General features: G+C 40.7%; 6 protein-coding genes across 9 annotated transcripts; 4 read left to right on the forward strand and 2 right to left on the reverse strand.

Annotated features, from left to right (window-relative positions):
* Positions 1-49,434: 49,434 nt before the first annotated feature.
* On the forward strand, positions 49,435-55,023 carry lamtor3 (late endosomal/lysosomal adaptor, MAPK and MTOR activator 3). Its single transcript, XM_053845941.1, has 7 exons — positions 49,435-49,530; positions 49,729-49,757; positions 50,682-50,716; positions 50,789-50,847; positions 51,101-51,234; positions 51,351-51,414; positions 52,542-55,023. Exons 2-7 carry the CDS (start codon positions 49,749-49,751, stop codon positions 52,613-52,615), a joined length of 375 nt encoding a protein of 124 aa, XP_053701916.1. The 5' UTR covers positions 49,435-49,530; positions 49,729-49,748; the 3' UTR covers positions 52,616-55,023.
* On the reverse strand, positions 52,364-58,223 carry dapp1 (dual adaptor of phosphotyrosine and 3-phosphoinositides). Its single transcript, XM_053845940.1, has 9 exons — positions 58,100-58,223; positions 57,541-57,663; positions 56,927-57,060; positions 56,702-56,832; positions 56,580-56,627; positions 56,443-56,505; positions 56,277-56,362; positions 54,923-55,010; positions 52,364-53,180 (listed from the first exon to the last, which is right to left on the reverse strand). Exons 1-9 carry the CDS (start codon positions 58,156-58,158, stop codon positions 53,157-53,159), a joined length of 756 nt encoding a protein of 251 aa, XP_053701915.1. The 5' UTR covers positions 58,159-58,223; the 3' UTR covers positions 52,364-53,156.
* A 450-nt stretch (positions 58,224-58,673) lies between these two features.
* Positions 58,674-61,693, forward strand: commd8 (COMM domain containing 8). Its single transcript, XM_053845580.1, has 5 exons — positions 58,674-58,760; positions 59,593-59,748; positions 60,029-60,181; positions 60,994-61,149; positions 61,546-61,693. The coding sequence occupies exons 1-5, from the start codon at positions 58,716-58,718 to the stop codon at positions 61,564-61,566; spliced, it is 531 nt and encodes a 176-aa protein (XP_053701555.1). The 5' UTR covers positions 58,674-58,715; the 3' UTR covers positions 61,567-61,693.
* A 1,445-nt stretch (positions 61,694-63,138) lies between these two features.
* adck1 (aarF domain containing kinase 1) lies at positions 63,139-100,333 on the forward strand. Of its 4 annotated transcripts, XM_053845388.1 has the most exons (12): positions 63,139-63,214; positions 64,064-64,242; positions 64,685-64,768; positions 76,425-76,628; positions 83,844-84,002; positions 84,280-84,438; positions 86,083-86,199; positions 90,044-90,066; positions 90,136-90,193; positions 92,181-92,378; positions 98,146-98,339; positions 99,550-100,333. In XM_053845388.1, exons 2-12 carry the CDS (start codon positions 64,111-64,113, stop codon positions 99,716-99,718), a joined length of 1,497 nt encoding a protein of 498 aa, XP_053701363.1. In that variant the 5' UTR covers positions 63,139-63,214; positions 64,064-64,110; the 3' UTR covers positions 99,719-100,333. The 4 variants fall into 4 exon arrangements, with proteins under 4 accessions (XP_053701363.1, XP_053701362.1, XP_053701364.1 ...); XM_053845387.1 differs by having other exon boundaries at positions 90,044-90,193; XM_053845389.1 differs by lacking the exons at positions 90,044-90,066; positions 90,136-90,193.
* Positions 100,334-121,524: 21,191 nt separating this feature from the next.
* On the forward strand, positions 121,525-223,357 carry nrxn3a (neurexin 3a). The gene is given in 31 exon segments (XM_053845832.1): positions 121,525-121,804; positions 126,491-126,588; positions 127,164-127,214; positions 130,624-131,661; positions 138,518-138,538; positions 139,026-139,052; positions 140,478-140,489; positions 165,047-165,348; positions 165,612-165,635; positions 166,876-167,037; positions 175,427-175,720; positions 175,810-175,957; positions 176,398-176,781; positions 181,588-181,791; positions 183,222-183,248; positions 184,485-184,604; positions 184,821-184,941; positions 186,718-186,978; positions 187,801-187,991; positions 188,226-188,399; positions 192,459-192,578; positions 204,703-204,884; positions 206,498-206,669; positions 207,174-207,263; positions 207,783-208,090; positions 208,730-208,811; positions 220,509-220,565; positions 220,568-220,755; positions 220,758-220,842; positions 220,845-221,005; positions 221,007-223,357. Coding segments are annotated over 28 exon segments (5,019 nt in total). The 5' UTR covers positions 121,525-121,804; positions 126,491-126,588; positions 127,164-127,214; positions 130,624-130,976; the 3' UTR covers positions 221,424-223,357.
* Positions 223,358-229,590: 6,233 nt separating this feature from the next.
* dio2 (iodothyronine deiodinase 2) lies at positions 229,591-237,233 on the reverse strand. Its single transcript, XM_053845787.1, has 2 exons — positions 236,889-237,233; positions 229,591-233,304 (listed from the first exon to the last, which is right to left on the reverse strand). The coding sequence occupies exons 1-2, from the start codon at positions 237,111-237,113 to the stop codon at positions 232,714-232,716; spliced, it is 816 nt and encodes a 271-aa protein (XP_053701762.1). The 5' UTR covers positions 237,114-237,233; the 3' UTR covers positions 229,591-232,713.
* Between the last annotated feature and the right edge of the window lie 21,997 nt (positions 237,234-259,230).

Raw genomic sequence — 259,230 nt, forward strand, 5'->3', positions numbered from 1 at the left:
CCTCGATTCATGTTAGGGTTTCAAAACATCCAGAATTTGCCTCAAAAAGAACAAGAAAACCAGCGTTTTTCATCTCAAAGGTTCAGGCCAGCGGCGAATACTCACTGTGAGTACTGACAATGCCACAGATATCTGCCTACCCTGTGAGTTGGATGAATCACACCTGTATTCCTGTTTTCCATTGTGTCAGGGTTGAACAGTTTTTTGCAATGATTATACAGTACACGCAACTTCAGAACGCCATGTCAATTATTCATCATCAAATCGAAACACTGAGGGTGGAAGTGCTCATGGTTTTTATTTATTTTATTTTATTACTCATATAAGGATATTCAAAATCTCACACATTTTATTTTTAACTGTCGGAGACCCCACACATAAATAAAAAAGTCATGCCATTGACCGTTTAAGTGTGTGCTGGTAGTTCTACTCACCACCAGTCGAGAATCATGTTCTCTTTTTAATGAAGGGAACACGTTTGCTCCTTGCCGAACTAAAATGTGGCGCCCGGACGTATTGAGGAACAGACCTGGTGAAGACGGCTGCACATTCCACGGCTGCACATTCCTAGTTGGTGGGATCCCCAATGTGTTTTAGAATAACTTGCTGACAAAAAAAAATAAAACAGTCTGACGGCCGAGGTGAAGAAGCTGTTCCTGAGATAGAGGGAAGAGGAACAAACAGTCCATGACCAGGGTGAGAAGGGTCGGTTCTGAACCGACCTGCACGTCTTTGGGTCCTGGAGACATACAGGTCATGAAGGGGTGGCAGGCTGCAACCAATCACCTTCTCAGCAGAACGTACGATGCGCTGCAGTCTGCTCTTGTCCCTGGAGGTGGCGCTCTTGTACCAGACGGTGATAGAGGAGGTGAGGATGGACTGGCTGTGTAGAACTCCACCAGCAACTTTGTCTGCAGTCGTAGTTTTCGTAGCTGCCTCAAGAAGAACATTCTCTGCTGGGCCTTCCTGATGAATAAATCTTCCTTTCACGTCCTCCTTCATTCCCTTGTTTCTCTGTCAGATGCAATATGTTAGCTGGAGGCAGTTGTAGACAGCATCTGCGGATCGCCAATCCAACCAATAAAAGTATTTACAGGCGTGACATCACATCCAGGCACATGGTTGAAAAACGGGGCCAGCAAGTTAGTTAGCAGGCATTGCACACCTGAACTAGCATGTTTCCTCCAAAAATATATGTCTGTAACTGCAGTGCAGCATAAACAAGAATGAACGGCAGAAAAAATGACTTACCTGAGGTTTTGAAGTGGAATTCAACATCTTCGACGTGGGCGCATGAGCTTCACTGAACACTGTTGAATACGTTACACCAGTATGCAAATGACATTCAGATCCAGCACATCCCCTCTGTACCCTGCACGCTAAAACAGTGGCACCTTCAAGAGAATTCAAAAGATGAACATTATATATAATGTTAAAATATAAACACACACACTGATGCACAAGAAACAAAATCTCTGAACAAAAGCAAAAAAAAAAAAGCATCTGTTTGCTTTTGTTCAGGGATGTTTTTCACGACACAATGGTCAGGGTTTCCACTACTCTGAATGTATTCAAAATTCTTATAAAATTAAAATTCTTATACAAATATTTTCAAGACATTAAAAGAGCTTTAGTTTAAATAAGGTGACATAAAAACTAAAAAAAACCTGATGCAAAATAAACAATATTTTGTTGTTTAAATGTATGTATGGGTCCATCATTTGATTCAGTAATATACCAAATTCATTCAAATTGAAAAATGTGGCTTCTTGTGGCTAATATTCTTATACGATTAAACTGCGATTAATTGAGATTAATTAATCACAAATTCTCTAATTAATTAGATATGTTTTAATGGAATCCCCCTGATATATATATATATATATATATATATATATATATATATATATATATATATATATATATATATATATATATATATATATATATATATATATATATATATATAAACAAAAACAAAAACAAAAAACTATATATATATATATATATATATATATATATATATATATATATATATATATACCACAAACGTTACAGCGCAGTCAGTCTCATTCTCACACCCCTCTTCAGACAGCCACAATTTAACCTCCAAATAATCAGACGGAACACAGTCTGTGACACAAACACACGGTTCACTCCACCCCTGTACAAATGGAAGCAAAGGGGACTGTGGTGACCCCGGTCATCACTCTCAGACACACGTGCTGCCATTTGTCAATGTCACAATGGATTTGTGGTGATGTACAAAGTAATCTTCGCCGGAGGTTTTCAATAAAATGCTTATTGCTTGGAAATTTCTTTTGAACAAATTTTCTTTTTCATTTCCTGTCTCAGATCTACTGTTCACCTCAACTATAATTTTGCACTTTTTTCTGAAGCGCTTTCACTGATTCTTTTCTGATGTTAAGTTTTGGGGGACAGAAAGCTGAATGTATTGTTCATATAATTATAAATATTAATATATTATTTTTTTTTATTCTATTTTATAAATGTGTTCCTTTATGATGGTTTAAATCAGTGTTTTTCAACTATTTTAAGCCACGACACACTTGAAAAAATCCTGTGGCTCACCATTAAAGGTACCTTGGCCAAAGCACGTACACGTTTAATTAAAAGAATTGTAGCAACTGACAGCCGGTTATTTTGGCATGTTATTTGCAGAAACAAACTGCAGAAAATATATTACTTTAAAAATGTCTCCAAATTATTATTATTATTATTATTATTATTATTATGTAATGTTGTTATTTTTTTAAATAACTGCTTAAATTTCATCACAATCGCATGAGTTTTTCTTTTGCCTCACCTTCATAACAATGATTCTTAACCTCTTCACATTTTTCAAGCACAATTATTTGGTTCTGGATTTGGTCTTCAGTCAACTTTTAAAGCGCAAAGCAAACTCTGATGGTCTACGAGTGTCAATAAAGTTTTGAAGTGAGACATCACTGAGTGTGTGGGAAGAGGAGCACCATGTGCCGCAAGCCGCAACAGATTCACGAATAAATGCATCAGCCTAGATCTATAGTGTATGCAGAAAACGTGACTGAATTCATGTAATTGCCTCACGTTGGTGTGTGTTTGTGTTTAAAAAACACTGGTTTAAGTGGCTGTGTGAGCCCAAATGCTGGCTGCAATCTTTTTAAATAAATATTCTGGTTGAACTAGTGGGGATAAATAATAGACCTTTCCTAACTATTACTTGTAGTGTTTTAGTTCTTTTGAGATTAATGGACAGAGTCAATATTTTCAGCTTCAGCTTCAGCTTCTCAACTTAGTGTACAAGTATCCTGTTTGGTGTTCACCTCATACTGAAGTGTTTCAGAGAAAAAGATTTCCAATTTTACTTTGCTTTAAAAGACAATGCGCTACTCTCTTGCTCCTGTTTTAAAAGTATAATGCTCAGGTAACAAACCGTTTGTATCTTTTACGTACGGATTGAAACAATTTCTCAAAAAAAAAAAAAAGTTAAATCAAGAGGATGGGTCCTCTTAAATGAGAGCCTCCCAGAAATGTCTCTTCCTCCTCTTGCTTATTCTTTGGCAACACTTTAGGATTAACCTACTAAGTTAGCAACAGAATGCAAGCTGAATTTCGATTAAACACAGCATGTAAGAAATAACACTGTGCTCTTACCCTCTGAGAAGGAAGCTAGCAGAAACAATGGACAACACCTGACTAATGTTCAGGGTCCTTAATTGCTCCTATTTGTGGACAGAGTAGTTGCCAAACGTTCCAGATGTCTACCATCATTGCACAGATTTATAGCAAGTGTGGAGCGCATGTGTGAAGCATGCTGACAGCCCGGGGGCGCTATGCCTCACTCCCACAGTGCAACACTTCTACACGAGACAGCTTCTGCACAGCTGATGACTGTGGTTGTCTGACACTTTTCCAGTCATACAAGACCACTGTAGGACGAGACGTTTTATTACGTTACTATTACATTGTTGTAGTAGGATTCTAATAGCCTAGAATCATGTGGCTTTCATGCATCCTGATCGGGAGGGAACCATTATGTATGTCAAATGAATGTGTCACTAAAGACATTGAGACATTGACTCGATCAGGTTTGCCAGCTCATAAAAGACTCCCTCTGACATGCGGTACGAAAGAACATCAAACATAAAATATTTTACAAGCGGATTATGTATTATTATTTGTATAACCGACACTGAAGAATGTAAACCATAACTTCAAACACTTCAGTTGAAGCACTGCCAGAGGTGTGACAGGCAGAAATGCTCCATAAAAACTACCTTTCTTAAAACCTAACCTGCATCTGGAAGAGAGTTGGTTTCACCAAAGAAAGTTAGTACACACACAGCCTTGTCTACTGGTTAAAAAACACGGTGAAGGCTGGTGGGATGAGCTCTTTCCCAGCACAGCCAGAAAGAAAAAGACCATCCCCCAGGAACCAAGCGTTCAACATCCTACCGGACGAAGAAGCATCCCCAGTAAGGACATTATGAGAGACCGAAGAGTCCACCATGTCCTTCATGTGGGCACGAGTTAAGGTCGACAAGGATGTCCTCCATGGAAGCACTGCCGAAAAGAGCGGCAGATGAAGAAATTGCCCTTGTAGAATGCGCTCTGAGGCCCTCCACCTGAGCAGGTGAACAATCTGTCCGTCAGTCTGAGACCTCCTGTTCTGTTGACATGACATGACAACACTCTAACGGGACACAACCAGTGCATTCTTACCTCTTGCTCATTCTTGTTTTTGTTTTATATTTTTTATTGAGGATTTCATATAACATGGTGCGATATGCGATCATAAAATATAAAACCATCCCTGAAACTTCTTGCTCATTCTGATGAGGAAGAGGAGGACATCAAGATGGCCGCCTGTGACAGGTACGCCGACGTGATCAGGTCGGCATGAAAGCAGGGTTGGGGTGAAGGATCCTAGAGTGCTGTTCACCCCCAAATGACATACACCTGGAATTGACTGAAAAGCTGTCAAGGCCAGAAGTAATACCTTCTTAAGAGTCAGATCTTCCAATGAAGATCACCTGAAAGCACCAAAGATCACCAAAGGTTCAAACTGGGAATCACAGTAGAGGAAGACAAAGGGGTTATAGGTAGTGGGCGGTGCCTACCTGGTTGGTGAGCCTATCAATCAAATTCTCAGGACAAGGCCAGTGCCTCAATGTGGATTAACCAATGGTGAACGCTGATAGACGGTGAAGTACATATGACGTAGAACATTTTATGAAAGCCTATGCAGCAACCTGAAATGCGGAGGGCTGACTTCTATGTCAATATCGGAAGCAAAAGTCCACTTGGCAAGCATCATCATATGTTGCATTTGAAGTGACAATGTATTGGTCAGAGAGGTGGACAAAGAAGTACGACCAAAAGGGACTGATGGTGGAGACTGTCAGGAAAGCTGGACTGATCTTGGTGAGACAGAAATTGGACAGAGGCAACTAGAGTAATGTGCAATATCATCTGGACGACAGAATTAACAGAACCAATGAGGAGCCTTGTATGAGGATACGCTATTGATCTCTTTGACAACAAAGACATGGTTTTGTTATAGCAACCTGCTAAGCCAACACTGATTGTTACGATTCTGTGAAACAGTGTACAAAAAAGACATGGTCAGCACATCCTCATTCCCATGGTGTTGTATTGTGACCTCGGGAAAGTGGACTTTTGAGTCCTGTACAGCGTAGCATGCATTTTCATAGGCGTTTCAGTGGACTAAAAGAATGAGTGGTGTGGGTCGTGTGTTGCACGGGGCCGCATGTAGCATGCAGGGGTGCGGGAATGCGCAAGGCGGGGGCTCGCGAGGAGCATCGTGGGGAGACGTGCTGGAGCTCTCTTGACACTGGATGTCAGTTGCTATAACACTTTACGTGGCTATCCATGACTAAAATGGCTTACCTTAACCCCAACCTCTGTCTTTTTTTGTGCTGCCAACATGCAACACTGAAGGATCAGTAAAGGACGCAAAAGGCAACTTTCCCAATGTCACCTCAATTCGAGACTTTAAAACCATGCCACAGAAGTCATTAACAATGTCTATATGTGAAAACCTATTAATCCACTTTCACATCCACCAAGTTGGGATTTTCATCAGTGTCTGGACTTCTTTTTCTATTTGAAACATGGATTTAATTACTAAATGTCATGTGGTCTGCGGGCCCAACAATTGTCATCACAACATCGTAAACACAACAACGTGGTTTTATTTTCTCAGAATCCTGTTCACAAAACACCTGTTTTTCCTAATGAGATCATTAAATAAACTAAATTTAAATTCCTGAAAGATTTAAGCCTCTTTACCATTTTGCCGGCGTCAGTGTTGGCACCCTACTACATAGTTGTTGTGGTTCTACCACTCCACACACATGCAACTTGTCAGTAGTGTGTGTGTGTGTGTGTGTCTGCGGATGTGTGTGTGCATGAATCTGTTCAATGAAACTTTACGCGTGTTCCCAATGAATTTTGTTGTCACAGGTGGTCTGTGAAAGGCAACTCACATAACAGACAAACAGTTGGTAAACATTTATTGACTCAGATGCAGCTGGTAAACAGCGGGAGAAAAAAGGCAACAGACCAGCAGCAGAACTCAACAGGACCTGGCACACAAAACTTTGGCGGAAGAGCCAAACATAAAAAGTTGAGAATAGTTACCCAAAATACACTTAGATTTACTCAAATCATAGCTAGAAGAATTGTGCCTGAACAAATTTCAAAACCACCTGGTTTGATATTGTATGTGATGAATGAAGAATGTGACTCATATCTGACTGAGACTCACTGCCAACAGACCTTCAGATGGTGGTGCATGGGAGGAACCACTGAAAGCAAACTAAAATGGACGAAAGGTTCAAGGTACTGAAGTTCTGTGATAGATACACAGAATGTCTGACTATGAAATGAAAGCCATAACATGTTTTATATGTCCTACAGTAGCAGCTGGAGATCAGTCTACAAACCTGAACTCCAGCCTCCCCGACCCTTGCTTTTTGGACATAAACCCCACTCACGTATGTGCGACTGAAGGAGTTTATTTAGTCATGAAGAGAGTGTGAGCAAGCTAAGAGATTTTTTTTTTTAACTGGGAGAGCTTAGAGTTAGTGTTAAATGCGCTTAAATGCTCCCTGCTGTGGGACTGTATGCAGAAACCAAATATGTTCACACGCTCAGCGCTGGTTTCTTTGGAGTGGTTAAACATTAAGACAAGCAGATCCTTCAGAACTGCTAGCTGGAGTATTCCCAACGCACCTGTGATTTCATTGTGCTTACATTCTCTCCCCCGGGGCCTGTGAGATCATTACTGCAGACAAGGCTGCATCATAAATTACACACATACTTCATTAATTGAACAGACTGGAGTTTAGTAGCTGGACCTCCTGTACAGGAACACGTGTCCTGAAAGAATGCAAGATTACTTGTCCAGAGCACCACAATAACACAGCCTTAAAATAAGCACAGCGCCGATTAAGCAGGCGTAGCATCAGAATCAATCAGAATCAGAAAACTTTATTAAACCCGAGGGAAATTGTGTTCGCAACATGCTCTGTACACAACATATAACAATGAAAAGAAAAAAAAAAAAACATATATGAATATACATATTGTGTGTGTGTATATATATATATATATATATATATATATATATATGCGCTCTATATATAGTGCAAAAAGCTATAAAGCTATAAAGAAGATCATATAAACAATGTGCAAGAAAATGCAGATTCAAGAACAGAACAGAATGAACATAATATTGTGCCAAAGACAGGACCTCCTGTGGTGCTCAGTCTTTGAGATGGGTAGTCTCAACCTGTTGGTCCGTGTGCTTCTGTATTGGACCAGGTGCTGATGGAGGTGGTGGCTGATGTTGTCCAGGATGCTCCTTAGTTTCAGCATGTGCTTCAGAATGTGATTGGAATATGCATGTACCGTAAATAAAATATGGAACCCACTTTCATTCATAGGAGATTTCGGGATTTTACGAAAGAGTTTTAGGGGACTAGCTGCTCTGTCGAGGTCTTTAGTCCCGTTGTATAGCCGTTGAGAATACAAGAGATGCAAGCAGAACATAGATCAAATAAAGGCGACATAGTTATCTCATGTCCACAGAAACGTGACAGAAACAAGTGAGGAGACTGAGTGACAATGAAAGCAGTATGTGGGATAATATCAGAAAAAAAATGAGTTGGTGAAAGACAGGCAGGCGATATATGACCACAAGTGAGGGACGCCTTAACAAGTGTGATACGTACAACTATCTAGAATGCAAATCCAAAAGGAAAAAAGTGGTGGACTTTCTCTTCAATCAGGTTGACAGACAATGAGTACCACCACCCCAACATAAAATGACACAAGACAAATGAATGAGCTAAAATATCCTAATACATCACCTTTGACCCTTCAGTTAGTGGGGTGGATCATCTCGAGTTTTTAGTTGACCATCTTTAGTGTTTTTTTTTTTTTTTTTTTGCTATTTTAACATCATTACATATTTCTGTGCTAATGTGTTTTCACTGTTTCTCAATGTAGGTTGCTGAAATCACACAACTGAGTTTTACTCTGGTTGTTAACGGATGTTAGACATGTTCACAGCCAGAGAGAAAATTGTTTGATGTCATGTCAGGTGAGGGAGAGCACCATGATGATCTTCGTGTTGTGGATGTGAAGCGAATTGAATCAACATCGTGTGTGCTGGAACATTCTCTGCACTAGGGAGCCCCCTAGTGGTCTTATCCGTCCCAACAAATAAATAGTACATGCTGTAATGAAAAGTGGTGGCACCTGGATTAAGGCCTTTGGTTCAAGCAAGAGTCTGTTTCTTTTGATTATTAGCTAATGTTTCATCAAATTTATGCCACCTCACTCATTGTTAGTGCATCATGTAGCAAAAGAGTGGTAACCTGCGATGGTGCCATTCTTCCATTAAAACACTCAAAACACCAGTGGGAGTGTCCCACACACATTGAGAGTAATTTATAATGGTTTGACATCAAAAAGCAAAGTGTTTGCTCAACGTGAAACAGGTTCATTGAGTATGTACTCAAGATAAACAGAAATAAGTCCTTCTTCTCTGTGAGGAAATTTCCACTGTTCCAGTGACAGAAGCGAAGTTGCTTACACATATGTGACGCTTTATTCTTTGAATGGACCAGTATGTTTTATTGTTGTTACTTTTATCAGGCTCTAAACATTGTTTAACAGAGGGCACTGATATGACACAGATCATTATGTCAAACTATAAGTTATGCTAAAGTGTGGAGTCAGTTATTAAAGTAGTATTAAGCCTGAATGGATATTCAAAATGTTATTTATTTATGCGGAGAAATGGTATAATTATAATGTCTTTGACATGTTCTTTAACATTGTAATCTTCCTCTAGTGTCCTTCCATATTCCCTGCCCTTATAGAACACTACATGGAGAAAAAAAAGTGTACTTTAACTCATGGAATACCCAAATTCAACAAGTATTTCGAGCATCTCAAATCTCAATATATTATTAAGAGACTTGTTGTTATTCAGGGACTATGACCTGGATCTCGGAGAACCAGCTGTTGAGACGTGGAGCAGTGGATGCGCTCTGAGCAAGCCAAAGAAAAACATTTCTTCATCTCTGCCTGGACTGTATCTCTATTTCTCTCTGGATTGGAGGCAGGAATGGAATGTGTGTGCTGCCATCAACATCTTATGTGCGGCCTACAGCCTCTTCTGTCTCAGGCGCGAGTAGCAAGACCTCCTGAAGTGGAGCCCAGAGGTCTAGTTTCTTGATGTTTTGATGTTTGATGACAGCTATACATATTGCAGCCCAGGTGTTTGTGTCCTACCTGGGCTGCACTGGGAATGCACTGAAATCCTCTTCTCAGTACCAAGTCACCTCAAGAGAGTGGAAAAAGTGTCCTGGTCTTTTTCAAGCTGATGATGGCGTCGGCCGCTTCATGGCCACACACAAAAAGGCTATGTTGTTGGTGATGGCCATTACCTGAATGGAGCCCAAGTCACCACTGACTCCCATACGATCATCCTTGGCCTTCCAGCAAGGCAAAAAGAGTGCCTGAGTGCTAGATACACCTCCCAGATGCTGGAGCCACCCGGCTTGCAGAACAATTGTCTCGTGGATCATCTGGACCCAGGAAGCTGAAGCAACAAGTGTAGTCATGTGACGTTCCACAGTCACAGCAGGAACAAGGCAGGCTCAAAGTCATCTTGCTTTTGGAACTCTGCAGCTGTTGGCTCAGCTGTTTCTCCGCTGAGGCAATGGAGTTTGAAGCATGGGTGCAAACTGATCAACAAAAGGGCTGCAGCAGGTACAGGTTTTTGACCCAACCAAGCCAGCAGCACTTGGCTGACAATGAACTGGTTACAATTTTAAAGGCGCGTGTCAGGTGAAAATGTGTCCACTTGACTGGTTGGAACAAAACTGCCACCAGCTGGTTGGCAAATACAGTGTTTCACTGCTGGGACATGGACCCACAGAATATAGCAATGAGCAAAGCCACTCATCGAGAAGAAAGAAACAGATACAGGAACCTTGGCTTCATGTTGCGACAGTCGTTGTGCATATACAATGTGTACAGTATTAATATTCATTTCATCCTCAGGTTAAGCACTTGAGGAGTACCAACAATTTAATTTGCAATGATAAAACTTTGAGGAAGAATGTTGATGGAGAATTTAAATTTCTACTTTCTACCAGGAGAAGCAGCCACTTCCCTTCAACTCCTTAAGCTCCCTTCTCTGTCGTCTCCGGTGAGAGTAGGAACAAAAGGTCACTGGAAAGAGTTTTCAGGGTTCGGTGTCCTCCAGTATAACGGTGAAAACCCTGCGTTTAACTTATCAAAAATAAAAATTAGATTATATGTGGCAACAAGTTACTGCTGCTACTTCCCATCATCAGTTATGATACTTTAGCATGTACTCCTTCACTGCTGTTGTAGCATCACGGTTTGCTTTCACGGGAGGGACTGTGAAAACAACATGTTTCCCAACATTTACACATCAGCGGTTTCTTGTTTTCATTCTGTATTGATCCATCAGCATCAACAAGGGAGTTGCTCAAGCTCCATTTGTACATGTGTTCAGGAGAAATTTAAATCAAATCTGAATTTCTGGAAGGGCCGTCCGGGGCCGTCCTAGTCATAGTTTGTGTGGTGAATGGCACATGTTTATTTATTCATATTCACTCTGTTGTGTGCAAATGACAGGTCTACTGAATATTAATTTGATGATGTGATGGTTTATTTCTTTTTTATTCAGTTTTGCAAACATTCTGTCTCTTTTTTTATTTGTTATTGATACAGACAATATTGAGAAATGCCATTTTAAAACTGTTGAGAATTTAGTTTGTTAGTTTTTAAATAAACCAAAGGGGGAAAAAAAACTATCTCTTGAATTTTTTGTTTGTTTGTTGTTGTTTGTTTGTCTGTATAATGCGCATTTTGAAATTGTTTGATATTTACCACCAGTGTATAAAAAATGATGAAGCTCAGTACATGTTTCATCTTATTATAAACATGACATTTGTCAGATGTTTTGTCTTAGTCAATCGGGGGGGGGGACAAGGGGACAATTGACATTTTTTTTTTTCCCAACCACTTACCTGCAGCGACACCAGAAACCAAAGTCTTCCATGTCAAAACAAACCCATCTGTTTTTCAACAGTGCAGATATAAACTTAAATAAACCTGAGACACATCAGCATCAGACTAAACTTTACAGTCAAATCCTTTCTGATAAATGTTTGAACGCTCACATGATTCATGGACATCCGATAAGTATTAACCAACTGTGAGCAAAAATTAAAAAGCCATTTAGTTTAGGGGTCAAGTGTTTTGTTTAGCTATCACGATTGCATCATTCCACCCAGCAGTCGTAAGTACCTCACTCCGTTTATTTACACAGCGGATGTGTGTCAGAGGTCTGGAAGATGGATCATCCACCTCCTCCAAACACCATTGCCCAACTGGCAATGGAGACTTGTAGAGATTTACTTAATAGTCTTACATTGACACATATCCATCCTGGTCACCATTTGTAATATTTGTAACACATCATGGTACCAAACAGGATCTTCAACACAACTTATATTGTATGATCATACAGCATTCTCAGGCAATAATGAACAGTAATAATTTGTCTTGACAAAAGAGATGCAATTGTGAGAACACATTCACTTGCACGCTACAGGAATCATGCTACATAAATGCAGTCAGCCGTTCATATTATTAGAACATAAGTTTTAATGAGCGACATTAATGTTCTCCTATGTGGTCTCATAAAAATGCATAACACTGTCGCTACTCATATCTGCATGACACTTTTCTCTCCCTTCTTGAGTCACAAGGATTCAGCAAGATATCTGTGACTCAGTTCTATTTCGTATATGCTACGGCCTCAAACAGACATTGCCGTTGGTTTACTCCTTATAAGATCTGTTCTATACACTCCCCCGAACTGCACCGAACTAGCCCTCTATATAAGCTCTCCACTACTGTGAATTGGTGTCAGGTGCCTAAAATTGATCTTACCCTCTCACCATCTGGTGTCACTGTGGAGTCTGAAGAACTGGGGCCCTGCATTTCATGTGCGTGTCACCTGGCCCACGATGATCTCCATACTTCCTGTTATTTTTGTGTGGGTCAAGAACATGTGAAGGTAGTTGATGCCAGTAGGAGCCTTGTCAGCACGGCATCTAGTTCTTCCCTTGTGCCTCTAGTTCACTGATATAAACCAATAAAAAACAATAATTTCCACATCAACAAGTTGAGTCATTTAGCCTGATGCCATTCACAAAATGGCTTGCAACAGATGCGATTGTTGTGTTACGCGGGTTCCTGCTCTAATTCTGGCTGCGTTGGCCAGTATCTCAGGACTTGTCCACCCTTGCTGCATGAGGGTGCGATTCCGTCATTCCTTTATGCCAACTGCTGTAAGTTTGCATAGTGGTGGACTCTGACTTGACTCATCCTTCATTGTTTGTTGTTGTTTATGTATATTATTTTTAAAATGTAGCTTTTTTTCATATGATAAGTGAGAACATATGGTCAACAAATTCTAACCAAGATTGGCTATAAAGTACAATAACTTCAACTTCAAGTTTATGGTTGTCAAAACAAGTTAACTAGTTGCATTGCTGAATCTCACAGTCAGGAATGAGTCACATAGATCCTGCTTGTTCCAGCACTGACGAGATCACCGCAGACAGTCAGTTGACTGAAAGACTCAAAGCCTGTGCCGTGGGACTCTGAAGGAAGAAGGATAAATGTGGGAATTTACTCTGAAGATTCCACTTTTAATTCTGCTGCAGTAAGTGAAGGCCAAGAAATGTGAACCATTGCAAAAAAGTCACATTCCAGAGCTGGACCTTGGCAGAAACCATCAAAAATGGGGAAAGTGCTCTGCCAAAGCATTACACAGTTGGGTTTGCACTTGCCAAACAACTGTTTTCGCAAGAACCCCCCCCCCCGACTCTTATGTTCTGCAGCACCTTCAACACACTCCCTGAAAACTTACATGATTTCAGATGGAGATGGAGTAGCGCCACAAGCAGTACCTCACTTTGCTATAAATGGATGAGCGAGTGAAAGAATGCTATTTTTCTCAAGCTTAAGACTCACTGTTGATCATGTTTTTGCTCTGCAGTCCAGAATTTTGTACGGAAATTAAAAGCCCAACACGTTCAGATAATCATTATTAACTTTGTAACAGTCTTTCCTCCTTATGAAGAGTGTTGCGTATCTGCAAGAGCTCTGACATTAACAACCCAACTTTTTTTTTTTGATGAAAACATTTCTGCCCACCAATTGAATCGAATCAAGGATAAAAAACACACGAATAACCAAGCAACAGCACCTGAATGCAGAAACTAGAAAGTTCCTGAATTTAACTTCAGTTCTATGAATACGGGTAAAACCATGTACTATAAATTACTATACTACTACTTCTACTACTATAAATGCATTCGAGACCGAGACCAGACCTAGATCGACCTAGTCGTGAGACCGGTCTCAAGACCAACACACGAGTATTGGCCTTCACCAAGCAGAGCTAAGCAGGTGGGCAGCGTGTGGAAATACTGAGGGGGATTTCTGAGGATTTCTAACCAAGTACTAAAAAGCATTACAGCGACAACACATAAGTTCGACCCCACATTCATGATGTTCATTGTTTTGTACGAGCCACTTCTGTTGCCCTGTTCAGAAACTTGGACTTAAGGATGGATTGCATTGACGCAGCAGCAAAGCAGGAAACTACAATGAGAGTTAGTTCAAATAAAACTTCAAGTATAAAACACATTCTCATGAACCGTTGTAACCAGTGAAGTCACAATATAAGCAATGGCCTCCATTTCCACATAACAATGGCTTTGACGGAAAAGCTGTTTTCTTTGCAGACCAAAACTTCAAATTCATTATACCAAGCAAGACAAATGTTGCCGTACAGACTTCAATGTCTCCAATGCCATCCTCACCATGTGACTGTGGTTACACATCACAAGACAAACTTCATGATCGTCATGTCAGAGTAAGCTTGCAAAGGAATTTTAGTGAAATTAAAACCATGACAGGCGCATGAAACTGTCAACAGAAATTCAGAAATCAGAAATGGAAGCTTATGCTTTCTACTTTTATAGATATTTGAACTGCAGACAAAAACAAAGTGAGCCGTTGAGTTTCCAGCCTCTCGTTTGGCAAGGAGCAGAACCAAACCTAAGTATTTGCACAACAAAAAAAAACCTCCAAATTGTGTACATCAGTCAAAGTGTCATGTACCCCACTCACGCAGGCTAATGACGGGAGCAGCGTACAACAAAAAGAAGCCTTGGCTTCTCACAAGGCTAATAGGCAATGGCATTAAGTAATAGCAGGTTTGGTAAAGAGGGTCCAACTCCACTGTTTTCACAGAAAAAAAGATGCCAACAATTAGGGCAGTTGATTGCAGTCGCAGAGTTTGCCAAGAAGCAATTTCCATTGTTAATAACTTAAAGAAAACATTTATGTCCGATGCACAGCACTGTTATACTTTTTGAGGCCGGGCACTCAGCCATCTTTGACATTTTATAAAAGTCGGCGGCAAAAACAGCTGCGGTGGCGTTTCTGATCATATTCATTAAACTTTTGCAAAAACAAATCATTGTTGTATCAGTGTTTAATTCTATCTTGAAGAATGTCTCTCCTAGCCAAAATATTTATGTGACCATTTAAATCTCATTTTAGTATTTGTAGCCCAAATTGTGTGTTTGAGTATCATGTTTAAGGATTACGATTCCTTTTCTTTTCCCACTGGAAAGGTGTATTGACAAAAAAAAAAACCAGACAAGCATTGTCAAATCCCTTTTTGTTGAGGAAACTCCCATGAACCTCAGGGTTCAGCCACTTAGAACCTATTACACAGAATGTGCTATTTGACTACCTCAACGTGGGGAAGAGCAGATGTCATTGACTTCATCAACTTTGAATACCACAGTCTACAAAGGGCAAGTCAATAATTCCTTCCTTCCTGGTCTTATTGTATGCTCTTTTGGCAAAGTGGACTTTTGTGTCACTGAAGTCAGCTTCCCATGTTGCATGTTGATGCATTAAGGTTTCAATTGGGACACATGTTCCGCCTTCCACGGCATGTTCTGACACTGTGGGTAGCGCATTGCGTATATGAAAGACAGCAGTTAGCTCTATACTACTATGTTAGATTAGATCATATGTCCATTATTTGCTCCTCCTTGGGGAAATTCTATGTCCCACAAAAAATAAAAATTGCATTGTGTCACTTGTAATAGTGGTCAATCTTGAATGGAAATCTGACAATACTTCTCTCAGCTAGCAAGCTGTATGTACCTCCACACACGTCTGCTGACAACTGCTAGTATAACTCCAGTAAGTCTGTTTGTTTTTGGACACAAACAAACAAAGGACATAATCTTAGATAAATGGTCTGCCACCACTCACCATCAGTCCCTCCTGCTTAACCACCCTCACCTGACCTGTTGACACTGTAAATAACAAAGCCACTCAGACAATGTAAACAAGTGAGTTTTTCTTAGTGCTTCAGCAAGAAAAAGACAAGAATCACAGCCATATCTTTCAATTTAATTTAATTTAATTTTTAATTTTTAATTTTATTGACATAAATTGCCAAATGCATCATTACTCATGATACATCAAAATGATTCCACAGCACTGACTAGTCTGCTTAAAGTATGTAATATATGATGTTTTTCTTTCCCTCATAGCACATTATATTGGTTCATTTTTAATGGTATATTATAATGGGTTATTGATTGCTCATGATCCTTTTCAGAATTTTCCAGTACTTGTTCATGTGTGAGATTAGGTAATTCTATCACGTTGACTAATGGCCAAACCTTGGAATATATAAGCCAAAAACGCACCACTCAAGTCAGGCCATTTTTTTCACAAGAATCTTGGCACAACGTAGACAGCAAGCAATATTCATCCCTTCATGTAGAATCATGCCGTGTATAAGAAGTGCAGGGGAAACGCAGTGAATACAGATGACTGAAACACCTAAAACATGGCACTAAACCTTTATTTGCAGATGGAATGTTAAACCAAAAAATTGTGGTTAACCACAGTTTCTATTTAAATCGTTTTTGGACCACTATTGACACGTAATCCTAATGTGTGGGATACCACACTGTTAAACACCGCTGGTTTCCAACTTTGTGTCTGCCGAATTAACTCATGCCCCTATGGCCTGTCGTTTAGCGCAGGCTCCCTCCCATTATGATACAATCTTCAGCTCTGCTCACCACTGAAACAAGCAGTGATGTAGTGGGTGAGGGAATCAGTGTTTGCAGCCCAGTGCTGTGGAGCGTTTCATCAATTGTAAGCAGCTGCCTGGAGAGCAGCTTTATCTCCAGTGGAATCAGCTCCATGTTAATTTGTATGAAATCATTCCAACAGAATAGCTTTTAAAATATGCTGCTTCACATTTGCTGCACTGCTGACACACGCTCACAATTCATGATAGGATGGTCTGCCCCCTTTGGTACAGCAGTTTCTTTTCATGTGCATATGAATATTCTTTCGTGAAATATATTTCAAGAGTGATGCTGGGGTAAATACTTAATGCATATGCAGAGTCCTGGTTGAATGTTTTGAAAGTTTTGACTGTCACTGTCTTACATATTTTGAGCTACTTTCGCTTGGACCTGACCTCAAGGGGTCAAGTGTCAGTTAGCCACTCCCAGAGTGAGCAAGAGTCACCAGTAGTGATTCAGTAAAACAACAGCTTTTTCACCCAGCAAAGGTGGAATGTCAGATGGTTCTTTTGCTTCTCACAAAACACAGCACAATTTTGTGCGGTGGATTGAGCCATTTCGCTCCTGACCCATTTGTTTCAACTGCCACAGGCTCTTCTATTGAGGAGCGTGTTTATAATAAGTCAGACAAGAAGTTGGCGTGAACTTATCTGCTCAGTCAACAGTGACAAAAGGTTACCAAAACAAATCAGGCGAAAAAGATGTACATCACACAAAACCTCAATCACTTGTTTCACAATAATAACCGCACACTTGACGAAACCACGATGTGAGGTCACATTCCACAGCACAATAAAGTAGAGCTGTGTGTGATATATCGTACTTTTGTCTCAGCAGCTGAGATTAATAGCCCCGACGAATCAAGCCATCAACGGTTCGCTGCATGTGTGATGTTGCAGTGATGGCTTGTTCAATCTTTCAAGAGCTGATAAGGATGCTGGCATCCCATAGTCCACACAGTTCCAGAGACTTTCAATTAAATCATTTTGTTTCACGCGAAGGAAGAGGGTGTTCCAAAGAGTTTCACAGAAGTTTGTGAGGCTCAGAACGGCCGGCTCCGATTGGTGATTCGTGTGTGCTACGTACGACTCGTGTACAACAGGACGATTCGTATACTTTGAAAATGGGAGTATTCATCTCCATCCCTTACTGGGTTTCATCAGTGGCCAAGACACACATCTGCAATAGATTTTGGAGCTCAGATTGGACGCAAAGTAGAGTGTAGAGGCGTGATTGCATACCAAGTGATTACAAATTTGCAAAGAACTAAAGCTTTTAAAGCCGTGCACAGCAGTGCGCATATTACATTGATTTATCATAATTTCCTTGAGGTTTGACCTAAACCATGACCTCTCTTCTGAAATATTTTAAGATAAGTCTGCTCACTTTGAAACCAAAATTCTTCTTGTATGTTGTAAGTGGAAGGAAGTTAACATTCTCAGTAGCAGAACTTCTCCACATTGGTCAACAATGCACTTGCAAAAATGAATATATATATTCATTTTTGTTTTCATTCTGACACTGGCGGTAGAGAGAAAAAGAAGCTTCACTGGACAGTAGTGAGACCCGCCATCATGAGTGGGTTAGAAACAGTTGGTCTGACATAGAGACAGGAGTTTGGGAAGTCAGAGGTCATGATGCTCAGGTTTTCTTTGGACGTGACTGAAAAGGATAAAGATAGAAATGAGTCAATTAGAGGGGAAGCTTGTTTCAAAATCTTTGCAGACAAAGTTGGGGAGGTTACACTCTGATGAAAAACTGTCGTACAAACAGAGGTGAAATAAATAAAACTAGACAGCGAACTATTGTTGTTCGTGGATGTCATGAAGGAGGACATGAAGAGGAAAGGTGTGACTGAAGAGGAAGGACAAGCGAGGTGAAGGTGAAGGAGAAGATCAGATCATGAGGTCACCTGACCTCCTACAGTAACTAGAGATGACGTTCCACTGATGTAATACATTACATAAAAGGAAATATATCAATAATGGTTCATTTCATTTTTAATCTCCTTCTTTCTCACATTCTGCTGAAGACCCCTCAGGCTGCTCTAGGCACCATTCTTATGTGCCATATATCCATACACCAATCCCCAACACCAATGCATCTGACAGAGTTCTGTCCAAACGTCCCAGAAATTTCAAGACAACCAAGACAGAGGGAGTGTATATAAACAGCCTCTTCTGTTTCATTTCCTGACCTGTGGATCAGTCCTGATGAACTTCACAAGTGCTTAACAGAAAATACTTCTAACATTGTTTGCTTAAATCTTGTGTACGTAACCAAGCGTAGGTTGAACAGTAGGTTTTATGCAATCGGGTTAATGATATACACGTCTAAGACACGACAGTAACATTTCAAGCATTTTCAAAGTTAAAGGTCAGAGTTAATTGGTAGTGGGACACTTACTCTTTATCAAGTCTTCAATTAAGATCACTTTTGGTATAGCACAGGAATATTCATGAGTCAGATACGTTTTGTACTATACAGTACACTGAGATTCTGTTTCTCTAAAGACCAAAAACATTGGAGACCAATTTTTTTCTTTTTTTTTTTTTTTTTTTTTTTTTACTTCAGAGTTCCATGTGGGATCAGTGAGGTGAGCACTTGGTGTAGATTTTCCTCTCATTTGTCACCTGTCTCTGTGTTTAGGTTAGCAGAAGGGTCCCTGGTCCTGATGTCTCATTTCGCTCCCGATTGTTTAATATTCAGTTTCACAATCTTTTTCTATGTCAAATTATATGTTCCTGCGAATTCGACTGACACAGCACAGATGTGTTTGACAGAATGTTCCGTCATATTTTACATTTGTTTTGAAATGCATTGTCAGATAGACAAGTCTGAATGATCTGTAAACTTCAGAGGACGGCAAAAGTAGATGGGTCAGACCAATAGTGGAGTGAAGGTTAGAAAATTATTTCAATTTCTCTCAATTGATATAATTTATGCTCTGCTTCTTTCTTCCATCTTGTCTTGATGTTTTGAATGAAAATTAAAGAAGATTATGCAAAGAAGTGAAACTCCCAAGTTTTTAAAAATTGTTTCATTACCTTTATTTTAACGTGTCTTCTACTATATCCATTTCCAGTTTCAAACGTGTCAGTTTGGTGAACTTTTTGAATTAAACCAGTGCTACTATAATGAACCCACAGAAAATAAATAAATAAGCTACTTAATTAAGCTACTTTCAAGAATGTTTGAAACCATTCACAGTTACTGGCTCGATGTAAATACATAAAATTCAGTGCAAACACAATTATCTGCCTCACAATACACTGGCACTGTCAGAACTAAATTAATGACTGTACATACTGTACATCTGTCCAGATGAGTTTTTGGTTGTATCTCGGATCAGTATCTAAGAATTCTCCCTTTGGTGTTACTTTGATGGTTTGGTACAGAATATTTTCTCCAAAATGATTTGACGATTTCAATGGAACAGCACTGACAGAAGCGGAGGAAGAGGTATGAAGTGATGCCGCTGGACAAATCTCCCATGGAAGCATCCAAAAATGTTGTTGGTCTCCGATGAGTATCAGCACATCTTCATGAGTTGCTGAGTCAGAATGCTTTTCAACAGCGTTGAAAGTGCATCCTTCAGTGTCCGCTGCTCTTTGTTGTCCTGATAGAATAAAGTTGTTGTTTTTTGTTTTTTTTTAAATACATTTTCTTAGCATAAATAATACTGTTACAAACTCCTCCAGCATAAATAATAAATAAAATATGAATCAACACATACATAAAAGATTGATTGGGGTCTGATATTTTACATAGCAATTCAACCTCCTGAAAGCTCTTGAAGTAGAGGGGTGTGTGTGTGTGTGTTGTGAGTGTATGTGTGTGTGTGCCCACAGGAACAAACACAGCTGTGGACAGCCATTCCTCTCAAGACCCAGATCTCTACTGTGGGGGCCGCAGCATCTGTACACCAGAGGGGTGCAAATCCCACACTGCATCCCCACTTCACGCTGTTAACTTTATTGACCTTCTGGTCACATGCACTCCGTTTGGCTGATCTTGCTCTGGCAGAAGCAGCTAGCTTCACGGTGCCCTCTGCTCCAGAGCGGCAGATGATGTGTAGGTTTATTTGTGTTCAGAGATTGTTCGTTGTCAGGAATATCAGTGAGCTGCTCGGTGCTCAACTGGGTCATGGGCCTTTGTTTCAAGTATATTTCTATGCCACTTCAAACAAACTGTCTTGTCATGATCTGAAGGATCACAAAGGAAAAGGTCTTTTTACATGCAAATTATGATCTTGAGGTGTTCCCTAGTGAAGTACATTGTGAATTTCAGATTCATTTAAAACTAAGTGCAGTTTTTAAGATGTAGTCAGAGTGAACGGTTGGTCACTCGAAGAATATGACTGTCCCATTATGTTTGTTTGTGGACACAGTTCCCCATTTCATCCTCGGTTTTGACATTTTCCTCCCTTTGTTTTTTCTCTGGCTCATTCAGCACAACATTTCTTATTGTTGACATAGAGCTTGACTTGACAGTTTTCTCTATTTTCTTTGCATTTCTTCCTTCATTTCCTTTCTTCTTCTGGAATTCTGGAATCAAGGGGATTTCTACAAGCCTTCTGTTCATAGCATGATGAACTTTATTATCCCAGACTCCACTGCGTAACGCTAAATGGTTTCCTCCACTCGACTTACTTCCAGGTCTGTGTCCAACCACACAATTACAATGAATTAGGATTCTCTGAGTAGATGTTGCAGTTTATCATCTTGGCAATCCTTCAGATGTCTCTATGGAAGACCACTCCGATTCCAGACCGGACACTGAATAATCAACAGATAAAGAGGACAGACATCTGAAGAACAATCTCTTTTATTTATTCAATGTTCATTGTGGGAATGGTTCTTTTGATGACTAAACTGGCTTGGTTTCCTCTTGGAATGCTCGCACCAGCTAACCTTCTTCTGGCTGGGGATAATCACTTTCAATGTAATTTTTCACAAGCTCATAAAACCCGTTTGGTCCCGGAACAGCACTGGATCTCATAGCCTTTCTTGAAAGCATGGTTCAAAACGAGGCTTGTCCACAGGGCTGGTTTCGACTGCATTTTGGGGAAGGAATTGCTCCTGTGATGCTTGCCTGTTAAGAAAAAAGGGTCAGCAGTTGAGCAATTCCAGGCACTGGATGAAGATTAAATTCTTTCAAAAAGTTCAATGAAATATTTGCCAGCATAAGATTGTTCTCAATACTGTATACAAACAGCATTTTTAAAGAAATAGTCCACATTGATGTGACTATTTCAAAATGCGGCAACATGAAAATGGTTAGAGATAAAGGAAACTTTTCTGTATGACCCAGAATTTGGGAGAGGAGTATAATCTCTCATCTAATTTGTAAATTATGATGTCACCAAACGGTGGCCATAGTGAGTAAGATTACTTTACAGATGTTTTCTTCCCCGTCCTCATCTTTTCATCCTCATCGTCCTCAAAGGGTCACGTCTCTGACTTGAATGATTCTGAATCCAATTACAAATATACAGAACTAAAAAACAGAACTCACTTGTGCAGTGTATCGTCACCTAAACACCATATAGGGTCGATGTAAACACGTGAGATCCATCTTTCTGGATGCTATTTCTGACACCTGACATTCTGACTTAAGTCAGTGTTTTTATGAGCCACTGAGCAACTCCAGTCTCACAAAAATATTTCCCCCCCTTACCTCTCAGACTCCACCCATCCAAACATCTGTCAGTCTCCGCCCTTGCAAGGAGCACTGTAACAGTGGTCACTACTTGCTGCCAGCCCACTACCCACTGAACATCATAATAAAAAAGATGTATTTATTTTAGCATCATTTTTGTTGTGTGTGTCTGTGTCTTGTGTGTACTTCACATACAGCATATAGACAGTATACAGTATATTTCCAATCTATAGGCCCAGCCTTCTTGGATAATTTTTGAAGATACTCACATACTGATACATGGTCCACCTGTATGTCTGTCCTGCATCTCATACTGTACCCTGAGACTCCAGTAGCCCACCCGACCATCGGCTAAAGATACTTCAACTTCAACTTTACCTTTGCTCCCCATTGAGTTTTGCACATTTCTAGATGCTTTCTATGTGTTTACAGTAAGAGCCTTTGAAGAAAGTTTTTTCCTGGGATTAAAAATGAAGGCCATGTATTATTGCTTTTCAGGCAGACAAGCATTTGATATCTAACTTCTTAAAAGGGAGTTTAAATGTTCAAAAACAACTTTATAAATGATGTGTATTTGCTTAGAGACAGGACACAAACCGATTCTAGGGTTGCAAAGACATCACTTCGAAGTCTGAACTTAGCTCCGAGAAAATTGATTAAATCTTGGACCACTTTGACCCTTTACCCAAAAAGGTTGAGGTGGTCCCAAAGGGGAACAGTTGAGAAGAGCTGAGGCTTCGAGGAACCAGAGGCAAGGCTGGGCCGTAGAATTGAAGGAACTTTGCCAAGGTCCAAGAATACAGCTGGTATGCACATGGCCTATATAGAACAGTTATCAGTATCCTTCCAAGCAGAGATTCCAGAGTATCTCTTTGAGCGCAATACGAATCACAAAGTAAATCTCAAAAGTAAAGTAAATGAGCAAAAATGCTGGCAATAACTGAAGCTTACTTGATCCACTAAAATGACGATAGAATCTTCCGTCTCTGTGAGTCTTGTCTTTCTACTCAGGAGTTCTGCTTTTTATACTGCAGTGCTGGAACAAGCAAGGAGCTGTATGTCCTTTCTTCCATTTATGTTTCACTGCAGTGAGTGACCCATGCCACCGGTCTTGACAGGAACCAGATGTTCTCCCGTAACTTAAACAGACACGTCGGGACATGGTTCTGATTGATGAGCAACTGCAGATGTAAAACATACTGAAAGTTTTGTCCATCGCCCTATTTCTGACCCCTGGAATTCACTGAAGGCGTACAGCGAAACTGAAGCGCTGCGGTCTAGCAGAGATTTCTGCCATCTTCCACCTAAAGCCAAGCAGTAATTGTTGCCTGGTAACCAGTTCCGGCTGATGCCACAATGGCTGTGCAGGGGCGCACCAAGAGTTGCAGGGCTTTTATTTTCATCTTCTGGAAGTGATCATCCTCTGGATGCGTTGTGTTTTGGGCATGTGTGAGGAACAAAAGGGCACTACACTCCACTATCAGCAGTGTCTCTGCCTCTCAATGACTGCGGTGACATGACGACTCAGAAAGTTCAGACTTTTAAAATGCACGTAAACAACGTATTTGGCTACTGGAGAGAAATTTGAATTTTTGTTAGTCGGACTACACGACCTGGATAATGTAGTTAATAGCTGGACTAAGCTAGCACGCAGCTGAGTTGCTTGACTATGACCCAGACTGACGCTACGCAGCTGAAGCAAACAAACACCTAGATAAATCTAATGATATTTAATAACCTTCTATACAATCGAGAAGTCACACGTGTAACCTGATGCAGCATATATATTCCTCAGTCTTAGCCAATGTGATGACATGTGGTGAAGACATAAACCTGATAGCAGCTGTCTTTTCTAACGTTTTGGGACAACAATGATTATGTCACCTGACAACACAGTTTATATCGTTGGACCAATTCTGATATTTGTTGCAAAACTGTCTATTCAGTTGTGGCCATAATGTCCATGGGGTTATATTTGTTCTCACCCAGCTGAGCACTAGATGTATCCCTAACCTGTTTCTCTTCCCTCTGCCAGATGGGGAGCAAACATTTTTAACAATCCTTTCTCTGAATATCTAATAACATGAACTCATGTACCTGAGTTCAAATCACTGTAACATAGCTGTTTTCCAGTTTTGCACGCCCAAGATCCAAAATAAAACTCAGCAGCATTCTTCTTCAAGCAGATTCTTGGACAGTGCCGCTGCAATGTTGTAAGAGACACTCTGGAGATCAGACTTTCAGTGATGGTGATGATGTCATGTTTTATCACATCCTCCCAGCTCCAAGCAGACTGCCAATTTAGGATGCTCTTGCTGCATGGGAACAGACTCACCCATGTGAACTCACTTCCATGGTATTACACCAATTGTGAAGCAAGATTGATTGTCATTGGACAGCATGCATATGCAATTAGCTGCAGCATTTGGTCTTCAATATGAAACAAATTTGGTTACAATTGTGATGTCCCTCATCTCAGATGGAGATGAGTCGGCTTACAGGAGGGAGGTGGAGCGGCTGGTGTCCTGGTGCAGCCACAACAACATGGAGCTCAACGCTCAGAAGACAGTGGAGATGGTCATAGACTTCAGGAGAGTAACAGCTCCTCTGTCCCCTCTCATGTTGGCTGGTTCACCTATTCCTATTGTAGACTCCTTCTGCTTCCTGGGAACCACCATCACTGAGGACCACAAATGGGAGCCAACCATCAGGTCCCTCATCAGGAAGGCCCAGCAGAGAATGTTCTTCCTGAGGCAGCTATGAAAACTACGACTGCTGACGATGTTGCTGGTGGAGTTCTACACGGCCATCATCCAGTCCATCCTCACCTCCTCTATCACCGTCTGGTACAACAGCGCCACCTCCAGGGACAAGAGCAGACTGCAGCGCATCGTACGTTCTGCTGAGAAGGTGATTGGTTGCAGCCTGCCACCTCTTCAGGACCTGTATGCCTCTAGGACCCAGAGACGTGCAGGTCGGATCAGAGCCGACCCTTCTCACCCTGGACATAGACTGTTTGTTCCTCTTCCCTCTGGCAGGAGGCTACGGTCCATCCAGACCAGAACCTCCCGTCACAGGGACAGCTTCTTTCCCTCGGCCGTCAGACTGTTAAATTCGTGAACAGCCTTGTTGTTATGTTATTCTATTTATTTTATTTTATTTGTTTTTTGTTGCACTTTATTCCAAGGCACTTTCCTAGTCAGTGGGCTCCCCACTGACCATGGCAATAAATTTGATTCTGATTCTGATTCTGATACTGATTCTGATTCTGACCTCCAAGTTTTAACCTGGGCGAACCACACAGTAGTTGACTGTGTAGGCGGTCAGGTAAACCCGCGCTTAAACCAAAGGAATTGCAGAAGCGATTGCTAAAATACGTCTCCTAAACACACCCGAGCATATATTTTCGACTTTTCCTGGCAAGTCTAATGTGGCTAGACTTACAGCTATGGGGACATTAGTGCCATGCTAATGTTAGCTGTCCTGAACGCAACCCCATTATCAGCCAAATAAAGCTCAAATCATCTGAAGCCTTCAACTTCAACTTGAAATTTGAAACATGAATGATAGAGCACCTTGGGCACAAACAGGTAAAATCAGAATGGAAAAAATTACCGTCTGGTGTTCACTGGCCCATTTGAAATTTGTCGCATGCATGTCAACGGATGCACAATCCCTGGGCTGATGTAGGGAAATACTTACCCTGTTTGTAGATTCCCATAATCTCAGATGCGTTTAAATCATGCGCTTTGTGACACTGTTAGATGAAATCAGTGCTTTTAAATTATGTTTTGAAAAGGATCGGAAATCAGTCAAATATTTTGGGATGATTCCAAAATCATTTAAATGCTTTTCGTTATTAAAATTACATTTATATTTAAATTTTACAACCGATTAATCAAAATAACAATACTAATATACCAAACAAACCATTTTTGCAGAGTTTATTGCAGCAAAGCTTTGTTAATCGTTCACAGTCTACAGCTCATAGTCCATAAAATTACAACATGATATGTGTGTTTTTAACTGGAGTGTAACATTTGAGATCTGTCTCTGTCTTGTCTCAACATTTCTTTCTGCCTTATCTCAGTCTTGTAGGTCCAAGACCAGGAGAGAACACTGACGTAATTGGTAAAAGAAAGATTCTGATTTCTTCAGTTTTGTTTTCAATTTTTATTTTTCTTTGATATTTATCTTACCCTCACACTTATCCATAAAAGAACCACAGTGAACACTACATTGTAAAAAAATTTTAAAAAACTGTCAAATTTACAGTACAATACGGGCAGCTGTGGTTGCCAGGAATGTACAGTTAAAAAATAGGGAAATGGTAGAGCACAAAATGGTATGCTGGGTTGGTAGCCCTAAATTTTGCAGTAAAGTACTTTTTACCCCTGAAAATAACTATAGAGAAAGACTGAATGTTGCAATTCATTGTAGTGTAATTTATTGTATAAAACACAATTACTGTAAAGAAGTACTGTTATTATATTGTTATATTAACTGTAATTACACTGTTATAATAACAAATCAAAACAAAATAAAACAAAACAAAACAGTAGAAGCAGAAATGATATGAACAGTTACGTACATATTTTTTTTCAGAATATAATGGTACAAATGAAACTCACAAATCGACAAATAACAAAATTGTATCTATAAGCCAACTGTATTTCATAGTTAATTCTGGTATCACTGTTACAAATATACAATATATGAGTATTCTGCATTAGCAACTGCTCAATCTCGAAAACTTAAAAGATGTCCATATTCAAAAGCAGTATTGATGAGAACGGTTGACGTACCATTTGTGAAACAGACTGAACATAGAATAGTACAGCTGTGCAGATCATGAAAATACAGCATACTCATGGCCATGTATGTGGCAGGTATGGATAAATGTGAGACAAACATGATGAATGAGGAAAATGAAAGAAAACACAGAGGGGGGGATCAGTTTTTGAGGTCTAATAAATGCCTTACTTAAAAAATTGCAAAATACACAAGTACCAAAGACGGGGGGAGCAAGCCGGTTTCTTCTTACGCTGGTCCCAAGCCCGGATAAATGCTGAGGGTTGTGTCAGGAAGGGCATCCGACGTAAAAACTTGCCAAACTAAAAGATGCAGATCAGACATCGACCGCCATCAGTGCTGGTAACCAGCAGGGTGCTGATGGAAAATGCACTACTATAGGTCGAAGTCAGGGAAGGCGAGGGGGGAGGCGTGCCAATAGACAGAGGGAGAAGAGGAAAGACAAGAGAATAGAATTGAGAGTAGGGACTCTGAATGTGGGAACTATGACAGGGAAAGCTAGTGAGTTGGTTGACATGATGCAGAGGAGGAAGGTGGATATTCTGTGTGTTCAGGAGGCCAAGTGGAAAGGTAGCAAGGCAAGAAGCTTAGAAGCAGGGTTTAAACTGTTTTGTCATGGTGTAGATGGAAAGAGGAATGAAGTGGGAGTCATCTTGAAGGAGGAGTTTGTCAGGAGTGGTCATTGAGGCAGACTTCAATGGGCATGAAGGTGCAGGAAACAGAGGTCATGAGGAAGTGATGGGAAAGTTTGGTATCCCGGATAGGAACACCAAAGGTGAGATGGTTGTAGACTTTGCAAAAGGGATGGAAGTGGCTGTGGTCAATAGTGTCTCCCAGAAGAGAGAGGAGCATAGGGTGATTTACAGAAGTGGAGGTAGGAGCACACATGTGGATTACATCTTGTGTAGACAATGTCACTTGAAGGAGATTAGTGATTGTGAAGTAGTAGTGGGTGAGAGTGTGGCCAGACAACATAGGATGGTGGTGTGCAGGATGAACCTGGTGGTGAGGAAGATGAAGAGGACAAAGCCAGAGAAGAAGACGAAGTGGTGGACGCTGAAAGAGGAAGGGTCTTGTGTTGTCTTCAAGGAGGGATTGAAGCAGGCTTTGGGTGGCCAAGAACGACTTCCAGATGACTGGGCAGCTACGGCTGAGATGATCAGAGAGACAGGTAGACAAGTTCTTGGTGTGTATGAGGAAGTCTGGAGTGGCAGAGAAGTATGTTGGAGTGGTGCAGGACATGTATATCAGGTGTAAGACAGTAGTGAGGTGTGCTGCAGGTGTCACAGAGGAGTTCAAGGTGGAGGTGGGACTGCACCAAGGCTCAGCTCTGAGCGCCTTCTTGTTGTATGGTTTGGAGACAGTGGCACTGAGGAAAAGACAGGAGGCAGAGCTAGAGGTAGCAGAGATGAAGATGCAGAGGTTCTCGCTGGGAGTGAGCAGGATGGATAGGATCAGGAAGCAGTATATCAGAGGGACAGCACATGTCAGGTGTTTAGGGGACAAAGTCAGAGAGGCTAGAGTGAAATGGTTTGGACATGTACAGAGGAGAAATAGCGAGTACATTGGTAGGAAGATGGTGAGGTTGGAAGTGTCAGGCACAAGGTGGAGAGGAAGGACAAAGAGGAGGTTGTTGGAGGTGATGAAGGAAGACATGAAGTTTGTAGGTTTGAGAGAAGAGGAAGCAGAGGACAGGGTGAGATGGAGGAAGGTGATCCGTTGTGGCGACCCCTGAAGGGAGAAGCCGAAAGAAAAATAACATTATTTTTAAAAAAAAAGTTAAATCTGTTTGCTTTTAAACAACTTGAAACCTCACAATGGAGAGTCACATGGCCTTTGAATAGTTTTCTTTAGGCTGCATTTCAAATTCAGTGCCCCAAAAGGGCAAGAGGAAAATACATTTCTCTTTAAATTAAAAGCAGAATATGTTTTGGAAGCTAAGTTGACAAATATGTAATATTGGTGATGTGTGTGTGTTTACTTTACTAACCATGAAGGAGATTCAGAGATTTCACCAATCTCAAACCTGATACTATACACCACTAAACTACAGAAAGAAATACAAAAATGTCCTGCACAGATAGTTTTTATCATCTTTACACTTTTTGATCAGCACTCTAGATTGCCCGTTAACTATAAATAAATGAACAAAACTCTTATTTTTTATTATACTTTTATCAACTTTTTGCCTTGTTTATGAAATGTTTATTTTTAATTGTTTTTTCTAATATATTTTATATATGATATTTTCATTACTATACTCACTGATATTTAAACTATATATATATATAAATATATATATAATTTATGCCCAAATAATACTGTAAACTTAATGGCTTTTGGAAATGTTTGATTCTGCATCCTTTTAAAAATATATGCATATTTTTTGGTTTCCACTGCAAATGTTGATCATTTTCACATTTTCTCTTAATTAACCGTTATTGCATGTATCTAATACAGTGTAATACAATTTTATGGTGTTGCTTTTTGACAGCCTTTTGCCATATTTTTACTGACTTTTATACAGTGTACAACACTTTAAATGCAATCAAAATTACTTCTCAAATTAATATATTATTAATATATTCTTCCTGTAGACAATAAGGTATGACTTTGCAGAACAAACAGTTTTATGCTGTTAATTCAGACATACACAGCAGCAAAATCTTAAAATAAGACATAATAATACTGCTCATTTTAGGGTGATTACTATTTTATTATTTTACCTCTGCCTATATTTTCACTGCAAAAAACAATATCTTCATTCCCTGCTACATTCATTTGAGAATGAGTAAGATCTGCACATCTATTCCTACATTTATTTATTCATTTCATTATTTGTTGATGAAATTGCAAAACAGATTCAAAGACACATTCATTTAAACTCTCTTCTTTTTCTAATCCTTATTATTATTGATTCCTCTTGTGCAGTGTCACAAGGCATTTTTCTTAAAGATGTTTTGTTAAATTTAATCCATTAGAATATTGATCCTTGTACTGTTGCCGCTATTGTTTTTACCCCTCCTGTTAGAGGCCTAGCTGGGTGCCATGATATAATTCACTTGCTACTCGTGCTTTTTAAAGAAACACTCTGTGAGGTTTTTATTGGCCTGCAGCGGTGTAGGAAGCCATATTTCTGGAGCAGCTGATGGGGCTGTTCAGCAATGGCAATGACTCACTGATATCTTGGCTGGATCCTATAACTTCCCCCTCACTAGGATTTCAAAACACACTAACTTCCCATGACCCTGCAGCATTTACATCTGTGCACTGTGGAGGACAGAGGATTTTTTTCCAGTGCTGGTGGAATAAGTTGCATCACATGTCATTTAGAGGGTTTCACTCAAAAAGACAACTGCACTGAAGAGTAGTTGTCCTCAGGTGTGTGATGAGAGGCTCATTCCAGTGTTTGGTGAAAAAGATGTACACTGGCCCAATGCGGCTTATTCATTATTTGCCTAGCAGGCAGGTACCAGAATGCCGAAATGGTTCTGGGCTGATTGAAGGATTCACAATGAGTATTTGGGCGCGTGGAATCTGGAAAGCAATATTTTAAAACAAATAGTTAGTCACCAACAAGCCTGTGGAACTGTGCAGAAATATGCAGAATGAATGAATAAATGTTTATTTCAATCCCACATCAAACATACATACAACTACAATTCTTGCATCTTCAACTGTGTCTGAGGGATTGAAAAGGAGCACAGACCGGTTTGTGTGTGTGTGTCTGGCCAGCTAGAGACCCTTTCATCACTTCCTGTTGTAATTTCCCAAGAATGGGGCGTGGTCTGGCACCCACGACAGGGCAAACGGCCAATTCTCTGAGCAGAGTTGATCCTCTTTGTATCCCACATTGTTCTTGATGAGGTCCTCTGTGCTGAGCCTGAGGTCATCCGCTTCCATGTCTTCTGGACTGAGTATATCATCATGTTCTTGGCTCTTACATTGACTTCCAAGTGAGCAATTCTCCCCTCATAACCGGCCGTTGAGATCTTTGTAGCTGTGTTTTTAATCATCAAGATCACTCAATACTGTGTTCTCCCTCTTTAGATCTTCTGTTTCATTTTTGAGTTCTGCTTTTACTTTACTAACAATTTCCTCCATCCTTCTGTCATGTTATATTCTCAATTTGTTTTCATATTACTTCCTTCATTTCCAAATTATTCTGCTCAATTGTGGTTGAAGCGATTTGCAGCTTTGCGAATATCGCAGGTTTATCCGCTAAAGCACGCAATGGTTTCTCCTGTGGGGCTCATCTTGTCTGTGGCAGCTGTGAGTGTGGGTCTGTCTATTCTTTTCCAAAACACACTTCATAATGGAAGTCAAGCATTTAGTTGACGCGTCTTCCGATGCAAGAAAAGTGTCCACAGCTGTTCCTTTTTGATGGGATTTATTGAGATCCTTCTTCGTGGCAACAAAATAACTGCAGTATTCCAAACAAAAACAGCAATAGCACGGTCAAAAACCAGTATGCTTCTCTGGCTTCCATAACACTAACGTCAACACTCACAAGTCACATACACCTTCTTGAGGTGAGCAGTCACACCAACCAATATGCACACCTGTAAAACGAACTTAAGATTACACATAATTCCAACAACTCTTCTTTGATCTGCAGTTACCTTTCCTCAGAGTTTCCAACCAGCTCCCCCACCACTGTTCTTGAAAATGGATGTGTTGCACCTTTGTCCATCATGAAGTAATTTATGGTGGTATAAAACCAAAATTGTATTTAAATATTTTGTCATGAGAAAATGAAAGCAGTTATTTCTCCTTTTTAATTTTGTCTTGGTTTGACTAACTGTGGGTGACTCTTAAGAAGAACAGAAAGTGATTGACCAATGGCACCTTTTTATTTTTTCCTATTGGCCAAGTTTCCCCTTACATAAACAGACTCAATCTCCTTTATGGAACAAGACCCTGGTGTTGGGTTTTTTTGCGCTTGTTGAACTCATTTCCTCAAACAGGCCACTGATCTAAGCCAAACTAGAGTGAAATTTGCTTCCTGACAGACTGACCTGGACTCACGCTGACTTCCTTTAAGGACTCCAAAAGTGCACACACTCCAAATGACACTGATCAATTGGCAGGACGAGACTTAAAAGTTGTTGTAATCATATTGCTTACGCAGAGAGGTGACGCACACAAGATTACATTCAAGGCAGTCCAATGGAATTTAAGAAATACTCCAACTAAAAGCTGTACAGCTCTTGATCGCAGCCTTTTGACTGCCTCTATTGAGGAGGAAAATAAGCCAATAAATCCTGCCCAAGGAGAAGAGAAATGCAGAAAACACGCATCGCACAAGATACATCAACACTGCCAAAACAACCTCTACATGTGGGGATGTAAACAGCCAAATGTTCAAGAGTGCTCACTGTGTTCAGGGACACCAGCCAGAGATATCTTTGGGCTCTGTCCCGATAGCTTGGATCAAACTGAAATCAAGTGACTCTGCACATCCTCATGATGTAAAAGATAATTTACACTCCCACACCCTGAAACCTCTTCTCCAGTCTGTCATCTAGCGATGAACATCTGAAACAACAGGGAGCATGGGGTCAGTGTATTAATGTGGAAAATCCGTACCATACTTTCTCTTTGGGTCCTCGTGTTGAGCTAAACATGGGGCGTAACAGGCATGGCTGACAGAGTCCATGGAGACTAAGAAGGGGGACCAAGGCCTCTGCGCATTCCTTGAAAGTCAGTCAAGCATAATCAGTCACCCTGTGAAACATAGGAACATGCCTGCTGTTAAGTTGTTTACATATCCCCAAAATGACTCTGGAGTAGGTAATAAGTGCAAATCAATGAGTTGAGAGGGAGCAATTCGGGTGAAAGCTGCGACCTCTGATGTAGCCCAGGCTGACATAACATACCCCAATGATGGATGAGTGAAGCTGGCAAATTACAGTGCTGTAATTTCAATTTACAATTTTAGTCGTCAATCTCGGCTAGATGTAAGCTGGATATTGAGGAGCGGAGGAGATCGGATCTCATGTACAAACTAAGACGAGAGAGACATTTGAAGAATTATCTGCATTATCAATATTGGAAATTACGCAAAATCATGGGTGCCCAAAAAGTCTGCATAAAAATTAGCTTAATATTGTTTGTCTCATTTGTTCATCTGTAATAACTTATCCTGTTATTGATTTTATAAATTAAATAGAATGCATGCTAAGACAGTCTGAATGTACTGTATGAGAGTATGTTTTTTGTTTCTTGGTAGGTTTTCAGCATCTCTGTCTGTCCTCTTCCTACTTGGTAGTAATCATGGACAAGGCCTCTTAAGGTCAGACCTGTCAATGTCGCTCCCTGGAGAAGCTTCCAGTGCCAAAATTCCCAACTATTTTTGACTTAACTAGAGGACTGAGAGCAATTTGAGAGTGACTGTAGAACAGGAAACTAATCAGCTAATGGCATGGGACTGAAGTTTCTACTGCACAATGTTAAAGGTCTATCTTAGAACTGCTAGTCATTCACCACAACACTGGACCGATGATACACATTTATTGTCACAATGTTATTCCTAATCCACTTAGCTACCAGACAACAATTGTTTCAGACTTGAACTTAGATCTCTGTAACTCTTGACAACAGGATAGTGAGTTCTCAGTCGTAAACTATCGGCAATCTGAAATATTTGGGGATCTTTGTTTAAATATTTAGGCTAAAGTAATTAAACTAATAAACTAAAATAAATTAATTTGTTCATGGTCTAACAGTATAATAGCTGTATAATAACCGTACTTATTAGTGTCTTGTTAAGCCGGACTACATTTTACCCAGGAAACCAAAAGCCCATTCTAAACAGCATCATAATTATTGATTATTGACTGTAAATAAGCAAGTTATTAGTTTTTTAACTGTTCATGTTGTTCCCCAATCTTAAGTGTTACCGATTTTTTTTCTTAGTTGGACTACACTACCTGGATAATGCGGTTAGTAGTGCGACTAGCCCCAGGTTTAGACTGAAAGCAGAAGTGCCACGCTGAGCCTCGATAGCTGAAAAGTTTCAATTGCGGTCAATGAGTCGGTCTCCACCGGGAAAGCTGCACTGGAGTGTTCTAGAAGCACCATTGGGCTTAATTTACACAACAGTTCTATGTTTGTCGCTGACTGTCCTTTTCATTTCAGAGTACAGTGGACCGCAGCAATGGGGATCTGAAGAGAACCGATTGGAACAGGAAATATCAACATTATGCCATGTCCAGCATCACGTCTGTTGCTACCTAACAACATGGACGAGGAGACATTTGTCTTGGAGGTGGAAAGTCGCAACCTACTGTATGATGCATGTCACTTGCCTATTTCCCAAGAAATGAGGCAAAGTGACAAACAATGCACCCAAGCCAAAGACGTTGATCTATCAAGTTATTTTCCATACACCTGCGTTCAGAGAGGGAAAATAAATACTGCCATCTAAGATGTTGAGTACCAGGTTCCTTTTGGAAAGTTGTAAGCCTCCTTAGCCTTTGAAGTGAGAAACTCAGATCAGATCAGAAGACTACTATTCGTTATAGCTGAGGGTGCAGATCAATAAAGGACACACACACACAGGAGGTTGTTGAATGCCTTTTTTCTTTTAGTAGCTGGAAATAAAAAAAATCACAGGGCTCCTCTGAAAAAAATCCTAAAGCGCTCCTGTGAACAGTGCACAGAAAATATTCAAATTCATAAAAAACATAGAAACTTATCAAAACAAAAAGGCACAAAAAAACTATCTGGCGCAAAAAAAACTGTACTTTTTTACATTGTGCCCATTTGTGCACAACAGTGCAGTTTATCTCACTGCTTGAAAGTAGAACATTGAAGCAAATACAATCGTCTATTCTGGCTCGCCAACCAGTGACACTGGGATACAACGGTTCCCGGAGAAGACTGTGGGAGGTTCACCCAATCCGCGATGGAACCTCTGAATTCCAATTCCTCAATCGATGTTTCGGAGGAAAATAAAACTGACCTACCGCAGGCTAGAAAATTCAGTCCACAAACTCTTATATCAATTCAAATCCCTCAATTACACTTCCAACACTGCCAGGACATCCAAATCTCAAATAAGTTTGTTGTACAACTATTTCAACACACAGTAGTTATAGTCCATAAACATTCAGCTCTTGTCAAAGTGACTGGTTTTGCCAATCATAAACATTCATTAAACAACACAATCATGCAATAGAGAATGATTTACATTCCTCTCACCACTCCGGAACACAGAGGGATACTAATATCCGTCTCTACTCATATTTTAATTCTCTTTAAACATGCTCGTTCTCATTTAAACACTTTCTATTCAACATAATTGTCAAGGCTTGTCAAGGAGCTCGAACCCAGTCGAATTGGTGCAGGTTTACAAATGACTTGGGAGTGCGAGGGTAGTTTATTTTTATAGTTTATTACAATAAATAATATAAACACAAAAGACGAACAGGAACGATGAACCAAGGGGGTCAATACCAAAACGCAGAGTGAGGAACACGAGCAGGGGCAGGGAAAAACCTGAAACAGAAAACAGGCGAATAAGATTAAGACTGACTAAGGGGGACAACGGAAAATGCACTCGTATGTTGCTCACAAGGCCCAACTAACAAAATACGCTCGGTGGTGGATATACTCACACACACACACACACACAAGGAATAACTATAACGCACAGAAACAGAAAAGGTGAGATTAAACAAAAACACACTCACGCGAACTAGCAGCAGGAAGTGATAAACCGAAAACGGAGGAACGAGAGTAACTAAGGAGGCGGCTGAGAAAAACGAATCTCGAATCTAGATAATCAACAGCACGAGAGAAACAAGAGTCGAAGGACTTTACCATGAGGACGCCAAGCAACCATCTGGTGACGTGAGCTGGCACCAAGGTGTTGAAATCCATGAGAGCTTGATTAGCAAATGAATGCCAGCTGTGTCTCTCGGAAAGCTGGAGAAAAACAAGGAAACAGAAACACACGGAACAGAACAATAATAACCCTGTTACACATAGAATTAACTGACTGAACTATTAATTTCAACTGTGAAACGCTCACTCTCTGAAAGCACTAATATTCACCTTATCGAAGTTAGAGTCGGTGATATTAGCATTAGCGAATAGCATCATTCTATCTCCAAAACCAACACTAATATCAGCAGCCTAACAGTCAGCACACTTACTCACTGCCAAGATGTGAACTGCTAGATCCCTCATTTGTTAAGCTTGTGAGTCTGCGTTCCTGGACACAACCGACAGCAGGTGTTCAGCCCATACCCAGCGAACACAATTGGATTGGGTGTGTACGCCGACTCCATCTGTGATTGGTATCATCCACACCTCCCAATATAAACAATTTAATTCCTAAAAATGGGTTTGATACTCAGACATTTTATCCAGTTGAACTAGTCCATTAAAATGCAGCCATTGTCACAGGAATAGGGTCAATGGGACCCATGTGCAGAAGGCAGGTAAAAAGACATCATCTGCATTTGAAGACAAGAGTCCAATTCTGTTCATTGTGTGGGTCTCTAGACTTGTTGTCGTCACAGTTCAAAATTGCAGTACTGGTCATGAGCAGGTAGATCCGTTTCTTCACAGAAATGTCCTTGAGATCTTAAGTCCAGAGTATTCTTCTTCATTTAATATCTCACTATCGCTCCCTCTCACTTTGTTTCATTCTTGGCATTTTAGTGAAAGATTTTGTTTTAAATTAGGCACCAAAATACTTATAATTCTAAAAAATTTTTGAGAAATGAGAAATAGGTTTGGATCTTTTGCATGTTTTCAAAAGAAAAATATTATATGTATTACAAGCCTAATGTAGACAAAAGGTAAGTGATAAAGTGGTAAGTGGGCGTGCATCTGACAGATGCTCTCCAGGGTGATTTAAGCGGTAGGAGGTCAGCAAGTGAGTGCTGGGAGAGCAAGCCCTCGGGGTATTTTCATTTCTGCCACTGCCTTCCTGCAGACTCTGTTGTTGCTCTGCCTGCACTATTTCCCACAATCTTGATGGTGAGGAGAGCTGCTGTACCCGTGTGGAACAGTTCTTGTTTAAGACATTGTTGATCATGGCAGAGAATCAGCAGAGGGAATTGTAATCGTGTTCAAATCTTAAAATGTGTGCGAGAAAAATGAAATTAATCCATAAAGTTTTGACAGTGACAGTTACTATTTGCTATTTGTGTAGTGCAGAACATCCTTACTGTTTAGCGAAATCCAGAAATCCGGATATCATATACAATGATGAGAAAAAAAGTTTTATTATTATTTGAATGTCACAGAAATGACACCGCCATGACTGAGCCTTGAACTCTGGTCTGTGAATATACAAATGGAAGAAGGCAATGCAGCTGCACAAGTTGACTGAGTTACAAAAGCAGAGCAGAGAATGTGCAATATTTTTTCGCACCACAATATTTATAGCCTCCAATCAATCTTTGGGTAAATGGAAAGTAACTGGATGTGAGAGTCTTTGTCTGGTTTACGTTATAGCTGCCAAAACATAAAAGAGACTGGCGCACAGCTGGGGTCAGGTAAGAGAGCAGATCTACCTGCAGACCATCAAAACTGATTGGGTCTGCTTCGTCACAGTCCCAGACTTGAGAGGTCATTGTGGTTGGCAAAGATGCCAGACAAGCAGTAGGACTTGGTGAAGGACAGGGGCCAGACCAAAGAACATACTGCCAATGTTGTGAACAGCACATGACTTGACGCTTGCAGTGCTCTTGTTGACAGAGCTCAGAGGGAGGCACTCCTCTCTACGGGAAGACAAGTGATGTCTCGATGCAGCTAGCCTTAGTCAAAGTGTCGAGGACATCGAAGACTGTCCCACTTCTCAAGCCCTGGCTCAAAAGCCATCTGCAATAAGGAAGAGATGGCGGCTCTCCTTCCATTGTAGGCTCAGCAACACAATCAGCTTAGAGTGCATTTATCTCATGAGCCATCCCTTGGTGTAATGAAGCCCTGTTACTGGGCAGCACACGCATGAAGTAGCGGAAGTAAATATGGAAAATCCAGGTCTAACTGCGCTTCCCAAATGGTATGCTTTCAATGATTCACTTAGAAAGGCCACACTACTCGTGGGGGAAACCATGGCTATCTGTGGCCTTAGGTTTACCATGAGTTCTGAGGGAAACTAGACATCTAGGACTGTATATTCCACTCCAGATTTTAACCCTTATCATTAGAGAGATCTAATTTGATACATATTATTAGAGTCACTCAATTTTCTTAGAAGGACTAAAATCTGTTTGAAAATCTGAATTTTGGAATTGTACTATTCATAGGAAAATCTGTAACTGCCAACAGCTTTGTCATCACAGTGCTGCTGGGTCAGATCACCGTTGTTTACAGTGGGATGATCTGTGTGATGAAGACAAATCACAGTTTAATGATAGGAATGCACGCACACACTCACTGCTGCAGCTGTAGATAGATATATGAGGGTGGAGGTGAATGAAGTCTCAGTTGGAGAATCACAGCAACAGCTGAGATTTACGTCAGTCACCTGAAACTCTACACCACTGAGGCGGGGGTGAGGACAGACCTGCAGGTCAGTGTTCAGCTTCATAGTCGACATACACCTTCCTGCGTTTCCACACCTCTGCTCACAACTCTGGTCTCCATCTGTCAAGTGTCACACTCAGGGACTGTGCTTGTCATCTAGGCCGTATATTTTCTAAATTAGTTCAACTATATTTATTTAATTGTTTTTTTTTTTCCTTTCTCATGTGCAAAAACACAGGCTGGAGCGTGGGAATGGATGGATGGCGGTGTGATGTTTGAATGGGAACATGGCTAGACCTTCTGCGTGTGACCAGAGCCTTCTAATGTGGTGAAATGCAAAAGGATGGATGGACACTGAAGTGAGGCCAATTTCCGCGAAATGTTCAAGTTGTGACGCCTGATGATGAACATTAGAATTTATGATCGGAAACACTGTTATTGGAAAGGCGTACGTTAAGTAAACATGAAGACCCTAGCACATGGTGGTGAAGGTGAACTGCAACAATAAACCAGCTATGGATGCACTGGTATTGTGCTTGATGTAAAACAGTATTTCTTGTTTAGCCACACTGAAATGTTTGTACATTATCACATTAAGGCTAATAAGGTCTGTGGTGAATATTCTTGCATTCATTTTATTGATCCAAGTAGATATTTTTTAGTATATGAAACATCGCTGACAGACAAATTCTAATCCGTCCATCCACTTGAAAAACAAAAGAACCAGGTTAAGAAGATCTGGATAATCTGAGAATGCGAGTCTTCAATGAATTTCAAAGTTCTCTGCCCATTGTGCTTGTGTGAAACCAATCTTTCTACCTAGCAAATTCATTCATCTGAAGACCTAGCACAGTGCCACATTAACATCAAGCAACTTAGCAAAATGAGGTCAGAGAAAAATAAAATAAAATGAAACGGGCAACACAACAGTCAACTGATTACATTTTATTTTTTGTCCATTTTTTTAAGCTCAAACTTGTACATTAATACTATGTGACACACAATATTTGCAGTCTGTTGTATTGTGGTTAAACCCCTAAAAGATACATCCGCTGACAAAGACATATAAAAAAGCCCTTCAAGGGTAGACAGTGCTTCAAAGTTTACAATTTTCTTTACTTTGAAAATTCAGTGAATGTACTTTATTATCTCATTTACCCGATGAACAATCCTTATGTCTACAACTTGACTACCGCCACACCACTTCGCTGCACTAAATAGACCTCCATCCTATTTTTGCGGTGCGGTACCGTAGCGTGGATCCAGGGATCATACTGGAAACTGGGTTAGGGGTTAGTGTCACGTCATTTTTTAAAATCAAACACCACATTAAGACAAGACAAGACAACACAAGACAAGACTGTTTTGTTGTTTTGTTTTTCTGCCATAAAACACAAACTCACGTGTCAATGCAGGTAATGGCATTTTCATTGCATTGAAGTGCTAAATGGAGCACACAATCTATTAATCTGAAAGGTGAGAAACATTGGTGTCTTGTTTACTAGTATGCTTTGTTTTGTTTTGTTTGTGGGGTGAATAAACAGGTGCATGTGTTTCAGAAAGCAAAAAGTAATTGCTAAAAAAAATGCCTTGGAATGAGCACCTTCACCGGGAGAAATATTCTCCAACTCTGTATGTTTGATCCAGCAGCTTGTATCGCTCCTATTTGGTTGGGAAGGTGCATGGAATAAATTGGACTGGGCCTTATTTGTCAGTAACAAGTTGAACACCAATGTTTTCCAGATGTTACATACGGGAGAGGAAGCAATGAACCATCTGTACCAGGATCAGTGGTGGAACTGGGAGAGTTTGACTCAGACTTGTTTCTTTTGGCTTCAGGCCACTGAGGACTCATGTGGTTAACATGTCTAACTCAGGATGTATGAGATGGTAGCAAAGAGATGAAGACTAACGGTAGCATTTAGTGCTTAGCGAGAACAGTAACAGTAAACATTTTGTTCAAATACACAGCTGTGATGTACCTTGTCCTCACAATTTCACTTTGTAAAGCTGAGATTTACTTAGTGTGTGTACTTGAAACATCAGTTCAGAAATGTGCATGTCTCATCTGAACCCAGGTTTGGCGGGTTCACAGACATCTTTTAAATTATTTCCAGGTTGGAAATGCAAACAGAAATTAATTGCATGACTTCATTCATCATTGTCTGTATGATAGATTCATGCACCATTTCAATATTTGTCACTAGAACTATCAAGTTTAGTAGAATCTAAATCTGAGTGAAGTCTTAGCTGCATATAAGGTGCGTTCCATGAAATGTTTTTTTGAACTTGTATGATCGGTCCATCAGCACAGTCTCATTTTAACTCTATCCTTTGTTATAGTGGTTATGACATCATATTGTATAACATGGTGCGTGTTTGACTTGAAAAACATCTGGTACAGCGATGCAACTTGTTGGTGACTGAATTTCATACTCACCTCAGTCCAACAGTCACTCTTAATGTTGTTTCCATGGCAGCTCTGCCCATTTGCTTGTTAAGACACAGAGCAGGATGTACTTCCTGAGGAGACTTCTACATCTGCAGTAAACTGCTGCAGATGTTTTACCAGTCTGTGGTTGCCAGTGTCCTTTTCTACACCATGGTGTGCTGAGGGGGCAGCGTATCCAAGAAGGACACTTCCAGACTGGACAAACTGATCAGGCGGGCTGGCTCTGTGGTGGGCATGAAGCTGGACTCTCTGGTGACCGTGGCAGAGTTGAGGACTCTGGACAAACTGCTGGATATTATGGACAACGCCAGCCACCCTCTCACACCGTCATCAGCAACCAGAGGAGCTTGTTCAGTGAAAGGCTGCGGCTCCCCAAGTGTTGGACCAACAGACTCAAGAACTCTTTTGTACACCATGCCATCGTACTCTACAACTCCTCACTTGGGGGGAGGAAGTAGCAGGGTACGCTACACTACATAGTAATGGACACTTGTTCAATGTACAATACCCGTCTCTCTGGTGCAATAACCTATTTTAATCTAGTTTAATTTATTTTTTAATTTAATTTTTATTTTTATGTTATTAGTATTATATATATATATATATATATATATTCTCTGTGTGATGCTCTTCCTGACTGCATGCCCTTTCTTGCCCCTATTGCTGCTGGAAATTTCCTGGAGGGAGTCATCCCAAAGGGATCAATAAAGTCTAGTCTAAGTCTAGTCTAAGTCTAAGTCACTCATTTAGTAATACTTGACTGACGGTCGTGAGTGCATGGACTCACTGTGCAGGTGCCTTTTCCTACAACTACTCTCATGCAGTCTTTCCTATAGATGCAATAAAGCTGTTCTCCTATTTCTTTTTTATAAACATTGATAAAAACTAAATAAAAACTGTAAAAGCCATTGAAAAGTTTCTCATTTACTCAATATTTTGCATACCGACGATAGCATCTACCGTCTTTAAACTGCTGCTTAGGTATAGATGCAGAGATTCTGTGCGGACCTCGCCATTTCTACCAATATGCACTTATAGGTCAGAAATATGAATATGCCCTTACAGACTCTTCATGAAACTAAGATTGAATAATAGTAGTTTTTCATTCTAGAACCCACAAAGTCGTTCTATTTCCGCTTCATTAGCTCTCACTTGTAGGTCTACAATCATCCATCAGATGTTTGTAATGGAATAATACCCAGTGTCTTGGTTCATTAGTAGTCTGCCTCATTAGCCCACAGGCTCCATAGAAGGGTGCAGAATCAGAGAACACACTTCCTCTACATGGTTTACTTGCAGCAGGCTTGTCTCTCAGAGAGTAGTTGTTGCCTGGAATGTTTGCACTGCAGGTCGCCCATAGATAAAGCGTACCCAGCTATTTCAAGTGTCAGTAGGAACAGTGGATAAATAATGACTTTCCCACCTGTAGTCCTCATCAGCACATTTTCTGGATCATTTATCCAGAGTCAAAGAGTCAGCGCCAGACACTTTATCTGACACTGAAAGCTCCCGGGGCAAGTCACTGGCAGCTGCATTTTATTTGTTTTAAAGAATATCTTCTATTACTTGCAATTAGCGACGTTAATGTTCTTAATCCATCCATCTATCCATCGTCGTCCGCTTATCCGTTGCCGGGTCGCAGGGGCAGCAGCTTCAGGAGGTCACACCAAACGCCCTTCTCCCAGGCAACATCCACCAGCTCCGACTGGGGGATCCCGAGACGCTCCCAGGCCAGCGTAGAGATATAATCTCTCCACCTGGTCCTTGGTCGACCCCTCGGTAGGTAAGGTAAGGTAACTTTATTGTCAAATATGCTACAGTACGAGACATATAGCATGGATGAAATATCTGTTCTCACAGACCTGGACACGACATACAATCACAGACAAACATAAAGATCACAGACACAACATAAAGATCACAGACAGCAGGATACATGCAACAAAAATCGTCACATCAGTCCATCAACCACCGGGAGGAGCACCTAGCTCATGGCAGCATGGCAACATCCTCTGCCCCTGTGGATGGAGCCAAAAGTGCCTGGTGCAGACCCGGGGGCAGAGTAGGAAGGGAGTTCAGCATCATGACAGCCTGGTGGATGAAGCTGTCTCTCAGTCTGCTAGTTCGTGCGCGGTGACTCTGGAACCTTCGCCCTGATGGTAGCAGCGTGAAGAGGCGGTGCGACGGGTGGGTGGGGTCTCCTGCGATCCTCAGGGCTCTCCGAGTGAGGCGAGTCTTGTAGATGTCCAGGAGGGATGATAGAGGGACCCCAATGATCTTCTCAGCAGTCTTCACCACGCGCTGCAGGGTCTTGCGGCAGGCGATGGTACAAGAGACGAACCACCCTGTGATGCAGCTGGTCAGAACGCTCTCAATCGTGCCTCTGTAGAAGGTGCACATGATGGGGGACGGAACTCCGGCTCTCTTCAGCTTCCGCAGGAAGTACAGGCGCTGCTGGGCTTTCTTGGCCAGTGCCGTGGTGTTGGTGTTCTAGGTCAGGTCCTGGGAAATGTGAACACCCAGGAACTTGGGGCTGGTGACCTGCTCCACTGCGGCACCAGCGATGAGAAGCGGGGGATGCAGGACAGGTTGTCTCCTGAAGTCCACCACCATCTCCGGTCTCCTCCCAGCTGGACGTGTCTGGAACACCTCCAAAGGGAGGCGTCCAGAGGGCATCCTGATGAGAAGCCTGAACCACCCCAGCTGACTCCTCTCAATGTGGAGAAGCAGCGGCTCTACTCCGAGCCTCTCCCGAGTGACGGAACTTCTCACCCTATCTCTAAGATAGAGACGCCTGCCACCCTTCGGAGAAAACCCATGTTCTTAATCGCACAATGATATTGACAGATGCTGGTGTTTCCATCGGATTGCTTATGGTTCCAGGTCTAAAACATGATGACTCAATTATAGATCCATTACGTCTGTTTCCCTGAGCTTCTGTCAGACAGACCGAGTTCATGTCGAACACATTCATCTTCCAGTTGAATTAATTTATCACATACTTGTCTTGGAGCCAAACACATCCATCTCAGAGAGGCATCAATGTCTCCCAATGAAAGAAGGCGCAGTGTCCCTGAGTCTGGGAGTCATAATCTCTCTCTCGACTGGTTGTGGTTGCTTCTGTTGTTAACAAAGGTACCAACAGTTGAAGAAGGTGTAGCTGCTCGTGGCCGCAGTCACATTACCCACACACACATGCACACTCATTCACACGGACACATTTGTATTTATATTAACCGGTCCTCAAATTGAGGCTTATACTTGTGGTGGAGGTGTGGTCCCCACAAGTATACCCTTACACACACACAATTTAATGTCTTCCATTAGCCAACACATTACTACATGCAGTCCATTGTCATTAATGTATATTGACGCATTGCCATTTTAGCATTTCTGAGAAGAATCTTTATCACATCGAATAGTAATTCAACTATTGCCAGAATGATGGAGATTTAGGCCAAGTAGCATGGAGCAGAACAGGTCAGAGGATTCAGTCTCTCTGCTTGATCTAGTGCCGATTTGTCTTTGTCAATGTGCAAGTAGCAAGTATTTACTCATTTGAACTGGGACTCTATGACTTTCCTGTATGTCGACTTACCCACACTGGAGAAAACTGCTCGGATCCAACATGAAGCTGACCAGGTAACCTGGCATGATCTATGAGGCTTTTGGACATTTGCATGTATATAACAAATACAGTCTCTGATCTTGCTCAGTGTTGCTACTGATTATGCTGGCTCCTAGTTAACATAGAATGTACCCTGGGAAAATGGGGCAGGAATGTGTAGCAGAAGATTGCTGGCTGAATGGATTTAGTTGTTGCAAATAAGACCTAGTTTTGGGATTGAAAAAACATTTAATAATAATGTCAAACAGCTTTGATCTCTGGGTCCGTTGGAAAGCCCATCCGTCTGTCGATAACTTGAGTTCAGGGAGTTGTCACTAAACTAACTGGAAGGTGAACAGAAAGAACATATAGATTCCACGTTGATGATTGTCAATGCCCTGTCATCAGCAATATCAGCGTTATTTAAATTATTTCATTGTACAATGCTTCAGGTTGCCATGTTGCCTGGCTGGTTCAGTACTCTCAATGACAACAAGTGCCATCTATAGTATAATTTTGGGTTGATGATTGCTTTCAGACAGACACAAACACTGAATAGGTAGGTTTGTTATTCATTTGTAGTCTATTTAGTTTGGAGAATTATTGTGCTGTAACGTTGCGTAGCCTTTACAGCGGTAACCAAACCCACCCACAGAGCTTTTCCCTCCCCAGCGACACCAGGCGGTCTTTTAAGCTGATGTTAGACATGATGTTGCTGCAGTCTGCAGAAACACAATTAGAAACGGTGATGAAAATCTTGGACCAATTAAAGATTCAAATATCTCCATGTCATGTAATAGTTCTACGCTAAAACCACAGTGAAACCATGCTAGTGTAAATACAGATAGAAGAGTTCAGCAGCAGTGCTCAAACTAAGAGCGTGTTTTGAGTGGACTGCTTGGAGAAGGCAGCACTGCACTCACACAACTGCAAGTCTTTGATATTTTGATATTCTTATTCTTTCATATATATATATATATATATATATATATATATATAGTGTCCTAATTCCAGAAGCTGCTATATCGCACTGATCTGCAGTGTAGTCATCAGAGCTGCGCAGGAGGCAGAGTCAAGCACGGTGTGACATAATATGACCCTCGTAACACAATAACTTCAAAACAGATCATCATCATGATGAGGGACTTACTGCACCATGGAGTGGAGGACTTCAATATTTGAAACGGAAGCACAAGTCAGGACTGTCGGATCTGCAGGCGAGGCTCTCTTCAAAGAAATAAGGTCTCATACAGAAGCATCAGAGGAGGTGCTCTCTTAAGTCGGTGTTTCTCAATGAAGATCCACTACTTTGGGGGTGATGGTTACGAGGAGCATTTCACTGCAAATTCAATCAACTCTCAATTAATAATTCTAACTCCTGTAAAGTCACTCATCTTCATTTATTATGATAAAATGTAATTATCTGAATAATGAGTTTAATGACAGCTGCTGCTGTGAAGTTGACCTCCAAACAGGGCCAAGTCCAATGTCACACATTCAGTCTGCCTGTCTCTGTGCTCTTCATGAGTTACATTTGCCAGTATGTTTTTCCCTTGTTTCTCAGAGTGTAAAAAGAGCAGAGTGTAAAAATAGGGTGCAAGAATTTAGCAAACCCAGTTTAATGTGGACCCACTTTTGCCCTCAAGCTGTGTTTCTTTAGCTTGCTGATTTAGGTGTTCTTAAGCGGAGGGGAGAAGCAAAACAACATAAAGTACTCTGACATTTTTACTATTTGTTGTTTGTGGAGGATGTCACAATGTGTGTGAGAAACACTTGTGCTCGAAAAAACAATGCTGTAAAAGATGGTGTTAGGAAACCATGTAACTGTGTTTTTATCTTTTTCTACTCCTATTTTTAACATACAAAGTGCCCAACAGCACTTTTGATCCGAAGCATGACAAGCTATTCAGTGCTGGACATGTGTCACTGTGGTAAGTGAAACTTTGGGACTCCCATGCTGCGTCTGAGGGGTTTACGGTAGATTACACTTCTACTGAGGCAAATTATTTTCTCTGCCGAGCACTCCATTTGATGACAGAGCGGAGATGCTGTCAGCCTGTTCTGGTGAAAAGGTGAGAGGGAGTGAGCCTGGGAGAGGAGCAGTCCATAAATCATCTGGAAAAGTTTAGCGTAAAGTAGCAGGAGAGTTGCTTGGAGCCCGGGGAGCACTTGTCTACAGCCTACCACTTGGCCAGAGGGATTTGTTTGCTTGAACCTATCCAAACAGTCAGGAGAAGAAAGGCCCAGGCTGCTCCTCAACAGGACTGTCCTTCCCTTTCCCTCCATTTTCTGTCAAACATACACACATGTTAGTCCGCAGTCATTCCCTCTGAAGGGACTCGCAGATATAAACACACTTTCCTCCTGGTGTTTATACTTGCAGCCCACTGTCTTATGTTTTTACTGTACTAATCGTGGATGTGCATATTTCTGCTGTTACAAGAGTCAGCCAAGCATGAGACCCCAGCCAGAATTAACCAATTTTAGTTGTGTGGCGGTTCAGATTACACTGGGTCAAAGTTGAAGGTTGGGGTTAGGCCCCGCCAATCACAGAAGCTATGAGTTCACACATGTCCTGGAGTTCACTGCAGCTGCAGAAAGTGACCCCACCAGTAACCTGCTGACAAATTACTCGAAAGTAAAGCAACAAATTTGTCATTTCAAAATCTCCTCGAAAGAGATTCACCAGCTCATTCATCAAGTTTATCAGACTTGGAATATCTCTTCAACTGCAGGGGTTTATAAACACATTTGTATGTCAATTAAAAATTACATTTTAAAAATTTCAAAAAGAAGTCAAGTACGAGACAAGTTAAAACGTGTACAGAAAAATATCTAATTGGAAGCTACAATTTACTTGTTATTGTGGGATCTGTATGACAAAAAAGTTCAAGTTCAGAAGGTCACAACCACGATCCAAAACTTGGCACATAGTCAAACAAGAATCATGATATAATTGTGTTTAAGGAGATAATGCAGTGAGAATGGTGGGTAATTCAGCAGCATGAGTGATTACCAGCAGAGTCTGTCACTTTAAATAGTCTGAAATGTCAGCATATCTATATATCACTGTATCCATTTCAACCGCTTCATGTTATAGTTTGTAGGGAAATTACTCCTGGATGAAGAAAGGAAATGTTATTCAAATTTTAGCTTCTTAGACTTCTTGCTTGCTTTCACTTGAGCATAACATTTGTTGTCTCTTTTGACTCTACGGTTTCCTCTTATGTAAATAGTTATCACCGGCTGACTGGCTGCACATCATTTATGTTCGCAGTTTTACTTCAGTCACATTGAATGGTCATAAATGACCTAAAAAGTCATATTGACTGTATTTAATGTGACCATTTAAATTATTTTCCATACAGCATTTTAGACAATGCTCTCCCAGAATGTTGGACCTCCTGATTGAGGCCGCAGCAATTAAAATAAAATAAAAAAGCACTGTAGTGAAACTATTTCATGAAACAAAATTGAAGTTACAGTCACTAATTCATTCAATTAAAATTTCCATGGGTCCGTTTCTCACATTTCTGCATTCTACACCTTTTCATTTCCTGAAATGCCGAAAAATTCTTCGACGACAACAACAACCACTAGTGAAATTTTTCGTGGTCAAGCGCTCACCTGAATGAAAGTGATACGCTCTCGCCATCTAGTGTGGAAAGATCAAATTGCTACTGGCTTTTCATGGAATGCAAACAAAAATTTTGATATCAGTTGAATACATGCCAATAAAAATGAAATGAAAACTTCCAATTAACCGACTAACAGTCAGTGCAGTGGCGAACTTTCAATAAAGTTGATAAAGTCTGCTAAATCTAAATAAAAAAACAATCTAAATAGCTCAAGTTCTTAGAGTGCCCACTTGTTTTTTTACTGAGCGGTCAGTGCATCATTTTTATTTTCTTGTTTCTTTCTTGTTGATTTTACGATTATTACTATTATTTGATCTTACAAAGTATGCAATCATAGTCCAAAAATTCCATTAAACATAATGTGCAAGACAAGAAGAGAAAGATGTGGGTGGGTTCAGGGATGAACACCAGAAAGACGAGGAACAAAACACGATGATTAAAACCTCAGCAAAAAAAAGCACGAAATGAGGAAAGTACAGATCAAAACACTGGTAAAAGGGTAAGAAAAATGTAAGGAAACACAGGATATGTATCAGACTAAGGCCCTATCCACATGCTGAAAGTGAGCAGGTCTTGTTCAATATCTTAGCACTTGGAAGACGCAAACAAAAAAAAGTTTGATCGGCTTGTTTTGAAGCTGACAGTGGCTTGGTTAAATCAAAGAGCTTCAAAATGTCTATTACATTTGCTTCTGCGTCTGCAATATTTGTGGTTGTTGACTATCGTTGTTGCATACTTCTGATATTCAGAGCTATTAAAGCACTGTTAAAATACAGCTTTGGCACTGACTAATACAGTCAGTGTTATAATGTTAGGCTTATCATTAGGTTTTATGACGTGTGTAACACATTGGATAATAATAGATATGAACTTGAGTCAGTTCAGATTATATATTTTTTGATAGACTCATTATTTCATAAGCACATAGCCCCTGCCCATACTCCTCTGCAGCAGGTGGCGGTATAGTTCCTCACTGGATTTCAAACCACGAGAAATAAACCAGGAAAGAAATCGGTCATGTGATCTGTCCTTGTGACTTGCCCGGAATGTTGCTGTGAAATCGTTGAGCTGTGAAAACATCACTGACAGGTCTGTAACAGACTAATTTTACTTCCTTATTTTACGTGAAACTGACTAAATGTAACACAAGACTGCGTCTAGAATCAGGAAATGTAAGCGGAAGTTGCCGAACAGCAAAGTTGATCAAGCTTGTCCGTGGCTTCGTGTTGTTTCAAGAAATGTTTCCTTGACACATTTTGGTAATACAACATTGTTTTGTCTTTTCAGACAGCAAGAAACGGACCGTCATGGCTGACGTAAGCGACTTCTTCGTCTGTTTGTCACTTTGTCTTTACCGTGGTCACACGTACGCGAAAGATGAGTCTTTCGTTTTCAAATGTGTTTTCAGTGCTTGTGTGGCTTGTTTGTCGATAACCGGTTGTGCATGAGTGAATTGAAAGCAGGCTGGGGCCACACAGATGCACACGGAGGGTAATTTAAAATTTAACATCATGTGGAGGTCCTCTGTGAGTGATGTAGGTTGGACGTCCTTTATTTGTCCCACAGTGGATGTGTCCATCAGCCTAATTTTGGAGGCGTTACAAAAATACATATTAAAAGTGACTTATAAATATGTGTGGAAAATGTAACTAATGTAAATTTCAAGAACTAATTGTATGCCTGTACAACCTGATGGATGTTTCCTTTTGAAATACATTTGAAGTCATCAGATTCTATAGCTGTAAGATGATATTGTGTTAGATGTATGATATTCGTGTTTCAATATGTTTTGGAATTGAAGTGCAAAGATATTAAGCAATTTTTACTCAACTTAAATGTTTTTCTTGGGGTTGTTTGACAATTCACCTGTCTGAATAGTTTCCATCCTTGTGACCAAAATACCATTTTCACCACATCCACCTCAAATAATTGTTACTCCATTATGATTCACTTAGGAGTGTGATTTCAAATTGTCACGTTAAGTAGCATCTATATAATCCATAGTTGTTTTATATATATATATATATATATATATATATATATAAGTATAGTTGTCTCTCCTATTAATTGGAATAAGCGGCATTCCATTTTACGAGCAGAAATGTCATTCTATTATTCATAAGTTAAAATTGTTGAGTCTTTCTTGTGTTTTGTTTTTGTTTGCTTATTTATTGTCAATTTAGGTGGATTAGGGATAATCCCGTATGAATGTCTGAAATACATTTCTTTGCTTTTGACAGGATTTGAAGAGGTACCTGTACAAGCAGTTGCAAAGGTTTGTAGTCCACTTTACAATGATGTGATGCTACTTGCTGTCATGGTGGTTAGATTCTGCTCTTTGTTACAGTGTTGAAGGACTTCATGCCATTGTGGTGACGGACCGTGATGGTGTTCCAGTGATCAAAGGTGTGCTCACCGAATTCATATGTTTAATGTAAATGTAAAAGAGAATGGAACAATAATGGATTATTTTGTTGGAGGGACACAGTTAAATACTGTATTATGTATTATGATCCCATTTTGGCACATTGCATTGAAAAGGCATTATTAGTTCATTAATTTGAAATAACTGTTAAAGTCACAGATGGAAAATCATGGAAATCGATTTGTGGAATGGGTTTGCAATTTTTGCATTGTGCTCTTTTCTTGTTGATCCCAGTGGCTAATGACAACGCTCCAGTCCATGCGTTGAGGCCAGGCTTCCTGTCCACCTTTGCCTTGGCCACTGATCAGGGGAGCAAGTTGGGTCTTTCCAAAAACAAGAGTATCATCTGTTACTACAACAGCTACCAGGTCAGACACTCAGTGTCCTCCGTGTACACGGATTATACAGTCTCTGAAGAATGAAATTCTTTATTATTTAAAAAAGAGTATACTATGCATTGACCTGACGTGTCGATGTTGCTCAGATTGTGCAGTTTAACCGGTTACCACTCGTCATCAGCTTCATCGCAGGCAGCAGTGCCAACACAGGTAATTTCATTACGTTGGTAACCCTGGGTCTCTCTCCAAGTGACTGTATGTGTGTTGCTGCTGTTAAAGTATGTATTTATGCCAGGAAGTCATTTCTGAGATTCATTGCTGAGTATGACTATACAGCTCTGGGGTGCTGTGAAAAGCGTCCTGTGAGAATAGCTACACCTAAGATGAAAAATCTCTACCTTGAAGTGTACTTGTCAAAGAACCATGACCATGTTGAGGGAGCTTAGGGTCCAAGCAGTCCAGGACCTGGTGCATTCAAACTGAAGACTTGGATATTAAAATGTATTGAAATTTCTTTAAAAGCCATTCATTAAGTTCATCTGCTGTGACAGCTGAAGAAGATAAATATACTCATCTCCTAAATGATTAAAACAAGAATCAGTGTCATGAGGTCAAGTTAAGTGCCATTGTTGCAAAATTGCGATAGGCAGGGTTAAACAAACCAAGCTGCAAATATGAAGTCCGATGTAGCTACTACTTTAAACAAGCAGATGGCGAACACAACTAACGTCAATCTTAGCAACGTTTGTGGGCATGTTTCTATTAGTTGTGGAGTAAATAGTTTGAAAAACACCACTGGTCAAAGAGAAGAAGAGAGTACAGTAGAGCATAACAGAGACCTGGAGAGTGACATTGACTGAGCTTCTGAAGAGGAATTTTCACACTGATGAAGACAGTACAGTGGGACTGAAAGTGACGTGCAGATGGAGCCGTCCACAACCATTCCATAATGGGAGGCATGTTCGAAACACCGCGACAGAGGTAGACACATGTAAATACTGTAGCAGCAGACAATGGAGAACCCACGGGTGGGAATAGGACAGTAGTGATGCCTAGAGCCATCATCATCATCATCATTGTTGCTTGACAGACGAGGAAGAGTGTTACCAGTGGATTGGATACACGTCTGTAAAACCTGTCCACTTTACATGGCCGGCACTGGGTGAAAGTAAAAATACACACATTGGATCTGTGAATTTGCATCCATCCCCAACTTTCGTCATAATAAAGATTTCTCTCTTTTACAGCATTTTAACCGTTTTTGAGCTACTGACTTATGCAATTTAAAAAGACTATTACACCCAAAAGGTTGTTAAATGTTTCTTTTGTGCCCACAGGTCTGATCATGAGTTTGGAGAAGGAGCTTGCTCCCCTAATAGAAGAGCTGAGACAAGTAGTGGAGATCACATAATGGCGGTCAGCTCAGTCTGGAGCAGCCCATCTGTGTATTGATAATGGTTGGTGTGTTATAAGAAGACTCTCTGTATCTCTTATCCTGTCAATTTGGCGTTTCACCGCTATGTTTGATTCTAAATAAAGTCCGCTTCCTCAATAAATAATCGATCAGTAATGGCTCGTGAACACTGTCTGAACAGTGATTTTAGCACTGGGGCACACTGGGAATATGACTGAAACCAGCATCTCAGATGCTCAGATTTGCTATTCATCTAAAGGTGACCCACGACCTCAGTTGGAGTGTTTTTATTTTTCGCTCTGAACATTTACATTCATGTAAGCGTCACAAGGTCAAATAATCATTATAGATGAGTTCATTTAAAAGATAAAACAAGCAAACACTAAAAAATGTAATAAATTAGCAGCGGTAGGACAGTACCACTGCCCTGTTGCGAGATAGCTATCACATCGATCGATGTGGCTGTCAATGAATCCCTTCTTTATGACGGTAGATGGCTGACGTCCTTGCTTGTAGTCATATCCTTGAATGCAGGTGGTTATCGTCCTTTCTGGATCTGTGACTGGACAAGAGCAGATGTTTAAAATGTCTGAATATCCTAACCTGATTTTGATTGATAGCGGGAGTAAATATTAGAGTCAGACAACTGAACCTCTGCTGATATCTGTGTGACAACTTTGTACTGTGAAGTGACACTAGTCTGAGTGGGACTTTTTGAGAAATATTTTCAGTTGTTCAGTCAAGGTCATAATGAAAAAGCTGAGTTTATCCAGGCCAAAGTGAGCTAGAGAGAGTAAAAGGCACTTGGTTTCTAACTAATTGTTTCTAACTTTTTTTTTTTATGATATATGACAGACTTATATGACAGGCCATTTGATGATGCTGAGTGTGACCAGTGCACGTCAGGGGACAAATGAAAGAAAACAATTTATTGACATCTACATTTGTCATTTCTGATAGACTATTCTTGTTTTCATCTTCATTGTGAGGCATATTGGATTCAGTCTGACGTCATCAATAATAAGAAAAAAATAGTAATAGTAGTAGTGTAGTCAAGTTATTATTACCGGTACATGTTATTACATTACATTATTACAGTGTTATAGACACCTGATGAGGTTCTCAAAAAGAATCCCCTTACCATAGTTACAGAGACATTTATGTTCCTTCCTTGAAACTGTTTGTGTTTTCTAGACCACAAGCAACAAGGAAGTGAGTTTGATGTGCATTATTTCTGCAGCTCTGCTTTGATTCTATCTACAATGCCAGCTGAATTTTGGGGAAACCACGCAGCTACAATCCACATATGAACTTGCACAAAGTGGTATTAAATCTTGCAGGCCCCTTAATTTTTTTCTTAAGCATCCATTTCAGCTTGTTTCATAAACTGACGCCACTTTGCAACACAGCGGAAGATGTTTCAGCAGCAGGCAGTGACTTCTGGTAAGTCTTGGGCCTGACACACCAACAAAAACTGTAATTTCTAACATGATTTTCATGGCTTGAAAATTTGAGCCTACTGTACCCGATCGTCACTGCCACTGAAAACAGAAATGTTCAAATTTTTAGGATGAGAAATTTGTGTCGTAATTGGGCTTATGTGAACAATCTGGATTCCCTCATTTTGATGTGGCCATTTTTAATGTGTGTATTCAGATTAATTGTTGCCTAACAAAATGAGCAAAAAGGATTCACCCCAAAAATTGTTTGTAGCACAAAAACATAGCTTAAATTGAGTCTAAACTAAAATACTCTTAAAGGAATTCTTAGTCATCACAAGCGTTGTGGTGTCAAAACAGTTGGTTCCTCACACAAAAAAAAACAGGTAGTCACTAGTGTAAAGTGAATACCAGACATCAGTCATTGGGCACACACACAGGACTGTTGGGGAACTTGTTGGGTCAATTCGCGAAATTTCATGTAAACGCAAAATGCTATCAAATCCCTGACATAATGAACTTTAGTGTGTGTATTGTGACAAAAATAAATGAAATTACATTTCAACTGTCTGGCTCAAGACTGCCTTTACCTGTCTGGAGCATGAGGAGGAGTGGGAAGGGCTGAGGGAACAATTCCCACAAGAACTTAAATAAATGAAAGAATGAAGGAAACAAATCTCATGAAAAAGGGCTGGTGCACGAGCACCACTTGGGGTCTATCTGTGCATGTCCCTGATTATCATCTTTGTTGGAAGAATAGGAATTGAACTGAGGCCCTCTACAATGGTCTTTCACATGTCCACAGTTCTTGAGAAGAATGTGGCCATGTGAGGCTGATGCATTCCCTGGATCCAAATGTACTTACCAGTTTCCATCTGAGGATCTTGATCCACTCATCTGCTTCCACAGCTGTCTTTGTACACAAGTAGAAGGTCCTCTCAGGAAACACCAGACTGTGGAGACATGAAACACGCAATTTCTTCCATCTGTGTTTGCGCAGCGCCAGTCTCTGTCTCACGAGTCAGCGCAGATGCTTTGGTGACTCTGACATTGGTGAATGGATTTCTTCCTAAATTTAATGACCAATTTGTGTAGTAGCTTTCCATCTATGTCAAATTTCTCTGTGTGACAGATAAAGGTCATCTATCTCTTTATGTCTTATAGCTCAACAGAAATGTGAAAGAAAGTGGGTACTGTATATCTTCAGATATATAAAATATTGGACAGTATATATGGATCTCAGACAGCATAGTCAAAGATACAAGGCTATAGACGACACCAGCCCTCTGTTGTGGTCCAGTACATCACTGATCTGTAGCCATTCTCTGCAGCTCCCTTAAACCTGTTGTGGTCCTGAACCCATTAGTTTAGGGAAGGTGGTGTCCAATCACATTTCAGTTTCAAGTGTAACTATGATATCTTAAAAAGATTCCGCTTGTAATACAGAGACTGTACCCACCAAGTGATTCCTTCAGACCTGATTGTACCACCACACAATTTTAATAGTTTGTTTTTACTCTGGGGCTGGAAAGGACACATTAGTGAGGTGGTTTTCTCGCTATCTTTCAACAGAAGCAGTGCAGTCAGCATGGCTGAAAGCTCTTCCTCTGTACACTACATTCCCTGTGGTATACAGCAAGTTTTTGAGGTCTGATTTCATTTTCTATTCATATATTTCCCGTCAGTCATAGGCAGGAACCTTGGAGTAAATTTTGACTCTTCACTTTCATTCAAACCCCTAAAAATGGCTCAATCCTGCTTCACACAACTTGAAATTATACAAAACAAAAAACTCCTGCTCAGTAAACCTGACCTCACACCCACTCAATTTTTCTGACCTCAAACAATGTACCATAGCATTCCAAAACTCCAACCTCAGACATAACATCACCCCAGTTAGCTCTTCACTGCACTGGCTTCCTGATAACTAATACCTTTTAAATCATGCCTTGGACTAGATCCTGGCTACATCTCAAACACTTTCAGTATGTACTGTACTGTATGTCAACCACCTATGAGTCAGTTCTTAGATCCAACTAGTGGTTCCAAAGTTGAGGAAGAAATCATGCGGACACTAAGCCTTTTCCATCAGAGTCTGCTCAGGGAGATAAGACTGCCAGAGTTCTGTTAAATTATCTTTAAGTGTCACTAAGAAAACAGTTGAAAATACACAAACATCAACTCCTTTGCAAGTGACAGCGTGGTTGAGTGTGATTTACCAGAAGCAGTTGACTCTGTTCTGAGAGTAGTCGAACTGGACCGCAGAACACTCTCTAAGGTCAAGGGTTCGGATAGGTTCAGCAGACTGTTGTAAATCAAACACAGGATGAAATTTCAATATATTATTCTGGAGTGTGGCTTAACAACATCACAGGGCACACCCACCATCTTGTCTTTAAAGTATTTGAGCTCATGTCTGCTGAGTGTGAACCAGCGCTGCTTCCAAGTCTACAAAAAATAAAGGATGGAACAGAACATCATGTCTCGTTTCTTCACCATAAACAGACAAGACTAATACTCACCTTCACTAATAATCCTTGTTTTACAAGGTAGCCTTCTTTGGTTCCCAACTGTAGTTAAACAGAAGATGCAACACTTTTCTTTTTTCCATCAAGCAAGTGAAGCACCTGTTCCTAAGCCATACCGATGGTGCATTGGCCACCAGGTCATTTTCAGTACGCCCAGTCTGAATGGCTGTGTGAACTCTCACAGACTCGTAGATGGATGGTTCCTCCACTCGCCAAGGGTATGGCTGCTTGAGCACCAGAAGAGTTCCTTGAATATATTAAAAAAAAATCATGTTTGTTCTCATGGATCAGTGAAAAGTGCTTCCTTTTGTTTTGTTGTTTTTTATGAAGTGCAAAATCACCTGTGTCACTGCCAACAAGGGGCTGATTTGCAAAATGGCTGATGAAGTCTTGCAGCGTGGAAAACTTGTTGAACCCAAACAGGTAACCATTATCCGTGTGCGTCACATGAAAATGCTTCACAGAGTTGTTGGCTCTGAATCGTCATGGAAATACAAATACAAGTTGAATTGTAGTCGAAAGTTGAGTTTTTGTTTGCTGAAAAGTTTTCCTGCTGCAGTCACTTAATCCACAAACAATTCATTCGTAATTCAAGTCAAGAAATGTAAATTCACTGATCATGCATCACAGATCTTAACTGCCAGGCCACTGGACCATCTAGTCCAGGGGTGTCATAAAAGGGGCTCCAGTGGGTGCGGGTTTCACTGAATTTGAATTATCACCAACAGCTAACGTTGCCAACTAAAAGTCAGCATTTTGCAACCACATTTGTCATCTTGATTTAATATTTGTTCTGAAAATTTAGAAAAAAAAGTCTAGAAAAAATCTAGATTTAACCAGAGATGCCATAACTCATCCATGCCACTCCCTGACCACAGGGCCATTACCTGGACGTTGACCAAGGTTTTGTTCATTCAAGAGCAGAGTACTATCATCCTCATTAACATTGGCTGACCTGACAGACAGAGCGAAGTGTCCTGGTCCACCATTACTGTTCCTCAGCAGGTAACTGCCATCACTTCCATTCGACAAGAGCAGAGCCTCTGCAGTGTGGCGGGACAGGTCGTAATGGTACCATCTGCACAGGAGAAGCTGTATGAATCTGTATATATCCTGACTGCACTGCTGAAATATGATGGAGGTGCATGTTTGGATTGACCAGCACATCCAAAGAAGCACCAACTATAGCACACAAACAGTTCAAACACAGTCCACAGTCTAGAACATAAAAAGTGGGACACTCCTTACCATCTCCTCACGTCACCCTGTGGAGACTGAACAGGAAAGGGTTTACCACTGCTCAAGTTTAACACTGTCTTTGTCTTGACCGTTTAAGGCTTCATCTTTATTCAGTCAGTTTACTGAAAATTCTTTCAAATTATTTTGTCAACCTATTTAGGACAAATCCGTTTTTTTATTCCTCATTTTACCATCGCCACAGATTAGATTATAGAAGTGGTTAAAACAGATTGTATGGTAGTTGTTTCTCTAAAGTGAAAGGCAGTTTGACTTACCCCAAACTTTTGAGATGGTCATCGACGTCGACAGAGGAGTTGTGACTGTAGAAGCTCATGCTTGATTGCTTGAAGATACTTTCACACAGACTAAGCTTAGGAGACGATCGAGCAGAAGTGAAAGCTGAGGTACTGAAGGGGAATTACATATTATTGTGTTATTGTGTCCCTTCACCACAACTTCTGCCACTTTTGCAGAAGTAAGATCTCATTGGGTGGAAACACCACGCTAACGTTGCATTATTCAGGACATTTTGGGACTTTCATCACACCCACTAAAGTTGCTTGTCACAATAATAATAATAATAATAATAATAATAATAATTATTATTATTATTATTATTATTATTATTATTATTATTATTATTATTATTATTATTATTATTCATTAATGTCATTATCTTAAATCCCTGCGCTCCTAAAAACACTAGATCTGTACCAAACTCCAGATTAACGAGTCAAAGAAAAGACCAGCGGGGTAAATCTACTCAATAAACGTGGATTTGCTGCTGGGGGCAGCAATGCATTACTACACGGGGTAAATGCCCTGCACGTCATTGTCACATGACCAAAATCAGCTGACCTGTGTCAGCGGAAAGCGGAAGCAAATGAAAACATGGATGAGACGCTCACTCAGTTGCCCGTGACAGACTTTATCCGAGTAAGTATGAAGTGTCATTTGAAAGATTTAGTTTATCCTTTTAAATGTACGGACGGAAGCTCCCTGGGAGCGACAGTGGGAGCTAAAACACCAGTCCGCATCACGCAAACAGTTACGTTGTTTGGTTATCAGGTGTCAGCTGAAACAGTGATGTGAAGCAGTTAACAACATTATTGTTGCGTTTGTATCACTGTCTGAAGGTTTTGTTGTTGTCTTTTCATTTATTTATTTTTGCTTCATCTGTTAGTTACCTGAGGAAGTGCATGCATATACAGTTCGCCAGCCGAACACTGCCTCAGGAAAACTACTCATTTCCTATATCAACTATCCTTTCTGGATTCTCTGACCTTTGAGCAGGCAGCAGGTTACTGCTATCTTCACACAGTATATACTGAACTTTTTTGTATTTTTTTTAATTATGCCTTCAACTAATAAAGGCCATCTAATCTAATCTATCCAATCTGTCCATCTAATCCTCCAACTACATACAAATGAACATCTCTAAAAATAGAGTAGACATGGACTTTAGGATCTGCAGAAATGAGAAACATTACAATTGTGAGGGTATTGATAACATTGGCCTGACTTACTAAAGCAAAGAAATGACTTGAGAGATTTGTATGAGGAACGCAACAACTTATAGCATATATAAATGTGCAACAAGTCAAATGTAACTGCTTTTATTTAAATGTAGGTAGCAAATGCATATTGCATGTTATTCTATCTGTGCATGAATTATGAATGACAGTCGAAATGAGACTGAAATAAACAGATTGTGAGGTAATCATTTAAATGGATTTTCGTCTCGACATGCTGTGTGTTTTTGTTCCAGCTGTGTCACAGAGGGATTGACAGGTTTTGTAGTCAAAAACTGCCTAGCAGCGAAGACTACAGCTCTACCTGGAGCCTGCAAGAGTGGCTGCAGAAGCTGGATTCTCTTGCGGCCATCTTCCGTCTGGCTGTGGGTAACAACAGTTCTGATGAGGAGGTGAGTAGACGTGTTGTTTTTTCTCTCAAGATGTATTTAATCGAAACACTCAGTGACTAATGCAAGTCATTTAAGCCACATCCTTGGCAATCTGAGTGCATCCAAATAAACTCTTAGGCTTGTAGTCTAGTTAGAAAATAGGAACCTCTGCATTTTTATGTTATACTACACAAATGGTCAATTTGCGACTGACGTGCAAATCGGTTCAACTATGCTGTATGGAATTTAATTATGAGCTAGATCTAAGTAGTTTTGTGGGCTTCTGTTTTTTTATCGGCAGGTGCTCGCTAGCCTGTCTGGTATAGACAACAGTCATGCACAAGCTCTGCTCAGTGTGCTGAGGGCAAGAGAAGAGGAGATCCGACAGGCTCTGATGCACACAACAAACTCCATGTCCAGTACTATTCTCCAAGACTTTGACTGGCAGCTTAAGGTGAGCAAAGATTCAAGCTTCTGTACCTGATGTCAATTTGGCTCATTCACACCATTGCTTTCCTCCTACATTCTGATGTCAGATATCCAGCACATATCCAATTTTGTTATAGTCACTGAAGAAGCATGTTAAAGCCATGCAGTCTCATGAAACAAAGTGTCCTAATTTTCAGAGACCAATAGATGACACTGTCTGGTCGGTAATCTTTGGCTTTGAACTCACGTTTCAAGGAAAGCATAAGCGGGTGGACACTGTTGCACGGGCTGCATATAAATATTTAAGAATTAGATTGCAACTGCCTATCATAACAGGCATTTTCATAGCAACATTCCTTTCATCCCACCTTCTTTTGCAACCAACTCACACAATCTGTGTTTGCATGCATACTGAAGAAATTGCATCAGTTAATCGTGTTTTGTCAGGTCTTGTCAACCCGGTCTTTCATTGGACACTGTTTCAATTGACCAACTTTTGAGTCTTTATTTTTTGTTTTCCTCATACGATTTATTCAACATTATATTTTTTTTTGCCTTGTATGTGCTACTAATTCCTGCATTTGTTGTCTTGGTTTGCTAGCACTATCATGGATTCTATTATTATTATGGATTTATTTTCAATTGGGAAAACTGTATATAAAATAAGAAAATATTTTACCCACACTCTGTAAAACACTTGACTGACACACTGACTGATACCATGCAACTCATGGGGTCAGTCATTTCACTTGCATGTTATTATTTAACTACTGTGAAGTGCGTCCTTTTCTTTTTCGTACTGTCAAGCTAACGCCACTTTTCTACGTGTCCCAACAGTTGGCTCTGTCCAGTGACAAGATTTCGTCTCTCCAGACTCCTCTGGTCAGCCTCTGTCTTGACGTCAGAGAGGATGGAGCTCTGCGTCCTGTCACTCTTGAGATTAGCAAGGAGGAGTTGAACATGCTCATCAGTTCATTGGAATCTGCTAACAAGGTAACAACAGCAACATGTATACACACTTTATAGAAACACACATTTTATATACCTGGTTTTGGATGCCCATTTTCTCCGAAAGCAGCATGTGCCCCAGTAGTTTGTAGTTCCATCTAAAAGTTCGGCTACTATCTTTTTTCTCCTTCTACTGAAAGATCCAAGTTCTACTCATATGCTTCTTTGTCCCTTTTTTTTGGGATTGACAATGTGGCATTTGGAATTTCTAAATATCCGTTTCAAACACAATGATGCATCTCTTCACTGTAACAAACTACATACTGCAAGTCATATTTTTCTCTTCATAATTAAACTGTAAAAATAGATTTTTATTTATTTATTACCTTTGAGCAGATGTGTTATAGAACTGAATTTTATGTATGATTGTGTTTCTTCTAGGTGGTCCTCCAACTGAAATGATGAAATGAACAAAACATCAAATAAACATCGAAGAACATATGAAGATAGAAGACCAGTCATTAATGTCTGAAACAATGTTGATATTTTATAGTCTGTCTTTCTTTTATGATTAAAATCAAATGCCTTTACCTGGAACTCTGATAGTATTGCATTTCTTTTCGTATTTAACATATTTAATATATCCTACAGTTTGTTCCTCCATCAACAAGGAATGGGAAATGGTACAAGAGGCAGTGCAATGTAGCACTTACTGTATATTAATGTTTTCCACATGCTATGTTTGTCTTTCAATACCAAAACAGGCATTTCTGGCTGCCCTCACAAATGGAATGAATGAATGAACGAATGTTTATTACGATCCCCCAACCGACATTCGTAATGTAACGCAACGTTCGTTGTAATAACATAGTAGAGGGTATGAGGGTTCATGAAGGAGCAGAGAGGCGAACACCGTCATAACACTGATGATCATTTTTACATGTGGATTGATCATGAATGATTTTGGCACTGTTAAAACTTTTGACCATTCTTTATGACCTCAGATGGTTTTTGTGCATGCAACTCTCAGTCAGTCGTAGTCTTCGTTGCTTGCTTCCTGTGGTGACGCTGCAGTGGTCATGGGGTTTTGTTGATTACCACATGACCCTCTTTGAACTTAATCCACAGCTTCGCAAGGAAGACGATGCGTGCGACAGTCTTCTGCTCCAGGAACCTCTTTCTCATTGCTTTTTTCAGACGTTATAAACCTTTACATGATTGTTTATGGTGACATTTCTGAGAACAAACCTTTGCTTGATCTCTGGCTTCATATTGCACATGTTGTGTTTGATCCTTTTCCCACCTTGATCTCCATAAAATAGGTAACTGTTTTAAAAGAGCACCACTGTTGGTCGGACCACTGTTGAAGAGAGCTGAGGCGTTTGTCACAACTTACTCATTATTTGCTCGGAATTTTATTTATCTATTTACATCGAGCCAGTTACTGTGAATGGTTTAAAACATTCCTCAAAGTAGCTTAATTCAGTAGCTTATTTAGTTATTTTCTGTGGGTGTAAATTCGCTATAGCGAAAACTGATATGTTTGAAACTGCAAAAGGATATAATAGAATACTCGTAAAATAAAGGTAATGAAACAATTTTCAAAAAATTTCACTTAATTTGTGAAGGCGTGTGAAAAAAAAAGTTATTATTATTATTATTATTATCAAAGCCCCGGGGTCATTTGTTTATAGTTTAATGGGTAAAAAAAAATCTCGCACATACAGGTAAATCCATTATTTCCACCAACGATTTGTTTAAATAAAGTTAAAGAAAAAAAAAAAGTCAGCTGGGCGCTTGTTGTGGATTACGTCACTTTTCATCGACGGTAGTGTAGTTCTTGCTTGTCGTACACCGATAATTTTACGAAACAATGGTTCTCTTTGTTCGACGCATTTTTGTCTTCATGAGTACAAGAGATGTATATGATTTTCCGGTCGAAAATGTATCCCACCGATCGTTCAATGGAATACTTTGTAGTTGTGGGCCGCTACGATTAGACTACATTACCCACAAGACCTTGTGTCAGTGTACAAAACTGGCGAGGTCAGAGCTGCACATAACACCGGTAAGTGAAAGGCACGGAATCGCATCTGGAGACTTTCAGTAGGTAATGATTTCTTTTACATTACTCATAATAGCATCTTCGTTTTCGATTTAATGTGAAGTATGATAGGCATTCGTTTCCTGTTTTTGTTGCGTAGCGAGGCAGGCAATGCCACACACACGTTGGAGTGGCGTTTAAGTAACAGCCGCCCGTAGTCATGAGCAGAAGTGACAAGTTTACTGCAAGAATCAGGACAGTATATCGACACCATACATGAATTCAGATGGAAGAGCAGTGCGCCCCTTTTTTTATCCGAAGATTGTTTTATTTATTACGATATTGGTATAATATGTTGATGAATGCTTAGCATCTTTGATAAAGCATATTTCCTCCCGTCCTGGTTGACTTTATTTTAGATGTGAATTTATATTATTCTATAACCATGTGTTGAAATAAATCACATCTGATTCCCAATTTTAGCTCTTCGAAAAAATAGTTTTAAAGCTGTTTTTTTTTTCCTCTATCATACCCACTTTTACTAGCTGATCTTCAGCATATAGGGCCACACTATCCATAAAGGCTGTGACATTCACTAGTTTTTTTTTTGTTTTTTTTTAATTCGATATAATATGAATAGGAAATAATGTCCAATAATAAGTAAATGAAGTAAGTATGTCCATCTTACCTTTTTGTTTACTTTTAATTAGGTGCATTGCAGTCTTTGGTTATATTTATGAATTATGAGTCTGGGTCGTGATCTGCACTTATTGGAAATTAGAATGCACTTTGAGGATCGAGGAGTCATGGCGGTTAGAGATGCTAGCCTCTGTTTAATGTTGAAGGAAAGAGTCGTCCAATCTCTTGGCAGGAAAAAACAAAGAAGCGTTGTTATTAAAGCACTTTTTATTTCAGGAACCTGTGAGGGCCCCCTGTCTGAGGTGCTGTCACTGTGCCCCCTGATGGCTGTCCGGCTGCTCAAAATCTCCTCCTTGGCCACTGCAGTGTTTGCGTCTTCTGGGGTTTACCTCTACAGCAAGCAGTTTGATATCAATGACTTGAGTTTGATTCGGTTTGGACGGGCTGCTGCAACAGTTGAGTATCTGACCTTGTACCACTGCTTCATTGTGGAGACACAAGCAGAGTGATGAGCACTACTGGGCGTCTTTTCCCAGTTTGCCATGTACATGTATTATCAAAACTGGGACAGTAATGAAGAACTAGTAGTATTCTATCCAGCATTGCTTCAAAATAATAAGATACATTGAGTTTCGACACGTTTTGTAGTCAATATTCCATACCATATATAATCCTTTCTCTATTTCGTATGTAGCCCATTACTTTGACTACACAGTCTATGCAGTGCATCATGTGCCTTGCTGAGACCAAACACTTATGCAGTACACATATATATATATACATATATATATATATATATATATATATATATATATATATATATATGCAGGATATCCATGTTGCTGAATCTTAAGTATTCAACGACCTCCTTACATTGTTGATGTTTCTTGTATGTAGACAGCTGTCATCAGCTACGACTACCTGACGGCTTTCAAAGATGTGGAACACGGAACTGAGGAGTACTTGGCCCTCAAATCTGTGGTATGATTTGATTTTTTTTTTTTCATTCTGTCCTTGTTTGAAAGTGTATCTGTAAGCTTTCCTAACAGTGTAATGTTAAAATGTGAGGTTAGGCCTTTGTTTCAATGTGTGGTGCTGTCTCTGCCTGTCATTCAAAATAGTTATCTGCTCAGCATGAACTTGCATCACTATTATTACTATTATTAATGGTTCACAAACTGTAACTACAACTACCATGCTGCAAGACACTACATGATTCTGTGATGTCTTGACGGAATGTTGTTCACTTATTCGTTACACTTGTATAAGGTACAGTATGCACTCCATTGTCTTCTTGTAACTGCTTCATGTCACTGAGATGGCCTTGATAACAAATGTACAAGTACAAAAATAAAGTGCAAACATTTTAAATGTTGGGAAGAGAACATTTCAACACATGAAGTAAACTTCCATGTAAATCATGAACATGAACTAAACTTCCATGTTGAAATGCAACAACCAACATCTTACCTAGATGGCACGTGAGTCATTTTCTGTTTTGTGTTTTGGTACAAGCCGGTATTCCACACAGGCCTACTATCTATTTTTATTTACAACCCTAATGTAGTCATATTGTATATACCGTATATAGCTGCCATTTAGAATACAAGTTGGAACAATACAAGTTTGCTTTGACAATATTGGACTGAGCTCATCTGGTGATGGTAGAAAGCCACAGCTGAGTAAGGACTGAACTGGAGAGTATTTTTGCTCAAAGGTCAGTGAACACCTGCTTTGACTGAGAGCCCACCAGGGGGCTGTGCTCCAGTGCTGGAGGAGCAGTGATCCTTGAAGAGCATGGATCAGCGTGCCTGCCTTTGTGCATGTGTCAGTTATATACACACACTCAAAATGTAAAGCCATGTGGGCCCTGCGGCCAAACCTGGCTACACACACTGAAAACAATTACTGCATGGTTGTGATTGAGCCTGCTGCAGAGGCCCCAATTATGATGAAGTTGAAGGAGTGAGTCAGGATCTCTCCAAACTTGTTTGTTCTTTTCCATATAGAAATGAGTTTCCATCTACACATTGCTTGTGTCTGAGGTTGTTGACTAACCTGTCTATGTGACTTGGTTGCGTGGCTTGATCAGGGCTTGTTAGCTCAGTAGGTAGCAATGGATTCCAATCTGGATAAAAATGTTAGTGATGGTGTTTATCACGACACCTCCTGGGGCCCTTTGTTACATTGCCTTCCAAAAATCATTACTTCACCATGAAGTGGGGCCCATTCCTGTAGAAAATAATTTTAATGTTATGTGTCTGGCCTCTGCAGCTTGAACAAAAAAATACCAAGACAAAAATGAATACACTCCCCTGTTGTCTTTTTCTGATGCACTCCTTTGGAACCATTTGGCAAGAACCATTCCCCATTGTGCCAAACACTTACAGTGCCATCATCATCTAGACAGCGTAAAAGAAGGAAGATAACTGTCTTCCAATATCCTAAGTGAACTGCAGGGATCAAACAGGTAGTCACACTATGAGCTGGGCTCACTTACAATCACAATGTGAAAAAACTTGCTCGCGACTCCTCTCAACAGTTAGATGCACAGCACTACAAGTAACTGTGTTCACTGTATGTGCTCTCAATGTCAGTGGCATTCATGATTTCAGGGGTAACTCATTTGTTTTTAGTTGCTTCACACTAGCATCAGAACTTTTATGGGAGGAAGAAGATTCTGTATGTCTGGATCTTAGTCACTTCTGCTGTCACTTTTCGCTGTCATTTATCAAATGTTTTTTTTTTTTTTTACTATTTTTTAAATGTTACATAAGTAGTCTAGAACAGTGATTGTTAACCAAAAAATGTATGATGTTTAGATGTGTTTTTATTATATTTATGTTAGCCATTGTTTTGTTACATGTCCAGTTTTTCCTATTTTCCCCAGTTTGCTTCGTGTTTATTTAGTTGTTTTTTTTTTTTAGTAAATATGACTTACCTGGTTTTGCTGAGTTTAAGTGAAAGTAGATTAACACTCTTCGCACAATGCAATTCAGTATGTCTGAAAAGTTCAACACTATGCTTTGCACCGTAGAGTTGCCATGATGACGTTCGGAGCCGGCCGTCCTTTATACTTGACACTAAGGACGGCATAAAACTTATCAAATAAAGAGGAAACGTGATATATTGGTCAGTTAGTTTTTAACTAACTGACCAATATATCACGTTTCCTCTTTAGTCGCTAGCAAGTTGCAAGTTTTCAATTTGTAACTTGTGTTGAACCAGTCAGCACTGAAGTGTGTGGATGGTGTTGCCAGGTTATAACAAAGGTCCCTCAGAGAATGGTGGAGTGGGTTGCCAGCGGTCTTGCATAGCTTGTTTTGCCTCCGCAAAAGTCCTCATTCAGGCTGCTCTGCGTGTTGTTTCACTGAGTGATCGCCTGAAAAGGTGACACTAGACAACCCAAGCCTAATGTTACTTTTTTTTGCACTAACCCCCGCCTCAAGCTCATTCCCCTCCCAACACACAAACTTGCTCTGTAAAAATAGAAGTAAAAATATCTATTTATATATATTTATCTATTATATATATTTATACAAAAATAAGTATTTATAAAAACAAACATCTGAGTCAAAATTTGTACAGGTGGACTCAGTAGCTGTTGCCACAATAGCACTTCCAGTCTCACTTTCTGATGCAGGGGTCTCATGTGCAGTTTCACTTGGTTGACCCTGATTAATTTAAAAACAAAATTCTATCATATTCAGTGGAATAATCGGGCGTAAACACCCTTTCCATAAAGGCCACCATGATGACACTGTCCTGCTGACAAAACAGGGCATCCAATTGTTCATGTTTTGCAGTTCCCACAACGCCCAGATGCCCCTCGAGCTAAAAGCCTGCCACTTATTACCTCTACCTGTACCTGTCGTGCACCTGTAGTGATGCTTACCTAATGCACCTGACTTCCACATTCAGTCCAGGTGAGGTACTCTGCCATAGGCTTCCTCAGTTGCCGCTCCTATTGTCAGTCTCTTGAGTTTCTCTCAACGTCCTCAATGCAGTTGATTGAATTCAATTCAATTGGTGTTTAATCTTCTCATTTCCACACTTCAACTCTTCCCTCCCCACACACTACCAGCCTGTAACTGGTGTGTTCCAGGGTGCTGTAGCCCAATATGACACATTTGCTCAAATTGTGCATCAAAGTTTTCTTACTTCATGGACGTGTACTGTAGATGGCAGTTTTCCATCTACATGACTCCTGTTTCTTTATGATCGAGATGCCCTTGTCCAACAACCAAAAATGTTATTTTCTTTGTCCAAGTTGTATTAAGGTGTTGATATGCATTCTAGAAGGCCAATCTTTTTGGGCTAAGGCCCTTTGACTAGCCCCCAGTGCTAAGGAAAAAAAAAGAAAATTGCAGTTTTAAGTTTCACAGTCAATGCATAATTTGTATTTTTGTTTTTATTGATTATTCTAAACATAAGTTTATACATAAAAAGTAAATCTAGAATATTTGAGTCCTTAAAGGGTCTGTTTCTTCTGACTCATTTGCTTAAAAAATGCTCACTTATTTCAGTATGTATGCGTGAGTACTATTAAATTGTCTTGGAAACCTCTCAGTCCAACGAAATCCTAAACCACCCCAACCCTAATGTTACCCCCGCATGGAGTTTGTGCTCCTCTACTCTTAGTATCATCATTACACAGCAGGCCAATCGACGATGCGAAAATTAAAAGCAACTTACTGAACTTGCCTGAATAATGCATGAGGGCTTCTTTGGAGCCTCGTACAATTGAGTGTTCCAACCATCAGTGACCAGCAGGTAGCCAACAGAAAATATGCTAATGTATGTAATCCATGTCATTCATTGCTTTGGTTTGAGAATTAACAAAAGAAACTGACCAGTTGAGTATTTTATGGACTCTGAACTATATGGTCAGTCATTCGCTCTGTCAGTTTTTGTATGTTTGTCAGTTTATGCCCTCTCTGACTTCCATTCTTTGAGCTGCACTACTACAAACTGGCCATAAAACCAAAATATGTGCACTTCGTCATGGGCAACAAGATCTCCACCTTGGAGAATTTTATACAAGAAATAAGTTTTTGCTTTTGGTTTTGAGTGGTATGAGATTATTGTGGAAACTCAGGAGACTGAACCTGATCCTAGTTATAGTCCTGACAACCATCTGTTTGCACCTAACTGTCTGTCCCAGATCCTACAATGGTGATACTCTTGCTGTTAGGGGTTTACTCTCTCTCTTTTCTACATCAATGCTTCTAGTGGGCCATTGTATCCACAGCCATAATGGAGTATGTTTCTGTCTCCTTCTGGTCATCTTCGACCTTTCTTGGTTGAAGTATTGCTTCGACTTCCCTTATGCTGGCTATTTCTCTCCATTATGGATGAGTTCACTAAGATGACTCACTTTCCGTCCTTACCCAAGTTTGCATCTGCTACTGTATCTATAGCTGTTCTGGTGTCTCATGGGAGAGGATCTGACAGGCGAAGTCACTTTGGAGACTGTCAATATTGTTCATGTTGTAATCAGTCTCTAGGTTCAGCACTTTTGACTCAGTAGTCTCACCCAACCATTGGGCTAACTAATATAAAAATTATTTTGTTTGTTTTGTCTGGGCTGTTGTCAGGGCATATGGAGGTTTTCAGTAAAGGAAAAAGGGAAGAAAACTGACAGTAACACTGGAGGTTGTCCTGCTGTAAAGTGTCGTGATGGTTGTGAAGTTGGTGCTGTGACGCCACTCTCAGAACACGCCTCCAGGCAGCTTGCCCAGAGAAAGCTTAACAGAGAGCTGGAGAGTCTAACTCCAGGATTTTTCACTGTTCTTACTGAAACCTGTCGTCTCAGGAAATATGAAAATAATGCATTTATGTCTAAATGTTACGCATTGTCACTTTAATGACTATACATTATGAATTGCTTTTAATTAATTGTGAAATTTCAACACTGTATTTGAGAAGATACCTTTCATACAATAACACTGACCATGAGTTTTTTTTTTTTTTAATCAACTTTGGTGATAAGATGTGATTAATCATCTTCTAAAAAAAACACTTGATATTTTGAGCCGTAAAGAAGTTGATTGACTACGACTGTGAAGCGTGATGCAAGTGTCTTCCTGAAGAGCTGAGACTCAAGCTTTTCAGCTGTCATGTGCGCTTCTGTGGGAGGCGGAGACAATGAAACGGGTACAGGGAGGATAAATGGAGACTGATGTCAATTGAGCTGCTGGCTCCCTCATCTGCGCGAGGAGGGGGAAGAAGGCTGGAGCATAGTCTGAATTTGGGGGAAGCAGCCATTTTGATAATGGCCTTTCACAAGAGAGATGAAAGGGAGAATTAACTGCTGATTCAACCTTCGCATCTGCATGGTATCATGCTGAATTTCGCATGTGCATTAACAGTTGAGGTGTGTGATGTAGTCGCACTTAATGTGTGAGATTTGGAAGGAGACCTTACACATCCTTTGTCTGTTTGCATTAAAGGCTTTTTATTTGCTCAATGACGCTGAGACCCACAGTTTGCATCTGCCATTCCTATTCATATGGAACAAATTAATGAATGTTTCTGCAGACGGTTCATCCTCAAGGATTGAAAACTGTCTCCCTGTGGTGGGCATTGACTTGAAATTATGTGTGTAGGTCAAAGAGGGTTGAGCGATAATTCAGTAACTGTTTATTTCATTCAGTTATTTAAATTCTAGTACTTTTTTCCTTTTATTGAATTCTAAATACATAAGCAGAGTCCATAAATGAACCATTCCAAACTATGTTACAAAGGCAGTTGGTGTGAGAGATGAAGCAGATTGTCACCATGCTGCACCTCTGCTGTGATGAAGAATGGCAACACACAAAGTCTGAAAATGTTGTTAGAAAACATTTTGCAATTATTACTAATATTTATTTAAAAAATGTGTTGACATATTTTAGATAACATGCACGCAAGCAAGCGCGAAGATACTGTTTATAACGGAGTCATTTCACAGGTCCCAGCATAGCCAGCAGATGTCAGCATTGCCCTTCCTCTCACTGGAAGGGCAGCGGTGAGCCAGGCCCGGCTCTTCAGATGGGCATGCGCTGTCACACTAGAAGCAGCTTATACTGTAAGGACCTGTAGACGTAGAGTCCAGGCGAAGCAGGGATTTTTACTGTTTGCTCCATGGCAACTGCTTGTATCTAGACTGTCATTTGACCAGCCGATCTTCAGGTGAAGTACTCGTTGCACCACAGTGAAGCCTTGTACCTCACCATCAACTTGACTGTGGTGCTTGAGTTCCTTCATGGCCATGTGACTAATGATTTCATTTACAAACATATTTTATTGAAACCAAATTTGGATGTAGTTCAGATTGTTGCCTTTTAGATGCTGGTTTAGCTTCACTTTCCTCTGATAACTTGTACTACACTGGCTGCCACTCCTCCCTTACCACCAGAAATTGCCATGTTCTGACTCTTAACTGTTTGGAAAACACGCCTGCACAAAATGTAGCATGAGCATTTTTGTCACGGGGGTGAGCTCCCATAGGATGCCTGATGCTAAAGTTGACTACATTTATTCAACTGATCTATTGGACTATTTGTTCATGTTTTTGTCGGTTCCTGCGACACAAGCCCACTGTGCAGAGTGGTGATGTTCTTACTTACTATATTTACTTTGTTTGTTTTGATGATGAATAGTGTGGTTTTCTATTTTTATTTATATTTGTTGTTCCGATCCTTATGGATTGTTTCGATAATGTTTTTAAATGTTTGTGTGAGCCTTCTTTTTTAATTCCATCCACTTGGTGGTAAACAATTAACTCTTAAAAAAAATGAATGGGATATTGACCATAAAGCCATTATTTAACTTTGCAGTTCATCTTACAAGCTTGAGCTCAGGTAAAGCGGGTTAGATGCTAGTCCCAGCTTCCTCTTGGGTCAACATCATTCTGCCATATTCTGTGTGTGTTCTTCAGCTGCTCTAATATCTGAGTGAGAGAAGGCAGCAGCAGTGGCTCTATAATACAGCTAAAGCTTACGCGTCTGCTCAGCTTTACCTGATAACAGCCATACTTATGCTTACCTTGTTGTTGCTCGTGGACTGTGTTGAGATAAATGACATAGTGGGAGCAGCCACAGACTACATGACAAATCCACACTGTCTGTATCATCGTAAATGCTGGAGGATTTAGGTCGAATGGCTTTTGTTGTTTCCCACTCTTCCCTGTTTTGATACACGTGGACGAGGCCCTCTGTTATACAGGCTTCCATCTGAACAGACAACGCCGCCCTGCTGGCCTCCTCTTCCTGTGGCAGGCAACCAGATGAGCCTCAGCGTGCTGCGTAACAAGCTAATCATGAGCGTCCAAACAATAAATAGGCGTCGTTCACAGTCCACTAATCCTGATCATTTCGGCCTGGTCTGGCAATGAAAATCAATTACTTAAGCGTTTTGCTGTGTGAGGAGCAGCTGCACACCAGCGTACTCACCTCTGACTGGGGCTTCACAATCAGACTTCATTATTTATCTATTGTTGTGCACTCAGACCACACATTATCCCCATGTCCGCAGACAAACACAAGTATATCTTTTTGTACTGCACTGACAAATTGCTGTTATTGTCTTCATCTCAGCTGATGTTCCACACAGGTCTGTGTGTGTGCAGAGTGTGCTGCGGCAGCATTGTTCAACATAATGGACAGAGTACAAATAGGAGACCATTTGCATTTATTAAAATGGAGCTGTGGGTGTTCTGTGTATTTCATCAAATTATTTTCCTCATCAAAATGAGGATGCATAAAACTGGGGAAATAATTAAAATACAATTTGATTCTTTTCTTTATGTTTTGGGGGAATACTGTTATTGCAAGAAAGAGGATATATATATATATGTGTATATATATCTGCCTCTTTCTTGTATATGTGTCATTTATTATTATTAAAAAAAATGTATATTTCATTTTATTCATTCTCTCCTTTGCTATTATGATCATTGTATTTTTACATGTGACAGAAGGGGTTGAATATTTCACAGTATTGCCATAGTTTTATTCTCATTATTATTCTTATTCTACAACGTAAAGACAGACCTTAATGAAGGACCACTCGCAGTAGTTACAAGCTCTTTCATCTCGGACTGTCATTTGGCCGGCCAAAATATATTGCCATATGTTGGCTTGTTTGAGCTGCTGCTACCAGTGTGTGTGAATTCGGTGCTGGTTCCGTTCATTTTTTTTCTGTTTATGTTGCCCATAATTGGACAAAATGCATGCTGAATGGAGTTCGAGCTTCACAGACAACGTGAGAACATTGCTCTTCAGATTCTCTTAGCTTTATCAGAGGACTCAGTACTTACTTTTAAATCTTCCCTTTCACACTTACTGTTCATCATCCACAAGATGTCTGTGCAAATAATCCAATAATCCACTGCTTTTTGCAATTAGCATGTGAAAATGTGTCCCACATTGACTGATATTAAACATTGTTTAGTAGCATGCTGAGACCAATGCAATGTCTCCTGCAGAATAGACCATCGGCTTCTTTGTTTTCTTCACTTGAATAAAAGTACTTGCTGGCATACAATGGTTCTGGGAAGGAGAGCCCGCATTGTACCTGTAAATAAAATTAAAATGAATTCTTGTCAAAAAATACTGATGAAAAGTGAAACCCTGTCTCACACAAAATTGTGTAGTACCAATGTTCGTCTCATTTCTAATTGCTTTCTACAGGCATTCCTTAGGTCATGTGACCAACGAAAAAACCTATTTTCTCTAATAATGGCATTCATGTCTGCATTTTAAAATAATCGTCAGCTATTGCTATTATTTTAAACAATTTTTATGGACAACTGCACACTTTATATTCATATTATCTGTCCAAGTTATGTATGCAATCTGTAGGGGTTTTTTTCTTTTTCATTTCACCCATTCTTTTGTGGAAATACTGCTTTCGCCGCTGTTGCCATGTTGACAACTACGGTTACAATCGCCAACGGACGGGAAGGAAGTGATGTCATGGACAGAGTGCTTTTTTTATTTATTTAGAATTCCTTTACATTTTAATGTATTTTGCTCATTTTCGACAACTTTTCCTCTGAAAAATTGACTGTATTTTGTTGTTACCCGTTTAGTTTACATTTTTCAGCCGAAACAAAAATGGGCATCCCATTTATCTTCTGTGGAAATATGATATTTTTAGAATGTGTGTGTGTGATGGCCAAACTACAGCTGCAAAAGGGTAGAGAATCTGCAAATTTCTCTCATATTCTGCGAAATTTCCTGGTGGAAACACCCTTTTCATGTAACCCAGTGTGATGACACTACAAGTAGGGCATTATACAGGCACTAATCGGACATTCAGGGCGTCCTGCTTTGAAAAACTGGGCATCCATTTTTTCATGTTTTGCAGTTCAGCATGTCCCCAGGGCGCCCAGGTACCCTCCGAGCTAAAAGCCTGTGTGGTAGGCAAAAGGAAGCCTTACTCAAGTTCAGGGATGAGCTGTAACATTTTACAATGGTTTGGGGTTTACAAAAAAAATAATATTTTGGTGCACTATGATTCCTCAAAAATGTATTTTGACCTCAGCTTAATACTTATGGTAGGTGTATAACTGAGCCCATGTATAGTAATTGCAACAATAACTATATAATTATGGTATGAGTACACCTTTCAGGATAGTAAAACTGTGTCAGGTTTGTTTAAATCTTCTTGTGCTTTCACACACACACTTCTGGTCTTCAAGGCCATTTCTTTCAGCGGATTGAATTGCATGGAAGAGATTGATTAGATCCTGAGTCGTTGGTCATCGACTCACCCAGGTCATCACACATTGCTGTTGTAGTTCTTCTGCAGTAATCAGCCGGCTTTGCCCTGTAGAGGCAAGCTTGCAGCATGACTCTGACATCACCATGGCAATGCTGAGCTCTGTACGATTGGCCAACACTGGCCACCGCCCACCGTCTTCATGCACCTTTGTTGTCCAATCAGAGGTGAAAAAGACACATGTTAATTCATGGTACAACCGAGGGAGAAGAATGTCTCGAGATATCATCTCCACTTATTTTCTTCACACAGTACTGTAGGAGAGGGCCGTAAATGAAAGGCTCGACGGCTACATTTGTAGCTGCACAGGGGAAAAGTGAAGCGTGTTGTGGGTAAGACAGAAAATGGATTTATAGAATAACAGAATGTAGTATAAAAGAATAGCACATGGTAAAAAGGAAGAGTTAGAAAATACGACTTCAGATAGGCTCGTGAGTATAATAATAATAATAATAATAATAATAATAATGGTTTATGTTCACAAATTGTGCAGCAGTGCGTTTAATTTTTTTCCCTTATTGCTCTAATTCGCACTTGCCATTACAACAGGAATAAGATGTAGACCTTATCTTTTTTATTTATTTAATGTTTTTAGTTTATTCTAGCTGCCAGTCTCTCTCTCGCTACTTTCAGGGTAGGCATTGAATGTTATACATTTGAGTAGCTCAGACATTGTCAAATGTCACTTTACAGCCAAAGTGTATTGAGATAGGAAGTTAAAACCATGTCATTTGTTGCTGGTGAAGAAACCTATTTAATATTTATATTTATTCACTTGATTTTTGCCAGTGTTAACTGAAAGAGCCGCTTTCTATGAAAGTACTTGTGACATGTCATGTTTGGCTTGGATTTGACTTTGCACTCACTTTGTGGAAAACATAAGAGTATAGATATTGCATTTAGCCTTTTGGTCCATATTGCCCAAGTCCTGACCAAGTGCCATTCATATACATCCAGTGATTTTAGGGATACATCCTGACTAGATCACGGTGTCTCTTGATGAAGTGGTGCATTGAACCACTCTCGGCCAGGCCCAGCTCCTATGCAGTGAAAACTCATTATGGCTGCTTGCTCCAGTGCAAACAGTATCTTCCCAATGCTTGTCACCATACCACACGATGGTTGTAACATGGAGTGAAATGTAGCTTGTGAGCTTAAGTTAATATTTAAAATGACATAAAAACTGAAAGACGTGTTTTCCCCAACGCTTCTAAATTTTGGGTTTATTAAATTTTGTACATGGCCAATTAAAATGGAAGAGAGGAGTCTGAAGACAGCATGTGATCATAGACCACTAAAAGCTGCGACAATATTTCAGTGCGCAGTGGGGGCTGCAGAGGTTAAGGGGAGCTAATTTCACGCCTTTTTATTTGCCCTGGTCTCCTGAGAGCAGCTTTCCATAAGCATCACTGCAAGCTGTTTCAGATGGGTTCAAGGGGAGTGGTATAGTGATTCAGGCAAGTGGTAAGAAACAAAACACACACACAAAATTATTTGCTTATATATGCTATTTCTAATACTGAATCTTTTATTGGAGAAGAATTTAACATCACTTGACTCGCCCCCAAATAGTATTTTTGCTTTGTTTACTAAATAACCGAGGCTTGTCAGTAAGAGCACCATATTTTGCAGAAAATATGATTAAAATGAAAGAAGAACAATTGAATTGTCACAGCAACTGATATTATTAGGAGTGTACAGGATGTTGTTTGAATGACAGGAGATCACTAGCCTTCTGCACTGTTTTATGAAGAACTGCTTTACATTTGTTGCATTTGTTCATGCATGCCTTTCTTGATGAATCATCTGAAACACATCCCTTTGTACATGTTTCCCTGCTCAACTCTCCTGCCATTTTTTGGACCTACAGGTGCATCGGCGTTCCGCCGAGCGACTCCGAGACTTATGCTGTGCAAACAGAGGAACCTTCATTAAAGTGGGACAGCACATTGGCGCTCTTGACTACTTGCTCCCAGAAGAGTACACGTCCACTCTCAAGGTTCTCCACAGCAAGGCTCCTCAGAGCAGCATGGAGGAGATCCAGCAGGTCATCAGAGAGGACCTGGGCAAAGAGGTGAGACAGCTGTACAAATAGACATATATATCTATATATATATATATATTGGTACACACACCCACACACTTACACCACTATAATTGTGGGGACTTTTCATTGACTTTCATTCTTTCCCTAGCCTCTTACCCTAAACCATGGATGGTTAGGTTGGCTAAACTTAACCAGGACTCTGAACTAAACTTAAACCCAATTAGAATGACCTTGTTATTTTAAAAGAAACCTGTTGGTTATTGTTTAAGTGAAAATGTGACATCATTGTCACATCATTTCTGCACACAAAACAAAACCAGGATACCAGCAGGCCCCTCACTTTGTTTTGTCCACAATAACAATTATATCACGATAGAGTGATTCATTATTGATATAGCGCAAAAAAAATCATCCACGATACATCACAATATTTGTGTCTCATAATAGATTAAACCCAGTTATAATGACCCCATTATTTTGAAAGATTATTTGTTAAAGTGATTTTTTTTTTTTTGCTGAATGCATAGAAAAAAGGTGAGATTTATAGTGTTTAAATGATCTGCAGTGACTTAACATGTCTTATTTCTTGGACATTCATGTTTACAGTTCCAATAAAGAGAGAAGTGTGGTGTTATTCTGTACTTTTTAGTTCCTGTGAGCTGCAGAGAAAGGTCAAACATAACATTTTCTCTTGAGTTCTCTTCAGAACGGAGCTGTCCTCCTAATGCCGCTGTTAATGCTGGTGTTTGTGCAGAGGGTGCAGTTGGCTTTGACTGGTTACTTTGACAAGGCTTTCAGGGGCTCCAAGTGGTAATCGTTTTTCAGTGCACACACCATACACTGGACTGGTCTGTTCAGCCTATGTCATTCTGGCACATGCATGTGAGGTGTAGACGCCAAGTAAACAAGTGAAACATAAGTTATAGTTGATAATATGGTTCTCAAAATGCTGTAAACAATGGTAGCTGGTGAAAGTGTAAAACGTTTTTTTTGCTCTACATTCGCACTGCACACTTTTTTCCCTCCTTTTTTGACAACTCATCACGAAGGTTATTTTCAGTAGCACCTATTTTGGGTATCTGAGTATAAGTTGCTAGAATCACCTCACCTGCAAAAGTGACAAGTTGTTGTACAAGGACAGCATACAGCATTTCCAAATAGGTATATTAAATGATACATTGTCCAGTTTTTCTATAACTATGGATGGGAATTGATAAAATTCTAACTATTCTGATTCCATTTTTAATGATACTGCTGAACAATGCTAGTCTCTATTGATTCTTAAGGAGAAACAGGTCAATTAGTACAATACCTTATTACTAAAACATATTTTGAATTTCTTGAATGGTTTACCATGTTGCACTAATCACAAGGAAACCTGAAAAACTGAGATCAAAATGCTTCAAGTGGATTGAAGTGGAGTGAAGACAGGCATCTGTCATGCAGCGTTCATGTGTGGGCATCAGAAGTCAAACCGTCTGAACTAGAACGTGTATTAACCCTGTCAAAACAAGCTGACAGGGAGCTTCTTTAAAACTGAGCTCTTTATTGATTCTGTTTGAAAACATCAGTGTACATATATATATATATATATATATATATATATATATATATATATATATATATATAACATTTAATTTGTCTGGTCATTATGCTTAAAAAGTCTTATTTAAATAACAATATAGACATGGCATTAAAAATGTGGCTCACTGTGAGCTCCCTTGTTCGGTTCTGGTCATTAAAAAGAGTAGGACACTGTTTCCTGAGGAGAGTGACTAAGGACACTAACTGGTCGTTGTACAACTCTGACGTGTGTGATATTATTGAAGAACAATCAGTGTCCTCTGACAACAGCAAGAGTCAACACCATGTTGACCGACATGCAAGAATGAGGGTGTCCGCTCTTATACCACAACGTCCAAGAGGTTTGGTCGTCACATCATTCTTGCAAACAAAATGCAGACCGTAATACGTGTGGTTTCAAGTGGATGAAAGTGAAATGAACTTCCACTTATTGACAAAGGTTAAAATGTGAGTCATCCTTAATATCTGACTGCACATCATTTCCCTTAAGAGCAGGAAATTGCTGATGAGCTTCATGATTAAAAAAATCATCTGGTGAAATTAGTATAGCGGGATGTTAAAAATCTGAGCATACAAGCATTAAAGATCTGCCATGATTATTGCTGATACAGCAGCTGGAGTTCTTCCTCTTGTTTTACAGGATGCGATTTAGCATGAAAAGAGGGTAATTTCAACTGCAGATGCGACAAAGCATGATGTGAAAGCATCTACTCCGCCTTCCTTTTTGGAGTGTTGGGAGAAGAAGTGAGCCTGATGAGCACGGGCGAAGCTTTAGCTTTGCATCCGTTGATGTTTGTGTAGCATATCTGTCTCCTTGTATATCACATAAAATTACCATTTTCAGTCATTTTGGAACCCGATTGTGTCAGTCTTGTTTAGTAGCTCATTGAAAGACAAGCACCTGCACTGTAATCTGTACTTTCTTCATGTTTTGTCCCTCATTCAGTTGAAATTTGTACATAATCTTGCCATGTCACATCACAGGCCCGGCCCATCCTTAATCTTTAATTTCATTTAATCTATTCACCCATATTTGGTGATATTGTTCTGCGCACCGACAATTGACACACCTGATCAAGTTGCATCCAGAGTATTCTTCGGATGAGCATGTCTGGTTCCATGAATCATTCAGTCTGGAAATTGTTCATGGTGGTGAGTGTGAGTTTCATAAAGCAGCTGTCAATGTTGACTCACTCACTGACAACACCATGGCTGTGGCAGCAGAGGTCCTGCTACGGGTGTGTCTCATCTCCAACAACAACATGATAAATTGGTCAATTCTGGTTTGTTCTTCAATATTGCGCAACCATGATTCTCGAAGACAGATTTGTTTCTTGGCTGCAGAAGTTCACTGAGAAATGAGACACTAGGATAATGGCACAGATAACTCTTGTTCATCATACTTCCTTTTTGCTTCTAACTTCTATTCAGCCTGGCTCTTGGTAGGTGTCTAATGTACTATTTCTCTCTCCTCTTATTAGAACTTTCACTGTTGAATTTTTCACTCATTATTTCATCCAGGAGGATGTTTTTCTTCCACACACTCACAACCACATATACACTGCTCCCTGGACATCCTCTCCGGTCTCCTCTGGCTCTGCAATCATTACTGTGGTTTCCTCCAGCTGGGTCGGTGGCATCCTGCCAGCGGCCTAAGCGACCACATCCCCTCACTGACATAGACGTCGGAGTGTTGCCATCCTACTGCGAGGCCGGAGGCCCCGTTTTATTTGTGCCATAACTCATTTTAAGGGGTGAGGCTGACACTGTTCATCTATCCTCTGGGAGCAGAGCCCACATGCATAAATTAGCATGTTCATTAAGTGCTAAGATTTACATTCAGTGCGAACCACATGGGCCAGATCAGACTTTCTCCCTGAGCAATAGCAGCACAGTACCATGATGCAGCCTCACAACTGGAAGGTCTTGAATTACAATCCAACTCATGGCAACTTGGATTTGGAGCACACTGCTCTTCACTTTTGTGTGGTGATAGAATAATCTCCCTGCTTCTGCCTGGTTTCTTTCAGCACAGCTGTGACTGTGTATGTGCTCTACGGCTCTCTGTATGTTATGTTCCATGCAGTTTAATGGAGACCTTCCAGTGTTCCCTGCTACCGCTTTATGGTGGGATAGGTTCCACCCCCAGTGACTCATAAAGGGAGGAACAAAGGCAAGTCAGTATTTCAATAAGCCATTACTGAGTTTTAAGTATGTCAAGTCCTCATGTTTGGACTCTTGTGGTTGAAGACAATTTAATTCTATTTAGGATATTTGCATAATGAATAGCTGAGCTGAGGCCGCTGATGATCTTTCAGTGCTTAAATAATTCATGATTTGTAGATGGCTACTTTGAAAAGACTCATGTCGGGTCTCTACCAATCTAGGAACCAAAACTACTAGTGAATATGTCATTCATCCTAATGCTCAGGAAATATACAGCAAGACTGTGGACTGTGGAGTACTGTTAGAAGTTTAGTTCCATAGTACAGCTCACAGCTTACTTTCATGCCTTTTGCGTCCCATACCTTAGAAAAAAGGCAGCCTTCTGCAATGGATGTTGACGCATTGGCAGCACGACACGTGAAAAAAAAGACCAGGTTGAGGTTAGAGTAAGCTATGGGATGGCACTGCGTTCATTCTACGTTTAATAGCGTGATAAAGGCCTTCAAATGGTCTTTAAATCACATTGATACCGTACCTTCACTAAGGAGGAGAACCACGTAATAGCAACTGATATCCAATGTATTTCATTGAAGAGAACGTCAGCATTTCTCCCTGCCAACCACCGCCTCACGCATTCCTCAGCGTGATATACACTGTGCCTGTAGCTATATAGACCTAAAACATTTTTTTTCACTCTCTACCCCAGTACATGATGTGCCATGCACCCAGCATGATCCGCACCTCCCCACCTGGAACGATACAGAAAGAAAATGGAACATTCTGTGTTAAAGGCTGCATTTTTCGTCACTATAGGACGCAAAAGTCCACCTTCGCAACATCAATATATAATGCCATGGGATTGAGGATGTGTTGGTTTTGCACCACTTCACATTCTTATATATTTCAATTATTGTGTGAAAGTGGCACGCAAACGCAAAACGTGTTACAGATGTGTGCAAGTAGACCTCATTTTTATTGACTGGGCAGTTCATTTTCTAGAAAAAATACACGTATATACACGGGTGTCCAGGGTCCCTGAACTGCAAAGCAGGACGCCCTAAATGTCAGATTACTAGAGCCTGTATAATGCCTTACTCTAATGTGTTTCCGACCGTTTTGCAGCCATAGCCTGGCCATCACGGGCGCCATATTTGTTTACTGTCATAATCTCGCAGTTATCCACATCCGCATGAATCCGTGCAGTTGTTGATGGAAGGATTTTTTTTTGGCATGAAGCCCGCTCCTCACGCTCCTGCCCCGCTTCCCAGTGCCGTGCAGAAAACTGCTCTGGGGAGCAGTGCAGTGCTCTGCACGACACACAGCACTTATCAATGTAAGCAAAAAAAGCTTAACCATGATCCACCGTGTTTGGAAAACCATACACAGCTGATACAGTTGTATTCTTATATTGCATAACTATATAAAAGAATATGAACTGAACTGTATACACAATAGCTTGTAGTAAGGAAATTAATCATTATAAACTGTTTTTTTTTGTCGTTGAGTTCATTTGTTTATTTGAGTCTGAGGTCTGTTTTGGCCGTTTTTTGTTAACATCCACCAGCTCTGACTGTGGAATCCCAAAACGTTGGTGAGCGCCTTTTGGCATCCTCATCGCATGAGCCCACCACCTGAGAATCATCCCATGAGTCGGGTGCGCTGGTATATGAGTGGCAGTGGAGGGGGAGCACAGAAAGGTATATGAAAATAAAGGGAAGACTCTTTTGCCCCATGTGCTATTTGTGCTTTTTTAACTGTTTCAAACTTTCATATTGACAAAATATTGCCATAAACAAGCCAGACAGTCTTTTTCTGTAAACAGGCTAATATAAATGTGAAAGCAAGGCAGAGCTTCACCCCTGAGCTTGCTGCTACTAATGACTACAGGTCCCTTTGGGATCCTCTCTTTATCCTTTGAACCCACACACTTATTAGCTAGTGTGTGTATCTCTGCCATTGTGGGGATAGAGACAGAAGTTTGAGAGGTGGAGGGTTGCTCGTGTGGTTTTGGCACGGCAGAACAGGCATTGACAGACCTTTTATATTCACAGGCGCACGTGAAGAGAGCAATGCTTCAAAATTACTATTGATCCGGGCCATTTACTGTCTGACTGTATATTGCAGTGACTCAGAATTATCAGATCAGATCATGATGTTAATCTCTGTTTAAAAGAGTTCATTTGAAGCAATGACCACACGGTCACTGCTGGAGATTTAGAAATGTTCATAGCCTCGAGTAAATACTTGCTGCTGCTGTCGGACAGACTGTTGAGTAATACCGGTGCATTCAACGCTGGTACTTGATATACCTTTTTGCTGTCTGTCAGGCAGCTGCAAACATTGCTTTATCCCTTTTGCTGTTAGGCGGCAGCATTTTTTGTTATATACTTCCAACAATTCCAACTGGCTACAGCTGCTTTTGGGCGAGGGCCAGGGGAGACTCCAGCCTGTCCAGGATTCCTGCCTATCACAGGACAACCATTCACACGCACACACACACTCATTCCCATACCTTTAGATTATTGTTTTTCAAACTTTTTTAAGCCATAGCACACATTTTTCATTGAAAAAATCCCAAGGTACACCAGCAAAGGAAAAAGCGCAATTGTGCTTAGTTGAAAGTCCTGTAGAAAATCCTCAACTTTCTTCAGTGCTCAACTCTTTCTAGACAGCATCCTGACAGATTTCTACCACAAAATATTAGATACAACAATATGTTTTTTTTTATGGCTGTACTGTGTTAAGGTTGGCATGCGATTGTTATTGACCTTCTTTTGCATTGTTTCAGTCTACTTAGATGTAGTTCCAGACAATTCTTTAACATTCTCTGCCTCAGCTTGTTTCGTAACTATTTTTTCTCTCTTCGCATTTTGGAGCGCAAAATTTGATAGTCGAAGTGAAACGTCATGTTAGCCGTTACATCTGTTGGCTCTGCAGTGCATACAGTCTTTGGCATCACGGAATCACAGACTAGGAACACTCCATCATTCTGTCCTGATGGTATGTGGTGAAGTTAGAGGCACATCAGGTTTAAAAACAACTCAAAGTTGTGAATTTGACCGGTTTCTTCGCTGTGAGAGTGTGTGGGAAGAGAAGTACCAAGTGCAGCGCAGCTGTGTCTGATGGATGGAGTCTCAACGCATCAGCATAGATCTATAGTGTATCGAAAGAATGTTATAGAATCCATGTAATCTGCTCACGTTGGTAGATCATTCACATGTTCTCATTGTTCAGCGCACCTGACAGTCTATCAGGGCACACTAGTGCGTTGCGGCACACCGGTTGAAAACAATAAATAAATAAAAAATAGAATAAAGGACACACAAATGTGTTTCATGGTTTCCCTGAGCACAGTTTTTCAACCTGTAGGTGGAGATGATCAGGATTGATGAGCTCACTCCCTGCTCCACACCCTTGTTCGCAATTGTCAACACTCGGCTGCCTCTCCACCTCACCCACTCCGCCCTCTCCACCTCTGTCTCTATTTCGCAGCTGTCAGAGTTGTTTGTCTCCTTTGAGAAGGAGCCCCAGGGTGCCGCCTCTTTAGCCCAGGTCCACAGGGCTGTGCTGCGTGATGGGCGGATGGTTGCAGTGAAGGTCCAGCACCCCAAGGTGCAGAAACAAAGCTCCAAAGACATTCTGGTTATGGAGGTGAGTGGCACCCCTTAATGGGAACTAGTTGGTTTTACTAGCTGAGAGAAGAGTTGGATTTAGACTTACTGCAGGGAAAGAAAATTCTACACAAATGTTATTAGTTGCACAATTTCAGATGTATTGAACGAGGAATTGAATCATTTTAAATGGTAGCTATAACACACAATTATCATTTTAAAATGTTCTGCAAAAACATTTTAATTGTTCTGACTAAATGTCTCACCGTAAGAAGGAAGGTGGTCCAAAATTCCCTCTCCAATGTTTGCTGTTTTAGGTTCTGCTGAAGGTGGTCCACCACCTCTTCCCAGACTTTGCCTTTATGTGGCTTGTGGAGGAGGCCAAGAAAAACATGCCATTGGAACTGGACTTCCTCAATGAAGGACGCAACGCAGAGAAAGTGGCTAACATGCTAGCCCACCTCCCCTTCCTGAAGGTAGACATTCATAATATGCATTCAAAAACCTGTGCATGGAACCCGCAAATGTTCTAGGGATTGATGATGGTGCATATATAAACCTCATCCTCTGCGCTAACCGACTTTGCTTTCAACGATTGGTCCTGGATCTGATCTCAGATTCTCTGAATTCTTCTGAAGCTGGTGTCCCTGGACTGTACACAATGATTTGACACAGTTTAGCTTTGTCCTGGTGGGGGGGTTTGTTTGCGTTCCAGATGTTGCGTTGGATGTAGGGCTGGGACGACGCATCGATGTCATCGATGACGTCGACACAAAAACTTCACGTCGATGCGTCGTCACTCAGAATCAAAAAATGGCGGTGGCGGTGGCCGCGGCAGCGCGTCGGGGGAGAAGAAAAGATCTCATAATAAGATGTCAAAAGTATGGGAGTAACGATTAGATGGTCTATGACCTGTGCAAAATAGAGATGACATGCCATAAAATCACTACCGCGCCTACCTACAGCACCTTAAGAGGAGGCACCCGGGAGCTGCTTGAGTGGAGAAGGCACCGTAAGTTTTCAACTTTTTTTTTCTTTCCTTGTTTGCAACGATTAACCCCGTCATTCATCCAAACCGCACCACGTAACTTGTGCTCCATCCTCGCACACAGAGCACGTGACCACTTAAACACACAAACACCTCATTCCTCCTGAATCATTGAATGTGGAAAATAAGTGGACATGAACAGCAGTCCCTCCTCAAAACCAACATGAAATGTTGTCGCTAGCAACCAGCTCCCATTATTAGCTGTCTTTTTTATACAAATCACATCTTTCTGTGAAAGCACGTCTTGTGGGCTGCACCTTCTCAGACAAGGAAGATGAGGAGAAGCTATATGGGGCTGCTGGATGAACACACCACGCTAAAGTTCCTTTTTTTAATTTTTTATTTCTTTGTCTGTCTTTTTTTTAAATACAACATTCATTGTTGTTTTCTAACTTTCAACTTTTAGGTTAAAGTATTATATTGTTATTATCATTATTATTATTATACTTTATTGACATGGGCAGATCATTTAGAAATATATATTTTATTAACCTATGCACTGTGTTTGTGATTTATGTTTTCAGGGACTGGGATAAGCAGAAAGGTTTGGAGGACTACTATCAGACGGAAAGAAAACACACCCCCTGCACCCGCTTGGAGGCTGCTGCACTTACTGAGAGCATCCTTTGGATGATTTCACAGATTTAAATGATTAGGCTAAGTTGCTGCTGTCACGCATTGTGTTGTTTTGTAAATTGCAGCTGTCACTGCTGCTGTTATTTTTTATTTATTTTATGTTGATAAGATTTTGGTTCAGATTTTATTTTTTAATTATAGGATTCCATTGCACTCCAACTGTGTGCACTTTATTGTTGTATTGTTCAATACAATTCATTTTTGAACTTGATAATAAAAATATGTTGGAAAGAAGAAATTTGTGTTTTATTCATGGAGATAAATTAGCATTAATTGCTATATAGGTCAAATTATGGGGAGATAATCGAATCGAAATTGTATTTAAGAATGAATTGTTGCATCGAAAAACTATTTTCTAGATTAAACTATTACAAAAATAATCGTTTAACCCAGCCCTAGTTGGATGATTTATAATTGGCTTTATATCTGCCCTCAGGTTCCAACGATCCACTGGGACTTGTCCACAAAAAGAATCTTGACAATGGACTTTGCAGAAGGCGGCCAGGTCAATGACAGGGAATACATGAAGAAGCATGGCATTCAAGTGAACGAGGTACTTCTACACACTGATGACCATACTGCTGTGATGTCAACGTCCACCTGTATGCAATCAACTGCATGGTTTTTTAGAGGCATTGTGCGAGTACCAAGTCTAGACAGGGTTTTGTCACCAAATGTTGATTTCTGAATCGGCATCCGTAACGTGTTATAGGAAGTATAAGTCAATTGAATATCATTTCATTTTTTCCATTTTCTTATTGCTCTAGTTTCATTTTTTTCTTATCTATCAAATAACATTATTTTTATTATTTTAATCAATGACAACCATTGTTTATTACCTATTAATATTATTTGGGGGTTTTTTTCCCAAAAGCATCTTCATCATTGTTCTTTTCTGCTCAACTGGCTGTAGATGTTGTCTTTGCCAAAACACTAGCAGAATCATTATTAAACGCTGTTATGACAGGCTCACTCTGAGCTTTGACTGTGTAGAATTAAAAGCCTTGGAAAAGAGTGATAATGGAATTCTGCACAGTTTACCGGAAGGGTTGGAATGATTAAGCTGTAGCAGCACAGCGAAGAACTTCTGTCTCTGTGTGTAATCACAAGATGGATGAGTCTGCAAATAGACTTTCCTCTGAATACAGCCATATGACGTGACCAGCATGGACCACTGCCTTCTTTGTGTTTTGATTTTCTCACTTATTGATAAGAGTGAAGTTGTGATCGTTTGCTCTGTATGTCAACCTTGTGAAGTGTCTCATAAAGAATGTGCTAGGGAATGTTGGGCTGCGATCTTATCAGACCGCCAGCAGACTAAGACAACAAAAGAGTAATGAGTAGCTCCTCATACCAGTGTCACCATACGCTTATTGACTGCTGACACCACACAATGTAGCATCAGTGGTAACTGCACCCTGTGGATAAGAATCCAATCGTGGCATGGAGCAGTGCAGAACTGTGATTTGCTGCAGTACCTTGTGCCTTCGAGCTCCATAAAGGGTACAATCTCTTGCTACTGAAGGGTCTCTCTGACGATAAATATCTGTCAATGCATGTGTAAGACACCAAAGTGCAACACAAATGACCAGAATGGACTAATGTTATCCTGGATTATCCTTGGCGACTATTTTTTTCAGGGCTATGCCTTACTGTGCTGGAGAGGAGTTTCCAATGTAGTTCTTCATGATGTTCTCACATAGTTTGTCATATAATGTTGTTGTAATGTTGTCTTATAATGTTTAATTTAAAGAGATTTGCTTGAGAATAATGTAATGTAAGTAGACTAACATGTCGGCAGCTGCAACTGGGAACCTTCTCTCACTACAGTGAGAGCCTGGCCTCCAACTGTTATGATTGATCAGACACGAACTGAGTATCTGACATTGTGCAAACAGGATAACAATAACATATCACATTTAGGAGCAGAAACACTATTTAAACATGCACTTCCTGCTTGTTCTTTCGTCACCTCTTTGGCTACAACTCATTATACTGACCATATCTGCCCTGGATGCGCTGCTTCTGCTATCACTCAAATCGGAGGAATTGATAAGAGATGCTTTAGATTATTGTCGGAAGTGTTGAACATTCCAACAAGAGCAGTTTTAGTGGCATTTCAATCAAAAAAAAAAAAAAAAATATATATATATATATATATATATATATATATATATATATATATATATATATATATATATGTATATATATATATATATATATATATATATATATATATATATATATACATATCTTAGTCATTTAAGAATTTGGTCAAATTATATACATTCGGCAGAAAAAGTATTTATACTGGTATTTCCTGTGTATGTTGTGTCCTTTCGTTGCTTGGCATGAACCCACATATAAGTGGCTAAACTTTACTTCTATTAGTAAATATACGTATATATATATGTCCGGAATTATTCATACCCCAGGCAACATCTCAGAAAACTCTTTTTTTGTTGACCAGTTGTTAAGCACTGATCAAAATACTGTCTTTTCAGAAGAGTATAAAGAGAGGGGACATGTTCTAGTTGTTCTAATTATCTAGGCATGATGGTCCCCTGTGTCAACACATTATTGCGTTAATAGTGCTTCATTACATCATTAGTGATTTTGTTGTTTTTTTTTGACCGCATTAATCCAGTGGGACACAATGCGTTCCCGGGTGCCACGACAGTGGAAATACATTGATAGCCATCCATTTGAAGCGAGCCAAAACGGAGAGAGCGTAACCGTTGTAACCATGGCATTTAAGCAGCCATTTACAGGAGAATCTGATCCAGTTTAAACTCTCACCGAGACAACACAAGGTTTCTCTCACACACTCACTTATTTCAAGTCATTTAATGCATAAATGAACTCTGTGAGGTGGTCAGCAACAGCTCAGTGTTCAATGATTGCTGCAGATCAAATAAAAACTTTCCCGTTACTAGATAGGCACCACTGCAACAAATTGACACCCAGTAATTTTATTAATTTATTTTGACCGATTTGTTGTTGGGATTCTGTGTTGGGGATGCACAGAATTTTATTTTATTTTATTTTATTTTATTTTATTTTATTGCTCTCAAGACAACATGGAACGTTTAAGTGCACAAATTCCTGGTCCACTGATCACACAGATGCACAAGACACAGCTAGGATGATAACAATAACAACATGGAGGAATCCACTGAGAATACATTACTTGGACGTATGGGGGCGGGGGCAAGTTTCATTTTAAGACAAATATTTTCAAGGCATGAAAAGAGCTTTAGTTTAAATAAGGTGATATAAAAACTTGAATGTAGCCACCATTGTGATTTATTGTGCTATTGTCCAGCTGATGCAAAATAAACAATATTTTGTTGTATCTATGGGTCCATCATTTGATTCAGTAATATACCAAATTCATTCAAACTGAAATATGTGGCTTCTTGTGGCCTATATTCTTATACCATTAAACTACAATTAATTGAGATTAATCCATCACAAATTCTCTAATTAATTAGATTGCATTTTTTAATCGAATCCCACCCCTAGTTTTATATCAACAAATCAGTTCTTGCAGTGGAGTAAAAGTGGTGGTTCACAGTGACAATCTGGCTAAGATGCCATGGCTCATTCAGCAAACACTGACTAACCTGATTTTATTGTTAATGTGTTTTCTCAAGCAGAAAGTGCTATTGGATGCAGACAATGCAGCAGCTTCAATTCTGACTTACTTAGTCACTGGCTCACACGAATATACATGCACAGACAGAGACACACAGACTACCATGACCCTGTGTATTTCTTCTTCTCAACAAAGTTGGTAGTCTTAATCAAAAGTCTTATGATGATTTTTGCAATGCGTAACATATTTGTTATGCGTTTATTGTCACAGCAGGCTGTTAGGATATCATGTTTACAGATGTTACAGTAACTTGTGGATGACGCAGTGGCAAGATTACTGTATTTAACATTTAGCGTCCAACTTTGACCTGTTTCATTTGTTAATAGTCACAAATGTTTTGGTTCTGGTGGCTGCATATTTTCTAATTCCATCACACCTGCAGTATGCTAGACCTTTGACAGTGTCAGCAGTTGTGCGTAGTTGAGAACTTTTACATCACTGTCTCCTTCTAGTACCATTTTTTCATCCTGTTTCATGTAGTGATTGAGTCAGATGTTTCGCTTTTTATTTATCTTGCTTGCATTTTTGATACAAATTCTGGTTATACTTGTATCATCAACCTTATCAGCATTATGTGTTGTGAATAAACCTGGAGGATTGATTGATTTGAAGAGAATTGAAGAACACTGCAGGGAATTGTAGTTAAGCGATGTAGTTTAACCGTTCTCCACACTGGTTACATGAAAATTCTACATATGCGAGGAAATGATAATGTTTTCACTCTTCACACTGTCTGCAGATTTCAGAAAACCTGGGTAAAATGTACAGCGAGATGATTTTCATCCATGGTTTCGTCCACTGTGACCCTCACCCTGGCAATGTGCTTGTCAGAAAGTGTCCGCAGAGCAAGATGACTGAGATTGTCCTGCTGGACCATGGACTTTATCAGGTGGGAGATCTCTAGGCTTCCTAGACACAAATAACGGCTTTTCATCAATATTGCACTCCATTTTTCATCCCGCTGCCTTCTGCAAATGTACAGTAAATTGCAGCAATTGCATAGTCAAGGTGCACAAAAAAAAACAATCTCAGTCACACACAGATGTATGCACACACAGGCATCCACGCACACACATACACACACACCACATTTATTGTACCCTTTGCAGACTAAAAGCTTTTTGATAAACTGCTCATTTGGTGTGTTTGTTACAGAGTGCAGTCTGTTGTGCTCGGTCTGGTGTCTTTCAGAACATGTCAGTACTTAACACAAACACACTCATGTTTGTATCTTAGTCCTTGTGGGGACCTCTCATTGCCATAATGCGTTCCCCAGCCTCTCACCCAAAGCAAACTTAAACACAATTATTATGACCTAGTTATTTTGAAGTTTTCATCTCTCTAGTTGAGACTGAACCTTATGGGGACCGCAGAAGCATAATAAGGAGGTGTTTTGTCAAGAATTGGTCCCCCCCCCACACACACACACACACACACACACACACACACACACACTGGCATGTACACACACATTCTTGGAGGTTCCCCACTGACTTTCATGCTTTCCCCAACCCCTCACCCTCAACCTTACCATCCAAAACAAATGGCTAACCTTAACTAGGACTCCTAGCCAAACTTAAACCCAATTATAAAGACATAGTTATTTTGATTTTAGTTATGTTTTAATCCTCAAATTGAGCCTTAACCTTGTGAGGACCGGCAAAACAGTCCGAACTAAACCGTCTTCACAAGGAGTCTTCCCCGAAATAGGTCGTAATAAGTACAGATAAACTAATCCCACATGAACACACACAGACGTCCAGACACACACAACAAAAATGTGTGTATATTGGCATGTACTCAGATACCCAATAGTACAGCATGTGTAGTGTTCATCAGTAGTGCCTAGTTATTAATATGCTACTAACTCACACAAACTCTTGTCAAGCAATGTGGTCACCCTACTTTACATTGTATATTTGTGTATGAAAATGTTTTTATCATCCAGATGTTCATGGTAACACTCAAACTATTGTGGCTGATAGCGATCACATAGGTATAAAGTATTAACACTAAAATTCAGACTACTTCCATGATATTTGTTTTATGACAGATGTGTTATTTTCTTTCAAAACATAATTATCCTGAATTCAGAATAAAAGTGGGTTTTCAAATGTCATAACCTAAGTCAGAACAATTGTCATTTGACATGATATTTCTCAAACTATTTAACATTGATCAAGTTAATGAAATATGGTTTCATCTTGTGGAAAAGCTAATTCATTCATTCACGTAGCGTGAGAATAAATTTTAGGAAAGTGACAGCATGCGTCATAGTTTAAAAAATGGTGCTGGCCTGCACATATATTTTCAGCCATTGGAGTCTACTATGTTGCTACTCTGGTCTGATGATGGTCATGTGAAAAATAAGGGGAAAGAGTCTAGTGGGAATCACTTTTGTTTGGATGTTTACCTTGTTGTATTTGTCTGTTGATTTGTCATACATGTTTATCAATGATATATGACTGATGACAAACACTTTTTTCAATGTTTGATTTAGGCAAAGAAACACAAATAAAAGCCATTAAAGACAACAGAAATGCTGTATCCACGCGAACGCAGTGGGTTCAGTTGCTATAAATTGCACACAGACCTCTCATTTCATTTCAATGTAATGGCTATGTTTTCAGTGTTTTTTATTGGTCTATAAGTGACAAAAGCGATTGGTGTCTTCACTGCAGTCATGAGACACGTATGCTGATTGAACAGACGTGGTGTCTGACTGTAATAGTGATGAATGGAAGAGGTGTCATGAAACGTGTCATCTGCTCTATTATCTTTCATATTTCAATGAAACCACAACATGACAGCAATATTTTGTAATGAAGTAGCTATAATTCTCATGCAACTAATTCCTTTCTACTCTGTCCCATCAGGTACTGCAGCCTGACTTCAGGATGAACTACTGTCGCCTGTGGCAGTCTTTGATTCAAGGCAACATGTCTGGAGTGGAGCGGTATTCTCGCAAACTTGGTGCAGGAGATCTCTACCCTCTGTTTGCCTGCGTACTCACCGCTCGCTCCTGGACCGCTGTCAACGCTGGCATCAGTTCAGTGCCCGTGACACACTCTGAGGTAAGCACACCTGCTGCAGGTGACCTCCAACTGCTGGCTGAGCTGCTGTTGGGTTAACTCACACAGTTTGATGGCATGGTTCTGCTTTCAGGCAGGTTGTACTTGTTTACAGCTGCAATCCAAGAATTTGATAGTGGCCCTTCCCATCCCGAACTGTCACTGTGGGAAGACATTTTGAAATTTGTTGAATTACTTGTACGTTGAAGCTCTGAAAAGTTGCAGGGCTGCGTTGGCTGCCTGGGCTGTGTTGAGCTTTTCCTTTTTAAAATGGCAACTGTAGGGTGTGTTTCAAGTATGAAGGAATCACAACACGCCTCTCCTCTGTTCAAGTTTGAGTACTGTAGAGAAGGTTATGTACAGTACAACAGTGGGACTTTCAAGTGGGTGTGGTCTTGATCCGGGTGGTGAGACAATGGACCTTTGAGTTTGCATGTTCACGTGTTTTGTTGACTTGTAAGATGCATACCACCTTGTTTCTTGTGCTAGCTTGTTTGAGTGGGGACTAAACTACTTGTTCAGCACATACTGTACAGGAAATAAAGGATCCCCCATGAGTTGATTCCAGCTGTTGTCTAGGTAACGCAGAGACCTTAAGTTCTAAATGGAGCCATTTACAGTTAATTGTAAGGCACCCTGTTATGTGAGATGTTTCATAAGTGGAGAAATGATGGAATTTGAGATCAACAAGTATGTGAGTGCAGCATGTTCAGAATCTGGACTGAAAATCAGAGCTTTGGATTTACCAGTCCCTCAGTTTCTGCCTGTAGTCATACACTTTGAGTGGTGACTGACATTTGTGTGTCCACTCGTCGTGTTTCTTTGTAGTCTGACATCTTCTTCCATCTGTTCTTTTGTCTTCTCTCCTCTATTCACTCAGAGCGGTGTGTCCCTCTTCACGTCCTCTTTGTAACCACTAATGATGCATTCCATTAGTGTTAATGCAGTCACATGTGCACCACCGTTGCTGAGTGCTTTTAGAGCGACGGCTTTTCGATGGTGTTTAATGCGTGAATATTTCCCCTTTTTTTAATTAATATTGCTGCTCTTCAAGTTGAAAACAAAGCATTTATTCAAAACCGAACCAAGATGGAGCGACAATTAAAGACGTTTTTCGTAATTTCCTCTCTGCTTTAATTCATTTAGCTTCCTGCTTCCTTCTTTTGTCCGTACATTTTGATCTTTTTTTTTTTTTAATCTATTTTAAATTATCTTTTTATTTCATGTAAAACAGATCACATTGTACTTTAATAACTTGATATTGGATAATTAATTAAATCATAAGAAACTTTATTGGTGTGTTTTTGTTTGTTTGTTGTTTTTTTTATCTCACAGTGACCATTGCGGCTTTTTTCATTCAGACTACAAGGTCTGACAAGTGATGTGTGAAACTTACTTTAAGTCTGAAAAGAATTGTGTTGATTTTTTTATTTAGTGCTGTCAGGTGATTAAACAATTTTTGATCGGACAAATCTCAGGAAATTTGATTAATCACAATTAAATTTCATTTTTTTTAATCTATTTTTTTTAGTTTCTTCTTGTGGACAGACTAAAAACGAAGTGAATATATTTATGCACTTACTTTGTTATTTACTCACGTTTAACAGTTTATGTAAACAAAAAAATGTATTCAAAAAGTTTATCCTTATACATTTTTTAATGTATAGGTCTGCCATCCGTGGTTTCATATTTAATGTATATGCATATATATGTGAAACCATTTCCCCTTCAGTTTCAGTCTCTTTGGCACATTAACTGAACATTCTGCATGGACACACAATGGGATGAATCTACAGATATATCTTAAAAAGCTGTTTTCCTCATCATCACATGTGGGGTGAGGACCTACTGAAACAGTTTCCTGTAGGAAGTCATTGCAGAGATATGACTATATGGTCGATGATGAAATATTCACAAGCTTAGATCACATGACCATGATTTTTTGTAAGTTTTGAGTTGTCTACCCAGGCACCCTGGAGAACTGTTGAGAGAGTAAAGAGTTGGTCTGCAGTTCCATGGCCAGGACAGAACCTGCATTGTTGCTCTTCAATCCAAGGTTCAACAATCGATCAGACCCTCTTCTATTTACCAGGGAGGCTGAGTAGTGTGATTCCTCTATATAGTTGGAACACATCCTCCGTTCCCCATTTTTAATTAGGGGAACCATCACCCCAATCTGCCACTCATCTGGTACTGACCCAGACATCCACGCAATGTTGAAGAGACGTGTCAGCCAAGACAGATCCTCAGTGTGACCTGCCAGTCTGCATGTGTTTTGTGGCCTTGGAGAAGGCGTGTGACTCCTCAGGTAGAGGTTGTGGGAGGTGCTTCGGGAGTATGGGGTGCAAAGCTCTGTATTCCAAGTGCAGGTGTTGTGTCCTTGGGGATTATATCTCTACATTGGCTTGGGAGCATCTCGGGATCTCCCAGTGGGAGCTGGTGGATGTTGCCCAGGAGAAGGGTATTTGGCGCTACCTTTTGAAAGTGTTGCCCCCACGACCTAGCAAACAGATAAGCGGTTGAGGATGGATGGATGGATGGGTTGTCCTCCCTGATGAGCATCTTTTAAGTGATAGTAGTAGGACTACAGTACCACAGTAGTGTTCAATAAACTTTTTAAATAAAGTTTTGTTGAGTCGAACTCCATTGCTTCAGCCTTGATGTAGAATTTGCTCTCAGTACTCTCAAGTCTGTGTGACTTAAACTCTGGCATTCAGTAAGTTGCCTATGATCATCAGGTCTTTGTGGCAAATCGTAAACATCCATTTTAAAATACGAAATGTTATTAGCATCACATGGAAAGCATGGTCATGCATTTCTTTCAGCTTGTAACACAGGGAGTTATGACATTTATAACTTTCAAATGAACATCAGATATACATCCCTTCTGAATGCAGTTGCCTCCTTAAAATGTTTTTTTTTTTTTTTTTTGCATTGCAAATTTCAGTTTCACTTTGTCTCCTTTTTTGGGGGGGGAAGAAATGTAGCTTGTAATACAGTGCATACTAACAGATCTTAAGGATGATTATGACATTACTCCTCCCTGCTTCCTCATCCCTATCACTAGCTAATACAAAAGGAAGAAAAGCAAAACCCCTCGCCTCAGACCCTCCCTGTCCCGTCTGCATTCCTTGTGCCTTTTCCATGGTCTATTATTGCAGCACTTGCTATACAATATGTCCTTAGTGAGGCTTTCACATGCAAATGCTCGCAGCGTCACCTTCTCCGTGTCCTACTGACAGCTGCTCAGCCCGCGAACCTCCTTCTTATAATTGCTAATTGTTATTCGCAGAATCAGAGTCAGCATTGGAGAAGGCCCGTCTTTTGCTGGATTGACTGCAGGAGTTGTTAGTTCATGCTTTAGCTTTTGTATTCAGATGATGAGATTTGTTTTTCTTCTTCTCCTAAATTCAAGTGTGGCAGAGATGTGGTGGTTGAGTTATAAAGAGAATAAAGAAAGGACACAAAGCAGCATTGATGATTTTTTACTGGTCCGTCTCTGTTTATCGTTTCATTTTTTTTTTCTCTAAACTTGTGGTTGTCAACTAATGTGGATTTGGGATGGAGCTGGCCGGCATATCACCATTGAGAGCTTCAGTCAAATGTACTGAGGCAACACTCTTCTCTATCAATACTCTTTTGTTGTTTTTGTTCTATGTTTTAAATGAAGCCGCCTTCCTCCTAATGTTAAAGAATCCTTTAAAAAATCCCTGGATCCAGAAGGTGATCCACATCAACACATCCTCACTTCCATGGTGTAATATACTAACGTTGCCTGAGGTGTAACACTATATACTTTACACTATATTTTTGTTTCTTTAACTTTTTTCCAATATTCACAGTCAAATCACTATTTCTGTGTTGCTTGTCACATCACGTCTTGCAGCAGAGGTACATGAAAAGAGGACAGAGTTGACTGGCTGTCTGCATCTTCATGTGACTGTCAGCTTGTTATCTGGACTGACAGCTCTGACAATGACACATGCTCATGCACACTAAGAAAACACAAAAGTCCACATACGTCCATTTATCCCATTCAGATCCAAGTACGCCCACGTCTTCAATTCGACAGCAGCAAATGTGACATGTCTGTGTCAACTATAAAGCAATGAAGATTTTCAACATTGACACATGCAGTATGTCGCAAAAAAAACACGTCAGGGCAACAGACAGATATGTTTACCATTTGGAGATAGTTGTTCTAACCGTTGTAAACATTATAGTGCAAGCCTTATTCACGAAGCTCCAACTGTTGTTCCTCACTGAGAAATACACATTTCTGTCCAGCTAAATAATAGTTAACTGAAAATATTGAAACAGAATTGGAATCCCTTGAGCACCCTAACCTCTACTCTTCATCCACTACACAGAATAAAATGACGAGTAGACATTGACACGTTTGCTCACATCACAAAGATATATTCCCCATATTTCATGACACACACAGTCTTGCCACGTACCCCAATGACTGTCAAGTCCGGTACAGAAAGCATCTTCTTTGAGCGTCTGAGTCCTTCAGTGGTCTTCACTCTTGTCGGAGTGTGAATGTAACTCCTATGTTCACTGTCAGTCGGGATCCTGTTTTCTGTTCTGCTGTGAATTACTCCGGCGCTGCACACACTCACAGCGAAGAAGTCGGTCAAATGCGCAACTTTCAGCTGTTTTTAAACCTGATGCGCCTCTAATTTGATCACACACCTTCACCACAAAATGGAGGGAGGGATCCTTGTCGGACCCGCAACGCCAAAGACTGTCTGCACCACAGAGCTAACGGCTAACGTGACGTCTCCCTTCAAAACTTTGATACTCATGGACTCTCAAAGTTTGCTTTGTGGTTTAAAAGTTGCCGAAAAAAACTAAACACCAAAATGTAAAGAGAGAAACAATAATTGTCTTTATGAAGCAAGTTTAGGCAAAGAATGCTAAGGATATGTCTGGAAACTCAAAACCACAATAAAATCATGCAAAAGAGAAGTGATAAAACCAAAACAGTTATTTCAAGTAAGTAAATAAATCAATAAATCATGATATATTTTTGCCATACTGCCCACCCCTTTCTGGACACATTTGAAACAAATATATTTTCTGCTATTTGTTTCTGCAAATACCCTGGCAAAATAACAACCTAGGGTCAGTAGCTACAGTTTTTTCACAAATGAATAGGGATTTTCTATCGGACTTAAAGCACTGTTCAATATGAAACATATATATATATATATATATATATATATATATATATATATATATATATATATATATATATGAGAATTATATGTTCATGTCTAAATTCTTCCAAATGCCGCTTTAATAAATACCAATAGGTTCATTGTCTTGTGTGTCAGTTGGAAACCAAAAATGATTTAATGTGTGCTTATTCTTAGCATGATCCCAGACCTCAAAGGAGCTGTATCTATTATTTTGGGGTTGCACTGTCTGGTAGTTCAACGCGCTGTTCTTCTTTAAAATCATATAGCAAAAGAAGGGCCGCTAATAATGCACAACATTAGGGTCCCGTTACTACTGTACCTGGGACAGAAATTTCAGGACTGCTCAGAGGGAACACAGCATAATTGTCACAGATGAACGGATCAAAGCAGCTCTTCCTTTCTGCATCATTCATTGTCCCTTCTCTCCTCCCACTACCGTCACACCCCTGAACAACTGTCTGAACTGTCTTCCTAGTCCACATTTGTACACATTTAAACATTTTTTTTTCAAAAACAATTGTCCTTGTTTTGGTGCATCAGTGACAGTGGATTTCTCTTTGCAGGATGTTGAGATTCGAACCAACGCAGCCCTCTATTTGCCCCAGATCAGCGATCTCTTGAACAGAGTCCCACGACAGATGCTGTTGCTGCTCAAGACCAACGACTTGTTGAGAGGGATCGAGACTACATTAGAGACCCGAGCTTCCTCCTCCTCTTTCATTAATATGTCACGTTGCTGCATACGTGCTCTGGCCAGGTAATACTTAACACTTCCTAACGTCATTTACATAAGCATCTCCATTTGGTTGAAAACACTAATCCAGTACATAGAAGTTGACTGGAATTGACTTGCATTTCTAGTCAAGTTGTCGCAGGAAATTATACTTTTTTTTCACTTCAACTTCAGCCAAAGGATTTGACCTACAGGTCCCCTCTGATCCAGTTTTTCCTCGTCCGTATTCGACTCTCACGCAATAATAGAGTAGCTCCACGTTGAAATACGTTGCGGCATTTTAACACGTAAGTAAGTGTAACAGTGAAACTGCATGGCGTCACTCCCGACTGAGACACGGAGTTGCTGTCAGCTTTTTTTTTTTTTTTGGATGCGACAAAATGAAAATTCTTCAGAGCAGTCGGTCTCTGTGGTTAGTGGCTCAAAGGGGGCAAGAATAGACATAATGGTTGCTATTAAAAGCCACTGTCGTGATGTGACTGTCACGGGAGCTCACCTCCAGAGCCATATGCAGCCAAGACCTGCATTATATAGATGCAGCTTTACGCATGTCACATACCGCTGTTTATCAGTTTTACTCAAAAATACCTTGACAGCGCAGTATCCAGCTGCGATTTTGCTTGCGTCAACACACCACTGAGTCCCGGCCATGTTGTTTTGGTGTTTTTCAGACGAAAACCAAATACACACTTTATGGCCTAGTTTGATGGCTGAATTTTCAGTGCAAAGTTGACAGTTTTATACATTGAAGAGGAATTTCTTGATGTTGTTGTACGTGGCAAAATCGTAGTATTCACTTCACCACTTTCCACTTTGTATGTGGTCCCCTCAGTAAGGAAGCAGTATTTCAATTGGCTTACTTGGGTGCAAAAGTTCTACATCCCTAGGAATTAGACCCATACATAGCACTGTAGGCAAGAACTAGAGATGATACAGTGAGATGACACTTATTTCTGACTTACACTTTTGAATATTTAAAGCCAGCTTCCCTGCCTGCCACGAATTACTTCTATTTTCCCAGGTTTTAAAACCAGCACAAGGTTTAGTTAGATGGTGGGCCGTGTGGCTAGAGTTTTTCATGTTGGTTTAGTGAGTCTTGGATATAATAGAATGTCAGAACTGCTAAACTAGTCAAAGACATTGCATGGTAAGCTGTTGTTGCATTTACGATGAAAACAAAAGCTGGTTTGAGGACATCAGATTTTGTACTGCATTTCTTTCTTGCTCTGAACAGACACAAGAGGAGCAAGACCACCTCAAGGAAAGTTCGTCTCCGTATCTCACTGGCAGAGTCGTTCAACCTGTGGAAGCTCAGCTTGTATGAATTCTTGCTCTGGTTCAAGAGCTCTATGTTGGGACTCGGGCTATCCGCTCTGCTGGGACTCTGCTGGGACTCATCGTAGACTGGCATGAGGACACATCATCTTCTACATCGGGTCCTCTAGTCAACATTGGTACATCTGCACATAGGATGTTTTCTCATGTTTGCTGGAGTCCATGAGAACACACTCCCATCTTGTCTTCAAAGTGATGTCACATGTGCACAAGTAAAATGGTTTGCAAAGTTAATCTTCCCACAGACATTTGTGGAGGTTAAATTGGCTGACATGTGATGGGACTGTTCACTATTAACTGTACTTTGTGAGTACATTCATTTGTACACACACAAACCAACTGACCAATTTGTTCTCAGTCCAGTCACCTTGTAAACATACTCCACTGGACTTCATCTTGTCTACATGTGGAGAATTAAGCTTGCGCTTTATTGATCTAACGTCGATAGCTGTATAGATTTAACTTCATGACTTCTATCTTAGAATAAGTGTTCCCTCTAATGCTGATATCAGACTGAGTAAATTATGAAGACAGCTGGACTGAGAAAGTTGTGAAGACAGCTGCACTGGAATATCATTTACTGTCATGAAATAGACCTCCACGTACTGTACTTAGCCAAGCTTTGTTTCCGATGTTAACAAATACAGCATACATTCATTTGACGTTCAAATGAGTTTACTCAGGTGTGGACATATATATATATATATATATATATATATATATATATATATATATATATATATATATATATATATATATATATATATATATATTTAATTATTTCCATTTCCTTGCCAACACGACTTGTTACCTCAATGATTGAGCCTCTGAATGTCATGTTTGACAGTCAAGTTACGGGAGCACTGAGCTTCATTTTAATGTGGTTGCAGAGAAGTATTGAACTCTAAAGCCTTCAGAGATGACTTTTCCATATGATGATACCTCAGGTGCACTTTGCATCTCATTAATGTTACACAAATGGTGTTTTTATTGTTTCATTGATTTCAAAGTAATAGGTTGTCAAGTTGTCGTTTTAAGTTCATTTTAATCGTCACCATGTTATTTTGCCTCCAGTATCACAGTGATTGTCAATGGTGGTTTCTGATGCAAAGTTTCTGTGTATAAATTGTGTTTTATCTCCTTCACTGTGGTTTCTTCAGTTTTTATTACCATTGCAGCTGTAGCCTCTGAATGTTTTTCAAGTTTGTGCTTATTAACAGGGCTGTCAATAGATCTCCGTTAATCGCACATTTTGCTCTAAATGTAACTAAAAGGAAGATTTTTTTCAACACAAGAGGGGCCTTTAGCTAACAGAGACATGTGGTCGGGGGAGGCAGGTGGTTGAGAGCCCACGTTATCCGCAAAAAAGTCTGATTGCAGCTCAGGAACACCTAAATATGAGAAAGTTGCATGCTGTGCTGCAGAAGCTACCTATACAATTGGTGTGTGTGATACGTCTGGTCCAGCCCAACAGTTTTTGATCACAGGAACCACCTTTTTGGGGCCCATACAAGTAATACCACTGAATTCATTATGTTATTCTTGATTTAATTTGTATTCAATAACCATATTTAATCAACTTAATCTTATATCCCAACCAACTGCAGAACCAGGCAAAATCTTAAGACCAGTTGAAAAATTGCTAGAATTTACCCTTTGCACTTTTGGATCTTAATGAGGTTTTAAGTAGAGCTACAATATGCAAAAGCAAGAAGGGGGAGTGAGACAAAAGCACTTTGAAAAAGTAATTTATTGAAAACAACAAGTAAACTGAATAAACTGATCAAAAGTTTAAGACCTTCACTCGGAAAAATTACAAAAAAAACCTCTCCAAACCAGACCAAAATAAAATTCTCAGTAGGGCTCAGTCATGAGTTCTTGTTAAAAAAATTCAAAAATTTGTTTGGGCATGGTTGATGCGAGTGTTTTCAGGAGGCTATTGGGAACATTGCTCCAAGTGGTGAAGATGGCTTCATGAAAGGCATCAACTGTCTGGAACTGATGGCCATTTTTATAAAGTTCCCTTGCCATCCATCCCCAAATGTTCTCTATAGGATTTAAATCAGTGGAACGTGTGGGATGGTCCAAAAGAGCAATGTTATTCTCCCTGAAGAAGTCCTTGGTCAAGTGAGCGTTGTGAACTGCAGCGTTGTCCTGTTGAAAAAACAGCTGTTACCACACAGACGAGGACCCTCAGTCATGTGGGATGTCCGCTGCAACAGCTGCACAAAACCAGCCACTGTTTGACGCCCCTCCACCGCGTGTAGCTCCAGTGTTCCCCTAGAATATTCAGGTCTTTCTGTGTTAAGCAGAGAATAAAACTTGTTTTCCACCTTTCAATGCCCCGTGTTTTGCTTCCTGGCAAAGACAGGCAGTTTTGTGGCGTTGAGGAAGACGAGGTCTTTGAATTGATTTTTTGTTTTGTTAAACTCTATTTCCTGATGGTTATTGCGCAGCAGTCGGCACCAGTAAGGGCTTTAATTTGGGTCGAGGACTGGTCAACTGGTCTTAAGATTTTGATCAGGTCTGTATTTACTCAAGTCATATTCACTTGAATAAATAAATAAATACAATTGATGCAAACTATGGAGAAAATTGGATAAACTGGACATGTCATAAATAATAGATATTTAATTTAATAACGTGTAAATATCATAAAACAATATAATATAAATATATATTTTTTCCAAAATAAACTGTAAAGATAGAGGGGCATTTCACACTGCAGACTCTGTCTCAAGACAAACAGTCCTGTAGCTCGCTATGTGTGCGAGCGTTTGATAACTCACACGCCCCTTATTTGGCTGATGAACATCTGTTCTACATCAGTGTGCTCCACCCAACATCCACCAGCTCCAACTAGGGGATCCTGAGACGCTCCCAGACCAGTGTAGAGATATTATCCCTCCACCTGGTCCTGGGTCGACCACTAGGTCTCCTCCCAGCTGGCCGTGCTTGAAACACCTTGAAAGGAAGATATCCAGGGGGCTTCCTCATGAGACGCTCCAACCACCTCAACTGACTCCTCTCAACACGGAGAAGCTGTGGCTCTACTCCAAGTCTCTCCTGAGTGACAGAACTTCTCCCCCTATCTGTAAGGGAGATACCTGCCACCCGTCGGAGAAAACAAATTTCAGCCGCTTGTATCCGGGATCTCACTTCATCAGATTCAGGTACAGGACACCCTAGTTGTGAAGCCGTGCGGTCCCAGGCCTTTGCCATTCTTGGAGGTCGGATGTGTAGAGCCTCACAAGTTGGGCACCAGCATCTATGGTTGGTGCTCTCTTCCATGCCGGAAGTGGAGAAGGAATAGGTGCTGGCGATCCCTCTGTTGAAAGAGTGGCTGTTGGACCAGAGCTGGAGGAGGCAGCTGGACGGCAGGAAGCAGCCAAGAAGGCATCTGCAACGCTACAAGAGCATGTACATCCAGACATGTTACTGACATGTTACCAATCAGTACTCCCGACTTTCGTTCGGTCGTTGGACCCCAGAACCTTCACAAAGTGTGTGGAGGCCAGACTCAAGCTGCTAAGGACACGCAAGCTGAGGATTCTGTCGTATTTAGGCGACTGGTTAATCCTCGCCAGGTCACGGAGGAGTCACGTATACACACGCAGTTGGTGTAGGAACACGTGACCCAACTGGGGTTCTTGGTGAATCACCGCATGAGTTCACGGAGTATCTGTCAGTGCACCGTGTATCTGGGAGTGCTACTGGACTTGGTATTGGGGTGTGTGTGCACTTGACAAATGTGCATCCAGCCCATCCGTCAACTGACTTCGCAGGTAAATCAAATGACATCAGCAGGCACCATGACGCCCCACCTGGGATTTATGTCAGCAGCCCACCCAGTAGTTCAGGGTTTGGTTCTGGATTTGCTGCACATAAGAGAACACCTACGATGGTTCGGTCGGCTGAAGCTGCACCCGGTCCGGGACAGTGATCACATGGTGGTAATCCTGGTGTGGGCCATGCGGGACATCAGTTCCTTAAAACTCTTTCGCCCACCTCCGGCGGTCAGTTCCGTCAGGTGTTCACCAACGCATCTCTGACAGGCTGAGGAGGCACCTGCGGTCAGACAAGCGTCAGTGGTGTGTGTCCCGGCACATCAATCTCCTGGCCATCTCAACCCTCCTTTGGGCGGAGATGCACTGGGTCATCCAGTATGGCGGTCCGTCTCCTTTATGCCTTTATGCCCCCTCTACGTCTGCTGCTGCCTCTAATTCGGAGAGAGTGCTAGTGGTCGCTCCAGAAAGCCCAAGCGCGCCATGTACAACTGGCATTGGAGGAGTCATGGGCTCTCCTCCCCCACCCCCTCCCGAGTCCAGATGCACTGTGTCAGACAGGAGGGGCGCTGTCCGCTCCTCCAGTGCTGAAACTTTGAATGCCACCAAAAGTTTGGCTGCTACAGGGCCGGCTTGAAAGAGAACTGGAGCCAAAGATGTTGCACATGCTCATGCCCCGTCTCTGCTGTGCTGGCAGTGTCGACACTGAATGTCTTCCCCCCCGCCACAATAGCACGTCATGGCGGCTACGGACAATGATCTGTCAGGAACCAACCATTGGTATCACGTTTCTTGCAATGTGCTTGCAGACTCAGACTGCAAGACCTTCCTTTTTGAGATACTAGACTGGGTCCCACCAGTCCCGAGTGCATCTTCTTTGGTGTTGAGGAGTCATCCTTGTTGCTATGACCGAACCCCACTTTTTTTCCCAAGGTGTTGCCTCTGACAGAACAAGGGGTTTCACTTTGAAGGCCCTCCCCTGTACTTGCCCCAGAGCCAACTCCATCATTTGTGGCCGATGAGAGCAGGTGCAGGAGTTCAGATGCACGGATATTCTGTTGATCTGGTGGTCGGAAAGGCGAGGCACTGTCCCCACAGTGTCTCTCCTCTTAGTTAAGATCTGCCATTCAGCTGACTTGTGACGCAGCAGGAAGTGAACCTGCAGAAGGCATCAGGGCCTCCACTGTGGCCCTTTTTCACGGTGTATCTGTGAGGGACAATTGTGCCGCTGCGTCAACCATTCTGATGTCTGGCTGCCTTGGAGTTGTTACGATAGAAATGACATCCAGCGGTGTTGCCATGGAACACACAAGGGGGCGTACATGAGCCAACAGATTCTTCGTTGTGCTGCTGGGGAGTAAACAGGCAAATAAACTGGCTTACTGTCGTTATCAGGTCATGTGTCCTCCGTGTTTATATTTCACTCATCGTAGAACTGAAAAATTTTTCAAAACAGAACACCATTTGTGTCATAACACATCAATGCGTTGTACCATATGATCCTCCACTAGTTCCATTGTCTATTTTCAAGAAAAGATGATTCAAACCATGAATCTCCAGGGTTAGATAGGAAGTCAGCATCAGTGAGCAGAAGTATGGTTTCATACCACAGAAACCACGCCACAGATCTGATGTTTTCTCCTGAGAATGTGATACACATGCAATGCTCAGTCTACAGTGCAGGGGAACCGCCTGCACTATAGCGCCTGCACTCATTCACCGGGCAAGTATAAGGTTGGCATGCTACTTCCTGCTGCTGACAACGTTCGGCATAAGGAGGAAGCAGGATGCCTGCAACTGGGTACTGTATGAGGAGGTTTCCACCCTCCATTTCCTCTGAGCAGATAGAGAGCAGCAAGCACAGTCAGGTAAACACTACCCCAGAGATGTTTTTTTTCCCTCTGCCTCGACTCAGTTATTACATGTTCACATCTACACGTACTCTTCTTTCATACCTTCATTTCATACCTTCCACCGGAGCTGAAGCACCTCCTACCTGTTGGGCTGAATGACGCTCCCAATGCCAGCAGGTCAACTGGCCAGAGTTACTAATGGTTTATTACGCTGTGCCCTACCACTAACCCCAACTGTCGCTGTCCAATGTTCTGGTCAGTTCAAACAGTGCCACCACTGCAGTATAGCTATGTTGAGTTGTGTTCTATCTCACTTGTCATGTCATTGGTATCCTGGATAAAGTATTTATCCTTTCTCCCAATTACTGAGTTTGGATTATGGAGTGGATTATATCCTCCAGGCCGTTGATGGATCAGTGCACACTACTTGTGTACTTGAACTACTTGTGCTACTTGCTTGAGCTGATCGAGCTAAAATAAACTGTTTCTTTTACTCAACACTGGTATCCTGTTCTCAGTTTCTTCCCCAGACCAGCACGCTGTGTTCAGTCTCTGCATCTATGGTGCAATGCTCCATCACCCTGGTTTTTCTCTCATGTGCGCGCACAACTGCCGCATGCCTCAGTCAATGCTCCCTCTTACTTTTGCTCAGAGTAGTAGTAAGTACATTTTTACCTGTCACACGTGACTTTATCAGTAAAAAAACATAAAAGGAAAAAGAAAGATACCCATCATTGACTTTGCTGCTGGTTGCTGTTTGTTCCACTGCCATTTGAATTGTCGGAGGATGCATGAGAATATCCCCATCTAGATTTTTACTCTGAAGAGGATGGGTCCAGCAGCCTGGAGATGTCCTATATGTCTAGCTCATACTCCAACAGGCCCAGCCCACTCTGAGATAGTGTTTTTGTGCTGTTGGTGCTAGCGTATGGGAATCTCGTGTTCTCTAGTGAATGATCACCCAGGCCCATACAATGCCTTGCAAACTTAAGGTGTAGGTACATGATGTAGTAGTACACTGGTAGTATTTACTTTTAGGCTCTTAAATAACATTTCAAATAATAATGTTATAAGAATGGGACGACGGATTATCCACATTGGTGTTTGTCAATGCCAGTATTAGTTCTATTGGCAATAGTCAGTATTCACAGTCTGAAAAAAGTGTAAATGTCACAACAGGGAATCAAAGTTAAATCTCAGTTATTTCAACTCTGCTATAGCCCCCTGATCTTCTGTGGTACAAGCAGTTGTGTTAAAGTTGTATCTGCTTGTCTGTGTGATGCAGCTATAAATAAACAAAGAAAGCAAACTTTCTACTTAGTTTTTCCATTATCAGATTTGAAGAAAAACGCTGGAAGTAATTGACGCATGTTGATGTGGCAAACAATAGATGCAAACTTTGAACCGGCTGATTTGATTGATTTTACATTTACATTTTCCAGAATTTTTAATTGATCAGAGGAGCTTTTAGACACAATCGCAGCTCCACCATTCTCCGATGGAAGTGTCTCCTTAGCGGCAGTGTTTTTAATTCAACTTGATGGTCTCATTTCCAGCCTGATGTTATCCCTGCTGCTGCTGCAGACAATCTCTGTGCCACACTCTCTCTGCCTCCTGACGATTCCACCTCTCCGCTCTTCATCCTGCCTGTGTGTAAAGATGTAGAAATACTCGCAGCCACATGACAGACAGCCAAGTATGTTTAATGGAAATTTTAACAGGATGGAGTCTGTGCTGATTTGTAATGCCCCGTCAAGTGAGTTGAAATTAGCCTTGTTGGCACATCATCTACATGCAGCTGCGCTGCCGCACAAGAGACCACCAGTCTTACCACCTGAGGCCAATAGTGTAATTGAAAGTCTCACATCAGACAATTTCATTTGCTTATGTGGAAAGTCCTGTTAAAAAATCGATTTTCGTCACTGGAAAGAGTCATGATACATGAATACAGTTGGTTTTCCTGCTACAAATTTTATTCATGTTTATACCTAGTTGGTGAACAGTGTCATGTCTCCACTGATGGGTTAAGTGAGGGGGTACTCTGTCAGTCATGCAGGGTGCGATGGTGGGACAGGGTTGCTAGACTGACCAGGTGTACACAAATAAAGGGGGAGTGTCTTGTAATGTCAGAACGATCTTGACTCCCACCTTCAGCAGACAACCACCACCGTAGCCTCAATTGTGGGGATTCTAGTTGCATCTGTGAGGAAGTTACTGGAGTGCCTGAAGAAGGAGGTCTTCCATTCCTTCCAGACTGTCATTTGCTGAGACCACAGAAACCCTTTTCCGTGCTTGAATTTTTTTTCAGGCAACACATTTTTTTCTAAAATCCATTTTTATTTGACTAAATAATTTGGCGACCTTAAATGAGGCAGGTGATGCCAGCAGTTCTTTCCAGCTTTTCATTTGTTCTTCCATGACTTTGTGGATGAGACATTTGTGATCTTTTAGTTTTGCCACTCTCTAGTTAACTCTATTTGACCGATCTGGGAGTGATGACTTGGTCTTTCCAGTGGATTGTTTACAGCTTTCAAAAAAATTGCTTATTCAAACCCAGAGCTGGGAAACCCGGTCCTTAAATGGCCAGGGTGGTGTATTTTTTTGGTCCAACTGATCAAGTGCACAGAGACCTCAGCCAAACCAATCAGCACCTGACTGACTGTCAAGTGATTACCGTCTTCAGACACCTGATTGGTGAAACTGTGTCCTCTTGAATGGTCAGAACAAAACCGAGCACTCACCGTTGCCCACCCCTGATTTAACATTTCACTGTTTACTGAGGGGGCTTCATTCTTGACAGGCTGCTGGTCTCCAATGATATTGTGAGTAGCAATTTGCGAGAAACACGGCTGTATTGAGGTGGTGTCAGAACATTCTCTGTCCCTGAATTAGCAAGCCTCCGGCTGTCATGATCCAAAAGGTGTCTGACCCAATTGCAAATCGATACAGAAGACTCAGACAGCGAGAGTAAAGTTTAACACAAATAAAGCACGAACAATAACGATCAAAAGAAGACGTCGACACCAAAAGCGGAATGAGGAGGACACACACGCAGGGAAGGGTGAAAACCTGAAAACAGCAAGAACAGGTGAACAAAGTTAAAACCGGGACAACTGAAACGCACTCGGACATTAAACTCATGAGGCCAAACAACTTAAAGCGCTAGGTAGTGGTTCTACATACAAACACACAAGGAAGACAATAACACTCACACGTTATCAATGGAACTCTAAGAATGAAACGAGAAACAACTAAAAACACCGTAGGTGGGAACAAGAATCAAATTTGGAAATACAAGTGATTGGAGGGTCGAGAGGGGGAGTTGTACTGTCAGACACTAAGTGACCATCTGGCAAAGCAGACTGGAACTCAGGACAAGATATCCATGCCAGAGTAAACAGTGGAATGAGCTCCAGCTGCGCTGCCATTAAGCTAGACAGAGTAGGATGACAAACAGGAAAACAAGGCACGGAACGCAGGAAGTAACAAAATAAAAGCACCTAACAACTGATCGATGACACCGGCGATCTTCTTTAGCGACCATTTGCCACTATGAAATCACTTTTTTCTGTTTCCATAATTGTCAGATTACATATGCAGCACAGTGAGTGACAAATCCTCTGCTTCCTGGCTTCAGATGGTTATCCGCTACCCAAAATAAAATCATCTGTCCCTTGTCTCATTGGTTGACGTTTAAGGAAGATTTAATTGAAATCTATTCATTCCCTTATTGTGCTGACGCTGACAAAAACACTCCACCCTCAGCAGAGGTCATTATATTATTGTTCAGGCTCCAATTCAAGCAGGCACCACTGCTGCAAACCCAAGTTCTATTTAAACCTCAGTATGTTATTGCCTTATTTGTGTCAGCCAGGCCAAACACACAATATGAGCAAATGTAAAAGACATCTACATCTAAATAGTTCAATATTACGCGCCAGACAGGTGCATGCGGGTCATGAATTCCACAAGAGAACTGGTGGAGTTGGCTTCAGTGTGGGTGACTCCAGTGTCACCATGGGTTTGTTCCAGTGCTGGGGGTAATAAATGAGATGTCACAGTCAATTGGCCCACGCCGGTCACAGCAGTGGACAGCCGCGCAGCCTTCTCTGTTCAAGAAAGTCAAGTGTTTCTGTCTCACACTTGTTTGTGTTGCCAGCGACACAAAGCTCCCTCACTTGAGCTGTGGGTATTTATCCCCAGCAGTTATTTCGTCATGGTGTGAATCTGCTGCTGGCATGGTCAGCCCACCACTTGATAGATGTGCCGCAATTAATCGTATTAGTCCTTCATAAAGCTGATGATGAAGGTGACACCGGCAGACGCTGCTCCCTCGTGTCCTCTCCGTGAAAACATGTTAGGTTATGATGCTCATCAGCATTAATCGCATCAACATCATGGTCAGAACTTCCCTGCCTGCACAAACATGTCTCACCGAGTGAAACAGTGTTCAGTGCTGAAGCACTGGCATATGTATCACCAAGTCTGATATCTTGAGTATTATGGCATAACAATTCACCTATGAAATATCAATTGTTCTGTTTTGGGATTCTGATCGTCACACTTTAGAAGGATCACCCCATTGCGCAGCAGTAAATCACCGACACAGCAGAAATTCATCCAATCTGTCATGGCTGTCTGAGGTTGGTCTGTCACATTGGACCCAGGTGCAATGTGTGCTGGACAACAGAAGGCATGGAGACGAGATTAAATTCATGATTTAATGAACAAAGACGAAGTTATACGCAGACGAACAGGAACGAAGGAACGAAAGGCGCCGGAACCAGAACACGGACCGGGAACTATACCTCAGGGCTGGGGGAAACAGAAGAGAGGCGAATTATAATCAACACGCACACACTTGAGGAAATAACTATATCTATGAGAAAACAAAAAGTGATATCGACAAAATACTCACACGCAGAATCTACCAGACAATGAAAGAGAAAGCAGAAATGAAGCGAGAAGAACGAGAACTAAGGAGGTGGCTGACAAGGAAATCAAGTGCGCACAGAGTCTTAGGAGACTTTACCATTGGAACGCGAAGAAACCATCTGGCAACACAAGCTGGCATCGAGGAGTAGATGTCCGGGGAAGTCCGATTATCTAATGCAGGCCAGCTGTGTCGCTCGGAAAGCTGGATAGAGACAAGGAACAGGAAACGAGGGAACAACCGGGAATCACAAAAATAAAAGCATGGAAAATGCAGAAATGACAATAACAATAAATGCGGTCATGACACAATCACTGTTGTGGAATCCATTACTTATGGGGCACAACCATCCTGGGGCCCTGGGACTGTTGGAATATGTTTGCCGTCTTGGCTCGTCGTTGTGAAGTGTGGCCCAGGGCCCCCTTGCAGCCCACTGCCAGTGTTTATCTGGCCCTCATTAGCTCAATGTATGACTGTAACATTATGTGTCTTATTTAATAATAATATTATTTATCTTCTTAAACTACGAACATTCACTGTCGACTTACCTGTATTTACTGAATTTTGTTAAGAATGTGAGCTTACATTCCAGATGTGTGTGTTTTTCGGGAGTTAAATGAATCACAGATTGTCACATTTGGGAGTGTTAGGCGGTGCAAATTGAATTACGCACTAGAGGACAGAGTTACAGATATGCTAGCATATTTGCAACAATAGCCCAATACATGTGTGTGGGGGAGAGAGTTAGTACAACACAATGTAGCCATTTCTGCTAGCTTCAAAGGTTATCGCACAATGACATTGAGTCATCGCCAAGGAAATGGATTTTCTCAGCAGGTCTGGCTGCTACTGGCTGTTACTCTGACTTCCTGTTCTAATTAATAATGGAATCACTGCCTCCTTTGTCACAGTGTCTGTGTGGGAAAGCTTTTAGATTGACACTGTTAGTATTGAATTCACTGTGGTGAATTAAGATTGCTGCATAATCACTCTCCATTATGGAGCTGTTCGATACTTGGACACTGCATGTGGCTCAAAAATGCTACAACACTCCATCTCAACCCCCCCTTTAACAAAAAAATAACAATGTATACCTGTTCAAGTATTAGCTTTTTATTCATAATCTTGTTTCTCTCCACAGAGGATGAACACTGACACTGGTATTGGCGACTCTGAAAGTAAATAAAATACATGAGATATATCTCAAAGCAGACAGAAAGTTCAGGAATTTTATCCTGGTATTTTAGGACTATGATATTTTTCACAATAGTTATTCAAAGTTTTACTATGAGTTAATGAATTCATCAATGTCGAAATTTACAATATATAAAACCTGATTTAATGAATGGCTTATGTTTTAATACGTTATGTTTATTAAGTTGTCAAATTGTCAGTACAATGCATGGATAACTGGCCTCTGCAGCAAATAGAAAATTTGACTGAAAAGCAAATGAATAGTCATCGTATATATCACAGATAACAGATGTACATACAGTACATACATGAATCACTTATAATTGAAGGCAAAATTACAAAGAAGAAACACTATTTTCATTCTGTATGTCTAAAATATTTCAATACAATTTCCTTTTCATTTACCACCCCAAATTCTACCAAGATGTAGATGAGTAAGCTGGTTGGTCACCATACCTGGTTCAAGCACCTTTGCCATCTTGTGACGTAAATGAAGGTCTGGGAACAAGCATGGAAGCAGAGGTAGTCGCAGCAATATCAGTGAAGATATGAGTGATTTGTCACCAGTTTTAGAGGAAGTAGTTCATGTAAACAAAGAACTTATTTTCATTCAAACCACTTCCTTCTGGAAGCGATGACTTGCGCTTGTCAGAGGATGAAGGGCCTGACACTGAGGAGTTAGTGAATCATTCATTTCAAGAAGCAAGTTCACCAAAACCAGTGAGAAAACCAGACATGCTCCTAGTACTAATCTGATCAGTTTTCAGTTTCACAACTGGGGTCAATGGCTAGTTTAATCCACGTAGAGTCAAAATTGATCCACAAACAACTTGTGTTTGAGGTTGTCAAAAGCCCTCATCAATGGAACGCAGATTACAAACCTCATCGTGGCAACGCGTAAAACCAAGAGTTGCTCCTCCCTCTTCTCCTCAGCGGAGATGGAATAATTCATGAGTGTATACACATGGTGAACATCAAAGAATTATGGCTGAGTCAATGTTAATTTCAGGAAAAAAAATGAAATAAATAAGCATTTGATCGCAACCTTAAGACACAAAATGGATCTGTCTGTTACTAAAATGAATGTTTGGTCTGACCTAGCATTCATAGACTGGTATGCAGTTAATCGCTAATGTACACATTTCAGAATCAGAATCAGAATCAGAATAAAATTTATTGCCATGGTCAGTGGGGAGCCCACCAACTAGGGAAGTGTTTTGGAATAAAGTGCTGACAAAAAATAAAATAAAATAAAATAAAATAAAATAAAATAAAATAAAATAAAATAAAATAAAATAAAATAAAACAACAACAAGGCTGTTCACGAATTCAACAGTCTGACAGCCGAGGGGAAGAAGCTGTTCCTGTGACGGGACCGTAGCCTCCTGCCAGAGGGAAGAGGAACAAACAGTCCATGTCCAGGATGAGAATGGTCGGCTCTGATCTGACCTGCACGTCTCTGGGTCCTGGAGACATACAGGTCCTGAAGAGGTGGCAGGCTGCAACAGATCACCTTCTCAGCAGAACGTACGATGCGCTGCAGTCGGCTCTTGTCCCTGGATGTGGCGCTGTTGTACCAGACAGTGATAGAGGAGGTGAGGGTGGACTGGATGATGGCCGTGTAGAACTCCACCAGCAACTTCGTCGGCAGCCGTAGTTTTCGTAGCTGCCTTAGGAAGAACATTCTCTGCTGGGCCTTCCTGATGAGGGACCTGATGGTTGGCTCCCATTTGAGGTCCTCGGTGATGGTGGTTCCGAGGAAGCAGAAGGAGTCTACAATAGGAATAGGTAGACCAGCCAACATGAGAGGGGACAGAGAAACTGTTACTCTCCTGAAGTCTATGACCATCTCCACTGTCTTCTGGGCGTTGAGCTCCAGGTTGTGGTGGCTGCACCAGGACACCAGCCGCTCCACCTCCCTCCTGTAAGCCGACTCATCTCCATCTGAGATGAGCAGCTGTGATGAATGTGACTTGAACAGTATAAATGAGTATGTAGTAGTTGTTTTAGTACAGCTGACCAGCAACGATACTAAAATATTACTGTTTCTATTTAAATCAAGTATTAAGCTGAAATGAAATTCAAACATTCAGGCACGTGTTTAAAGAGAGAAGGCGATCATCCACCTGACAGCTCAGCCATTTCATCTTTTTCCCATTGGTCAGCTCTTCTTCGCCTGCTCCCTCTGCATGGAGATCACAGTATTTAAAACTATGTTTTCTGGAAGTCACAGTTGCACAAACATGTTCCACCAAGTGAATATCCCAGCACTCCCCAACTGCACTGGCATATGTATCGCCAAGTCTGATATCTTGAGTATGTTGAGATGGCATCACAATTCGCCAATGAAATATCAATTGTTTTGGGATTCTGCTCGTCGCACTTTAGAAGTTACCCAGTTTTGACTGACTTCGGGAAACTATCTCAAGCTTTTCACTTAACCACATTTCTGAAACGGACCTGAGGGGTCTCAAACTGATCCACAAAATGGTTCCAATCATGAAGACACCTTCTCACCCATCAGGTGTCTTAAGAGTCTAATAGTAGATTGGTGATGCTTCTTTCAACTGACACCTGACTGGTTAACCAAAAACCTGCATCCACTGTGGTCCTTTGAGGAGCAGTTTGAGACCCCTGATCTACATATTTGGGGGAGGACAGGCTTACATGCACAGTGAACATCCAGGCACCCCCTAACGGTTCACCATCTCTCTCTGATACTAAAGCTGAAGGGCTTGTTCTCCTAATGGATGGGTCTGCAGAAGGTCCCTCTTGTCCCATCATTCTACAACGAAGTGGAATTCAAATTAAAGAGAACCAAATATGGAGAAAATATATGATCATTTCATTCTGCATAAGTTCTTTTTTTACTGAGTTTGAGTTGTTTGTCTGATGAATGTCATAAAAACATAGTTTTTGAAATGTAGTTTACATCAACAGTATAAGTATAGGTGACACCTTTACCATTTGAGTGACCTCTGTTGACTCTGTTGACCTAATGTCACAGAACAAAACCTGAAGCACAGATCTGAATTAACTCATATTTCTTCCATCAAGTTTCAACCTCTTACCCTCATCATTTCTTAGCATTTTACTGCACTTCGTGGTTATGTGGATATTTTTGTAGCTCAGATTTCAGCCGCTGTTTAAAAAAAAAAAAAAAGAAATCACAACAGATATGTTGATAATTCCTTGAAAAATTCAATTTTTAAGATGTCTGAAATGTTCTGGAAATTAGCACAGCTGCAGAACCGGGGAAGACACTGGGCTGTTTAAATACAGAAGTTGACATAAAGCAAGATGGCTTTTATGACTTATTTGTGTGAAAGAGAAGGTAACACACCAAATCAATACACTTTGTGGCAATCGCTCTCTCTAGCTGCAGGATATATGCGCTTCCAAAGCAGTAAAGTCTAAATGGATTCTTGCCCCCTCTCCCTGCTGTATCTTTATCACCATCGCAATCTCTGTGCTCCGCACCTCCCAACTGCGAAATACCTTTTGTTGTCCTCCCAGGCCAATTCTTACCTCCCCGATGAAGCGACTGTTTTTGGGATTTAGTAAAATGAGTGTGGAATTTTATTTTATATTAATTAATACAAGCTAACATCAATGTTTTGACCACAAAACATAGATTATAGATTCAATTATCATAGATTATTTGAAACCTATTTATGCCTAGCACATCTGTTCTACAGAAGACAGAACACTATTTACAATGCCATTTAACAGTAATACGGACATCTTTATTTTCCACAACCTCATCATCATCATAAAACAGTATTATTATGTCGCTCGTTTCAGTGACGTCTGTTGTTTTATTCTTTGTTGAGGGCCGTTAAATACAAGTTGTGCAGGAAGACAAGAAGCAGGAAAGAAATTCAATTATAAAAGTTACAACAGAAAATAATCTGAGGTGAAAATGTCCAAACAATATTAAAAAAAATGGAAAAAGGAAAGATCCTCACAAGTCCAGGCACAGGAATGTAACTAAGAATCTGCACTGGCTGTTCATATCTGTCACAGTCGGCTCATTAAGGACAAAAGTACATATAAAAATTAAGAGAAATGTGAATATACAAAGACAAACAGGAAGACAAAACACAAAAACAACAGTATATTCAGAGTGACCGTACAGTGAGGAGCTTCAGGTTCAGATACCTTAGGGAAGGACTCACCCAAGTGATCTAGGAGATTCGGCTGGGGAGAATAGAGGCTGCTAGAATCCTACGTCAAGCTCTGGAAAGCAGATTAATAATGTGTGTAATAACATGTGCAACAAATTTCATTATCTCCACTGGGTGGCAGGACCTTAGAGACTCAAAGTGGAAGTGCTGGTTCTCCTAATTGAGAATCCAGATGTGGTGGTTTGGGCATAGTCTGGTGAGGTACTTCAGCTGTGCCACCTATTCTAGTCACCGCTCACAACCAGATGACATCATCAAAGACTTCCAATGGCCAGACACAGATATGCTGTATGTGCTAAATACTGTTCTACATACAGTACATAGGTCATTGATTGTGGTGCTTTTCCCTCACTGGGACATTTTAACTGTAATCGTTTCCTTCTCGCCTTTGGGTCCATTAAGATGACATGGTGTCATGACCCCATGTTCACAAACAACCAGTCTATATTTCCTCACTCTTTCTGCACAGCAGGCACATGCACAGACAATTTGGGGGGTTGGTACTCAAGCCAGAAAAGAAGGGTACGCATCGCATATAATATTATTCTTGTTGTTGTTGTTGAGGTGTTTGCTTGGTGTCACTAGCTGAAAACGCTTGAATGAAGAGTCTTCACTCTTCAATTAGATTTCTGGTTGCGTGATCGGAGATTTTCATATAAGTTATTGTGGCTCTTAATATGATGTTTGAGTGCAGATGTTGCACACCGCAAATTTTGCACAGATTGGAATTTGCAATGGGTTGTGTTGCTTAATGTATGTGTTTTCCTGTTCAAACTCACTTCAGGACGTATGAGCTGAAACACGGAAGATGTACAACTCAAAATGACCGTATTAATGACACACGCCGTCAGCAGAAAACTCACAGCATCTCGCTGAGCCGTTTCAGTGTATTCTCTCTCCCACAGTGGGGCGAGATCAAAGAAGGGCCATTGCTGAGTTTTGCTGTTGTGGATTAATCCAAAAAGGCACTCTGAGCAGTATAATTACCTGAAAGACATTTTGTTCATTGTGGGTTTAACAGTGTTATGAATTTGTCTCTAGACAAGTTTCCCCCTGCAAAGATCAAAATGCAGAGAGCAGTGTGATCTGAGAGAATGGCATCCTTTATGCCAGCTTCAACAGGAATATGCTGTCAGTTCATTTTGCATCAAGTTCAGTGAAACACATTGCGCCTGTCGCACAAAGCTGTCCTATACACACACACACACGCACACGTAATGGCAAGTGTTATAATTTACTGCTGTAACTGACAGATGAAGTTAGGTTGCATGTGTGTCCTTTTCCGTGTTTGTGAGAGTCAAATGAGAAGAGCTGGACATGAAGTGAACGATTGGAGCTGGCTGATGTTTAAGAGCTGATTTCTCTTAAAGTTGGCTGTGGTTGATCAAAATACACGTATGCACTGAGTCAATTGGGAAGGAGGGATGATGCATGATGATGCAATTCGAATCAGGAGAGAGAAACAAGATAGTGGTATGTTGCAGTGCAGAGACTACATGCTAGTCATGTGATGAAATTGAGAAAGAAGTAACAGTGTAGTCTGTGAAAGAAACCTATTCCTCATTCAACTTGGCCGAATTATTACTATTATTCAGTTTAACATGTATGTAATAATCTATACATTTCAAAGACTATTGAAAGTCTTTTATTTCTACTTTTTTAATTTTACATTTCACACATTTTCCACTCCTGAATGCGAATTTTGCAAATTGTTCAATTCCCATCACAGTTCTAAACAATGACATATAAACAAGGACAGCAGCCAATCGACAGTGATGTATTACATTATATGACGCTATAATGATGCCAAGGGCAGCCGTCCACGATGCATTTTGACACATAGATGTTTCATCCACCCCACTATCCATCCATCACCTGTCGCAAAGTTGCAGGGGCAGCAGCTTCAAAAGTGCCAACTGTCCCCTATCGGGCATTGGTCGCCAGCAAGGACTCGGAGCTCCCTAGACAACCTCAGTTCCGTGTAGAGCTATAACGCCATCTGTCATACACCTTCTCCAAGTCAACAAAGCACATGTAGACTGGCAGGTCATATATCCAGGCTTCCTCAGGAACTGTTCAGAGAGTAAAGAGTTGGTCCGTAGTTCCACAATAAAGACTGAACCAACATTGTTCCTCAAGAATCCGAGGTACAACAATCGGACCCTCTTCTCCAGCATCTAAGAGTTGACCTCACCAGAGAGGCTGAAGAGTGTGATACCTCTTTAAATGGGAGGACCAATACACTCGTTTGCCACTGGTCCACTACTGACCCAGACACAGAGCCACAGCCAAAGCAGCCCTTCAGTCCACAGCCTTGATAAATGAGGCCCCAGAGCCGGTTTGTGCCATGCCACAATAGGCTACGGGCAGACAAGCAGTGAGTCCCTGCCCAATCTTGCAAGCCCAGACAGAGGGCTAGTCACTGGCCCCCACGGTAAGGTGAAAAGAAATGAAAAATAAAATCTTGAATTGTATCAACCATTTCAATAAAACCTCATCATTTTAGAGCACCACCTGCTGAGCTCTACTAATGACACCGTTTCATGAAGCCTCAGCAGCCTATCACTACTTGAAAGTGAACTTGACATCACCTATTGGACTGTATGTCATCATTTGATGCAATCTACGCTGAATTTTGATTGGGACGAGGGCAGCAGTTGGATCAACTGGCATTATCACCTTTGGCTAACTGTTCTATATATGTGAACAAGGTCACTGAGAAAACTGCATTTCAATTTCTTTCAATGTATTTAAAGAGCAGACTTGGCTACAGATTTAAGACATCTACAGGTGATGCTATCAACACTGTCACATGCAGCACTTCCATAAGGATGTTGCTTGAGGACTTTGTTTCTTTCTAGGGAATTGGTACCTGATGGATTTGGCACCTACATCGGCATTATTTTTTTCCATCTCCAATGTGGGGAAGTCCAAGCATGGAAGCTTTGTTTCACGTGTTGCCATGGTGAATTGTGAATCTGTGTTCCATCGATGAGGGCTTTTTTTTATCCTCCTGGATGACTTTGATAGCTCAGAATTGGTCAACCCACACGTCTCATATTTTCAATAGAGAGAATAATAGTCTTTAAAATAAGTTAGAAAAAAAGAAAACAAATATTTCACCGTTCCACCATTAAGCAATAAAAATCAAGCGTAAAAGCACTGAGACAGTGCATATGTCTGCCAAGAGCATTGTTTCACAGGACTTTATGAAAGCAAAAATGAGTCGGCTTTTCCTTTAATTTTTTTCTAGCACAGCAAAGATCAGAACAAAGAGTAGCAGCAGAGAGAAACCACTCAAGCAAACACATTCCAATCAATGAAATTTTTTTATTTATTTTTTATTTTTTGGCCTGGAATGCCAACGAAATAAAGTGTTCAATAGCCATCAACACAAAGTGTGAGTCTTACAATAGTTTTACTTGTTTAGTCAGTTTCAACAATGAATAAGCACCTGACATTTTACCTGGATGCAACTCACAGTTTTATAAGTACACTGCAGACTTCACTATTGGTTTATCCCTCCTGAGGAAACGCCTCTGGCCTGAAATATCTTTTAGGTACTCTCCGCCATTTTTTAAATGGAGAGAAGGCCCAATTGGCCCCACATTCTGAAGGACGTTTATAACCTATGCCAAGGCCTTAAAGATGAGCTACCTCTTCGTTGGGACACAGACTTTGTCACATGATGAAAACCCATCCCACTTCACCTAACTGTACTGCAGACGAGGTATTGTCATTGACTGTATCTAAAACTGCATGAGACACTAACCTAGTGGTCATGTCATTCAAGTGAAATTGCGCAAACGTAACGTGAACGTCCATGACGGAGCCTGACAGATGTCCTGCACTGACACATCCCTGTACAAAGTGGTGGTGAATGCTATGCCTCTGGTCACCCTCAGCCCTTCAGGTGGAGAGTGACCCAGCGCCTCAAACCATTTGCAAATACCACTGCAGATAAAATGGGCAAAACGCTGGGATGACATCATCTGTCTCACGCCCTTAACAGACAAACAACCTACTGGTCTTCCAAAAAACTGATGCCTGACGTAGCAAGCCAAGGCCCGCATTGGTCAAACCGTATGCCATCTGCTTGACTGGTCTATTACTGCAATGGACACACTGTCTTGCTGATGGTGGGCTCAGCTCTCACAGAGTCCTGTTTGACTCCTGTTGCTCTTCTGGGGAAGACACAAATGAAAGCTCTGTGATGGGAACGGTGTTGAACCTTCACCTTGAAGTGCTGATTCTGGCTCATAAGTTAAAGTTGCAAATCAGTCACAATTACTCTATAGAGAACAATATAACAGTTTGAATCGACTCCTCAGCTTTTTCTGTTTTTCATCTATTGACAACAGAACCAGAAGGTCTGAAGAGCTCACTGCGCCACCCCTCATTATGGAGGTGCATTACTCAGTAATCCGACTTTCTCCCCACTGAATGTAAACCAGGAGAACATGACACAATCTGACTCAGTGGCTTAATGGAGCTGTTGCCTTAGTCGGGCTACTCTCTGCATGTAACCATACTGAGTGTGTCACATATCATGTTTGGGTGAAGGTAAGATAAGAACAGTCTTTTTGTCTTCTCACTATGGGGAAATTTGGCTTGTCACAGCAACAAAGTAAACACTGAAGAAGTAGACTAAACATTAAAGATATACATATTACTCTGCATTTTTGCCTTAAGGTCAACAATTCCATCATAAGCAGCTGCATCCATATTCACAAAAGCTTAAGGTGTCCGCAAGGCATCCTGCACACAAGACGCCTGGACTGGACGTGAAGTTGAGAACACTGGAAGACGATCAAAGAGCCTCCATGTTGCCCTAAAACCCACTTGACCCCACTCATGTTTGAGTTAATTGAAATAACTCCCAAAAGGATTAACTTTCAGAGACTGCAGCAACTTCACAAATGATGGCTCGCACACACAGAGAAAGAAAATCCCTGTCACTGAAAACATTAATTTTACCAAAGGTCATATCTTTTCAAAGAAATATAAAATGGGTAGTGTTAAAACAACATTTTAACACTAATGATATTTAAATCCAATAATATTTAGATAAGACAAGATGTCCATTGGTTGTCACAGCAGCAAAGTAAAAAACAAAAAAAGTGACAAGGGTCAGCTTTTATCAGGTGAGATTTCGCATCACCGTTGTTCCCAGCCTCAAGCTCATGTTGAACACGTGCTGGACAATCGCACTTATCTGGTCCAGACAGGATTTCAGAAGACTGGAACTGATGCTCTCTGGGCTTGTTGCTTTCTTTGGCTTCATCGTCCTCAGCTGGGTCCTCACCTGGTTTGAAAGTCAAGGACACGCTGGTGCAGGAAGGAGGAGTGTTAGTGTTTTTTTGTTTTTTTTCCTGCTTTGTTACAATTTCATCAGACAACCTCCATGGTATGTTTATATCCAAAATGAACTTGTCAAGCGACAAGGTTTATGGGGTTTTAGAACAACAATCGTGTCTGGATGATGATGATGATGATGGTGATGATGTGACCTATCAACTATTGTATGGTACAGAAAGTGACATTAATAAATATCTACCTCACACCATGTTGACTGTGGCTGTTAGTAGCTGTAGCTTTAGTGAATAATATTTAATGAAACGACAAATACTGCAGTATTTATGATACGGTTACGTCTCTGTCGAAAACGTCTTTACTTAGGAGATTTCATTTAACGAACAGAAACAGAAGGAAAACAGAATAAAACGATGAGAGAATTCCAAAGGTTAGATGATGCGTCGTCTCTGGATGTACCAGCTCATCTGGAGTCGGTGTTATGTGATGCGTTAGTGGCGCAAGAGCGAGAAAGCCACATGTGACGATCGCTTTTAGGCCTCATCGTGGCCCGTGCACCTTTAAATGACGCGTGCGGGTTTGAATTGGAGGGAGGGTCCGAGCCACGCACGCGTTCGTACGTACGTCCGTGATCAAGCCCGCGGCATTGTGCGCGTGCGCCTCCACGTCTGCACCCGCTGAGCGCTCCCTAACGCCAGCAGCGGCTTCGTGTGAGGCTGGAGCGCCGTGTTCGACGCACCTGCGCTGGTAGAAAGGAGAGCGAAACCAACGGTGGCCAGTTTTGGGGGACTTAAACCGCTTTGGACCAGTTTGGGATTTAATTCCTCCTCTATTGGGACTTTTATAGTTGGATTTCAATCGACTCCAGCTACTGGAGCTTTGAGCTGAGGTTAGTTGTCATTTTTCACGTTTCCACCTTTCATTTCAATTCCGCACGGAGAGATGTTTTCAATCTGGAATGTGGTGTTGACAATTTTCGAAGACTATTACGCTCGTTGCACTGGTGATTCTTGCGCTCGCCTCGACCAAAAAAGCAGAATATTGCCGATGGTGGCCTCAAAATTGTGTGACAGGCGCCTCGAGCGATGCTAGTGACAATACCAATCAACTGCAACCGCCCTCTATGCGACTATGTATTTGTCACATTATCTCATTCCAATTTTCGTTTATTTAAGGATGAATAATGAATGAGGCGCTCGCGGTGTCCTGTGTCCGCGCATTGTTCTCCGCTGCGGGTTCATGTTAAGATGTCAAACGCTCCCTGCGCGCACATCCAACACGCTCTTTAAAATATAGATGCTCGCGCTTCGATCCGGCGTGGAGCGATGTGACCTTGTGTTTACGCTGCTGGACGCCGTGGACCGGTGGGAGAGGGTGGGGGGCACGGGGCGGGGGCGCATTCCACCATTATACCCGATCTATAATAACCGATGCAGTCCGCTCCTCGAATCTTTATTATGAAACTAGTGGGCACTGACATGGTGATCTGTTTGTAAAGGTCATATTCTTATCACTATTCAAATTCAAACCAGCAAAAAATGCTGAAATTGGTATTTAAACGAATAAGTTGCTTGTCCATGTCGTCGTTTTCTCCGGGTAATTACGAATGTCTGCTGGATCAAATGGCGTCTACAGCAGAACAGAGGATCCTCTGCAGTACTCACTCGTTTATCGCTGAAGGATCCTTGCAAAAAAAAAAAAATCTCTGAATCGATGTGGTTTTTCGTTTGTCTTAAACTCGCCGCATAACTGAGGTTCGTTGTTGCGCGAATTATTGCGTTCATTTACTATTTAAATCCAACCACATATGACTACTTGGGATTGAACTGTAGGCCCTACAAATTGACATCTGATCACCCTTAGGCCTCTCTCTTTTATTTTTCTCTGACAACTTTGTGGAAATTCTAATGAATCTCGACCGTTCCTGACGACTTCATATGATTAGATTTATACACGAGGGGGATTCCTAATCTGCCGTGTATTTTTTTTTTTCGTTCCCACGAACAATCTTGAGGATGGGCGTGACCCAGCAAAGGGAATGCGTCTGTTCGCACTCCGCAAAACGGGCCCAAGTCACCTGTGAATGCTACCAATCACCGAGATGAGGAAAAACAATCCCCCTCTTTTCATTTACTTTCAACATTGCGTCACTTTATCGCACACCTGTGTAGGCCTCGGCGAGTGATCACGACTGCAAAGCAGTCAAGCATGAAACGAGGCAATTTATGTGCAAAACACACGTAAATGATGCGCCAAACCTTTCAGGATCTATTAATCTGTTTCGATCCTTGTATTTCAACGTCGCTTTCTGCTACTATCATAGCTGTCATGATCAATGTCGTTATTATTTGGATGCTTTGGGGAAATCGTCTCAAAAGCCAAGGGCTCTCAAGGTAACTGCTCTCCGTGCGGGGAGGCGCCAAATATTCCGCAGGATTTGGGAGGGAAAAGGACCCACATCGAATTATCTTTACTGGCGAAATTGGAACTCACTCCATTTTCCCCCATATTGAGGTGATAAGCTGCGCACCCCAATAGGTATACATTCGACCGCGTCCCAAATGCGAGGTGATTCGGGTCATCCGTTACATCAGACGAAATTTTCTGGACAAAAATGTGAAATGAAATGATGTGTCTGAGAGAGAGGCGTGTGTTCCACCCGCGGGTGTTCAAACACCCATCGAGCATGAGTGTGTGCGTGCACGCGCGTATGTTTGTGTGCGTGTAGACAGACGTGTGTGCATGCGCCCGTGAGTAGCTATTGAAGTGTGTGTCCGATGGTGGGTCTGGAACCTGTTTAGTTTCTATTTATTTATTTATTTGGTTCAGATCTGGCAAGAAGAAAAAAAGCATTTCATTCTCGATACACGACACCGTCGATGTTGTTCGCCGGACTGATGGAGCAAATATGTCGGCACGTGCAATAGTAGTCCCAGTAAATATGCTAATTGATGTACGACTCACTGTGCGTGTGTATCTGTCGGGATAGTGATGCGACTGGCTGCGCATCAATCATTTCATCGGCATGTGAATAAGTGGATGTTGCTCATTTTCTGATGCGATATTTTCATTTTATGCCACGATAAGGTTCGTTGTTTGCGTGCGTGTGCTCGCGTGTGCGGCATCGGTGGGAAACTGGTTACTCTGTGACTGGGTGATGTAATGCCGTGAAGGGTGCTGCAGCAAAACCACACAGACCGGAGAAGGCGTGTCATGATGCCCACGCCGCACCAGCATCACTCCCCCATAATAATGCACACCCATCTACCAGCAAAACAGGCTCGGAATTAATTCCGTATAGCAATGCATGTGGAATAAAAACATAAAAAGCCAAGTTATAATTCAGCCTCTTCATGTAGTTTGCATCAGTTTCCCCCCCTTTTTTTATTCGTAGAACTGCCGTAACAGTTACTGCACTTCAAAAATGAAGCGTATAAATACGCAGTCATTAAAATTTCTAAATAGATATGGAGTTGCTGCTTATGCATATCAAACCAAGGAAGGCAGTATACTACACCGGGATTTTACCGTTGCTGATCGCTGCTGTACTGGGGTAATCTAATAATCGCTCTCAAGTGAATATATATATATATATATATATATATATATATATATATATATATATATATATATATATATATATAAATTTTCCCATTAATGTTGATTGCTTCCTAACTGCACACTGTTCAAACCGATTTGTAGTATTCACATGCACTCTTCATAGCTTTTCTAAAATTAATAATAATACATGAGGGCGTCATACTGTTATTATTATTATACATCAGTTCACTTGATGTGCTATGTGAATCATATAATGGCAATAAGGAAAAGGAGGAAAAGTGCATGCGTAGAGTGGGTGGGGTCCATTAAAGATGTGCCTTGCCCTCATACATCTGTTCATGTAGAGGCCCATGGTAGTAATGCCCATGGCAATATAATAATGGGACATAAATGAAATGTCATTTTGGGGAAGAAACCACTTCCTGTTTGTCACATTCTTCTCAGGGCTGCCTGTCCGTTGTCTGATAGTTGCTGCATGTCAATGTGCATTGGAGAGCGATGAACACACGCACATGTGCATGGCAATTGTCAAACTGTGCAATAAGTTGCTGCGTCAACATGTTCGCTAAAACTGGGTGCCTGGGCATTTGGTTTTCTTCACCAACCTAGTCCCCAACTACCTATAGTCCCCTTCCATTTCACCTTGCTTAAATCAGATCTACTTATGTGCTTATATACAACGTATTAATCTTAAGTATCATGAATGTATTGCTTTTTTAATGATTTGTATGGTAATTCTGACTTTTTATTATTATTATTTGTCGTAGTAGTAGTGAGTTAGGTCATTTAATGACAAGTTATTTTTTCATTTTCTGAATATTATATATATACTCAAGCTGAGTCAATAAGCTTCGTCTGTGTGAGATCCACCTAAGATGGAGGATAGTTGCTATTCTGTTTACCTCAAAAGAAAAGGTGGCTCTTTAAGGGGGGGCGGAGGGGGGAATGGAAATGGGTCTGGTCCTGCTGGGGCGGTTCATAAGACGCATGAGTGGGAGTGGATGAGGTGGAACAACCCTCCCCTCACTTTCTGTCACTGCATTTCGCTCTCTTCTCACAGCCTTAGGTTGTCACTCCTTCATCCATGCCGTGGTCACGGTTCACTATCTCGACCAAATCTGTTTTGGGGTGTATTATTGAGACAGCCAAATTACCTCGAAATCTGTAATTCTCAGTCATGATTGAAATTGGGTCTGTCCTTTAGAGATTACCATCCAATGAGATGTGGACGACATTTTGTCTCCGCAATACTGCCTGTGTGTGTTTCTGTGCGATAAGTGCGCGATTGAGGCACCTGCTGAAACATTAACTGGCAAGTGGCCTCCATTTAAACACAAGGGCCTACTGCTGCTGCCTTTTATTTACACACGCACACACACGTACGCACGTACACACACAATAATACCATCCGGAGTGCAGCAGCCTTTTGTCAGTGTGTGTGTATCTGGACTCGTCCCTGTGGTGTTCGTGAAAAGGGCCTTTCACAGAGAACAATGATGCATGCCGTTTAGCCTTTTAACCCCCGACGTCCTCTACAGTCCAACAAAAGACAAGTCCACACACACTCGCGCACACACACACCACTGAAAATGATGCTGCATGCATGCGTTTTTCACACACCGAGCGTGTTGCACTGCAAAAACACTCTCAAAGCCCTCTGCGTCTGTGCAGGGATGTGTGTGAAATCTGATAAATGGCCTCAAGCAATGTCACTGGTGAGTCCAACATGATTCTGGCAGTGTTCATGGAGCACCTGGGAGTGTGTGTGTATTTGTCGCACAAGCTCTCGTCTACCTCTCCTTTATCCACCAGGCCCTTTACTTCACTTCAGTTGTTTCAGGTTGCGTACATATCGGATGTCCAACTACTCAGCTAGGCCAATTTGATGCTATGCAGTGATCATATATATATATATGTATATATATATATATATATATATATATATATATATATATATATATATATATATATATATATCTGATAAACACTAATTTTGATTCTTTTTAACCTGCAGGCATCAGATTCGCCTCTGCAGCAGTGTGATAACACTGTCCATTGTTCCAGATGCTGGGATTCTGTTCGACTGAGTAAAGAAATGTGGGTTAAGTGGAGGTAAATCATTGGTTTCCACTCTCAGAGCTACTCTGTAAATATTGCAAATGTGTTTGAAATATGCATGCATAATGATTTTGTTTTTGTATATCTACATGCATTCTCATATTGATGTGTGAAATCTGTGCATTTTGAAACCAAATTCTTGAAATAACTGTTTGTTAAATCAAACCCAGCGAAAATAAATTAAGGCGCAGAGAATGTGCTTCTCAGAATCTATCGGAATATTTTTAAAGAGGTTCTTAATTCAGAAACCATATTTTTTCATGAAACCATGTTGGGTTTTATCAACACAGCTACTAAAGGAGACACGACTTCAGCTCTGTGAATGGTCGTAAACAATTGGAATTTATTTTTTTATCACATACGTTTTACAGAAATATTCAAAACAACATTCTGTAGTGTACGTTTGATGAAATTATTTGAGATGAAACCTTGATTCTAATTCATGAAAAAGAGTTGATTTTAGAGAAACAGCGAATATGATTTTTTTTTCATGGATTCGCAATGTCTTCTTAAAAATGCCATTTATGCAGTTGCTTGAGGCAATATTTTCTCATTCTGTACTGTTGCAGACCAAGTATGTGTCCTGCCTAAGGAGAGGAAATTAACCTTCAAGTGTGCAGGTGAATCACACTGGTGATTTATTGTATACTGTGATTTATTACCCACACATACATATGTATTCATTTATTCAAATAGTATAACTTTGCTTGCTCCTGTTGAGGCACAGCAGGAACTGTAAATATTTTGTCGTCCATTATTTGGTATATTTACAAAGATTCCTGTGAGATATGTGCAAATTAAATAGACATAGTTTACACTGTTGGTGAAACGTGCATTCCATATGATTTATGAATACACAAGGACTGCGGTGCTTGCTTGGTTTCTCAGAGAGAGTTTTCGTCAGAGATAAAAACCTGGTACACATTACTGAAGTGGTGTTGTTTAATGTGCTTGAGACATGACAAAGAAATGACAGAAATTAAGTCTGGAAAAATAAGGTAAATAAGATGAGTTTGAGATATTTTCCAATGTTTTACTTCAGCCCCAGCGTAGTATGAATGTCTATCCTACTATCCCCAGTTTTCCAGAGTGTCTCAGCACATGGACGTCCTACTTGCATGACAACAATGAAACTGACAAGGGCCAAATATTCATCTTCACTATAACATTTGTCACTGAGACAAATCCAGGCAACAGTCCCAATCACACAGCATTAGTACACAGTCCCTCAGCTAATCCTAGCTGAGAATGCAGATTGCAGAAGAATGCAGTACTGTCATTAGTGTAGGGATTGGTGATGGACACTTTTTTGTCGGACAATTAAAAGCTACATTACGAACCTGCTGCCACAGTTACATTTTCTGAGCAAAAGACATACATTTGGCATCGAAATGTGGGAAGACCTTTCAGTCTTGTGAAAGAACGGACATTCAAATCAAATGGGTTTTGAGCTATAAGTGTCTTATTTTTCTCATCTCTACCATAGCAGTTGCTGCCTAGCTACTAATGACCCATTTGTTTTGTTTTAGTAGCAAGCTTTGGTGAGGAAAGTGGCTCACTCAGAATAATATACTGTCATTCTGTTGCATGTGTTTGACCCACTACTTCCTGCCTTCAAAACGCCTTCTGTTTTTAGGCCATACTGTTACTAACATCTTAGCATTGCTGGTATCTGTCTCCAAAATCAACATGACATTTAAATTAATGTCAAAATGGCCAAATCATTGTATTTCCCATATCATATTTCTCATACCACAATATGGTCACCAGATATCGCCATGTTTTGAATCTGAGAACTGAAAAAAAAATGAAACTGTAAACGATGAAACTAAAAGTGTGCCATTTCAAAATAGAGCATGTGTATTCTGTTGACGCAGGAGTATCTGAGAATTGAGCACATTTATTCAACTAATCCCCACCACGGTGAAATGAAAGCCACCATTCCTTCAGAATTATGTTTTTTTTCCTCTAGTGTTTTTAGATGAACTCTCACGTGATCACACATAATAAAAGGCAACAAATCTTGAAGGTGGCCAAGATTCTGGTGGTTTTCGCGGAAAAATCCAGACAGACACATCACAATTACTACTGACTGAAAAACGACTGGGACAAATTTATGGTTTAACCAGAAAGAAGCGACAGACCAGGTGAGGAATTCTGCAGGTTCCAGAGACATTCACTGCTCATGATTAAAACAAGTGCTTTTATTGTCATTGATTCAATAAATGTCAAGATATTCTCACTTAATTCCTTGGTTCACATCATGATTGACTACATTCCATTCCTGTTGGGGGCAGGGAGGAAATCAGTGTGCTCCACCTCTATTTGAGAAATTCCTCACAGAAACCCTTATTAGACCAGTTGTTCAGTAGTTTTGGCTGAGAATTTGCTGAGGACGCCAAGGTGACCTATTGTAGGGGACAGGTAAAAAAAACGAGTAGATGATGTCAGTGGAAGAACACTGGGGTCGTATGAGAAAAAGCATAGGGAGGTTGCTGATAGGACTGCGGTCACATGCAGAGCGTAGCTCGAATAAGGCAGTAGCTCAATTTAGTGGCCGAGTCTGATTGTGTCATGTTCTCTCATGTTTACATGCAGTGCAGTGAAAATCGTGGTAGTTCACCTCCGTGACAAGGGGTGATGCTTGAAGTTCTTCAGTCCTTCCAGTTCCTATGGCCGTAGAGGAAGAGCAATCCAAGTTGGCAGGTGGCAAGAAGCAGTTTCAGACTATAATATTGAACAATTTAGGCAGGGATCGTGCTGACTGAACTAGTTTCACTTCAGTATCGATTGCAATCAATTTTATGGGTTATAAGACATTAGACCATGATGCGTCTATTAGTTTGTTTTCTTCCGCTGTGTAGCTGAAGCTTTCCACAGCCACACATCACTCCACTACATTCCAGCTTGGTCAAGCTATTAACCGCATGCAGGTCGTGTCGTCCGACAAAGAAAAATTCCAATTTCTCCCAAGTAGTCGGACTGTGCTGTTTACATGCATTTTCAATTCCAAATCCAGTTAGGTTTCAGGTGCCATCATGTAACAGCAGCCTATGATGATGTGAAGGTGTGAGCGAACCAAGTGGAACCAACCACTGGAGGTGGCCAGTCAGAGGACCTTGATGGATGTCAATTGATAAAATATATAATGTTTGGATTTTACTAACCTCATCTGATGGGAAGACAGCTACAGAACAATTCCTTATTTCCTCCAGAATAAATGTACTGTCATGTCAAGGCAAGAAAATAATAAATAATAATGATCATAAATGTGGCAAAACTGGCTTTCAAATCCATGTACAGAAAACATATCCTTCAGTCAAAAATTGACAGAACAATAAGAAAAAAAAATAGCATTGCCAGTTTCTCCTAGAGTAACAAGAGGAATGTCATGCTGAATCTTAAAGCACTGTGAAGAAAGCCGTCTGTCCCTCCAGTGCCGTCATCAGATAAAGGGCATTCTGACTGGCCGGCTGATAGTGGAGAATAATGAGACTAATTTACTCAGCTGATGACTGATAACTCCAAACAACCTTTCAGGAGGAGAAGAAAAGCAGTCATATCAAAGGCACATTTTTATTAAAACGAGTGAGTCTTTAATACAGGCTCGCCATCTGCTTAACTAAGATTGAATTTCCTCCATTTTAAGTGATCCTGAACGTGTGCTGTAAAATACTCTGCATGTAATTGGAGGTAATGGCAGCACAGCTACCATGGCTGTTCAGATCCTTTAGGGACACATCTTGGCGACCATGCGGTCTTTTGTACCGTCCTTTTAGACCCCTCAAGCTTTCATGTCAACTAAGTTGTATTGAAAATTGTTTACGCCATGTCAGTATAAAAAAATGTGTTTAGGATCATTATTTGTTGTCCTTAACTTTATTTACGCAGATTAAGAATGGAATAATCCATTGTTTTTTTGGGGGTTTTTTTGTGCCGACATATTGCACTATTGCGCGTTTTCATGGTTGAATACATACTAATGGACCCTCTTTCCCCTCCCCCTCCCAATTTCTCTGTTTCTGACAGTGATGGAACATAGAGAGGCTGGCAGATTGCTTGTCTACCACTGGACAACATGAAGGAGGACATCCCATTTTCCCTGATAGCCAGAGGAGTCGGGTCTGACCTTTCACCATGACTGACATCATCTGTTTTGAAGTTTAAAATCTACCAGTGTACGGAGAAGGAAAACAGACTGCCTCACAGTTAATGGATGATATTCTTGTGATTTGCTCGAAGACTGTTAGCAACCCATGACTGTTCTCCTACGACTCCCCAAGTCACTTTGAAAATCATATTTTTTATAAGAAATATTTATTTAAGTATATCTGACGTGAAAAATATTGGACAACTTCTTGGATTCGTATATTTTTGCCAAAATGGATCTTGTAGGTTTTTCTATCCAACTGCAGATATTCCTCAGCGCATGTATGGGACTGGAGTTTCTTGGCATGCCAGGCCAGTGGGCACGCTACCTCCGCTGGGACGCCAGCATTCGCGGTGATCTCAGTTTCCAGTTTAAGACCGACGTGTCTGAGGCCATGCTGCTGTACTTTGACGACAGCGGCTCTTGCGACTTCCTGCAGCTAGCCGTGGTTGAGGGTCGTTTGCAGCTGCGCTTCAGCATTGACTGTGCTGAGACCACTGTGGTGTCTGACAGGCGGGTGGACGATGGTGGCTGGCACTCTGCTGCTCTGAGCCGGTATAACTTGCACACTGTACTGGCGCTGGATGGCCAAGCCCGAGGGGATCAGGTGAGGCCCCAGCGTCAGTTCATGAAGATTGTCAGCGACCTGTTCGTGGGTGGTGTGCCTCTGGACATTCGCAGCGGAGCGCTCACGCTACCCAATGTGCGGGACCTGCCACCTTTCCGGGGCACAATCACGGACCTCAAGTATGGCTCCAATAAGCCTCAATTCCTGGGAAGCTTCAAAGTGCAGCTGGAGTCTGAGGGCTGGTGTACCGACAACCCATGTGAGAATGGAGGCATGTGCATGGTGGTCGATGGAGAACCTGTCTGTGACTGCTCCAAGACTGAATATAAAGGCCGCCTCTGCAATGAAGGTAACACAGATTCATTCATGACATGAGCAGTGACACCCGCTTCAATAGTTTCCATTACACATTTGACAAGGTACAGCATGTGCTTCACGTATGACCTTAACAGTTGTCAGTATTCAGAAATCCTTTTGTCTCCTTTTTCTGACCAAACATTTTCAGTGTACTTTGAAGGTAGTACCAAATGGCCAGTTGCATCATATCCATCTAAATTGTAATTTTATAAAGTTTATATTCTGATATATAAATAAGTATGAATTATCCAGTGACACTTGGTTTTCCTAGTGTGACATATGTGCTGAAAAAAATAAAAAATAGAAACAAAATACATCACGACATATTCTCACAAACTCGTGTTAAATCATAATAAATAATAAATAAAACAAAATAACAGCATAAATCATTCTTCACTTAACTCTTCTATTGAATTTTATAAAATAAATATTTCTGACCGATTGTTTGGGTGGTCGTTGTGAATGGCAATGCTTTCCACATGAATGGTCCATAGATCTGCTTATTTGACACAAAGTAAATGTCTGCGGTTAACTATTCTGAGTCTACAGGAAATGAGACTGATTCAATCCCGCAACATGAGTCACCCAGACTGTTTTGTCTGAACACACAGGGAAGTTTCACAATTTAAAAAAAAGGTACCTAAAATAATGGTCTCACAGATTCAAATGTATTGCATTTCAATTGTTGGCTTTTTTGGCTTTTTGCCACGGGTCACCACGTAGAGCAGTGCTTCACCTGAGAGAGAGAAAGTTTAAAGGAAAGCGGTGACCATCTGAGCAACAGAACTTATGGCGATGACATGAGAATAGTGATATTTTCAGTTTTATTTGTAACTATTTCTGTGTGGCATACAACTTTTAAAGCCTGTTAGCCAGTAAATTACTTAAATTCATTGCGATTTTATGTACTGTTTAAAGTTCTAAGTTCTTCTGCATCAGGGACACATTCAGCTCTGTTCTTACTGAACTGCAATGTCATTTAAATAATTCTTGAGTCCGACATTACCAGAGACACCCCACTTCTTACTTTTGATATGTATTTTCCATTTTGTTCAAGTGTGTGCACAAAGTACGGATGCTTCATGAAATTATATATTAAGAGTTACTAAAACCATATAAACAAACCTTAGTTTGTTGTCATCATCAATGGTCGCCCGACGCCGAGTCTACATTGATGCATTATGAGTGAGACTGTTGCGCTTTTTATTTCAAATATGCGATTACACTCAACCAAGAAGAAACACTGCTGGGAAACCAAAAAGTGGGGGTTTATTTTATTTGACTTTGACTTATCATGTGGGCCAGGAGGGAACAACCAAAGTGTCGCACCTGATCTGAGCACATCTAAATACGGTTGATAAGTGGTCCTGTTTAGACTGATAAGAACGCCTCAAGAGAAAAAGGCCCTTCTTCAGCTCCCTTTAGTTCCACCTATTCAGCATTTAAACACCTTTCCTCACAGGTTGTTCTGATAATTCCCAAAAGCCTCGGCTTGGTTTTTAAACAACAACCTTGTGTGGTGGACTTTAAAGGTCAGAGCGATTTTTTCCTAAAATAATCATCTGCTTAATTATTCACAATCAATACACATTTCTTAAGAACCTGTGAGGAGCGAACAACAATCTCAACAAATCAATAGCACTTAAATGAGAAAACACAATAGTTCTTTTTCTGCCTCCTAATTGATTCCGACCGGACATCATTAATCCAAATAGTTTTTTTATATTGTCAACATCGGTTTTCTGTCTAGCATTCACCAGCTGAGAATTTACAGCAAATAACAACCCAGTGACATAGGGCAGTCAAATCTGGAAATCAAGATTGTAGTGTTTTCCTTTAACTCAGCATTGAAGCATTGAAGAACCGAAACCGTAGTCCTCATTTGTCAGTCCTGACTAAAAGTTTTTATTGGTTGTGATTTAATAAGGTGAAAAATAGTTAATATGAGGAAGCAACTCCAATGGCAACATTTTCACAATGTGCACCTCTTAAGTTGTGAAGTAAGGTGGATGATTCTCATGTCAGTTTTGATGTTGGAAATGAGACATTTCCCTCCTCAGACAGTCTTAATGACGTGTGACCAGCCTCCAATATGTGTTAATGATAAAAACAGAAGAAGCCAGTTCAAAATAAATTTGTCTCAATGAATGATTTCAAACCATGTGTTGTTCAAACCATGGCAAGACTTTCTTACGACAACATGACCAATTTCTGCCTGAGGTGAAGATTGGCCATGTGGAGGAGGTTTCAGTTGGTGTGAGATTTAGTGTAAATGTGGTCTTAGAGCGTAACATGAATCCAGTTCTACCATTTGGCAACCTAAGGGATCAAAGAAAGGTCTCGTACATCGGTCTCATACATCAGTCTCTCCCAAAGAGTGCAGTCCCTGGCAGCATGAAGGCATGTTTGCTTTAGCAACACCAGGCATTCACGGCACATGCTCGCACACACGGACCTCCTCACCATCCGGCTTCTCAGCATGTCGATGAGTGACTCAGTGAGGTGTTGGTACAGGAGCACCGGTGACCGTTGTGGGCGGAAAGGCCGCTTTTCCCAACCTTGCTTAACAGCATCTACACTGGGATGCGTTCCCACTGTTTATGCGCCTGGTTCTCCCTCTTTGCCCGGCTGCCTTCTGTAAACTGCTGATAGGTGAATGGAAGCAGCAGATTGTCGATTGTGGAGAGATAAATAACCGGCTTAATGAGGCTAGCTCATGTCGACCGGTACATGGCCCCATGTTTGAACGCATTTGAATGAGGAACAAGTATCTTTTACATCTCCTCATGGAAACATTAATGAGTGTTTATGCAGAAAAGGAACATTAAAGAAAGAATGATGACAAGTGTTTGAGTGCCCAACTAACCCAAAACAAAGTTGTATGTTACTAAAATGAAGTTTAGAAATATAGCTAGGCAAAATTGAGTTACGTGCAAGTGACTTGGTGTTGTTACGCCCGTCCTCATCAACAACATTTCCAGAATAGAATGCAAAATTGGTCCAGTGATAGCTAGACCTTTTAGCATTTTCTTATTGGTCGTCTCTTCCTCATCCCACCCCTCTGCCAGCAGCATGTGCGGTGGAAGATCAGATTATTTAAAGGCATGTATTCAAAAGCTCAGGAGTGACATAGTATGATGATTGTCCGGCCCAGTAACATACTATGCAGAATCGGTTTCATGAAGCTAAAAAAAAACAAGTTCTGGAAAAACATGTTTTATCTTAGCCACCTTCCTGAAACAGATGTACACAATTAGAACCAAGTTACTCGTTTGGCATGTCGATCTCATGGCTGTTGAAGTGGGAGTGAACATAATCTATTCGTGATGAGTCTGGTGATTTAATACGATCTCAAAATGAACTGGAAATTTAGCACGCATCTTTGTGAGTGCGTGGGAAGAGGAGCACCGCACACCATGCAGCAAGTGATGGCCCAGTCGACACATCTGCATATCTGTATTGTACTGACAGAATGTGACTGAATCCATGTCATCTCTTCACGTTGGTAGATCGTCAACATCTAGTTGAACTTGATGTAATGACTCTCACCTGACTCTCACCTGACTCTCACCTGTCTCTCACGGCACACTGGTTGAAAATCAATGCTCTAAAGAACACACTAGAAGAAAAGAAACTGTTGAGCAAACCCCTTACTGTCATCACAGACTGCCACACAATGTTGTTTTGGAATACTGCAATCCTGAAAAACTAGTCGTAAATTGCATTATTTGGCCACCAGAATTGCATAAACCACAGACGCACAAGGCAGGTTAAGGTGGAGGCGACAGGCCCATTGTGGAAACTTGATCGGGAATGCTAGAAGATTAAAAAAAAAAAAGAAGAAGAACGTGACCAACCACTAATTCAAACCAGTTGTTCAGCTTGGTGGAAATTTTGAATCTTTGCTGCAAAAGGACTTGACCAGCTCACAGCCAATCCATATTGTATCTATGCTGGCACCAGAGCAGCGTGAGAGATCAAATTAAAGTGCAACTTGACCCTAAACCATGAGAAGGCCGTGAAAGAAGAGGGTGGGCTCTGAGACATCGGGGGTAAAACCAATCGCTCCTTGTCATTCATCACGCTACAGAGACTGCCCTCAAGTATAAAGGTTTTATTATCAGGGGAGTGACATCAGGAAACATGTATTAAATGTGAAAGCAAAGGTGACTACATCAGAACCAAAGATATTCTATGCTATCCCAGCCACAAGTCACACAAAACACCTTTGTGTTTCCATTATTTTGTCCAACCCCTGTACATGTACACAAGTGACTTTTACTGTTAGTCAAAATAGAGACACAAGGTGGATGGACTCTGGGCTTATGACACTTGACAAAATTGTTCTTATTTTCAGAGTTCAGTAGGTGGCACTGCCAATGTAAAAGACCATGTGCTGGTTCATTGAAATGGTTCATTACATCTAAAGATTTTTGAGCAGAGAGCGTGACACTATAGTTTCTGCCATGGTCTAGTCCACCAGCTGCATGCTGCCAGCCCGTCGCAGGGGCAGATGGAATGAGCGGTACCTCCTGGCTGATCCCCCACCCACCCATATGGTCACATGGACATGGTCAGTTGAGAGAGCAGGACAGTTTTGAAATATGATGAAAACAGTAAAGTTGCCTTTCAACAGCGTTTCTGTCGCCTTGTTCATTTGGAGAAACAATCTGCCGTGATTCTGAGAGAAAGTCGACTTAAATATCTATCCAGCACATTGTGATTCATCCCTGGTGGTAATCCACTTTACTCTAATCCTCCTGCTATCCTCAACTCACCCTTTTCAGCATATTGAATTAACCAAGCTTCACAGTCTTACCTAAGTGATGTGTCCACTGATGGATCCAGATGTTTGAAGGGGAGAGAGCTTCCCCAACCTGTCTGGATGACACTATGCCGTCTCACATGATGAGCATGAGGCATTTCTGAATGTGCAAGTCACTGAACACAGTGACTTGAGCATTCACAAGGTGAACCATTGACCACTTAGGGGTGGATGGTGTTGAGGTCCTTGGAGATGTTTTACAGCAAGAATCCTGAATCCTCTTCACGTCAGTACAGTGCAGGATATATGTCTGTAATGTCCACGTAACTTATGCTGTCAGCACACTGCTCCACTATTTCACTGAGATAACTAGGATGTCGAGTTCAAATTAAGTCGGGCATATTGCATGTGATATATTGGTCACAATTCTGTGGCACATTCGGCCAATACATATGAGCAGTTTTCTGTGCCCCTAGCTCATGTAAGGAAAGCACCGTACTGTTTTATTTATAGCCACAATCTCCAATAGACGACAATGATAATCTCCAAAATCCAAAAGTAATTTCATTCTATAATTCCACCCAAATCTGCACTTGATGTTGTCTTTCCACAAGATCTCCTCAGTGTTTTAACCAAGATTAGCAAGAGTTCACTGACAAACAGCTCTTTTTACTCCCATCGTACCCATTGATTTCGAGTTATGGATTTGTTTTTGAGCTAATAAGAGGAATCACATTCAAATTCTCGTCTCGCACAAAATATTGGAGTGGTATAAACATGAAATAAGGGTTCTCATAAAATCACATAAAAACACATAGAACCATAGGCCTAGATTTTTAAAGATCTAAATTAATATTATTAAAATGACAGACAAAGGCTTAGTATAAAAAAGAGAAAGAATGTCTGGATATTTATTTAGGGAATGCATACGGATGAACAAAATCCTGGTCCCTCACGTTAAAACATTATATTTTTTCATCTGAAGATTATGCCACTGAATAATTGCAATAAGAGCTGAATCGTGGAATCTGCCAGTAATTCTTTTCTCTGCTCGTGCATGCACACACACACACACGCACACATGCTGAGCTAATCTAGTTAAAGCCTGGATCCTCTTGTGTTCTTTATAAAACATTTGATTTGGAGGAGATTTCTATTGAATTGAACTTTGTGCAAAAGCTCCAATGAAAGGAATGCTCTTTTCAAAAGGAGATTATGCAGATTATGTACAGACAGACTGACAGGCACATACATAGATCCGTGCACCTTGTTGAGATGACCAACTGGCACAGTCTTTGCTCAAACAATTTACCTGTGCATTCTGACTTAACATTTAATGTTTATAAAATTGATGACCTTATGCCTGACTTTGCAATAAATACACAAGTAAGTCAGAGGGGCACCATGTTACACACCTCTGATTTCTATTGTTCATCCTTTGTTTTGGTCTCTTCCTCTATTGCACTGGAGCATTAGCATTAATTCCTTGTACTTTTGCTTTTAGCCCCAGTTTGTCTTCTGGACATTGACTGTTTGCATTACTGTTCTCATGAAGCGTCTTATTTTACCCCACCCCATATCAGAACTGACGTCGGGTGCTGTTTCATGACCTTGAGATGAAATGATGGATTTCAAAATATATCATGATGCTCTATCACTTGTGTTTTTCACATCATTGGTTATCATTGGTTATATTTAACAAAATATTAAGGCATAAAACAAAGACTGTTGACCAAAAATGACTGAGAAAAATTAATTTCACTGACTGTATGTTGTATAGATGTTTGTTCATGTTGCAACTCTTAACTATATTGGTGTTGACATCATCTGCAATTCTCTCCTGCCATGGAGATTTTAATCTCAATGACAGTTGGTTAGATCATTTGCTGTAATTCACAATGTGTTAGATATAGTTCTGTTTCCTCCTTTCACAGGCGCTGCTTATGAGCATACACATGGCTGCGCCCAATGCCAGCCCTCTGTATGGGTGTTAAAAGTGTTGCACTATTTGCATGACATACAACATGCAAGCATCAAAGTGTGTTTCTAATGTTTGCTCTCTTTGCTTTGTTTCCTGTTCCAGAGGTCAGCAGCAAAATTCCAGGTGAGTTTTGATGAGAGTAACGTCATAAGATTATTTATCATTAATAAATGAATGCACATATCTTCAATAAAATAATGCCTCAGTTATTGGATAAAAATGCAGCGACCTTGAAACTCCATTGTAAAGCAGTGAAAGAGGGCAAATAACAATTATCATATGAATCTTTGCTTAACCATCTGACATTACACAGGCTGGGAGTGTTACTCAAGTGGCAAAGCAATTGATAGAACAAAGCCCTGACAGACTTTGTGTGTGATTATTTAGCACTGTTAAAGATGGAGACATGGATTCATATTTGAAGTTGATCATCGTATTTAGTTTATTTTGTATTTTACTGGCGCCTCTTCCTGCTCACAGTGCTTAGGAGCTGTTGACGTTATACGATGCCATGCTTTCCCTCTTGGAAAAATCATGTCATCACAATACCAAAGTGTATTGGCAACTAAGTGTTGACTCTTCTTTTTTTCTGCTCCTTCCTCACTAAAAGGCCTTGCGCATATGATGGCAGAACAAGGTATGTCTTTTCTCTCTCAGCTGTTTCTTTGTTGTGCCTGGATGATTTTAGTTTGCTGTGATAAACAATGTGTTGTTTATCTGCTCTGCCCTACAGATTCATAAAGCAGTGACTAAAAACACAAATAATAGCTGTCCAAGTTTGAGACAAATAACAGTCAAGGTTGCTCACTGTGAGACAAGTTGTCACCCGCCGACGCCAATATCCCTAATATTGCAGGATTGTTGATTTTGTAGACACCAATCCAGCAAACATAGTTTAGTGATGCCGAAACCAGATTCTAAAGTGGAATGGTTAAAGCAGAGATGTGACCAAAAAGCGTGCAGCACAAATCCCCTCCATAAGCATCACCCTACCAACGTTTGTTTCAAATGTGTTGCGCTACCAATGCGTAAACATGCGATGCTGAAGGCTGCCTTTTTTGTCAGTATAGGACACAAAAGGCAACTTTTCCAGTGTTAACATATAAAGCCATGGGAGTGAGGATGTGTACTGTGTACACTGTTGTGACCAAGGATGATGCAGAAGTCAGCCGTCTGCTTTGCATGTTGACTCATTAGGATTTTCAACTGCAGCATTTCCTGACACCGTGGCCAGCGTTTCACAGAATGACCCGCTCTCATTCCCAAGAAGTCAAATATAATCTATTTTCAAACGTGCTTTTTCATTCTATGTTGACAAAGCAATCAATTCGCAGTGCATTTTGACGCATACAGTTGGCATATCAATGTTGCACATTCGTGGCATATATAGCACTTTATGTGATTCTCCCCATTATGACCGTTTGAGATGCTTTATACACCAAGTGACACAATAAAGTAGCGCCAGCTAACCCCAACCCCCATCTTCCTTTTACATGAAGTGCAGCCCATGGCATCTACAGAGAAAATGTGCTACTCCCAAAAGAGAAATATGACCTGATAAACTTTCAGAAGTTGTATCTGAAGTTGTATCCCATTCCTTTAACTCCGCCATGGCTGTATTTTATTTAAACTTAAATTATTTCAGGCTGCTATAAGAAGAATCAGAATCAGCTTTATTGCCAATGTCAGAGAGGATTCCACCAACTAGTAAAGTGCTTTGGTACATCAGTATGTTTCTTCGGAGTTGCCCTTACAACCCAATCATTGTTGCTATGATCTTGGCAACTGGAACATCACATAGTCAGTTCTCATGAAATTGCTCTGAAAAATAATCCTTTTAATATACAAACTCAATGTTACTGAGGTCACTGTCAAAGGATTCTGCTGGGCAGAGTTTATTAACTAACTGGAGCACATCTAAGACTTTATACGTTTAAGTGTGTGTAATATTTTCCCGTTTGACCAAACATATTAACAATAATGAAATGTTTGACGCATCCTCTTTCTCTCCTTGCCTCTCCTTGGCTCTTTTGCTGCGGCCTGCCTTCTCCGACTCTTCTAGCTAAAAGCAAAGGTACAGCTTTTTCCAAATCTTTCCTTTTCCGACTGTATGAAAAGCGCCGCCTGCTCTGTGAGTGTTTTTGAGCAGTGCTGTGAAATGTCCTGTGTGTGTACTGCTCTGTGATTTCCTCATCTCCTGTGTAATGGCTCTGAGCGGGCACTGCAAGGATTAAGACATTAATTAAGACAACCTTAAGTGAAGGAGAAAAGAAAATCGTTGTTTGCTTCTGCGTTAGTGCGTGTGTGTGTTGCCACCGAGTGTTCAAACGCGGTAAGAGTGTTTGTATTTTTTGTTCAAGTCAAAGAAGAAATCCCATTTCAGAAGAAGAAACCTCTCCAACCTTTAAGTATTTTATTAAACCAACTGTTTTCTTCTTAGCCTTCTCACACTGAGTTATAATGGTTTAAACTGAACACATGTCAGCCCCTCCCTCTCCAGTTTGTTGGCACTTGACCCAATGCCTTTCTGTCACAACACACGGACTGACAACATTCAGGCAAAACAGACCAAATTTGACATGTCTTTGACATTCTTCTCTGTGTCAATCAAGTTTTTGCTCTGTGCATTTACAGGCTTGCTGCACAACATAGAATTGGTCCTATCTTGCAGATTCAAGTCTTTTCTAATGATATTGGGCCCCTGTGAAGCACTGCCTTATATTTACTTTTGTATGTACATAAGCACTGGCCATTGAAAATGCTTTGTTTAGCGGGAGTTGAAATGTTGTTTTTCGGCAACCACGCCCACTCTGCTGTCATTGGTCAGCAGCCACGGGTAGGTTCTACAGTTGTTGTTTGGAACTCCTCTCACGTGAAAAAAAACATGATGCATTCAACAATAGTACAACTCAATGTAGCAATATTTTTGCAGTTATAAGAACAATTTTCACGATCCATTTCACTGTTAGAACCATCCTTCCAACAGAGCATTTTTTTTTCTGCACAGACAGATGGGGGTGTGGGTGAGCATTGGTGCAGCATTTCTGGAGTGCTGACACTCAAACGTATAATCAAGAACAAGGAGTCAAGAACACTCAATATGACATTGGTCAGTTCATGATCAATCAACACTAAACTAACTTGACTGTCGTGTGTTGATCACTGATCTGATCCAGTGTAGGTGACATTTCTCGCTGTGATGGAGGCAGTGTCAAACAAAATGTAGCGCCACATTGAGCTTTGCTCATGTAACTTCTCGTTCATGGGATTTCTGACTGGGGAGAACTTTACTGTTTAATGATGCAGCACTTACTGCACCAGGTAGTGGAATACAAGATTTGAAACATCTGCATAAGTCAGAAAATGTGGAAATGGAGGGCCTGAAAGGTCTTCTTTGGCGCCTTCTCTCTCTTCAGTTTATAAAGCATCTACATAGTATTTTGGCTGTCATCCTCAACAACATACACCTGCTCACACGCCCCTACCGCCATAAAAAAACTTGAAGACAAAATAATTCAGACACTGGATGCGCAGCTCTTATCAGTCACTCCTTTGGTTATTTAATCAGCAGACTCTTGGGAAAGAAGACTCTGCAGATGTCTCAGGACTTTACTCTGTGTTCAGCTCTATATTTACCTATGACAGTTGATCTTTGTGTAAGTAAATACTCGTATGCCTACTTGTGTCCTCACACATGGTTTACCTCCAACAGTGTGTGAGAAGATCTCAGACATAAATGGGATTCCTCGGTGCTTTACCTGTCACTTTCTCTCCTGCATTTCTTCCTGGAGTGAGACTGAGGATATTCAGCATCAGACATCCTGTCACATCCTGTTAGTTGTACGTGAACATTAAACTGGGAAGACTGCAGAGATGTACACAGGTGGCTTATACTTGTAAAGCGCGCTTCAATTTCCCTCATTTCATGTGTCTACACTGATACTTTTATGTTGCATATCCACATAATGTCATGCTGTTTGTTATATATGTTTGTTTTATATATATATATATATCACTCCTGCAGCACACCTCACCACTCACTGTCCTCAAAATGTCTTCCATAAACCTTACGTTTTTATCTCCTAAGCTCCTTTTACATTACCAAACTTCATGTCAAAGACATAATGCAGTGCAGTCACTATTACCTCAATTCTCAATAATACCAGAAAAAGGTTTGTACAAAGACTAAATACATTCCTAGAAAAAACTACTGAATCTACTACTTAGTAGATTACTTACTATCTACTGAATGATAGACAGTTCGGATTCAAAAGTGGCAGATCGACTGCCATGGCATTGCTGAGTCTAACTGAAGACATAACAGCCGCAGGTGACCATGAAAAGAATGCAATTGGAATATTTCAAGATTTTAAAAAACGTGACACCATTGACCAAACACGGAACACGGAAAAAGAAATGAAGAAAATTACAAATACACAGATGCACAGATACAAACAGACTTTCCCTAAATGTGGGAAAAAAAATAAATTAATGGTCTTTTCCATTCGAAATGTGGACAGTAACTTATCTTTGACAATTAATGGTGAAAAAGTTTGGAACGAGAATGAGAGGTGGAATTTCCTTAACTTAACCCTCCAAAACACATAGCTAACCATGACTCTGAACCAAACTGAAACCCAATTATAATCACCTCATTATTTTGAAGTCTTCATCCTCAAATTGAGGTTTGGACCTTTGGGGACCGGCAAAAGGTCCCCACGAAGACATAGGGTCCCCACGAGGATCGTGTTTTATCAAGAATTGGTAGGCGGTAAAAACAAGCACACGCACACACACACTCAAGTTCACAAAAATAAGGAAAGTGGGAATGAGAGGCAGCCATCATAAGAACTGTTCTTCACACTGCTCCTTTCAATCTCTGTATCATGTAACAACCCATATTGACACAATTGTATGCAGTGTATTATTCACGAAGCTAAGTGATAGAATAGTTACAAAACAGTCATGCAGCCCGTCACGTAATGTTTGAAATGTCTGCATTGTAATATTCATCCATGTAATTGTACAGCTGCTCGTGATTGATAACCTCTTCTGGCATCCACATCTCTTTCCCACATTTTTGTGGCATGACTTATTTGTTGGATCCTGTTCTGCTGTCCTGATCTCCTCCCTTGTTCTTAAGAATCCGTACCAGAGAACTTCTCTTCCATTCCTCAGGCATCCTCTTAGATATCAGTTGTATAAAGCGTCTCTCTCCTAAACATTTTCAAACTTCTTCTTGGATGATTTCTTTTTATCTATTCTTTTACCTTGCTAATCCCCTGATCAATCATCCTTGTCAGTTTCTGCCCTCCACTCTCTCTTTGTTCATCAGTTCTCATCAGTTCAGTTCGCTCCTGAATATGTCTTTCTCCCTTTCCTTGTCATCCTGCCTCATACAGCGCCCTGTGAGCCACTGCTCCCTGCACTCCTGTCTGCTCTCCTCATTTCTCTGCTTATCACACCTACTTTGCTTCCTGTCGTTCCAGGATCATATCTTGAACCTCTTCATTTCACCCTTGTCCTCCCCCTTCAACAACGCTGCACGTTCTCACTCATGTGATGGTTCTTCCATCCAAAGCCAAATTTAACTTGCCCCTGAACTCTGAATGGCAACACAACACAATTTAATGTAGGGATGCTCTGATCGATCAGTCACTCATCATGATCAGCCGATAACAATGTGATCGGTGAATGAGCAGAATCCCGCTCAAGCTGCCAGTAAGTATATATTTCAATGACATAGCAAAGTCTCAAGAGATTCACCAAACTGCAACGTCTGACATCAGATTAAATGTTATTCAGTTGTCCATCTGATGTAATAGTTGCTGCATTCTGCAAGGTTTTTCTATTTTTTTCCTCCTTGAGGTATATAAAAACATGTCTGAATTAAAATGATTTAAGGGTTCATTTTTTCACACCATGTACAGAAGGGCTCATCATTTTCATTACAGATCGGTCATCGGTGGTGACTGGTACTCTGGCTGATCGGTACACGGCAGCAAAAATCCCAATTGTCCCTTTATGTTGAGCTGTGTCTACAGTTTTTACCTCTTCATTGTGACTAATCTCATCTTGCAGACCTTTCATCTGTCCTGTCACCACCTCACAGCCAACTATCTTTTAGTTTCTTCTCTAGAAATATGTCTGTCCTCAGCCTTATCCAAAACTTCCATTCTATTTATGAAAATAGCCATCTGTTGAAATCCTGCTTCTCTCCATCAGGGAAATGTCTTCTGTCACATCATTGAGTTTGCTCCTGAACTTGTCTTTCTCCGTCTGCTGACATCCAATCTGTCAGGCAGTTGTAGAACTCATATTAGAAATGAGCATGATGTTTTATGCTGGCTGCCCTCCCTGAAATAAACTTAATATTTTACAGCTTTATAAAACTTTACATCATGCCAGGCCTGGACCTGGATTTAATCATACGCCACCATGTAGTATTTAAAAAAAAATTAAAAACTTGAGGTCGATACTGGGATTGAAAGTATCTCCTAATCTAACCATCTCATAACCTTATATAGGCATAGTCTTGGGGTTATTTCGCATGCCAACTTTAAGATAGGTTGTGATTTATAAACTGAAGCAGGCATAGGCCATGTGTATGCAACTTATTTGTCCATTTCTAGTCCTATGTTTCCTGCGTAAGCCAACCATAATGTGCTTTTCTATGCACATGCACATATGTTTTATAAGTGAGAGCGTACATCTGGAGTTGGCCTTACATTTATGACAATAAAAATAACTCACTGCAAAAAAGTATAGCTATCATGCTTTCACGACAGACCATACAGCTTTTTTCAATGCATGGAACATTGCACAGATGGAAATAGAAACGCCAGAGGAGGTTTAGCATTTTGCATATGGGAATTGGAGGTTTCACAAGCCGTACCAACAGGTCCCGAGGTCTGTTATAAGGTGTTATCTTGTATTGGTATTCCTCATTCTCAATTGGCCTAAGTGGCTAGCGAAAATGGTTGCTTTGTGATCCTTGATAAATTATCAGACATATTTGTTAAGCAAACACACACACATTCACAAAATGAATTGCGACCAGTTCTCTTCTATCCCTATGGTCCAATTGCCCAGGAGCAATCTGCAGAACGCTCCCAAGATGACATTTGAAAGAGGAGGTTGGAGGGCTGGGGGAGCGCGAACATGCTTCAGGGTAAGAAAAACACGGCACAGATCTGAGGACTGATTACGCCCAGATTCCAGGCGACAACATTTCCCCACCCCCATAGATAGGGATGACAGAGCAGCGGAGAGAGAGTAATAGAAGAGGGACGGGACCGATTAGGGGAATATGCTGGTTATCATAATTAAAAGGAAGTGCATTTCGTCCTCCTCCCACGGATCTAAGCCAGAGGCGATGTGTGAGGTTCAAAAGCGCACTGAGGTTTAGGAAGCAGAATGGGTTCCACTGCCCCATTGTCTGTCTGTCTTGGACTCTGTCGCTCAGCTTTACCCCTGTTTCTGTCCTTCCCACATCTGGATGTCTTTCTGTCTCCTTTGTTTTGTGGACCTACCTGGTAAAGTGACCAAAAGATCCTCAAAAGCAAAGCATCTTACTGACTAAAGCAATAAACAAAGTATTTAAGATCTTTCAGTCTGGGAAGTTTGTAAAGCCATGTCTAAAGCTTTGGGACTCCAGCAAACCACAGTGAGAGCCACTGTCTGTACACAGGCAAAACCTGAAACAGTGAGACTTCCCGAGAGTGGCTGGGCAAACCCAGTTACCCAAAGAGCGCAGCAACAACTTATCTAAGAGGTTACAAAACACCCCACATCAAGATCCAGAGAACTTCCTCTCTTGCCTCAGCAAAGGACTATCATATCACATGCCTTCTTAATTGTTACATTGCATACAAATATTTCTTCCCTTACAGATACAGAAATTGAAAAGGAGCAGAGAGAAGAGTTCTTATAATGTCTGCCCCTTATCACACTTTCCAGATTTTTCCCGACAGTGGTTGTGTGTAGGTGTGAGTAAACTTGTGTCTGTGCGAGGTCTTTTTTGTTGTGTTTAATTGTCAGCCAGTTTTGCGTTGCTGTCAGTTATTTGAAAACCACTGCTGAGCAATAACAACATTAAGGCTTGTCTCTTTTTTTGTTCCATTTTTTAACAAAAAAACCTTGATGATCCTCACAAGGTTTTGGGAAACTGTGGTGGTAGTGTGGTGGTCAGATGCTGCATTGCTGCTTCCATAGCAGACAGACCTGCAGTGACCAAATGGAACCCAGAATTGTAACTGTGTTTCTGAACAAACCCCTGGACTAAGTCCTATTGAGATATTAGGATTAGGATTGAGGTCCTATTGTGTTTTAATGGCAACATTCCTGGAAAGAAAAGTGTTTGACAAGTGATTTTGTTTTCCCTTAATGACAAATTATTTTAATGTATTTTTCCTTTCCAATTCATTCTGTGTCTGATACCATATGGCTCATTCTATTGTGGCCTTTTCTTGAACTCTGTTTCTCTTTTTCTTTTGCATAGGGTCTATCAGTTAATAACTGTGGCTCAATACACTTTCCTCAGCCTCTCACCCTAAACCTAACCAGCCAATATACATGGCTAACCTTAACCAGGACTCTTAACCCAACTTAAACCCCATTCATGACCCACTTGTTTTGAAGTTTTTATCCTTGAGCCTTAACTATGTGGGGACAGGTAAAAATATCCCTACAGAGCAAAATGCCCCCAGAAGTAGCTGTATTTCCAAGAAATCACAAACACAGAGTTCAGATGCTGGGCTACATTCGATGAAAATGATGAAGAAAAAGTGGCCATTTCTTTTGAGTTATGAAGGTGACCGAGGTTCTCCGGCGTCATTCAGTCTGAGAAAATTGCCAGGTTGCTTCTATCAGATGGAGGAAATGCTAAGCGGATATACACACACACACACAAATCACATCTTGCCAGCTTCAATGGGTGGAGGCCAATCTCAAATTGATCTCACTCGCAGATTATCATGTCATATTTCAAAAGTACGATTCAGTCCTCAAAGATGTTGCCTCTGGCATGCTGCATGTATATTATATGAGATCCATGTTGTGAATAGTAAGTCAATTAGATTGCTTTTGTGACGCACCTCAGACCTGAGCCCTGAGCTCCGTTTTCTTTTTCATCCTCTTCAGTCCCAGGTGTTTGTTGAGTTTTGTCATTTGGGGTTGGAATGACCTCGAAGTAGTAGTAACAGAAGTTTCTCTTTTAAGGACAGTTGTTGCAAAGAAATATGTAGAGTGTATTTCTTTGTGCTACAATCACTAAAATATGTCAGATGTCATGCCATGTCAAATGAAGCTGGAGACATTATTGTACATATTGTACTCTTGATTCATTCTCAAAATCTGAAGAGAATTTTGTCCCCTATTTTTCTCCCCCCAAGAGTTGTTGCAAGGGTCTTGTATGTGTGTGTGTATGTGTGTGTGTGGACCAATTTGGGGGAAAACAGCTCCTTGTGAGGACATCTGGCTTAGTTAGGTCCATTTTGCTGGTCCTAACAAGGTTAGGCCTCAATTTGATAATTTAAACATCAAAGTAACTGGGTCATTGTAATTGGGTTTAAGTATTGTTCAGCGTCCTGGCTAAGGTTAGCCAGGTTAGGTTTGGGGTGTGCGGTTGGTGAAAGCATGAAAGTCCATGAGCAACCTCCAAAAGTCCTAACAAGGACAGGAATACAAGGATGTGTGTGCGTGTATACAGTCGGGTTCCCACAATCTCATTCTCAGTGAAATGCCTCTGACGTTGTTTACTACAAGATGTTGCAGGCAGTCTCCCTTAATATGGCGAGCAAATACGAAGTACTATGGTGCTGAAAGGCAAAAATGTGATCTCCACATATGTGGACGGATGAGGGGATCTAAGGGGTTAAATCATTAGTCAGCTTGGATGGCATGATTATTTTGGATCTCCGAAAACTCATAGCCATTTGAAATAGAATGACGTTATTTTTCTCCCGGGTCGATGGAGGGATGTAATCTGATAGGTATGTCACTTTTAATAGATGGGGCTGTTCATGCTTTTCTGTTTTCAAAGAAGTCCAGCTAGATATCGTAAATGAAATATGTACCGGTTTTAATATGTTGCAAACAGTTTACTTTTCAGAGTGTCCTTCCTGCTAGGGAACGTGGAAACAGTTGCATTAGCCCTTAGTTTCAATCGATTTCAGGGTCTCATTCAGAAGCTCTTGATATTTCCTATAAAAACTTTTGAACTAGTAGAAATATTTTTTTATCCATAATAAGACCATCGCAATGTGTAGCCTTTCCAAGTGCGCTGTATTCTGAATGCATCTTGACATCGATCAGTATCTATCTAAATAGAATTCAAATTAAAAATGAATGTTTGCCTACAATCTCACCCTTTGAAATAAATAGCTGTCTAAACAGAAGGAATGTGTCAGAACTGCAACAGCATCCCTCTGCTTGTCCTCAACTTGCGTACCACTGGAGAGCAGTACTGCTACTCAGCAATTACTAGCATAACTTCACTTAGAAAGACAGAGGACTGTCGAGATCCCCTGCACCTTGACAGCTAGCAGGTCTTGGCTACCTTGATAGTGTTCCTTACAAGAGGGCGGGCTACTACATTGTGTTATAAGTTTTCAAACTTAGCCACCGTCATTATTACATTTTCCTGCTATAGAAACTTTGCACTGAAATATATGCATGTACTAGTAGATCAACTGGGATCTACTCTTAAACTCTGGCAGCTGTTCTATGGGAACTCCGCTCAGACAATGACTTAACACTAACAACACTCTCTACTACACTTTTCCACTGTTTATCATGACATTTATTCTTACCTGCAACCATGAGCAATATTCAACATGATGACTGTACACCACAAGCCTTTTGCTTTATAAGGCAAATAAGTTGAGACATCAAGCTGAAATTTGATATGTTATGTTGGCTGAAACATTTTCACTTTTTTTTTTTTATAAAATACATGAATATTTTTAAATAAATGCTACACATCACTTAACACCACATGATGCTGGCTCAGGATCGCATTCTGTTTTGCTCTGCAGATCCATACGGAACAGACCTGTTCCCTAGCAGACCAGCTGCTCTGTGGTGAGCCCGTCGGCTGTCGCTTTGGCTCGGGTCGTCGGCTTGTTTGGGGTTACTGTGTGTGTAGAGAGAAAGCTGCGAGGCTGACACAGCCTGATCTCCTCTTGTGTCGCTCTGCTGTGATGGTGTGTCATGGTTGGTCAGGAAATACAGTGTGAGCACAAGAAGTAGAACCTGCCAAGTCCGGGACACTGTCCAATGCATACACACATTATCACTTCCACCACTTTAGGACATTAAAGCTTCATTACCACCGGTCGAGTTTTTTTTTTTTTTATCTAACCAGAGTGTGAGAGGCCAACAAGTATTTTCTCTTCCAGGTAATGACTGACATCATAGCTAGAACTTTTACAAAGACAGATGAGTCATACACTGACAATTATGACACATTTATGTCCCAGGAAGATGACTAATACAAGTACCCAGTCCGTCTGGAATCGTACCAAGCTCGCTGTGATACATTCATTACTCACTGCCAAATGATTAAGATTAACTTTTCCAAATAAAATGTGGAATACTCCACTAGCTACTTAAACTCTGGCCTTTTCTTTATTATTGAATCTTCTTCTAGTCTGAAGAATGCAATGTTTAGCATCATCTGTTTCCCAGTACTGATCAGTTCCATGAATGTCTGCTATGGTATATCATATGTTAGGCCCAAAATTGTCCAATGGCAAGGAACCTTTGAACCTTTTCAAGTTCTTTTAAGCTGAGATGGCTTTTATTAGTCCCACAGTGGGAAAATTCAACTGGAGGCCTTATGATGCTTTTTCATGTTTTCAGAGTTATCACAGGGTTACCAAGATGAAACACCTCCATCCAGCAAGACATACTTTCAAAGTAATTCATTTTTAAGCATAAGCCTACAGACATGACCTGCTACAATGGCGATCACCACTCATGCTCTATCAAGGAGCTGTTCCAACGATTGGTACAAATTTATATGTCCATCTCTGAATCCATCTTGTTGCGGAGCTGGACTCGCAGAAGTGATCATTTTGCCACGCACAAATACACCATGAAACACATTTTGGGTGAATAAAACTGTGAACTTCCACACAAACCAAAACGAGGTCGCAGACATGGCCTTTTCTAAATACAACTTACTAAATGACAAGACATACAATTTTATTTGGATGTGAAGCGGTTTGATAACAAAATGTGAAGCATGAGTTTGTGCTTTCCTGTTATCAACATGATATCACACCGTTGTTGTGACAGTATGCCGTGGCCTTTGGAACCTGCACGAGCAGTATCAGTGGCCTTATCTGGAGTTGGAGTTCACACACAGCAGGCCACGGCGATACTGTCAGCTGTGTGAATGCAAGTGTCTGGGAATATTCTGGATGCACTCTCCCTACTGAAAACAAGGCCAGACAAAGTGACAAAAAATGCCAGACACTGCATCTAAAGTGAAAATAAATAAATTACTAAAACTAATGGGTCATTTCCTAACTAATTCATGCACATTTATAAAATGATCTGTCTCCCTATTCGCTTTAGCCAACTCTGCCTTGAACCATATTTCCCACGGAGAACACCTTGGCACAGTCATTGGAGAGTGGCACACACAACAAAGGTATAATAGTGAGAGAGGAGACAGCAGGGTTTGTGCTCTCTTCATCTCACAGTAACACTTCAGATGGGTGTGTGTGACATCAGCAGGCTGGTCATGCCGAAGTAAACTTTCAATCGCTCTATTCTGACTCACAATAAGTTTATTAGTATCCAATCATGAATTATGGACTCACTATATCTGAGAGTGTGTCAGCTGCACTGCGTGTGTTGACTGGAGTGCCTCAAGTTTAATCACAGCTCTGCTGAGTTTAAATTACCTCACGGATCAATGATGAATAATACAAGAATGCCCCAAGTTTAGTTTAGGTCATGGCAACATGAAACACAGAACTCTTTCATTTTAAATCTCTTACTGGCGTCTCACAGAAAGCAGACATCTTAGAGCACTCAGTTTGTCACACAGCCAAGATAGAACTGGCGGAACACAGTCCATGAGGTTAGGAACACAACAGGGTTCTGCAAGAGATGTGAAACATTTAATATGTCCACTTACGTCATGACTATATTTCGATACAAACTCATTCTTTGTTCAGGTAACAACAGAGGTTAGAAACTGGTAAGTTTCATAAATAGGAAACAAAACGCTTTCAAGGCAGAATGTAGTGTGTCAAACACAACAGAATGAAATTGTATTTATCAGGATTTTTTAAAATCCCTATTGCCTGAATGGCAAAATTTAGCATGCTGCATACATATTTTTAACCCATATAACCCATCCGGGCTATTTATGTGTTTATATGAGCTCAAGCAAAATTCATATTCTCAGAAGGGATTAATAGTAGATTTCCCAGAGCATGCAGGTTCTGATGAGCAGCTTGGATGACTAAATTTGATTATGGTTAAGATTTGTGAGTGTGTGCATGTTTGTCTTACTGTGTGCGTATTTGCGTGAGTGCGTGTTCGTGCAGCAGATTACTGAGGTGGGCCCAGGCCCTATCTCTTTAGACCAGTGGCTCAGTGAGACACACGGTCACATAAAAAATCAGACAGTGGTGTTATCTCTCTCCCTCCAGACCCACTGTGACAACCCCCCCACACCCGCCCCACACACACACCAAGACGAACACCCCGCTCCCCCCTACCCCAACGTTATCACCTATTTTTTCCCTTTGTATTGTCTTATTTCTATTTTTTATAAAATTATTCTTCATTAGCGCATGATATCATGTTGGACTGCTCATTATTCCAGGGGCTTGCTGTTTCAACAATTATTGTAGTTTCACAGTACATCCAAGTGTGCGGCTCTGGCTAGCATCATTCATGCTCTAATAATGTGACAGCTAATTTTTTTGGACATCTGTCAGATGGAATTATAAAGATGCCAACCCGTCTTCCTTCCATGCAGTCACAAGCTTGGAAAAATCATCCTCATATTTTATTGTGAAACTAAAAACTGAAAATGTTATTTTTCTCTTTGTTTTAAAGATACTTTCAAGAATGTAGGGGGTGACTGCAAAAAGAATTGAACTGCTCTGAATTCAATTTCTAATCCAAATAAAATTAAAATAATAAAACAGAAAATCACCACGGAGAGTGTGTGGACTGACAAAATAAATGGTTGGTCATGAACTTGAACTGCGAGACGCTGTTCGTAATCCCACTATTGACATTGATTCGCTATTTGCGTACTAGCTTAAGTCAACAGTACCATTGCTTCATGTGCTAGTGGATTTGCTTCACAGTCAACGGCTATAATGTTTGCATTTGTCCATAAGAAGCTGCGATTGAGGTTTTGCCAACGGCAGAGGCAGGCGGGGGGATGGGAGATTGACGGGGGTGATTATTAGCAGTCCTCTGGGTCTTTTGTCTGCGCCCCAAGAGAGAAAGAGGTTAACGCCACTTAGCCTGAGGGAAAGCCTTCCGAGGCCCATTGTGTGTGGCGTGCGTCTGTGTGTGAATGATATTGGCTTTGCCTGCTGTGATCCAAAATCACTTAGTATTTGTTTCAGTGCAGTTTGTCAACCCGACCCCCGCCTCCTCCTCATCACACCCTGTCACAGGGATTGCGTTCAGGCAGCTTGTGTTTGAGCCAAACCAGAGTGCGTGCAGGACTAAGCCTGGAGATCTCTGGACGGTCAGTGGCTACCCACAGTACCCACTTGCTCTCAGGAAGATGCTGTATTTAGTCAGTTCACAGGTAAGAACTGAGCTTTTAAGTACACAGCAGTGGTTCCATCGGTGATTGTTGACCTCTATAAAACACTATTCGTCCTTAAGTGCACATTCAAGGGCAGCATCCAAATTCAGGTTCAGGTAACTTGTTTATTCATCATTAAACTTAAAATATTTATTTTCCCTAAATAAATGCAGCAATACCAATTTATACACCCCGTAAAATAGTTTCTTCGCATGAACCTTCGATTATTTTTTTGTGTTGCATCCTCCGTTCATGCATGCGACCACATGTATGACCACTGTCGTACTGCCTGCTTCTTCCTTGACACAAATAGAGCTGGTTTAAGGATACATTTACATTTTATATCTGAGGTTTGAGTGAGATTGTGTGTCTCACCTGACCCCAGAAACAAAGCACCCAAATCTAAACACATCTGTTTCTTGAGCGGAAGAAAGGTTGATTTTATTTATTTATATTTATTTATTTATTTATTTTTATATTACTTGAACTTGAATGAGGAGCAGAACCCAAGCGCTGTGATCAATAAATTGCTTAGTGACATCAGGAAAATAGTCAAGATTACAAGTCCAACATCTCCAAATATGTCCAAAAGTCAAAAGGTGTCTGAAACAAAACAACAACCTGGATGGAAAAAGGGCAGAAAACAAAACACATATGACATCCTCCTTGACTCAAATTGATGTTTTTTTCTTAGTTATTCAGAGAGTGTCTGAGCAAAAACAATAGTTTTAAGCTGTACAAAAGAATGAAATATAATTGTTGTTTTGCAGTGTAGTTAATTATTTACATGTTTGTGAAACTCACTTGGATCTGGCAGATTGCTTATGTGAACTCCATTCCATTGCCACTAGAAAGAGCAGCCTATTGTTCAAGTCACAGGCTAAATTGTAGTTTGTTCAGTAGCGTAACTCAAATAAATACTTTATTCCAATAGTTGATTTAATACAAAAAAATAAATGTAGTTTAATGACCAGCAAGTTAGAGCAAATTGAAGTGAAGCTGTGTGTAGTTCAACTACTGATGCTAAGCTCCAAATTATATATATTTTTATATTATAGATAGAAACTTATAATATCTGAAAATAAATGTATAATTTTTCACTTTTTACATGCTCTCACTTGCACACTTTAGATTTTGTTTATCTCAAACGACCTTTGTTCTAGTCTGGATATTCTGCCACTCATCCTGTTTGACTTTTCGTTCTCTGCTGCGTGATGATGCATTTTATGGTTCACTGATATATTTTTCAGTGCTTCAATGCCAGTAGGTCCATTATTCATATGAATGGGATGCACACAAATATTCTTTGTTCAGTGAGTGCAGTTTTGTTAATCTTGAAAAGTGTTAATCATTAAATATTACAAATGACTCAGTTTGAAGGTCGTCCCATTCATCAAGATTTCTAAATGTCAGGTACACACGCAAGCACGCACACACTGACAAAATATGCTGGCTCTCCAAGGACGCAGCAGTTTGTGATGCAGTCTGACAGGTAGCTCATATTCCTGATCCAAGCGTCGTCTCATTAGGCCACTGTGACAAGCCAGTATTAGTCCTGCCACATCTCATTGCTGCAGACTGTCTGTGCTGCACATAGACAGTGTGGAGACCTTGTGTCTGCCCTCTTCGCGACTCTCCCTCAGATATTAGTTTGGTGTTGTCATTAGTCGGAGCGTAGTGTCATCTGTCCTGCTCCAAACACATTATGTCTTTTGGCTAAAGGACAAATCATTCCTCACACAGGTCTTATTGTAAATCAGAGATAATGTTGAGTGACACTGCACACCAGAGTAAAGGTTTGGATACTGAGGTGGACATCCACTGCAAGTGTCGCAGCAAGACTACTGAGGTGCCTCAAAACTCTATCAGCAGGTTTCAGTGCTACAAATGACAGGCTTTTTGTTGCTTCATCTTCTCTCTCTTTAGTGTGTGTCCTTTGCACTGAGTGGTTTCTGGTACCTCATCAGGTTTTAGAACATTGGACCTCAAAGTGTGCTGTTTAGATGAAAAGAAAGACATTCTGTCGAGAGACTCAATGACAGCAAACAGAAGACGCCAATCCTTGGTGGTTGAAGTCATGACGGGATGTTCAATAATACATTGAAGATGGTATAAAACCAGAAGTTTCCAAAGAGACAGTACGTATCACAAGATTCAAAGGTTACAATCACGAGGTCAGAAACACTGGCAGGTGGAAGATACAATTCCCGAAAACTGGGTCAGAACAATCTGGCAGGGATCACAAATATGAGCAGGGTGCAAGTGCTCTTGCTCAAGGGAGATTATCAGCAGGATTCGGGAATCGAGAGTGGCACTGAGGACGAGGAATACAAATCAGCAATACCAAGAACATGGATTACACTGATGCATGACACAATTCCTTAACCATAGACATGTAATAGTACTACTACTACTAATAATAATAATAATAATAATAATAATAAACAATATATTACTATTATTATTATGATTATTATTATTATTATTATTATTATTCCAACGCTGGTTCTGGACTGTCAGAAAGATGTGCATATTTTCCCCTGTGTTATAATTACCAAAGAAAAGCCTGTGACAGTGCTAAAAGTCTGAAACAGAGCTTAAGAATAAATTTACTATATCTTACAAGGTTGTTGGACCCAAATCTCAACATTTTTTCCCCTGTGCTTCTTAAACTGTACTTGGATGAGGAGCAGAACCCAAGTGCCGTGATCAATAAATTGCAGCTTGACATCAGGAAAATAGTCAAGATTACAAGTCCAACGTCTCCAAATGTGTCTAAAAGTCAAAAGGTGTCCAAGCTCTGAACCAGAACTAGAACCTGGAAGGAAAATTAAAATGTCTGAAAACAAGACACATACTATGCAATTGATGCCAAAGTCAGACACCATGAAAACAGCTACTAATAACTAACAAAATCCGAATTAATGTGTTTTTTTTCACATTATTTTGACATTGCCATTCATCCACCTCTGCCCTCCACGTATAGTCAAGTGGACCAGGTAGATCTGAGGACTCCAGTAACACGTTCAGTTAGTTCTGCAAAGCTCGCCAGGACAATCAGAGGAGCGGGACATCAAAATAACAGGCAGACCTGCCAGAGAAGTTAGACGACTAATTCGATGATCTAAAGTTTTAAATCTGTCAAGTATATCGCTACAAAATATGGATCTCACATGTGATCAAATTTTAATAATAATGATATATATTACATTAAACAATTATGTATTTTATATATCATAAAATGAATAGTTATGATCTATTCCTATACCTAGTCCATGAAACTAATACACTGTGCAGCACGAAGCAGGCTACTCTTTCCTTCTTAAATGGGGTTTTTGCCTATATAACGTTGCAAGATGTTCTTGTTGAATTTGGCTTTCTGTAGTGTAAATGCAGAACCCCTCTGCTGCTTTATCGTCACCTTGGTGACCGTCAGCTGAGAAATGGCAAGTGAAGCCCTTCATTAGGTATCAACACAAGCTCAGACGGACCAGATAATGGCAAATAAGGAAGTGTGTGCGCTTGAGCATCTACCACAAGGATGTGGCTTTGCTGGCTAGTAAATGAAAAGCCCCCAGGGATGAAGTCAACCTTGCTGTCATGCTTCAGGGAGCACACTGTGTGTGTGTTTGTGTGTGTGTGTGTGTGTGTGTGTGTGTGTGTGTGTGTGTGTGTGTGTGTGTGTGTGTGTGTGTGTGTGTGTGTGTGTGTGTGTGTGTGTGTGTGTGTGTGTGTGTGTGTGAAGGCAGGGGCGGGGGGAGAGATTGAGGTGGGTCACCCTCCACTGCTGATGTGAGACGATGTCCAAATGCGCAAAAAGAACAGACATGCACATGGATGCTCATGTACATATGAATGAACTAACACATCCTGTCACTCACTGAGCTGTTGTGTTTGAAAGATCTCTAAACATGTTGGTATATGTCAGAAGTGAGTGATCTAATATACAGTATACAGTACTAAGCTAAGATGACAATAAGGAAACAGAATAGAAGTCCCTCTACCTAAGGAAAATGAGTGTGGAAATGCCTATCCACCAAAGAGCTTTTCAAAATGTCCCCTCCGGAAGGAAAGTTGTTGGAGGCAACCCCACTTTGACTCAGCTTGTCTTCTCCATGACAAAGAAAATAAATGATTTGGCCATTTCTCAAAACGATTCTCAGTTTCCTCCGTACAACACGTCTACCTGATTGATGTTTGTGTAATCATGCAAATGTCTCCATAAGACGCCTCGTGCCTTGGTACCAGGTCCCTGCCTGGTGCAGATATCCAAATGCACTCTTGGTCAAGCTGCTGAACAAATGGAAATCTACAAGCAGCTGAAATGACTGATCATTATCTTTGTTACGTGTCATTGAGCCCCCTCTTCCTACAGCCTCCATTTTACCAGGCCCCGTTCCAATAGGCCAGTCCTTCCTCCGTTTTCAGATGTTTAAAAAAAATTGTTTCACCGTGAGTTTACCTCAACCACCTTTTTATTTGCTTCACAGTTACATTAGGCTCTTCTTACTATTCATCCTTCTTTTATTCACTTCTGTGTCTAATAGAAGAGGTGGAAGATTAATCTGCCTTCACAGAAGACAAGAGCTTTTTCTTCAGTCTGCCTATTGAAGCATCCACTTCCTGCTCCATTCTTAATAAACATATTCTCTTTGAGTCATCCTCAGAATTATGTGTTAGAGAGTGTGTGTGTGTGTGTGTAGGTTTGTGTACACTGCATTTAATTTGGCACCTGCAGTAATCCTCCTTGGTCCCCTCTGTGCCATCTGAGCACCGTAGGCCATCATGTCGTAGGCGCAAGATCATAATGCACTCACTGAGGCATGTAATAACTTCTTTGGTGTGTGTGTATGTCCAGAGCGCTGGCTAATTTACTGCATTGATCTACATCAACATCATCCAACGAAAAGCTGCTTGCGCCGCCCAGAGCAATTGATGCCAGCATTGACTGCCTAGCTTGTTGTATGTACGTGCCAATTGCGTTGCATATGTTGGAGGACGATTGTAGAAAAACACTGATCTCATTAATTCAATTATTTACTATTATGAATTTTAAAATCAAGAGTTAACAAGTGTCTCTTTTACTTCACTGAATAGCAATATCTGATGCCATAGATATTAGTTGCATAACTGCTGTATTATTTGGGCAGCAACAAACTATTATTTTAGTTATATCATGTTCATGGTCCATGACAACCCCAGTCCAAACAGGTACTCCTTGTAGGGTCTCCCTTGGCAAACAGGTCCCAGATGAGAGATCACACTATAAAAAGTGTTCAGATCGATTCATGGGGAAGAATGAATGTGGTCATGTGCTGTGGGTCATAACCGAAAGGACGAGATCCCGGATACAAGCAGCTGAAATGAGTTTTCTCGGACAGGATCGCAGGCGTCTCCTTTAGAGATATGGTGAGAAGTTCTGTCACTCATAGAGTAGAGTGGAGTCAGTCAAGGTGGCTCAGGCATCTCATCAGGATGCCCCCTGGACGCCTCCCTTTGGAGGTGTTTCAGGCACTGCCAGATGGGAGGAGACTGAGGGGTTGACCCAGGACCAGGTGGAGGATTTATATCTCCACACTGGCCTGGGACCGTCTGGGATCCCCCTGTCGGAGCTGGTGGATGTTGCCCATGAGAAGGGCGTTTGGCACGACCTTATGAAGCTGATGCCTCTGCAACCTGGCAATGGATCAGCGGCTGAGGATGGAAGGAAATACAAATCAGAAAATGTTTATCTAATCAGATCCAATGGGCCTCTCCATTTGTGTGAGTCACAGCTTTTATTGTGTTGTCAGTCAGATGGAACCCAAAATAGACAAACACGAAGAACAAAGGTGGCTGGTACTGTACATGCTGCCTTGAGCAGACAATCATCCAGCCTTCTGAGTCAGAAGTGCTGTCCTGTTTATTTGTTTGTAGGTGGTGTTTGGAGTGTAAATGATGATTTAAAAATGGACGTGGGTGAAAACGTGAGCTTAAGAATTATTTGGTTTACTAGCATTACCTGTCGCCACAATGTACACACATTCATGATATGTATAGAAATAGATATTCCTTAAATAACATTAGTTTCGGTGCTTGCTGCATCCTGGCTGAAGGTAATAAAACAAGTGAGTAAATGAGTAATAACTAAATTGGAACACGACGGGTGCATACAATGATGCAGGGAAGTAAAGTAAATAAGCGTGTAAAACTGGGTTTGAGCTTTTGTCTGGCTATATACCTGTATTTTTTACCCATTAAAGCCCAAGTCAGCCTTAGAAAACCATTGAGAGCTGCTGATGTCAAGACAATAACAACAAACAAAATGTAGAGATCAGTTTTTATTCAAGCATTTATTTAAGGATGGGTTGACTCAACTGGGGTGCATTCTGAATCAGTAACTATAGTAATGAATATATTAAAATGGCGATCTGAAAACGAGGAAGAAACAGACTGTCCGGTTCTTAACAGTCTAACAGTTGAGAGGGGAGGAGGTCCGATCAGAGACTGAAACTAACAATCTTATCAGCTTCACGCAAGCTGCTGTCCAGAGAACTTCAAATGGATGAACATGGCAGACATTTTGTGTCTTCCTATAACAATTTCCTGCTCCTGCTCTGAGCCATTCTCTGTGATGGTAATGGCCGTATCGCACCATTGGTCACACTCAGGTAGTGCGCTAGATGACGTATTTCTCGCCATACATCTTCTATATGTCTGCCACTGATGTACTCTACCATCTCTGCCTAACCTGATACTGTGATGCCCCTCAATTCCTCCACTCCTCTGCCCCTCCTTTTGCTTTTGCCATGAGATACATTAAAAAAAAGAGCGGCATCTTTTTTTTTTTTTTTTTAATGTTTCTTCACTCAGCTTTAATTTGTTACCAATGTTTCTTCAGTTGAACCACATTTGTTTAGTCTGTGCCATTAAAAAGAAAAACACTACAATGTAATGCCAGCATCTGTCAACACAATCCTGAAGCTCCTCTCTTCCACTCGTGGCTGTCATGGCAGTTTACTCCACACACCATGAGTCATGATGTCAGTCCACGGTGCATGATTCACTAACTTATTAAACGCTGGTTTATCATTAAGCAACAATTATTAAGCAGCAGTCATTTGTCCTGAATTGTGTTTATTTGTTGCATTTTTTTTTGCCAACCTTTTTGATGTTTTGAATACTTGATGTGAATGAACTGCTTGTAAATGCTTCAGTGCAAGAATGTTCATTTCAACCTCTAGGGTTGTCAAAATAACGCGCTAAAAACATTAGCTATAGTCTTTCTTAGCGCTGCAAATATTTTTGACATGCAATAACACGCACGTGTTTGACTATCCGCTTCTCATTCTGCCAGTTATGAATGACCCTCTGTCCATCCTGTAATGTTGATATCAGGAAGCTGAGTTGTTTCAACATGAGTTGAGATGAAAAGTGAGGCGCTGTCTTGATTGTGAAGTGGAGTTTTAAAGTCATTCCAGATGCTTCTTTCCACAAGGCTGAAGTTATTTGTAGTAACAGTCGATGTGAAGTCTGCTGTCCACAAAGTATGCTGAGTCCCATGGAGTATATACAAAGGGAGGAATCTGCCATCACTACTGAAGGTTCAGACTCTGGACTGTGTTACCATTTCTGTAACATGGCCTCTTCATTATTACATTGTATACAATTCCATCATTCATTTCACAGAGATTGAAAAGGAGTGATGAATAGTGGAATGAAACTATTATCATTATTATTATTGAATTATTATTTGACTTAGAAAGTTCTGAAGAACGCTCAAAGAAGAAAAGTAAAGTGGAAGTGAGCACCTTGCTCAGTGTTCCTGAGATGAGACTTCACAATTTGGAAACTGATCAAAACATGATTCACGCATCAGTCAGGCATCAGGTCTGAACTACACCTTTATTGTACTGATATTTAATGCACAACTGGACTGTAAAGAATTCTTCTCTGCACACAAGTTACAGCAGGAAAGAAACCTTGTAATATAGATACTATATTAAATTACATCTAAAAAATACAGGGGGTGGACAAAATAATGGAAACACCTTAAAGCTTTTTGGGCAAAATAATGCAAACTTTTAGGTGTTTCCAACCCCTTGTAGACATATATTTGCACTAGAACATGATTTGCCATAATTCAATTTTACCTCCATACTTGGGTGCTCATTCTTTCCATTGTGATTGTACACCTGGTACAATTTAGTAGTATTGACTGTTATTTTCATTTTCTTGTTTTCCTTCTCCTGAAATAAAAGTTGAATCATACACTTCTAGAAATAATATATGAGTGATTGTTACCAAACTGATAACTGTCACAAAACCTGCTGTCAGTAAAATTTTGGGGCTATGAGTGGTTAGTGGAATGTGTTATAGCATCACGGATCCATTGAGAGTCCTTGCTATGCAACTCAATATTTGACTCACTCGTGTGATTTTGGATTTAAAAAATATTAAACTTCTGTTTTTGATTGGCAGCTCTGTTGAGCATGTTTCTGAACGTAATTCCTTAAGAGGCATGCCAAAATAATAATAATAATAATAATAATAATAATAATAATAATAATAATAATAATAATAATAATAATAATAATAATAATAATAATTTATAGTGATCACAACTTATAGACCCCCAAATGGCAGCAATAGTTAGCATCAGTAAGGTAAGTGGGGAGAAGTTGCATGGCTTAAATGTCATACAACATATGTCATATACTGTTTAATAAATTATATTTAACATGGCTTTAAAACTCAAATAAGATCGACAGAATGTATGAAAAAAGAGGAAAACATCTGATGCTAATAAAGCTGAGATCTTTCTTATCATTTATGAGAGAAGTCTCACTCCTTTGCCACCTGAAGCATTGAGCCTCCCATTATCGTTTCATTTTAAGGGAGATTTATTGTGGTCATAACTTTTTCTCCTTCCACCTCTTCTCCTGACATTTTTATGGATGACCCCTCGCAGGACTCATTGGTGCTCATCCATCAAGAAATGTCTGTGATTCGGAACGGCATCCCAATGCTATTAAAAGCATTATGGGCTAATAACAATCTCCACACTCTGTCCTCCTTGCAGTTGTTACATCGTCTTCGTAGTCAATACATTACTGAGTCCATATTTCATCCGGAGAGAAGGACGCCTCTCTGTCCATGGTAATCTCGCTCTTGTTTTGACACATCTTTATATCAGTGTTATTTTTTATGATAGAGCAGATAAAGAAAACTACTATGAACTAAATAATAGATCTGTACTACACATGCACTTATTGCCACTGTGTGAAGGACCCAAGCATAACAACTAAACATATTTTGTCGATACAGATACATTTTAGTCTGTCTGGGTTTGTTTTTTACACCGAACAAAAAAAAATATTTTTGCAATTGTCATCTGTGTTGGAGCTGACAGAAAACATTATAGCTTCAAGATGACAATGACTGATTATTATTGTTATTATTAGCAGTAGTAGCAGTCGAAGTAGTAGTAGTTGTAGTCAAAGTAGTAGTAGTAGTTTCACTGGTATTACGTCCAATACAGATGTCATTGAACAGAGCTGTACATCTCTATAAGTGTGTATTCTGATGTCATTATTGGCACCTTTGTCCAGATGGCAAAGTCCCAGACTACACACACTGTGTGAGTCAGGTTGGTGATGCCTTCTGCTTACACAGGTTTAGGGTTTGTGAGGAACACCCTTCAGTGAGTTAATAATTCATCATTCAGCTCACTCTGGAGACATCTAATACTGGGAAAGACTATCAGCATCACTAGGTCGTCTTGGCCACACTCAGATAAGATGTCACTGCTGTTTGGAGACAAGTCTCCTGTGGGAGCTTGTAGAATCTTGGATCAATGGAATAGAACGTAATACAATCAGCTACCTTTTATAGCTCTTTCATCCAGTTCAATAAGCAGGAGGCAGAATTTCGGGCCCCTTTCCCCCCAGATGATTCCTCCTTCCTTTTTGTGCAGTATAATTATGAAATAACAATTGAAACTGTTGCTACATGTGATTGCATGATGTATTTGTGTAGTCTCATATGAGCAGTTGGTCTGGCATTTTTAACAAATTTTTGTAAACCCAAGGTTACAGGATGCAACCCTGGTCCTACTTAATGTGTGCTCTGCCCTCAAACCTGTTTTTGCAACGGATATTACCACTAAGTAATCGTATATACCTATCACTAAAAAGATGGAATTGACCGAGCAAATACTACAAACATGGCTGAACAGTACATATTCCCCACAGTCCCACATCCATTGCTAATTTCTAGCTATATCAGGATGGTTCCTTTTTGGGGGGAGTTGGCAGCAGATGCCCATGTTGAAAAACAAACTGCAACATTCCTTTTTCACAAGCACAATTTTTACACTCATCCAGAGTGGGTCGCTGCTTAGGATCTTTGGAGTGAGATGGAAGTTCTGTATAATCAGAAGTGGCATTGAAAAGCCTCGAACTAACCAATTTTTTGGTCCTCTGTGAAGCAATGGCTCTCTGCAACAGACACCGCAGCTTTCAAAGAAAGAAAGATGGCTGCCAACAGACTAGTTGAGAAGGTGTGGCAGGAACAGCAGTGTATGTTGGGCTGAGGACTGGTCCTTAAGAAATGTCTGTTCACGGGATGAAAGAGGCTGCCATTTTGTCTCTATATCTTTCGTCTTCTTTCTTCGGTGCTGCTGGCTGGGTGGAGATGAGACCCGTGAAGGCTGTGCTGATTGTTGTAGTGTCTCGCTTTTTCTTCCTTCCTGTGGCGGAGTGTTCTGCTTAAGAGACAAGAGTTAATTGAAGATGTTCCCAGTGATAATGACTACTGACTGGACCATTTTTCTGTGTTATCCCCTGCTTTCCTCTAACCTTCTCTGTGTCTCTGTTGCCATCGCACAGTGCAGTCTTTCCCACTCATTGTTCGCTCTGCCGTTCACTCACAGTGGTTACGTCACTGTGTGGCTTCTATTTTATTTTCCAGCTCCTTGCAGAAGAGCTTGTTTGTCATTACATTACATTATATTACATTACAAGAAAACCAGCTGTGTTAAATTCATTATTAAACAAGGTGAACCGTACACATTCTTCTTCTTCTCCTCTTACGTTACAATACATACATTGAATAGTGTTGTTTGTTACCACACACTGATGAACGGGAACAAGTTAGGTGTAATCCTTTAATTTATTTCCCAGCCCGTCACGTTGATGTCTGTGGTGGTTCAAGGTCATCTGTCTCTGCGGTTTGTTCTGCCGTCTCTGTGGACACAGGCTATAGAACTAGGGTCTCTTGCCAGTTAGCATCGCCACAACGTTGGCAAACTGTGTAACATTCCGTGGATGTTTCAGGGATGTATTTTAAAACAAATTATAGAGTAATGTTCCTACAATATCTTGTCACAAGTGAATTACATTATCATAGCAACATCTGAAAAAAAAGATAACGTTTAAGCATCAGGTGAGCATTTTCTATGGAAAGATTCCTGCATGATAAGCAACATTTGGAAAATTATTTCAAGTATGTAATATTGGTTTCTGACTGTGTGATAATGCCTGTCTCCAACATTGGTTGTTGCTGCCGCCCTACAGCAAGAAAGTTGCAGGTTCACCTCCAACTTGTTGCTTCAAAATTTAAGCATGTTGTCACAAAACATTTTAAGGTGAATACCAGCGGAACTTAAAGAAAACTTCCCCCATGAACATTTCCTGAACCTTTTTACACCCAATAACTGCAAAAGCATGCCACAATTCAAAACACAGTTTTAGGTACAAACTATTCTATTAGTTGAAACAGACATTGAATGGGTTATAAGAGGAACCAAGTGTGTGCTTTCAAGCTAAAATAGTTTTCTGTGTGCATCTCCATCACAGCACGAGAAGAGAACGTGGCCACATTCCGTGGCTCGGAATACTTCTGCTACGATCTTTCCCAGAACCCCATCCAGAGCAGCAGTGATGAGATTACGCTCTCCTTCAAGACGTGGCAGCGCAATGGCCTCATCCTTCACACGGGCAAGTCTGCCGACTATGTCAACCTGGCGCTGAAGGATGGTGCTGTGTCACTGGTCATCAACCTGGGCTCTGGAGCGTTCGAAGCTATTGTGGAGCCGGTCAACGGGAAGTTTAACGATAACTCGTGGCATGATGTGAAAGTAACCCGGAACTTGCGTCAAGTAAGTATCAGAAATTGTGAAAAAAAAATGCCTTGCATCAATAGCAATGTGTTTATTGTCAATGCTCAATATGGAAACCTGCCAAACATTTTCATGTGTATGCTTTAACTTTCTGTATTGCTTGATGCCTTCATTCACCATGTTTTCTTATTTCTGTTGACATGTTTCACTTATTGTTACTAACAAGTACTGACTCATCATTTTTTTTGTTTGCTTTTTTAACAACGTCATTGTTGACTAAATTCTCATCCACCTAACCAAAGCAATCAGGCATTGGATACGCCATGGTAAACACTCTCCATTGTCTGGTAGATATCATTTGTTCATTTGTTCATCTCTCAGTGTGCTGTGAACTCTTGTCCTTCTTCCTTCCTTCTTCGCTCATTTACATCAATTATTATGGGGGTTTTGCTATTTATCTCTAGGAAGAAGGTCATATTTGGAGATACTAATAAATGATAACTTTCTTGACACTTAAACTGACCTTCTCTTCATGTTGGCCCTTCACTGTTAAACTCACATATCATGTGAGTGTCTGCCTTTACTCTTTGCATGTATGTTTGATATTTTTCACTCTGCAAAGAGAAAAATCTGGTTGCAGCAATAGTGTTGATGACCAGATTTAAAACTATGATTTACTCTTCTTAATTTTCCATTTGATTTTAGCCATCTGCTGTGTTTCTTCTGGACAATCTAACGGTCAAATCCTAAAAAGCTCAGTGTGATAGGGTGAATTTGCACATCCATTTATAGTGTCCATGTACTTGCCATCTTAATCATACTCGAATCATTTTTTTACTTTGGTGAGGTTGTGATTCTTTGTCTATTACTTATTTTAGATGTCACAGGGAAACCTTTGTCGTGTGATGACATGCATAACTTAGCTCTCTCACAAAGAGTGCACATATTACTATTAGGCTGTGAGTGGCAGTTGATTTGAAGTCAACTGTGTGGTTAATATGAAGAAATGCCATTGGGACCGATTCACCTGCTCTTTGTCTGGTCCCTCACATAGGACGCGATTACACTGGGGCACTCTTTTAGAGGCTCTGAGAGTAATTGGGACACTCAAACTTAAAAAGGTTTCTCTAATTTCAGAAGAAGTCATTTGAGGTGAAGAAGTCATTTGTTTTCATTGTATGTGTATCAAACAAAGTCCTCTTTCTCACTCAGAACACAGTGGAGGAAAACAACAAAACACACGCAAAATAGTGTTCTTCTAAAATGTAAGAATGTCAAAAACATTAAAATGTGAAATGAAAAATAACACCAAACAATTACAATTCCATACTTGTATATTAAGATGATTGCGCAATAGACTGGGTGCAGCCCCAATATTTCTCCACATTTTACAGAAGCCTGTACTGTGCATTGTGAGTCACCCTCTTTGTCATTCATATTTTACCGTGTGAAGTGACTTTTCTTATCGTCTCTCTGATCATGGAATCTGCTTCAAAACCTTCACTGGTTATCCGATAAATGCCATCGTCTCTGAACTTCTTCCCCGTGTTCCCACCTCAATGTCAGGTAACAATATCAGTGGATGGAATTCTGACAACGACAGGCTACACCCAGGAGGACTACACCATGCTAGGCTCTGACGACTTCTTCTATGTGGGTGGAAGTCCAAGCACAGCAGATCTACCAGGCTCTCCTGTTTCAAACAACTTTATGGGCTGTCTAAAGGAGGTAAAGACCTGATTTCCAACTCCATGTTGTAATCCTAAATATTGATCACATTTTGAAATGAAATTGTTAGGTGTTTTGTTTAGATGTTTTTCCACCATGTGAAGTAAAACAACACCATTATGTTTGTTTCTTCAAGTCATTGTCACGTCTGTATACTGCAGGTTAAGCATTCTAAACTAAGACTTTAGCTAACATGAAAACACATCGAAAGCTCATTTTCATAAAATGTCTGCACACAAAGGGTTTTGATTTGGGAAAACTAATTTCAGTGTGTTTCAATAACCTTTGTTTAAATTGGTTGCTTCTTAAACAAAAGAGATCCATTATTACAGTTTTACTGCACGAAACTGTGATATGGTCTTTATTAAAGGAACATTTTGTAATTTGTGCCAATAAAATCAAAGCCTCTTAAAAGTAGGCAAATATGGAAGCGATTCTAAAGGGTCTGCAAATACACACAAAAGATCATATGAGAATTGGGAAGAGAGGGAAAGTGGCGCCATTTAATCCCTCTCTGGCCTACTTGCAACTCTGTGCCACACTGGGCAGGTTTTTCAATTGCCTCCAGCACTGATGCGTGCACACGCACATGCACAGAGCACCCGCATGCACACAGACCAATAACACATATTAATGTAGACACAGCGCACCTGAAAATGCACTGTAATGCATTTGTTTTGAAGAAGTGTCAGGATTTTTACAAAGACCAGGGGTGCTGCCAGGTTCTATGCACACATGCTACGGTCACTTCGCTTCACGATTTACCTCTCATGCCATTGAGAGAGATCAATGCGATTGCTGCCCAGTCACCCTTCAGGGGCACTACAGACTAATCCACCAGTGGGTGGACTGAGCCACAGAGCCCAGAGGTGAGATGGAGACTCATGGGGAACCACCTCACAAACCATGGAGATCATATCCTATCCTCAGTCAATGGGACTGACTTTGGGTTGACATTTCCCCTAACAGACCAGAAGAATACGCATGCCAGAGAGCCCCAACGGTGATGCAGTCAGCACTCGTGGAGTGTGCACACACGTCACTTGGCTGACGACTAAGCAACAAGAGAGACACTTGAAAGCTCTACTCCTAACTAACTGGACATATCAGGCAAGGAAGGCCTCGCTGGTGATGCAAGAAAAGCGGGCCACCAGCGGTTGGCTCAACTGGTCATGCAGCGTGTTACACACCCATGGCTGAGGCGAAGGACCCTGATCAGCCCTCGGGCTGCTCATCCCATCCCCAGCAGCAGTCAAGATGGAATGGTGGTCAACCCAGAAGAGAAGAGAACAGAACAGAAGAAAAGGAAGGAAGAGCGCAAGGGGCCCTCAAAAGAAAAACTTTTTTTTTCTTTTGAGTATATATATATATATATATATATATATATATATATATATATATATACCTTGCTGGGCTACCTGGGCCACATTCCTGGAAGTACACTGAAGATGGATCATTGAAAAAAAATAAGACAATAAAATAATGAAATGAAGGATTAGTTGAAGAACTCCCCAGAAGAAGTTATGGTTATGTACTATAAGTAACAAGGCAGAATATTGAAATATCCACAAACCAGGTAACTGCTGAAATCACAGTGAAATATACTGGAAAAATAAATAAATAAATGGGGAAAAAAACTTGAAGACAAGATGAAAGGAAGGGTGCCTTTTATATGCCATTGAATTCTGGCGCTCTCAAAAGCACGGATTTATGTTTATGGTTACTCAGAAAGATTTAGGCTCTCATTTGCAGGGACCACCAAATTGAAACCTTAAGCTCGCAGAGGTTGATGTTTACTTGAACCATTTATTGTTTGGGATGTCCTAATTGTCTGTCTGCCATGCTACAGAGGCACATGCTGGTTTGTCTTTGATCATGTGTGGTGGTACGTGTCCTCTAAATGTGGCGGGGACTCCTCTAGCCCTCTCTCCTGTCCAGCCTCCTCTCAGCCTCCTCTCCCTGCCATTAGGGCTAATTTCTCTAGTGCAGCGCCTCTCTCTGTGCCATCCAGCGCAGCGGCATTATGGATAAATGTTTTGTTTCCATGGCATCAGATCCCGGTCGCCTTCTTAGCCCCTGTGACTGGCCAGCCTCTGATTATTCAGCCTTTCATAAGGCAGCAATTACAGAGAAATCCTGAATCTGTGAGCCTACAAAACACATAATGGCCTACAATAACACATAATTGCAGTAATTGTCATGGTCATTACTCCCCCCATCGTCCACTCTCATGGAGCTCTGCTCCTAAGTTCAGCGACACAAAGAAGGACAAACTGGAGGAAGGACAAAGACCAACGATGAGCCAAATATCAGTGACTGCCAGCTCTTTCTCAAGTGAAATGTTACTCCCTGGCGTGCAGGGTATTTCACTTAACCAAAGTGACTGTCAGTGTTGAAACAGATTTAAGGTTCAATATGTTATTGCCTCAGGTTCCACATGCTGATGATCTTGCCCAACAGACGTGATTGTTGTTATCTCACCAGTGACAGCTAATGTAGTTTGGGCAATATTCTGTAAATGCAAGTCTATAAATATGAGTTTTTATGAGTGTTTAAAGGATAGAGGTACATGTGCTTGGGATCGCGGTGCGGACTCTGAGCCCTCTAGATTTAGCACTTGACTCAGAGGCAGCCAGTAGGGACCCAACCGAGTGTCTGTTTGCCCTGGCTGGTACGTACGGGGTCACCATGTTGACAACATAGCAAAGGGACAGTCCAAGACAGGCTTTAAAAGGTGTCAATGAAATATTTAAGTTGATTTTAGTGGACAGGGAGCCAACTTACTGCCTTCTGTTTGAAACAGTTACCAGTTACCAGCTGAGTCCAGAGTCGAGGAGGAAAGAGTATGAATGAATTCATGAATGAGATTGGATGGAATTGATTTTAGTCAAGGACTGGACTGTTTTGTCTTTGTTTTTTTTTTTTTTTTTTTGTTTTTTTTTTGTTTTCTTTTCTGGAATGTCCTGTGTCAGACAGGACACAGGGATTTCAGGCTAAACCATTTTAGCGAAACTATTGAGTCAGCCATTAGGGAAGCTTGCAGAGTTTGCTACTATATGTACTAACAGAACGACAATGCCTTGGTGATCCTCTCTCTGAAGTGGTCGTCCACATAATGGGAAGATGTGATGTGACAGATGATTTGGCCAGGAAGTAGCATGTAGCTTTATAAATTAAAAGGGACCAATTACTGAACCTTGTGGTACGGTAAATTTAGTCATAAATAAAATGAAGCTCCTATGGGGAATCCTTGCGAACTTCCTCTCAGAGCCCAGCTATCTCATCCTTAGCCATCTTCAGCTACTGTACAGCTACAAGTCTATTCTTGTGAGAGAGATGTAGTAGGACTGGAGGAAGTCATTGCTGTCACCAACCTATAAAATGATCTCTGGATTAATACCTACTCAATGCAATACACTGGACAGTATTACCACTGTGAAGTGTACATTTCTGAAGCCACCCAAACCACATAGTCCACCTGTCCTCCATGTGGGCGGCTACGAAATTCTGCCTTAGACAGCGGAAGCAAAGATGAAATGATCATTTTTCAGTTCAGCTGAAACATCAGTGCTGGACCAGCGATGAAAATGAAAGCAGGGCTGATGATTTCCATGACCGCATAGTGGAATACATGAACTTTAAATAGCATTTTTCCACACTGCAAAATGAGAGCATCATGAAAATGAGTATCAGAGTACTGTTAATAATATTGTTGTTGTTGTTTGATTTTTTCCTTTCATTTATTTCTCAAACGTTTGTGGATTAAGGACATTTTAAAATGGAAATATGAGGCAGCATGGAACTGTCTTTAATTTGTTGTAGCATTATTTCTGTTGTCGCGCGATGACGTCAGCTGAAAGGTGTTTACCACCCAGTGGTCAGCAACACGCACTGCACGCGCAGAGAATGGGGACTTGTGATATAAAACTGGAATTTATATTTCTGGCTATTGCTTTGAGTGCATCTTACCCATTGTAATAGATATATTAAAATTAATACACAATGTAACTACATTTACAGTTCAAAAAGTAATATTGCTACAAATAATAATGGGAAAACAGTTGATTGCACTGTGAAAAGATTGACTTTGTTACATATGTTTATTTCATATATATATATATATATATATATATATATATATATATATATATATATATATATATATATATATATATATATATATATATATATATATATATATATATATTATGTATTTTCAAATATGGTCAGTTCAGTCATTTCATTACTAACTACATAGGCTGAGCAGTGATTGGTGGTAGGTTGTCATTCCACGAGGAGCTGTGCCACCTTACCATTCAGGCACCTCAATGTATTATGACATAAACAACTGACTGCCACCGTTAATTTTTTTGCAGTTTGAATGAAAGCTAATTTCAATCTCTTCGAATACATTTTTAGTAGAATTGACATTTATATGACCTACATCACCCCACGTTATGTAACGTTGCTTCACATACATTACATATTTTACAGTCAACATTTCTTCTTGCATTACTCAGAATGTGTTTTTGAAACCATAATACAGTATCTGCAGCTGCAAATTGACATTACATTTAATGGACATGATTAAATCCGGCAGTTCCTGACTGTCCAATACCATTCAAACACTAAAATTCATACAACGCTGTAAATAGATGATAGTACATGACAACCATCATAGTGCCTTTGTTACCGCCAACAACCAACAATGAGTTTGTGCCATGCTGAAGGCAGTCAAGACAGTGTCAACATTAATTATCAACAATAACTGAAGAAGAAGCTCTCTTGCTGAATATGTGGAGAGTTGTCTAAACTCCTCCTCCCTCACCCAATTTAGGGCACTACATTTATGTATCTCAGCGGCAACAGATTTGCGGATGTTTATTATGAAATAGCGCTTTTCCAGTGCTCCTCAAGCAGCATGTAATGAAAAGGAAGCTGTTTCCTCATAAATTTAATGATTTATATTTTATTGGTGGCATGTTTTAGTGCGTGATTATAATTATTTATTATTTAAAATAGATTTTTAAAAATGTTCCACAAAAATGCGGCTTCATTCAGATGCTGTGAAGTGTGGACAGTGCCCCAGCGCCCCCTAGTGACCACTCGCCGCTTAGTAACTTACGTAGTCGGTCCCTGTAGAACAAACGCAGTATAAAACATGCTGTGAAAAATACAGTTTGCCAAGACCAACTTTAAATGCTCAAAACCTATCTATTAGTCATGGGCTCTGACCAAGTGTCACTCTCCTCCTTTAATACATTGAGTGAGACAAAAGGATATGCATTGCCAGGAGATCAACCATTACATTTGCATGCATTATTGTTCATTTTGGGGCTTTGGTTTATGGGGTTTTGTGTGAAAAAGCAAATACATATTTTCCCACAGCTACAGAAAGAAACAGAAAAGTAATGAAAACAGGATAACGAAAAGTACCCTCATATATGACTCGTAATCCCTGAACTAAATGGCGAGATTATCCAAATTACGCTGCTTATGTTTCTGTAGCGATCGCCTTCAGAGCAGCTCCTCTCTCAGCTAAAGCCAGATGTGTGTGTGACTTTGAGAAGCACAGCACTCACTCCCTGATCGGCACGAACTCACAGATGTGCTGATCCCACACTTCATCTGCCTCCTTACTCGCAAAGAGCAGTAATAATTAATTCATGTTAATCTGCTGACAGATTTGATGACGAGCTGAAATGAAAAGCTAAATCTCCACTGAGAAACACTCATGTTCATTTACATGACCAGATGCTGGAGTTCATTTCTTAATGCTTTCTCTCATGGAGTGCTGTCAGTCTGTGTTGTGACGTCTCATTCAAATAATTATGAGTATAATTTATCATGAGTACAGATCATGCATTTCATTTCATCCATGGTTTGTCAGACACAAGTTATTGATGTGGGTTCAACCGTTCATTGAGTTCACAGCATTGTGCCCTGTAACACAGGCGGTTGACAGTCACCTTCCCTATAGAACTGCTTTTTAGCTAGCTTTTAATCCACTAAAAAAAAAACCTTCACATTTATGCACAGACATATACGAGGGCGTTGCTTGTGCACAGGAGAGGATTGAGAGATGTCAGACATTACTCGCTGGTCAGGTGAAGAAATTAAGAAGTGTAGTCTGTGAAACAAATGTATTCCTCATTCGCGTTGCTTCAGGTTCTTTGATATCAACCGTGTAGTGTGACTTCAATACCAAGATGGAACAGTGTCACTTTACTTATTGTATGTGAATTCTATACCTGTATTTTGAATATATTACATTATTATTCAGTTTCATTATCATTATTAGAATAACAACATCTGCTAGTATAGTAATAATAATGTAGATTATTATTGTTATTATATATTTAATACGTCTATACATTTCAAAGACAGTAGATTCAATTTGATTCAATTTCACTTTGACCAGTCACTGAATTTTGAGCTTGTAAAATAACTTAACCGATTTTCCAGGCCATGTTATGGAAATGCCTGCAGGAGGGCCTGATCTATCTTAATCTTAAATTATGCTCAGTGGAAATGTAACTTTATGTTATCGCTCAAAACCAGTACAAACCTTCTCCCCCACCTGACTTCTTTCCTCACTTCTTTGTTGCTATTGGTCTAAGCAGAGCCCCATTCTTGTTCATTGGAGATATCCCATGACTATGGCAATTGTTAGTTAGGACCTAAAACCTCAAATGGAATGGATCCACAGATCTTTTCTGAATGTACGTACAGCTAGATGTGGGGACAAGAAGGGGAGTTCGGTGTGACTGCTGAAATGCTCAACTGAAGCGTCTTGGCTCTGTACATTCAGAAATCTGAACACAAAAATGCATGGCTGCTTGGATTTCATCGAATTCAGAGATTCAAAATAAGTCCTTATCAACAACACAAAAAGCATTAGCACACAGTAGAATGCATGGGATATCCAAAAACCTTTTTCCACCACAGTAGATCCACATGGTGCAGCTTAACATAGTGTAAGAATTGCAAGAATTGTCCCATCTATTTGTGTGACATGTAATTACCAAATGATGTCAGAGCACCAAAATTAAAAACAAATGTAGATTGACATTGTGTGTAAAATATTTTCGGAACTTTTTAGAACAGTTTTTAAAACAAAATGTCTTAAATCTTCTTTGCTGTTCAGTCCTTCATTTTGAAAGAGCACTATATAGAGGCAGGTATTTTTTTTCAGTGGGACCAAACACAGAGGAATGCGGTGAGAGGGGTGATGAATGGATAGAGAGATGGGTGAACGCTGCAAAGAAATAACTAGAAAAAGGAAGAGACAATTTCCCAACTGCCTCCTGAGCACCTGCAGGGATGAGTTGATTTACTGTCAAATCTGCCGGTGGATTATCGGTAATCTTCGCCTGGCCCCTCAATCTATTCACTCAGACACAACCCTGGGCGAAGAGAGCGTGAAAAGGGGAGTGCATGGAGATGGAGGCGTGTGCGTGTTTGTTTAGAGTTTGAATGTGTGGAATATATATACACATCGAGAGAGGCTGTTTCTCCATGGGCCGCCACAATCACCAAGGAAAAAAAAAGGTCTTCAATTTTCCACTTGAGTACATTTCAATTTGCACCCCTTACATGACTCCATTCTGCTTTTGTTATTGACGGTATTTAGGACGGCTGTGATAGAAGACGATGTAACTTTAGTTCCTCCTTGCTGATGTAGAGGCGATTGGAGCGTATCTGTATGCAGCATGTGTGTCCAGATCACGTTCACGTTGAGGAATGTTTCACTCAGAGGATTACACACTTTACTATCTTTAAAGCTATTTTCTATGCAACCTTTCTAATTGAACCTTCCTACACAGCTTCTGTAAAATTGTCACCCAACAGCATTCCTCAATTTTGCAATGACACAAATCTAACATAGATGAATGCAACTGGCTACCTTTCCATGCCTCAATAATCCAGCCAAGAGTGAGACATTCACATTCAGGCCAAGATCTTCAACACTGTACAGTACTGTACATGCACTGTCATGTCAGTCCTCTGCAGTCAGATGGCAATGCATGGAGGTGAAGTTAGTCAAGTTAGGCATCACAGATGCTCCTATTTTCTTGCTTTCCATTTGCCCCTGAAACATTTTTGTTGGAACTTTTAACCCAGACCAAAACATCAGTTTTCACTGCAAAAGTACTTCAGTGGCTAGTCAACATATTATCTAGAATTGAGATACACAAGACACTCTCATTTATTGTTTACCCAGGGAATGTCTTGTGCTTTTCCATGGTTCAAATTTGTTCAATTCCCTTCTTTTAATCTCAAGCCATGTTCACATCATTATGTGTAAATATCTACAGGTTGTTAGACACTGTTAGACATACAGTAATACGTTTTATTTAGCTTCAATGCTCTTTTCTTGTTGTCCCAGGTTGTATATAAGAACAATGACATACGTCTGGAACTGTCCCGGTTGGCCCGAATTGTGGATCCTAAAATGAAGATACAGGGCGAGGTTTCCTACAAGTGTGAAAACGTAGCAACACTGGACCCCATATCCTTCGAGACCCCTGAGGCTTTTATCAGCTTGCCCAAGTGGAACACCAAAAGGATGGGGTCTATATCCTTTGATTTTCGAACGACAGAGCCCAATGGCCTCATTCTCTTCACTCATGGCAAACCCCAAGAACGGAAAGATGCTAACCGCAGCCAGAAGAACACCAAGGTGAGTCTGTCACACCCAGGACTGAACAGTGCATTGACTATTGCGAGAATTCTCTTAGTTGACAGCAAATTGTCTTTGTGCCAAATCAGGTGGATTTCTTTGCCGTGGAGCTGCTGGACGGAAGCTTGTACTTGTTGTTGGACATGGGTTCCGGAACGATTAAGGTGAAAGCCACTCAGACAAAGGTCAATGATGGAGCCTGGTACCATGTGGACATCCAGCGGGATGGACGGTCAGGTCAGGAGCAATGACGTGGAAACATGTTGGAAAGCCTGTTTGGTGAATTAAAGTGGAGAAAGAGCAATTTTGGGGTATTTGAATAACAGGTAGACAATGCAAGTGGGATGCATAGATGGGCGGATGAAATGAGCATATATTACCTAAATGGTCAAGGGGATGGGTGAAGGATCAATAAAGCCAAAAATAAACTTTATGTAGCCGGGATAATGGACTAATGTTAAGGATGCAGGGGCACACGAAAGATCAAATGATGGGACGATGAATGAAAGACAGACAGACACAATGTGGCTCATTCATGTCGTAGTATGAATGTAGTTGACAGGGCCATACATCAAGATATGACTGGATGAATGGAGGTGGAGGAATGACTGGGAGAATGGAGGACAACTTAGTGAGTAGTTGGTTGAAAATCATTCTGGGCTGCTGTCCATCCTCAGGCACCATCTCAGTGAACAGCAGGAGAACTCCGTTCACAGCGAGTGGTGAGAGCGAGATCTTGGACCTGGAAGGTGACATGTACCTGGGTGGGTTGCCCAGTGACCGCACCAACCTCATTCTGCCCACCGAGCTGTGGACGGCCATGCTGAATTACGGCTACGTCGGCTGCATACGGGACCTCTTCATTGATGGGCGTAGTAAGGACATCCGTCAGATCGCAGAGGCCCAGAACGGCGCTGGTATCAAACCATCGTGCAATAAGCAGCCGGGCAAGCAGTGTGAGAGCTACCCGTGCAAGAATCGAGGCATCTGTAAAGAGGGCTGGAACCGCTTCATCTGTGACTGCACCGGCACTGGCTACTGGTCACGGACCTGTGATAGAGGTAATTTTGTGTCCACTGCTGGGCATGATGACCAACAACACACGTGGAGCCCAAACATGAATTATTTTTGACTTAAATTCAGTGTCAGGGTGGATTCAAGAGATAAAGCAAACATCTTTCCTTCACATCTACACTTCCCAGGTATATTTGGACAGTAGCTCTGACATAAGACACTGACACACAGTTGAAGACACTCAGCTTATTATTGGGAGTGACTAGACAAGATTATAAATTAAGAGACAAAGTTAAGTAGGCCAGACTCAGATGGTTTGGATACGTGGTGAGGAGAGACTGGGAAGAACACTAGAAATTTGAGCTTCATTAAATGGGCTTGTGACTCATAAAAAAACGGATGTAGGAAAGTATAAAGCAACAGTTCAAATTTTAATTCAACTGCTGTTGAAAGATCTCACCTGACAAATAGGCACGAAAATTGTGAGGAAATATAAATTATAGTGGTCCCCAGTGTAGTTGACGAAAATGGCTTACAGTGATTCCAGGATAAGAGAGATCTGCCACAAAGCAGACCACAGAGGCAAATTTGCTTGCAAGTGTTTCTGCTCCGTGTGTATTCCACTCATACTACTTATTCCTGGAGCGTAATGAAACTATTGCACACATTTCACCACCATCTTGTGGTCATAGTGTAAAACAATACCTGCTTGATTACAGCAGAAATGTGGGATTATAGCTGCCAGGAAGAGAAATTAAAAAAAAAAAAAAAAAACGCTGAATAATGGAAAAAAATGGAAACGCAGATTCACACTTGGACTGTTTTAAGCATGTAGTGGGCTCTGAGTCTCCGGTGAGAAGGTTAGTGGTATTGGAACATCTGAGTTCCTGCAAGCCTAAATTGCTGTTCCTTGTAACCCGTGTAACAAGTCAGTGAGTTCTTCCATTATGCCCCATTATCAACAACCTGAAGACTACTATCAAATCCGTCCAGTACTTTTCAACAGACAAGACAGATGTACGAGGCCAAAATCCTAATTTATCTTTAGTAAATTTCAAGAAAAACTCCCACGTAAAACCTAAATAAAATGAATGATACAAGTGCCTAAAACTCACTGTTTCTTATTTGCCTCAGAATTTAGGTAGAGCACTGTTTTCTAAGCTCATCGTGGAAGTTCCAAATTAAATATAGCCAGCTCCTCTCATTACGCTCTGTGACATCAGATTCTACTTTGGTCGGTTACTTTTAATGACATGAGTAAAGAAAACAGTCAAGGGACATTCAGGTCACTCTCAATCATTTGGACAACTTGATAGATTTCCTGCTCTGAGCGATTTCCTGCTCAGCTGCTTGATCAACGGCAGCTCTCTTTATCCCCAAGAGGGGAAATTATGGTCTGCTTCTTCTCTGTTGCCATGGGGTGTTTGAAACAACTTCAGTGATTCAAGAGTGCCTGAACTGGCAGTCGGCTGCTCTTAAGAGAGTAAACTCTGCCGTGTGTGCTCTGATCATAATATGCAGCACAGAGAGAAACACTTAAGAAAACAAACATACTTTGAGTGTCTGGTGTAAGGATCTCACCTGGATGCGGCACATGGAGGATAATTATTTCAATAGAAACATCCAAATCCTGTTCAAATGACTGTTCTATAGTGCTCACATCCTATCAGGCCTAGTGACATTCCTTATTATATCACTGACAAAAACAAGCTGGACGACACACTTCAAGAACCGGTGACTAATAGGAGGTTTTGCGAGCACCTTTGAAGATTCGTCTGAACAGTTTAGGTGCCAAGACTTTGCCTCAAGACCACATTTTCAACGTCTTAGCCTTGTCCCAGAATCGATTTTGACATTTCCACTCGTTCAAGGTCACTCTGTTCAAGCCAAGGCTGCTGTGTTGTTGTTTTTTTGTTTTGCTTTTCTTAGTGAGTCAAGTTCATGACCAATCCAGTCTTTTGTATTTGGAAACCACCACCTGAATGCTACCTTGGTGCCCACTAGTCGACTTCGGTTACATCAGAGATGAGGGGGAATAGAGAGCTCTGACTGTCAGTGTCAAGCGAGTTACTTCCGTCAACCATGGAGGTTGTTTATTAGGGGCCTCCATTTCTAAACAGATACAATAACATAATCAGAAATAGACAAACATATTTCCATAAAACCCTCAGGGTTGTTTGGAAATGAAAGTAGGAGGGGTTTCATTTTGGTGATCGGTGTTCAGTTTGGTCTAGGTTTTGGTCTCAAGTCACGTGGTCTCAACTACAGCATGTACTTATTCACACTACTATGAACTGTAGAATGTAGCTGATTTGGTGCTAAATGGAATATCCAAACAGACTGAAACAGGCTATGTTTGACAACGCAAAGTACTGGCAACGCCTGCAGTGTCCATTGCTAAAACAAGAATCGAACGACTGGAAGTCAGGAAGCAGAACTACAGGCACTATATTGTGCCACAGTACAGTGTGATGTTAAAGCGTTTGTCCAGAATAAAATGCTCCAATAAAGATTCCCACCACAATACACACATTCTTCAGCATTGTAGCTGCTTTGCTTGAATGTGTGAACAACAGGAGCCCTCTGACCACTCCACCAGAGTCCCCGAGTGGTGTAATAAAGTCTGAACTCAAATGAAATCTAATTAAAACATCACCAGTCATTCCCAAATGGCTCTTTACGCTTTTCTATGTATCATATAGCAGCCGCGCGATAACGTCTCGCTGTCCTCCATCTCTGCTGCCTCCTAATTAATTTCTGCTGAATCTCATTCAAACTTTTCTGAAAAGGTGATTTTCAAAGCACCAATGGGTCACTGTGATATGGCCTGTACCTTTCGCACCTCAGAAAGATCTTACAAAGGACGCTTTATTAAGATTTATGTTGTAATTACAGGAGTCAGAAGCAGCGAGAATATCACCAGACGTTTTGCAGTGTTATTAGTTTTCACATGTGACGTGTATTGTAGCGCCTGCTCTGTTCATTTTTATTAAATGGTTTGGCCTCCAGTCCAGTTCTCCGGGACAGCAGTAGGTGAATGTAATGACTGTGTTTTTTGTGTTTGTTTTTTACTGTACTGAAAAACATTTTGTTTGTCATAAAGCTGCCATGGTGTGCGGGCTGAAGTTTTTTGTAATCGTAGTCGACTTTTCACTTAACACCCACATTTTGTCATATATTCTGGTGTAATTTATGCACAACTCTTCTAGTTTATCCTCTTTAAAATGTACTTATGACAGGCGTGTAGCTGAGGCTTTACAAATGTTACGACTTCTCACAGTTTTTTTTTAATAGCTTTTTTTGTAGCTTCCTACCAGTGATCTTTTGTTAAAGCATTTGTTTTACTTTAATCCGTATTGGCCGTCACTGCCACTCCTCAGTATCATCTGCTGTGAACCAGTCCCACATCATGATACTCCCAGCACTATGCTTGGATATAGGCAAGACTCACTTGGCAATGTTTCAAATAGGTTAAAAAAACAAACAGTAGTGTCTGTAGAAACCCCATCTCACTGATCAGCAACTTGCAAAGAGAAAAGGGTAAAGAAAAAGATCAGTCACTGCAGAGCGTACAGGAATTCTAATCTTTCAAAATCTGACTCAATTTGAAGGTTGTTGCTTCACACACACATAACTATTGAGCTCAATAATCAGTCAGACTATAGTTATTATTTAAGAAGGTCAAAGATGTACAGTGAGTCCTTTTCAAGAGTGACCCAGCCAAGATGGCACGAGAAAAATAACACACACCACACAAATACAGTAAGGTTACAAATGATGGAAAATAAGAGCGACATAATATCATACAATAACAAACCAATTGTTTTAATGTCTTTATTTTGGTTCTGACTCTCAGCACTTCCACGTCTATGAAGTCTCGTAAGTGCAGGCTGTAGTGGTCTCTTTTTTTTTTCTTGTGCAAACAAATATTTGCGCAGAAAAAAATAATGTATAGGCAAAAACAACATGGTGGCCGCAACCAGTATTGAAATACAAAACACAGTGGTAGATAGTATGCAATTTCTTCAAAAATTCATCAGCCCTCAAAAACATGAGCCTTTATTTTCAAACTATTGGTAGAAATAGTAAAATAAAGTCCTATTGCAGCAATTTGATTTGCTGTATTGTCTATTCCCGGGCTGATTATGTCCTTTACATTGTTCTCTGGTTATTAGATTCTAGTATTCTGAAGCAAGTCAACTCAAATGTACGATACGCAGTAGAGGCTAATAGTTTGGACACACCTCTCATTCAATGTGTTTTCTTCATTTCCACACCTATTTACATGTAGATACTCACTGAAGGCATCAAAACAATGCATGGACACATGTGGATTTATGTGGTCAATTAAGAAGTGTGATAACCCAAAACTTGTTTCATATTATAGATTTTTCCAAGTGACCACCCTTCGCTTTGATCACTACTTTGCTCACTCTTGGTATTCTCGCGATGAGCGTCATGAGGTAGTCACCTGGTAAGGGTTTCCAACAGGTGACTACATCATGAAGCTTATTAAGAAGGGCAAGGACTTGCAGCGCGGCCAAAGGAAAAGGTGGCTACTTTGGTTAATCTGAAATATGAAACATATTTTGAGTTTTTCAAAATTTTTTTCCTTTGCAGCATAATTCTATATATCAGGCTTCATGTTTTTCATGTCGTCAGTATCAACAATGTATCAACAAAGTAGTAAAAATGAAGAAAAAACAAACTCCAAACTTTTGGCTTGTACTGTATAACGTATGAACAAGAGTACAGCAACTGTCTGATCCGAAATCGTGCGAATTGACCAGGAAGGCATTCATGTATGTTTGGGCCTTACAGTGTCTTAACCTGTCTGTGTCGTCCTCTGCCAGAGGCCTCCATCCTCTCCTACGACGGCAGCATGTACATGAAGGTGGTGATGCCGACGGTAATGCACACTGAAGCTGAGGACGTCTCCCTCCGTTTCCGCTCACAGCGAGCCTACGGCCTTCTCATGGCTTCCACTTCCAGTAACTCAGCCGACACGCTCAGGCTGGAGCTGGATGGCAGTCGAGTCAAACTGACAGTCAACTTAGGTATTGTATCCCCCACCACCATCAGTGCCAATACTCCTGAGGGAAGGACCCCGCCCTCCCACGCTGTTTCTATCTTTGTGTGAATGTCCGTCATTGCTCATGTGCTCATCTGCTGTCGACAAGAGAATCTTGTTTGCATGGGTGTCAGTTTGCACAGGTAACCATGGAGCCACTTTTAGCTCTGTCATGGATGATGCCTTAGGTTCTACCGTCATGGTGTTGCAGTGGAACAGACGAGCCCATGTCACTCTTTAGAGCTTCTAAGAAAGTCACGTGATAATAATAATATCAAACCTTCTGATTGGTCATCTGCTTTTCAAGCAAAGTTCAAAATATTGTAGCAATCTTTGGAATTCTGAGACTTTCTGAGAGGTGTTTATTTCACAGATCATTCTGATAACTTGTCACTGATCCCACAACTTCCTCTGCCACCTTCACATGGACGTTCTGATTGTGTTATTCAATGGATTGTAGTGCTATTCTTCTACCATTTCTGTCTTCTCCATTTCCTCTCATGCTTTGTCAAAAGATGGTATTCACCCCTTCAAAGGCCTTAAGCCTGCGGCCCGTCAAGCGAACAGCCCGAGAACAGAGCCCAGCAAAACCTGCAGCTGGCTGCAACCCCTAATACTGTCAAAGCTGCCTTTGATGACACTAAAAAAGAGCAGAATTTTGTTTGCAGATAGTTTCCAATTATTTTAAACTATTAAACTGACTATTAAATTAGTGCAGAAATGCAAATACCTCTTGAGTCATTTGTTGCAACAGTAATTATAAGTGAAATACAAGTCTAGTGCTGCCCTGTATATCCTGTATGTCTTTATATAAATATCTATATACAAATATATGGATATTTGTATTAATAAGTAGACAAGCGTAGTGAAGTCTGTTGGTGGGGTTCCGAGGCTTCTGTATGGTACTGGTGCTGATTGGATCGTGGCTGTTTGCTACCACTTTTCTGTTGCGGTTGACGACACATGAACCCACCAGCCACATGGAGACCAACCCTCAGTTTTTCACAGCTTGTTCACAAACCACACTGCAAAATGAAGCAAAGTATCTGCCCAAATATATCATCAAATGTCCCACTTCAGTGAACTTTTTCTCCAAACATCTCCCAATGAAGTCTGTGACAGGTTGGAACTCTCATGTAGCTGGTACTGAGTGGCCATTTTACAGTGAATATTCTCCTCTAAATACATAGTGACTTATATTGTAAGCTAAATAAACACACAAGCCAGGCATGACTTCATCAATTGTAAAATTATTTTCATTTCATCTTAATGTTCCTCAAGTGATATTAGAACATGACAATGGCTGCTGTCGTACATGTGTGCGTCCCCGGAAGGGTGGATGTTCTGTTTTTGGATGTCTGCAGCAGTAACCTTGAAGGATGCAATTTCATCTGTCATTTATTCTTCCCCATCTAGACTGTATCAGGATAAACTGTAACTCCAGTAAGTTAACACTCAAGTTTCATTTTGCCTTCTATCTTTTACTGTTTGTTGATAATGCCAAGTGTATTTTTTGGACTGTTTGTGAGGTGCTGTGTCCTGAACTTTCCAGGGGAAGTCAAGAATGTGAAGGACAATAAAGACTAAAACACAAACACACAAACACACAGTGCATCATTTCTGGCTCTAGCTGTTGCCAAAATTATGACTTAAAATTACTGAACAACCAGAATGAATTTGGTTGGTCATTGGTTAAATTTTGCTACATGACTTAATCTTTTGTATCTCTACGTCCATAATAACAACTGCTTAAAAAGGAAAGTCATAATCATATATATATTGTATATTTTCTATATAAATTGTCATGACACTCTAGAAGCTAAGTTACTATTCATGTGTTACCTCGATCTCCATTTCTTGTCTCCAAAACACTTATCATAAACTGTAATACAACCGCTTTAAATGTGGTAATTCAGAAACAACTTGGGATAAATTCCATTGTGAATTAACTTTATCATTGTTTTACTCACCTTAATATTCATCGCTACAGTTGTAGGACATTCGCAGGAAGCTTCCTGATATACAGTACGAATTATACAGCAGCATCAAAAAGGAGATTGACGAGAAGTGCATTTGGTAAAATCTCTCAGTATTAGTCGGCCAGTTTTAAATATGCGCTGCAACACTGTGACCACTAGAGGGTGATGCACGCAGTCTGATTATCTGAAGGTGGTCTAACTGAGTCAGGGGGTCTGGACTTGCTCCACCTCAGTGGGGGCAAGAATGATTATCTTGCATGAGCAGAAACAACAACTGTCTCATAGATGATGGACACTCTTCTCTTGATGTAGTTATGGCATTGCTTTCTTGATTCAAACTCTTCTTTCCTATCAGTACACTACCAACTGAGAACACACTAGTTCATGACAAAGGCGTGACTAACCAACAAAAATGCAAAAGCATCAGCAACGTGTCGAGCAAGCAAAATAGTTTCTGTGTGCGTTTGCGTCCTCTGTAAGGGAGGAGAAACCTCAACACTGTAGGTTGTAAAAGCAAGTGTTTGTTTACCTTTTTCACTCCATGAACCAAACCTATGTTCCCAATTGTAATTTAAGTCAAAATTGGTGAAGAACTGAATTCTATTTTCAACTGTGTGTAGCAGACTGACAGAAGCCGTGAGGGAACACAGGTTTGGTTTGAGAGGCAGGATGTTTGTAACTTTGTCACCACTGTTCTCAGGCAAGGGACCGGAGATGCTGTATGCCGGGCAAAAGCTCAATGATAATGAATGGCATACAGTGCGAGTGGTGCGCCGAGGCAAAACCTACAAGCTTATCGTTGATGATGATGTAGCAGAAGGTACTTAATCCACGGGTGCATGTCTGAGAGAATGTTGCCTTGATAGTCTCCTAGAGCTGATCAGTTATGTTAGCCTGCAACCATCTAATACTGAGAATGCAATTTCCTCCTTAAATCAGCCCTTCTGTGTTTAGTGTCAGACAGTGGTCTCTTTTCTTTTGGGTTTTTTTTTGTGTCTTTCTTTTCAACCCATCCCCTTCACCCCCCCATCTTCAGGACAAATGGTGGGTGACCACACCAGGTTGGAGTTCCAAAACATTGAGACTGGCATCATGACTGAGAGGAAGTTTTTGTCCAGCATTCCCTCCAGCTTCATCGGACATCTGCAAAGCCTCAGGTGAACGTTTGATTCATTTTCAACAGCGCCCTTATTCAGTCCTTTGTAGAATCCTTGCGTCACCAGTACAAGACATGGAGAAATTGAACCATATACCAACATTGTTCAGTGTGTAACTAAATGCTACATTTTTTGTAATTCACTGATATATATTTGATACAATACAATTCTAATATGCAAGGCAGGTGGAAGGTAGACGGAATTAGAATCAGCCAGCCATCTGTTTTCCCACTACCTATTCCGAGATCAAGTCGCCCAGAGAGACAGTTGCTTACAACCTAGGCTTCCCTCACCTCAAAAACCATGTCACAGGCCAAATGGGAGACATGGCATACGCTGGGTCTGCCCAGGAGCTCCTCCTTCTGACAATAATAATATCTATTTTTAGCATCTTTACGAATGCTGTTTACACAGTGCTTTTCTGACACTGAAAATGGAGTTTACACATCCTAACATGACATGAATGTCTAAAAGGCTTAAGTCTCAGCGAAATGGAAGTTACACTGACATTACAGAATTGCAAGCAAAAGGCTTTTGGATCTCCGCTGGCAGACTGTTTCACAGTGGAGGACTGAAAATGTTTTGTCACCTCTAGATGTAAATCTTGACTTTGGGACAACAAGCAGGGGCTTGTTGGCTCATACACTGGTAGGTGGTCAGCATTTAGACAGTGTAGTTGGAGATCAAGTTAGCAAGTCGGAGCAGCAGTTCTACCTTGAGACCCTTCCAAATGGCTGAGCTCTTTACCCTATTTCTAAGTGGGAATCCAGCCACCCGGACTATAGAGAGTTCTCATGAACCCCTCTTAGGAAAGGATCTCTCCTGGACAGAGCAACCCATTTCTGACTCATAACAATGGAACACGATTTGGACCGATCCACTCTCAGAAGAGAACTGAAGAGAGTCTTGGTCTGACAGCTGCAGCTTGAAAAAGCTATTTTATTCACAATTAATAATATTAAGATTTCGCTACATTTCTGTGTCCATTTAAGTTAAATAAAACTACTTTTCTCAACTGACTGTCAGAGCAATATTCTTGTGTGTCACACACAAAGCACCTTCATTTCACACTTTAATTCCATTTAAATTGTCATAAATAGCATTCGTCTGAATACAGGTCATTGTTCTTTAGCTTAAATACTGGTAACATTGTGGAACATACGCTATGTATGTATTGCCCATGACTCAACGTATATCCTGCAAGTCTTTAAATTAATGTTCAACTACGCTTTAACCTTTATTTTAAGTACTGTTCCAGCTAAACAATTAAAATGGGAAGGAGACAGAATGGTTTTGTTCTGCTAACCGCTTCATAAGCACTGATCTGTTGTCAAATGTGTGTACCATTGTATTCTTGCCCACACACAACAATGTGTGACACTGGCCAATCGAATAGTGTCAAAGTGTCATATTTCAGCTGATATTTTCTCCTGTATCCTGTAAGTATTTGACAATGCATTTGAGTCTATGACTAAAAAACACACTGGTCCAGGTCCATGACCTTCAGGGCCACAACTATCTGCATCTAAATGGGTGAACGTGATGACTCGTCAATGATGGCGGGTGTGGTCATTTTTCTGTCTCTTTAACAGAAATAAAACACATTCAAATGTGCTGCTGCTCTGCATGGCATGATGAGCTTGACCTTCAGATGAAGCTGCTGTTTTTCTCTCAGCACCTCTGGATTTGTGCTGAAATGGCCTCTGATCATCTCAGTGTGAAGGATGATTTCGGATTTCAACATCCATGCATTTATACCATTTCTTTCTCTTCCAGATTCAACGGCATGCTCTACATTGATCTGTGCAAGAACGGCGACATCGATTATTGCGAACTCAACGCGCGCTTTGGGGTCCGCTCCATCATCGCAGACCCGGTCACATTCAAGTCCAAGAGCAGTTACCTGAGCCTGGCCACTCTGCAGGCCTACGCCTCCATGCACCTCTTCTTTCAGTTCAAGACCACCTCTCCTGATGGCTTCATCCTCTTCAACTCTGGAGATGGGAATGACTTCATCGCCGTGGAGCTGGTCAAAGGGTCAGTGCTGTTTTATAGATTAGCGTTCCATCAGTCATACATGAACAGCCTTATTCAGAAATAAAGCTCATTCTGGTAATGGTGTATAACCATGTAACTAACCCCTCTAGTGGTGTGAAGCTGCTATTGCAACTGAAATTGTTTTTAGAACTGTACAGATGCAAGATTTAGTTTTTAATGGGTTGTACCCCTCATTATATACACATGCTAGTACCCACGTTGAGATTTTGTTTGTCTTTTTTATTTGATTTCTTGATTCCCAGGGATGAATTGCAAATCTCAGGTTACATTTCAGCACCACATTTGATTCATTGAGAGTAATCTTGTTCATAATATATCTCAAATTTTGCATCTGAAATTAAATATACCAGTACTTTTTTTGAAAACCTGTTTATTTAAAGTTGGAAAATCAGCATTTAAGGTTTTGTTTTTATATGTTGGGACATTAAGTCTGTTATCTTGAATCTTCTTTCTATGTGTTTTAACACAGTTATTTAACTGATAAAACTATGATATCTCCAGTCCATCATCAATACTATATTTTAGCATTTCAACTAGGCTTTTATATAATGTAATGATTAAATGCAGTGCTCTGTTGATTCCATGTTTATCTTTCAAATTGTATAAAATCTTGTCAGTTGTGACTGAGCCGTACTGACTGGCTTGAACTCACCAGTGACCAGCACATGTCTGCTGTGCAGCTGACAGGTGCTGCTATGAAACCAAAAGTTCGATGGAAGAACTGACAAATAAACAGTCCAAACTGTTCAGTGTGAAGTCACAGAAACGAGATATGGTTGTGACATCTGGCCCTCTTTGCAGCTACATCCATTATGTGTTTGACCTTGGGAACGGGCCAAATCTGATAAAGGGGAAAAGTGCACGGGCTCTGAATGACAATCAGTGGCACAACGTGGCCATCACCCGGGACAACAGCAACACACACACACTGAAAGTGGATGCAACCACGACAAGCCAGAGCATCAACGGAGCCAAAAACCTGGATTTGAAGGGTATAAGATTGTTTGTATATGCTTCCTGTTTATAGTGTCTGTCCATGCAAGAGATTTTGTATCTATTAATTATTATCTTAATTGATAATAATTATACTTTTAATCTCAAATAACACCACTATATTTCTCTATTTCTTCCTTAACCCACTCTACATTAATTCCTGTAGAATTCTTTTAAAGGTTAATATATATTTAAAAAAATCTGTCTGTGCTCACTTGTGTGGGATTCTGCAGGAGATTTATTCATCGCAGGACTGGGCCCAGGAATGTACGGAAACCTCCCCAAGTTGGTGGCTTCTCGAGAGGGCTTTCAGGGCTGCTTGGCCTCTGTGGACCTAAACGGACGTCTCCCAGACCTCCTTAGCGACGCCTTGTTCCGTAGTGGCCAGATTGAGCGCGGATGCGAAGGTACATCGTCGCTTCGGTCCGAGCCTGATTTCTACAGCACTAACTCCAGCAGCCCGTTCTTCCTCCTTAATGCAAACAGCAGCTACATGTCCCTACATCACTTCCGCACTCCAGCGGTCCTGTTAACTGCTCTGGTCACCTCGTTCACACACTGCTAGAGTTAGACAAGCAGAGCCCCACTTGTCTAGTTATTGGCCATATTGGTCACAACTGCCCGGTGCTCCATTTGTAATTGTGTCATATTTGAAAATGATGTGGTCATATCTTGGTTCCAATCCAACCCTCGGTTGCTGGTTCAAGTGAGACACTGACACTCACTCTGTCTTCATGTCACCAACTTGTTTTTGCTGGTAAAATTGCCCGGAGTAAAAGAAAGGGTTGGAAGAATTGAACTTCTCTAGTGTTCTGTTGAACTCCTCCTTTGAACCGACTTTGAATTTAAACTTACACAAGATGAGCAGGTGAAAGTGACCCTTAGAAAACCAGTCAGATTTATTCTACAGTTATGCCTGACTAGTGATTTTTTTGACAGCAGCTCTACAGATAGATTTGGATCAGTATGTAACTCCTAAACTCATTCACATTAGAACAAAAACATGTTCATCTGACACGGAAGATCATGGAAAACAAATTCATACAAGACGTTTTTTTGTATTTATTACTTGGGACTGTGGCCATTTGGTAACTACATTTATAAATACATTTGTGTATTATAGATTTGTACTGAAGAATGAATGCATAATAAATGTGAGATTTATACAGATTATTCTCATAATTTCAATTTCAATTTCATTCAATCATTAACTTGTCCCATAATATACAGACATTAATAAGCATATATCAGTCATAATAATACTAGCGGTTTCAAAAGTTTCAAGCAGGAGACAAGGGTGCTCAAGTAGAATATCAGGGAGGGCGTTGATGGATTAAGAAGAGTATGAAATAAAAATAATATAACATTAGAATAACCATTAAAAAAAAGACTACATACTATTGTTACATTGTATTTCACTGTTCTTATTTGATATAAGCTTGGACAGGACTGGTGAGGAGATAGGAAGCAACACAGTTTTGTCCTTGCAGGATTAAAATGGCCGACACCACTCGCCACCAACTAACCTGTCAAGCTGATCTCATGTTGCTGGTCTATTTAAATTGGATTTATTCACTGGAATGCCACATGGGTCAACAATACAAAGTGGTATAAGGACACTTTGCTTCACGAACAAAGGGCATTGATAATGTGTAGTTCTAGCTGTTACATTCACTCAGATTCAGAAGTTTACTCAGTTTTTGCACCAGTTTTCTATAATAATTCTCAACGTGACTACAAGAGTCTAGTACCTCAGAAATTGCCAAACATTTTCATTGCTGTTAAGCGTTTTTGTTATTATTTTTAATAAATGTCATGTTACAGGAAACACTTGCTCGAGAGAGAAGAAAAAACAAAACATGACTTTGGACAAATTGTTTCCATCTTGCTGTGCTCTTCATTCTTTGAATCATCTTCTTCAGCCTGTGACTCATAATCCTGGTCTCGTTTGCATGGGAGTCTTTCTCTGTGCTCAGTTTCATTGTTGTGTTCTTTCTTAACTCCGTCTGCCATCCATGGACGCTAGACATGTAGTGGACTGTATGGGCAGCTATGTTTGACCATTGAATGTGTGTGTCACTTGAAAGACCATGGTTTGCACTTGATGCTGAAGGATTTTGTTCTGTGTACACAGCCGCTTGCTTTATTTTTCAAAATAAAATCATCAATCACCATTTGTTGGTCTTGAATCACATCCATGACTCCATTTTTTGTCTGCTTTTTTCTTTTTTTACTCTATCAATTATGTTCATTTATGTCATCAGCGTGTTTATTAATACGACGTCCTCTTGTCCAGTTGTGTTCAGTCGGACAGAAAATATACACGCTTTCATCGTCATAACGGTCGCAGTTATGACGAGCACTAGATGGCGCCACTGCTCCGACGTTAAGTATCTCACCAGCTAGGGCGTTATATTCCTGTGTTTTGATATTTGTTTATTCTCTAATGCAGTAACTTAGATGAAAAACAACATATACTGGAATGGAAATGTTTTTGGACCGATAAATCCATCAGGGAAGTCATATGCGATAATAGCTTTCTCACTAGCCATGAAACGAAAACAGTACATTGGTTAAAAACTTGCAGTCTTACCAGTTATTATACACTTTTGGTGATAAAAGCTGAATCTGTATATGTGCGACATGCAAAACAAAAACACTGCAATGAGGAGAGAGATATTCTTCACTACGCCTCGATACGCACCAGTAAAGAAATCATAGTTTTTATTCCCACGTGTGGTTTTGAGTAGATCAATGGTGATCCATATGACCTGGTCATTGGACTAACACAAAGATATTTGTGTTATTCCACAGCTAGGTTGTACTTTAATGGTGTGCAGAGTGTGGTGTCCATCAACCTATGAGTTATGACCAATAATGCATTGAACACAAAACTATTTGTGGAAAAATAATTATAAGAGAAATTCGAGAAAGGCTGTACTAACACCACAGGCAGGTCATTTATTGGTGACATGAATATGGTATCCACCAGCCTTGTCATCACTGAGCTCTATCAAATTATAGACTGAAATAAGTCAAAACTATACTGTTAATATATAAAATATATAATATAATATAATTAGAAAATGTTACAGAGAGAAACTTGGAACTGTAATTACTGCAGTAACACCACAGAGAATCATTAGATTAGTGATACACACATTTGGTGACCACCAGCTCTGTGTATTACGGTAATAGTTATTACAAAATGAATGAATTAGCTTGTAAAAAATTCTGATAATTATAAACAACGGTGATTCAAAAAATTACGAGGAGGTCCCCTACAAGTTATCTGAATTTGGAGACAATTATCATGGTACTTCATACACCACACATGTAAGGATTCGCTCATTTTTCACTGTTCGGCAAGTAGTGGATGGTCCCTTGTGGACTCACTCACCCGTCTGCATTGATTCATACAGACAAAATAATGGATGTTTTCTGTCCATCTGTAGCAACTTCAGCATGTGCAGTGATTGGTTAGGGCTAAGATTTGTGTCCCAAAACGTTGACGTTTTTACTTATAAATGCGTAAAGACCTAATCTGTCAATGTTGAGCCAATTTAACGCTAGTATGATGCCTTTCTTTACACTGTTTTCATCTCTGATTCCCTTCAAGTCATGACACTAGTGCGTAAACAAAGATGCTGACAAACCTTACTGAGTATTAGTGAGAAACATTAAAAATGTGAAACTGAAAATGCCACAAATTCAGCTGAGATGCTGAATATTTCAAATCCAGCCGGCTTTCTTTGAGCATGGATATTTGAATGACACTGTCGCAGGTAAGTCATTTTCTGTGGAGTCCAATCCAACCTAGCTCACGTTGTTGTTGGCCAAACTCACCACATTCTCTGCAGTACCTAGAAAAGCCTGCCTCGAGAACGTTTACTAGAGCGTTTAGAAATGTCAAATGTCTGCAGGTGACGACAGACAGGTTTTGCGATTTGAACTTGGCTGCACCATTCCAACCAAGAGAGCAAAAAAATAGTGCTATACTGTAACTGTGGAGCAAATTTGAAAGGGGACTGGTTAAAGTCAGTTCCATTGCTGTTATGTTTTTAGATACATTGGCCAGAACTTCTGATCTGTACGGCCTCAGTTGACAAGGTACGGAAGATGAAATATGGTTGAGAGAATAAGTGGGGAAACTGGCAGAAAAATAGATATATTGAATCATTTATAAAAATTCAGGTTGTAAATGTGTGTCAGTGTGTCTGATAGTTCTGAGGCTAGCAGAGAAAGTGTTCTTCACATGAATTGGTGAGCTCTCAAAATAGCAATAGGGTCATGTAAATGAACATGATCAATTAACCTCACAACAATGTATTTTACAGTGCGAGAATTGAAGCTTGGATAATCTCAGATTTATTGATAAAGCTTGTCACCCACCGTACTGAGTACAAACATATATGATGAATAAGCATTGCGTGTGTGCTTTAATAGAACTTCCGTTGTAATCGTAGGTCCTAGCACCACGTGTCAGGAGGACTCCTGCGCCAACATGGGCATCTGCATCCAGCAGTGGGAGAACTACACCTGCGACTGCTCCATGACGTCCTATACTGGCACACAGTGCAATGACCGTGAGTAATGTCCACTTTCACCTCAGAGATTTCAAACCACACACTCACTTTCAATATGTAAATTGAAAACGACTTTTTGGTATGGATCTGGGTGTTTTCTTGTCGTGCAAAAGCGGCTGTGTTGAATTTATTGTGATAATCAGATATAATATACTGACCATGACAAACGTCAAACACAATGTGTTTTTGATGCAATGGTAAGGAATGACTAATTCAATAACTCAAACTTCATATACAGAAAAAAGAAACACTTTTTATTCCGAATGAAAACCTCTTTCTGTCTGAATGTCACTGCTGGTGCCACGACTGTTAAATCAAGTACAACATAAGGTGGGTAAGTGATGAAGATTTGAATGACACGTCATTCTTGAAGGCATTTTCTGTGGAGTCCAAGCCATGTTGCTGTTGGCCAAACTCACCACATTGTCTACAGTATCTAGAAAAGCCTCTCTTGAAAATGTTTATTAGAGTGTCTAGAATCTCAAATGTCTGCAGGTCATTACGGACAAGTTTTGCTCATTGAACCTGGTTGCAACGTTCCAACCAAGAGAGCAAAAAATAATGGTTTAGGCGTGGAGCAAATTTGAAAGGGGATTGTTGAAGTCAGTTCCATTGCTGTTATATTTTGAGGAACATTGGCCGGCATTCCTGATCCCGAAGGCCTCAGTAATTTAAATATCAGACTTCTAGGGAAAAACGCATTCAACAGTCTCAAACTTCATCTACAAACTTAGAAAAACACTTTTTATTCTGAAGGAAAATCTCTTTGAATGTCATTAATTCAGGCACAACGCATACTACATTAGGTGCGACTCCTCCCTATTGACAGATGGTCAGACGATGTTACCTGTTTAGGAGTGTCATGTTTGTCTCATTCAGTCAGAGAGGGTCCATGTGTCAGGATGTATCGACAGCGCTGACATGATTAGATGTCACCATAACTGTCATCATGTACTGTGTCAGTGTGAAAGAACAATACTCTTCCATTTGTGAGAAAGTTACATTTAATAATAACAAACATGGTGCCTCTGCAACAGGCTCTGTTCTGCCAATTCATTTTGCCTAAAAGGAGCTAGTTCAGCTGGTTCATAGGATCAATGCTTCACATTTGATAACAAAAGCCACCTATCAATTGCCACCTATGTGGCGTGTCTTGACACAAGCCTGATATGATCATTGGTAACAAGCCAAGTCGCCATGATGGTAATCTGCAGTGCTATAGATTTGTCTGGCAAGGCTTTGGAACTGTACATAAGTATGCAGTATGAAATGACCATATATCATCTACCGGACCAATTCTGTTGAATTCAAACACTAAAGTTTGATGATTTGGATTCATAAACAATAAACCTTGCCGCACGTCTAAACCCCCTGACTTGGAGTATGTTCAATGCCGATGTGAGTCGCGGTCCTAAGACTTGGACCGTCATCAGAGCCACCATCAGCACAATTTACATTTCTTAGTTCCACGTTTCACTAAACGTGTGGCAGGTGTTTCACCTATTATTCATTGTTGATCGTGAAGTCTGTTTAATTCAGTGGAGTGAAGTTGAGACGCTCCACACTCAGATGGGGGTGATGAGCCACGTAAAAAATATATAAGAAAAATAAATGGTGCACAAAAAAGAGTCACGTGACAAGCTGTGCAGGTGAGACTAACAGCCTTACATATTTGTAGGATGCGGCTCTTTTCAGCAACACAGTAAAACAATGTAGCTCTTAGCCTCTGACTGGTTGGCCACCTCTGCACTTGAGCAGTCGGCTTTTTATTTCATAATAAAATTGACACACATTCTAATACCTATAAAGTACCCACAATTTAGGCTCACTCATGTGTTTGATGGTTGTCTGGCGTCGTATTGATCCTTCAAAGTTCTCTTGGACTGTCCAGGCCTTCCTTGCTTGATCACATTGTCCATGTGGCGGTTGATAGATGTTAACAACCAGTGTCGGCTGGGTAGAAGACTTTGGTGATGTTGCTGTTGGCAGGGAAGATCCTCAGCAGCCAGGCTTTGCAGGAACCTTGTCCCACAGTCCACTCCACACCACTGACTGGATGCACTCCAGCATCCACTGTCATTTGTGTAACCTGTTCTCTATCGTGGAAGCTCCAAATCTTTGAGCTCACACAGCTTTGTTGTCACTAAAAGTCAACAGTTTTCCAACCGTCTCTTTCTCCAAGTCCACTTGTCCCTCTGTGGATGTCAGGAGTCGTTGATCAGTGCAGCAAGGTTGATGGTTTGCCAGGACTAGTTCAGAGATCAGAGTCTTTTTGTGTGAGCAGACATCTCTCTTCCTGTTCTAGCCTGAGTGTCTATTTGTGATGGCCTAAAACCCACCAGGAACTGTATCTTCTGGTAGTTACCCAAGTCCCTTTCTAGTTCCTGACTAACCATTTTATTAATTTCAAATCCCAAATACATTCTTAAATAAGCTGGTCTTAACCTGTGGGAGTCACCACCTGATTTGTTGTCATTGTTTCTAAGTAATTCAACCAAACAATGCTTCCAGTTTTCTTATGTTCTTATGTACAGTGCTACAACAAAAGCTGCTGTACATTCAAACCGAGATGAGTTGCTCAGTGAAACTCATCTACAGAAAGACAACAGAGAGTCTTGTTAATATCAACATAAATATTTTTTTCCAAGCCTCCATTTTTTAACTGTTTTCGCTAGGGATGATCTATATTTTTTTTTTCTCTGAGAGCATTTAGATCATTCCCAGTGTTCAAAATGTTTTACATTCATTGTTGTAATTTGTCATATTCACTTGCGTTAAAATGTCTTGAAGGATGATGATGAACGCGCTGCTCACACACACAAACTCAAATTCCACAGCTCAGTCACACAAACATTCGGCACATGTGAGCAACTTGAGGGACAAGAGAAACTCTCTCTCCCCGTTGACTGCACCCAGCCTGCACAATTCCAACCACGTCACACAGCCGTCACTCACTTTTCAGCCTCAAACATGACAAACCTTTGACAAAATACACATCAAGACACCAATATATTTAAATTCTTTATAATTTCTACCCTTTCACGTTTTTTCACAGACTTTCTAGGCTAGTTTGAGAGTATTACATATTTGGATTTAGTGACCCTTTCCTCCCTTTTCGATAACATAATCTACTCACTCAATTTCACTTTAATCAATATATTACAAAATATATTGATTTTATATTTCTCAGCGCAGCGCATCTTCACATCCAAATGTACGCACACATACTTGCACACAGCTCTGTACGCCTTGTGCCAGAAATGTTGCACACATTTAAAACAATTTAACAGTTGAGTTTCACACAAAGATATGCAATATCAGCCACACGTCATGTCACACATGCACACACACACACACACACACAGCTCTCACCTCTGTCCGTATTATGCCAAGAAAACTGTGCGCTGTAAAAAATATTTCAACAGTTCAGGTTCACAAAAATACGCACAATGTCACATAATGTCACATAATATCACACTGGTCATGGTAAACACATGCACACATGGTCTTTCTGTCATCTGTTATTACGTTTTTCTTTCTTTTTTTCAGTCAGAGGTCTCTGTTCTCCTCATTCTATGCGGCATTTGTTTATAATAATATCATGAATATCATTAAACATCATTAATTATGAGCCCCTAGTCAGTGTGCTATCCTTTATTCAGGATCTCAGGACCTGGTTTCACAATGACTGGACGTTTGTATTTGTCTAGTACTTGTCTCAGTTGTCTCTACCAGATTCTCATTCATGGTATTCTTTTATAGATTTTGATGTGTAAAGGTCAAAGTCTCTAAATATCAGTATGGAAGCCTTAAACGTTAATCTGCAAGCCCCGGAGAGCATCGATCATGGCAACGTGTGGGGTGTCCAGTTTTTAGGCTGGAGCCCAGAGGCCCATTAGACACTCCTGCGTCTTTTATTCACCAGATATATTCAACTCTTGGGCATCCCGAGCCTTCAGGAATCATTGCAACTCACAAGTATATCTCAATTTACAGCGCTGTCTCAAAATACACAAGCACTTCTCAGTACTCAGGTGTTTCTAATGAGATAGAGATTGGTGTCGCATGCGCACAGTCAGTAGGGCGATCGCACATTCAACATAAACTGTCAAGCATCAAACATTTTTCAATCTGACGCACATGACATCAGCTCACTAGTTCTGTGGTGGATGGGACAATATTTATACAGATTATTACTGGCAATAGAAAGAAAACAACTAGAAAAGAAGTGCTGATCATGTCTTAACAGAATATTTCATCTTATTCTGAAACTGATTCAGTGGTTCAGGATCTCTTTTGTTAAATTAGTTAATCATTCAACATGTGATCACTGTGTGAGGATGGCACTGTGAGTACTCCGGCTTAGTCGAGCTATGGCCTTAGTTGACCTCTGCCTGAAAACATGGTCAATAGTTAGCAAATGCTAGGCGCTTGTATTCTTGGAACATTGCAGCCATGCAGTTATTATTTCACTACAGTGGTTACATTTTAATTCTGATCTAAACTAAACCTTTAATGTGAAAGTTTCACAAGTGACAAACCACAGTCACACTACGAAAAAACACCAAGCTGGGTTGTTGTTTGTTTGTTTTTTGGTTTGTTTTAGAAAGGTGAACCTCTCTTGCTATTCTTCCACAGTTCACTACTCACACACTCTCTGTATCAGTGGCACTCCAGCTTTCACTTGATCTTGTGTCTTACAGTTCTCAATCATGATTGTCCACAAGATTTGGGAGTGGTGTAAGAAAGAAAATGATCATGATCTAGAGTTCAAATCGCATGGCGTTCAACATTATAAACATATATACCAGCCAGAAAACATAGAAAAGCTACATAGTCCACATGTATTTTTGAAAGATTCAGGGGCTGTCACCTACTGTTTTAAATATTTGAATGTCAAATTGCCAAACAATATAGATCCACCTCCATAGGTCACCTGACATCCAACTAGACCTCTTAGAGCTTTGATGAGCTTCTGAGTCAGAGTTTGACATCTCCAGTGATCGTTCAGTTCTCTGGCTGGGTTTAGCTCCCTGTTTGTTTCCCTTGAGATTAAAAGTCTGACTGTTTTTTATTTGTTCTCAGTCTCCAGATGGTGTGTTTTACACAGAACCATCTGTGAAGTGCCTTCTGGAAAGGGTTTGGAGAGAAGACTCTCCTGAAGCACAAAGCAGCGGTTTCTCTGCTTAATGGAGGGATGAGTGTCATTAGAATGACTCACTAGTCTTCCCTGCTCATGCTTATCTGGTGTCAGAGGACTTCTGATTCAACTGAAAGGGTACTCCATAATACCTCATTGTCTAATAAGAATCTTCTCAGGGAAATATTTCAGAAGTCCAGAGGAGATGTAGGTAGTTCTGTCCTGTCTGTTTATATTTTAACCAAATATTCATCTGACTCACTCTTGAGTGTATCAGGAAATAATGGCACTGTCCTGTCATGGACACGATTATTGTTGCTCCTTATTTTCACCCTTGCATGTACTGAGCTACGGACCTTGGTGAACATCTGCACACTGTTGTGGGTCTCATCCATATGGACTGCTCAGTTTAATTCATTAATACTTTGACCACTGGCTTGCCAATGATCTGTCTCGAAACGTCACCTGCAGGGAAATGTTCATTTTTCATCAATTCGTTTTTGCTACTGACGGTTATTTTTTAGCTTTTAAATCTTGTGTGCTGCAATGAAAGGAAAAGCAAATGATTGACTACGTCATGCTGCGCTATGGCAACTTGTTGTCCGACCAGGGGTCAAATCTCAGGGCGTATAGAGAGCAGGAAGGGAACAGACATAGTAGGGTGCGAGCTTCAAAAAAGTCAAAGCACAGACACATTAAATAGAGACTGGACCGAGGCCATTCCTCGAATCCATTACACCATCCAATACACAATATCACACACATACACATGAGCGTATTTGGTATTTGGCTGTTCGATTAGTGGAAGTGCTACGTGCTTTCACAGAATTCATGACGCTTGGCTGTGCCATCATGATCTGACATTTCACATGATAGATGTCCCTCTTTTCTACCTATGATCTTCTACTTGAAGGTAGAGTTTTATTTTCCTATATTATAGTTGCAAAGTTTTACATTTTTACTGTACGTTCAAACAGCTTTTGCGACGTGTGGTTGGATAGTTTCATGAAGTAAGTCTTCATATGGTTGACAAGCAAAATGTTACATAAATATAAAAATCTGCCCCAATCTAACTTGTGTTAACTCTCCAGCTCTATAAATAAATAGAGCAAATAGGTTTTAATCATCAGAAGCACAATCACCATCTGCTGTTCCAGCTGGCGAAATAGTGGAACTGGATGGCAGAGTGGACGGCTGAAGAGCCTTGAACCAGCTTCACACACTCACAATGAGGACGACAAGTAGGCAGTGAGACAGGCCAGGAGCAAGACAGACCCCTCTCGCTAACTATTAAGGATGTTGATCAGCTTCTGTGTTCATCAAAGAATTTAGCAAAGCTTTATTCAAAATCTTTTATACATTTAAATGAGGATCAAAGAGGCGATAATAAACACAAACACAACTGCCACTCACAATTTCTTGATACTTGATGACAAAAAGATAAATAGATAGGTAAACAAAATCATAAATAAGGAACCAGTGAAACTATAAACGGGTTCATGCTGAGGATGCTCTCAATATATGATACATATTTCTGATGATTCTTGTTCAAATATGCACTCAGGTGGAATGTTTTTCATGTAATTCACGTTCCCTGATGTGTAGCAATTTATTGAGTTTTTATTGCAGCTTCATAATTTCATTTGTTAACCCAACAACTGACCGGATGTAACGTTATGTAACGTTAGGTGGGACTACCCTGGGTATCTGCTCTCAAAGATATATCTGCAGGCCAAAACATGTTTAGAACCATATATGTTGCTAAAGGGTACGACCCCTGAGAAGGATCGGATTATAACAAAACTTGGGCCCCCACTGGAAACATAACTTCAAACTGGTGTTCTAGGCAATCTGATTATTCGTCAAATAGATGTCAAAATTTTATATTTATATGTATCCACTGTAGAGTATATTCCTGGATCATCCATATGATTTAAGACTGAAGACTGAAAAAAATAATAATAATATCAGTAAGTAAGTTAGTAATCAATCTCTTGAGGGAAGAGCTGATATTAACTTCTACTAAAAACTAAGTTATAATTTTCATGATCATTTGGGTATATCATCTAGTATGAACACAAAATTCAATACAAAGGATTTGGGGGAAGTATAACATTTTCTCAATGTGACAGTAAAAGCAAGAGGCAATTCACCTCTGACAATCGTTGAGAATGGTGGCAACATTGATATTAACACAATAACTGGTTTGGAGACAAGCAGGAAGGAAGAACTTAGTTCGAAGACGAAGATCGAAACACATTGACTCAGTGAAGTCTATAAGGCTCTTGCTATAGGTAAAATAATGGCTGCCATTTGAACAAATTCCTTTTCAAAAAGTTCTGACTTTTTTATCTTTTTTTTTCTACCTTAGTTTTTTAGTGAAGATGAGAATGGGTTAAAGAGTGGTACAATGGTACATTTTCTCATGTTAGTGTATTTATTTCTGTATGTTGATGTGTTGCGAGTCATTGTTTATTTGTTATTGGTTTTTTTGAGTGCGCAGTATGCCTCCATCACCCTGAGCATAGCCTTGTGTGTCTTTCCTTTCCTCTCAATACCTCTCCCCTATAGTCTGTGTTTTCTTATGTTTACCTGTTCTCCATTTTCCAAATGCCTCAGTCTAATGCCAACCGACCATCTGGTCCTGGCCTCTCTAACTTTAACTCCAAACTATGATAAACTTGTTTCTGGTCTTTTCTTTCTAGCCATCTCCATCTTTGGCACACTTTTTTTGTGTCAGTGGCACCAGCAGCTTTTATCATCTGTGTCTGAGGAGAGATTATTGTGTCAAAAATACTGCTCCTCTAGGAAGTTGTACAAGGAAGTTGTACAAGGAAGCTAGATTTGCTGCAGCAGATGTACAATATAGTGTACAGTCGGACTGACTAGTGCAGGTATAAATTGGTGGTAAAAGATAGCAAGCGGTTGTGTAGGTCTGTTTGTATTCTGGTAAACTTAAGTTGAAACCTTAAGGCACATATATTTGTGAATGCGGGTGGGATTTAGCAGAGATTTCCTTGATCTGCTGTGGGAAAGCTCATCACAAGCCTGCAGTCTGGCAGGCAATCAGAGCATTGTTGGGCTGACGGAGAGTCCATTTTCCCCTTCACTGGTTTTTATATCTGTCCTGGTGGGTGCAAGATCATTGCCATTGATCACTCCACCTCCAGCCTGATCATGAGCTCCGAGTGCAGTCCATAAAGCTGCATGTTCATGCTTCTGATTTGAATCTTGGAGCGGCTTTTCATCTTCTCCTGAAGTCTGCATTGGGTCTAAGATGAGATGGATGTCTGTTGTTGAAACAAAGCCGTAGATTAAGCCGCTGTCATTATATCATTTCGAGTTTTGTTTGTCCTCTGTGGAGATATGGAGGTGAGAAGGCGTGCTCGGTCCATCCCACAGAACCGCGAAACTTGGAATGAGCTGTATTAGCGCAGCATTGATAAGCCGGAGGGTAATGTGTTTGTAGACCTTCACGTTGCTTGTCTGCTCTGGTTTTGTTTGTGCAAGCTTTGCCCCTCGTTGTACTCCCCCCATAAATCTGGAGGCAAAGGTAAAAGAAAGAGAGGTTGGGTTTTCAGAGTGTTCTCCAGTGGAAAAAGTGCCATCCATCACCCGAGACAGGTCATTCAAACAGTCCAATGCAGCGTCTGAGTGTTGCTGAGATTAGAGAGGCTAATAATTTCTGTGCGGGATGCTTGATGTTAATGTGACAGGCCGGGCTTTATATTTCTGCTGTGGAGCGCTCTTTGTGGCGGTTAATTTAGCTTTAATAGAACTGTTGTGTTGGTATCAACAGCCAGGTCACAGATTCAGACTGGCCTTGAATTAACTTGTTTTTATAGCTGTGGACGTCCTCAGATGTCTTCACACATCACCAAGGGCGAACCTTAGACAAACCCCTCAGCCCCCAGAGTGATGTTTGTTGTCTTTGCTGTGTTCTCTCAATTATATATATATATATATATATATATATATATATATATATATATATATATATATATATATATATATATATAGAGAGAGAGAGAGAGAGAGAGAGAGAGAGAGAGAGAGAGAGAGAGAGAGAGAGAGAGAGAGAGAGAGAGATATCAACAGTCCCCAAAAGGCTGTTAGTTTGACACAACATTTAGTGCATCATTGGGGCAAACCCCAACACCACGACAATATAAGCATCAGTTCCTTGTGTTAGCCAACAGACAGACGTAACCCATAATATATCCTCCTTGTGAGTCAGTTGTAATATTAAACGCATATTATCATTTTCATTTGACAAAAAAAAATTACCAGACGGTCAGAGCCATAGGAGAATGGAGAAAACCCCACAGTTCAGACCAGGAAAGAACAAATGAAAAGTTGCTTTTAATACATTTATTTGAAGCATGAACTAACATTTTACTCATACTTGGTTCCATTTTATTTTATTTTATTTTATTTTATTTTATGCTTGCACGTGATTCCAAAGCACTTTCGTAGTTGGTGGGATCTTCACTGACCATGGCAATAAAGCTGATTCTGATTCTGAAAGTTTCCAGCACATTTTTCAGTGAAGAACACACAAATAATTAGCGTGGCTCAGAAGACAGAAGCTCAGTCTTCATCTATATTGTCATTTCTATGTTCTCTCCCACACTTGATGTGGAGTAGACTTCGAGGATGGTGTCCGCACTTGGTCCGCCCCTTGTCCCTCCTCCCTTTTCTCCCTTACTCTCACTGTCTTGCTCTGACTGCATCCTCTCCTCATCAAAGGCATCTTCTACATTTCCCAGGAACAAGCTTTATATGACTGTGGGATGAAGCAACAAAGGCATTGCTTTTTCTCTTGTTATATTTTTACTCGGATACCCCCCACCGCCATGTTTGAGTTGGGATGTTTGAAACCCGCAATATTTTTATTGGACATGTTGACTTGGGTGTGAAGTTTCTGAGGTTTTGGACCCACAGATGTTTCAAGGTTGTGTGTTTGCTTTAGTTCCAGGTTAGTTAAGAATATGTCTCAAGTAGCAACTTTCATGATCTGCTGTTAGAGGATACCTTAATATTTTCAAAGCTGGACTTTTAGTTTCCATATTTTCAGAAAAATGACACATCTACACAAGTGGAACTCATCAGCAGTGCAGTGTTTCTGATCAACCTCTGTGGCCCATCCTTGGCTCTATGGGGGCTGGACCTTCACTGCCTCCCTGTAAAGGGAGAACAAGACAAGTGCTGTATCAAGCAATATGGATGGCTCTGCTGACACTGGGATGTGTGGCTTCTAAGCGCAGCTCTCCTCTGTACAAGAGACATAAGGGCTCAGTGGTCAGTCCTGGACCTTGGCTAATATATCGACACCCAGACCTGGATCATATAGTGAAGCAGCCCTCATCTCCCTTTTTGTCTCCTCAAGCCATGTTCAGGGGTCACGGTGAGTGACTTTGCTGTTTGACGTGATGGTTACACATGGTTATGGATTTAGCATACGGATAAGTCCAGTTATTATCATGGTGCCAAATGAAATTGTGTTACTTTGGCTTGAGTAATCAATCCAGAATACTCACTTTTAATATTGAAATATGAACAACTTTAAAAAAGTCCTGTCATCTGTTCGATCCCTTAGTCCAGGGGCACCATGTGACGCAAATGACTGCCATCAGTGTGGTATTCACTCCAGAAATAACGACTTACAACCTGCTCGACTTACGTCCATCCGTACTTGCGACCACGGCCAGCAGATGCGTATTTTTTTATATTCAATGTCTGGCACCGCAGCACGTAGCTGTCCGGCATCGCGTACGGCAGTTACAGCAGCACAGTATCCCAGCATCTCACTCTCACACAGTGATCTACCACTCCAGTAGTACCTATAACCTTCGTGTTGGCTATTTTGAATGGCATTCGACATACGTCCAATCCGATTTATGACCGATTGGTTGATACCGATCCCGTTCGTAAGTCGAATGATACTATTGTATATATTGTATATACAGTATTCTCATACACTATATATTATATTCCTTTAATACACCAATCACACTTTTGAATTGTCGCAAAACTTAACAGCAGTGTAGCAAAAAAGAAAATACAAAATCATACGTTTTTACATGGAAAATATTATTTTTTTTAGGTCCATGGAATACTCCATTGGTCTATGCGGGCTACCTGGGCACCACGGTGGTGACCCTTGCCAAATTATGGCTGTACCAAAAACAGAATTTATCATTATGGTATGAAACTAAGATGAAGACAGGGGCCACCTATCATCATGAATACACTCTACACTGCTTATAGATAAGGCTGCGATTAAGACTAGACTAAGGGGCTTGAATGACCTTTTGCTATAAAGAGAGATGTTGATGGATTTTAAGAAGTTTAAAAATATAATAGTGAATAGTGACTGCAAAAATGCATTGACCTATTTTTAACAATATGCGCGCACCTGCTGATCATAGTGTGTGTTTGTGCACGTGTGTGTGCACGAGAATTATACTCCAACTGGACACATAACATGAGTCTGAAATCCTGTTTGATGGTTCAGCTGGTTGTTGCGCCAAGATAAGAACGACTTATAGGTAGTCTACAGCACATCAGACATCAGCAGACTCTACCCATGAAAACTATTATAATTTAGGCATATATGTGATGCTATTTGGCAGCCGCAGGACTCTACGCCATTTGTTACTGTTTTTCCAAATTGTATTAAACTTCTACCAGGGAAGCTTTTATGTATGAGGTCATTGAAAAGACACCCGTGCTTGGTATGAGCATTGAAGTGTTCCCAAAATATCATTACCTAATGAATACTTTTCTATTTAAATATAAATATTGTTTAATAGCTGTTGGATAAATAAAAGTCTTTCTCTTTATAGAAAAAAATTACATTGTGTGTGTGGAGATTATAACACATTCAACACATGAAACATGAAATTTCACTGAGCCACATATCGGGAACTATAGCTGTCATATTTTTTTATTTTTTCTTACATCTCCTCCTCTCTGTTTCAGCTGGTACAACTTATATCTTTGGCAAGGGAGGCGGTTTGATCACCTTCAAGTGGCCAGCGAATGAACGCCCCAGCACCAGGACAGACAGGTTGACTGTCGGCTTCAGTACCTCTCTGAAAGATGGAATCCTGGTGCGGATAGACAGCGCGCCAGGTCTGGGGGATTATCTCATGCTGCACATAGTAAGTCATGATTCCTGTCACTCACTGATTTCTTTAGCTCTGTTATAAAGAACAAACTTGTAAAGAATTCAGATGTAGAGAGCTGTCAAAGGAGCCCTTGTACCTTTTGTGTTCAGTAATCTCACGTACTGATTAAGTATTTTTGTGTCAAAATAAAATATTATTATTTTATTATTATTATAAAATGTTATTTGTGCTTTCAAAATGTTGTTAAGTTCAAGTTTACAAAATGACACATCACTCCACTTGTCCCATTATGCATAGAAAAAGCATGGAAAAGTACTCCAAAAATGGCTGATGCTTACCCACAGTTGAGGCACGTGTTTATGTGTCGAGATTCTCTCCCTTCCTCAGTTCTCCCACGTTCTCAGTCCTGTCACGGACAGCATAAAGGTCACTGTTATATACTTGGGTGTTTTAAGTACTGCTCGTGGCAAAATCATGCAGCCACTTGAGTGATAATAGGTCCAGAAAACGGATTCACAGATTAAAAAAATTTAAAAAAAACTCCTTTATGAGCCTGAGCAGTTGCTCAACCTGCAGTGAGGGTCATCATGTTTTCAACTGTCCAGTATTAAATGTCTGCTGCATGGGGAAAGTTGGTACAACCTGGCTGCACCTTACTCAAAACTGATAGCAGCACCTTCATAGCAGGGAAAATAAATAACCACAGTAAAGATGTCGGCCCATGAATGCCCACCTGCGTAGTGCTGGAGGTATATATACATCATCGAATCCATGAGTTGTTTCCATGAATGCTCTCAGCCCCATTGGCATAATAAAAATCTTTTGGCCGAAAGTTGAATCATGCCCCTGTTATAGTATATATTATGGCAATGTTTCATTCTGCTCACACTGTAACTGACTCCTAGCACATGGGAAAGCATAGCAGGACCCTATATATAAAACCGCTGAGGTCCATTTCAACGCCATGAAGCTTCAGTTTAGTTGAGCAGTGTAATGCTGCTCTCTGCTGGATGTAGGAAACCATTCGCAAGAGAAATAAGTGATGTAAAGAATAGTATAGTCTACTATGTTACTGTATATATGCAGATAAAATCAGAAACTAACAATGCACTCGCTGTCCAGCAGCTGCCAGTATAACATAGTTTATAAAGCATTTCCTTAGCGCTGCTGGTCTTCCAATGAGAGCTCGGGACGCAGGAGGGCCAGCTCATCGAACTGAAGTTCTGGTGACCAGGTGACAAATTCTATCTTCGTATGAACAATAGCGGATCGACAAACCGAAACAGACGTTTCTTTGACTTGCTATGAATGTTTGAAAACCATAAACAAGACATAATTGCGACTTAATATTTTAAGTACAAATACAATAGCACCCCTTCACATCAAAAGTTGTTCCTTACGCCGTGAGTGCTGACATATTTTTTTTTATTCTTAAAATGAAACATTGATCATTCCCCTGTTTGATTAAAGCTGAGGTTTCTTCTCGATGGAAATGTTCAGATCAGCCTTTCTATTTTTTTTGTTATTTGTTTTTATTTTCAAAAGTAGCATGCAGGCCTGACAAGGTTGTTGTTCATGTCTCTCTCAGCAGTGTTCATGTCAAACACTGTGTAGCTGAGGTAATGTTTCATGCTCTCTTGCTTCAGCAACAAGGCAAGATCGGTGTGACGTTCAACATTGGAACAGTGGACATCAGCGTCCAGGAGAGCAGTACGCCAGTCAATGATGGGAAGTATCATGTGGTGCGGTTCACCAGAAATGGTGGCAATGCCACACTGCAGGTGGACAACTGGTCCATCAATGAACATTTCCCATCAGGTATAACATTTTTTCAATATCTATAATTAAAAAAAAAAGTTATAAAACAGTAAGATAATAACAATTAAATAAATCGACCAGTCAAACTTTAACTGTTTATGAGCCTTTGATATGCACCCCAATAATAACAACTAAGCAACAATTCAATTCATTCATTCAAAAAAAAAAATCTTTTAATCTTCATCATACTTTTTTGGTGAGGGCTGTTATGTTTTGCCACCTCTTGAAGTAAAGTTTTGGGGATTAAGTTGAATTTTTCATTGACTCTTTGAAGAAATTAAACCACTTAAGGGACTAACATCCAATCCAGAGTTATGTGATGATGAATTGCAGCTAAAGCATAGTTTTGTTTTGTTTTTGTGGAACAAGAACAGCCATATCCAAAGAGAAATAATGCAATGACTAAAACTCAATTAAAATATTGTAAGATGTTGTCAATGGCTCGATGTGATGCATTCTGATGCTAATTAAATGACCCCCTAAATGTCTTTTTAAACTTTAAAGGGAACAGTGACATTGAGCGCTATCAAATGGCCAATAAGAAAATTCCTTTCAAATACTCCAGACCTGTAGAAGAGTGGCTACAAGAAAAAGGTAATTGCTTCCCTGCTTCTACATGTTGACTTCACTCACTGTTTGAGTTTTTCCCCAGCTAAACAAGCCTGTTCAGCGCATGTTGCAAATCATAAAAACCCCACTAACCAATTGATAAAAAATATACAGGATTATTATATAACTATTTAATAACCACTTTTTTGGCAGGGATTACTAGTACTACTAATACTACTAGAGTATTGAGCCTCCTCCACTTTAGCCTAGCAAGTGCATGTTCTCACGCACGTTCTTCTTGTTCACATTTACTGCTCCCAAGAACCTCATTAATTCTTACTAATATGACCAACACCATTCTCAATTCACACAACATGACCCATGACTATTGTGATCCATATAAGCAACCAGTGCGACAACGCAACAGATTATGGCTCAGGTCAGAAGTGGCCTTCTTCTATAAAAAGAAGATAAAATTCACACTGTGTCGATGACTTGTCTGCTTGCAATCGTTGGTTGGTAGTGTTTCTTTACTTCCGTCCTATCCTCCCTACCTTCTCCCAGGTCGGCAGTTGACAATTTTCAACACTCAAGCCACAGTTGCAATTGGAGGCAGTGATCACAGCCGACCATTTCAAGGCCAACTTTCTGGCCTTTATTACAACGGCCTGAAGGTTCTGAACATGGCCTCGGAGGGAAACCCCAACATCAAGATCAATGGCAGTGTGAGGCTCGTAGGTGATGTCCCTGGATCAGGGGGCTCTTCTAGGACCACAGCCATGCCTTCCGACCTGTCCACCACTTTCATTGAGACCACCACCATGATGTCCACAACCACCACACGAAAACACAGATCTTCATCGACTGTGCAGGTTTGACACTTTTTCAGTTTGTGCAATCTTATGACATTAAAGCTTTGGTTCCCCTGGTATCTCCATTATCCTTGAAAAACTTAGTAGGGATGTGTCGCAATGTTTGTAGGTTGTAGTAGAACACCGAAAAAATGAACATTTCACTTGGTTCAGCTGACATTTGTTGAATAATAACTGATGTGGCAGTTACAACGAGAAATAAAATGTATGTTACAAACAAAAATGACTGATGATGAACAAACAGTTCAACAGAACAAACTGTGCATTCACAAGCTAATATATTTATATTGTCCTGAACTAATGATTGTTCAAACTTGTATGGGTTTTCAAACATTGGCCTGGAACAGCCTTTGAAAAAATGAAATGGAAACGGTAACAGCCGAGCTTTTCCCTGGCAGAACTGATACAATAGAGAAGGCCATAAGACAGGGGCTGGGGACCAGCGTGGAGCAGATATTGTCTGCTTCAATGAGTGTAGGCCATGGGTATTCCTTTTTACTGCATGCTACCCTCCTCTTACATCTCAATTTCAAACTGCATACTACTTTCGGAAGTGTTTACTCAAGTCTTCTATCTCAATGGGTGTTTTCTTTCCTCATGTTTCCGCTGCGTCTTTTGCCTTCTACATTCGCCTCGAAGCATTCGTCAGATGACATTGGGTCATCTGCAGAGTGTTCAAGCGACGACGAAGACCTGGAGGAGTGTGAGACCAGTCATACAGGTGGGCTAGGTTGGTTTGCATTTGCTTGCTCTCTGTGTGCTGTCACTCATCTACAGCAAGGCATCACACCCCCATGGTTAGACAAAGTGTAACTGGGATGGAGAGGAAAAAAGACCGACTACAAATCAGACAGACACATTTTGGAATGATGTCAATTAATGAAGTCATGAGCTACACTTGCACATGGGGTCAACTGAAGTGGTTGCCTTGGTCAGCAGGACACATACAAATTTTGTCCTTAGAGAGGGAAAGTAGGTTAGCACATCATCCCAAAATTTGTATCCTGGTGAACCAACCACTGATGCTGCTATTAACTGTCCTCCGCGCTTTGTTTTTGTTTTGTTTTTTCTGTAGTTTACTTTATGTTTTTAAGAGTACAGACATGTCTGTTTTTTTTCCCATTAAGTTTTTATTGATTACATCTTTTCCATGTTTTGATACTTGCCTTGTTTGCCCATATAATAGAGAACAGATATCATTGAATTTCTGTGTATAGGTTTTTCCTTTCTTTGGGTCATACATTTGCTTCTACTTGTTATTCTGTCTTTTTTGTACTAAAACTTAAAAGATATATTTCAATTCTCCAAAATATTTGAGTTTATCAGCAACATAGAGAAGCAGTGTGAAAACATTTGGGAATTTTGTGCAATATTTGGAAAAAACTACTGCTGGCTGGAGAAGAGAATGAAGTGTAAAATTGTCAATGGTGTGCAGCCGTGTCAATGTCTGCTCTTATCCAAATAATAGCCAAGTCCTCCAAATTAAAAGTTATTTATTTAACTGAACATTCAGTATTGAACTTAAAACACATACGATCATCATGAATAACATATTCATCCAGATCCTTTCATATTCATCCAAGTAATACATGTGTAATCTGTGAGCTTTCAATCACAGTTTGAGAAAAAAATGTTTCATCATTTCATCACACATAATTTCAACTTTTAAGTAAGCAACACATTCTCAGTCTTTTAGAGGCTAAACTCTTGCTCCTAGCAGGCTAGTTCTAACCAGATTTTGTCGATGATCCTTCATAGTGCTCCCTAACTTCTTTTTCTTTTGATACGTTATACGTATCCAGTCACAGGAATAGCTGTACGCCACGCTCTTATTTTCAGTGTGGATTTCCAGTTAGTGAATTAAGACTTCACCGTGATGTACAGCCTTGTCTTTTAAACATTGAAAAGTATGAGTTTGTAAAGGGCCTTGAGGCAAAAGATCATATATAGAATTAGAAGAAATTAGAAAAGATTATATGTTTGCGTTTGTGGTCGCTGTACTTTTGTCACTGACAGCTATCTGGAACGTCAATAGCTACGGTGTGAAAATAAATTATTGTGGGAGACAAGTTTTATAATAAAATGTGCTTAAAGATTCTTATTCATTCTTTTTTTCTTTTTGTGTGTAAATGAGGACTTCTTGGCTTTTTGTTTGGCTGCGATGGGTTTGCACACCAGGAAAAGATCACACTGTCTTCTCCTAAACACAGTCATTCCCAAATATTTTCCAGTCCGAATGAAGATGTGCTGAGTATTCTGAGATTGATGGGGATTTGTGAAGAAAGACAAAGACAGGGCCCCAATCATCCAGTCATGTGTTTACACAGAAATTCACTCCATCTCAACCCTTTCTCGTTGACAGCAGCATGCTGCTGATTTCACCTCGTTGGTTTCATTCGGGGGTTGATGTTCCTTTTCATCTCCACCTTTCCTGCTTTTTGTTCCGCCTCCTCGCCTGCTAGCATATGCACATGGTTCTATGGTGTTGCTGCACAGCATGACCTTTGCTGTGTGTGGATTATTGCATTAGGGCTGCTAAACATTCAGAGAATGCCCCTCAACAGCCTTTTACATTTAAGGAGCATTTGCACACCTCGGAAACTCTAGTACTGCAGCCAGATTCACAGTTATTAGGTTTAGGTTTCCTAAATGCATGTAGTACCCAGAAACTATTCCAAAATAGTGTGACAAAGATAGGCATTCACCTTCAGATTAAAGAAGTCCCAGGAATTTTGACAGCCCCACTGAAGTCCTGCAAGAGGATCTAAAGATCCTTAGTCCAAACTGACAACTCTGATGGAAAGACAAGATCCCTATATGCACAAGGACATCACTAGTTGGCCACTGCTGTTTTCTTAAACTTAAAATCAAAACCAGACATAAGAATTCTTTAGCTGCCATATGATAATATTTCAGACTATATTTCTCCAGACTATGTTCTACATGTGTTACTGGAATTCAGATCGCTGTGAAGTTGGTCACAGACAATTCATTTCTGACTGCACTTGATGTCAGGCGTGTCTGCATTGGACCAGATCTACCGTGTGATTTGTCCATCTTCTCACGTGGAAGTGAGATTGTCCTTTATTGATATTGGAGGCAGATTCCTGTAGTGTAGAGAACATGAACAATGTTGTCTCCTCACTCATGGTTATGAGTTGTGCTTTGAGTCTAGAGCTCTTCGGTGACGCTCTGGTGATGTGGTGATCTTCCCTTTTCTCATGTATTCCAAAGCTGGAGCTCCTCATTCAGATCATATTAAACAAAGTTGTGGGAAGTATATGGACAGGACAATACTGGTAGTGTTAAGGGTCGCTGTAATTGATCGACTAATGCACTTCAGACTGCAGACTCCATTGCAGGTACAAACAAATCACGTTTCCCATGAAGCGTTTTCATGTTAGTGGACGTGGCCTTCAGATTTCAGCTCTAGCGCAATGAAGCATTTTAGATATAATTTTAGATATTAGATATATATATAGATATAAAAGACACGTAAATCACTAGTATTGGTCCTTATTAAATCAGTTTCCAATGTGCAGCCCTAATTTGTCAATATTCACATTTGCTCCATGCTGCTTTAGAAAAATCTGCACCCCTCCCTTTTTGTTATTTTTTTTGTTTTTAAGAAAACAATTGGATTGGCTGCTTGTATTTGTGCAAAGGCTTTTTCGTCTCAGTTTTGTGCTTAGCAATGCTTCATGTGAATCGCGAATGGCATGGATTTTTTTTAAGCAACCTCATTCTTTTTTTTGTCAATGAATTTAGTTTCTATATTTTGTTAAATGTAATTCAACAAGATGACCCCAACCATTTAACTGCATGGGATTGTGTTTATGATTCCCTGACATCTCTCCTGCAGCTGTTCTGTGTTCATTATGGCCGCAGTAGTCACAGACCACTCTGTGTTTTTGTTGCGTGTGCCTGCTCAACGGTTTGCTTTCAGGAGTGATTCTGTTCTCGGTTGTACTCTTGTCATGTGCTGCTGCTGCTGCTTCTTTCATAAGATGCCACTTCACTCCTAAGCTCTTTAGGTACCACATCTACACAATTCAATGTTGAACGACTGGTATGATAGGTAAACCTTTCAACAGCAAGCCATTGCAGTGACATTATGTCATGAGCTCACACCTGTTGCTCGGCACACAGTGCTGCCTTTTCACCAAACACTAGTAAATAAGATACCATACTTATTTATAAAGCACTTAACAAGACAAGATGATCACTACGTGCTGTAAAAACTGTAAAATCAGAATAAAACAAACATTTAAAATAATAAATAGAATGGTTAATCATTAAATGGGTCACTAATAACAATGAATGGAAAAGCAGGTTTTTGGTTTTTTTTTAATCACAAACAACAATGAAAACTATATGCTGGAAAACCTTTAACATTAGAACCCAAAGCCCACAAATAAATATTCAAACTGAATGTCTAGATGTTGCGCAGGACCAGGTGTTGAGGTGGAGAGAACTGTTTTCTGCCTGGGGGGGGATAAAAGTAGGGTTTCTTTTACAATTCACTGGTAGAGAATAAGAAATGAAAACAAACATTCCTCAGAAGCATATGCATGCTTATGTTTAAATTTCAAACTCAAAGACAAAATGCTGCTCATGTTCACACAAATGTATCCAACATTCTAGGGGGCACAAACATGTACCAATTATGTCTGACCTTATTGAGAATATTTATTTTGATGTTTAAGTTTAAATGAGCTACTCTTTGAAAGCCACTGCTTGAGAGAAAGCACCATCACAACATTAATCCTGACAAATAGTGTGATGACATTTCAACAAGTTTACTATTGTCTTTTTTGATATGACCAATATGTTTGACATAACATACATTTATCCAACCATCAGAGTTGCAATTGGGTTCACATATTACCACTTTAATCTTCTACTCTCCTATAAACAATATTTCTCTAAAAAATAGGATATATATATATATATATATATATATATATATATATATCTCAAAATGTTTTGTGCAGGTTATTAACTGCATTACCACAAATACATTTTAAATTGAATTGTGTCATCTTATGAAAGTCTTTCTTGCTGATGTGTGATTGTTTCCGTGCGCAGTCCACTCTGCTTGTGTGGGTTAAGACAGACTACTAAGTTGTGTGTCAAAGTTTAAAGCTGGTATCTCGACGTAACTTCATAAATTGGAGGTTTTTGTTATGTGTACATTAGGGGTGTGCCAAAAAATCGATTCACAAAAGAAGCGTATCCTAGAATTCAGGATTTTTTTAAAAAGAAAAGACTCATTCATCTTTTACTGAATGGCCAGAAACACCAAGCTGGACGACACAAGCGTTGCAAAACTAAGATCAAGTTCTACAGCAACACAACAAATGCGTGCACCCGGAGATCAAAGACACATGCAACCCAGTTTTGAGACAGCTGTGCCACAGCTTTAGCAAGACGCTAAAAGAATGGTTGTCAGATTTTAAAAGGCAACATGATTCACTGAACTATTTTATTTATTTATTTTTTATGAAATTATAATGAGAAACTTTTCAACTTAAGCAGTATACAATATTGGGTTTATGGTACAGTTGCGTAACAGTTTAAAAACGTAATCAATGTGGAAAAGACACTTAAATGTTTCATTCTGTCAAAAATCCTTATGAATAAAATTGCATTGAATCCAAAAATCAATTTTGGATCACATCGTGGTCCCAAAAATGCCCACCCCTAGTGTACACAGTCTCACATACGTGGAATGAAATTATGACTTCACTGTAGTCACAATTGATCAAAATATAATTTCCTGCAGCGTTTATATTAAATGGAGGTGCCAGCAGTGCCTTATGGAAACATGCAACTTAAAGTTGTGGATATCAGCTTTAAGCTACTTTTCTCATCCCCCATCTCACTTGTCAGTGAATCCCTTTGTATTTTATTTTATTTCTTATTCCCCACTGCATTGTGTCCAACTTGACCTGTGTCTCAATCCCAGTTTATGCCTTTGAAAAAGTTTAGAACTGTTGCTCATGACGAGGAAGGACGAGATTAGAAACCAGAGGGACAGTTCGTGTTGAAACAGGAGAGGGAACATGTTGGATCAAGAATGTGTGACATGGAAGTACTGGGCAAAAGAGGAGTAAGACAATCGCTATGATTCATGAATGAACACTGATGTGAGCAGTCGAAAACAAAGTGATCCAAATAGATTTCAGTCATCCAATGACAGACTGTGGTAAGCTTGATGAAGGGACTGCGCAAAGAGAAAATACTGCTGCAGACATGGGCTGGAGGTGCACAATGTGTTGGCACTAGAAAGGAAAATCAGTCAGTGATACTGTACTTGGCAAATAAGGTCCATGAACTAAAGCACAAGCTCGATACCTCAAAATGACAACAACGAGCAAGTGGCAATAAAACCAGGTGGTGGTCCCGGTACTGTATTTATAGTCTAGGTTGTGTTGGACCCTAGATTTGTTGTCAGCACCAGTCAAGACCACAGATGTTGCGATGTATTTTTTTTTTTTAATCACAAATGCAAGAAGTGACTGAGTTAAGATGCAGGCAATTTTATTATGTTCTGTCTTCATAAACCCTATTTAGTGAGTTGGCCAGTTGAACAGAAAGAAATATATCTACTGTATATTTGTGATATTGTATATTTCACTCTGAAAAATTGTCATGTCCATGTACAGTATCTAGCTTGGTCTAGTTATGACTCACTCTCAGACCCTGTTAGTCTTGGTCTTGTCTCAGTCTTGGTCTGTACTCAGGTTAGGTTCGGTTAGACTTTTTCAGGCTATGTGGTCTTGACTTTGAAAGTAGCTTAAGGTGCATTGTTGGCTGGTTATTAAAAGCAGAATGTGAGGGACTAATGCACTGCGTTCTGTGAACTGTCCTGAGAGAAGTTGCTATCTTAAGTTGTGCAACATGACGATAAAAGGGTGTAATCCATGAGATGATGCAGGTGTGAGGTTTATCTATATATATATTTTATGTGAATGGAATTGGGACACAGTGTCTTTCATGTATTTTCAGTCAGTCCTTCGCCCCCCTTTAGCCCCTTCCCCGATTTTCTATGTTGTTTCTTTTCTACTTTCCCTAAATGCAACTTACTTTAAGCATGCATCAACATCCTGCAGTACAACTAAAGACCAAACCAATGAGTAATATTGAGTAGGCACCCATTCTCAGTCAGTACCGTCTCTCTCTCTCTCTAATGTACACCCAGACTGCACGGCCGGTCCATGTTTAAAAATTACCAGTAGCTTTGTCATCAGGAACATGAGAGAGGAGCCCGTCCGGCCGCTTCGGTCGAGTTTCTATCTCACAACTGTCTGTGTGCATAGAATCTGTGTGCATCTGGTTGTAGTGTGTGCAAAATTTTTAAATGGCTTTGTTCTCTCATCTTTTTTTCATTTGGTAGGTTTTTAACAGGTCACACATTTTGTATGAAATGAAGTAGACAAAATGTTTTTTAAGCTTTACAAGTATGTTTGTATGTATATTTGTAGATTAAATAACGCATAGTTTTTTGTTTATTTAAATGACCTTATTGGGATTTGGAACTACTTCAGTGACTAACTTGTGTGTCCGTACGTGAATTAGTTTGGCAACAAATCAGAGGCAATATACTGTTGCGTACTGCGCAAACAGACAATCTGAAGGGTAGATATTCGGATCCTAACCCACAAATTAGTAGGTGAAGCAGTTCCAGGTCCATCTCGCCACTTTGAGATAAGTTTTACTCTGGCAAAATTGATTTAGACTGTAAGATACAAATTTGCATGGCTAAGAAGTTGCAGTTTAGGGTTTGTCAGACATGTCAGTGTTAGAGTTCTTCTGTTCTTTTCTGTAGATGGGCATGTATATGCTCATTGTTTGTATATCCCCATCCCTTCCTTACAGCCAAAAGCTCTAATGCCGCCCGACCGCTTCGTACTGCCTTTACATGGACATGGCAACTGACTTACACCTTCACCCTCATCAACCTCATCTCCTCTGTAATATGTTCATAGGTCCCACCCCTTCTTCACCTGCTCCCTTGTCTTTAGAGCTGTTTAAACAATCCAGTCAACCATTCATTTACACGAAAGAATATATGAGAATTTACGCAAAAACCTGTAACATTAATAGATTTTAGATTCTATTGAAGTCTATTGCCAATGGAGAAAAAAAATGTAGATATGTTTTTTTTGTAAAAAAGATAAAAAAGAAAATCATAAAATTATTTACCAGGAAAAAGTGAAACATAAAAAAACAGAATTATGGTGTTTATTTTTTATGTCATGTGGTGTGGATGTGTGTGTTGTTGCCTCCCTTGTATTGTCATGTTAAAGATAGAGCACACTGCAGTGAATAATAATGATGAACATGGCTATCGAATACTGTTATACAACTTTTTCTTTGTAAATTCTTTTCTTCCTGCCTAAATCATGCGGGCAATTTGTTGATGTAAGTGGACACAACCTTTACTTTACTCTGTTTGAATGCCTGTTTATATTGATGCAGTTTGCACCTGTAATGATTCTGGAAGAGGGTGAGCAGTGCTGGTAGTGTGGCAATTGGTATTGCTTTATTTATACTGAAAAACAAAAAATATCTATCTTTCTATATCTATATCTACATATATGGCTGGCTAACTGATTAACTGTGTGACAGCTTATTGATTTGAAGAAGAGGATGCCACTTTTCCAAAGGTTCTGATACATTCATAGCATATTTTAGTAAAAGCTATATACATCAACTGAAGTTTGTTTTGAATGCCTTTTTGTTCAGTCTCAACTTCTCTTATTGGTGCTTACTTTGTTCTACGAATTAATTGACAAATGATTAAAAAAAATAATTTAGTAGTATTATTTATTAAATCATATTTGTTGAGTACAAGTGACATATTTGATGTGTAATATATTTGTATTTCTTTGTATTTTATCCATCAAATATTGTCCACATTAAGAAATCTAATAGACTAATATGCAGGCGTCTTCTGTGGATCATCCTGTTGTGAATGCCACTTGAATCTAATGTGACGCCTGGTGATGGCGCAGATCTTAAGTGTTGCAAACTGCATCTCTGTTGACCTGTGAGGAATGATGACGGTGTTTCATTGCCTGAAAGAGAATAAACTGCTATATATTGAATCGACAAATGGTTTGCTGTGAATGTAGGTGTTTGTGTCATTTGCCTCTTGTTGGAAAGTTTCTTTGTCAACATCCACCTTTTGTCAATGGCAGATTAAATGTTCAGTGTACAACCAATCTCCGCTCAAACCAAAGCGATTAAAATCTGCGTTGTGTCACTAATCTCCACACATTTGGCAGGTACTTCAGTAAATCAAACATGCACCACTGGTATCACGGAATTGGTTGCTTGTTTTGTTTTGTTTTTTTTGTTTTTTTTGGGTGAAGAATTAAAAGCGTATCTATAGTAAAAGTCAAGTTAACACAAAATGACAGAAAGCTGTATACATGCTCAAAAAAAGGGAACACAGTTGCTTTAACACCACAGTTGCTTTAACACAACAGTTGCGTCAATCACTTTCTGAGGTGTTGACCTGGAACACAGTGTCACCTGCTGTTGTGTTAAAGGAACTGGCAGGAACAAGGCAGTTAACAAGACAACCTCAACAAAAAGAAAAGTTGTGCATTGCCTTGTCCTCCATAGACTTTGCTCATGTAGTGCAGCTCATCCAGGCAGGACCAGCACCGAGAGCATAGAGGTGAGGTCTTCAGAATTTCTCCCAGCAGGCCACCAGTGTGCATGATGCTGGTCAGAAACAAATGCATGAGGGTGGTATGAGCCCATAAGTATCATCGTGCAGCTTGTTTGGCACTTGCCAGAGAACACCAAGATAGGCAGGTTTGCTTTTGCTGCCCTATGCTCTTTACAGATGAGAGCAGTTTCCACTGAGCGTGTGTGGCAGATGTGAGAGATGCTCTAGGCGTCTATGAGAACATTAAGTTGCTGGCAGCATCCGCCAGGATGACCAGTTTGGTGGTGAGTTAGGGATGGTCTGGGGAGGGATATCTTGCTTGACAGAGATCATGAGACATATGCAGGTGCAGTGTGACCTGAGTCTCTGCATGATGAAGGCATTGATGCTGTGTACTGGACAGCATGTACCCAGGTAGAATCAAACCTTTTTGGGACATCATCTTCTGTTCCATTCACCACTAGCACATGCCACTGATCCAGGTCTGGGAGTACATCCCTCAGAGCGCCATTGTAAATGATCCAGAGGAATATCCAGAGAAGTTGGAACTCCATATGCTTCTGAGGTCAGACTCTCAACACCATCCATTGAAACACATTCTTACTCCTTGTTGATAACTGTCGAGTAGACTTTTACTGTACACCCCAGAAGCATATGTCAGGACGGGCCTTGCATGCTCGCACAATAAGCTCAATTGAATGAATAGCTTCTCAGACTGTGAGATTTCCTGATGCAGATGGCAGCGATTCACCATCCAAAACTTTCTTTTTTTTTAAATTATTTTTAAGTTTGGGTCAGCCATGAGGTGCAGCACAAGTGAGGTAACAAGGAATGTCTGGTCAACAACCTCTTTCTAACCCCAGCAATAACCTTTGAATGACAAGAAATGCAGCTGGAGAGGAAACATTAGATTCAGTTGCCAAATGCGGCATGTAACGTGGATGGCTGACTTCTCTGTCATGATTGGACACACGTTCACTAGGGAACACATTTTTTCATAAAGATCTACAGTCAGATGTGTGGTTCAAGTGTTCCCTTTAATTTTTTTGAGCAGCGTATACGTATGATTTCCATTTCCTGATGCTGATTCGGTCTTGTGGGATTACAGAGGCCTCTGAATGTCCTATGTTAGTAATGTCCTATGTTCGTATCTTTATGACATATCCAACTATCGTAGTAATTGCTTCAATAAAATATCTGGACTCTATTCTGCCATTGACATTTAATCATTTTAAACAGAGGCTGTTGTAACATATTTCTGAGTTGCAGAGCTGACCATGTATCACTTCATACACCCTTAAAACTCCTTCATTGGAGCCCCATACTCCCTGATCAACAGTAACAGAACATTTTAAAGGCATTGTAAGCTCTTCATTCATGGGCATATTTCCCGATTTCTCACACCTCACACAGAAATTAATTGAAACTGGTGGTGGTAGAACCACCACAAATACCCTGGCTTCACTGCTTTGTGTGCCAAGAGACACCTGAGAGTCCTGTGGAAGTTACCGGAATTAACAGTGTTTTGTGTATTTTTATGTAGCTAGATCCACTCACTCAGTCCATCAATAGTCAGGTCCCGGGACCACAAACGGATTTTCCGAATTAAATGCTCACAATAGAATTACATGATTTCTCTAAATGGTCAAATGTGGCGTTATAAAAGCATCTCTTTTCATAATCTTGAATGGATCATCACTCTGGGAAAACTACACTTATTCTGACTATATGTTCACACCAAACGCAACTTTCCAACTCCCAACATGAGCAGAGCAGTATCTGGCTCTTTATTTGCTGTGGAAGAATATCAGAAGCCATCTTGAGTCTCATCGACTACATCAGATCGGACCAGTGATCTTGGCGAGTCGTTCATTCGATGACATTCTCTTGTAATTCATTTCTTGGTCTCAATGGTGAATTTTCCCTTGGTGCATACATTACTGGAGTTCAGAAGCTAAGACTCTGCCGTCACTCCCATATTTCTACATGTTGTCGGACGTAACCGTGGCTCATTGACCTCACGTGTAACTCTGTCACTTTTGTAGCCTAAGCTTTTTTGGTGTGAACATACTGTGTCTGTATGTATTCATGTAGACTTATGTAGCTTATTTGTAGATTTCAAATCATTATGTAACTCAACACTGCATTGTAATCACATTGTAACAAATTCATTTTCATCATAAGTTACGTAGTTACTTTCCAACAAGTCATTACTTGTTGTTATTTAAGTAAATTTTGACTGTGCCTCATCCCGCAAAACGTCTTCCATTCTATGAAAGTTATTTTGTCAAGAAATTAGGACCGTTGTCAATTAAACAAATAAAAAATAATAATGATAACAATTATTATTGTTGTTGTTATAGCACAGCTATATTTGCACAACAACATCCACTTACGGCTGCTCTGCAACCAGAAAAATGTTTGGATGTAGACATCCGTCATGTGAAGCTCGAGGTTTGAGGTGATTGAAGAGCCTGGTATTTGTTAATTTTTACCATCCTGTAGAAATACTCCAGATTTATTTGGCAAAGTTTCACCTCAGTTGATGAGTTACTGTGGTTTTCCATGGTTGGATCTCCTTGGCTCACATTAACACCTCTAAGCCTCAGATGAAATCCACATGGTTTCTTCTGTGTTTCTGTGGATTATAATTTTGTAAAATAGATGCTTCTGTTTGCATATTTCAAGACCATGAAAGTTCTAACAAACGTACATGTGTGTCTCTGACCCCAGGAGCTGAATTAGTCAATCCAGTACTAGAGGATCCATTAGCGCACCCCTCTGTAGTCCCTGTGCACCGTTCATTCCCTCTCCCTCAACACACCACCTCACCATTAATGCGACCGCCAAAGAGTCCGTGTCCGAGGCCACTGAGGCGGGGGTACCATGCTTGTGGGACCGAGGCAGCAATGATTGTGATGATGATGGCTTGGTGATACCGGGGTATGGCTCTGGGGAAGCGATCAAGTCAAACCTGCCCTCCCTACCGCTGATGAAGATTTTGACTCGGCCTTCTCCACGGTAACAGATATGACCTTGACCACGGCGGCCTTTGATGGTGGCTACAAAGCTCCAAGACTTTTAGACATAACACCCCATCTGTCTTCAGACGCGGTAGGACTACAGCTACCGCCGTACCACTAGCCGCCGACCAGAGCCGCACCACCGCCACCTCTGCCTTCACCGATACCCTCACCATGGCTCCCGGTACAATGAATAGCCGTGAGCTAAAAACCCCGGCCTGGCCTAGTGTTGCTTCCATTGCCCACATCCTTTGAGGTAGACGGCAGCAAGCTGAGGGGCCATCTAATAACCTCCCCCATGTTCCATAATATACCCACAGCACTCCCCACAGAGCCCGGCGTCAGGCGAGTTCCAGGGCCTTCGGAAGTGGTCCGGGAATCTAGCAGCACCACCGGGATGGTCATCGGAATTGTTGCGGCCGCCGCCCTGTGCATCCTCATCCTTCTTTATGCCATGTATAAGTACAGGAACAGGGATGAAGGCTCCTACCAGGTGGACGAAAGCAGGAACTACATCACCAACTCAGCTGTGCAGAGCAATGGCGCTGTGATGAAGGACAAACAGCAGAGCTCTAAGGGCAGCAACAAAAAGCAGAAAAATAAAGATAAGGAGTATTACGTGTGACTGAGTGACGAGAGAATCACACTTCTTTCCTCGCCAGGAGGTATGACAAATGATGGTATAACATGGAACTTGAATAATACTCTACTGTGCTGAGTAGTAGAACTGTCAAGTACTGTAAAATAAAGCACACTTACTATTGTAAGCATAACAAGATGGCTAACTAGCAACTTTAGAAACCTTCTATCTGGTCAGAGACGTTATCAGCATAGAGATATTTCCCAGCCACATCATTCTCCCAAGTGACTTTTAGAGCAATGTGATCCTCAGCATTTAACACAAAAATATATACATCTGTTTTTTGTTTGATTGTTATTTTGTAAAATAACAAAAACAATAACAAAAAAAAATCATAATCTTGACCATTTTCAGCATGTAAACGACATGTAGATTTTAACAGATGGGGATCAAGCACACGGCGGAAAGGGACTCTTGTTGTGTTGGACAAAGATTTCTATGCTTTATACATAAAACACATGTGGTGTCTTACTCATGTTTGCTTCAAGCAAGAGGAAAAAAAGAAGATTCACTGTATAAAACAAAACAAAAGTGAGCAAATGGGACAGACAATGTTTGCTCTTTGAACCTGAGCGATCTTGTCATTGGACAAGACTGATTTTCTTTGACGAAAAGTTGATGGTTCTCACAGTTATGAGGTGATCGGAAAAATGCATGCCGTCCGGACTCAACGGTCCAGTCCAGTGTTGGACTCCGATGCTACAATTTGGATAATTCAGCTTGAACACAGCCCCTCTGGAAATGTTTAAATGCGAGGGATGGAAAAAAAAAATCTGGATCTCTTGATGTAGAGGTCAGTTGTTTAGGCACAACCAGTGGTCTTTTATTGCAAAACTGTATGTTGGTTCATCGTTCTCTTTTTCTATGGCGGTGTCTGGAAAAACACAAATGCAGTACTACGACATTGTTTCAAATGTGTATCCGGAAATAAATGGTGAAAGTGTGAATTCTATCTACTGTCACAGTCAACTGTGTGGAAAAAAAAAAGAAAAAATGAGAGATTTGTTTACATATTTTATTACATGCTAGCCATTGTACTTTGTAGGTAGGAAATTGTACATATACCATGACAGTTGTAATTTTTTAGTACCTCTATTGTACAGGCTTAACAGCATATTTCATGACGGAAATCTATTAACTGTTAAATAAACTCAAATCAGAATGTGGAAAATATTATTGATATTTCAGATGGAATACAAATATATTGTTAGCCTAGAGATACAAGCACAGCTGTTTCGAAAGTTGCATGAATATTTATCTACCTATTCAGCATATTTCTCGGTCCCTTCTTCTGTACTATGGCTTTCTTACCCTGGGCTGCTTTATGCTTTACCAACCAGAATAAAGTCCAATGGAGGCTGTGAACTCAAAGGTTCCGTTCAAATGGATGATTTTACTTTCATTATTTTCCTTCCAGGTTGGCATGGAATGTTGACTTTCCATCATCAGTTTTGTTTAACACGTGAAGACCTTAACCTTTGAGCTTCATTAAAAATAGAATATTAGTATAATCTAAAATGATGAGAAAGCGCAGTGTCATCTTGGAGTCGATGGGGAAACAAGGACTAAAAAAGACAACATAAAAGTTGTACTGAATTATTTTCAACATTTCAATATCTATTCATCAATAACTATTTATTGTATTTTAATGGTTTTCCAGTAAATTTGTAGAGAGGAGTCCTCTCAAGTTAGACAATCTGCTTCAAGAGGAATTTGCAGCAAACACAACAAACAGATGAACGTCAGCTGCCTTTCTGAACAGTGATCACCAGGGATCCCAGTCAACACAGCTCTGTCTTTAGCAGACGCAATCCATGTGAGTTCCCCTTCCGCAGGTTCTTCTGTATCTCATGTGACGTGCTGACTCAGTGAAAACAACCGGAAAATGTAATGTACACTGCCAACACAAATAAAGCCAAATAAAAGAAACATTCATTTTCTTACACTCTTTTCTTTAACAATGGTGCCAGATTCCATGCACAGGTAGTGCTATTGAAGAACTAAAAACTTTGCTGCAACTACGAATATTTGCAAAACTCATGCTTGTAAAGTAAGTCATTAAATGTTGTGACAACATACTTTATTTTTGCACCTTTTGCACCCTTTGCTCCCCACTATGTGTTCGAAGAGCTACTGTGACAGTGAATTTCTTCCTTGTGGCCTGAATAGTCTAGTCGATCTTATCTTATCTTATCTTATCTTACCATGAAAATGTATATATAACGTGATTGTATTTCACACTTATTTCTAAAACACACTTTACAAAGGGAACAAGAACAATGTGGAGTTATGTCAGTGAGTTTATGAATTGAGGATTTCATTGTTAAATGAACTTAAAATTGACATTCTAATACCCTAATCTCGAAACTATAAGCACAAAGGAATAGCAGTTCATATCTGCAGCCATTCAGTATTAAAGTCCAGTTCACCTAACCTGGTTCCTCCTAGAGCTGGTGGTGGATCACAATCATAAGGTTCTTTTTTTAATTGATGTGGGGTTTACAGTGTACAATTTTGCTCTCAAAAGGTTCATTTGAGCAAAACACTGTGGGAGTAGCATGATACAACATTTCATTCTGAATGGGTGGAAGATTCATGTTTATTGTCCTGCAATGATGGTTGTTTGATCTGCAATACAGTTGTGGTGTTAGCAAACAATGGGAATCTACAGCAGAATTACAATGCTTACACTACCATTGCTAATAATTGATGCCAAATATCGAATTTTCTGATGCACTTTTGTGTCCAAGAGAGACAGCAAGCTGTGTAGCATACTGAAGCCGCAGGCAACACTTCATGCCAAAGGCAGGCAGAGGTTGGTGTTAGGATTAAGTCATGGGGTGGCTAATACTGTGGTGCATTTTTCCTTATAGAAGTTGCATCGCAAAGCTGACCAGACAACAAAACAATCACTGAATATAAATCAATAGATGTGTCAGTATATTTCGTGTTAAATATTTGGCATGCAATGAGTTCAAACTGGCAGCAGATGGCAGAGAAATTTGACCCGGTGTGTAGACATGGGGCTTCAGGAGGTTGAAGATATGGTGTTGCAAGGGGCCTGTCTGAGAACACCCTTTTAAAATGTCCTCCCTTGATTCAACAATCTGTTGTTGTTGGTTGGATCTATTTGCTGACCGCATTTATCGATCAAAAAATGTCCAGTCAATGCGCAAACATTTTGGTGAAGTGTGGCCTGGTTTGGTCTAGAATTTTAAACAGGAAAACTAGCCAAGTGACACAGCCAGTCAACATTCCAGGATTCAGTTAGCGATAGAGACGTGACATTGTGGCCAACATTTGGTGCAGTGACCCAGTTGCAGGAGAATCTAGAGCAAGTACTTTAGTTAATAAATAATCCCGCCTCAAAAATTACATCTGCTTACATCTCATGTTTTGAATTAAATACCAGCACAAGCCATTGTCATTTGCAGTCTGTCTCATACTATTGTACATGTTTATTATATAAGGTTGACCTAAAAATTCAATCACTAAAAATATTGCAGTGTACTGTGGCAGTGCATACCTCAGCCAACACTCTCATTTGAATCTATCCATCGCACTGGGATTTTTTTTTTTTTTTTTAAGCTATCATCGTCCTCCACATATTTTATTACCTATTGTGTTAAATATACAGAGTGAAATGGTTCAAATAGACAGCGGATTGCAGAAGAGCTATGGTGCTTAAATAAAGCACAAACATGAAAAAGAGCTGGGAATGAATGACAAATCCATATTTTCTCTCAATAGTCACATGAAAGTTGGATTTTCCGGAGCTGGTTAGGTGTACGGTAGCGGTTTGTCTATTTTGGATTTCTGTTCACATAAAAAGTCTCCACCACTGTCCCTTTGGTGGAGTTAAAATAAGAATAGCATGCTCAGCTGAGCATGATAGTGCATCAAAGTAACTAACTTTCTATTGCCACAATAGAAACTATTTCCTAATAATGACTTATTCTCCAGTGCCATCAGTGCAGATGGCACCACTACAGGACTGCTGGATAATGAGGGCAGGGCTTAGGCAGAGGAGCTGTCCCTCTGGTCAGAAAACTACAGTTCAACACTAAATGCCTGAAAGACTCTTGAATTTGTTCTGGGAGACACCCTCATCGCACTGCGATCAAGGCCCAGGCGAGGAGGGTTCAGCAACAGCTGCACCTCCATAGGAAGAACAACCTGGACAAAGGCTTGCTCTGGCGCTCTCCCACTCAGCTGAGAGCACGATGACCTACTGTCTGCGTGGGTGGTTGAAAGGCTGCACTAATGAGGGCAGGAAGGGGATGTAGAGGGTTGTGCACACTGCTCAAATACCATTGGCTAACTTCTGCTCTCCCTGTAGCACATGTCCAACACATGGCCAACTAATTTTCTTCCTCTGCACCATTTACATCCAGAGACTGACTGAGGCTGCTTTAACGCTACTCAAGGGCCCAAATTTCTTTAACCACATCCTTCGCCACACTCTGGACTGAGTCCCATTTTGTCCACCCAGCTTGGTGCAGTGTGCACAGATTTACTATTTTCCATGAAGATGTGTATCTCTGTGGAAGTCATCATCAGCCAAGCACATGTTTTGGGCTTGTTAATCTTACTCACGTAAAACTATTTATCTGCTCTGTATCAGTTGCTCTCTGGCGTCTGTATCAGCGAAAAACTGTTGAGTGGCAGATGTTCTCATCATGCCACTGATAAGAAGTGGGTGAAACAACTTAAACAACCCATACGCACTCCCATGGCGTATGATATATTGCCATTGGGAATGTGGACTTTTGCAAACTAGAACCTTTACTACAGCCTGTACCGCAAAATGTTACAAGTAGGTGTTTCAGTGGACTAAAAGAATGTTTCCCTTCCTGGGCCAGCGTGGATCGTGCATTGCACTGGGCTGTATGGCGCATCATGCACAAAGGATAGAAAAATAACATGTTTTACTTCCATATAGTTTCAGGCGCATGTGTGGATAGCACGTTGCAGAGCACGAAGAGCACCACACGTGGGGGTGCGAGATTGCGGCGAGGCGGTGAGACGCATTGAAACTCTCTTAACTGAAGAAGACTTGTTGACAGTTGCTAGTTATAACCCCTTACATGGCGCAACTGTTTGATGGCATTTAAATAGCAATTTGTTACGTTATTACATATAGAATGTAGCGCCATCCCGTAGCTTACCCTAAATCCCAACCTATGTCTTTTTTTTCACATATGCAATGGTGAAGGCTGCCTTTTGCGTCAGTATAGGACTCCAAAGGGCACCATGAATGTGAGGATGTGTTTCCTTTAAAGAAAGTAGTCACAGTACTCTGTGCACTAAATGTTTGCCTCAAATGGGTTTTGAAACCGACTGTAATACCCACGGTTCTTCCATCTGTCTCATCTGATTGAGGTGCTGTTAATAGCTGGGTAATAGTAAACAGCACCTAATAAAAACAGTAAATCATTGTGAAGCTCTTTTCAGACTTAACATTTTAATTGCACAAACGCTGGTTCAAGAGTTTTTTTGGTGGATGTTGCATTTCACTCTATATGAGTTTTTGACTAGTCAGATAACGATATCTGACACGTCTCTGCAACATCACGTGGCATTCGAGGACAGTGCCTCTGGATTGGCAGACTGGGGTGGTGGTCCCCCTGTTTAAGAACTACAGGGGGATCACACTCCTCAGCCTCCCTGGAAAGGTCCATTCCAGGGTACTAGAGAGGAGACTTTGGCCAATAGTCGAACCTCTGATCCAGGAGGAACAGTATGGTTTTCGCCCCGGTCGTGGAACATTGGACCAGCTCTATATCCTGCATCGGGTGCTCGAGGGTTCATGGGAGTTCGCCCAACCAGTCCACATGTGCCTTGTGGATTTGGAGAAGGCGTTCGACCGTGTCCCTCGCGATGTCCTGTGGGGGGTGCTCCGGGAATATGGGGTGCGGGACCCTCTGCTAGGGGCTGTCCGCACCTTGTATGACCGGAGCAGGAGCATGGTTCGCATTGCCGGCAGTAAATCAGACTTGTTCCCGGTGCATGTTGGTCTCCGCCAGGGCTGTCCTTTGTCACCGGTTCTGTTCATTACTTTTATGGACAGAATTTCTAGGCGCAGCCAGAGGTTGGAGGGGATCCGGTTCGGGAACCACAGAATTTCATCTCTGCTATTTGCGGACGATGTTGTTCTGCTGGCCTCATCGGACCAGAACCATCAGCATGCGCTGGGGGGGTTTGCGGCCAAGTGTAAAGCGGCCGGGATGAGGCTCAGCACGTCCAAGTCTGAGGCCATGGTTCTCAACCGGAATAAGGTGGTTTGCTCTCTCCAGGTCTGTGGAGAGTTCTTGCCCCAAGTGGTGGAGTTTAAGTATCTCGGGGTCTTGTTCTCAAGTGAGAGAAAAGGAGAGCGTGAGATTGATAGACGGGTTGGTGCAGCGGCAGCAGTGATGCGGTCGCTGTATCGGACCGTCGTGGTGAAGAGTCACAAGACGAAGCTCTCGATTTACCGATCGATCTACGTTCCCACCCTCACCTATGGTCACGAGCTTTGGGTCATGACCGAAAGGATGAGATCGCGGATACAAGCGGCTGAGATGAGTTTCCTCCGCAGGGTGGCTGGGCGCACCCTTAGAGATAGGGTGAGGAGTTCGGTCATCCGGGAGGAGCTCGGGGTGGAGCCGCTGCTCCTCCACATCGAGAGGAACCAGTTGAGGTGGCTCGGGCATCTGATCCGGATGCCCCCTGGACGCCTCCCTGGGGAGGTATTCCGGGCATGTCCTACCGGGAGAAGACCCCGGGGAAGACCCAGGACTCGCTGGAGAGATTATGTCTCCGGTCTGGCCTGGGAACGCCTCGGGATCCCCCGGGAGGAGCTGGAGGAGGTTTGTGCGGACCGGGAAGTTTGGGATTCCCTGCTTCGAATGCTGGCTCCGCGACCCGACCCCGAATAAGCGGAAGAAGAAGATGCAGATAACGATACTTACACTATTATACATAAAGTTACTTTCAGTTTTGTTTTTTTCCCATATATTTCGTTATTTGAACAACATTCCTCAGTATGTTTTTGTTGTACATGACTGACGGACACAAGTTTCACAGTAGTCCAAAAACTAATTTTATGAAATTGACATTAAAAAATTGCATCCTGCCATAGAGTGGTATCGGTTTCATGTTGTCAGTTGCCATCCAATGAGTACGACTACTCAAGCCCGGTATCAGGCCGATACCCGATAACAGTATCGGCCTACTAGTAACCAAAAAAAAAATCATCTGTAAATTTGTTTCTGCCCTTTATGTAAATGAATCCTATTGTAGGACACTTGAATTTCCAACAATCCTCAAAGAACCTCGAGCCGTCATCTGTTTTAGAAGGGCGTGTCAACCATTTGAGATTGAGTTCTATTTTTTTATCAGTGGTGTGTAAGGTGGGTCATTTGCGCAAGACGATTCTTACTTTCTGGATATAGGAAGTGGCAACTGTTGCAAATAAGAGGGATAAATAATCCAGTGGGAAGAGATTAGAGGAAATGAATTGCGGCTGCTTGTATTTACTGTTTGCTTGGAGGGGAGTGGGGTGCAGATTCAGTCAAAGACGACCCTATGGCGCTTCAGGTTCTGCGACCCTGAAAAACTGAGCGTCTAATGAAGTATGAAATCAAGCAATTAGCATGTATCAAACATGATGTCCTGGAGTACAAATGAGTGAAAGAGTTTACATTGATTCTATAGAAATCCTCCTACAGCCTAGGACCGCGTTCAAAGAACGTCTTTCTTTTTCTTGGAGCTGCAAATTGTGTTGCTAATTCGTCTCTTCCTCTCCAGCATTGCATCCTGTCGTACTCTCCAGCTCCACTGGACACTTGAATAAAGTCCTACTGTTCAGAGCTTACAAGGTTTTTGTGAACACTTTAAAGGGACGGAGCCAAAAGGTGTGACACTCAAACCTTGTTTAGTAGCAGAGGGAGAGACGCCAAAATAAATATTAGGACATTTTTCTCCAGATATGTCAGTCCGAGCTGTCAACTGCTGTGACTATTACAGGGAAAAAGAGATCAACATTCTGCTCTGTTTTCTGCTGCGCTATTTGTCTGAGGATTAATCTGTTAGGAGGTATAAACAAAAGGTCAGGCTGGATGGAGGAAGGGTCAGCCAGAGGAGAGTTTGTGAGGCTTAGATTTTACACTTCAAGGTCCTGATTTCCTTACAGAACATGCCCACTGCCTTTTGTCTTGCCTCTAATTGACCTAAATAGACTAATGGTTTTGGATATTATTTCCATCTAAAATTGAGTCTTTAAAATTTCTGATGAAGACAACCAGGACAGGGAAACAGTCTCAAGCAGAAAACTTTATTCAACACTATATTAAAAACACACCACTAAGCAGCAGTTAATGGGTACACTCAATGAAGCGACACAGACACCATCGTTCTGCCCCCGGTGAAGCAGGTGTGGGTTACTCTCCAACCAGGGACTGAGTCAAGACTCTTTCATCACAGGTCTTCATTCACACACCTACAGCACGGAAAACAGGACGAGAGCATCTGGGTGACACACCTTTTCCGACCCACGCTCAGTTTCCCCCCACACTTCCTCGCTGTAACATTTAAATAAAAGCACATCATAAAACACAAATTGAGCATCCCAATGTTGAGCTGATCCAGATTTTGAAAACAACATTATGTTTTGAATGGCTTGAGAATGTTTCTAAAGCCCAATGTTCAGAATGCTTCCCTGGATGGTAGAATCCTGTGTAAGTCAGATGATGAATGATTGAAATTGAATTATTGATTAATATTTTGTCCCAAAGAAGAATGAATGCATACATTTCGATTGTCTCTCCTACTTGCTCAAACACAATGACACCAGCTGTTGCCATCCACAGCTCGTAAAGACGGTGATCCGTCTCTGCCTTGCACACTCCTTAGTCCTCCCAGTCCGCTTCACATGAAGACATTTGCATTTCATCATATTTTTAAGGAGACATAACCAGAAACAGTCATTCACAGGTCCATTTGGGGTCCAGGACCTGATCCATACCGTGATTCAGAATAAACAAAATTGTGTGCAAAACTCTGAAGTGTTACAAAAGATTAGTTGTTAACACATTTCTTGCCATGATGAATTGTAAAGGGTCCTGCCAGTATGGGGGTTTTCTCTCTCTATTTGACCCTATTATGGCTCAAATCCAACTATCCTTAAGTCCCTTTTGGATCAGGAACCGTTTTCTAACCTTGACCAAACTGCTTTTGTGGTTTTATCCAAATCACAGGCTGGACAGGCTTTAACCCACGTCTCCGGGGTCAAAGTGGTGCTTTGTATGCCCAACCTCTCATCACCTTACCAACAACAAACCATCAATGGCAACTTTTGGGAGTAGAGAAGACGTCAGCAGGAAAATCTAAGCAAGGCGAACAAAGGGAATCTTTCTCATTCGATGACACGAGGAAGTGTCGGGCCAGACATATAATATGCACCAGGAAGGGAAGAGGAAGGTGATTTGGACCCGTTTGAGCTCTAATTTAGCTTGACAACCGGTCTCTTCTGTCGGGTTTCCTGCTATTCGGATGATCTCAAACTTGTGAATAGGGATGTTGAATTAGAGCTTCAAAATCCTGCAACAGTCTGTGCGAACATTACCAGCTAAAGCTGAACATGAAAGAACCTGAACGACATTCACAAATTCCTTCATCTTATAATACGATCAAGGGTTAGAAACCAGAATTGCTGTTTATGCGTCATATGAAACAACTTTACAGCCCAGAACAGTAATGGAAACACACATATTCCGTCCACTTTCATAAATTTGAAATTTACCAACCTTGAAAAGACTTTTCGGATTTAAGTTTTACTATTCAAGAGGTTGTACTTCACTGACTAAAGCCCTTCTAAGCTACAATTTCAGCTTTTTTATTTTCTGGGTCACAAGATCTTCCACTACATTTCATTTTTATCCTCATGCTGAAATTCAATTTCACAATGCAATTGCAGCTCAAATGATGGCAGCATTTTTACGAACCAGATTAGCATTTCTGACATTTTTCTTTACAGTTGGACAACAATGATGAAAGCCAACTGAGTATTTAAAACATTTTAACTGCTTTATAGTTCAATGCAACGTGTTTACGTAACCCTCACAATATTTGAAAAGATTTTGATCAGGATTCAATGCTGAGTCTGATTGTTTCCTCTTAGTCATTTACATACTCCAGGAAAAGTCGTTTTTCCAATGTCAGGAGACAGATTATGATTAACTTAAAAAACTTAAAACTTCATTCTTTATGGTTCACCTGCCAAAAAAAAAAAAAATTGCAGAATACCTGTTTCACATATAGTAGCTCATGGAGGTCAACACACACGCAACTTTTCATGGCTCAGTTCAGGTTATGGGCAAGTCAGGAGCGGTACATTGTCGACTGGTCACTATCCTCTTCAGCTCAGTAACTCAGTTATTAACAGGACATTTTGCCCCTTTCAACTACCTGCTATGGTTCTACATTAACTCAAGCGCTTAGTCCTTTTTTAAGCAGTTAGTGGATCAGAAATACTCTTTCACAAAAGCTCATCAAAAAGTATGGCTCTTAGCAATCCCAACGATCTCCTCATCCAACTGACCTGGTGTCTGACCAACAGTTTACTGTGGGCGTGGCCTACTCTCAGGCATCTGGTACCTCATCACCCGCAAAAATAGACCTACACATGGCATGACATACATGGATCACTCTGTGGTAACAAACCCAGCAATTTCCAAAATACTAAAACACAAACACTCTTACAATAATATTTCATCTTCACCATCAACTGTAACATCATGTTTTACATTGTTTACATTTTTCCCCCCACAGAATCATCCGTATAATTCCAGTGTTTAAATATTGCCAAAAATATTTTTGGATGACTTGTGCTGATTAGTGTCCAGAAGTGGTCAGAAGTGCATAGTTAAATATCTTTCGCTGATGTGGAAAAATAGTGGTGGAAAACATCTTTGTAAAAATCTGGATCAATATTATATAAAAGGGTTTTACGCTACATGCCTATAAAAAATATTGTAACACATGAAAAAATAATTTGTTACACTCCTCCATAATTATGATTGTGCATTTGGAGGACTGCACACAGAGTGCACTTTTCAAAATTGGTGTCGCAGCAATAGCTCTTTTCAATTATGCTGACACACTTTTGGGATCAGAACAACTTCCCTCCTCCATCTATCAGGGTCAAGACAGTCTCGTAGCCCGCTAACACAGCGCCTCTTCTCTCTCATAGCGATACAAAAATCACAAAACTCACATATCTTGACACGTTGGACTTCTATCGTTTCCCATAGCTCTGCTCCAGCCACTGACGAACATATTTCAAATTGTAAAAAAAAGGCCCCTTTCCCCCTAGATAGGTGATCTTGCTCTGCTGAACTATACACACACGCTCATTGGACACTCCATACGCCACGTTTGCATTGTTGTCCATGCTGTCAGCCACTAGCTGGCATTGCGATGGCAAGGAAAAGTGCTCTATGAGCTTGCGTGCCGCTCCCATACGCTCTTCCAAGCTCTGGTGCTTCCGTACGCTGAAGGAGCAAGCGCCCATAGGGGGCGCCACCCAGCCATCAGAGGGGTGGGCCTCGTCAATGTACACCAACAGAAAATCAGCCACATCGCTAAAGTCTTCCACAAGCCGCCGAAAAGCTGGCAGGTGGCTGATAAAGGGAGGTCAGGTTGCCGAGCCAAAGTTGACCACCAGAGGGCGATTCGAAGATTCAAAATCCAGAAGGTGGCACTCATCACCATTCAGGGACACAGAAGCCAGGGGAAGGTGACTGCCGTTGCTGATCTTGCTGCACCTGTAACTGTCGGGGACAACCTTCACTACCTTGGAGTTTGGAGCCTCACAGCCCAGCTTAACCTGGAAACAGAGGGAAAGAAGGGAAGACACTTCACTGGCTGGGTGCCATCACAGCTAGCAACTCTGTTTAGAGCATACGTTTACAGTCAACACACCAGCTATATGTTGCGTAAACATGTCTTAGAACGCCAAATCAACACTTGTGTCTCCAATGAATGATCACAGACTGATTGTTTCAGGAGGGAATTTCCTTTTTCTACAGTTGTTCCTTACCTCATTGATTATTTAAAAAAAATAATAATATGATCTTAACAACACATTCCCGCAACATTTTCAGGAACAGGTCGGTTTTGTGTGTTTTCCCAGCATGAACAAGGAACTAAATCTCATATAACTTTTATTACATAGAGCATTAAACACATTTAATTAGAGGGCTGTCAAATGTAACATGTTTAAACACGCTTAGTCTGAGTGCCGCCACGCCTTTAGAAATATGGTCTCTTTTCAAATCTCACGTGATCAAACGTCATAAAACAAAGCGGATTCAAACGGAATACATGTAACGCATCATGCAGGTGGACGTGATTATGCCGGGTTTAGGAGTGTCATTTATGGGAGCAATAACGGCAGTCTAATCTAATCTAATCTTATCTAAACACTCTTAGATAGTCTATGCAATAAGGTAACTGATTCAGTGTGTTGGCGTGAGTCATGCATTAAACAGATCAAACCATTAAAATTCTGAAAGTCGGCTCAGTTGCTCAGTTGTTCTTTTTTTATTTTGTTCGACTTTTACATTTATTTCTTTTTTTTAACCTTTGACCACCATGAAAAATGATGTTGTGCTCAGGACACATGAGTGTAACCAGGAGATTTCATTCCGACTGAGTTATTCTTTACAAAAAAAAGAAACATTTGCTGTCAAGTGTTTGGGCGTGAATGAATAAAGAAGAGCCTGCTGGGTTCTGCTTGCACCCTCCAAATGACTCTGTTAATGGCTCTTTTCCATTACATGTTCTAGAACCAAGGTGCCTGCCCCGCCACGGCCTGGCTCTGCCCCGTTTGGTTTTCCATTAAAACAGGGCCAATATGCAAAGTGAGAGGGTTAGGGGTGGGATCAGTTGTGACAGTTGAAGCGCAGTGTAGAGCAGTGTGTAAAGTTCTGTGGAGATAACGTGTTGCAAAGTTAGGAATATTATCAGGATTGTTTTGCGTTTCATTGAATGTAACTGATCACGGTTCTTATTCCAAATATAATTTTATCATGTGATCTACTGTACTGCCACAATGATAAAAGGATGATTCTGCTGAATAACCGTGAAAGGTTCCAGGCCATCGTGTGTCTTGTTCTTCGGCTGGACAGGATCAAGGGCCACCAGCAGAGTCACTGAAGCAGATGGAATCCAGGTTTTCGTTCACTGCTCTTTCTTTCTCATTTTAAACCACTTATGCTGAATTTATTCATGTATGCAAGCGTTTTAGCCCAGATTTTTCGTAAAAGTGACAGAACAACCCCCCCCAGCTCTTACAGAAGGGAACGTTTTTAAACTGTGACACAGCAACCTCTCGCTGCCCCTACAGAATGGGACGCAGCCAGTTAAGAAGCGATAGGCAATAGAGCAAAGAGGAAGGTTTTGACATTTACTGAACTGGTGACAATAAAAATGTTAATTTTTAATCATGAGAAGTAAATCTCTGTCCAATCTGCAGCTGTCCTCACGTGGTCCATCTCTTCATATGTCTGGCCAGGTGCGTGACTTGCGTTCCATGAGCAACAGACGTCAGTCATTCTTTTTGGATTTTACTGTGAAAAAAGGCTGAAAACTGTCATGCTCATCTCCACCTCCATGGTGCTTATGTAATACCCATTTGTTTCGATGCTTCCACTTTGTTTTAATATGTTTGATTCGGTGAGATTTCATCTTTAAAAAGTGATCATTTTTCTGATGGCATGGTGGCTCTCACTTTAGCCGTGGCCGTGGTTTCTCTGTGGCGGAAACCCTGCTCAGTGTGTTTTAAATTGGCTCTTGCTCCAAACAGTGTTCGAAGATTTTAAACAGAATGACGCTAGATGTCAATAGAATAGCCATTATTTCTGCCAAAATCATGTTTGTCAGAATCACATATTTGTCAGGTTTAGTTCACAGTTTCCCCTCTTAGAAGAGTCCTGAAGCCGGCACTTTGGAGTGACACTCCAAACTGTGCTGACCGTGTTTGCTGTGACTGTTCAGTCAGAAAAAGAATGGACTTGGCACCGACCATTGAGGGCCGAGAGGGAGCCAGGTGCCCTCTTCCTATTGCCACTGAGATCATACTCAGTGATCTGGTTCTTAATGATAAGTTTCATTTTCTTGCCATTTACCAAATCAGCGGCATTTACAACATCTAGTTTATCTGCAAAATACTAATTCAATATCGGGACACTTCAGATACACAAGTCTGGTGTGTTTATCCTGAGCAACTTGCACGTGTTTGTGTCGATGATGGTGTGATGTGTGGGAGATCCAATAGACCGACTGCAATGTGGTCACCCTGTCAATAGGGCATCGATGCCTTAATCTGTTTCTGGCGACATCAGAGCCTCCATGAGAGAAACTCGTCCACAAACATTCTTTGAAGTAGATGTAGAAGTCACCAAACCATGCCTAAAGGAAGTCTCGCCTGGATCCAGGCCCAGGCTGGTGCGTGCCTGGTGGACGAGGGAGCCACGTGGTCCAGTTGCCCAAACACGAATTACGGCGGACTATGCTTATTGAGTTATCCTCCAGGCAGTGCTCTATCTACGTTTTTTCTTATGCTGTCCCTTTGTGGTGTGAGAGCGCACAGTTAGAAAATTGTGTTTCATTAAATGTGTATCAACCATCCAGGGGAACGGAGTGTAGAAAATGTGGTGGAGAGAAGGGTTCATCTGAGGAGTCTAAAAAGCAGGGACGATGTTAGTGCTCTGCTAGTCAGGTACAGTCTGGTTTGTGTCTTTGCGACACTGACATCACTACGACTTACTTCACATGAGTGCAGATGCATTTAATACTTGCTGGTGCTCTGTTTGTGAGCAGACCCTACTCATACGAGTGCAGGGATTCATGTAAAAGTATAAGCGAGGGCTCTACACAGGTGTAACATCTACACAATTTAATATTTCTGATGCATCTATAGCTCCACTGAAGAATGTATGTTTCAATGAAGGCTAAATGGAACAGCACAAATTTATCACAAAAAAATAAATCACATAAATAGCACTGTTGCTTGTCTTAAAAACCACTGTAGAGTATATTTATTTGCAATGGTTTAAGTGTGAAGTTCAGAGAGTTCCAGGATGTGTGTCAGTGGGGATCTGGATCAGAGATTTTGTTTTTTGATCTGAAAGTAATTTATTTAGAGCCAGATTATTCGATGAAATAGGATCACATGCCCAAAATACGGTGTTGGAACCGAGTCAATTCTAAAGCTGCTGAGCTGATCAGGAAATAATCAGGACATCATGAGACTGAGTCAACAAATGCGGGTCAATGACAGCAGCCGGCAGAACATCCAAAATCAACAGAACGGCCAAATCTCTCTCCATTTTTAACCATAAAATAAAGTCACAGCGGATGAGAACGCGAGGTTCGGTGTGTTGCGGTTATTTCGGCAAAACACGTTACCTGCTTGTGTGCGTCCAGAAGGAAGCTGTTCCAGATGGAGCGCAGTCCGGCGGTGGTCAGCATGCGGCGCCAGTCTTCGGAACCGGCCGACTTGGAGCAGCTGAGAAGCGAGACAATGCGCTTCACCAGCACCACGGAGTCGTACAGAGCCAGGAAGAGACAGTTGGAGAAGAATCCAGGCAGAATCTGGAGTGTGACGAGCAAGTCCTCGCTGGCCACCCCCATGTCCACTCCGCGATGTCACCGGGCGCAGACTCGGAACGCAACTCTTCACTCTGGACCGTCCGTCATCACAGTGCCGGAGCGCTCGGTCGCTCCACGCACGGTCGAGAGCTCTCCACCTCACGCATGACATGGGGGAGGTGTGTTTAGTGAGAGTGGTTCAAGCCCACCGGAACACGATTCTTTTTTTTTTTTTTTTTTTTTTTAACACAACTCTCTTCATGGAACCCAGCTCCAGGGCCAGGGATGTTTTAGGGAGCCCATCTATGAAAAGAGACTGTTCTCAGCATCAGTCCATGACTCAAGAATCTGAGGTTCTGTTCCCTCTCACACACTTCTGGGAAGTTGGCAAGACACAGTTAGAGATGAACAACTTCATTAAAATGTGTTCGGGCACAACCTTTGCCTCAGTCCAGTAAAGTTCATATCCTGGCTATACAGCATTAAAAAAAACTATAAAAGATTGATTAATGATTGCAAAATAAATCAATTTGTAGCTAAATCAATCACATCAGAGGTCTGTCTAAGTTCACACAAATTCCACAGCAACAATAACACTGAACACTCAACAGAAGCTGTTGCTTGTTGGTTCAGTTACTGTGATTAAAGGAGTGAAATGGATCCATCAACCACGGTGTGATAAGTAAGCATTAAAAGTAAAACTCTTCACCGTCACAAAACAAGTGCTGAAATAATAACAACAAGTCACATCTGGTACAGAGGACATAGCCATTGCTGATGATCAGCACCAGTCGGATTTGAACCTCTGTGACTCCCACCTTATGGGCACCTCATCTTCATGTAGTGATCACTCACGGATGTAGTGATCAGCCTTGCAAGTCTACCGAGCACTAGGGATAGTTCAACCACACATGAAGATGTGATCGTCTCACTGGTTTGCGAGTAATGCGTCGCGTCTGGAGCAATAAACGCACAACTGCCGACGCAGCGGCCAGCGGTAGATGGCAAAGTGCCTCCACTCCTAAAGAGCAGCGAGCATGTCGCAATAGCTGTGTTCAGCAGGTGTCAACTTCGTGGAAAAAGAATGTGCATGGGTGTGCCTTGCGGCCCATGGGTTCCTGCAGTGACAAGACTGCCTGGAGTCAAAAGCATCAACATCAACAAGTAACTGAAGTTTCTTAAACAAATGAGGAGTGGTGAGGTGGAAAACAAAGGACAGCTTCTTAAGACCTGAATCAGCTTTGCTGGTGCGTTTGGACAGTCTCTTGGAAGAAGGAGTGAGGAGAGCTGTGTAGCAACTGTTGGGCTGTGTGAATAAGCACATGATCAAAGGAAGATGCTGTTTACTGTATATAAGTGGCATGAAGAGAAATGCATTCATTTCCGTTGACAGTCATCACCAACACCAATCTGCGCCAAGAAATGCAGTGGGAGAGGAGAGATTTGATTGACGAGAAAAACCTAATGTGTCAACATGAAAGGCAGATGGCTCAACAACAGACGACTCAGTTTTACTGGGAAGAAGGATGAGAGTGCCTGCTTTTAATTCCAGGACCTCTTTCCTACTGTTTCTTCTCCTCTTTATAGAGCCTCAGTGGGTTAGTGTGGAATGCGTTGAAGCACACTACAGTTGGCATTCGGAGGAAACCAATGCGGAAACTCAGGACACACATGTCTTACAATTGTTTCCATTTGTAAAGTGGTAAGGTTGTCCCACATGATGAAGCGCTTTACCCACACAGAGCCTGTATAAGGGCTGGAGAACTCCTTAATGAATATAAGTACCACTGCAATGACGGAGTAAGAGCCAAAAGACAAGCAGCCCGACGTGAGACTTTTTCTCTGGCTGTTCTGTTAGATTGGTCTCATTTTTATCAATTCATCCATTTTCTACAGCTTATTCCTTATAGCAGTTGGGGTACAGAAGGAGGACGCCATGAATAGGTCACCAGCCTATCACAGGGCACACAGAGATTGACACTCACAAACACAGACGCCTACAGACACTGGAGTGCTCTAAGCCTCTATGTTTTTGGAGGAAGTCAGAGTAAGTCCATGCAAGCCTGGGGAGACAATATAAACTCTGAGACTCTGTGTGGAGTTTATATGTGATATGAGTTATATATATGAGTTTCTATGAGACTCCCCAGCTAGAAGCAAGCCAGATGCTCATATAGCAAAGTTTCTACTGGACTCATAAGGTCTTCACTGTTTTCACTGCTGGTCTACGTTGTGTTACCAAATGAGGCAAAGGTATTTTTGTAACATGAACATGTCAACGTCCACTTTCCAATTTATTGACAGGAGCATATGTGTAGATGGCCAGCCAAATGGAAGATCTAACAGCATCCTACACTGTCTATTAAAAAGAGTAGTTTGCATTTAATATTTATATTTTGGTCATTTACAGAGTCTTGTCATTTTTGTTAGTCTATCATTTAAGTTGCCAACCAAATTTCCCTCAGGATTAACAAAGTTTTTCTGATTTTTGAAACATGAACGTGACTCAGAAAAGTCAAATCTACAAGCAAGGTCCCCTTCAAGTTTGGTTCTTTCGCAGATGGTTAAGAACAGAACTTGGTTGAGTAATTCCTCTTTAAAACTAGAAAAAATATCAAGTGTACTGTTTAAGGATTCTACAATATTGTTTTTTTTTCTCCTAATTGAGGCTGCTGACTTTAGTAGTTCACCCAAAATTCCATTATGTGCAAACAGACCAAGTAAATACAACTCTTGAATATTATTTTTACCACATTATATAAATAGTATGAGTGTATGAAAGGCATATGAGACTGTCCTTGGATGTACTCATTTTTGTGACTTTAACAAACTTGAATTATCAAGTTTTACCTGAGGTCACGTGTGGCCTGCAGTGGATTGGCTCAAAACTCAAGACAGGTCTAGGCGCGTCCGCTGGAAAGCTGTTGCCTTTTTTTCTGCTTGTGTGGAGCAAGTTTCCACACTTTTCTCCCCAAATGAGGTCAGTTTTCTTTCAATACACAAGAATGGCTTTTTCACATGTTAAATCTCTTTGCAGAGCACTGAACCAACAGCTGCTAGGTGTCTCATCCTGAGAGGACTGCCCATCCCCATCATTGGTTCAAATTAGGCAAATCAAAGAGAGAACCTGCATGCAATCCAATCCTAGTTTACACGTCATTATCGCAAATAAAACGCTGTGAACTATGAAAATTATTAAAGACCTCACAACAGATTGCAGATGAATTGCTGTTAACCAGATATCCTCTTTTTTTCCCCATGTTTCTCTCACTATAATAGGACTCTGTGGACATTCCGCTGGGAATCATTTGATATGAGGACACCTGTGCTGCATGCCCAGCATCACCAAAACTAAACCATCAAACACCAAAACTAAGAGTGCGGTTCATTCTTGAGGACAACATAATTATGGACAACCTCACAAACCTACCTCAAGGGAAATAAACTAGCAAATATGGTGCATTGTGTGGTCATTGACAATGGAAGGATAAAATGTTTTTTACCACTAATATATTGTGAAATTAAATTCATATTTCTGATGTGTTTCTGATGGGTCCATAAATTTTATACTGGGTCCTGGATGTTGGGAGTCCCACATTAATTCTTAACTTAGTGTGATATTTGACTTTTATTTTGGTTTCATTTTGTTATCTGTCTTCCTGTGTTCACCCTCTCTGTCCCTGTGAGCTTCACAGTTAATGGCACACACCTGGAACTACTCTGGAATCAAGTCGGGTTAGAGGTGAGGGTTACTCTGGTGCTTTGTGTCTGAATCTAAACGCTCACATGCTGGTAATTGGGATGGCAACGATCTGTATTCTGTTATCTTGTTTCTTGGTGCCTGAGCTTTCGTATAATGTAGCCATGCGCTAATTTGACTGCCACATGCTTCCTGTTTCATTTTTTTTGTTAACTCTTTTCAGTCGAGTGTGAGTTGGACCACCAATTGCAATGCAATATATTATGCAATATTATATATTTATTATATATTCCTTGACTCGGTTTGAGTGTTCTCCTCCTGGTTCAGTGATGGCCTCATTTCTTCCTACTGTCTACTGTCTGTGTATTTGTGTTCATTAGATCTCTTTTTCTCTGTGTTTATCTGTGCTCCACATAACCGCATGCACGTGGTTTATGCTTCATATGGTTCCTCACACATAGAGTTGAACCAGCTCTTGCTATGTTTTGTTGCTACATTTTGTTTACCATTTTACAATTATTTATTTTAAGTCACTGTGACTACAGCCACCATTTGTAAAAATATTTGTTTTACTTTTACTAACATGTTGTAGAAGACTGGGTTAATATATAGGGTGATGGAATAGTCGCTAAGGTTTTAGGTGATGTCTTTTAAAAAAAAGAGACTACTATTTGTGCGTGACGTGACAGTGATTGCTCCACTTCTTTTTGTCCAAGAAAATTATATGTTTGCAATGACACTTTTAGCAGTCGTGGCCCCAAGAGTTTGCAAAGTTCTTGGTTTGAATAAATGATGATTACAAGCGCCTCTCATACATTGTAATTATTTATATCATCTTCCCAGGTTATGGTGGTGGAAAAGAAAAAAATTCCGGACACCCTTGAAATTTGACATAATCTCAAAAACGATGATGAAACATTTTGGGAAAAATAATGTTTTGGTTGCCCAATAAAGATGCAAACAAATACATTTTTTTTTACAAGAAAAATTAACAGAACTATATTCTTTCATTGTCATTTCTCCACATTGTCGGTAACCAAATCAACAAATAAGACAGATTGTGTTCAAAACAACAACAAACAACAAATCCATCATCGAATTGTCGCATAAATATATAGTAGTCCTGCCATTAGCACACAATGCAATGCATGGGGGGTTCAAAACTTTCTCCCAATCCCTGTTTCTGGAAATTACATACAGCACAGTCAACATTTCTTCACAGAGATTGAAAAAGAGCAAATTGAAGAATGGTTCTTATCATTTCTGCCCTTCATTCCCATTTTCCTGAAGAGTGTCTGTTTGAGGTCCTTTTTACCTGTAATTGTCTGTCAGTTACTTCTGGTCTGTGAAGTCTGTTGCTCTTTCAAGTAGCAATTGTATTTGTTCATTATTTAAAAATGTCTTGATATTTTCATTCTGCTTTCGGTTATGCGCTGTTGCCATGTGAGCTGCTCGTCTGCACTGAAAGCCATAAATTTCACCTATGAAACTCTGATAAGACAAGTTATTGTGCAGATTTTGATTTGAAAAGACCATCATTCTACAGTAGATTAGTTTTTCTAAGAATGTATAGAGAATGTATACATTTTTTCTAGTATTTCCAAAAATTGAGGTAATAGTTACTGGTTACTGGTCTGTAATTACTCAAGTTTTGCTTGTCGCCTTCTTTGTGGAGGGGGGGCCTTTGAGACCTTCATCCTATCAGGAAATGTTTATGTATATGGTGAAAGGTTACACCCCCTCAGTCTATGGTCCGCCCAATCTATCAATATGGAAATGGGGATTGGTTGCGACAGTTTCTTTTACAATGTACTTGCTGTTGCCCACACTGTCAGATTTCAACAGATTTCTTGTTCTCAATCCTGCCACATACATAATAATGCCACATACATAATGTCCCCCTGTTCCACTGTTGAACATGAGGCACCGACTTCTTCCACTCCAGTTTTCCTGCATAGTTAGTGGAGATCTTTTCCGTTGTTGTTGATGACACTCAAATGGTTTAACAACTAAATCTTCCTCATTTACTTTGAAGGATACAGATCTGGAACAGCATTGGAATTGGGACACATTTTATATTTCTCAGTTTGACATCATTTCAAAGATGGGAAAAATACATAGTGGAATGAAATGAACTTTGTAAATTATGCTTCACCCTATTTCTTCCAGGAACATCGTTTAATTACACTCCTAAAAAGCAGGATGATGTTGTGACAGCAAGTCAGCCTGCGATCTTGACAAAACCGGTTTTGTAAACAACCTACTGTATGAATGCCAGAACATGGAAATTGCCAGCTCTTCGTTTGGCACACATTTTGGAACGTGTTGCCAGATTACGATGGCCTTTTATTCACGGCAGCCCATATCTGTTCCTCGTATACGTGACATTATGAGGCCAGAAGGAGAATGAGGACAACTGAAGCTATTGAACTTCATCTGCGTGTTAGACTTTGTCTTCTCAAATGTGCCAACGTACATCAAAAGCAGCTGAGTTTTTTTGTGTGTGTTCATTTAGTCCCCGTTTCAAATGACATCATTTCCTCCTTTGGCAGCACCTCCTCGCTCCTGTGTGAATAGGATATAGCCTGGCGGAGAATGGGAGATCCTGCTGATACCACACATGCTGGCATGCAACACTTTTCAGCCGGGCAGCACTGGAATATGATGTTCTATGCCGCTCTCGTGATACAGACTCACCAGATTGCTCAGGCATGCGTTAAGCTCTTAAGAACTCTCTGGCACATTTGGGATCAAATGGTAACAATGTGTCCCTAAACTGGAAAGATGCTGCAGGCGAAGTGGTTCTGTTGGCAAACATGAAGCAGTAGCTTTCTTTATTGAGGCACGGCAATGACCCAATGCTCCTCTAAAAAAGAAAAAAACAGATTTTAATTGAACCAAAGAACTAATTTGGCATTTATACATTTGTGATTTTTTTTGAATGAAATTGTTGGAGAGTCCAACTTCAGAAAACATTTTGTCCTCTTGTTACAATATCAAATGCCAAATTTGCTTTATGTATGACAACAGTAAACAGAGGCTTCCATCTTAAACAACCACATTTTCCCTTTGTTACAATGTGAAAATGATCTCTCAAAACTGTGGTCTGGGATCCATGCATTTGTTCTGTCAACTTGTACGTAGGAAATACTTTAAATATCCATTTCCATAAGTCTGTGTATTTTTATTAGCTGTTATGACTCTGAATAAATAGAGATTTGATTAAAACTGACTCGTACCCTCTGGCTAGGCACTTCCTTTGATGGTATACTTTGTGTTCCCTTTTTGGTTTGCTTCAGAGGAGAAACTTAGACCGGTCACTATAGTTTTGTACAAACTGTTCTATATCATGGGAGGTGACCCTTTTCATTGAGTTTCAAAGAATATGCCAGCAAAGAGGAGCTGACCCAGGGGAGGTGGAGGCGCTAAAAAATGCTTTTATATATATATATATATATATATATATATATATATATATATATATATATATATATATATATATATATATATATATATATATAGTTGTTGTTGTTGGACAGGACCTGAAACCAGTGTCACAGAGCACAAAAGAACTGTGCATTTGACAGCATGGAAGAATTGATTAAAATAGCTGCTGTTGAGCCAAACTGTACTGATTATGTTGTACTGTTCCCACTTAGCCATTGCTAATCAGGGTGACACTAGATATTTAAGTGCCGTCTTATTCAATGGCGAGTCTTACACCTTTCAAACCGTCACTGTGTGTCCCGATGAGACAAACTTCTGATTGGATTGGTTACGGTCAGTTTGAAGACACAATCGTGACGCATTTGGAATGCTCCAATGCACCTGCTGTATATACTGTACGTGTGTGTCTGTGTGTGTGTTTGTGTGTGTGTGTGTGTGTGTGTGTGTGCATCTGATTTGTTCTTACTTGTGGGGACCAATTATTGACAAAACACCTCTTTGTGAAAACCATCTGCCATATGTGGGGACCCATAGGTTCAGGATGAGAGGCTGGGGAATGTCTTATGGCAATGAGTAGTCCCCACAAAAAATAGTGATCGAAACATAGTTTTCTGGTTTCTGGTTTGTTAAGTTTTCTTGGTGCCGCCATGGTGAGATTCTCAGTATTCCTTCGTGGTTGTGTAGCATGTGACCAGAGTCCACTCAACACTCAAGTGATATGTCTATGAAATAAGCACTCAAATCCTGCTACAGTGTGATGATAAGGAGACAGTGTAGTTGATGTGAATTGATTTTTCCTTATGTTCCATAGGCGACTACCAAGGTTGCTATTTGTGAGACTTTCAAGACGACAGTCATGCTAGGCAGGACCAAGATGTCGTCATTCAACATTTCATCATTGATGGCTCACATCAGGCAGTGGTAATACACACAGAAAAAAACAAGGCAGCTGAAAAAATACTGAAATACATCAGGAGTGAAAGTACTGAATTATCAGCGGTTCTCCATGATGCGCAAGACGGAAGATTCAGAAAACTCTTTGCCACACTCACTAGTATTTGGCTGATGTTTGCCTCCTTGATTTCTTCACATGTTGAAAAGCTAATTTTTTATGTTGTATGCAATCCTCAGCCAAGATAGCACACTCTTCTTGACTGCTCAACACCTAGATCCAGACTTTTTTCTTAACAAGGCTGTGCTTTGTTCTCTGCACTGTGGCTCTCACACAAATCCACAATCACCAAATGGAGCACTTTTTATCACTGAAATTGCCTTTTCAGCTCTTCCCACTCACAGGTTACCCTCGTCTTCTGTCTCTCCTCCTGATCGCTGTTCCATCCCTCGTGGTGTCATGACAACGCTTAATGTTTCTGCAGAGAGAAACCATTGAAAGAATTCACTTCATTTTACTTATTTAAATTTACTTCAAAGAGCCCAACGGTCTGACTTTAGGACACAGCAAGCCTGATGCCCTGTCTCCTAAGTTTGATGCCCCCCAGCACACCTGTGTGGCTGACATCCTTCTGGAAGCCTGTTCTGTCAGGCGCAGACGAATCACCCTGGACCAGAGGACAAACCTTCTGATTCTCTTTTTGTTCCCCAGCCAGCACTTTCCCATGTTCTCTGGTGGGGTCGTGCCTTGAAGGTAACAGCATCACCCTGGTCTCACACAAAATCTAGATTTTCTTGTTCAGCATTTCTGGTTCATTTTCTGGCCAAGGTCATAAGGGGATTTGTCACTGAAAATCCTCACACAGGTCCTGCCCGTGGCCTTCTGTAGCCACTCCCAAACGTTAGTCTCAACTTAGTCTGATTCTCATATGCTTTAGGTTTCCATTCTTCATGTGTTGTGTTCATGTTAACAGATCTGTGAACACTCAATATTTTACGCCAGAAGACCGCGTCTGAAGAATTGGTCTCAACCTCTGTGACTTTCAGTACATTCTTCCATGAAACTGAATTCTCATTTGTTCCTTAAGTACTATTTCGATAACCTTCTCTTTGTAAAGTGCCACTGGTGTTTAAGTCTCCAGCCTGCTTCGGGACATGAGTTTCGTTTGGACAGTCAGTTTGATCCCCCCAGTTGGTTTGACTGTTGCTTTTACCACACCTTTCATTTAGATTGTGTATTTTTTGGTCGATTTTGGGGATTTGGGATTTATACAAAATGCCTGTCAAGAACAAGTCTGACTAACACCATCCAATGCTTTTGCATTATAATCTGAATAGTTATAACAAGAGCACTTTTAGTTAAGTACTATTTTATCACCAGTACTTGTAATTGAGTAAAACGTGAACAAACACTACTTTTACCTGAGTGCAAATTTGCAGTACTTTTTCTGCCTCTGGAATTTATGAACAAACAAAGTGCATGTCTTGTAATGGAGTTTGTCAAAGAAAAGACTGCGCATGATGCTGGAGTGTCAAGGAAAGTCTACTCTTCGTTCTGGGAGCAATTTCTCCGACCGGGGTAAATGGAGTAGGTTCCAAGTCTGAGGCCAGGTTATGGTGTTACTGAATGGCAGTCAGTTGGGATAATAAGGGCCAAAGGACGACTTGACCACAGTGTTGTGCCATGGCTTTCATTTTAGCTTGCATCCACAGAGTTCCACGCCAGTACCCAAATGCCAGGTCACTCTACTGCCAGGTTACCCTGGTCTGCGCGTTCAGAATTTCCTCTGCGGCCCAGGAGGAACAGATGACCAGGACTCAGGAACTAGACGTCAGTCGTATATTGTGTCTCCAGAACACAGTGTACATCAGTTCAATGCCGACACTCACCACCCAACCTCACTGGGTGAAAATTGGAATAATGTGAGCCCCACACAAGAGTGATACACTGATCCTCTTCTGGGCTGGTCCCAATTTTATAGAATAAAAAAATGTTAGTATGTGCATGTTGAAGACTTGGCACCCCTTGGCAGATAATGGCAACGTGTGTCACGTCATTGGGGTCACAGTGGCCTGTGGCAGTGTCAGACTGGAGCGAAGAATGTTCAAAAAGCCCCCGTTCTGGCCGATGTTTTTAACTAAGCTAGCTGAAAATATTGATAATAACGTCTTAATTACACCATTTTCAACAGGCAAACGAAGATCCTGTTACCTTCCTTTGAATGAAAACTTAAGCGATCCAAAGATAGCAATGAGTGGAGTCGACTTGATCTCCATATGTAGTATTGGATAACGCTTTAAAAACTTGAGACCAATATCTGTTGAGACCAGACATGACATGTGTGCCTGTGAATCTTCTCTGCTTTAACATCTGTCAGAGAGTGGACTCACCCCAGGATACATTTGTGATGGTTTAACTTTTGATATGTGAATTGCACAATGTTGAACTGGATTAAACCATAACGTGCAAAGACGTTTTGTTAATTCATTTTGATATGTGCTTCCAGTTGTTTTGGGTTAAAGAAATTCCCATGTCCTCCTCCCAGTTTTGTTCTTTCAGTAGAGTTACACTGCACTTCACAGAGAGTGGTTTATATTACTGAAATGAGATTCTTTCTAGTGGGGGGCTAAAGCATGAATTTTATTTCTCCAGAGAGAATTGAGACATCATGTCTTCTAGCAAGTATTGGGAAAGTGTGATTTGGGGAGATCAAACTTACTGACTCAATTGCTCAAAAGACATTATTGTTGGCACAATAGTTATCCTTAAACTGAATGATGCCTTTCTTTGCCATTCAACAAAGGCGAAATCCTGGAGTGTAGTTTGAAGTTGAAAGTATTTTCAAAATTGAGCCCATTGGATTTTTTATTAAGCTGCTTGGAGGCAATAGCAGAGCTGAGCACAGTACAACACAGATGTTTATATTTGCTTTTTCAATTTTGAAAGGTACATGGGAGAGATAAAGGTCATCCTTTTTATGGCCAAATATGAAATAGAACACTTTTTGCAGATTTAGTTTATAACCTGAAGTTACTTAGTATGGACAAAGTTGAAGGAAGAGAGGTAACAGGATTTGAAATGAATAGCAAAAGATCATCTGTATATAGTGACACCTTAATCTCAGGGTTTCTTCGCCAAATACCCCAAATTTGTGTTGCAGCGAGTGGTTCAATGACCACCAAAAAGTAGAGGCACCTGACATTCTGAGGCATATAGTTTAGTTTACTTTGATTAATGTCCAAGTGGTCGGTGGTATGCCAGTTTCAGTTTGAATTTTGGAAATGGTTTGTCTTTCCAATGAGCCCCCTAAATTCATTTACTAGGATTTTGTTGTATTGCAACCTAAACAATTCTTGAATGTGTATGATGAACATCGGAGAAAAAATGAGAACTCTCTTTCACTGCGATGTAGAAAAAAAAAACAAATATCACTGATGCCATATTCAGAAAGAAAGGATTAGATGGCAGAAGCTAATTGTGTTGGGGAAATGTCGGTGAAGAGCTGGATCGAACCAAGTATTGAAATCTCCTCCAAGTATCAGAGAATATGTGTTGAGATGTGTCGAGAAGAATAGATGTTCAAAGGAAGTTGGATAATGCAAACATTTATTGTGCAATTTATATACTATCATGTAACAACCAACTATATCTGAAATCACTTATTGTGATTCAATATAAATGTTTTGAGTGGTAAGTACTGACACCCTCTAGCTTTTGCTTCAAAGGAGGCGTGGAAGCGTTGCTCCGCCATCCCGACGTTCATTATCTGAGCTGCGGATATGAGTTTCTTGGTGGAAGTTAATTTCTGTTTTTAATTGTTCAAACCTTTTTTTGCGCTTAATAGGATGGTTAAGACCCCCAACATTCCACCCCACTCAATAGATTGAAATCACTGTTCATGTAGTTTGACTACAAAGATGGTTTGACCAAATAGATGGTCTGATTACAGGAGTTTGGTAATAGCATAAAATGATTCCAGATTCCAGATTCCATTTTACAAAGCAAAAGATTATGACAGGTAGTGGCAACCCCATTCCACCTCCCCAAACCCAGAAAACTGCCATGAAAAAAAGCAGCTCTTCAAATCAAACATCACAGTCCAACTTCCTACCATGAACTATCAAGTAGCTTGTCCTGTATTCTGAACATTTTAACTCTCCACTCCAACTGACCTAACTTTAACAGAAGTCTTTTTTGCATTTCTAAATATATCCCCTGTACACTGGCTATTCATTATGCATCGCTGTGGTTAAGTTAAAATTAAAATTCATAGCACGTTAATGTATAGCTCTGTGAAAGTAGTAAGCACCAATATAAACCAAAGCATCCACTAGATTAACTGGATAACACCACAGTTCAGTTACAAACCAAACATATAAACAGGTGTAAGGCCACAGCAGTTCAGTATCAAAAGTCCAAATAAAATCAGTGATGTCCCTGCTGTGGTGTCACATTATTGCAATCCATTACTTTTTCATTATACTGTACATGTGTGCTTCATTGACTGAGCCAATCCATATTCTCGATCCACTGGACATTCTAATCCAGGGCTAGGCTGAAAACAGCAGCAATGGTTTGAGTCCCTCCCAACCCTCAAACTGGAAGTCTTAAGCAACAACTTTAAAACAAGTTTTAAAAAGCTTAGAACAATGGCTCAAAGTTTCAATTGTAGGAGACAGTGTTACAAAACCCTTGTCTCATGTGAAAGTGTTTTTCACAAAACCAGAAAACTGTGCTGTCACTGTTTGCATTGGAAAGAGCATCAGGCAGAGAAGTAGTACAATCGCTGGGATTTTGCATGTCATCGTCACAGAGACTATTACTAGCCTCACGTAAAATAAAGCAGGGCAATGGCAGATAAATAAAACAAATGCTTCAGCAGTTAATGTAGCAGTAATGTACTCTGTAATGTAGTCTGCAACCCAGAGATTTCATGACAGTGTAGAGATCTTTTACATTTTGAAGGTATAGTTCTTCTCTGACCAAGCATGACTGGCTCAAGATAAATTCATGTCAAGTCATGAATTCGAGTGATGCAACAACCTGGGCCCTGTGGTGCATGGACAGGTCACCAGCCTCAAAGGCTTTTGCTGGTATGGTCAAGTGAGACTCAGACATAAGGAAATAGCACAGGTCATACACATCTGGACCACATTGACAGTGAGTCAAAAACACTTAAAGCATCCTTCATTCAGCATTATGTACTGATGTACAAACAGGATTAAATCATTTTCTGTCTGCTGAAGTTCAAGCACATTCACTGACCACAGGTGTCTCGATGCCTGAGGATGTTGCATTTTTGAGCCGTTCATCCAGTTAGACGATAAAGATTTGTACATCTAATATATGAGTTATATTATATACTTCTCATACATAAATATATTGCATTCCTTTATATTTCATTTTCCTTTATTTACATTTATTAAAACATACAATTATACATTTGATTACAACTGTTCCATATTTGTACACATCACAAAATAACATTACACATGTGGATGAGTCCTTTGCAGCAAAACTAAGTCGACTTCTTGTCCACAATCCTCCATGAAAGTTTCTGTCCCCTGATAATGTACCAATGTCAAAGACCAGGGTTGAAGTAACCTTCAGAAAAGGACCCATTTTGACCAAAAGGACGATAATTGGCTATTTTACTGACGTCTGTCTCTAGCATGCCATAAACATAAAGAATAACTTGGCACAAACACTGTCATTTCTGCATCTGAACTCTGGGGTCATTCTCAGTTCCCACCAGGATGTGAATAGAACTCCCATGTCCACACTGGTCTGCAGTCTTGGTCAGTCAGGTTCCTGTTTTCCTTTCCTGGACCGCTGTAAGAATGATCGCCGCTGAGTTTGTTTCGCTGCCGCAAACCTGTCTGATGTACGCATGGGTGGCAGTGGCATCACACACAGCTCACGCCCTTTGTCAGGACGCCCAGAGAAAGTTACGTTGTACAGAGATTTGCTACACTAATGGATAAATAGCCACCATCCAAGAAAATATGAAAAGAATACTTGTTTCAGTATTTTGTTTCAGAATATGATCTGTTATTGCTTTAAAGTAGTAAAGGGAGTCGCAGGGAGACATTTGGAAGGTCTCTTCACTGAGTAATATTAGATGTCAATTGTTATTTAGAACCCCTTAGGTGGCGCTCCTCCTTACTTCAATCAAAAACCCAATGTGTCAACATGCAAGGCTGAATGGTGCCTTCGACATTAGTATAAGACTCAAAAGTCCACTTTCCCAACGCCAATATATTACGCCTCCGGAGTGAGGTTGGATTGCTTCAAATGATTAATATTACAATATTAATACAAACTTAAGCTTATGCTAGTTACAAGTAGCTTAACTTATTTAAGAATGTGATTTACAGATCACAATTTGGTTTTTGTTGTGTTTTTGTTTTTGTTTTTGTTCCTTACAAGCTCAAGCGCAGATAGTCTGGAATTGTTTTGTGTGAGTCCCACTTCAGAAGAGTGTGGGAAAGAGCTGGAAGCACAGGAAGTACAAGAACTGGAACAAGAGAGCAACAAATTCAAGAAAGACATTCAAGTGCTGATAACTGAAAACACCTATCATGTGGAAACATCAGAGAATATAGCGAAAACTGCTGTTGAGACCATTAATGCCACACTTAAGTAATCGTTTTTTTGAAATCATACACTGTGTGAATGTGTTTGTGTGTGATGCGTGTGAAGAACAAAAGCTAAGTGTTAGTGACATGGCAGGCAGAATCTGCAAGTAATTGTTAACAGATAGGAGAAAAACTCAGTTTAATGGAATTACAATGCTTCGTCCTTTGTTGTGTTTGCACAACAAAGTCTTTCCACACGGTCTGTGTAAACTTCAAAAACGAAACTTCTGCATTACACTGGTGCCTGTCATGTCAACTGCACATGTCTCAAATGTTGTTTTAAGGAACAACCACAACATTTGTTTCTGCATCATTCAATAATTTCTTCATGCAACTTTGCTATGGCTGGACAGATAGATCCCAAATATCACTCATATTGGCATGTTGTTAATATTTCCCAGGACAATCATGACACATCATTTTCATGCTTCAGATTGATGTGGCCTTACTGTCAGGATGGGAACAAGACAAAGCTCCACGTTACTGGACACTGGTGGTTCGTGAAGCCACAGCTCTGCAGTCAACTGTTTTATCTGTTGACCGTTATGCATATGCCATGCACTGAAAGTCCCATCACTGCACACAAAGATTCTGCCTCGAAAATAACATCCCTCAAGCCAGAAGTCTCGCTAAATGATGCGGTGGAGACATTACAACAAGCAAAAAACTCACAATAGGAATGTGCATTGGTGATGGTGAGCTTTTTTGGTTTTTATTTCTTTCTTTTTTTCCCCATGTTTGCTCCTTGTGGAACTAAAATGCTTACTCCTAAAGATTCTTTGTCATAAAGTTTAACATTCACAATTGCTAGCCATGACTGTTTTAGAGCTGATTATGGGGACAAATTCACTCTTCGCACACCACAGAACTTCTCTCATGAGATAACTTCAAATGAGCAACTATAATCAGTCTTTACCATCCTTGCTCAGGAAGGTGCAAAATTGGCACAAAAACTGCTCAATTATCGTCACGTGTTTTTCATTTCATTAATTGTTCTTGAACTCCAGGTGCTCAAAACAAACTGTTGTCTTGTGAATTTGTGTGGCTGTGTTTCTTCATGACGTTGTGCAGAGCAAACTTTCTGTAAGAGAACATCAGAGCACACACACTGTGCTCCACAACAGACATCACGTGTTTAACACGTAACATTATGTAAGGTTATACCACCTGCACACGCTTGCTGATAGTAGTATTTGCTCAGTGAGTGGCTGAAGGGTGAACAGAAGTGGCAATAGTCCAGCACACTTTGACCCAATATCTCTCTTCTCTCTCGAGCCCACAGTGCCGTCTCCAGCTGCCTATACGTGGAGCAATATTCAGCTTCTACACACTCTTCTAGTTTGACCTCAGTATTGATGTAAACAGAAGCTTTGTCATCCAGTATTGTGAGGTTGATTCATCTGAAGTGAATGTCCTGGGAAGGTTTATTGCGTGTGAACTGAAGTTGGAGCACTAGTTTGTAGAATTAAAAGCCCTTGCTGATTCCTTAATTGACAAAGCTTGATTTACTTTAGTATTTGTTTTAACTTATCTCTTCCCTGAAGAAGGGACATTATTAACATTTGAAGAACAATGCTATAAAAATGATTCAAATAAAACTAAAAAATATTTACAATAATTTCTGAACCACCGAAGCTCACACTTAAAAATTGAATGAGAAAATAGAATTTCTCTATTTTACAAAGCCCTACTGGACCATGATGAGGAATCATCAAATGATAGACAAGAAGCATGGACTCATGATGTCAGGGAGAATATAGAAGAAGATGAGTGGGAAAAGCCATGTCTTAAAGGGGCAGAGCATCTAAGAAGTATGGAGACCTTTAATTGAGTTTCTTGCACAGATAAATGTACAATTATTCTACATTTTCTTAGGAAAGAATGAAATATGGAGTATTTGTTTTATTTTATTCTAATTTTGTTTATGATCTCTTATAACATTACTCTAACTAAATGTTTGTGTCTATGTTTTGTTTATTTCATTATTTGCTTTTGTATGCGTATTGAATGTTTATGTACATGTAAAATATATCTGAGAATAGAATGAAAACACTGTTGAACATCAACATGCTCAGCTAATATGTGTTTTGGGATAATAAAAGTGGCCATATCTGGCGTACAGTTTAGGATACTTGGGCTGTGGGTGACTCTGACTACTCATAAGAGATACCTTTCTATTTGCACTGCTCACGACAAAGTATTCAGTTCTTCCCACTACCAAATGCAGTATTGATGGAACTTTGATTGAATCCTTCTGTATTTGACCATGTAAGCATATCAAAGGGGATATTGACTCATTTGATTACTTAATGTATTATTTTAAAACACAGGAGAGAACACATCATTGTAGCCAAGTACCAAATGCAGTGCCACATGCCTCCACCGTCCCCAGCATCTAGGGCGTCTCGGGTGTTCAGGGGATTCCTCCACTGTTCTCAGCTTCTCCAGTGTCACATGCTCGGGGGATTCCTGCACTGTCCCTGGTGCCAAAACTGTTGCTGCTAATACCTGCTCAACTGGACATGTATTGATGCTGCGCTTGAGTCACAAGAGGAAATAGTAAAGGAAATAGGCAGCATCAATGATCTTCAAGACAGACTCAAGTAAATCTGTGTCTTTGCCTTTTTCATATGGTTGAAATCAAAGGCAAGACCAGACCGAGACAAGACCGAATGGCCTCCTTGGTCAGTGGGGGGATTTGGTGCGCTCGCCGTGGTATACCGTTCTGGAGTGCCACATTATGTTGGACTGCGCAAACCATCTCTATGTGAAACACCTTTTCGGGACGGTACAGCAGCAAACCCTCAGTCCTGTCCAGGCTGTGCTACCGTCCCCTCAGTAGACCAACTGTCCTTTAAGCAGTAGTTTATTCTGCAAAAAAGCAGCATGTCACACAGTTAAACCAGACTAGTAATGATGGTGTGAAAATAGGATAGAAGTTGAAAGCATGATAAATAGACATTCTCATGTGATGGTGCTTTTATAGCAATGTGTGTGTGCTCAATAGCTCCGATTACATTAGGAAAACCAGTTGTCGCTGCAATTTACGCTTTAATGTTGACATGTTCAACTGCTTCATATGGAAAGACGATATACCTGGCTGACGCAAATATTTCCATCCCAAGCGGTTGGCATGACTCGGCTCAGGTTCTGCTGGCATGGTCCGGATTGGCCTGCCCAGCTCCCACTGGACCGCTCCAGTTGCCAGGAAACCCAGTGTCGACGGTATTTGTACAGGCACAGGCAGCGCCTTTCAGCAAATCCTGTCTGTGTACGGGGTATTTAAACGCGTCATTTTCAGTAGTGCTGAAGAAGCCATTTCAATGGTCTTTGCGCATTCATTTATATTCACTCATCATGCCTCATACAGACAAGTGCTGGTTAATTTATCATCAGTGTTCATTATTCATGTCTCATTGTTGTGCACATCCCAGCTTCCACACAAGTGAAGCCAAAGTGAAATATGTGTATTGTATGCCATCCAGTGCATTTCCGTGAAACCACACATTTTGGTCTTCGTACATGATCTGATACCAAAACTGGTACTGTTGGTGATGTCAGGCTTCTGAAGCTACAACATATACAGACACAACAACAGTGGGTTTGTCATAAAGTTTTGCGTATGGCTTGTAGTGTTGGTGCATGAGACTTCTACTGAACAGAGCCTTGTACAAACATTAACCTGTTAGACTTATCGAAATCGGTGTGCCTTAGTTATAGTAGGTCACGTTTTAATGTGTGTCTTTGATGAGCTGTGTGACTAAACCTCAGTACTCTAGACAGCCAGGAATCCCACGTTCTGGACCTAATGCTCCATGTAGTTGTACACGAAGGACAACCCTGCCATCCCTTTTGCTCGACAACAACTCAAGAGCTTTGCTCAAGTTCTGAGGGAAGTCATTGTTTTCATCTCTTAACACTCCAATCATTCAACTGTGTGCTACACTGTGTATCAGTCGGACTATTTATCTGGGAAAAGAAAAAAAACAAGAACTGTGCCTCAATCTGCTCCCTTCTAATGCTGGATAGATTATGGGCCTTTGTTGTTGTTGTCTGTATATGTAATGTGTTTTGAATTAAAGATAACTACAGCTAAAAAGAAAACAGACCCTGAACTATTTTACTTATTAACAATACCAAATTTTCACACCTTGACTTTGCAAATTAATGAGCGACGCTCAGGTGTTCTTCTCACTGTCAGTTACAGTAACAACATGGTTTTGTACAGATACAGTCCTGATGTCAGAAGGATATACACCAGGAAATCAGTTCATATTATTTGTTCTTGGTAGAATAACATTTCAACTTCAGTTACTGTGGTTCAAGACTCCTTAAAGTGTTTTGTTCCCAGCACAAATATGTTCTCCTGAAGATACCGAAGTGGGCACTTGGCTGTGAAGCACCATGAGTGTTGCAAATACACAGCAGTATAATAAAAAGGAACATTACACAAAGGCACGGGTTACTCAAAAAACATATTTCTATGAAATAGCATGTGCTTTCTGGACATTACATATAACATTCACGTCATAAAATAGTTATAAAATATGTATTTTCAAGACCTTGCAACTGCTCACAGATCAAAGTGTCTGCAACACTGCTCTTTGAAGGTCAACATTGTCAGCTCATATTTGATGGAACTGGATTCCATGTGTGTTGAAATACTGAACAGCCTGTTGGAAGGCATCCCTACAAGAACATTGGAATCTTTGATTGCCAAAGGAATGGCCTGTGATGTGGCTTGAATCTGATGAAGGTTCATTATTCGAGGGAACAGAGTGTTCTGTCCTCCATAGTTTGATTGAGCTTTGGCAGGTAGCCCATAAATGATGGTAACTCGAACAAACAGGCCATGTACAGTATGTGTGTGAGTATGGGAGATGCATAGCTTTGTGCAGAAATAACCAGTTACTGTATGTGCCACAGCCTGGCGCCGTCTCTGTGCCATAGCTCCTAGGTTCATCCTGAGGGTATCCCACACTCTTGTTCTTCATTCAGGCACTTCCCCTACCAGCAAATATGCCATTATCAGCTGGAAGGGCCTTACCATACTTTTCAGTTTTATGTAGAGCTAAAGTCTTTGATGGCCTCTCTGACCTCTGTCTGACTCATTTTGAGATTGTCTCAGTAATGGATTTGAGGACCTGGTTGTGCCATCAACAGCACCTCACCGAACACCTTGGTGAAGCCAGTAAGGGCGTGTTCAAGGGTACCTGTTTGGGAGCAGAGGGGGGGTTGCATGCACGCACTGGTTCAATTGACTGCTAAGGGCATAATGCTGATGAGGATTTTGCTCCCCACGCTGAGCAAGGAGATGACACAAATCTGCTCTCAACCTGTTTGATTCCTCAACCCTTACTGTACCTCACCTCTTTGAGTGGCATTAAAAACCGCAAAAGTATTCTTCATCCAGGGATGAAGGGATTACACAACTTTCTGTCATTGAGATTTTGTCAACAGTGTTTATCCTGAAAGACAGCAAAATGAGTCTACTTGAGAGTGCTGTCAAAGCATATGTGAATGTCACTCAGTTGAGAAGATTTCAGTGACTTTTCCACCTGGTTTTCAAGGGTTAATCTGTGTGGGGGATGCCTGAAGAGCAACTAATGTCCTAATCCAACTTTTCTGACTCAGTCATATGTTTCAAATATTGAAATCCTCTACATAATGCAGTCAGTCCCTCACCATGATGATGCTCTGTTTTGAAGTTAATGCTTTACAAAGTTCGCCCCATCTGAAATCTCAGCGAATAAGAGGGGTAAAGGAGTAAAGAATGCAAAATCACATCGGGCTGCCTCCAGTGCAGCTTTCGATTACAAGAGTCAGGTTCTTTATTATGTCACCAAAAACTTGACTCTGCCTCCAGCGCTGCTCATTGTGCTAATGAACAAAAGACAATGCACAAGACAAAAATGTCAGTTTTATAGTTTTACTCTGACTGCAGAAGGGCCACATAAATACAGTCACACGTTACCCAGGTCTGGTTTAACCAATGAGCCCACTTTGCTCATTACCATATTTGGCCGTGTGACGCACCGCCCACTTTGTTCATTACCATATTTGGTCATGTGACGCACCACCCACTTTTTCCGCCCACTTTGCTCATTACCATATTTGGTCATATGACGCACCACCCACTTTGTTCATTACCATATTTGCCCGTGTGACGCTTCGCCCACTTTGCTCATTGCCATATTTGGCCCTGTGACACTCCGCCCACTTTGCTCATTGCCATATTTGGTCGTGTGACGCACCGCCCACGTTGTTCATTACCACATTTGTCAGTGTGACGCACCGCCCACTTTGTTCATTACCATATTTGGCCGTGTGACGCTCCGCCAACTTTGCTCATTACCATATTTGGCCCTGTGACGCTCCGCCAACTTTGCTCATTGCCATATTTGGCCGCGTGACGCTCCGTCCACTTTGTTCATTACCATATTTGGCCGTGTGACGCACCGCTCACTTTTTTCATTACCATATTTGGCCGTGTGACGCTCCGCCAACTTTGCTCATTGCCATATTTGGCCGCGTGACGCTCCGTCCACTTTGTTCATTGCCATATTTGGTCGTGTGACGCACCACCCATTTTTCCGCCCACTTTGATCATTGCCATATTTGGCCGTGTGACGCTCCGCCCACTTTACTCATTGCCATATTTGGCTGTGTGATGCACCGCCCACTTTGTTCATTACCACATTTGGCCGTGTGACGCACCGCCCACTTTGTTCATTACCATATTTGCCCATGTGACGCTTCGCCCACTTTGCTCATTGCCATATTTGGCTCTGTGACACTCCGCCCACTGTGCTAATTGCCATATTTGGTCGTGAGTCGCACCGCCCACTTTGTTCATTACCATATATGGCCGTATGACGCACCACCCACTTGTTCATTACCATATTTGGTCGCATGACACTCCGCCCACTTTGTTTATTACCATATTTGGCCGTGTGACGCACCGCCCACTTTGTTCATTACCATATTTGCCCGTGTGACGCTTCGCCCACTTTGCTCATTGCCATATTTGGCCCTGTGACACTCCGCCCATTTTGCTAATTGCAATATTTGGTCATGAGACGCACCGCCAACTTTGTTCATTACCATATTTGGCCGTGTGACGCACCACCCACTTGTTCATTACCATATTTGGTCGCGTGACACTCCGCCCACTTTGTTTATTACCATATTTGGCGGTGTGACGCACCGCCCACTTTGCTCATTACCATATTTGGTCGTGTGACGCACCACTGATTTTTCCGCCCACTTTGCTCATTGCCATATTTGGCCGTGTGACGCTCCGCCCACTTTGTTCATTGCCATATTTGGTCATGTGACGCACCACCCATTTTTCCGCCCACTTTGCTCATTGCCATATTTGGCCGTGTGACGCTCCGCCAACTTTGCTCATTGCCATATTTGGCCGCGTGACGCTCCGCCCACTTTGTTCATTGCCATATTTGGTCGTGTGACGCACCACCC

The sequence above is a fragment of the Synchiropus splendidus genome, chromosome 16, assembly GCF_027744825.2.
Source record: "Synchiropus splendidus isolate RoL2022-P1 chromosome 16, RoL_Sspl_1.0, whole genome shotgun sequence".
In the NCBI taxonomy this organism is placed as follows: Eukaryota; Metazoa; Chordata; class Actinopteri; order Syngnathiformes; family Callionymidae; genus Synchiropus; species Synchiropus splendidus.

Excerpts from the sequence above, each read along its gene's own strand:
- dapp1 (XM_053845940.1), bottom strand. The coding sequence starts at position 58,158 with ATGAGCTTCTACAGTCACAACTCCTCTGTCGACGTCGATGACCATCTC. Across the intron at positions 57,061-57,540 it reads CACTTCGCTCTGTCTGTCAG|AGCCAACAACTCTGTGAAGC; the intron begins GTCAGCCAATGT and ends ATGACGATTCAG. Across the intron at positions 56,628-56,701 it reads TGGTGGCCAATGCACCATCG|TTGGGAACCAAAGAAGGCTA; the intron begins GTATGGCTTAGG and ends GTTTAACTACAG.
- lamtor3 (XM_053845941.1), top strand. Across the intron at positions 50,848-51,100 it reads TGGTGTTCCAGTGATCAAAG|TGGCTAATGACAACGCTCCA; the intron begins GTGTGCTCACCG and ends TGTTGATCCCAG. Across the intron at positions 51,415-52,541 it reads AGGCAGCAGTGCCAACACAG|GTCTGATCATGAGTTTGGAG; the intron begins GTAATTTCATTA and ends TTGTGCCCACAG.
- commd8 (XM_053845580.1), top strand. The coding sequence starts at position 58,716 with ATGGATGAGACGCTCACTCAGTTGCCCGTGACAGACTTTATCCGA. Across the intron at positions 59,749-60,028 it reads ACAACAGTTCTGATGAGGAG|GTGCTCGCTAGCCTGTCTGG; the intron begins GTGAGTAGACGT and ends TTTTATCGGCAG. Across the intron at positions 60,182-60,993 it reads ACTTTGACTGGCAGCTTAAG|TTGGCTCTGTCCAGTGACAA; the intron begins GTGAGCAAAGAT and ends GTGTCCCAACAG.
- adck1 (XM_053845387.1), top strand. The coding sequence starts at position 64,111 with ATGGCTGTCCGGCTGCTCAAAATCTCCTCCTTGGCCACTGCAGTGTTT. Across the intron at positions 64,769-76,424 it reads ACTTGGCCCTCAAATCTGTG|GTGCATCGGCGTTCCGCCGA; the intron begins GTATGATTTGAT and ends TTGGACCTACAG. Across the intron at positions 98,340-99,549 it reads TGCATACGTGCTCTGGCCAG|ACACAAGAGGAGCAAGACCA; the intron begins GTAATACTTAAC and ends TGCTCTGAACAG.